Here is a 264,622-nt window from a genome sequence, read left to right as displayed (position 1 = left end):
ATTCCAAATTTGCCAGAACTCCTTAGGCATATTGCTATGTCTTCATCTGTAACAGCTGGAAGAAACCACTCGGGGAAGCCATCACAATCTCTGCAACCAAACAGGAAGATCGCTGGCAAAATGAAGAGACGAAGGTGGTCTTGGGTTAACCAGCCACACTGCAAGAAAAAACTGCAACAACTTTTTCCGTTGTTGGACGTCGTTGCTACCTTGGAAATCACGGGCAGAGTGGTGAGCTTGGAAATAGGAAGTTTCCTTCAGATCCATTGATGCATCAATGCCAACTCCAGCAAGGTAGTTTAAACTGCAGACAATTATATTGGGAGTTTTTTGCACATAGAAGCAAGAACTTCACTAAGATGTAATTTTCTTCTTTATACTGGCAATCAGTCAAGGGACATACAGCATAACCTAGTATTTCTGCACCTGGACCACATGGCCCAAGCACCAGTATTTTCCAGGTGCCCATGAGATTCAACATCATGCACAAATGCACACATGCACAGTGATCACACCCAACATAAGACAGACACTGACGGATTTGAACCTCCAATATTCATTAACCAGGCTTGGAGAAACAGCATCACAGTGGAGATGTCAAAAGCAAACACACACACTCTAACAGAGTAGCGTTATTCTAACCAGGTTACAAATTTCCCACTGGGCTCCTTCCAGTCATTTCTCTCCAGCCTAACCTAACTTGCTCGTGCGCAAGTACCAGCAGCTTCATCTTTCAACCAGCATCCAAGGTCCAGGGAGCTGCTCTTCAGGGCAGTGCTGTTCTCAAAGAAGCAATTATCTAAAAAGGCTTTGGGCCAACCTTCTGCTTGTTCAAAGCCAGGCATTCTGCGGGATGGCTGGTACCCACTCCGGCCTTGCAACACTTATGGTGAATGTCCTTGTCCTACCGGCGAGCTACTGTAGGGACAGTTTCCTGGTTGTGATCAGAATTAAATACTAGACTCACTCGATGGACCGCGGGTCTCATTCAGCAAAGCCATTTTTACATTGGTATGTTGCACTTGGTGGTGTCATACGATAGTACCTACCTTGTCATTGTTTCAATGGCAGGTCAGTGTGTTTGTTTCCTTGAGACAAAGTTGTATGAAAACAGTCTCGTCGTTACTGTTTTCAGAATGTAGGTTCCAATATCTCAGTAATGTAGCTTCTGCAGTTTTGCTGCCGTACCCCTCTGCTACTGGCTATTTAGAACCTTACTGGGGGCTGCATGCAGGGGGTTTTTTTGCACACAACTGGATTCCCCCCGTGACCCTCTATTTGGAATGTATCCAGAACTGCTGGACCTCAAGAACAATTAATTGTCTGACCACAGACTGATATTTAAGTGGCAATGAGGAAAAGGCAGTGTTAGAACAGCAGAACGAGAAAACGTAAGAGTGCACAGTCCTATTTCTTGCAACAGGAATCTGCAACAGAACATAAAACTTGCACAGAAGTGTTTTTCCAATAATTGTTCTGGGTATTTCCAGGTCTCTGCTGAGCAGTTGAGCATGGAGTAATCCCATCGGGTGGCAGAGGAAGCATGCAAATATGCTGCATGTTTAATCATGAGAACAATGGCTTCAGAATTCTGCAATTCAACATGCAGCAACTTCTGGCTGCTTTAGAAATACCACGTTGACTAGCGGCTCACGCTCACAGCCTGCACTGGAACTCTGCTTGTCCGGATGCAAAATTTCTGAAATATCAATAGGAATAAATGCATGCCCACTGTTCACACTCATCCAACCCTAGAGGGAAGGCGTGTATCACCAATATTCAGTCTTTTTGTCTGTTTTCTGCATTCAGAGGTGGCCGTGGAGCAGTGATGAACTCCCTCCTTATAAACATTTGGAAAAACTGCTTAAGGATCACTTCCAAGTCCTCCCTCAGATGGCCCAAAAGACTATGCCCCCACCTGCTGCTGGGATTATGGGAGTGAGCATTTTGCTCTTATAAACCCTAAAATGTGGCGCAGCATGAAGAGTGAATTCTCTACAGAGAAAATGCAAGCATGGGGCACATCCTTTACATACATACATATATATTATATTTCACATAGAAATCTGGCATAATATCTTAGAGAAGCTTTACAGAGAATCAACAACCAAAGCTGCACCCACGCCATCCCATTAGCTACCATTTCACTAATATCCCTAACTTTCTTTCACTCTTCCATTTCCTATCCAGGGAGACTGGAGCAGTGGTGGAAAAAGAGGTGTTATAGCTGTGGAAGGGACCATGAGATGCTGCTCCAGGGACACTGGAACTAGGCAAGCGACACTTGTGTTTGGCATCGGCTACCCCTAGGACAGGGGTGGCACGGGCAGGAAAATCACAGACACGCTGCGTCCCACAACTGAATTTCTGGAGGCAGCTTTGGCAGAGTGGAAAGTTCAGCCATTCCCGTCTGAAGCTGCTTAGGCCCAAGAAAGGGCGGCTTGGTGCTTGTGCTATGCAGACTTTTGCCGTTCTAAAGTGCCCCAGATGTGCCAAGCTAACTGAAAAAGCCATTTGCCTGGTGCAGCGCCAGCCCTGCTCCCAAGATCGCCACTCCCATCTTCCACTGCTGCACATGCACTCGGTTTTGCAGAGGAAACTTCCTTTCCTGGGTGTGTCTCAACTGGCTGAATTCTGGCGGCTTGAGACGGCACGAGGGGGAAAAGGCCTGACAGCCAGTGGAAAGAGACCCAGGGGGCCTTCTGGCAGTTGTGCAGGAGGGGTGCTGGGAGGGCAGCTTCGGGGTGGCAGCCCCAGCTCCACCGCCTGTGCTCAGGCACACTTAGGATGGGGAGTAGACAGCTGTGACGGTGGTGCCCCCTGCTGGGCCCTGGTAGCGCTGGCGGGCGTGCTTCTCGCAGTACATCTCTTCTCCAACCCAGAAGTGACCGCGCATCTTCAAGTTGAGCCCACAGTCAGTGCAGGTGTAGCAGGAGGGGTGGCGGTAGCGGTTCTCTTGGATTCGGACTGCCTGGGTCCTGCGAAAGGCACAACAGAGGATGCAGCCAGTGAAAAGGGGCTAGCAGTCATCTAGAAGTCAAGGAGTAATCTATAGATCCTCCCTATAAATGTTAATAGCACCTGGTGAGGATTCTGTAACTGGATACCCTGGTAAATCTTGGCTTTGGCATTCTAAAACCAAGTTTCTAGTTCTCAGGATTGCGGAAGGTATTCTGGGAGCAAGTGGGCATTGCAGGACAAAGGTACAAAAGTCGTCCTTGTCCGTACAGTGACTTTCTAACAATGGCTTTCGGTCTGTCGTCATCCTCAGTCTTGGATGCCACAACAATTTATACAAAGAAAATTTGTTCATAAACACATGCAATGCACATTATTCTGTGCACCAGCCTTCAATCCTCCAAAGAATCCTTTTATCTCTCTAGCTTAACTCCAGAACACCATTCAGCTCAAAATCGATCCCCATGTCCTACCCTAAATGCAATCTCACAGCCTACCTTTCAAATAGTTTTGTAACATAATAATATCCCTTTGCAGCACAGATGGGGAACCCATGCCCCCCCCCCCCGATGTTGCTGGACATCCCATCCATCTCTGAACATTGACCATACTGCCTGGGGTTCATGGGAGCAGCAGTCCAGCTTTCTGGAGGCCACCAAGTCCTCCAATTCCTGACTGAAAGTCTAAAGTGCAGCACCTTTGCTCCTGTTCTGTTGCTATCCAAGAACAGGAAGTGTCCCAGCAGTGAGTTAAGCACATGCTTAAACCTTTCTTAAACTTTTCAGTCACTGTGAAATTAATGGTACTTAGAGGTATTAAGACTTAAAATACAGTGGTGTTTACAGAGCAATTAAAACAAAATTGCAGGGTTTTTGTTGCTCTTTTAAGGCCCACAGATGTATTACATCATCGGCTTTTGACTTTGGGAGTCCACTACAGCAGAGCAGGAACTGCTGTCCTCAATGGATGGGAACCTTGCACCTTCCTGCCAGCTGGGGATAACAGCCTCGGCCTCTGACAGTTCTAATTCGCAAAAGCTTATGTCATAACAAATGCATTAATCCAGAGGTAGAGGACCTATGGCCCCCCAGACGCTGACTGGGCCTGATGGGGGCTGGAGTCCAGGGACATCTGGTGTGCCACAGGTTCTTCATCCCCATACTGGTCTTTAAGGTGCCATAACAGATTCGGTCCCCATAATCCCACCCAAACCAGGTGGCCACCAGGTGTGATGCTCGGTGCTAAAACTGGCCAACCGGGACAGAGAAATACACCTGACTTTAGATGGAGCTGCACTCCCCCAAATGACCCAGTGAGCAGTGTGGGTGCACTCACAGCCTGTGCTCACTAAAGGAGCTCAGGCAGCGTCAATGCCCAGCCTACTTTTACCCATGTATGCTAATACGTCGACAGTGGTCCCACCTGGAGATGGAGGGCGTTGCCTCATCCATTCTCGAGCTGCTGACCTCCATGCCTGACTAATGTAACGAGCCCTACACGCAGCTGCCTTATAAGATGCTTTGCAATCTTCAGCCCAGGCAGATGGAGCCCCCCAGGTATTGGTGGAGCTGGGCAGTCTGACCATATCGACACGTGATACTGTCCCAGCTCTACTGGTGACCAGTGCATTTGGTGGTGGGTGGACTGCAACACCCAGAATTCCCAGGCAATGGCTCTGCTGGATGGGAATTCGGGGAACAGTGGTCCAAATGCCTCTGAAGGCCACCAGGTTGGGGGACGCTGCTTCAAATGGTGTGGGGCCAAGTGACTTGAAAAGGTATACTTTTGCATTGCTTTTTATCCTCTCTGCCCCCGGAAAGTGTTCGCCCTTAAATTCAGCCTGAAATAATTTTAACGAAATAAAACAGGTAAACGTTACGACTTTGGGGCGATCCTTCAGGAACTGTCTCCATTCCAATTGCCTGGGTGACCGGCGCTTTGTGGGCCCCGGAGGGTCGATCCAGCCTCTCCCCAGCAGGTGGCAACAGGGAGCCAGCCATCTTACCGGGCTGGACTCTCCAAGTGCATAGCACTGAGTGCCAATTGTCTATGCCCCAGTCTCCAGACTGGCAATCTTGATTAGCCATCTAGGTGACCACTATCCCCTCCAGGCAGACTTCTATCCCGCTCCGTTTGCAGGAGCACCAACCCTTCCGCCCCGTCCCCACCTCCCAGACAGCAGCGGGACTCACGTGATGCTGGTGCCGCATTTCTCACACACATGCAGCTTCTGGGAACCGCCAGCCACAGAGCTGCTGACCGGTTTGTGCGCGCTGGGAGTCAGCTGGCTGGGGAAGGGACTGGCGGTGCCCTCTGCCAAAGCAAGGAAGAGGCCTTGTCAGGAATCCGGCAGGGCTTTCAACAGACGGTAGAGCACATGCAAGTCCATGTGGATCCCCTGAATGAGTTCAGGGATATTTGCTCCCAGGCAAGTGTGTATTTATAGAAGTGCAGCCTTAAGAAAGACACTGAAATAACATTCTCATGGTACCCAAATCCCTCACTATTCAGAGCTTTTTAGTCAAAACTGAATTACTGAATGGAAGTGTGAGATGTATAAATAATAAAAAGGTGAGGTGTGATCAAGGTGTACAAAATTATAAAGGTAGGGAAAGTGGATAAAGGAGACACTTTTTCTCCTCTCTCATAATCCCCAGGGTTATCTCACGGACAGACTGAAGGAAGAATTTCTTCCTGCAGAATTTCCTGCAGAATATCTTCCTGCCAAGGAATTCACTTGCACAAGGAGTAGTGACGGCTACCAGCCTGGATGCCTTTACAGGGGATTAGCCAATTTCTGGAAGAGGAAGGCTATCAATAGCTACTAGTCTTAATGGCTAGATTGTACCCCCAGTATCGGAAGCAGAAATGTCTATGTATACTCATTGCAGGGGAACATGGGTATGGGTTTCCCGCAGGCAGCTGGGCCAGTTGGACCCTTGGCTTGACCCAGCATGGCTCTTCTTATGTTCTTAATATGAATTACTGCATTTCCATTCTTCTTCTGCAATCAGCCATGCTTGTTTACAAAAATTCAAAAGGCAAAAATCATAAGGAAATGGAAACAGGGTAAAATCTTAACAACATGGTAGCTTAAAAGCCAAATTAAAATGCTATGACTTGACCTCCTTCCTGAATGTTAAGAGTACAAGGACAAGTCCTAAGTTCAGGGAAAATGTCTTCTAGGGTTTAGGAGCAAAATAGGAGAAAGTGCTTTCCCTATTAAGTCACCTATTTGTGATTAGAAGGAAAAGGTCATCTTTAATGTGTTTTTTTTAATTCCTCTTTTTTCTAAGATAACAGAACCACGTCAGACTTGGTCATAAAGGCTTCGGCAAGGGGCGGCAGAGAAATGTTCTAATAATAATAATAATAATAATAATAATAATAATAATAATAATGACACGCACCACCTCCACTGCATTTACCCTACCACCACCTCAAAAAAAAAGTGTCAAAACAACAGCATGGTACAGAATGAGATAATCAGCAACATGAGGAAATGGCATAGGGGATGTTTCATGATGGTGGATACACTTATGCTCACTGTTCTCCTTCATGCATGCATGTTATTTTCACCCACCCCACCCACCTTTCCCCTCACCTTTCTCATCCAACTCCAGAGCCACCTGGAGCAAGCGGAAAGTGCTCGACTGCCGTGGAGGGGCCCTGGCTTCGCGGTTTTCCTGTATCATCTTGTAGACCTCAGAGTCTCCTTCCAAACGATGCATGGTTGGCTCTGAATCCACACTGAGGAGAAAGAGCAGGTGCAGTCAGGACTTGGGAAGAGGAAAAATACTTGAAGCTTTTGATCCAGGAGGACAGGACAAACCAGTCTTCCTTCATGAGCATCATTCTGCAGAGCTTGGCAAAAGAAAAAAGAAAAGAAGACAGAACTCTGGGAGCTGCAGGGAACAGACGCCCAGTGCACTGTCATTCCAAGACAGGTGCCACAGATGAAGGCGGTGAAACTGTCGAAGTCTTGTCCCGTGCCAGGGTGAGTGGCGAAGCAAGCCAGGTCTGCGAAGTACCTGGTTCCAGGTAAGGGAAAACTTTAGAAAGGGTCCATTATCCACCCACAAATTATCCATTCCCAAATTCAAAGAAGCACCGCACTCCTCTTTGTCTACGAAACAAGAACTTCCAACTTCCTCAAGCCTCTTTTCCATTTCCTTAATCCACAAGTGAAGAAGTGAGTTGAGATTTGTGATGCAAGAGGAGACACCTACATGGAAACCTAACCGTGAGGTTGCCCCGAGTGATGAAGCAAACACCACCAGCCCAGAGAGAGAGGGGCTGATCTCCTGACCGTGTCCGTCAACGTCTGATCAAGCAGTACAACTCCAGGAAAAGGATCACGCAGAGACTATACCCGTAAGACAGTGCTGAGAGCCTTCTCCTCTTGCCACGAAAGTACTACAACTGCAAGGACCAACCCTGTCAACAATGATTAATCCTTCAGCCCTTTCACCTGAATGCTTCACTTCCCCTCTCTCTCCGAGGACGCAGGTAGGACACTCCCTACATGACAGTCAGACGCCTTTTGGCTGAGTGGCAGCTTTGAATCAACCCTTTCCCTGCTCTGTGGAAACAGAAATTGCTCCAACTGGGCCCTACACAGTGCCAGTCGCCCATGCAGAAAGTCCCAACACAACATGAAAGAAGGGACGGTTACAGGAGAAGGTTAACGTTTCCTTCAGCTTCAAAATGGGCCAACCCGACGCAGCTCTTCTCCCAGACCTAACCTGACTCTAACCCCACCCAAGGAAGGCAAGGAATCAGTCAAAGGAATAGCAAGTTCATCAAGTAACCTGCATTATGAGAATTTGCAGGTTAGGAAAGGGCTATTGCTGGCTAAAGCTGCTTCCAGTGGCTTTGAACACACTGCTTCCTTGCTGGAAAAGCAGGGGATAAGTGAAATGACTCAATAACATAATTATCTGAGCCCTAATTACAGGGCTGTCTGATTTTGATGGGTCCTTTTGCTCTGCCCCCAACATCTGGGGCTGCGATTCTGGCAGGCTGCTTGCCTGTAGCGGTCATTCTTCGTGTGTTCCTCTCTGCATTCACAGATGGTCTTGCTGGAATTGAGGGAAATGGTGGGAGCCCCTCCCTTTTATATGGATGCTGGGGATGGGGTCCTGCCAAAACACTCTTAGCTACTGGAGACTCCTGGCAGCAGGTGCCCCGCAGGCCCATATGCATGTTGCAGAGAGGCCACAAAGAAGAACATGGAGGTTTGGGGGCTGAAATGGCTGTCCTCAATTCTCTGGTGGCAAAACAGAGCACCCCTACTCTGATCGGAAAGAGACCTTTAGGTGTCCCAGCCAGGGGAAGTTCTTTTGTCTCTTGCTACAGCTGTTGAGTGGAGGTACTAGGAATTTTATCTTTTACATCTAGCTATTTCCTTGCATGGAAGACAAGGCAGTTTTTGTCTAACCCTCCTCTTGTTCTCCCTTTTAATCTCATAACAACAGCCCTGTGGGGTAGGTTAGGCTAAGAGTTAGTGACTGGCCCAAAGTTACCCAGGGAGCTTCATGGTCCAGTGGGGAACAGATCCTGAATCTCCAGAGTCCCAGCTACACTGGCTCTTTGGGACCTCTTGTATTCTGAGATGATTCTCACGAATTTTACCTTGTACAAATCACTTGATTTTGTAAAAATCACATTACAGCTACATGGTTTTATATTGTTAATTTATAGTATTTTAATTGATTTATTTGTAAGCCGCCCCGAGGCTTCGGCAAATGGGGCGGCATAGAAATTTTCTAAATAAATAAAATAAACAAATGGTTGTTGTGCATACAGTTGAACAAATTTTACCAGCACTTAAAACTGCAGGCCGCCAACCCACCCACCCCCACCCAGGCCACCCCCACCCAGGCATGGAAACAGGCATGCAAAGGAGTTCAGCTCAAACGAATTTCCCTGCGTTGTGATATCCCTGGCTAGTTCTCTCAGGTGATCATGTAGAAGGCAGAGAAGCGTGTTTCTTTCAGAGCACACATGCCTTGGCTCCGCCCATGTACAACAATCCCCACCTGTCCCTTCCTGCCAACACCACAGGAGTCCCATGGGTAAGGCCAACAGAGTCTATGCAACTCACGTGACAGGAGTCACTGCAGAACGATGGAAAAATGGTTCTTGATTAGCACCGCCTTTGCCAGCTTCCTGGGGCTTGGATTAATTACATAAACAATGAACTGAATGCACAAAAAGCTGCCGCCTGGGCATGTCCTTCAGGAAGACAAGTGCTGCTTCTAGGTGGGAAGGGAGGGAGCCACCCTGCTGAGTCTGTGCTTCTTTCCCCAGCTCCAGCAGTAGAAATATTCTACAGATTCACCCTAAATCCTGCCTAGATGAATGTGTTTGCTTCAAGGCTGCCACCACCAAGCTGTGCCAAGATCTGTCTTGTGTAGTCAAAAAAGGAGACACTGGTCCTCCCCTTAAGGCGTGCAAGCTAGAAAAGACAAACAGACTGGCAAAGTGTACCAGGGAAGAGGAGCAGAGATTGGCCCCACACACTAGAACAAGCAGCGAGTTAACAGGCATGCCTGTCCAGACAGGGTCAGCCTGGTTCTCCTTTGCTGCTGCTATTCTGGATAAGATGGTGAAACTACCCAGTGGATTCTGTTCTTCTGGCCAATGGATGAGCACACAGCATGCTTCCCTTTGGTTCTAGGGCAATGGGAGGCTGGTGCCGAATGCTACTTTTGATGGGCGACCCTGTGGCTAAAAAGGAATGGGGCTTTTTAGTGGTGGCACCCTGGGTGTGGAATGCTCTCCCAAGAGATGCTCGCCAGGTACCTGTGCTGTGCTTTGTTTGCTGCCCAGTGAAGGCCTTTTCTTTCCCCCAGGCATTTTAGTCCTTTCATCTTTTTGGTTTTAAATGGATGATTGCATTTTTAGATTTTTACCTTGCTCCTGCTGGCTGGTCCTTTGGTATTTATTGCAGTTTTAAATGTGCCTCATTATGGTCTCATGCTATTGTGCTAATTTTGATTGTTTGAAATCTGTCTGGAGAGCTTAGCTATTGGGCATTACAGAAATATAATTAATATAAGCAAAGCTCCCTGCTGCTGCTCCTTCTCTGGCCAATGAACGGGACCAGGATGGTCTTTTCCTTGTTGTGACATCTTCCTGGGATGCAGAAGATGGGCCTTGTACCTCTGGCATAGAGGCAAGGGCCAAAAAGGCTTTCCCTCACCCATGGATCTCTCATATCTTGTCTGGCTTAGCAGTTTCACAAACAATTTCTTTAATCTTCACAAACGATCCAACTGCAGGATTATTTTTCCCATACTGCAGGTAAGGGCTGTGAGAAAAAGATGAACGAAGAGGCACGAGATGCAGTGAAGTTTCATATGCAGCCCTGTTAAACTATGGAACTGACTTCCATGAGTCAAAGTGATGTCCACCTATTTGGATGCTTTTAAAAGGGGATTGCAGAGGTGGCGCCCATTTCTGGCAATCCACTGGGAAAACTCACACTTGGAATGAGAACTAGATGGAGAAGGAGAGGGGTTGGAATGGTCCATGGAAACATCAAGCTTAATGAGCGAGGTTTGTCAGACAGCCTCCAAGTTATTGGTCTGCCTCAGGTTTGGAGGGAAAGCAGTGTTAACAAGGGTCTGAGGAAGAGGAGTGTGAATTCATTAACCCAGTGAGCCAGAGTCAAGCCAAATGAGCGACCCAATTAAGTAATGTCCAATGTTCCTGCTATCTGGCCCACAAGCTGCACAAACATCCCTGAGAGTCAAGCCAAGCTTTCAGGATAGGAAGGGAGTGTAACGGAAAGCTGTCAGGAATTCTTGGAATCAGCTCTCTGTAAGGGCAAGAGTTTCTCCCAGAAACTGGAGGGAATGTTACTTTGATTGATGTTGCTTGGGAAGAATCTATTGCTTGATGTTGCTTGAAATTGATGTTTGAAGGACTGATGACTGAGGGGATGTTACTTTGATTGATGTCGCTTGGGAAGAATCTCCTTATGAAGCACCCAGTATCACAAAACCCCTGCCTAGCTCAGATAAAAGGCTGTATTTCAAAAGTCTCTTAGAAAAATCTACTAGGAAAAGTCTACTACTTTAGATCTACTAGGAAAAGACAAGGGCAGAGATGTGCCCACATCAGGGATTAGATAAATTCACGGTGGATAAAGCTATCGATGGCCATTAGTCCCAATAACTAGCTCAGTATCAGAGGAAGAGGAAGAGAAGGATGCTGTTGCAATCCTGACCTGCTTGTGCACTTATTTATTTGGGATATTTCTAGGCCGCCCATCACTCCGCGTCTCTGGATGGCTCACAACTTCCCAAGAGCAGCTGGGTGCCCTCTCTGCGAACAGAATGCAGGCTTGGATGGAGGTTTGGTCTGATCCAGCATGGCTCCTCCTAGGTCCTTAATAACTTGCCAAACATTTCCTGGTGAGTCGATGAGTGCTGTGCCTTAAATCAAGGACTCCTTGAGCCTGTCACTTGACAATGCTGACTGAGCTAGGCAGATTACCTGTAACTGCGGCTGAGGGAAGCCGAGCGCCTGTCTTGCTCCTTCCTGCTCTCCCAAGGGGTGGAGAGGGAATAGGCTCCTGAAGATGGAGAGCCATTTACTGGAGGCAGAACAGTAACTGGAAAGGCACTGGTGTGGCTGAAGCTCCTTTGTTCCTGCAGCCAAGAGAGAAAAAGAGGAAGGGGAGGATATAAAGACACTACACAAGAAAGGAGAAGCAGAACACCCTTTTGCGGGGGGCGGGGGGAGCAAATGCATCCAATCTGTTTACACTGGCAGAAGCAAAAACGCACTTTTGATTTGCAGTTTTCATCTACGGTGCTCAACTTCCCACAGCGCAGGTACAGAGAAATTAGCCCACTGCTCCCATATATCTCCTCCACTCCTGAGCACACGTACACACAATTTCTTCAAGTGCAACCAATTCCTTACGGAACCCCTTCACCAAACCTTGCAAAACTATCAACGGTGTGCATTTCATTCAGCAAACAATGTACTGCTAAGATGAACAGAGTGTGTCTTTCATGTCAGCATGGAAATGTCAGTGGCAATCTCTTCCCGTGTTATGCTATGTATACCAGAAACAAACTGTTACCCTCTGTGTGTGTGTTTTAAAGTTTTTCTTTAGTTCAGCTTATTGCTAGTTTTAACTAAATACATTGCAGCGGGGAGTGGCAATACCGAAAAAAATGTCCTTATTTTGTAACATTTGGGGAGGCAAGTCTTCAGAATCCCGAGAAACAGAAACTAGATGCCTTGGCTCTTTGCAGAGCTGCTTCAGAGCCAATGCAATCTGGCTGCTTGCCTTGCAGCAGGGATGCTTGGTTTCAAACCCCATCTTTGCCACAGACGCAGCGGTAGCCTCAGTTTCTCCACATGTGGAATAGAAACAACACTAGCTTGTTTACCTTGCAAAGCTGCTTTGAGGATAACAAGGAAGAAAAACGGCAAGCTGCTTTGCAAAGTCAGAAATGCTGGGACAATCACAGCATTTACAGAAGAGCTACAGATTCAGCTATTACGATGGTCTTCACATATTACTTCACCAGAAGGAAATTTTCCATGCAATTAGGAGGGTTTCTGTGATAAGCTAAACTTGATGTTCTAGCAGGGCAAAGAGTCACCTGAAGAGAAGCTTGTCTGGGAGAGATAGCGGTGCATGAATGGGGCTGAACTTAAACTGAGTGAAGCCTACAATTAACTCATTTCCTCCAAAGCCGGAAAGGAGGAGGAAGAGAAAGTTGGAAAGTGCACATTCTTGTGTGTACACTCATCCTTGAGTTCTAGCAGTCAACGCCTGCCCTAAAACTCTTGCCCAATGGGTGAGGCATCTTCCAGATACCATCCCTCCACAATCCGCTTGCTTCAGGGCAGACACTGACCACAAGAGGGCACTCCAGGCCTTCAAGATGCATAGTGGGGCCAGTGAAGGAGAAGAGAGGAGCAGCAGAGGCAGCTGGGCTGGTGGTGAGCAAAAGAGAAAGGCAAGAAAGCTCATTCAAGACTGATTCTTCCCATTTCACAGACTGTGGCAACTAAGGCCCAGGTGTGTCCATCTCGGAAGACGCTTTGAGCACTTTCTCTTCCGGACCACAATGCTCAGGATGGACTACTGGACCTTTTGTGCCCAGGTCTGGGAAGCAACAGAGTACTGAGGGGGTTTGGCTCTGTCTTCAGGATTGGAGCAGCAGGTCGGATCCTGAAACCCTGTGGATCCAGTGCCATTTTGCTTGCAGAGGATTTCAACAGGATCTAAAATGGGTCTGTGCAACTTTCTCTGCCTGGTATCCTTTTATATCCTGCAGCCCCCTGGTATGCACTGCATGGAACGGAAATTGCTCAGTGACACAGAACTCGTGCACGGCCCCTTGGCATTCGCAGCAGAGCAGATGCTTGCCAGAAATACACCCTTGCCATGCAAGGCTCCTTAATCAGTCCAGAGCATCTTCAGTGCAGCATTCTAAAATGACGGGGCTTTGGCCCACGTCCCCACAGGGGCAACAGGAGTCACAGCCAACAATCCTGGGACGGAAGACTCGAGTGGTCCGATCCACCCAATAGCGCCTCGCAAGCACGGGTGTCAAAGGAACTGAAGGTACAAGCATGACTGCAGCTCTGTGGCAGAGCAGTTACAGGAATGCCAAAACAGCCCAGCTCCCAGTGAAAAGCATCAAGGGCCGGTGACAGGAAAAGGCTTCACTGGAGTGGACACTGCTAGTACAAGGAAGACACACAGTCCGGCCTGGCTCAGCGCCACAGCCCATGTTCTGAACAAATTCTGTTCCTATGGAGCAACCCTGAACCACAGGGAGGGGTCAGCGGCAGATGTGGCGCATGGCCTGGGAAATATGCAGCGACCCTATGCAAGAATACTGTTACAACCTGCCTCTTTTCCTCTCACAAGGAGTTCAAGGCAGCTTACGTGGTTCTCCTCCTGTTTCATTCTCACAACAGTCCTGTGAGGTAGGACAGGCTGTAAGTACATGGCTAAGCAGACCTGGACCTTCCACGTGAAGTAACCAGGAACCCCTCCACCACTCTGACTCTCAACAGCTTTAACGGTATCCTGGTGTTTCGGGGCAACTGGTGATGCACGGAAGACTTGCGTTTACTTAGGAACCTGCTTACCATGCTCAGCACATTCATAAAAGCGACATTATAGAAAAGTTTTAAGTTTCCAATATTTGTTCTTGGAAAGAAACATGTCCCTGGAACTTCCTAGCACTTTGCAAGCCTAAATAGCTCAGGACGGGACCAGCCTTCCCCACCTTGTGCCTTCCAGACACATTTGGACTGCAACACCCAGAATTCCTAGTCATTGGCCCTGCTGGATGGGAATTCTGGGAGTTGTGGTCCAAAGTCCTCTGACGGCCACCATGTTGGGGAAGGTTGGACTGGACGTCCCACAGGAGCCCAGTGGCACAAAATCTTGAGAGGCTCCTTTTTGCATTGCACAAACATCTGAGTCGCGCACTGTTGGGATGCGGGACAGAGGAGATACGCAGAACATCTGCATCCCTCTGCCGCACAACCTTCCCAGAGTGCTTCTTGCTCTTCTGCATCTTCCTGCCCCGGTGTGTCTTCTAGCCTTCCCCTCCCACCCCCAAGTGGCCTGTCATTTTGAAGGCACAGGCTACCTCTGGCCCAATACCTTTAAAAAGTCTCCTTTCCACTGCATCTGCTCCTGTTTAAAGGTCTTGGAGATGGAAGAAAGGAAAAACCCTTTCCCTAAGTAGAAGCAAATGTTTCTGGGAGCAGCAGGATGCAAGCAACTTGACAGATTCAATCAGCCTTTGTATATGGTCTCCATTTTCCCCACCACCAGAGAAACAAAGGGATACCTAACGGTGCTAATTTCCCCTCCCATGAAAGCCAGCTTCAAGGAGAGTCCCTCGCCGGACCTCCCCAAAGCCCCTTTGCCCTCCAAGCAAATCCTTGGCTCTGGAATGCCCACCCATCTTGCATGCACACAAGCCAACTTCAAGGGATAATTAAATCCACATAAACATTCCACCAAACCCTTCATACCATTTTTGGTGTGTTTTTTGTTTTTTTGCTAAATGCCTTGATTTGCTTGACTTTCCAGTTCTGGGGCCCTGCCAAATACACATAGACTCTCTCCCATGCATGTTGCTCTCCCCCCACCCACTCGAGCAGCACCCATCCTATTTAGGATTTGGATTTCAAAAACACAGGCTTCCCACTCTCCTCCACCCCTGGCAGAGTTGAGGACCAGGCACAGAGCTAGGACAGAACCTTGGGTTTGCTGCCATTGCAAACACCAGCTCTTTACCCAGCTGAAGGTAGCTATGACAGCCAGAAAAGTAAGAGACAGGTTGGTTGCTAACCCTAATAAGGATGCCAGGCTGTGGTCCATCATTCCACTGGGAAAGAGAATAAAATGCCTGGTGCATGTTAACATCTATGCATGCTATGGTGCAACCACATCTGGTCCTCTGTGTTTAGTTTCGATCATCCTGTCTTTAAAAGAAACAATATGAGCTGGAAGAAGTGCAGAAACGGCACACCAAAACGATTAAGGAGACAGAGCGTGTTCACTGCGAGGAAAGGATTCAAGCGCACATGCTTTTTCATGAGAAGAAAGATGAGGACATGATGGGAGGTTTATAAAACTATGCATGCAGCCACCGAAGAAAATCAAGTGGCTGAAGATTCAGCACAGGCCAAAGGGAAAAAATTGCACAATGCATAAATGTGTGGAATTTGCTGACATGAGATGTGGGCACTGGCTTGGAAGGCCTTAAAGAGAATTATGTAAGCCCCCTTGAGTTCGCTGGAAGGGAAAAAAGTTGGGATAGAAACTGAATGAATGAATAAAATGACTTGGGTACCTGCTTTTTTCCTCCTCCCCCCTCTTCTGCTTTTCCTTTTGTGTCATTCAGATTGTAAGTTTGCAGCAGGGATTCTTGGCCTTTTGTTATTTTTATTATTATTGTTAACCTGAAGCCACTCTGGCAGATGTTCTGACTAAAGAATGGGATCAAAATGCTTCAAATGGAAAATAAATTTAAAGAGGAATTAGGCAAATGAATGCAGGAAAAGTGGTCTCTCAGCAGCTGTCAGACTCAACAGTTTGATGGATCCTCCATATTCAGAAACTGCAAAAATGGGATGGCTATTGATGATTGACTATTAAATAAATTAAATAGTCATGCCCTGCTTGTCGGTTTTCTAGAGGCATTTGGTTGTGTACTGGACCAGGATGGTGCAAAGGTACAGAAAAGATATGAGGCTCATGCCCACAGGACCAAACAAATAAATAAGTCATATGCTCAATTGTATGCACTAAAGTTTGTCTCTAAAGGCATCCCTATTTGAAAAAAAAATGCATGGACAAAAGAGAGGAAGACTTTTGACTTCTGAGAAAAACCTCAGGAAGGATGTGGGGAGGCAGCTGGAGATGGACTTGTGGCCAAAAGCCAGTCCAGGGCCCCTGTGCCTTGGACAGCAGGAGGGGGGGGCAGAGGACCTCCCACAGATTGAGCGCCCCAAAGGAAAGATTCGGGGCATCAGTCCCAGCAGGTGGCCCCGTAACACCACTCTGGTGCCTTGTGGCTCAAACTGTACCCTGCCTCGTTGTTTGGGCGGATTATTCGCGCCTTGCCATGCTTTCCAAGAGAGCCATTTTCGGTGGTGCCCAGGAGGATTTGTTAAATTGCCAGAAAACCCCAAAAGGCTGCCTGTCCCTGGCCTGGACAGTGGCTCTGCAGAGTCCCCGGATGGACCTTCTTCAGTCCTACCTCAAGATACGGGAAAAGCTGAACCAGCACCTTCCCCAAGCCAAGGAGGTGCTCTACTATCGAGTGGTGGACCCACCATCCAGAGACTGGGTCTCCAAGCCAGAATACGCCTGCAGCACCCCAGCCCCACCTCGTTATGGTCTTGGCACCCAAGCTCCCTGAAGAGTCAGAAGAAACGGGGCAGGCTGGCAGTGCAGAGCAGGGTTCTCCTGGCTTTGCAGCTCACATTAGAAGTGGCAGTCTTGGAAGATCATTGCTGTCTTCTCCCCATCCAAAGGACTGCATGGCTAAGGAATTTTTTTCTGGGGGAAATAAGATAAGGGAGAACCCAGCAGGCCTTCAGTCTCTGCTAACCACCCTCCAACCCTTAGCCCCCAGCACTGATGCAACCACCGGGTAGGGAGGAGGCCAGCCAACAGGGCCAAGAGCTAAAGCAAATAAATGCCAGAAGGGAAAGAAAAACAAGGCAGAGAAGCCAAGGGGTTGCAGGGCTGGGGCAAGCCAGTTGCCAGCTGGCAAGCTCCGTGCTCTGGGGCCAACCTCCCTTCCCAATTTGGGCTTGAAAAACAGCCCCAGAGCATAGCAAAACACACAGAGAGACCAGGCCTCGGAGCCAAAACAAGCAAACAAACAGCAGCACCCAGCCCAAAAGCAACAGGAGCAGCAGATGCCAGGACGTTGGGCACAGAGACAAGAGGCTCAAAGAGCGCAGGGGAGAGGAGCAGGTTTCCTGGGAGGACACAGGCATTCCAGCAGGATCACCCAGGAAAAACGGCCACAGAGCCCACTGGATGGGCCCAGAAAAGTCCTCAAGGAGCCCTCTGCAGCTGCAGGAAGCGGGACTGGGAAGCAAGAGCAAGCATGCGGCCTGGAATGGATAGGAAGATTTTAACATTTATATAGCGCTTTCAAGTGCTCAGGGAGCTTCGTATGCATTAGAATGTTGCAGTCGAGGACATCTTCATCATCATCTTCATCCCCCCACCCCCGTAATAGAGATGAGGGACTGAAGCTGAATGAGATTACTGCTGGATTGCAGCATGGACTGAGCATACTACCCACCTGATCTAATGTTGAATCTATTGCTGTTTTTATTGGGTTTAAAATTCATAAAAATATAGTAACAATTCAAGGCAGGGACTTCCTGATCCATGGCTCAGTTTCTTAGCCACTGTGCCGCACCAGTGAGTCCCGATGGCTCCATGCTACTGCCATATCAGAGGCAGTATGCTGGGGAACGTGGGCAAGAGCGTGCTGTGGCTCTGAACACCCTGCTTGCAACTTTCCTGCTGGCAACAGGTTGATCACTGTGTGAACAGAACAGGGGATGAGACGGGCCTGATCCAGCAGGACTCTGCGCCTGTTCTTAGCTCTCGTTCTTGCCTGGGATTTCGTCCTCTGCAGCAGCAGCAGCAGCAGCGGGTACATGCAGTTCTGTTGTGAAGACTGATGAAAGCTGCAGCCCAACAATCCCACACAACAGGGCATCCCAGTGCTTTAATTTATGTGCCATAAATAGAAAGGGGGCAAAGTGGGGACTCCCTCCGACCAGACTTACTGACATCCATCCCGAGCGCTTTCAGAAGCAGAAAGACCTGCATTTTGGGAGTGGGGGGTCCTTTAGGGCTCAGCATTAAATTGGCCAATGAGGAACAAAATGGTATATTTGAATGCGTTTTTGCTAAGCTCAGTCTTGATAGGACAAGGTGCTATTTTTGCTTCTAACATCCACCCAAAGCCTTCAGGACAGGGCAGGCTTTTGAATGTAAGTCAATAAACAAATTATGCCAGCCAAAAGCAAAATTCTGCAATTCAAATTATGCAAATGTGACAGACTTGCCTCAGTGTGGACTTAATTTATGCAATTAATTCCTTGGCATAATCTGTAATTGGACAAAACCTTTTTATTTCTACCCCTAGCAGGGACTCCTTTGGGTGCCCATAAAAGGAAAACAATCCAGAAAATAGAAAATAAGTCAAAGAGAGACCAGGACAGAAGGATGTTGGGGGCAAAATGCTGGAAAAAATTCTTAGGGAAGCTGACCAGGAAAAGGCCCGTGTAAAATCTCTGCATTTCCAAGGTTACAACATGATCAAAAGGGTTAGAAGGTTGCCACTCTTCAACTACAACTATGCAAATTCTATAGAGCTGAACCAGATTCTACAGCGGAAGCCCTACTGTGCCAAACAGCCATGGACCCACGACAACTTGCCGCCCTTTCAGACACCACACCAAAAGAAAACCACCAATCTGGATGCCGTTAAAAGGTGGCCAATCCTGAAGGCCATTTGCGGTCTCCAGTGCCACTTGCAGGGAAGCATAGGCAGAAGGGTGCTTTTGGACTCAAGTCCTCCTTGTGGGCAGCTGGTTGGCCACTGAGTAAGCAGAATTCCGGACTAAATGGACCCTGGTCCGATCCAGCAGGGCCGCTCTTATGTTTTAAAACGGAAGCCACAAGGCGTTTTTGGTCTGTCTTTGCTGAACAGGGAAGAGACTCACAATTCCTTCCGCAGCGACTGAGAATGGAGCTTCAAGAAAACCTAAGCTTAGATGGTGGCAAAGGGATCCCGTGGATTTATCTTTGACATTGTTGCAAACAAAAAAGTCGACAGCATTTCAGTGGCAGACACAGAAAGGTATTTTAAAATAGAGAGAGAGAGAGAGAAAGGCAGACTGTTCTCAAGATCAGTTCTAACACCGCAGGAAAAACTCATCTGAACAGACCCCCAGTGCAAAGCTGTCTCAGGAAACGAGGCTCAAGTCAGGGGTTCCCACCTTTAACAACGCAAACCCTTTGGCTGAGGCAGTCAGGGGACTGCTTTGAACAGGCGCCCTGATAGATCCTAGGGAGGCAATTTGGGAGGCTTAGCTCCCTGCCAACACCCTGCCTCCTGCATCCAAGAGGTGCTGGCAGTGGTTCTGCCTCCCCTAAACTGGTTCCGCCTCCCCAGCTCCCAGCTGTTGCCTGGAGACACCAGACAGGAACAAGCAAACATCCCCAGCCAGGTGTGCTCCTACCTGCAGGGACACGTGCCAGAGACCTTTGAGTCCACAGCAGCAGGGAAGTCAATATAGCGAAAAGCGTCGCCTGAAGGGGGCAGCAGAGGTGGAGAGACTCCACCAGCAAATCAGGAGCTCAGACTTGATACCCGCTCACTAGCACAAGAGCAGAGAAACAGGGGAGTGGGAGCTGGGATGGGAAATTAGTAGAAGAGATGATGTCGGGCTTGCCAATCCCCCCATCTTTTCTCCAGAAAACAATGACAGGTGTGGCAAGAAAGTTTTTAGCAGGCCATGCCTCAAGCAGGCATACAGACGGATGAGAAAATCTTGAAAATCTTCCTTCACTGTGAAAGAGACAAAGACCCAGGTGCAAAATATGTGCATTTAACTCCCTTTGCTCACCATTTCCCTCCTTATCTTTGCCCACTGTGCACCTTCTATTCTTTCCCTGCTTTCAAACTTTACTCTAAGTACCCTGGGGCAGGGACCTAAGCACCGTAAGTGCCACTTCTCAGAAACAACCTGCTCAGCATAGAGTTCAACTTGTTGGCACTATACAGATATAATCTGCAGAACTCCTGGGAATCCCACAAGCAGCTTCAGTTCTTTACCTGTCTGTTGCTTGGATGTTGCTGCCCATGGAGTGGTGGAGAGCATTCGCCAGAGATTCCTAATGAACTCCCCAGAGACTGGAAGCTGAAAGAAAACACAGAGACATCTGCATATTGCAAGGGAAAAGGGGCAAATAGGATCAACTGTGTTCTCAGTTCCTAAACAAAGGTGATGTCAAACACAAACATCTCAGCAGCAGTTCATGCAGAGTATCAAGCACGAGAGTCCGGTGGGAGGACGGCTCGCACGCCTGCCAAACACGTTCATCCTGATATGGTTACCTGGTGGGCTACCGTCTTAAAAATTAAGGTACATAGCTGTTAAAAGGAAGTTGATGCCCCTTTCAAGTCAAGCAAGTCAAATCCCTTTTGAGCTTATAATAAAAACTCAGACAGAAAGCCAGATGACTGGGAAAGGCAGAAATGAATCAAAAGGATGAGAGCAGGGCAAATGAGGGGTCTACCTGAAGAAAGGAACTTCCTTTTAAAAATGGACATCTTGCTTAAATGAGCAAGCACAAATTCGGGCAAAACCAATTCAAGTCAACAATATGAGAAGCAGAGAAAGAATTGCAAGAGCAAATCTGAAAGGCCTACTGTGGTTCATATTAAAAGCAATAACATTTCTTTCAATAACATCAGGAACAAGAAATTAGTTGGGGAGGGGAGTTGCCTCATTTGATTGCAAAGGTGTGAAAGGAGTGTTTACAGTATCTATTTAATTTACCCAATAACCAATTTACCCAATACCCAATTTACCCAAGTACCCAATAACCAAGATTCCTTGAAGGATAAGGATATTGGTGAAAACTTTGATCCAGGGTGGGGGCACAGTTGTATTGGGATCATACTGAAAACAATGACAAACCAAAGGACCACATCACAATGCCTCTATGTAGTTCTGGTCACCTCAAAAAGGAAGCTGTAAAGTTGGGGAAAATACAGAAAAGGGAAACTACAATGATCAAAGGGCTGGAGCAGCTCCCTTATGAGGAAATGTTGCAAAAGCTGGTACTGTTCAGCTTAGAAAAAAGGTGAGTGAGGGTGAGGGAGACATCACCAAGATGTGTAAAACTACGCCTGGTATGGACAGGAGGCCTTTTTTCTGACTCTCAATAATAGAACCTGAAGTCATGGAAGACGGGAGATTCAGGACGGGCAGAAGGAACCATGTATCTTCACATGCTGCCTAGTTAAGCAATGCAGATCCAACATGGGTGGATTTCAAAGGATACTGGCATATTCATGAAGGATTTGACTGTTAATGTTTGGCACAAGAAGGCAAAACTCCCAGAAGACAACCGTGCCAGGGAAGGTCAAAGGCAGAAGCAGAAAGGGAAGACCAAATGTGAGATGGATCAACTCCACGGTCTTGAATTTACAACAGCTGAGCAGGGCTGCCAAGGACCAGACATTTTGGAGGGCTTTCGCTCATAGGGTGGCCCTAAGTCGGAAATAACTTGATGGCATATAATCAGAACACTACAACATGGCTGTCAACACTAAGCAGCTAAACTATGTCTAAACTTTACTTCCACTCTCAGGGACAGTGTACTACTTAACATCGGGGGCTAGGGAACATGAGCAGAAAAAGGCTACTGAACTCTCGTCTTCCTTGTGGGTCCCCCATGGACATCGGGTGGACCATCGTGGGAACAGAATGCCGGACAAAACAGGCTCTTGGCCCAATGCACCAGAATTTCTGTGTTCTTCAGCAGAGGAGATGATCCAGAGAAGCTGGATGGTTTCTTTATTTTGGGTTTGACTGCATTTGATGACAGACAGATACTCATTCTTGAATTATGTTGTGTGGGGAGGGCACATGGACCAATAAATCAAAGAGCTTACAAGTGACAAGGACAAATTGCAAATTAGCAAGTCACTGGACTTGCATATAGTCTAGAGTCCCTAAAGAATTCAAGCGCATAAAAATGTTGATCTTCTTAAAAAAAAGTATGCAACTTGCACTAAAACAATTTGCCTTAGTAGGACTGGAAAGTTGCTAAAACACACTAGTATTTATAAAGGAATGCGCAGGGGGCGGGGTGGGTGGGTGAGGAAGCCTGCAGTTCAAGCCCTGTTTGCCTAATGTCTAAACCAGGAAAAATGGATGAAAAGCATGATTAAAATTTAGAATTACTGCACACACAGAAATCAAAGCATGGCTCTTGCAAGGCAAGCCCTGCCTTGATAACCTTTCAGATTTCTTCTGAAAGTGTCAAGACACACATTGACATGGGTAATTCGGAAGACATATGCTTGGACTTCCAAAAAAGATGTGACTCGTTTACTCAACTAGAAGTTCCTGCATAAATGCAAGAACCTTGGGACCTAAACAACAAGAAATAGAAATAAGCCAGCTTCAAGGTGGGGGGAAGTAGACAGTGGCAATCCATGTGGAACTGTTTGGAGGCCAGTGTTATTGAACAGGTATAAATACTTCAATCATGGAGTGAGCAGTAAAATAGACAGCCTTGAAGATAACATTTAGGTGGGTGAAACTCCAAACCAACGTGCTCCAAAAGGATCTCTCCAAACAGAGTGAACAGATCAGTTGGCTGAATTGGCAAACAAGCTTTGGTACGTGTTGTAAGGTGCGAAATCGCTCTGATTGTGCAAGAAAAAGTTCCTGGTGCTGTGGTGTTAGCTCAGTGACAACATCAGCTCAATGTGCAGCAAAAGTAAGAGATACAAATTCCATACTAGAAAGGGAACTGAGTACAAAATGGCCTTATATTGCCTTTACGTAAATCTCTAGCACTTTGGTCATGTACAGCTCCATGTCGGAAGGGTTATGATAGTCTAATCTGCCCCTCTGAGAGCAGCATGCGAGGCGGAAAGAGGAAGCGGGAATGGAAGCAGCAGCAGGGACACTGCAGGGGTATAGAAAAGGGCGATCAAATCAATCTATCAGTTGGAACAGCTTCCGCAGAGGCTGAAGTGCATGGGACTTTTTAGATCAAGGATAGGCAACCTTTGGCTTGATCCAAAAGCCTTCTGTAAGTCAACGACTCACTTCCCTCTGAAGGCAACCTAGCTTGGCAGAGAGAAAGACAGAATGGGGAATGGCAGAAAGAAGGAAAAAGGCCCGGTCCTGTCCACTTTTGGCTCTGAGCTTCCCAACCTTGGCATGCAGTCTCAGAAAGACAATCCAGGAAATGATGACGGAGGAGAGGAGAGGAGAGGAGAGGAGAGGAGAGGAGAGGAGAGGCAGAGGCGTGTCATTCCCGGCTTGGATAAAAATATGATTAAAAAGGGCATATTAGATGGTTCTAATGTTGTTCATGGTGATATGTTTTAAAGATGGGGTTTTATTTGCTGTAATTTGACGTCCAATGCTGTACTTTTATTTTATTGTATTCCCGTTCTGGGACTTAGTGAAGGACAGTATATAAAAGCTTTAAATAAAACAAACAAACAAACAATGTTAGGAGTGAAGTGTATCTCTTATCAGCTAGCAGAAGTGGGGGTCTTTCAATAATATGGACAGTGGGTGAGGGCTCAGATAGCTTTAAAAGGCAATTGCAAAGACTCTAGCAATAACCAGGTGCCCTGAAAGTTAAACAAAACCTCCACCTTCACACCCTGCTCACGGGCTTCTGCAGGGTCACCCTGGGAGACAGGATGCTGGCCTTGATCTGTTCCACCACATCTCATCACCATCATCAACACATTAGCGTTCTGCTTTTTTCCACTTCCCTAAAGGGGAGTACTGGGCCCTCCTCAACCTTTTATCCTCACAACAACCCAGCAAGGTAGGTCAAGCTGAGAGTAACTGGCCCAAAGTCATCCAGGGAGCTTCATGGTCAAGTGGGGAGTCTCTCAAGGCTCACTCCAGCACCCCAACCACTACACCACACTGCCTGGCTGTCTATTATGCTTATTACCTACCTGCGACTGTTCACCACTGACTCTCCTCTGCCCTTGCTGGGCAGGCTGGGCCTCTGGGGGCTGTACGGACTGCCCGAGCGATATCCGGGAGATGAAGGAGAGAAGGGACTGCCTGGTCGTGGGCTGATGGAAGCTGGGCTGGAGTAGGAAGATCTCAGCGAGCTTGGGCCATCGTCTCTGGTTCTCACAGCATCCTGCGGAAGGAGGCCACAAAAGCAACATCAGCAAGATGGCGCTGTGCAGAGAGCCCAACACACGGGGTGCCTGGGCCAGGAAATCCCGCTGATGTCGCTCACAGCGGTGCAAAAATCAACCAATCTGCCCTTTACTGGTATCCCAAAATATGTCGCCTCGAGGCGGCCAGTCTCTCCCCACTTAATGACAAGGCCAGCCATGCTTGGCCTGGCCTTCTTCCCACGCAGCGCTGGTTCAATCGGAAAGGGAGCTGTTCTCAGGAGCAGATCCAGCAGAGTGGTCACCACTCCCGGCAATATTGCCAGCCCTCCGGCAAAACAAGGCTGGCATGAGAAGCAACCATTTCCCAAGACACACCCCATGGAATTGCTGCCTCTGAATGTTACCAGAGCTGTGTGGGAACAGACACGGAACAATATCCCTTAGGCCGTTTGGGTGGCGCACGGATCAGGCCGGCAGGAGCAATGGACACCCAATATTCCACGTTCACGAGAGCATTGCCAAGGGCTGGACCGTTCCGAAAGTACCTCTGCTGATCAGAGGAAAAACGACAGAGCTCTCTGTGCTGGCCAAGAAGCTCCGGAAGGACATTACAAAGTACCATATGCTGGATTTATGAGGGAAGGCAGCACATGGCAGTCCAAGGAAAAAACTGCATGTTTGAGACACTCTCAAAAGAGCGGCAGGTTGGCAGCGTTCAGGCAATGATGCCACCTGATAGCAAGAAATGCTAAGCTACTGTAGCTTGAGGCTCTTACCAAGACTTAGGGATTGTATGATTGTATATTTGTATTTTAATGTATATATTTTAAAATGTTATTTTAATTTATTGTTGTAAGCCGCCCCGAGGCTTCGGCGAATGGGGCGGCATAAAAATGTTTTAATTAATAAATAAAAAATAAATATAGCAATCTTCTACAAAGTGGGAAAAACTGCACAAAATTACAAAACCGCTAAAAAAAATATCACTGGGAAAGTTGGGGAGAAGCCAGAAAACGGGAGCATGACTTCTGGGGCACCCCTGAGACTCAGTAAGTGGCCTAAAGGTTTTGCAACCCAGAGCAGATGCACCTTATGAGCCAATCTTCACAGAAAAAAAATTTATACCTTCATTCTGGACACTCCTTCCAGGAGATACCATGTGAATGTGTTCTAATTGTGCAAGCATCCTGCTGGCAGAGCTGGGTTTTTTCCCTTGTTCATGGCAGGACTGTTTTAAAGCACAGTGATACTGGAAAGCTATCTGTAAAATGGCCAGTTTGGACAGTGTGTCCTTTTAAACAGATCCTTTACATTTGTGACCAAATATACACAGAAGCTTGCTATCCGCACAGAAATTATTATGACAAATGTTTGGCTGAGAAACTGCTCTGCCTATTGTGGAAGGTTTATGCGAGATCCCTGATACCAAAGAAGTGGGAAAAGTTACACAAGGAATACACAAAGAAATACATTATCACCAAATGCAGCAATTAAATGGAACAAGTTTAAGGATGGCTGTCACTTTATCAATTTGTTTGCCGCTAGTGTCTTCTCTAATGTTTACTCATATTTTGCCTACTTACATTTTTTTAAATTACAGAGTAAAATTAATGTGAGGTTAGAGCCCCTGCTTCTTCAACATGGAAGATTTCAGGTATAGGATTAAGAGGCCAAAAAACAAAGATGGACTGCCTGTCAATATATTAGGAGAGAAAATGTAACGTAAAGTTCAGGAAAAACAGGGCCATTTTTGTTGTGGTTCCAAGGCTATAGAACCCACTCTCTTATTCCAGTAAGAGTTTGTTTCGCTTTATAAGTACAATCCTGATGTTTCCTCAAGAGTAAATCTCATTGCATTCAATAGGGTTTATTCCCTAGTAAGTGTATCTAGGACTGCAGCATAAAGTGCCATTTTTGTGATGTTTCTCAGCTGGTACATCTTATATTGCTACCTTGTTGTAACATTTGTATTGATCCTTTAAGATCTCCTAAGTGGTTTTATTGTAATCTGGACAAAAAGAAAATGGATACAAGCCACAATCGTACATGAAACATATGCTTCCACATTGGGTCCCACGTACAAAAAGAGGGAACCATTCAGCAGAAGGATGTGTGCTCACCTGAAACCGTATGGACAGCATCTCTGGGGAACTTTCACCATTAGTCTGACTTGGAGAAAACTGCTCCGCTCTAGAAATCCAAGGAAGATGTTTGTTAGGGAATGGAAGAATTTTGAACAGTCAACAGACTGGCAATTGGCTTAACTCAAAGCCAGTAACGTGCAAGGCCTTCCAAACAAAGGCAACCTCCAATATTTCAGTTTTCTCCTAAAGAAAGTACATCCTCAGCGTTCAAATTCCAAGGAAGCTCCAGAACTCCAAAGAGTAAGATGCTGTCTCTGAACTGGAATATGTAGTTATCTGCAAACATTTCTTTAAAATACATGCAAACCACCCCCCCAAAACATTCCAGCTGGCTAACTAAAACTCCAGAAAATATACAAAAATGGACTGCAAATGCAGCACACGGCATCATAACCTTTTTCAAATGAAGACATAAAGAAAATCACATTAATAGCTCCCATGTTTGTTAGCCACAGAATTTTAGTGGTATGACTATGTTATAAGTATGATAATGAAGAAAAACACACTGAAAATGTGCTACTAGTTTCTGCTAAAGCCTCCGAAACTGGAGAGCAGTTTCAAAACATTCAGTTTTCAAGAACTCCTGCTCAAAGTATTTTTTCTGTTCTGCTGTGCACAACAAACCCCCGTGGGTACATTGGGCACACGGTCCTATAAAAACGGAGCTTTCTTAATGGAGACAGCTTGCTTCTCCCATGGGGTGTTCACTGTATGGCTTGCAAATAAGGTACAGATGGCAGGTCTAAAAGCTGCCCTAATACTGACGCAGTGCACCCCCCCCCCCGCAGGATGCACACAGAGCTGCCTTCCCATACACAGATCAAAGGAACCTTTACCACCCCCAGCTGCCCTCCGTCAGAGGGGGTGCTGGCTGCAGCCATACAACCAGCCAAGGCTCGATACCTCCCCTGCCCCCAACCCCAGGCTCCAAAATTGGCGAGGGGGATGGTGGGGGAAGAGCGACTTCCTTTATATTCTCTCAACAGGAATGCATTTGGGGCTTTGATGTAGCTGGAAGCTGGAATTCATTAAGGGGAATTAAATCACAGGAGGGGGGAGGAAGGCAGGCAGCAGCCTGATGGAGAAGAGGACAGAACGCAGAGAGCGAGGGTAGCCAAGAAGGTGGGCTAGGGCACACTGAGAAGTGCTTCAGGAATAGCCGATTTCTGCATTCCTTGTGTGGGGACGGAGACAATGGCTTAGTTTCCAGAGAGCAGTCCAGAAACATACTTGGCCAAAACAAACCTGACAATTAGTCATACTTGGAGTTGTTCTATCTCAACATGTGCATCAAGACTTGTACTGGTAATGGTCAATGTGTCCCATTGATTTCAATGAGCTTATTCAAAATATAATTTAATCCTTGATGCACCCTTGTGGAACCTAAGTAAGATCTCCCCTGATTACAAAGGTGTAACAATATGTATATTTGCTTTTTTATTTTTTACGTGAGACACATGGAGCCTCATGGCTAATGGGGCAGGATAAAAAACTAAATATATACATAAGACCCATCTACCCCAAAAGTGCTTCCTGCTAACCCTACACAGTCCCAGGGTATTGTTAAATGTTTAGTCTCTTTAAGAACTAAGCAAACAATTCCCTGAACCACATTTTTCACACAAAAGTAGAAAGCATGTGAATTCTTGTCTTTCTTGCTATGCTTTGTCTGGGATGGGGGGCAGGCAGCTAGCCAATTACACTCATACACTAAAATCCTGGGTATATCCAACTTTCTTCAAGTGGCTGCCACTTCTGCCTGGAAAGAGCACCCCAACCTTGCTCTCAAGAAAGCACCCGGGTGAACCTAAAGGCCAGGCCTACATGCAAGTTTAGATTACAGGTCTATTTATTTACTTCCTCTTATTTATATTCTAGCTGGTGCCTTCTGTGTTCCACAGTGACATCACATAGCTTCCCTTCTGGACTGCTCTCGCAGATGCTGTAAACCAGAAGTAGTTTTGAGGAACCTACCTTTTGCCGATGGTAAGGCCTAGATTTTATGCACTGCTCTTTTTTGTTTTTGTGTTTCTGTGATAGCTTGTACATAACATGGAAACAAAACTGAACAGAGCCCTGCTCCCAGACCCCTACAGCCTCACACCATGCAGTAGAAGGTGGAAGTATTTTAAGCCCAGCGGCCACGCAAAGAGGAACCAAAACTGCAAGGAAGGTTAACCACAAAGCACAAAGCCAGGGCTTGTCTTCTTTAAATTCTGCTATAAGGACACGTGGCCTTGATTCGGGCTGGGACTGGCACTCCTTGGGAGGAGAGCGTTGAACATCATACAGCGAGAGTTTCCCCCAAAAGAGAAGCCATGGGCAAAATAGGTGGCATATAAATGTTTTAAATTAAACATTAAATAAATAAAAACCCCTTTGCAGCTAGGTACAACTTTCAGCTGCTCAAAGAGAGCAGCATGTAGTCTGGCTGAAAGAGATGGAGGGATTGAAGTCTAATCACACTTAAATATACTACAGGCGGGAGTTCCAGAAAGTGTGTGCCAAGCCCTTGTCAAAAAGCTTTGCAAATCAAGTTGAGAACTTGCTGGGGGAAGGAATGAAGGGGACAGGTAGGTCCCAAATCCGCCATGACCATAAATGGCATCAAACCAAGAACCACAGAATCATGTTGTGACTTCTCAGAAAGGGAGAGAACATAAGCCTTAAAAGAAAAATAAACTCCCCCTCCTGATGCACAGTTTGTTATTTGAAGAACAAGTCTGAAAGCTGGTGTAGAATAGTGGTTAGGAATGCAAGACAAGAAATCCTGGGTTCAAACTTGACCCCAGCCACAAATGCAGTAGGTTGTCTTGGGCAAGTTGATGTTTTCTCAGTCACTGCTCTCCATCCACACCTGGAAAAGTGGGGTGGGGGGGGAACGACAGCATTGTCCCGCCTTACAGAATTCTCACGAGTTCTGGACAGTTGTCTAAAGCATTATGTAAATGCTAAGTGTCACTCCTATCACAAAAGCATCAGTCCCTTGTATGGATATCCTGCACAATTGTGCAAGAAAAGAGAGTCTGCTAGAGGTGAAGGGGACCTCAAAAGCATGCAGGAAAAATCCAGCTAAAAAAAAAAAAAAACAGCTGGCAGATATCCTGAAGGGAAGGAAGGGCCTTTTGTTAGAGTATCCAACTATTGCCTAGAAATTCAGAGGGGAAAAGCCTCACAGTTGAATAGGAGGATGAAGCTATGCTCGCTAACCAACCTAACTAGGAAAAAACCAGCACCTTGAATTCCAGCTGAGGTTTCTTGCATGGAGAGTTCTGCACATTTGCCTACAGGGGAAAGAGCCACAAAGACAGCCAGCACTGAGCTAACGCCAAACGCCCCAGGACAGCTCTGGGGTGGGAGCTCAAGAGAAGCAGCGTGTTCAGGGAAGGGTGGAGAAGGGAAAGAAGATGAGCCGAAGGCCCCGGAATGAGAGGAATGTTGCCTCCTGCGCAGCTCCAGTTCAGCTTGTTGGTTTGGGTCAGCGCCAAGATGCCATTAGGACTTTTCAGCTCTCGTCCCGCATCTGTCGCACGTCAAATGCAAACGAATCGAGGAAAGGACACTGCAGCGAGTAGCCAGGCCAAGCCCGAGGCCAAAAGCCAGGACAGAGAGTCCCAGGACCAGGCAGTTCATGCATGCAGGCGGCCACACCCAGCCACGCTGCTCCTCACCGTGTGCGTACAAGACAGGGCACGCACACGTGGCAGTGAAGCGATACGCGAGGCTCTCGCAGCAGGTGTCCTCCCAAAAAGCAGCAGCAGGAGCGGAACCCGAGCAAGGGTTTTCCCCAGGACTCCCTCGGGGGACATGATCCAGACTGAACTGCACTGCCCCCGAGGCAGCAAGCCAAGCTCCAGTGTCAGCCAGCGCAGGGTGGTGAAAGAGCATCCCTGAGTCATGCCAACAGAAAACCACACCCCGGACTGTGGCCTGCGCTTGCTCGCGTCAGATTTACACAATGCAAAAGTCCACTCCCTGACCAGCCCCTGGCCAGACAAGTACAGGTTTCACCCGTCACGAAGTCTGAGTCACTGAAGGCAGAGAGAGAGATTGCTACCTACTTCCCCAGCCCGTCCGTCCGCAGTGCCCCCAGAGGATACTTCACAGCTCGCCGGCTTTGAAGTCACATGAAGGCTCATGTGGGATTAAGGGCAGGCTCAGTTGAGCTTGTGCAACAGCACCAGGATAATTCCAGCAGTGGGCCCAGCTGGTGGTGCATCGACTTTTTTCGAGCAGGTTTCTTCCAGTTTTCCCCTCATCAACAAGTCCCTTTGTTAAGGAAGAGTATCTTTGTGCAGCGCTTGGCTTTTCAAAAGGGCTTCCTCTAAAAGGGGATCAGTTGCCACTTTTAAGGTTTGAAAGGGATGCTCACGATGAGTAACCGGAATGCCAGTGGGGTGAGGTTATACAACATACATTTGCCTCTGGTTTCAGCCTTGCCCAACAGCTTTCCAGAAAGACACACCCCATCCTGGTGTGCGCAGCATTTGTCTCGCTCATCTCTGAGGAATATGTTCATTCCGTTTTCTCCACCAAAGATTTGTAATGCTGTGTCTGGTAGGCTACGGGGCTCGAAAAGCGAAGCCCTAGCTGCTAGCTGGTGTCCTGATTTATCTTTTGAATGCACCCTGAATCCTAAGTCATGACTACTTAAAATATACACCTACAGAAACAAGTCAGGTTTTTAGGATACTTTCCTCCTGCCCTTTGGGTGGCAGGGACACCCCCCACAACACCATCACTACAATGGGAAGGTGTGCGTTCTTATCCTAGTCCTCATGGTGAACAAAGGAAGACTGGAACCATACAGAATCCTGGCACCAAAGTCTCTCAGTCTCATGCCAATCTTCCAGCCACCTGGGTTTCGGATTTTTCCATCCTACCCAGGATAACTTCCTGTTCTTTCCTGTTTCTCTTCTGCTCACCTCCAAAGCCTCTTCTCTTTGGTTGACATCGGCCAAGCCTGTGTTTACTACAAACTGTCCTGATTCTTCAAAAAGCCTCTGAACTGTCAGAAACAAAAGCTGAGCAAGTGAAACAGAGTCATGCTGCTGCTCTGAAACAGTGTCCAGGCTTCCTTGGGACAGAATGTGTGAGCACACGTGTACATGTACACATAAAACAGACCCGGGGCAGCTTTGTCTGGACCAGGGCACGCAAGCCCTCCCTCATCTGCACAGCACATGAAGCTGCAGTGTCCAAGTTCATTTTGGCATGAAAGGTGCAATCAAATACTGCCCACCCCCTTCCTCCTCCCCGCCCATCACAAAAGAGCCTCCAGCGCTTAGAACCCGTCAGACCTGGACAGCAGGAAAACAATTGCCAGAGCTGCTTCCCTTCCCAACTAACCCACCCCGGCTTAGCCACGCTCCACTTTCCAAGCCGCCAGTGTCACCAAGCAGCTCCTGAACACGGCGGAAGAGACAGCACAGCCAAGCTGGCAAGCAAATCCCCACCCCTCACTCCACCTTCCTAGCCCACAAGCCGAGGTGCTTTGCCTCCATGCAGAATCCTTGGCCCTAAGCCCTGAGTTCACACCCTACTGCATTCACCCGCCCCAAGGTCAGGTATTTTGGCCATTCTTTCTGCACCATCTAGAGCACAGCCAAAGAGGCAGTTTTGATTTCATCCACTTCTCATCTTTGCTGTCCTGTCGTCTGGCAAACCCATCCGCAGAACCATTTCTGGGATCGGGGAGTTTGGGAGCTTAAGAGTACATCCTGCGGGGAGGTGTAAACTCAGCAAAAGTCTGAACGGATGAGACAGCAAAACTGTGAATGCATATAACATTGATATAAGTGTTAGACTGTTGTTTAAAGGGTTTGTCAGGCTATCCAGTGCCTTTGCACCGCCTGGCCTTCGTATTAGGAAGTAAGAATAGGAATATTTTTAACTGCGAAGAAAAGTCATGGAAGGGGTGAGGACTCCCAAGCCCTCCCACAAAGGCAGGGTGGGTGGACTGGTACCTCAGGACACTTCGCAAATTGCAGGCTGCTCTCTCCCCTGCCCCAACCTGCCACTTCCCTCAGAGCTTGGATACTCTTGGCGCAACCTCTCCAAGGAAAGCCTCTCATCCAAGCCCAATTTCTGTGAATCAAATCCAGGTGGTTTCAGGTGCAGGAGAGAGAGTTACTCAGAACTGAAGAACTGAATGGTGCCTTGGGCATCCATGTTCAGCTCAGGAATTTGTTTCTGGTACCAAAAGTGAGCACCGTTACATTCGAGGATCCACTTCTGGTTTCCCCGAGTTTTCTTCACATCTAATTTGGAATGGAAAGAGAGCCATTAAATGGATGCTGTTCCACCGTACTGTAAATCATCCAGCGTTGTACTTTCCAACCTGAAATTATCCAAATTGGCCCTTCACAAATACTTATTTGAAGCTTTCATACTCTGAGTTTACTGTAAACAAGGGCCAGAGCTTTCCCTGTCGCATGGCCTTTTTCTTCAATGAGTTCCTCTTTATTAGTAAAACCACCCGCTTTGGACATAGGAACATTGATGGCACTTTGCTGAGCAGCCATGGATCGGGACCTTGACAAGAACCATTTGCTGGGATTAGAAGGCACTAAAGGCTTGGAGGCAGGGAACGTCAACCTAGCCACCCACCAGCAAGAAGGGAGGAGATCTTACCCACTACAGTCCCAGACTCATGAACGAAACCAAGTGCTGAAGGACTTCTGTTCTACTCCATTGTCCGTACCCCTGTAGCATGAAACTCGCTAGCCCAGCATTTCTAAAATGTCAGTACAGTAAACTCCCCCCCACCCCTCCCTGCACACACACACACTATAGTCAAAAGAGCAACTGCCAGAATTCTCAAAAGAACAGAGATTTAAGGTTAGAGACGGCTTGTTGTCCTCAGGGAAGGGAAAATGGAAATGTAAAAAGTCAATTCAGGAAAGATGCACAAAGCTGTAGGAATATTTCCCCCCATGTGTGCTCATTCCAGTTTGCCACTTCTCTAACTAGTTTCTATTAACTTATGGCTTTATTTTACTTCCAAAAATGCCCTGGCTAAAGCCACTGAAAAGAAATGGGCCCCCAAATATGAACTGTTTGTCTTGGGATTGGGAGACTCAGAGCCATTGCCCAGAGTTGATGGAGACGTGGCCACAGGTAGCCTCACCTGTCCACCTGCAACTGCAGCTGCCCATAGCTCTGCTTAATCTTGTTTTGCGCCTCCACATTGAGCATCTCAGAAGTGCTTTCTCCATTGATGGAGACGATGATGTCACCGAGTTGGAGGTCGCCAAGGGCTGCTTTGCTATACTCTGTCACCTGTGTGCATTAGGAGAGAGAGAAAAACAGGTGAAGTAGGAGTGCTGAAAAAGAACGGTCCTTTTTTCCCAACTACACAAAGCACGCTTGGGAAGGGTATGCTGCATACCGCTTGCCGCTACTGGCATCAGCCCCAGGATCCAAACAAGCATCTGCACAAAGGATTTCTCAGGATTAATTAGTAATATGGGCTAAATTAACCCCTATTAAGCATTCATGGACCCAGCCATATCAAAGATTAAAAGTGGATTTGCACTGTTATGCTTAACAGAAAAAGTGAATTAAGCTTGACTGAAAACATTCTGGAAGAGTAACTGAGTTGAAGCTGGTAAAACAAAGATTCCCTTTGTATCAAAGACTAATATTTTTAGGAGCTTGATATGAGCTTCCCCACACGCATTCATCAAGTGAAGAGGGCAGCAACCCTCCCACTGCGCATTTATACCATAACACCTTGGAAATAAGCAAGTTACAGCCATGATGGCCCCGGAGAGCCAAGTACAAAAGGAATGAGAAAACCAGTATGTTTTATCTAGACCCACTGCAGATGAGGGAGGGGGGAAAGTTACCAGAATTTAGAAAAACCTTTGCTATGCTACCCTGGTGCAAATCTTTATGGACACTTAAAACATGGCTTAAATCTTTTTTAAAAAATAATATGCCCTAAAATGTGCAACCAGTGAACAATTTTGTTTAGCTAGATAATTTCTCAGGTCACCTTCAGTCCCAATGTACAGTGTTGAAATTCACTAATAAGTTATGAAAACAACTGGAACACCACATTCTTTATATGAAATATTTTAGCAGCCACAGTTATTTTGATAGCTCAGTGATACATACCAATGGCACCCCTTAATGATGGATTTAATTTGCAAAATCGAAAAAACTGCAGAATGGGAATATTTACAGTGGCTGGCTATGATGACACAAGCTGTGGGCTATGATCTTTGCCAACTGCCCAGAAGCTTCAGCTGGTCCACACTGCTGCGGCCAGAATCTTGACTGGGCACGTGTCTCCCCTGCTGTAGCAGCTTCGCCTCTTCTTGGTTTGCTCCCAGACACAATTTAAAAAGCTGGTTCTGCCTAGAAAGCCATATATGGCTTGGAATCGGGCTTCCTGCAAGGTTGCCCAGGTTTCAGGACCTACCTGGGAAGACTTCCTGCTACTGCCAGAGGCACACCTAGTGGAGTGAGGATGTGAAGTGGGAACAACTCACGGGCTGCTCCCAGCCTTGGGCTCTCTCTGTTCATAAGGCAAACATCTTTTTATTCAAGCAGGAATTTTCCATAGGAGAGGGTGTCGGTAGTGGATTCAAATGAGCTGGGTTCTATTTTTATTTTATAATGGTTGGACTTGATTCTGCTTCTATTCAATTTGTTTTATGGTTGTTTTAATTAGGTTTATTTAATCTTGGTTGTATTACTGTTAGCATCAGTTTTTGGTGGAATGGCAAAGCATAAATCAAACAATACCAAGAGAATAAACAGTAAATAAAATTAAGGAGAAAGGACACAACAGCTTTGAGCTATCTTGGCTTGTTGTGATAAACCATTGCATTAACTAGATGCCTTGCAATCTTTTAACCTGCGTACATCAACTCTGGTTTTTGTTAAATATTTACTTTTTATTTATATATTAAACTAATAGCCCACCTTTCCACTATGAGATAGTGCTACAATTTATCTTCTACATATATACTAATGCTGAATATTTTGCACTGTATCCTAGGAGCATCTGGATATTTAAGGCATTAAAATATGCTGAAAGACTAACAAAAAGACCAAAAGCAACCATCTTGCAAAACCTGCAATTCAGTGAATTTGTTTTTTATGTGAACAGAAATTTACTAGGGAAGCCAATGTGAGTGAGCAAGTATCTTGCACTGAGTTCTTCTGCATTTATGACTTTCTCCTCCACAAAAGGTGGCAATAAATATTTCATCAATAATTGCACGAACTAAAAACTCTGCTGCCAAAAAAAAGTGGCTCACCTGGTAGCCCCAGGAGGCAAACGAAGCTCCATATCCCTAGGGTTAACGTGCTCTTGCTCAGTTCCTTAACATGGTTCCAAAGAGACCAGCTGCGAGTCGCAAGGGGGAAGCTTGTTTACCAGGTCAACTAGCCTGGAACAAGGCGGCTTTTGCTCATGTCAGCATCAGAATTATTGACAAATGCAAAGGAGAAGCTAAAGTGAAAGACTTGAGGAAAGGGCCCCTAACTACTGTCACTGTCATTACATTGCATTTATACCCCACCTTTCTTCCGCTTGCAAGGCACCCAAGGCAGGTCACAAGGTTCTCTTCCATTCCACTTGATCCTCACAACAATCCTGAGGTAGGCTAGGCTATGAGTCAGTGGCTGAGTGGGGATTAAACCCCAGATCTTCCGAGTCCCAGCTCATTACTCCAACCACTAGACCGCACCGGCTTCAATATCCATCTCAATCTCGGGGGGTGACTTGCCTTGATCAATTCATACTAAGAATCCTGGGTGCAAAAGTAAATTCCTTTCATGCAGAGCTGAGGACGGAATGCAGAGCCCTCTACAAATAAACAGTGATTGAGGCCGCTGGGCAACAGGCATGGCTGAACCGGGCAAAAACTTCCGGCGATACAAACAGGGTCGTGTCATTTCAGGATAGCAGCCATCTTTGAAAACATCTCAGGCAGTCGAAATCAGGTCAAGAAGTCTCTAGCACAGCCTCCCCGCCACCCTGAGCCCTCCAGGTGCTTTGGACTTCAGTTCCCGCCAGCTCCAACCAGCATGGCTGATGGCAGGGAACAGTGCTGGCTCCAGGTTTTTTAGGGTTTTATGACAGTGCCAATGGCCCCCCTCCCTTAATGGGCCTGCCTCCACACCACTATTGTCCCCAGCTGTCAAGGCCTCGCCCTGCTTCCCCAACATGCAAAGAGGCTGGGAATGAGCGGCTGCACCTGCCTCTCACCAGCTCTGTTGTTGGGAAGTGCAAGGCAGGTGAACAAGGGGTTGCACTGGTGAAAAAGGCGAGCAACTCCGGGGGGTTTTGCTAGTGGAACCCTGCAGGCGTAAGTCGGGCCCTGTGAGGTGCCCAAGCACGCCTCCAAGCACACAGGGAGCTCCTGGTCCATTAACTGGGGGAGCACCACCCTGGCATCTCCAGCACAAACGTGCAGCCAGAGGTGACTCTCCCAAAATGACTGTTCTATTCTGCCCCCTTTTCATGGAGCTCAAGGCTGCTCCTGCCAGGTCCCCACATCCAGGTGCTCTCTAGACTGCAGCCCTGTTTTGGCAAAGTTGCGCCATGAGATCCCGGCAGGATTTGTGACCTGTCTGTGACATGGAGACAGCGAAAGGATGGGCGATTCACAGCTCTCAATTCTGCTGGGCAGGCTGCATGGGCACAACACGTCTTGCTGCACCTTTCCTTCTGAAGGGGGCTGTAAAGCAGGGGAATTCCCTCACTCTGCTCTGGAGAGGGCAGTGGGAAGGTATACTGAACCGCTGCAGTGTGCCCACCCGCACTCTGGGAACTGGAAGTCCGTTCCCAGGGAGTGGGATTCTGGAAAATGTGATAAACAGGATCTGTTCTGCTCGTCAGACTGCAGGGCAGATGCTTGGCTCTGTGCCCACTCAGAGAAAGGGGCGGCTTCCTTTTCACCTCCTCCCCGAGAGTAGGCAAAGCCCCTGCAAAAGCTGCCCAGCATTCCAGGATGTCCTGCAAAGTTCCACAGGCATTCAGTACAGGAACAGCCACGTCAACCAAGTCCTTCTCTCCCACCTCTCCGAAGGAAATTCCACGGACAGCTCCCAGCAAGGCATTCATCAAAACAGAATTCATCTGGGAATAGCCAGCGCTGCCCTGTTAGAAAGCTGGCTGCACCTCCCGGGCTGCAATCCAGGCCAGCACCCTGGTGCACCAAGATCTCCAGCCCAGTCTTGAGAGATCTCACACACGCTCTTTCTCAGCTGCAGTCCGGGACCAGAGGGATAGCTACTCCAGTTAATTTGCCGTCCCTGTTTGTGGTGCAGTGGATGATGCTGATTCCTAACAGCTGCGAAAGGACACCATGAAAACGAAAGTCGGGGAAAGGGCCTTGGCAGAAATATATTGGGGAGATTGGAATAATCCCATCTCCTTACAAAGATAGTGTTAGGAGATGCCGACTAGGGCTGGAACCTTGACTCTTTCACTTCCAGCCCCAAATATCTGGGATGCCATCTGCCCCAGCACCTTGTTTATTTACTTAAGGCTTTTTTATATACCGTCCAACTACTAGCATCTTGGGATGTATTACAATAAAAGCGGCATAAAATGAAATGAAACACGGCATTCAAATAATTCCAATAAAATGAAACCCACATTAGAACCTAATCAAACATTAAAATAATGGGAAAGTACAAAGATTTTAGCCTGGTGCCGAAAAGAATAGTGTCGGCACCAGGCAAACCTCTCTGGGGAGCACATTCCATACCACCTTGCTGAAAAAAAGGTGCAGGGGCTCTGAGAATCTCTGTGGCCTCTGATTGCCCTGTATTAGCTGGCATTTTGTCCCCATGTGGTTCATTTTCCATGCGAATTTTTCTGCCTGATTCCCTCCCCCAAATCAAATGTTCTCCCTCTCTCTTGTCTGTACATCTCTTTTTAGCAATGGGGCGGTTCTACAGGGCCCTTCAAAGACAGACAGACAGACACACACACACACACACACACTTACTTCAGAGCATATGTAAATTAGCATATGCTAATTTCTGCAGGGTTTTTCTGAGCCCTAACTCACAGATCCCTTTCCTCCCACCACGGATCACTTGGTGGTCTTGGTTGCTGAAATGCCTCTTTTAAGTCTTAATTACTGGCAGCAAGAACTGTAAGCAAGGATATGCTGATATATTTTGGGATTTCTGGTCCTGCCCCTTATGCCTTCGGCCCCACCCATCAGTAGAACAGGCACCCTCAATCTGTCTCCCTCGGGCCGAAGGAAGTTCCACATTCCTGCCAGAAGCTGAACTGAGCTGCAACAGGGCGTTCAGCCTGCCAGCAATACATCACTTGGACACGCTCCTGCCCCAGAAGAAGGACAAGAAGACACGACTGCTTACCTTAGATACAGTGATGGGCTTTCTGAAGTCCCTTCCCCCTGTTATTCGGAAGCCCCAGGGCGCCGGGCCAGTCAGATTCACGTTCACCAGCATCGTAGCTCAAGCCAGCGCCAGCTCCACCAGCAGAGGGAAGGTGACCACCGCACACTGTAGGTCTGAAAAGCAAGAGAGAGGATCCCCTCAGGCCTGACGAAGGATGCGGATTCGCAAAGGCCTCCAGCGGCAAGCAAGGGGACTGGGGGTGGCTCCTTCTGAGCTGAGCTCCTTTGTCTGGGCTGAATTGGCCCACTGTCCTCAGGTCCGTCCCGGCTGCTCTGCTATCACGTTGCCAGTGCTGGAGGAAGATTCAGCTGGCCACCCAGACAGCATGGAGGATGGCCACCATTTTGTCTTTCGCCCCGGGAAGCAAAGCATTCTGGGCTCGCCCTCTGAGCCACAGAAATGCTGATTAATCATCTGAATGCACGCCTGCCAATTACAGCACAGAAATCGGGAAGACACTTGGTCACAGCAGGCTCTTGCACTGATGTGTGCAATGTGGTGTTTTCAGAGCCAGGAAGCCAGAAACCACAGGGAAAGCATCTCAGAAATCACACGTCCCTTTGCGGGGCGCCAAGGTTGCAACAGCCTGGCTCAACAAGCTGCCCCCTCATGCTTTACAGGGCTTGCATTTCAAAACCTCCGTGAGTGAACAAGTTAGCTGACAGTTATGCATCAGAAGTGACCCTGATTTGCCAACAGGAGGACAATGCTAAAAATACAATGAAAGGAACCGTCTCAAAAGAAACCTAGTAAAAACAGCACCCTAGAATACTCCATCACCCTCTCACTGAGCCTAAAGGACCCCCAAAATGGAGCAGAAATTGGCCTCCTATTTTCTATCCTAATGGAGCAACGACAGCAAATTTGTTCCTGCTAAATTGCAACTCATTTATTACCAAATCAAACTCTATGGTGAGTTCTTACTGGTGAGTGAAGGAAGCTGTGGTCTAGGAAATGAGAACCAGAAAGGGTGGGGCGTTGTCTGTTGCTTCCTTCAAGAATATTAAACCAGCAAAGGAGGACCCATTTCACTGATCACCATGGCTTGTTGGAGGGAGAAGCAATTCTCAAATTGCTGGGTTCTTCAAGAGTTGTTTCCCCCCTCAAACAAGCCACGTTGCCTGAGTTTAGATGACATGACAAACAATGGCAAGTAATTAGGTAAATGGGGCCTAGCATGCTTTGGGCTTGTTTAAGACACAATGATTGTGTGAACCAGGTCAGTATCAAGACTGGATCCAGGACTACACCTCAAATTCTCCACTCTGTTTGCAGGGAGGGTCACGGGGAGATTTTCACAAATATTCTGCAGGGTTGGTGGCATTTCCCAACAGATCAGAGGAAGTAAAAAAAAATCCTCATGCAGAAAATTCTGCCTAGCTTTGCAGAAATGGTAGAAATGCAGCCGTGAAGTCTAGACCCAGCCCCAGACACACTGGAACCCCATCCTGATTATCAGTCCATAACTGAAGGTGTAGACCGCCAGAGCTATCACATAAATACATTCCACCGTGGACCTACCTCTACAATGCCCCAAACTGAGGTACAGCAGCTCCAGGGCTTTGCGTCTGTGACACACGGCCTGCACGGAAGGGGAACTGGAAGGCGGTACGTGAGCCGGTGGCTGGGTCACACGCATGAGCAACATCCACCTTCCTGTCACAGATCTCAAGTCTGCTGCTGAACATGGCAGGCAAGTTCCTCCACGCTCGCTGCAAACACCTTAACAAGGAAACGAGCCCAGAACCAGACACTGCAAGTCAAGAGCCCCAGAAATGCTCTCTATTCACTTACAGGCTTCCTAGACCATCTCCTACAGAGCATACAGAGCATGGGCTCACAGGGCCCCAAATCAAAGCCTGGGATTTAGCCATGGGCCAGCTCACAGGAAGCAGTGTGGCAAATTTCCTCAGGCAACAGGAGGCCCTGGTCTAAGTCTAAGCTCAGCTGTAGGACTGTACCATGGGCTTTGGGAAGCAGTGAGAAACCTCAGTGCCGGGGCTCAGTCCCGTCCCGTCCCCCACAACTGCACCGATTCTAAAATGCTAGAATGTCCCTCCTAAGTCTTAATTACTGGCTGTAAGAAATTAAGACAAAAATACCATGATACAGGACAACATAAGAAGCAGACTTATACTAAGTCAGAATCATCTAGGCCGGTTTTTCTGACACTGATGGGGAGCAACTCCCTTGGGTTTCAGGCAGGTGTTTCTCCAGAGATGCCAACGAACAACAAAGCATGTGCTCCACCTTCCCTTGGGACTAGCTCTTCCTACCTTTACTCCTATCACCTTTGCTTTCGGACCCACCCATTACTAGAATGCGGAATGAGAGTTTCTCTGAAATGGAATTTAGCCTTTGGGCTGAAAGAGGTTTAAAGTTTCTTAGGCAATACTCTCTGTCTCTCTCTGCTTCTCTCTGTCTCTCTCTCTCAGTCTTTCTCTGGGCATTTGCATGTCACAATGGCCTATCCTGGTAATAAGCCACAGTGGGGTGGCTGTTGTACAAACAAACGATGGTGCATCCATCAGATGATCAAGCTTACCGTAGCTTGTTTGCACACTCCGTCTGCCATGGTTTCCCAACTTGTCTGCCCTCCTGCCACTGCAGTTGTGAACCTCTTGTATTTGCTGCGGCTTTTTTACTCTTTAATTTTTTTCCCAAAGTTTGTGCAAAATAATCTTCAATTTGACAACTCGTGACAGCCTCTTCAAACAGCCCACACATTGGAGGGATTGTCCCTGGATCATCACCCCTTTAAAAAGTCCCCCCGTGCATTTCCCTGGGTATGAAATGGGCTGCCCCATCCCAGGCTGCCAGAAGTGGCCCCTCACCTAGGAACAAACCACTCTGCAGGAAACAATCCAGGTGCACACAACCTGCCAATGCACACATGCCCTGGGAACGCAGTCTCTCTCTAAGCCTCGTTCAAGACTGTTGCAAGCTCAAGAGCAAGCATGTTATCACAAGCAAACTAGGTTTTGCAGTGAGCACAAAGGCCAAAACTGTGCTGATTGTTGCTGCAGCTGCGAATGCTCCCAGGTTACCAGCACTTGCCTCAACGCCTCCTGTCATTTGAGGAATTGCTACGTCTAGCAAGCAGAGACTGATCAACTTCCCCCACAACAAATTCTCAGTCTCTAGACCTTTGCAAAGCCACAGAAAAATACATCTAATTAAATAAGACCAGAAATACATTGCCACTTCCTGCTATGCTATCTAGAAGGTGGCAATTGGCTTTATCCAGTTGTTTTTCTTCTTTCATGTTTCTGTTGCTTTGGAGTTTAAAACAATATTTGACTGTGATGTTGCTATTGTTCTTGGAGGTCATTTTAAAAAAGCAGCCAATTCAAGATCCTGCAGTAATATGGACAACATAGCATAAATGTATACATTTAGCAATTACTGCATGCGCATAATATGACTAGTAATATGCTATATACTTAAAACCAAACACTTAAAAAAATATGTCAAGTCAGATGGTAAGTTCTTTGAGGCAGAGAACTGCCATTTGCTTGTACTGCACTATAAATCATCTTCAATTGATGTGCTATTTAAACAACAGCTAACAGGGCTGCATCATTTAGTTGATTAACTAAACTAGCCGTTCTAATCAGTTAGATGGAAAAGTTGCCCTGTAACATGCGTCTTACCCAACTGAAGACGGTTCTCTGTTTGAAGGCTCTACGGCCCTAGACACGTTTCTCAAGAACAGTAAGGAAGGCAAGGAGGGTCTTTGAGGTCGCCCATGAAGAGTGAGCACCTGGACAGCAGACAGAACAGGCAGGTGTGTGGGTTACCTGGTCACAGTTTTCCCTACTATAGTGAGAGGCATTAAGGCTGTTTTTAAATTGCATTTGACCAATTACTTCTAAAGTTGCATGCACACATTTAATGCAAACCTCCTTAGTCCTATTTCCGAAAATAGTTTTCCTCTTTTGGGGAGGTGATACTTAAGCAGCCACATTAATGTCCTAGTTAACTATAAACGTTTTTATTTGCCCAATATTTTAAGTGTTGACGTTGTTTTAAAGATGGGTTTTATTTGTTATCAAATGATGGTTGATGTTGTATCTTTATTGTATTACTTTCCAGGGACTTAGTGAAGGACGGTATAGAAAAGCTTTCAATCAATCAATCAATTTTGAATTAATTTTTAATATACAAAGGCTTGGTGGGTCGAGAAGGTCGCTTCTAAGATTTCATCTACTGGAGCACATACACTCATTATCCTACAACAAAGAGTTACTGGCGGTACATATTGTGCCTCCTATGTGAATTTAGGCCAATTTAATTAAACAAGGGTTTATTTAATCAAAGGATAGTCTGACGGTGCACATTACAATGAGCGGCAGGCACAGCCCGGGGACCTTGCGACTGTCCTGAACACAGCTAAGCATCACACAAGTACAATCGCTGCTAAAATTTAATAAAACCTATTGTTTTATTTTTCCCTATCCCACTGTAGGGCTGATGGTGGCTTACCTTGGGGTGTATTTTTGCCTTGATTCCCAGCTATAAAAAGAGAGAAAATGTAATGCCTCGAGATTTTTATGCAGATGAAGGATATAGCAAAGCAGACTAAATAGTGCTAAAAGGAATGGCTGTTCATTAAAATAATAATAATTATAATTACTCAATGTACAATAACACCGTGGGTAAGTGCAAGTTGCTTACCTGTAACTGATGTTCTTCGAGTGGCCACCTGTGCAGTCACACATATGGGTTCTGCGCCTGCGCAGTGCCTTTGGCCGGAAGATTGACAGCTAACGGTTTTTGGCGGGAACTCCGCTCCCCCTCCCCCCAGCATTATATAAGGAGCGGAGTGTCCGCCATTTTCCAGTCTTTGAAAGACCGACGTTTGTTCTTATAATAAGGTTTGTCAGTATGACAAGATAGCCAAATTCAGTAGTGGTACGACACATAGCAAAGAGATCACAGTATCGAAAGAAATAGTCGGACCACCCATGACACCAAGCGGGGTCGGAGGGTGGGTTGTGTGACTGCACAGATGGCCACTCAAAGAACATCAGATACAGGTAAGCAACCTGCTCTTCTTCGTCGTGGCCTCTGTGCATCACACATATGGGTAGAATAACAAGCTTACCCCAAATGGAGGAGGGAGGTGTCATCAGCGAAGGACAGAAGAAAGGACAGCTCTGCCAAAAGAGCAATCCTGCCTGGCATGGACATCGAGTCTATAATGTCTGGCGAAGGTACACGGGGTAGCCCAAATGGCCGCCCTGCACACATCTTCCATCGGGACCCCTGATGCAAAGGCCGAAGAAGCAGCAACAGCTCTTGTAGAATGGCCTCTTGGAGTAGATGGCAAGTCCAACTTAGCTAACTGATAAGACAGGACAATTGTATTTACTATCCATTTCGAAAGATGTTGTGAAGTGACTGGACAGCCTCGGTCATGTTCCGAATATTTCACAAAAAGTCTATTGGAACGCCGAACAGACTCAGTCCTGGACCTATAAAAGGCTAAGCAACGACGAACGTCCAGCATATGTAGAAATTGCTCTATCGGATTCGAAGGGGTCAGAAAGAATGCCGGTAAAACAATCTCCTGTTGCATGTGAAACGAAGTAGCGACTTTCAGAAGGAAAGACGGATCCAGCCGAAGAACCATTTTTTCCTTATGAAAATTTAGAAAAGGGGGGTCTACCCGAAGGGCGTAGAGTTCAGAGGATCTACGGGCTGAAGTCACTGCAACAAGGAAGGCAGTCTTCCATGAAGCAAGGCGTAGATCGATCGTCGCCATGGGTTCGAAAGGTGATCAAGTCAGTGCTTGTAAAACCACCGAAAGACTCCAGGTGGGCATTAGAGGTCTTATAGTTGGATGCAGATTACTCAATCCTCTCAAAAATCTTTTAATCAGAGGTTGAGCAAAAATGGAGAGACCATGTATAGTTCCCCAGTAATGTGAAATCGCTGCTGTATAAACTTTTATGGACGAAGGTTTGAGTCCAGACTGATGCAATTCAAAGAGAAACTGAAGTATCTGTGAAACAGAAGCCGAGGGGGCCGGAAATGAGTGTAAATTGGCAAAGTTAGAGAATCTCTGCCATTTTGCCGCGTACGACTTCCTCGTAGATGGTCGTAGCGCAGATTCGAGAATATACTGTAGGTCTGGGTGTACACTCTGCTGAGCAGGAATGGCCGGGACGGTTGGTGGTGTCGATACCAATGTATCGCAGCTGGTCATCGTATCCTCCATGCATTCAGTTTCAGCGACAGCAAGTCTGGGTGGCGGATCGTGCCCTCCCTCTGGGTAACGAGATAAGGAAGAAGAGGGAGTTGGAGAAATTCTTCTCGGGAGACGTGAAGGAGAGTTGAGAACCATGGCTGGCGTGGCCACCAGGGGGTGATCAGTAGCCCTGTGGCCCCCTCGTGAATGATCTTTGCCAACACTCTCATGATGAGTGGGATCGGAGGGAAAGCACAAAAAGTCATATTTGTCCGGGGGATCATGAAAGCGTCCCCGAGCGAGTCCTGACCCATCCCCGCTCTGGAACAATAGGCCGTGCATGCTCTGTTCTGTTGTGTGGCAAACAGGTCGATGTCTGGCTGGCCCCATCGGTGAAACAGCATGTCGCGAACCCGATGGTCTAACTCCCATTCGTGTGACCGCGACATATGTCTGCTCAAGAGATCCGCGTCTGTATTTTCTGTGCCAGCAAGATGAACTGCTAGAAGAGTGATACCTCTCGGTATGCACCAGTCCCAAATCTGCATGACCAGGCGGGCTAGTTTCTGGGATTGGGTTCCCCCTTGTTTTTTCAAATAAAAGATCGTCGCCATGTTGTCTGAGGTCACCTGGACGATCTGGTGTAGAAGCACATCCTTGAATGATTGCAGGGCTTTGAAAACGGCAAGAAGTTCCAGAAAATTGATATGGTTCCTGCAATCCCGGTGACTCCATATCCCCTGGGTACGTAGATCGGAGCAAATTGCTCCCCATCCCAGCAGGGACGCATTGGTGCCGAGGGTTACTGTGGGGTACCGGGGTCGAAACGGAATGCTACAGTCAGATTGGCTGGGTCTATCCACCATAACAGGGACTGAAGAATGGAAGCCGGGAGTCGAATCCGTTTGGTAGGTGGATCTGTCTGTGGTCGATACATTCCGTTGAAGAACAGTTGAAGGGGACGTAGCCTGAGTTTGGCATGCGGAACCACAGCAATGGAAGCAGACATGTGTCCCTACAGGCTCTGAATAGACCGGGCAGGGACGGTTCTTGCTTGTCGAATCCGAGCGATGCACTGAGCAACCACATGCCGTCTGTCCTGAGGAAGGAAGGCTCTTCCCAACGAATCCAGCCAGGCTCCGATAAAGTTGATCACCTGCGTAGGGAGAAGGGAAGATTTCTGTTGATTAATACAGAGTCCAAGATCGTGCAATAGAGCACATGTAAACTCAACAGCGGACGAAAGTCCTGCTTCTGTGTCGGAGACCAGCAACCAATCATCAAGGTACGGGTATATCCAAATTCCTCATAATCAAAGGTGTGCACAGACAGGAGCCATACACTTCGTAAAAACCTGTGGTGCAGTGGCACATTGGTAGCACATTGAATTCGTAGATTTCAGAGTCCACCACAAAACGAAGGAAACGCCTATAACTTGGATGTACTGAAATATGAAAATAGGCATCCTTCAGATCCAATGAGGTGAACCAATCCCCTCTTCCCAGCAACAGGAGAATACTTTGAAGTGTGGTAATCCGAAACTTCTTTGGTGTTATGAATCTATTGAGAGCTCTCAAGTCCAATATTGGTCTGAGACCCCCATCTCGTTTCGGGACTGTAAAGTATCTGGAATAGAACCCGTGGAATCCCTCCGCTAATAACAGGCGACGAATAGCTCCTTTAGCAAGGAGTTGGTGAATCTTGTCTAACAGTACCAAGGAAGTCAGAGTATAGCGGATAAGATTCGGTGATGGCACAACGTCGAATTCGATTCCATATCTGTGCTGAATGATAGATGACACCCACCCATCAGATGTGATGGAATCCCAAATGGAGAGCCGACTCTTCAGTCGATCCCCAAACGAGAGGGGGGAGGGTAGAGTTGGAATGAGAGGAGAGGTTCGCTCGTCGCATCAGCATTGTCGCCTGTCTGTATCAAAGCGGCGGCGGCCCTGTTGGAAGCGCTGGGGTGGTTGTTGCCTGCGACGCTGCTGACATTGATGTGGTTGCTGTTGCCAAGGCGGAAATCGTTGACGGTACTCTGGACGTGACCATGACCACTTACATCGGGGTAGAGATTGCAATTCCATACGACGGGCTGTCATCCTTGATTCATGGATTTTCTTCAATTTGCTATCCGTCCTCGCATGGAAGAGACCGGAACCGTCGAATGGCATCTCCTCAATTCCCCGCTTCATCTCTTCCGGAAAATTGCAATTACGCAACCAGGCGTGTCTGCGGAGGGAAATGGCACCGACCAGCAACCTCAAATCAGTGTCCACGTGGTGCCTCGCGGTGGAAGCTGTTGCACTACCACTTGCATAGCTTCCTTAACAAAAGTCTTAGCAAGTTCACCCTGGTTTCCCAGGAGGGTATCGATGATGGCATCCAGGCGTTGCATAAGGAAATACTGGTAACGCGCCAGGGTTGCCTCATAATTAGAAATTTGTAAACCAAGGCCCGAAGCTGCGTATACCCGGCGGGCGAGGGAATCAACCTTTCTGCCCTCTTTGTCACAAGGCTAGGTGTGTCCACAGGCTTCCCAACCCTGCGAGGATTCTACAACAACCGAATTCGGCTTGGCATGACGGAGAAGAAACGGGATGTCCTCTTCCCGCACCCGATACGTGGACTCGTATTTACGAGAAGTCAGTTGTGGGTGAACTGGGAGGTCCCATGGCTGGGTCACTGCCTGCCGTAAGGTCGTAATAAACGGCAAGGCAACAGATGTGGATCGTTCGCCCCTGACCACATCATAAAAACGATCGGTGCTCGGTCCCGGCTGTTGGTGGGCTTCTATATCGAGCGATCTCACTTGTCTGGCCATCAGATCGTTAAACGATATATACGGTTCCTCGGGCGACCCCGGGCCCTGAGAAGCAACTGCTGCATCCGGTGAGGTCGAGTCAGCCTCAGACTCGTCGGATTCCATCCAGTAGGGGGGTGGTACACTGGAGGAAGAATCTCCTGGTGACTCTGATCTGCCACTTTCTTTAGATGGGCCCTCGGGGCATCTCTGGGCGTTGAATGGAAACGTTCCCGAGGTGCTGGTGGCGAAGATTGTCCCCTGGAGGTCAGATAATAGGCTACGGAGTGGTACTCTTCCCATCTCGGAGCGGAGGAGTACCTGGAGTGGTACCAATCATCAGACCTCGCATCCAAGGAACGGCTCCTATGGCTTCTCGGAGGGGAGATGGCGATCTCAGTATCCATCGGGATTGGAGGCATCGGGGTTGGTGATCGAGCTCTAGGTGGAGAATCTCGTATTTCCTCATCAGAGATGGAACCATGCCTTGAATCCAGAATGGGTTCGGCTGTCGGTTGGCGCGGTGAGCCTGGTGGGGTAGCCCTCATAGCCGCCTGGATGGTCAGGACCGAGGGGGTCGGTTCCGTAGCAGGGATCGGAATCGAGGAAGAGGCCGAGCCCGAGTGGCAGTGTTTTGCCTGCTCGGGGTTCTTCGGCTTCTTAACCGGCTTGCCCGTCTTATCTTTCTTGGCCTTCTTATGCACAGGATATTTATCTGAGTCGCTGTGCTTTCTTTTTTCCTTTTGTTTCCTCGGCAGGGAAACAGACTGGTCGGCCATGGTATGAGCGCCTTCTTCAGAAGAGCGTGAGGGCGGAGCAATGGAGGAAGAGGCCGGGCGTTGCAGCAGGTCAGCCGAAGTTGGACGGCCTTCGGGTGGGGCCACAACAGTGGAAGGCTTAGCCACCAGCCGGTCCGACTGGAGGAGAGCCTGGTCCCATAAGAGTTTGAGGAGGCGGTTCTCCCTGTTCTTCCTCGCCTGTTTAGAGAAGGCCAAACAATGGCCGCACTTATCGGTTCTGTGCCCTTCCCCCAAACAAAGGAGGCACAGATCATGCGGGTCTGCGGCGGGCATTTTGGAGCCGCATTTTCCGCACTTGCGGAATGCCGCCCGTTGCGCCATCGTAGAAAGAAGAAAAAAGGAGATAGTAAAACGGGAAAGTAATATTTTTGGGTTTTTTTTTTTTAACAGGAACGATAAAGAGGAAAAAATGGTGCAAAGTTAAGAAGAAATATAAGTGAAGTACTAACAAAAAGAACAAAGGATACAAACTTGGTAGGAAAAAGGAGAGATTTTCAAATGAGCAAGAAGGTAAGTAATAATCTTAGCGAGAGCGAAGCGGCACGAGGCACAACGAAAGGCGGTCGCAAAGACTGGAAAATGGCGGACACTCCGCTCCTTATATAATGCTAGGGGGGAGGGGGAGCGGAGTTCCCGCCAAAAACCGTTAGCTGTTAATCTTCCTGCCAAAGGCATTGCACAGGCGCAGAACCCCGTATGTGTGATGCACAGAGGCCACGACGAAGAAAGGCTGAGGAAGCGAACCCCAAGGAAATAAAGCACGTTGTGGCACAATCCCTGAGCAAAGGGTTGGAAACATGTTCATTGCTCAGTTTCTCACCACGACTGGCAACTCAGTGTATGCACTGAATGACATCACAAGCTCTCTCCCCAGACCCACAACCAACTGTTCACACAGGGCTCCACTGACCCCTGACTGGAGTCTGGGCTCCAGCCTTCACATAAAGGGCAGCGCATGCCCATGACCACATGTCCAGCGCTTGAATGGCCTACGATGCACCTGCTGCACCGAGGCTCCGAGGCTGTCTTCTCCAAACTGGTGCCTTCTGGATGTGCTGGACTACGGCTTTGCTTACCACCAACTTGGCCACGCCAACCAAGGAGGGTGGAAGTTGTGTATGCAGGGGTTGGGAAAAGCCACTTCTGAGCACTGCAGGAAATTTCAACTGTGGCTTCTATAGCAATGCTACTTGGGAACGATCAGAATTTCACCAGGGACTCAGTGGCGACCAGCATCTGCCAAAGCTTCCCACATCCTGCTTGATGTGGGAATTCCATTACTGATGCTTCCACAATTCTCTTGACGCCTCCCTTCGCGCCATTCCCTACCTGCCGTTCCCCTGCAAGCTCCTTTTAACCACAGGGGCGGAAACGTATCAGCAAAACACAGGCTTTCCCTTTGAACGTGAAAGCGATTAACAGAAGCTCCAGTTATGGATCATGCATGTCACAGCTAGTTCGAACAGATGTCATATTTATGTCCTGGTTGGGACTAGCTCGAAAAAGAAGAGTAACAGGAGCAAGTGGGGAACGAAATGGGGGAGGAAACAATGAGGCAGGCACAGATGTTCGCCACATGTCGGCCTGTTTAATGCTACAGGGAAGCAAACACCAACAGACTTCAGAGAACAGTAACAGAAAAAAGCGTGCCTCCCTTGGATGTAATGGGAACGCTACCACTTCACGTCAGCTGAAGAGATGCCCATTTCCAGGCATTGGTATAGGCTTTGATGGCTGCTGGCTCCTAGCTGCCTGGACAGAAAGCAAAGGAAACCATTTGGCCATTCTGAACAAAGCGTGGAAAGGGAGACACAACCAGAGTGGGGAATGTTTCTCGGTTGCCTGAAGAGAAGGTGCTATGGAGGAGGTTTAACTGGACCGGTTGTATCGGCCGAGTGCCTCCTTGCCAGGCTTGGCATATTCGTAAACCAAAGGGACGTGACAGAAGTGCCATAAATCCCAGTTGTAACTTTGCACAAGGAAGCAGACTCTGGAAAAGCCCGTTCCCGGAACGTCCTAGCACTTGGCATACTGAGGACCACAAAACCTCTGAGCAGAGAAAGGCACCGGAATGGGGCAAGCACAAGCTGAGAGCAGAGACACGGCATGCTGCAACCAACACAGGGCAGGTACGGGGCAATCGCGCCTGCCACGAATTCTCTGGTGTTTCCGCAGCAACATATCCAATGAGTGCCATTACATGGAAATTTTTGCTTTCCGGAGACTAGGGCACCGGACTCTGCGGAAGGCATATGCTATTGTGCTCTCAGGGCCAGATGTGGCTGCTAAAGGATGGACTAGAAGAGGGTTTTTGAACCCAAGTGCCAAATCCCATTTCAGAGATGCTCTCAGGACCACATTTCCATGGTGGGTAGAGCCACCGGCAAAGGAGTCATGAAACAGTGGCATATTTTCACCCAGGGTAACCAAACCTTAGCAGAGTGCATTTGAGCTTGAGGGAAAGAATGTGCAAAAGCCAAGAAAACACTGAAAGATCAGCGGCCAGGGGAAACAGAACGGGCCGGGAGAAAGGAAGCAGGCAGATTGCAATTGTGGCCCCACCACTAATCCCACAGTCATGTGAGATCTTCTCACTTCTGTCTTAATACAGTACTTTTAATGTTTTCTGTATATCTCTCTTTCTCCTCGTTTTGTCTGTCAGTTTACGACCCCCCCATTGCCCTTTGAAATCCTGCTGTTAAAGGATGGGACAGCCCTGCAGCAGGGACACAGCTGCAAAGGAATCTGCAGCAATGAGGTAGCAAAATGCTTGTAAAAGAAACACGCTTTTTCATGTTGAGGAGGGCAAGAACAAAAAAGCAGAAGATCCCCCCACTCTGAGGAGCACAGGGGAGGCTCCGTGGGGACAGCAGGGGCGCCTCATCGTGGGAGGGGGAAGAGAGGTCCCTCGAGACGTGAGCAATCATCAGTGCCAGACGTGTGGTGCCGCAGGCCAAAGTGTTTTGGAAGTCAGTGCGGGGAGAGGCCGTGTTGTGGGTGGGGAGAAGGGAGCCGAAAGTTGCAAGATGTTCACAGCCACAGGCCTGATCCAAACCATTTTGCAGCTGGGCCTGGAAGATTTGCGGCTCTGCTCATCGCTCCCACAAGACGCGGCTGGGCTGACAGTGGTGCGGTGTGACTGGGGAGGGAAAGACCTTGCTGGCAAGCGCCCAGGGCCCAAGTCAACCACGGAGCACAACACGTCTCTACAATGCGCCTTGAAGGGGAAGCCAGAGCAGTGAGGGGAAGGAAGAGGAGGGGGCTGGTTTAGCATTTTGCATCTCACCCCCTTCCCTGTTCAGAGACCACCCTCGGATGCTGCCCCTTGCATGCATACGCGTATTTTCTAGCCGGCTCAGAAAACCCACGCATGGGCCTGGGAACCTGAGACAACCCTGCAATGCTGCCAGAACAATTGGAGTGAACCTAAACGGGGAAGCCCTCAGCAAGCCCTTCTAAAGTCACGCAAGAAAGAGAGTCTGAAAAAGGAGAAGGTGAAATAAATGAATCCTGGAGAGGTTATGACAAAGCAGGACTGGCCAAAGGGAAGGGCCAAGGGAGAAAGGAAATTTCCGTGATCCACCTTGTCCTTGCTACTTGCCAGACTCGCTGCCTTCTTCCAAACAGCCAACAGGAAAACACCCCAAACCTGACGCACCCACACACAAAGGTGGCCTTCAGGGAAAGAATTTGCTGCATGCACATGCTTGGGTGCTGGCAGGAAGCTCCCCCGCCTCATCAGTCGGGAACACAAGCAGCCCTGTCTCTAGCTGGGCGACCGACCGTGGGGGGCGGGAGCTCCCATCCCCGCAGCAGCAGCCAGGAAGCGGACGCCATCGGGGGGGGGGGGGGGTGCACAGGGCATCCTGCAGGGCATCCTCCCCCCACAGCAGCCTGAAACTACCTTCATTCTGCACTGGGCTTCAAGTTAAAGTCTCTGCTTCAAGGACGGCACAACTTAAAGGCAGAACACTTCAGCACTTCGTTTTTTATGCAGCCCAATAGCCCCAAGGCTTCTAATCCATGCAGCAGTGGCAGGACTACAAACAGCACAGCTCAGCACACTGAGACGCCTCACATCTCAGGCCAAAGGGGGGCCAAAGCCAGCCCTCCCAGTCAGGCCCCTTCCCCACACTCCATCACCTTTTCCCCAGCCACCCGTGGTTTGGTGGCTTCCCAAATCTCATTTCCCCCCATTCTGAAAGGCTGCCATATTTCTCTAAAGTTTTAGTTACTAGTAGTGAGATCTTCACTATTCTTCAAGGGGGTAGTCTTTTGGTTTTACCCCTTTGCTTTGGCCCTGCCTAAGGCTGGAATTCAGCCCTCAAGCACTTCTCCAAATTGGAATTTCGGGTGCAAAGAGATGCCCTCCCCCCACATTTGCAGCACAGTGGGTAGATGTAGACACTCGCAGGATAAAATTACAAAAATAATTCCACAGCTTCTCCCTCAAATGAGGAAAGCCGTTTCGAACGACTAGTAGCTGTCATACAGTCCTCCCTTTGCCAGTCTTTGGAGGAGTTCTGTAACGGGAATGATGGCTTCAAAACATTTAAATGAAGAACGTGCCATCTCAAATTGAAAATGTACGGGGGGGGGGACTTCAAACTGGGCAAGTGAGGAGTGGAGCCGGCCCTCTCATTAGGCAGAGTACACTAGACGTCACAGGCAGCAGCGAGGGGAGAGGGCAGATTATTTATTACACAGCCTGCCCCGCTCAGGTGTGGGAGAGGACGCTGTTCCATTGCTAGCGCTGAAGGAAGAATCAATTCCCAGCTAGCCTCTGCAGCAGGAAAGGTCCGCCATCTTGTTCTTCCCCTCGGGCTGCAAAATGCCTTTCACCAGAGCTGCTGAGCCATGAGACGGATGGCTGACTCAAGATTCTGCCTGCTGGAATATACACTGGCAAGGCCACGCCGCAAAACGGCGTCACAGCATGTCTGAAGAACATGGTTTAAAATGGGGCGCCTGTCTTTGTCCTTCTCTTCTGTACCCTTGATGACTGGGAAGAGGGGCGTGTGTGGACTCAAGGTCTACTCAATCTATTGGAAGAAGAGAGGCGATTACTGAAGTGTCGTCTACCTGTGGTCCACTTATCTGATTTCTATTCAATCCCTTTTCTTTTTCAAAGAATTCAAAGGGGCTCACCTCCTCCTCCTGCTCTCACACTTATCCCCACAACAATCAACCTGTGAGGTAGGCTGGGCTGAGAGTCTGTAACTGGCCCAAAGTCCCCCATTGGCTCCATGGCTGAGTGGGGACTACAATATAGAAACATAGAAACAGAGCAAGTCAGAAGGGGTCTCCTGGGCCATCTAGTCTGACCCCCGACTCCAGCCGGCTCCGCTCACGACATGCCCACCATGTGGATGTCCAGCCTATCCTTGAACACCCACACCGATGGGGTCTCAACGACCTCTCATGGAAGCCCATTCCACACCCTCAGGGTCCTAAATGTCAAGAAGTGCTTCCTGGCATCCAAATTGAACCTTGGTTCCCTGAGCTTTGCTCCATTGCAGCATGTCCTGCCTACCTCTGCAGGGGAGAACAGGTCTCTACCCACCTCCATGTGACACCCCCTCACATACCTGCATGTCACCAACAGATCCCCTCTGAGTCTCCTCTTCTCCAGGCTGAAGAGACCAGTTCCCTCAGCCTCGTCTCATTCAGCATCCCCTGCAAACCGGCCACCAGCCTTGTGGCCCTACGTTGCACTGACTCCAACCTGGCTATATCCTTACTGTAATGAGGGGCCCAAAACTGAGCACAATACTCCAGTTGCGGGCGCAGCAGAGTTGTATCGCCTGAGACCCAATCCCGTGCCCTTAACCACTACACCACACCAGCACTCACCAAGGTGTTCTGTCCCTGCCACTTCCAAATCAATGCTTTTCTTCCTGGCAACTAGGATTGCTGGGAATAGCTTTCTCTTCATGCTAAAAGCTGTGGGTTTGGCTAGTGGTTGGTACAAAAATGCAATAAAAGAAATGGACATGATTCATACAAGTTGCTTAACGTGTTAGGACTCCAGCCTCCCTCTCGGCGTTGTATTCAGACTTTTCAGTAAGTTGCTTGTCTGCTGCCTTCCTCCCACAGCAGGCTTTCTGCGGTGGAGCCCACAAGTTTCTGACCTATTCACACATGTTCATGCTCTCCCCAAAAGGGTGTCTTAAAGTGCTTCGATATCCCAAAAGCCTGTCATTTTGTCCCCAGAACAGAGGACACTGTTCTCCATGTGCCTTGGGCACCTGCTCAGAGAACATAATTGTCTTATACCTGAAAAGTTACACCTGAAAAGCTGGCAGCAATTCTCCACTCAGGCTGAAGGCTGGGATGGTGGCCATAGTGAGTTGCTTCTGGGCCTCTAGGTATTTCGGCCTACAGGTTGCCTCGTCCCTCCCCATTGGCTAGGCTGGCTGGGGCTGATGGAAGCGGTAGGCCAATGCCTCTGCCCATCCCTGGTGTGGGACAGGAGATCTATCTGCAAGTTAAGAGCATAGAAGTCTCTGTACCTCCACATGCCAAGCACAAACTATCCATAAATGTGAACAGCACAGACGGTTTTGTGTGTGCGCACCAAGGTTGTCCCACCATTATGTCAAGTCAGTTGGCCCTCCACTGATGTCAAGTCTTGACACCCAAGTCAGGAGGCTTCTGGGGCAAAATATCGGGGGCCACCCTGGTCGTTGTGGCCCTAAACTGAAGGGAGGGACTATGGAAACCGATGAAATCAGCCCAAGGGATCAGTCCGAGGAGGGCTGGCACAGGAGGTCGTCTTGCCCGTAGAAGAGGTCAAGGTGGCACCCAACCAGGTTGGCAGCTGGATCTTGCTTCAACACTGGTGCCAGGATGGCATCACACACCACATGTGAGAGCAGCAAGTGAGCTTTGCATGTGCCAAGGGAGGCCGCACGGCCTAAGCCGCTCTATCCGCTGGTGCACCCTGCCGCCCTTGCTCCCCCGCATCCGCTGTCTCGCTCTCCCTGATGGTAGGGCCGGCTCTACTCAGCATTCATTCATGAAAAGACATGCCTGAGAGCTGGGATGCCTAGCATGGCACCCACAGCCCCCGATCTGCCCACGGACACACGTCTTGGTGATGGCCAAGCTTTTATTTATGGGGAGGCCGGCCTGCTACACAATCTTCTAACTCCACATTGCTTTGTGATCAAAAGAATAGCTTTGTGCTTTGGAGTTCAGACAACACATCGGCCTCACACTTCACTTTCCTGCTCTCATGAGGGTACCTTTTATGAAATTAGTGACCAGGCAAGCTGACTCCTAGACATTTTATGGACAGGCCACACCCCCCACAGCAGCCATTTTGTGAGAGCGCCCACTACATTCAACATTCCAAATATGCCCACTAACCCAAAATACATTGGAGAACTGTGTCCTACCTCTGGTGAAATGAGCAAGTGTGGTGAGTGGGGAGTGCCCCAAACTCTGTTTACTAATGTGGTAAACTCTGTCTACTACATTACTGATGTCGTATTTATTTCATCTCTGTATTGCCCAAGCATTGCTGCTCTCTGGGAGGTTCGTAACAACTTACAAACCCAATACTACCACTACTACAACAATAAAATAAAGTACAAAAATTAAAAAATCAGTTGCCAAAACAATTCTAGTGGAAACAGACCATTCAAAAGTACACCCATCCTACATGCCATCAAACAATCTTACGTGTGATTAATGCCATTGGTAGGTATTAAGTGCATCTCCACACCCTCACAGACCGCATCCTGCCTCCCCAACTCCCACTGAAGATATCCCACCAAGTCTGAAGGGAAGCCTTCATCCATCCACTGAATCACACAAGGTGGCTCTCCATCCATTAGAAGCCCCCAAGTGAACCACCTTTCTGAAGGGGTGCAGAGCTATGCAAAAACCGAGTGTGGAAGCTGCAGACACAATACTGCTGACCGTATGGCAGATGTCCAGAAGCATCTGAAGTTACCCATCAGCAATTTTAACTGAGCCGAACCATGTGGTGTGGCCAATGAATAGGGTGAGACAGAGAACCCAGAGGAAAATTAAGGCGAACAAACTGGAGAGGGAGCTGGTTTGTAAGAAGCCCCCCCCCCCCCCCCCCCGCCGCCAGCACATCCAGGCACCAGCATCCAGTGGAGACAAGAATCCTGACTAATGGCAGAACTTTCCTCCTTGCCTCTTGATACCAACAGGTGTACAGCAGAGAAGCAGTGTGCTCCACCATCCACATGGCTTCCAAAGGTGCTAGTCCCCAGCAAAGTCCCCAACACCTCAAATAGCTAGTAGGGTTAGCATGTATTAACCTGATTGCCCCATATTAATTTAGCCTGGATACAAGCTGCAGTTCAACTAGAACTGCCTTGCCAGTAATAATTGAAAAAATTGCAACGGATACTGTGAGTAAACAGTTAACACCTCATCTGGAAGGAAGGCCAATCCAGTTTACAGCAGTCCAGCCACAAACTTTGGCTTTGTGTATAATTGCAGTGGGATTAAGGGTTTACTGCTCCCCCTGTTGTGCTGGACTGAATGTTTGTGTGTATTCACACAGCACTTGGCAGCTGAACCAAAGTACATTTCTCCTTCGTCCTTTGCAAAATGCCTTCCTCACAGCATGAAGGGGGATATGTGGAACAAATTGCCTAAGAGCTGACTTCTGAGACTGATATAAAGCATGCAAATTTAGGCAAATTTCCATTCCTTTGCTTCATTTGCATTCATAATTCACGATGCTTTTACTGAACACATGGGGAGGCAAGGAATTTTGCATGGCTTTGAAACCTCACGCTTTCCCAAGATTTCTTCATGCCCTAGTTGTAGTAGTTTAAGTTACCACTTTTGCAGCTTTAAGAGGCTTTGTGTTACACCTTTGACTAAAGGAATCTTATAGCTAAATTAAACCTCCTTATCCAGGGGAAGTGTATCTTTAGGGACAAAGAGCAGAGGGAAAACTACCCTGACTCAAATTATCAGCTGTTTGGATGCCTCCAGAAACAGAGTCTTGGACCAGATGATCCAGCAAGAAAATCAGACATAATGTGTGCAAAAGAAAGCAGCAACCCGAAATTTCAGAATCTTTTCTGCAACTGAAGAGCACTTTCTTGATGTGTGTGAAACATAACCAAGCCCTATGCAGCAAAGTTAGAAATGGTGTGAGGCAAACCATTGCCATGAGGGGGAACCAGGAGACTCTCATAATGCTTCTCACCCACCCCAAAAATAGCTTCTCACATTGGCAGTAGTTCCAGCTACTCCTCCCAGGCTGTTGTAGAGCGCCCAGCCAAGTTCTGGGCTCCTATCATTACCCCACAGCCATAAAGATCTGTGTGAGCTGGCCAATTCTGTGGCACAGCAGACATGCTGTGGAGTCTGGAAAGGCGGGCGGGGGGGGGGGAGAATAGGCTTGGTTTGCTAAAATTACAAAGACCCAGGCTCAAGGGGCCTGGATAGCCACCCCCACTGCTGCCTAAGAAACCTGTACTGATTACAGGTGTGTTGGAGTGCAGGTTATATCATTCAATGGAAAATCACTCTGCACCAGCTCAAGGGCAAGTTTTTATATTATTGTTATGCTGTGGATTGAGGACATGGCAACAAAGACCAGTTAGAGTGCAGGAAGAGCTAAACCGGCAAACCCATCAGAAATCATCTTAGTTGGACATCGTCAGAGACAACACCCAAACAAACAAACAATAACTAGTTCCTGAGGACTAGACTCTTGACAGCAAAAAGATGATGGGAAAAGGTGCAATCCCAGCATCCTCAGAGTTACCAGCCTTTCTTCTGTCTAAACATATACAATATTGTGCCCTAAATATATCAAAAAGCCTTCAACAAGCTGGACATGTCATCTGAATACACTACTCAGAGGAGCTCGAAGGTGCAATCCTATGCATGTCAGAAAAATACCTATTGCATCTCCTAGAATGCCAGAAATTATAGAGCCCCTTTCCGTTTAAACATGTCTAGAATCCTCTCAGCCTGTCTGCCCACAACCAAAATAGAGTCATATTCTTCACCAGCTCACCTCTTACCTCCCTCTTGTCTGGGTTGAATCTTCGATTGTAATCTCAACGGGGCAAGGATCTATCTTTTATTTTGCAAAGTCAGATGCAAATCAGTAGCACAATAAATGCCAGGAAGGGGCACATTTTAACAGTAGGAGCGGGGAAGAAGAGCAAGCGGCAACCCAACCAGATAACCTTAAAAAAATAAAAAATAAAAACAGCCGGCCTTTTACTCTACAGGGGACGGACTCTGGGTTCCAACTTTGAAATTCTAAGCAGCCATGCTCCTCATTATTTATCTAAAATTATTTACAGGCGGCCTTTCCTCCAGAGCAACTCCCAACGTGGTTTACACTAAAGGCGCACACAAGTTGCTGCGTTTCGTGGCATTACCAACAATTTCAAGTCCGCACACCAAACTCATTAAAAACGGCGCCCCAGAATGAGCAAAACAGCAACGAACGCGGCTTGCTTCGTCGGAGCGCTGAGGCGAAACGGCAAAGTTCGGCTTTTCCTCCCCTCCGAAAGAGAGGCGGAGTCGCGCGCAAAACCCTCCAAGAGCCGAAAGGCGAGGGCCAAATCCCCGGCGCGCGACTTCAGCTCCTCGGGAAGTCAAAGCGGAGTGGGCTGGACTCACCCCACCGCGGAGCAGAAGCGGCGGCTCCCTACCCCGGGACGGGACGGGACGGGACGAGGCGGGCTGCGCGCCTCACCTGCCGCAGGCGGCACTTACCCCGAGCCCGGAGCCTGCCCCGCGTTGCCGGAGGAGGATGCGCGCGCGAGGCTCTCGGAAGGCGCGCCGGGGCGCTGCGAGCGAGCGAGCCAGCCAGCCAGCCAGCCAGCCAGCCCAGGGGAGCCCGGCCGCTGCCGCCGGCGCTGCTGCGACGCCGCGTCTTGCCTGTGCGCGGCGGCCGCCCGCCCGCCGAGCGCCATCCTCCTCCTCTCCTCCTCCTCCTCCTCCAAAGGGGCAGGCACGCAGCGCGCTCGCAGCCCGCCTCGCAACGGCCCGCCAGTCCGGCACGCGAGCGCCGCCTCCAGGGGCTGCCGCGCCGCTGCAGGCGCCGCGGAAGCGGGGGCCACTGCCCGGCTTGCCCGGGCGAAAGCAGGAGCGCCCCAGCATCGCCACCTCGGCCTGTTTGCGGGGGTGTATTGCCCTGGTACCCCGCCCGGGGGTTCACGAAGGTGTGCGTGGCTCCAGGCTTGCAGCAGGGGCTGCCGCCCCCCCCCCTCAGTTTTCAACAAGGAACAGTTTACCAGTTTAGTTTTAAAAGGCCTGCAAACCAGAAGAACGGTTTCCTCCCTACATTTTTACCACTCCCCTTTTAGCCTGCCTTCAGGTTTGTTGGGCTCTGGAATTCACTTACTGTTTTCGCCCTCACAACAACCCTGTGAGGTAGGTTAGAAACATAGAAACAGAGCAAGTCAGAGGCCTCCCAGGCCATCTAGTCTGACCCCCAGTTCCAGCCAGCTCTGCTCACGACATGCCTACCATGCGCATGTCCAGCCTGTCCTTGAACACCTGCACCGATGGGGCCTCAAGCACCTCCCGTGGAAGCCCATTCCACACCCTCCAGGTCCTGACTGTCAGGAAGTCCTTCTTAGCACCCAAACTGAACCTTGGTTACACTGCAGGCTCTCCACCAGCTCCAAAGCGGTCAGTGAACCTCATGACAGAGAGGGCACTTAAATGATGTCTCCCTCCCACCAGTTCCCATCTGACACTCAAACTTAGCCCTCCCCAAACTGGTGCCATTGGAGTCCAACTCCCATCCATCACAGCCCAACCGACTGTGAATAATGGGAGCTGCAATTCCAGAGAGCACCAGATTGGGGAAGCATGCTTTAACTACGGCACCTTCACATTGGCTGGCTCAGACTGCAGTGTCTTCTAAGCCACTGTGCTGTTTCCAGCAGAGGACAGCCAGTCTTTCTGGGAAGCCCCCAAGCAGGATAAAAGGAAGGCAACAGGTGACCCCACCTGCTGACTGGCAGCTGTAAAAACCAGCGGGCTGCAGTCCTGGGGGTGCTTTAATGGGAACCCACTCCATCCATGGTAGAGCAACCTGCTTCTGAATAAACTCACCTGGGCTTGGCTGTGTGTAAAGGCCGAAATCCTCAATCCAGGCTGTGTTCAGGTTGCTGTTTCTGCAGGGAGTTGAAAGATGCCTTCACTCGGATCACCTCCACAAAGCAGCTTCACTTCCTTGCTTCCTGTTCTCATATCCTCTTCCTCTGATCCCAGAAAGAAGACATGAGGTGGGAGAAGCCCCTCACACTTCACTCACAGCTGTTTAAGTTGCAGGTCACTTTTGCCCAGCTCATACAGGGGAAGCAGTGATGGAGACCTCCAGCAACTGGGAGTGGGGCCCCTACTGGGCCAAAGGCCTTGACTGGTGCCCAGTTCTGCCAGCTCCTGGCACCAGTCTTGCTCCTCCTGACACTTCCCTGGGAATAAATCCATGACTCTCTGTGGGACTTCACTTCCAAATCAAAGTGCATGCTCTAACAGTTGTGCTAAGTAATCCCCCCGCCACTTAGTTCTTCTAGTTTAGCCAAAGTTGATTTCTGCTTTCAAGACTTCTGACACTGTAAATTAATCCAAATAAGCCTCACAGTGTGATCCTGTACATGCTTACTCAGAAGTAAGTCCCACTGAGCTTAGAAGCCTTAGAACTGACCTGAATAACTGAAAAGGAAAGGGAAGAATCTTAGCCATCTCTCCAAATTCCATTACTTATTCCAATTATATAGTATTTGTTGTGCCAATTAAAGTGCAAAACCCATTATATCTGTTTGATCCAACACTCTGAAATACATTAAGCCTGAAGAAATAGGATTGCCATAAATTACAGAGGACAAAAGGACAACTATCCAGACTTAATCCTTAGAATTTATCCCTTTAAAAGTGGGGTTCAGAACAAAATGATTTTAATACAGCTGATCACTTTTTTTTATCTGCCAAGAATATGCCTTGAAGTAATTTTAGTAATGTCCCTTGCAAACACATCTTGACTTAAAGAAACCTGCACAACTTGAAAAAACAGGCAACATTTTGTAGCATTTTAGCCTAATGACAATAAATGCATATTTTATGAACCTTTATTGTTTGCAATGTGTTGCTTTTGTCTGGAAACTATTCCGCAAGAGTTTGATATGGGGAAGGAATGGTTCAAAATTCAATCAATCAGTTGCAAATTTCAAGGCTTCAGATCTGGAAGGCAGAGCAGTTAATATTAATGTAAGTCGCTCAAAGGCTGTCACAAAGAGGACGGTCAAGATCTCTTCTTGCTGATACCAGAGTGTAGGACATGGAATAAGAAGTTGAAGCTGTGACAACCCAGATTTAGGCTAGATATCAGTAACAGTTTCCTCTCTGTCAGAGCAATACAACAGTGGAACCAGCTGCTTGGAGAGGTGGTGGGTTCTCCCACACTGGAGACATCCAAAAATAAAACTGAACCGCCATCTGGGTGGGATGGTGTAACTTGGTGTCCTGCAACAGCAGGGGGTCAAACCTGATGGGCTTCCCATGGACTCTACTCTTCTATCATTCTATGAATATTTATTCATATTTATATGCATATGGTAATTTGTATATGATCTAAACTCTGAATAGGTGTCTTGAAAGGACTCTGTCTCCTAAGACCCTATTTGTAAAAAGAGATGGACAGAGGAAAGGAGGGCACTTGGTTTCTGGAAAGGACAGAAAGGAGATCGGGAAAAGGTGAAGAGCATGTGGGCAAAAGACCCAATAATTCAGTGGATCTGATGCAACAGAAACCACCAGGTTTTATTTCAGCAAGTGCTCAAGGGCAGGAAGGTGGAGCAGATGGCCCCCCAAGGATGGCCCCCCAAGGGCTGTCTCCTAGAACTGCCCCTCCTCCGGTCTAAATGATAAATCCTAATTGTGTAACTTCCTGTACGAGCATCAGTAGCAAATTAGAGTGCTTCTGAATGAGGCTTTTAGGATCTTACCTTGCTTTATGTTACAGGGGGTTCCAAACAGGGTGGTCTTCTACATGTTACCCCCCACCTGTGTTTGTGCACCCCCCTTTCATCTTTTTGCGGTGCAGAAGATCCAGTACGGAGAACAAGGGGACTGCTGTGCTGCGCCAGGAGCCCTCTTGCTCCCCCCCACACAGTGCTGATTTACAGTGGAAGTGGTGGCCAGGGGGCTCTCACAGGCAGCCATCCAGAGTAAGCCGACCCTTTGCTAAGACGCCCCCACCGGCTCTTGATTCAAACATGACTTGGGCCCAGCTTCAGTGTCTGGCACTCTTGGGCCAAGATGCCCGTGGGGTCCGTCGGCATGGGCCTTCCCTTGCCTTCGATGCATCGCACATCCCCAGAGACAACGAATGGGGAATGGCTGGAACAACCGCTAGTGCAATTTCCTGACAAGAAAGCACTCAACAACAGCATTAACATTAGGGTTTTCCTTGCCAACTTTCAAGTTAAAACACACAAATCAGTTCTGATAAAAAAGCTGGTTCCCCGTATCCGGGACTGCTCTGACCTCGGAGTAGCATCCCTATCAAGGCAGGCTCTTTGTAGCAAGGGAAATGTATTAGGTATTTTATAGGAGTCAATATTTACTGATAGGGGAATGTGTTGGTAATAGTCCGCTGCCACTCCAGAAGGCCTTACCAGGCTCTGTGCACCAGTGCATAAAACCCAGAATGGACCGTTACCAAAGAACCAGGATGCAGTTGAAAATTCTAAGTCGTGCAAAAATGGGATTATGACCCTGATGAAAAGAATAAGCAAGCTGAGCTCCTCTAGAAACTGCAACCCTGATTAAGAACATGCATTTCTCTTCCCAAGACACTTTCCGTAGACTGCACTGATGTTCAACAATATTCAACATGACATTATTAGCAGGCTGTCAATCTGTTTTCCCCACTCCTTTTTTTAATGACCTTCATCTCAAAGTTTTCTTCAGTTCAGGCTTGAATATAACATATTAGTGCAATTAGCACAGATTCCTAATTTTGCAGATTTCCCGCTACTTAGTATGGTCTTCCAAAAGTCATGGAGTGGGACTCCTAAGTGACAAAGTACGAACAAAGAAAATGCCCTGGTGTGCTGTAGTATGAAAACCACACCTCACTTTGCAGTATAACATTTCCTTTAAGAACACCCCACTGTGTAGCCAGGGGGATGCGGAGTGGAGATTCACTGTGGATGTGGAGATGCTAACCTCAGAGATTCCCAGTTCCGTCTGCTTTAGCTATCCAGGTGCACATGGGCACCTTTTGTCCCCATGTAACTTGCCCCAACATAATGTATTGCCCCTTCAAGAAAAATATCCTGGATATACTCCTAAATAATGAACACCCCGCTTAAGAAAATAAAACAAGACATCTCAAGACTTTGTGCTTTTATCTTTTTACTGACTGAGCGGACATGAGAACCCACACCCAACACTGAATCATGGGCTGAGTGTGGGTTATTGCTGAAACGTGGATTATTGTGTTCTCTGAGCTCAGCCAAGATAACCATGGCTTGTTAACCACAACCTATGAAGAGAAGCCATGGTTTGTCACTGGGTTGTGAATTGTAGGTTGTTTTGCAATGCTTTGTTCTCTCAGCTGGGGTCAGACAGCATAACCCACTTTTCAACCAGGACTCATTCCATACTCAACCCTTGAGCATGGATTATGTCTGAACCCAACCATTGTTTATAATGCCCAGAGAACTTCAGGTCCAGATCTAACCCTCCAGATTTAAGATTGACTTAACTGAACCCTAACTCAGGGTCTAACCCTCATCTAACCCTAACCACCCACCCAACATTTGGTGGTGTGGTGAGGTTTCCCCACTCCCATTCATGCACAGGTAGCAAGGAGTCCTACAATACTTCAAGAATAGCCAATTTCTGCATTTCTGGCACATGGGACATGAAGGCCAGGATCTGAACTGACTGGATCAAGAATTAGTCACAGGGTGCATCTTTAGACAGAAAACAGTCCAACAACTGCCAGCATTTCCCTGCTAATTGGGTGGACCTTTTTCCTGTCTAAACTTGCATAGGATTGCCCCCTAAAAGGTTGAACTGCCTTTCCTAAGGTTCAGTTACTGACAGCCATAGCTTTAAGCAAACATATACTGATATTTTTGGTGCTGTCCTTTGGGCCTTTGGACCCGCCAAGCACTGGAATGCCACTTCAGAAAGCCTTTCCGAAATGTGTTTTTTAAGAGTAAGTCACACAGTGTGAAGCAGTGGGATCACAAATGCTTCAGAGAACCAATCCGTATGGGCCTGAAAGTGTTTGTTTGACAGAGACTGGGGGAGGAACTGCTTTTTCTGAATGCTGGCCTAGCAAAATGAGTGTATGTCTGCAGCAGAAGAGAGACCTTTTGTTCTGTGCTGAGGCCTAATTCCTTCTGCATCTCGAGGTCTGTCAATAAACATCACTAAAACCCTAAAGTGACTCAAACTGAGAATGCAGCCAAGCCGCAGGTGTGTGGCCCACAAGACTTTCAGGCTAATCTCTGTGTACCCTCCGCTACTGGAAAAACAAGTGTCTCATCTTGTTTTGGACATGGGCAGGGGGCAGCGGGACCCTTGATGGTCACAAACTGCTAAGGAAAAAAGAACTACAAAACTGCAAAGGAGAACTCCTATTTTAAAAGCAAAGAAGCATTTTGCACGCTTCGCGCATCAGAGCTGTTGTTAGCCCTGCTTTTGTGTCCCTTAACAGCAGTCTGATATGTAACACAGGAATCTCTTTCCTACTGGGAGATAAAAATGAGAGAGAATGCTTCAAATATTTAGTTCCCACATACCAGATTGCAGCTAAAGGCGCAGGAAAAGATGCAGTTTAAAAAACGTTGGCAATTATAGCCAATAAAGATGACCTAGATGGGTATTTTTCCCACCAAGACAAGCCCTTGCTCTTTTACTGATCCATTCACTGCTTTTGTTGTTGCTCTGACACACACAATTATTAGAGAACATATGAGAAATCTATGTATGAATAGCTACATCAGTCTATCTATCCTTCATTTCTAACCTTAATATTGTCGTATCTCATGGTTCGAGTCTGGAGCAGCTTTTTACCCTTCTTCTGTAACAGCTCTTCAGACCATGCAAAGTGCATGGCTGGAGACCCTTGGAAGCCAAGAGCAACAATTTAGTCTTAAAGTTGCAGAGAACCTCAGAAGCTTGGCACGGCCTTCCCAGAGTGCTCATGACTTCCAGGATCCGAGGGCAGAAGCAGGATCATGGTCCCTGATGTCAGGGGGGTCTCCGTCATTCTCAAGACCTCCCTACAACCCCACCTCCAGTTTTGTAGGCACCTTCATGATAGTACCCAATACAGAAAAGCCAACATGGCGTACTTCTCAATATGATCCAGCACACCAAGGAATCGAACCAACAACAGAACTGCCCAGGATGCTCGAGTTCCAGAAACTAGGGATTATCCACCTCCCTTGCTTAACATCCCACAAATCGGCCACCCCCTTGTTCCCCAGCAGGGTCTCCTGTGCTCCGCAGTCGTCTTCAGCCTTATCTTCAGAGGCAGAAAGCTACGTGCCAGACGGCAGACTACAGCTTTAATCCAATGAGATTTTATTGGCAGGAGAAGGTGTACATAGGCAGTAACACAAACGGCCCTCTTTTCCCACCAAACCCCCTCCTTGCAGGAGCTGCCTGGCCCCAGTGGTGTCGCATAGCTTAGAAGTCCGGGGAATCCTTGGTCTGTCTCTGGTGCATTAGCCCAGTCGTTCTCAAACTCAGCGGAAACCTGGATTCAGCGAGGTCAGTACGGGCAAAGCAGCTTTCCAAAAAGATGCCGCGTCTGCTCCGAACAGTTTCGCCCTGCAAGCGTGCAGGCGTTCGTGGAACATGCTGGTGTGCAGGGGCTTCTCTCTGCGTGGGGAGCTTGAGTAAGCACTGTGTGTCAAATGAGAGTCCTGGAAAATGTGGCAGAGCCCTTCTGGACACTCTGTGGAGGATGCATGGGGATGTGGCAACGAGAAAGCGTTCCCTGAAGGTGGAAAGTCTGAAAACCACGGAGACAGGATGCCGAGTCTGAACCTGCAAAAGGCGGCTATGCAGTCAAAGACAAAGGGTGGCCCTTGTCTACACAGCAGAGATCTGCTCCAAAGGGGCTGGTCTCAACCTGTGCATTTCCTCTGCGGAAGCAGTGACCGAGTCAAGACGCAGCGATCTGGCCACCATGTGGAGGCCAGCACTATTAGGACGATGCAAAGGCTGTGGGAGGCAGAAATGCCTCTTTTCCTGGCCCAGTACAGACTCCCGTTCCCTTGTTTCCTGCATGCCCCCACCTCACCAGCTGCAAACACCTGGCCGTCGGAGAACAGTCACTGCTGCATTCATAAGCAGACAGTTTTATCTTTACAAAATCTCCCTTTGGTCTTGACCCTTGGCTTTGGGGTGAAAGGAGACTGCTGGAATGCAAAGATCAAGGAGCTGAAGGTCTGGAAGAAGGCAACACACAGACAGGCTAAGATTTCCAATGACAGGATGGAAGTCCTCCAGGGCCTGCGTTGGTTCCTGGCCACAAGAATAGTGGCATCTTCAGGGAGGAGCTGCGGAGAGTTAAGTCACACAAAAACACCAACGCTTCTCACACGGGCCTGTTGGCTTAGGAATAAGTGACCATAAAAATTACTGTTGACCGACTTCTTACCATGCCGACAATCAAGGGCAGGATGAAATCCTTTGCAGCAGATGGTCTACTTTAGTCAGGAAGGTGCTCCTCAACCAAACAGAGGGGCTTTAGGGCAGGGCAGGGATACAGAACCTCAGGCCCGGGGCAAAATCTGTCCCACGAGGATTCCCCAGATCGGCCACAACCTGCCCCGTGGGCCAAGAGAGGTTCTACCCCCATGCTTTATGGGAAGACATGCCCCCTGCTTTGCCTCAGCAGCCAACTGCCCTAAACGTTCAGCTGATCTCCGCTTGTTTGCATTTCAGAAAAACAAACAAACCAGAGAATCCTTGCGCTGAGTCCATAACAAGAGTGGAATGAGTGGAAGTTATTTAAAGTTCTAAATGAACCATTGAGATGGTGGGACAGATTTGGACCAAGTTCAGCCTCAGAGAGGTTGGGTAAGAACAGGAACTCGCATACTGGACTTCAGTGTGTACAGTTAACGGCACAGCCTCCCATGAGCAGGAGCCAGCAATTCCCACGGGGCACGGAGAGGGCTGCACGAGCCCAGGTCACCTGGCCAGCTCCTCCATCACGCCACGACGTTGTTTATATACCAAGTCTCCGGCCTCTGATGCAAGGTTTGGTTCATTCTGGAGGGGAGGTGTGATGCAGGACAGATGTCAAGTCACAAGCCCATCTTCACCTTCCACTGCTGCTCCAGAGAAGGAACTGGCTTTTTAAAGGGATAAAACTCCAGATTTGCTTGTCAAGTGGAATCTTAGCTGGGTCAGGAAGTATCTGTACGGACTACTCAAGCCAAGCCTCTTGGATGCCATGGAAAAGCCAGGAGAAAATGTTTAAGGCTGCAGCCACCCCAAACAAGGAAGCCAAAACACAAAACTGGAAGATAGCAGCCAAGGAACAGAGGATGCTGGCGACAAGCGACAAGACCTCGCCAAGCTCTGCGTGGGCTCAAGGCCACCTTTTTCACATCACCTCCTCTTTCTACTCCTCTACAGATTGGTGGGGGGCATCTCTCCTAGGGAGCTGGATATGAGAGCAGATTCTGCTCCAGTTTCCACTTGGCGCGCAAGGGGCTGGTGGGGGGCAGTCACACGGGGGCAACGTAATTCCCGGGGAAAGTGCCAAACTTCTGTGTTCGTCTGGAGACGCCTGGAATAGAAAGAGAAGCAAAAGAGGTGCCCGATGAGGGAGGGGGTCTTGCGGCAGACACCCTCTCCTGGAAGTTCCTGGTGAACCTCCTGCAACAGAAAGGAAACCAGCAGTTCCCCCATGAGCTCCCTGCTGTGGCACCAGAATCCTTTCCACACTGCAGCGACTCAGAGGGTTGGTGGGCCGGACCTCTTTCCAACACAAGCCACGCTGAACTACTCTGCGTGGCAGCAACTGTCCGTACCCACTTCTGACCCCGGGACACCCACTTCAGTGCCCATGATTGCCACGTATGGGCATTGGGCTGGTGACTAAAGCGAGGCAAGTACAGTTTTGTGCATGAAATGCAGATCACAGCAGTCCCACTGACTGAGATCACAGTCCTGCCTCCCAGCCAGCTCACTTCAATTTGGCACCTGAAGCCCAGGTGGGCCTCCTATCCTGGGACACGGCGGGGGGGGGGGGGTTCCTTCGTTCGATGGGTGGAGAGAAGCGGCACGCGTCCCCATCCCACTTCCCACACCTAGGCCTGCGCTCCACCCCACCAGCTCTGGCGTAACGGGGCTCCCGCCGCTCTCCGCGAGCGTGGACGCACCCACGAACCAGCCGTCGTCACACTGCTGCATCACATCCACCCGGTCTCCTTCGTGAAGCTCCAGCTCGTCCTCGTTCTGCGGTCTGTACTGGTAAAGAGCCTGGTACCTGCAGCACAGGAATCACGGATAAGTGGGCTGCCATCCTGGGAACTCAGGCAGCTGCCTCGGCAGCCCAAGCCAGCAGCGACCCTGCAGGGCATCCAGCGGTGGTTTTTTTTAGCCCTTCCGGGAAACGCCAGGGACTGAAACCGGGGCCTTCTGCACGCAATGCAACTGCGCTGCCACAGAGCTGGAGAGCCTTCCCTTGTTCATTCAATGCCAGATTGCTTGCTGGCTTGCTAAATTTTAACGCATTACAAGTCAAATCACATTTACGGACATCCAAGTTAAGAACAACCTGTACTTACAAGCGAGCTGTCATGAAGCCTATTAATTTTTAAAAATTAGTGCAAAAAATTGAGAGGGAGAGGAACTGAACGGGTTGAGGGAGTCCTCCGAAGTGTGGCTTCCTGCCCTGCCCATCCGGAGAGGGAAATCCCTCCGGCATTTCCTTACTGGCAGAGATATTCACTTTTTCACTTTCACGGGGGTCGTGTGCCCTTCACCACTGCAACTCTGGAGGGCCGACTGCATGTGATCCAACTTACGTACAAATGTGACTTAAAGACACATTTCCATTATTTTCTCAGCAGCAGAACTCATTTGTAACCCAGGGATTGCCTGTATTATATTTAGGGCACAGTCCCATGTGGATGCCTGAGAGTCTGAAAAATTATAGGCATGCTATGCAGGGTGGAAAAAGTGGCAGAGGTGACCAACAGAGTGTTTGCTTTTGGCTCTTTTCTGATCTTGGACCTGGGAATCTGAAAAATCCTAGCGCCCCCTTAAAGTGTCTGAGAATCCACAGGATTACTCCGCCCATTCCTAATGGTCTTCACAGTATTGGGCAAATCACAATACTGGGGAAAAATTACAGTTATTTCCAACAAAATAAAAATGAAAGCCTGATTACCATTCCGGTCTATTTTATAAAAATATCTGAGAAATAAAACCCACTTTCTCAGAAATCCCTCTATATTTGTCTCCTTTGATTTCTCAAAAAATGTCACCTTCGAAATTACAAAATTGCTACATCTTTAAATACCATTCTGATATAGGAGCAATACCCCTACAATGCCCAGCTAAGGAATGGCAATATCTTAGCTGCTGTCAATTAATTAATTACTCTTGCCAAGTCCTCATCCTAGAAATTTATGGCTGTTTTATATATTCCTCTGCTGTTTGTTATTTTGTACTTTATTTTACATATTTAAAAAATTATTTAATTTTTAGCTGTTTAGGGTTTTAATAGTTTTAAGGTGCAGTACTGGACTAGAAAATACAAAGTAATATTAGGAAAAACCCAATGGAGGCAAAAAACCAGAGAGAGTGAGTGTGGCATAATAGCTAGAGTGTTGGAATGGAATTCAGCTATAAAGGACTCTCAGCCTGACCTACATCTCAGGGTTGTTGTGAGGATAACATGGGAAAGAGGAAAGCCGCCTTGGATTTCTTGCAGGAAAAAGGCAGAATATAATTATAATACATGTAATAAATAAATAAAATTATTAGGGTAGTATATTCTTCAGACAACATGGCATAACCACTGTAGGGTCTACTGGTAAAAACCAGCTGTCATCTCTTGCAATTACGGAGCTGCACCATTTGTAAGTCAGTTTTTCTTTGCTAAAGATTATGTTTCAAATAGCAACCACTCCAAATAAAATAATTAAAAAGCAAAGCAGAACAAGTGCTTGTTCCAGGCTTCCATTTTGCAAGTGGTGCTGATGGGAGGGACGCAGCTAAGCTTTGCACATGGAAAAGGAATGTGCCAAGACAGAAACTCTGTCAGCTTTCCTCCTCTTCCCCCACCCAAATCTTGGGGTGGAGGGGGGAAGCATTTAGCTTGGAAATGATGGGTTGTCTGCCTTTCGAAGAGGAGTTCAGAGAGGCTGGCAAGGGCCAGCTACGGCCCAGGTGGAACAGCCAGCAGCTTCCGCTTCCATAGGCTCTTCTCAAAAGGCCCTTGTTCCACGCAACAATCCAGACACTGTCCCAGCCTGGCACCCCAGGGGGCTGTCTGAGGCCAGCCCTCCCCCATGGCTCAATACGCAGCGACGGATGGCCTGGCCAGCTGCCAGCCAGAGCAGAACTTTCCCTTCTGTGCTTCCAGCGTGGCTAATTCTCACTTACGGGGTCCACTGGATGCTGGACTGGGGCACTTCGGAGGCATGCCCAGGGCTGTGCAACTGGGAAGCCTGAGCAGCCGCTGTCTCACGGGTTGAGCTCTGCAGGCAAAGGGGAGGAAGAGCAGAAGACGCGGTGAGAAAGCAGACCCGTCCCTGAGCCAGGAAGGCAGGCAGGGATGTGGGAAAGGGAGATGCTTCTAAATACAGGGGACCCGACAGGTGCAGGTGCAGAATCCGACAAGGCACCCTGCGCGAGGGTGCTCCATTCCAAGCCTCTGAAGCAGCACAAGCTACTAACTGAAGCACAATTTAAGTAAAACATGGGCACTCTGGTCCTTCCAAGGGAAGGATGCTATTTGGCAGTCTCCTTGCTCATTGCAGGACTCCAAGAAAGCCAGCTCAGAGATGTCACGCATCATTGCGTCTACTACAAAGTGCTACAGAGGTACCAAGGGCAAAGGACAGCACATGCACGCAGTCCAGCCTGACTTCCTCTGCATGGATTTACTCCTCGTTATCATGAATTGCAGCTAAGCCTGCCTCTCTTACGATGTGTATCCATCCGCCTGGCACTGACTGCTGGCGTGTAAGTTTCTGAAGGGCTGCGGGTGGAGTCGATGCTGGAGCTTCGCAGAACATGGCAATACAATCTTCCCAGAAGCAAGGGAAAGGGACAGCCACCAAGGCGCTCTCGGGGCAGACACAACCTCCCCACACACCAGCTGCCCAGACGCAAACCCAAATTCGCCGCAGTCCCCAAGCCAGAAACCTGTCAGGCTGCTCAGACCTTAGCCCTCGCCTCCTAGTATTCCCTTTAGATCTCCTGGTGCAGAGGCAGACCCATTTTCTTTGTCAAGAAGGGGCTCGGGGTGAGGGGAGCAGAACCCACCGCGGCATTTCTGCTCCTCTCCCCACTGCTTCTTTCCCTGCGCACTCTTCTCCCAGCCAAACTCGCTTCCAGTGCTGGGAAGGGAAGCAGCTGCCAAGGACAAACGGGAAAGAGATACCTGAGGAGAAAAGAGCCAAGAGCCGCTCACCTGCACGGGGACGGCAGCTCGTGGTTGCGAAGACACGGCAGGGGCAGGCCGAGCTTGCTCGTGCATCGGGAACGAGGAAGTGGGCTGCAGGCCGCCGCCGCCGCCTGTTTGGACTGGGCTCTGGCGCTGGGGACTGAATGAGCCAGCCCGCGGTGTGCTCTGGGGTCTCCGGAGCCCAGCCTCCGTGTGTTCCAACTTCGGGGATACTGGGAAAGTGAATCCGGAGTGGCTGGAGGAGGATGAAACCACGTCCGCAGTCAGGGAGCTCTGTGGGCTGGAAGGCGAGGTACTTGACTGCCACCTGGTGGCCACACTGGGTGAGTGCGGCTGGGAGGGCGAGCTGGACCGGGCTCGGAGGCCCGGGGAGGAAGGGAACTCCTCTGAATTCTTCACTCTCGGCTCCTTCACCACCTGCACGTAGTTGGCTGGGAAGATGCCCTGGCGGTTGGTGCCAGAGATGCGGCCTTCATACCAGTTGTCATCCACTCTGCGGACCAGACAAATGCGCTCACCCTGGCGAGAAGGGGAGAGCGACGCTCAGCACATCCTCAGGCTGAAATGCAGACCCAGCAAGAGGCTTCCCGCTCTTTTCGAACAGGACAGTTCCAAGTTGGAGCCCCTTCAAGCTTATTCCAGCCTGGCCACTTGTTCTTCTGCCCCACTTGTCTATCTGGTCCAGCCCCTTGCCAAGAGAGTGACTGTTCCCCCAGCTAGTCCTTCTCTGACCTCCAAACGTAGCAGAGCCGTCTCTGAAACATGAGGCCAGAGCGCACTGGATGCATTTGTTCTGTGCCTGTCCTGCTTGTCTTCCAAAAAGCTCCAGGTAGCATACACGGCTCTACCCACCTCTATCTTATGTGCGCAACAAGGCTGCAAGCAAAATCGGCTGCGAGTCTTTCCTTCGGGGATGCATTAGCTTTCGAATCCTGGTTGCCAACGCTGTAATTCAACACTCTGTCTCACTACACTGGCCTTTAATCCCCAAATGCATTGCTTAACCCATGCTCCGCTGAGTACCTTGCTGGGCTCAGCCGACACAGTCACACTGCAAGGGTGATTAGGCGAATTGTGTGTGGCACATGTCCAGTATATATGGTGGCGAGGGAAAGAAATCACTATTTCCAATGACCATCTGAGTCCAGGCAATTGTCCTTCCATAAATGGATACATGCATGTTCCCCTTGTCCCGTCTCTCTTCTCCTGCTATTACTATGTTACGGTGTACTACTAAATTAAGTGCCAACTCCTATGTAAAGCTTGGGACACAGCATGTAAATTTAGCAAGCTTTATCTCAGGGAAGTAAACCATATGGAACGTTATTTGTCTAATTTACCCTCGGTTTAGAACTTTGCTGCAGAACCTTCCAGGAGACACAGCAAGAGCAAAGTAGAAGGTGATCAGCTCAGGCAGCAAACATGAGGGGCCATAAATCATTTGCTGCACTGCATTTGTTTCTTTATCATCACAGGAGGCACCATGTGGATATTCTGCCAGAGGCAGAAAGGGATCACTGGCTGTCTTGGAACTCGGTTCATGGGAAGCAGGGACAGACACCGTTCATCTGCTTGAGAGGGAGGAGCTGGACTGCAGTCCGTGAGACCGGGGGGGGGGGGGGGCGGGGGGAAGCAGACTGCGAAGCCCTCTGTCACTGGCCCCATCCAGAGCTGGAATGCACTTCTGAGCTAGTCTTCAGGCTCTTATTTGGTTTCAGTACCTTTCGAAATGAGAGCTCCACAGGCAGGTCCCCTTTGAAGTTGTACTGAGCCACAGCCTCGCCATACTCCAGGACCTGGATGGTGGGGGATTTGATGGGCTTCGGGATTTCTGTCGGAGGCAGGATCTATTTTGAAAAAGAAGCAGCAGCAGCTCTGTTATGCTGTGAGCCCGGGAGACAATGGTTAGGCTCAAGGCCACGCTCAGCGTGGGGGGAACCAACTCAGTGGCCATGTCCAGACAGGGAGAAGCCGCAGTTATCACAGAGGTGGGGGATGTGTGCCCCTCCGGAGGTTGTCGGATGGTAACTTGCATCACCTCTCATCCCTGGGCTAGGGATGACAGACCTGCAGCCCAAGAGCATCTGGAGGGGTGGGCACTCTTCTGTTATACTGAGTCTGGAAAATGCCGACCTGCTCCTTCCTCTTCCCTCCCCCGTCCTCCTTCTTGGCGGCAGCAAGGATGAGTTTGGAAACCTTCACTTGTGGTTTAACTGCAGCTTGTCATATCATTCAAACTAAAAAAATGTAGTTACCTTTATACAACGCTGTTGTTTTTCTGCCCAAAACAAGTCAGTTTCAAACAGTAGTTTACCAAGCTGGCTTGTTTCAACAAACCACTAAGATTAATCACCATTTAGGGTTCAAATGTAACATTAACTGTGGTCAACTGAAATCAGAAGGCAAAAGCTTCTGATTTTTAAATATTTTGTTGTGCCTTACAAAACCAAAACCAAACTGCACCAGTAGAGAAGGAAAAAAGTGAAAGAACAAAATAAAATATTATTTTTTGAATAAAATTGAAAAAGATCCATGACACTACTTTCAAGATTTCTCCGTGTCTGTCTGTCTGTCTGTCTCTCTCTCTCTCTCTCTCTCACACACACACACACACACACAACCAATGTGATCCAGTGGGGAAGACGATCCAGAAAACAAGATTCCAGGAATGACCAAGGAGAATTTTTCTACATAAGTGGAAAAGACAAAACTCTAGCGCAAATCAACCATTAGGCCCAATGATGAGGAAAGGCTGGAGAGGCCAAATACACCCTCTTTAATCCAAAGTTGCATCTTTTTCATGGATATTTGTAGTGGAATAGAACCCCATTAAAATTTACATTAAGTCTCTGAAAATACTTGCCTAGTATAAAGAAAGCAATACCCAAAACATTGCAAAACAATACCCAAAACATCTAGGCCATTAGAGGTATTACACTGATTTCAATTCTATTTACCCTACCCTATAAACTTAACTTCACTGATGCTTATCTGTCAATGTCCCTTCAGATCTCATTAATCAGCTTACTCCAATTTAACTCAATCATTTATGATACATGTCTTAGACAATCATTCCTAGATAAGTGATAAAATGAATACAAAGTCTAAATTACCAGTAAGAAAACAGTTGTTCAGTTTTGCCAATGAGACAGTGCACCGGAACAGCAAAGCAAGCTTACCTCCACATAGTTTGCAGGGAAAATGCCCATCCGACCATGGTGTTCTCCTTCCAGCCAGTTTTTGTCCACTTCTTTGTGGATGTAGACAATGTCGCCCTTCTGCAAGGTCAGTTCCCTGAAATTTCAAAGGGGAGTATGGAGAGTGGCTACCAAGAGAAGGGCCTTTTTGGTTGCGGCACCCCGGCAATGGAATGAGCTCCCCAAAGAGGTGTGCCTGGAGCCTACTCTATTCTTCTCAGCACCTGGTGAAAACGTTTTAATTTTCCCAGTATTTTAACAGTTACCTTTTTAACTTTAATTTTAATATTGCATTTTATCTTGTACCACTGCCACACCTCTGTGCTGATTCTGTTGCAATTGCTGCGGCTTTATTGTTTTATGATTTTTCTTCTATTATGTTTATGTGTTTTTAACTTTTGTTAATTGCCCAGAAAGCCTCGAATATTGGGAGCTATAAAAATGAAATAAATACGTAAATAAATGAGTACCATTATGAGAGAGGCCAAAGTTGTCAAAAAGCAAAGCATTTATCATGGCTACATCTCTCTCTCTCTCTCTTTCAGTGTAACAGGAGTTTCAAACTGTGTTCCAGGAAACGCTCTGCAGGGGAGCATTCAGCGTGTTCTAGGATACATTCCCCATTCAAGCAGAGAAGCAGTGATTTAAAAAGTCTAGCCAGTGCTGCACACATGCAGAGCCCACGCCCTGGAATACGCACAGCGCTTGCTGCAACTCCCTGGGGGGGGTGTTCCATGGCAGACTTGCAAAGACTCCCCAGCAGACAAATCAATGTGGAAAAGCTTTGTGGTCCAACATACCAGGTGGTTAACAAACGATTCAGCAACATACTTAATATCCTATCACATTTCACAGTTTGCAACTTAAAAAAAAAAACACTTAGGCAAGAATTGTGAACAAAATGTGAATAGATTGTAAAGATGATTCTCTAATTGAAGCAAGTTAAGTTAAAGTAATTACGAGGAGATTTTATGAAGGATATATTTTGGCTAAGGTTTTTATGTTAAAGGAGAATGAGGAAACCCTGTTACTTATGTTTCCTGTCTTTGTTTCAGGTATTTCGATTACTTGTATGTTGTTCCCAATGGCCTACTTTCAGGTATAATCACATGCAGTTCAAATGGGGGCGGGGGGGAACTCCACTCATGTGATGCTCACCAGGTGCCTGTGAACAAGGGACTAGGTTCTCATGCTTGGAGAAAGAAAATAAGCCAATGAGCTTTATTATCTTACCCTGCATATGCTATCTGGGTGCTGCAAAATGCCAGAATTATACCCTGTGGGTGCAGCTTGTTGTATCGCCCAAACTCCTGGAGCCATGCTTTGCTCTAAGAACACGGGTTGGTTTACAAACCTCCCCACCCCTCTCTTGCTGAGCTTGGACTACGTAACAGACTGGACCTGGTCATGGTAATCATGGTGACTCCTACACACGTAGCAGGAACGCAAGCTACAATGGATCATGCAAACCTGCCCATTATCACTCTGCCAAATCTTTCACTCAGGGCTGTCAGAAGGATAAATGGGTTGACGTCGGCAAAGCACCTGAGTACTTTCTAACATTCCCAGCTACCATTCAAGGCATTTCTAGCTAAAAGGAGATTCTGACACACCTTAAGGGAGCTGATACAAGGTACTGGGCAACTTGCCACCACCCAGACGTTTGCAGTGCACAACCCGTCCGACAATGCCTTCCGCTCCTCTCCCTTCCTCCTTCAAATGCTTCCTCAAACCCAGCTTTTCCATAAATCTTATTTATTTATTTTATTTATTTATTTTTTGGATTTATATCCTGCCTTTTTCCTACAAAGGGCACAAGGCAGCTTACATCATTCTCCTCCTCCATCTTATCCCCACAACAACAACCCTGTGAGGAGGTTGGGCTGAGAGTCTGTGACTGGCCCAAAGTCACCCAGTTGGCTCCATGGCTGAACGGGGACTCGAACCCAGATCCTCTGAGTCCTTATCCCAAACTAAAACAAGTTCTTTCTATCATTGAACAGAAACCCAAGTACATGTAACCACTCCTACAAATATTCATCTTTTCCCTCTTTGTTTCCTACCTCCTGCCTTTTAATACTTAAAACACAAATAGGCAATTTCTGGTCCATGTAGCCTCTAGTTCCTAGTGGGTGATCCCCCAATAATGCTTAAATACATTTCTGGAACAGACTGGTGTCTGGATCCCATAAAGGGTCACAATTACCTTGAAAATGAGCTAGTGTGACCCTTTGGACTCTGTAGTAGCTCCAGATACATGTGAGTGTCTATGCTGGGGTTGGAGCAATAAAGGCACCTGCACCACTAGAAGTTGCCCAACCCAATTTAAATGGAAAGCACCTTGGGACTGTGTCCTTTTCCCTTTTTGCCATGACGTCCTATAAGGCAACATATACCTTACCGGTGCTACATTAAACCAACACACCTACTCGTGGCAAGAAATCAAAGCATTTTCCAGTTGCTAAAAGGCTGCCAGGCACTGCTACTTACTTTGGCGACTCTGCCTGGAAGTCAAATTTGAGTCGAGCGGCTTTCATCTGGAAGGAGGAGGAGATGGGTTAAAAGCAAACACAGAGTTAAGTGTTTAAAGAGAACTCTGAATCTTCTATACGATTTGGTATAAATGTATTTATTTTATTAACAAATAATCTTCCTACGGCAAACCACCGGTATGTCATGAACAAATACAGAAAAATACACATAGATAATTACAACTGAACCTTTGATGAGCTTTTATGGATAAATTGTTATTAATATATCGAACCTCTTGTGATCCCTGTTAACTATAACTGAATTTTTAAGAAGTGTTTCCTCTTTGAAAAGTTGTAATGTTTATAGAAAACATTCACTAGTGATACTGAAATGTATAATTTCAAATTGAATAAAATAGTAATAAAAAGAACTCTGGACACCTTGCCAATACAGCCCAAAACAGATCAACAAAACAAAACAGGAATTGAAAATCCCTGGTCTGAATCACCAATGCCACATGTGAATCAGATGGACGAAACCCCAAGATATTTCTTAGATAAGAAATGAAACTGGGTTTGCATGCATAAGAACAAATCTTTGGGCAACTTTCTAGGCAAGTAATCCACATCTGTAACCTTTGTGCTATTCACCTACTTCTGTACAAGCAAACATTCCCAGCGAGGGAGAATTTGGGGTGTCCAAATTCCTGCAAAAACATTCTAGATTTCTTCTCTATTGCATCTCACCTCCAGAAATGAAGTAATATGATTGATGATGGTCTGCTTGGGTCTCTGTTCTGAGGGAAGGAAACCAGAAGTGCAAGCAGAACAGTGTCATCTCAGAATGGTATGCCAATTGAAACTGATATGGTTTCCCCGTAAAGAATCTTGGGAATTGTAGTCTGGAGAGGTTTCTTGGTTAAAGATCCTAAGAACCCCTCACAGAAGGAATGAATGGATATGCCCAATAACAATCATGCCTAAATATATGAAAACAAAGCCTATTATCTGTCTCATCTCACCTTCTTTTCATCTCTCTTTGGGGGACTATCTAGGACAATTTCTGTAGAATCCAGAAAGGGGCTTTGCCCAGCAAGCCTCAATGGATCTGTGCAAAGATAAAAATAAGAGAACAGCTAGACGAAGGCATTTGCCACAAGGAAAGCTCACACTTATTGGAAGGTTGCTGGAGGAATGAGTCATGATGAAAAGCACAACTTCAGTTGGACCAGCATGCGATCCTGGAAGCCAAATTTCAACACTAGGCCTCAGGAAGTGAGACGCTGACGTCAGGGAACCAGCCAAGCCAGCTGTGGGCTAGCTAGAGATGAGACTCTGCAATCACGTCTGAAGTGCTTTTCTTTCTTGCGTCTACATCTAGCCTGGGATTAGAGGACAAAGGTCATTTATTTATTATATTTATACCCCACTTTCTCCCTTGCTCACAAGGAACGCAAAGTAGCTTACATAGCCCTCTTCCTTTCTGTTCCCGCACAACAACGCTATGTGATAGGTTAGGCCGAGAGTGAGTGACAGGCCCAAAGGCACCCAGGGAAGTGGGGAAGAAGGGGGAAATTTGAAGCTGGATCTCCCAATTTCCAGTCAAACGCTCTAACCACTGGCTTCACATGGGCAGACTGAAACCCCGCAGCCCTCTTAATGTGAATTAGGAACCAGGCAGAAGACCAGCAAGCCCTCGCTAAGGCAAATTTCCAACATGAGCTGGGTACTTCAGCCCAATCGTTTGCTGACTTGGCTGCACTGTGTTAGCAAGTCAGACCCTGCTGGCTGGGTGCTGCCAGGAGCTGCAGTTCAACACATCTGGAGCACACCAGCTGGGAAAGCCTGCCCAAACTATCCCGCTTCGCAATGAAGATGTTAGAAATGCCCGTTTAGCTGTCCCCTCATGTAGCATCCCCGTCTCCCTACAGGACTAGCTTCCTAACCTTTCCAACTGCAAAGAGCTGATGAACTGAGAGAGCATTCAGGCATGCCTTTCCCACAGACATTCTGATGTGACCTACATCACCCTTCCCCAGCCTGGTGGCCTTCAGGGGCATTTGGACCACAGCTCCCAGAACTCCTATCCAGCAGGGCCATCGACTAAGAATCCTGGATGTTGCAGTCCAGCTGTGTCTGGGGGGCACAAGGTTGGGGAAGGCTGGCCTACATGTTTTTCTGAATGCTTGAATCAGCTCTCAGTTCCTCCATCTGTGGGAGGCATAGCTGAACAGCAATTATTCGGCGGATTGCACACGCACACATATGTAACATGAGTCCCCACAAGCCACGCTCACAGAGGGGCCGCAGCACGTACCAATTCTCCCGTCCGGTTGCATCATACCGGTCTGCACATGACACTTCCTGCTTTAGGAGTCCCAACACCCTCTCTTGGATGACACATCTTAGAGGCACTTTCTGCAATTCCACTTGTACACCAGATTGGCAAAGCAGGAGCGCAAGTACTCCAGGGTCTGCTCTCAGTCCTCTCAAGCCAAGAAGAGAGAGAGAGCAAAGCACCCCACAGTGCTGCACTTTGAAGTTCTGCCGCTTTCTGCACAAGGAGATCCACACTCAAAGCCATACCATTCCTGGGAGGAGAGCTACTCCAGTTGCTCCGGGCGATGCCTGGGCTTCCCTTCTCCATCCGAGGGCTGGCTGGGACGCGGCACCTGGCAACAGGAAGACCTTGTCCCGTGGAAGGATAGGCACAGGGGCTCAGCAATGGGCTGTGGGTAAGAGAACATGGAGGGAGAGTGAGGAGGAGCAAGGGGGAACTGGAAGGAGACCTAGAGAACAATCAGTGGGGTCGTACTGCATTTTGAAGTCAGGACCCCGTGGTCATTGTGATCTCCCAACCCAGTATCCACATTCTGATTCTCCCGTGTCGGAGGACATCCAGAGGCTGCAAGGAATCTGCTAATCAAACCAAGTGAATGTTCGGCGTTATCCTAGGGAGCAATCTCAGGAACCTGCAAAGCCATCTGAACTGAAATGCCTGCTTAACCTTGGCACCCCTTTGCAAAAAGGCCAAAAATATATTAAAATGCCTTGGAATGCATCCAGTTTCTCAGACATTAATAGATCACAACGCAAGAGATGGAATACAAGCAAACAAGGTCACTCTCTATTTCAAGTTCTAAAGTCTGTGTGAGCTCTGCATCCATTTTTAAGGGTGAGAAGGGAGAGGAAAAGCAACCTGCATGATAACGCAACACCATGGCCTCAACCATGGAAAAAACTGGAATGAAAGCTCACACACATAATCAGAACGCAACTGTAAATGTCCAGGTGGAGGGAGAATGCACTCTCTAATTGTTTTGTCTGACTTTTTGAATGGCTTGTAGGAGTTTTTGATTAAAAAGTGTCCAGAGAAAAGCAAAAAAAAAAAAAAAAAAGATCCAGGTTTGGAAATACTGCCCTATGAGGAGAGACTGAGAGAACTGGGCATGTTCAGCCTTGAAAAGAGAAGACCAAGGGGGGACATGATATCCCTCTAGAAGTACCTCAAAGGCTGTCACAAAAAGGAAGGTCAAGATCGCTTCTTGCTGAAGCCAGAGTGTAGGATACAGAATAATCAGTTCAAGCTGAGGCAACCCAGATTTAGGCTGGACAGCAGGAAAAGCTTCCTCACTGTCAGAGCAACACGGCAGTGGGGCCAGCTGCCTGGAGAGGTGGGGGGCTCTCCCACACTAGAGACAATCAAGGCAAAACTGGGCAGCCCTCTGAGCGGGATGGTGTACTGTGCTGTCCTACAAAAGCAGGGGGTTGAACCTTCATGGCCCCTTCCAACTCTACTACTCTAGGATTCTATGAAGGGCTGCATCTCAGGGCAGAACAGGTGGTTTGAGGGCTCAGGGTCAGTGCTGGCATCTTCAGGTAAGCTGCTATTTGTCCAATATAAAACACACACACAATTACCCTGCGGGCTAAATATTAACTGAAGGGGTGGTGGGAAGGCACAGAGAAGAGCAGAAAAAATGGCAAGGGAGAAAGGTTTGCCCCTGCTTTCCGCCACTGCTACCATGGTCTTGATCCACTTCTCCCCCTGTTTCTACTTCCCCATCTGACCAAGTTACCTCTCCAGCCTGGTGCCCTCAGATATTCTGGACAACAACTCCCAGCATTCCTGACCACCAGCTGGGGTTGATGGAAGCTCAAGTGCAGCGCATCTGGAGGGCCCCAGGCGAGGTGAAGAACGCTGCTTATGTGGTCTTCAAACACCTCACGGGCTCCACCAGTTTGCTGCCCATTCCACACCCAGGACCTGGCTAGGATCAGCTCCACCCTACCCACTGCCCAGGAAGTCCCAAACAAAAGGATAAGTGTGTCCTGTAGGAAAGGCACAGGGCCGGCGACCCACCTGCTCTCACATCTCCAAGTTATCCCGCCATGAGGGCCAACCTGCCTGGCTTACCTCCCACCCTTCGCAACAGGGGCCCATTCTACCTCCAAGGCCTCCCCACCAGCTCTTCCCGTCTCTTGATGGCAACAAAGCAGAGCAGAACTGAGAAGCAGTGTGGAGGAGACCAGAGGCCTGCCCCCCCACCAGGCTGTTCCCCCACCCCATTATCTCTCCCTTGTAGCATCTGCTCCCTTCCGGGTGTCGGGCTTGTCTGTAATTCCTTATCCCAGTCCAGGGCCTCCAGAGCTGTCTTGGCAAGCAAAGACCAAACTCAACAGGAAGCACCGAGGCGGCAACAAGAAACTGGCAAGCAACAGCGATTTTGCTGAAGTTTAACTACAGTGGTTTTTAATTTTTAAAGGGACAGCAAAGTGAGTTAAGGAAGGAAGGAGGAAGGAAGGAAGGGACACATGGGGAAAACTAAGAGACGTGAGATGAGAAATCTATTTATTTATCCTAAAGCAGCCACAGGGAAGAAGAAGGGGAAATTCACACCCAGACCATGGTGCTGGGGAAGGAAAGTCTAACCCTTTCCCTATGTTGTCATACCCAGGTCACACATTTTGGGATGGGGCAGGAGGCTGCTGCTACTCATTAGCATATATTCAAATGTCTAAAACTTTCAAACTGCCTGCTGACAAACCACCATAGTATAATGGTTAACAGAGAGGGCTATTAATCATTTGAACCAAGAACTTCTTGATTACCTCAGTCATGAATTCATGGCTAGACTGCCTTGCACAAGCCGCTTCCTCAGATTCAACTTCCACATTGTCCTATGGTGTTATTATTGCCCAACCTTACAAGGCTGGTGTAAGGATTACCAAGCTAACATACCTAAAGAGCTTTGAATACACCAAAGGTCTAACAAAATATTAAATGTAGTCTTAGTTGTTTTAAAAAAAGGACAAGAGTCAACACATTACTAATTGTCTACAAATTATGTTGCATAAGTAAAATCCTCAACTGCTTGCAGCAAAACATGCAAGGGCCCAAATAAATAAAGAAATGGTGAGACCCTCAAAATGTCGCCCCAGCATATGACAGCTGCTACAAGAAAAACGGTCTTTCATTCTGGGAGGTAGCGGCTGGAGAGGGAAACGTCGCGCCCATTTTCCCAGGAACGTTTTTAGGGTGATATACACACTTGGGAAAGGCTGAGCTATGTCCCACAGCACAGAGATTACTTTTACAGAGATCCCAACAGTTTTGATGGGATTGTGCTCAGGAAGATGCTGCTTGGGTTTTCCACCTCAGGCATCCGAAATGGCTGGGGCCACTCCTGGCAAGATTGCCGTGTCGGCTCGTATTAGACTCATTAGATGGTTTTGTAATGAGGCAAAAGGGTCATGAGCCTAGCCTGGCAGAGCCGGTTGTTTTGCCTCACACCGATCATAAAACCCCTGGCAGATGCATCAGGGCTGTGTACCTTGACTATTAACACAACCACCTGCCTGCAGAATTGGTGGAAATGCTTGGGAAAGACATCCTCTGTGTGCCTCCCCCGCCATCCTGGAAAATGCAGGTATGTAAACAGAGAATTCTTGCATGCTGACTCTTGGATGCTCCGTGAAAATCGAGGGCTGGATCTTGGAGACAAAGTCCAGGCCCCCACAGCTCCACCAACGACCACCCAAAAAGCAGCAGGTGCAGGAAGAAATTCCATTTTATGTTATGATTTACTGGTGCTGAAAATGCAGAATGGCAAACATGCAGAATTTGTGTTTTCTTTTTACTGCTGGTTGGCAAACAGAGGATCAGGCATGTAGAAGCAATTTTAAAGAGTGGAATGTAATTAAAGATGGGGGGAAAGAAAATGTAAGTTATATACATCACCATGGAAGTAATACCCATGGCCATGGGAAGGCCCGTCCCCATAATATAACCATCTAAAAGGGGACTCCCTAAGACCATTAAGACCTGGGTCTAAAATTACACAACTGCCTCATTGCTATTCTTCACGACTCAGTGAATGCCCCACTGTGCCGCCTCCTAGGCCCTTCCGGACACAATTTATGCCTATGGAGTTGCCCACAAGGTGTTATATGAGCATCAGCATTATTGCTATCGCCCACTGTAATGCCTGGTTAAGACTTCAGTATCGAAGGCTCCCGTGAAGATGTGAGATCCAGGCTAGAGCCTGGGGAGCTAGACGCTTGAACTACGCCCCAGGAGAGCTGGGCCCAAATCCCCACTTAGCCATGCAGCTCTTGTGGTATTCCTGAGGCAGTCACTACCACCCAGCCTGACCTACCTCACAGGGTCATTTTAAGGATAAAACGGAGGGAAGAAGGAACTTTTCCAAATTGCTCAGAACAGCGTCGGTGCAAATGGGAAGGACTGAAATGCAGTAACTGTAGAATGCTGCAGTGCTCAGCATACACCAACCTGATGCAGAGCAGCACAGTGATGGCAAGCGATCACATCCTCCCAGTCCCCCATTGCGACCCAAACACACGCCACATGTTTCTCATCTCTGCTTTCCTGCCACACACAGGTTATCCTGCACACATCTTTGTCCCAAGTGCCAGCCCTTGAGAGTTGGAATCAAAAGCCACGACAGAGCCAGCTGTGTAGGAAGCAGCAGCAGCAGCTGCGTTGCCAAAGCGCTTGGTGCTTCCCCTCCAGCCCCATCCACACTCCTAGAAAGTCCTGGCAGCAAACGCTTCCTCCTCCTCAAGGACCCCACGCTTCTCTTCCTTATTCTCTGTGGAGCAGGATGTGTGCCTGATTGATAAGAAGGGTAAGAACAGCCTTGCAGGATCGGACCAAAGAGATCCATCCAGCAGAACTTCATAAGTCCCATAAGGCAAAGGGCCATGCCCTGCTGTTTGCTCCCCTCATACCCACAAAACCCAGGTACACTGTTTCTAAGCAAGGAGGCTCCATTTGGTTACAAAGCCCCAGATGAGTTCAAACCTGTGCTCAAACCTGCCCCACAAACTTGTGCTCCTGTCACCTAACAACCTGAAACACACACACATACACACACACAATCCTAGTGAAAAACCAGCTTCTCAAACGGGGTAATTCCCGTCGAGCTGCTAAATGCAAAAAAGTTTGCACTTCAACCTTCTCCAACCGGGTGCCCACCAAGTGTTTCAGACTCCGCTCCCCATCAGCCCCATTCGGTCAGGAATGCTGGATATCGTCCTCCAAAACATCTGGAAGGCACCAGGTCGGAGGAAGCTGCTCCCCCCGTTTCTTCTCCCAACTTTCACATCCTGCCCCCGCCGCCACCGTGCTCCCTCTCTTCCCCTCCCACTCCGCCCCAACTTCTCCCCCCCCCCCAACACACACACCCACAGCCCCGGGCGGCGAGCGCCGGATCCACCCCAGATGCTTCGGGGATGACGCCACCCTCGCCGCGGCGAGCCGAGGTGTGGCAGCGCGAAGCGAGAAGCCGCTGGCCGGGCAGCGCCCCGTCCCGTCCCGTCCGCATACTCACCGGCGGGCAGCGGAGGCCGGAGAGGAGGCCGGGCTGGCGGCGGAGGCGGGCGCGGCCGGCGAGGAGCCCTGCGCGGGAGAGAAAGAGCCGAGCTGAGCCGAGGCGAGGCGAGGCGAGGCGCGGCGGCTGAGCGCGTCCCGCGCGGAGTGGGGCCAGCAGCGCAATCGCTGCCCAGCGGGGCGGGAGGCGGAGCGCGCGTCGCAGGCAGTGCGCTCCAAGGAGCGGGCGAGCGAGCGAGCGAGCGCCGGCGGGCGGGCGGGTAGGCGGGCGGAAGGGCAGGGCGCGGCTGGGTCCTAAAGGACCGCCGCTCCTGCACAGGGCTCCGGGCGGGGAGCTGCTTTTGGCATTTACCAAAACAAGTTTTAAAAAAGAAGAAAGTTATGCATAATCCATGATTGCAACACATAAAAGAGCATAACTGAAAAATAAAAAGCAAGCCGTTCCCAGACGTTTGATATTTTTAAGGCTGTCGTTTTAATATGAGAGCGAGGCTTATTGAAGACGAGGGGACTTGTGAATAAAAGGCGGAGGATTTGCATGGGAAAGCATGCATATTTCTTAGGTATGGGAGGGAGTTCCTATAGAAATATAAAGGTTCTGGAAGTCAGTGGTTTGTACCCACAGGTGTTACTCTGCTAGTGCAAACTTCTACCACTAGCAGAAATCCTTTTTCTCCTAGCACAAAGATTCAGTGCTTTGATACTATTTATGCATGCGAATTGTTTCATAAGCAAAAATTTGCCTATTGCACAAGAAGCTGAAAAAATGTAAATTCTGTATATTTATTAACTGAAATAACTTACAGACATGAATGACTGAAATCTTTTTAAATTGCTTTTTAATTTGTTTCTTATTAAAGGTAACCTATTTAGGATGCAACCCTATACATGCTTCAAGAGGAAGAAGTCCTACAGTTCTCAGTATGACTGGCTGCAGAATGCTAGGAGTAGGGTTTTTTCCTATCTAAACATGCATAGAATTGTGCCCTTAATTATTTTTGAATTAAATCTGAAATATTGTATTTTATGTATATATTAGATGTTGCTATTAGATGTATATCTCACCTTTTTCATTTTCTAAAGAACTCAGAATAACTTACATCCTGCTGCTTCTCTCTATCTTATCCCCACACCACCCTGTGAGGTAGGTTGGACTGAGAGTCTGGGACTTGCCCAAAGTCACCCGGTTGGCTCCACAGCTGAGCAGGGACTAGAAACCAAATCTCCTGAATCCCAAACCCAAACTCTTAACTCAAATTCAGACCAGTAAACAAGTTAAGGGGCATTTCCAGCCAAGACTGCCTTTGCAGACTCCAAAGAGGGAGTTTTGCCTTTGTCTGAATTTGGGGGAAGGGCACCAGATGGGCAAGGCACGAATGCTAAGGCAGCACGAAGACATCGCGGTGGTAGTTCTAAGCGATGGCCACAGAAGGGGCAGCGAGACGAGGGTTACCTTGTGGCCATGGTGGCGCATCTCAATGGCTTTAATGTCCTTGTCCAGTTCTTCACTGAGCTGCTGCAGCTCCTTGGCCAATTGCTCCTGAGAGGGGATAGAGAAACAGGCGGCTTGGTGGCCTCGTAGTGCTACAGTTAGCAAGCTGCACAGCTCTTAGGACTAGTCAAGACAGAGGCATGGTGGGGTGGTGATGCCGGGGGGGGGGGGGGGGGGGGAACTTAGGGGCTTGATGGCCTGCGTTGGGTGCAGAAACTGCAATGTGAAGTAGCTCCTTCAGGTGAAACTGCCCTGCGTTGCCAATTTATTTTATTTAAAGCATTTATATACCGTTTGATTAGCATAATATTCTCAAAACGGTTGACACAATATAATTAAAATACAGAAAACCCAACAATTTCAACAATTTAGAACAGACTTGCCTGCCGTAAAAAACATCTGTGAGCAATAAAATCAGATGCTAGGCACACAAAAGTCCTTCCTGCGGAGCTCAATGGGACAGCTTCCCAAGAGCAATCTGTGTAAACTGCCCGGAGTGCTATTGGGCAGTGCAGAAATGACACACAACACAGTATGCACACACAGGCATGCAGCCTGAAGGACACAACGCAGAGATGGACAGGCATGGAAACAGATAAGAGGGTCTTGGTTTGCTGCGGCCAGCAGTCCTGTGTCTCAATTCAGTCTTCAGGTAAAGGTGCACAGGACAAAATACTGCCTCAGAAAGAAATTAAAATGATTTCTACACATAGTTAACTAGCATGTCAGGCAAAGGGCTAGGCTAGAATCCTAACGTGCCAGCTTTCTATGTGCAAGGCATCATCATCTTATATGGAGGAGCATTCAGTCATAAGTATTAATCCTGCAAGGATAGATTGAAGGGCTGGGTTTATTTAGCCTTGCAAGGAAGGGAGTACTTTCTAAATACTTAAAAGGCGATTACACTGAAGAGAGCTGAACTTGTTCTCTGTCCTCAAGTTTGAAGGCCCTAAAATAGGGGACTTTTTCAGTTACAGCAAGGTAGATTTCAGGGGAACATCAGGAAAAGCTTCCTAGCTGTCGGAATAGATAGACAATGGAACCAACTGCCTGGGATGGTAGACTCCACGGGCAGAGGTATGTTGAAGCAGAGTCTTGGTAGCTGCCTGCCCGAGATGCTTTTAACTGGATTCCTGCACTGAACATGGTCTGAGACAGGATGGCCTACAGGGTTCCTTGCAACACTCTTTTACATGAGCTGAAGGAGTACAATCAAAACACACATCTGTTGCCTCATTAAAACCTAGGCCACACAAGAATTCTTTAAAGGGAGGGGCAGAAGCCTGCTGCATGAAGGATAATCACGGACAAAGTTCCTAAATTGCAGAGAGCCATACGTGATTTTTAACAGTGGAGATCACATCTATCTTGAGAGTTGTAGGTCACTGCAAAAGATCAGGCACATTTCTCAATTATACCAACCCAGCTTTGATACTCTTACATGTGTTTTCTTATTGGCACCCGGAGATCCTCTTTTTACTTTCCCAGGATTTTTACCTGTAAGGTTTTAATTTAAACTATATCTGGTTAGGTAGCTGCTCTTTCTGGCAACATTCTGTTGGTATTTCAGGAGGGAACATTGTGTTGAAGAACAACGTTTCTGTCTACAAACACATTTGTTTGAGGAGCCTAAAGGTGCTTTCGCTGTTGTGGAAGCTTCCTTCTGATGTTCTGCACACCAGCTCCATGAAAATTTATAAATGATAATACAGTTCTGTTGGTCTTTAAAGAAGTCATAAGATTTGGTGTTCTTGTCTCTGTATCAGATTAACATAGCTACTCTCCTGGAAGTCACTTCAGGGCAAGGGGAACACCCAATATGTCTCAGTCAGCTAACAGCCAGCAGGTTTGGGGCAAGCCATTGCAAAAGGGTCCCTAGGTGGCCATTTAGGGAGAATGCTAGGATAAAAAAGGGCAACTTTAAAATTACATTTGAACCACAGATGCCCTCCATTTTCACACAGAGCAGGGGTCTCAAACTCAACTGACCTGGAGGCCGCTGGAAGTAGAGGCTGAGTGAGGCTGGGCCGCATTAAGGATGCCACCACCGCGGTGGTGGTGGGCCGCTCATCCGGAGGCCGGCCCGGGCGCCGCTGGCACTTTGAAGGCCGCAGGGCCCCTCCCCGTGCCCGCCCGTCCCGGCATTTGAGACCCCTGACACAGAGGGAAACACCTCAGAGAAAGAAACAATTGTACCAAAATGGCAAAAGGAGGAAGTGACTCAACAGGAATGCAGAATGTGATACTGGACAAAGAATTTAGTAGCCTGAGAATTTTAACCTCCATTAAAAAGGGGAAAAAAAGAGTTCTAGCGCCAGCTGCAAATTTATGTTGCAAAGTGCCTAGACAATTACTGTTAAAATCTCAGCAACCAGAAAGTAATTGTGGGCAGCATCTACAGCAGCTTCTTTGTAGCTGACTGCCCTTCCCGTATGCAGAGGGCCAGGAAAAATGTTATGCAAAATCATTTTTAAATGCGGGGGGATATGCTATGTGGAACAGGAGGAACTGCGGATTATTTGCTTCATCTGAGTAATTCATTTCAGCCACCGAGATTAGCTTTGCTTGATGCAGAACCTGAACTGCCTGGCCATGGCTTGTTCAAGCTCTCTTTTCCTGTGAGATCCTGACTGCAGCCCCGAAGGAGCACCTGGCTTGGAGGGACCCGCGAGGGGACCATGGCCCTGTTCCCACTCTGAATGCTGACCTGCGGCCCTCTTCTCTATCCACAGCATGCAGTTCTTGGCAGTGTGCCTGCAGCACAGATGACGATCTTCAAGGCAAAGTAGGAGGGGAGAGGAAGTAACAGAGAACCCTGCTCCATGGAAGCCAGTAAACACAGCTGCACTCCAGCCGTCTTGGGGGAACCCTGCACAGAGGCTCTCAAGCACGGCCCCGTCCTCTCCTGCTCGCTGCGCTAATCTCCAAGCTTGCTTGGTTTGGTTTTTTCTGAGGAATTTTATAGCATATGCTTGGCTGGGTCCCAGTTGTTCCTCTGTGGCCCGGACCAAGCCCTAGGGAGGACTCACCTCAATCGGAGTGGCGGACGGCCGCTCTTGCGCCAGAGACACTGCGAGCGGTTTCTTCGGCTGCAAAGAGCAACGGAGAGCTAATGAAAGCATCAGTGAAAGGGCCACTGAACTAGAGATGGTTAACCAACCTGACACTGGACTCCTCAGTCAGACAGAACGGACAAGCTTGGGGTGGGGTTTCCCACTACAAAAAGCGATTCTCCATATGATGCAGCAGCTATTGTTCTAAGTTTGTGCTTCCTTGAGCTCAGCTTGTGCAGCACGTATCCGCCATGCCTCAAGTCCCCCCGAGTTCAGTGGGGCTGACTTGCTAGAAGGTGGAAAGGAACAGGGAGCCTCACAGCCCTGGACTCCACTTTGCTTCCGGTGGTTGACAATGCACGATTCAGGCCGGACACTGCGTGGACCTGTTGCTAGATCACATCAGTGAACACCCTGCAACCCAGTGACAAAAGCAGCTGCCGGGAAAAAGGCAAACTCCATGTTAGGCATAATCGGGAAAGGAACTGGAAATGTAACTGGCCAGTACTGTACCGCCATGATACAAATCTAGGGCACAACTGCACTGAGAATTTGGAATATGGTTCTGGTCACGGCACCTGAAAAGGATACTGTAGAGTTGGGAAAAGTGCAGAAAAGGGCAACTGCAATGATCAAGGGTTTGGAGCAAGTCCTCTGTGAGGAAAGGTTGCAACAGCTGAGTTAGTGTAGCTTAGAAAAAATGCAAATAAGGAGAGACATGATAGAGGTGTTCAGAAATACGCAATAAGTGCGCAAAGTGGAGAGGAAGACATGTTTTTCCCTCTCCCATAATACTAGAACCCAGCATCAACCAAGGGAGCTGATTGGTGGAAAATTCAGGTGACAGGAAGAACTTCTTCACAAAGTGCCTAGCTAAGCTATAAAGCCCCCTTCCATGGGAGGAAACGATGGCCATCAAACTGGACAGCTTTAAAAGGGAATTGGACAAATGCATGGAGGAAAAGAGTATCAGTGGCTACTGGTGCTAAATGCTCTCTCCGGTATGAGAGGCCGTATGCCTACGTTTACCAGTTGCTGGGGATCATGGGTAGGAGGGTACTGCTATGCTGCTCATGGGATCCCGTGGGCAGCTGGTTCGCCACTGTGTGGATGAGAGAGCCCTTTGGCTTGATCCACCATAGAAACATAGAACATAGAAACAGAGCAAGTCAGAAGGGGCCTCCCAGGCTATCTAGTCTGACCCCCAGCTCCAGCCAGGTCTGCTCACAACATGCCCACCATGTGCATGTCTAGCCTATCTTTGAACACGCTCACCGATGGGGCCTCAACCACCGCCCGTGGAAGCCCATTCCACACCCTCGGGGTCCTAACTGGCAGGAAGTACTTCCTGGCATCTAAATGGAACCTTGGCTCCCTGAGCTTGGCTCTGCTGAAGCGCGTCCTGCCTTCCTCTGCAGGGGAGAACTGGTCTCTACCCACCTCCATGTGACATCCCCTCACATACCTGTATGTCACCAACAGATCCCCTCTGAGTCTCCTCCAGGCTGAAGAGACCCAGTTCCCTCAGTCTCGCCTCATACGGCATCCCCTGCAAACCGACCACCAACCTTGTGGCCCTACGCTGCACTGACTCTAACCTGGCTATATCCTTCCTGTAATGAGGGGTCCAAAACTGAACACAATACTTCAGTTGCGGATGCACCAGAGTTGTACAGAGTGGCAGTAATACCTCTCTCAATCTAGAAGCCATGCTTCTGGCTATGCAACCAAGGGTGGCGTTCGCCCTCTTGACCACCGCATCACACTGCCGACTCATGTTTAGCCTGCAGTCAACCAGCACACCGAGGTCCCTTTCACAAGTGCTGCTCTCCAGCCACTTGTCCCCTATCCTGTACTTATGACAGCTATTCCTATGCCCGAAGTGCAAGACCTTGCACTTATCCACATTGAACGCCATCCTGTTGTCTCCTGCCCACTTCCATAGTCTGTCCAGATCCTTTTGGATCTGGAGTATCTGCTCCTCAGTTGTGGCCACTGCCTCCGTTTTAGCATCGTCTGCAAATTAGATCAGCAGACTGTTCACCCCTTCTTCCATGTCATTGATGACACAGCTCTTCTTATGTTCTTCTGTCACTAGTCAAAGCACACTACATACCAAGTTGGAATAGTCGAGGATGGATGATTTCCCAGGTTCATAGTCAAAAATGCTCCTGGGCTCCAAGGCTGCGGCATCAGTTGCTTCCCAATTTCTCCTGTAAGAGAAGGAGGAGGAAGCCTTAAGGAAACGGTGAAACTTGCTCCCATCCTCCCCTGGTCCTACAACTCCCTCGAGTTTGAGCCCAAGGTCTCAGCAATGACTGCACCAGAACAGAAGGGGTTCCCCTAGTGCAGCGCTCCCTTGTACCTCCTTTGCATCTTTGCACCCTCTGTAGGGCATTGCTCACACACTCTGTGACCTCCTATTCCGTGGCAAAATCAAGTGACAGTAGCTATGCTGAAACCCCAGAATCAGGGACCAAACACCATATGGCCAGGTCCCCCGACTCTGCACTTCCCAAATGATCAGAGACCTTAAGTTCTTGGGCAGTACATAAATAAAAAATAAATAAGACCGTGGATGCTTTGGTGGTTTCCTGACATTTAGCTCCTCTCCCAGTCTCGGAGGCTGAAATACCTTTCCTCAGGCTAAAACGAGGAAAATTTAGCTTACATCTCTTACCACTCAGTGGTGGTAAGACTTGTAAGCTAAAATGCTCTGCTGTTTTTGCCCACCTGCATTTGCTCCCCTCCTTTGCTTTTCAACCTCTGCCACCCATGGAATGCACTCTCAAGGGCTTCTTAGGAGTGAAAGTGGTCCTTGTTCTATCCCATTGATAACATAAAAGCAATTCCAAAGCATGGAATGGCAGAGGGGAAGAAAAATGTTAGTTGTGTACTTCACAACTGAAGTAATATCCATGGACATACAAACATCCCCACCCCTGGAAAACACACACAAAAGAAATGTGGCGCATGGTGATTAGAGTGACAGAGTGGGACTTGGGAGATCTGGGTTCAAATGCGCACACAACAGCCATGAAGCTCGGTGGGTGCCTTTGGGCCAGTCACTGACTCTTAGGCTGACCTGCCCCACAAGAATGTTAGGGGGATTTAACAGAGAAAAGGAGACGGATAATACAAGTTGCCTTGAGTTTCTTGAAGGAAAAAAGGCAAGATGTAAGTAAAATAAGTAAGTTGTTGTTGTTAGTCACGGAGTTGTGTCCGACGCATCGCGCCCCCATGGACAACCTTCCTCCAGGCCTTCCTGTCCTCTGCCATCCCCTGGAGTCCACTTAAGCTCACACCAACTGCTTCAGTGACTCCATCCAGCCACCTCATTCTCTGCCGTCCCTTTCTTCTTTTATTTATTTATTTATTAAAACATTTTATGCCGCCCCATTCGCCGAAGCCTCGGGGCGGCTTACAACAATAAATTAGATCCACATGAATAAAAATTAAAATATATACATTAGAATAATAATAATAATTTAATACACACACACACACACACACACACAATCAATATAAAATAAGCCGCCCTGGCCAGATAAAATTCAATAGTATTAACATTTAAAATGCTGCTTAAATAAAAAGGTCTTCGCCTGGCGCCGAAAAACAAATAACGACGGCGCCAGGCGGACCTCTCTGGACCTTCAATTGTTCCCAGCATTAGGCTCTTCTCCAGGGAGTCCTTCCTTCTCATTAGGTGGCCAAAGTATTTGAGTTTCATCTTTAGTATCTGGCCTTCTAAAGAGCAGTCAGGGTTGATCTCCTCTAGGACTGACCGGTTTGATCGCCTTGTGGTCCAAGGGACTCGCAGGAGTCTCCTCCAGCACCACAATTCAAAGGCCTCAGTCCTTCAGCGCTCAGCCTTCCTTATGGTCCAACTAAGTAAGTAAGGCCTTTAGGTCCAGGGTGTAAAATTACCTCACTGCTCCAAGTGATTGAGTGTTAAGTCATCAGAAAAAGTTATCAAAGCACCTAAGTGCACTAATCAGTTTAATAGCCATGTGTTCCTTCTGAGCATAAAAATGTCTAAAATCCATTTTCTCTTGGCATGCCTCACAGCTCCCTCTAGTGTCCCAAAGAGGCCCTGGAGCAGACGGATTCAGGAGGGCCAGAGGCAGGCAGACTCCCTCAACGACTCTCCTTGCTGATATCTTCTCTGTGCCAGTTCTACTCACCAGTCCAAGCCGTTCTGCTGACAAGAAGAACTGCTTGATGTTAGTGCTGGTGATTGTCCCTTGGTCATGAGTCCCGGTGGCTTGGACCCTGGAGGAGAGAAAAATCACATGTGCACACAGGCACACAGGCACACACACACACACACACACAAACTTCAGACCAGCCATTCCCAACTGGGTATCCTCCAGATGTTTTGGGCTGCAGTCCCCACCATTCCCAGCCTGCATGGCCACAGCAGTTGAAGTCTAGCACATCTGGAAGGCATAGGATTGGAGAAGGCTGCTTTAGACATCTTTCCAGGTGTGTGGGGGGCATATTTCCCTGTGCTGCTCTCTCACAGAGGGACCAACATTTGGATGGCCCCAACCACATGGCCGGTCCACAGTGGCGAGTGCCCTTCCAGATCTGGTGGCCCTTTCTTGGCACGGTGCCTACTTTGAGGGAAATGCCGCCATGCCCGAGCCCTCTTTGCTGCTGTGAGCTTCACATACTCCGCCAGTCCTGGCCTCACGGAATCCACTTATGGAGATGCACATAATTTTAGGATAATTTTGTTTTGCTTGGCTTCGGCTTATCACCCATGAATAAAACCCTCCCTTGGAGCCTCTGGTATGGTACAGAACTCAACACCCACCCACAAGTCTCCAGCAACCTTCTAATTATTTTTTTCTTAAACGATCTGCATAAAATCCAGGGATCTCCCCATAGGTCACACATTCAGAAGTACCTCTGAATTTGTAGGAGAAATCCTGGTCCAGTTCTGGTTCTGAAAGAGAAGGGAAATGCTCAAGCAGGCCCAATTTCAGTGTTGAGGGTGATTTCACCAAATGTCCTCTGTTGGAACCTCTTTTCTACCGGGGGTCCCTTGTGGGGTAACATCCTGCAACAACCATGCACTGGCCAGCCGGGTCTGACCATGCTGGCAGGCTGCAGAGGAAGCTCTGTAGTCAATTAAAGCTCACCTCTGCAGTGGTGAGGTTCAGCTGCTCAGTGCTAAGCCAGAAAAACGGTTAAGGGGAGGCATCGGCATGGGTTGTGAGGGGGGCTGGGGCCCTGACCACTGCCCAGGGAAGCCAGGTCCCCTCCCTGTTTTCAAGGGCAAAGCAAAGGACACAGAAATAAACTGTCTGCTCAGAACGCAGCATGGTGGCCAAACAAAGAATGAAGTAAAGGAGAGTCCAGAGCTATCCTGTGACATAGACAGAGGAGTCTGGCCTCCCTGGAGCGCTACTGTGGTCACTGTTACTTATTAAATGCTCTGGTCCTCTTTCTCTTTAAAAAGGCAGGAAGCAACCTAAAATGGAGTAATAAAGGCAACCACAGATGTAGGGTGCAATCCTGTGCATACAGAGACATCGTGGCTGCCTGGGGAACGCTGGGAGTTGTGGGACTTTGTCCAGACTCAACATGCTCCTTAAACAGGATTAGGCTCTGGCAGCTGTTATGCAGGTTTCAAGCTGCATCTTGGACTGCTGAGATCAAGAGGCAATAATATATTTATACATGGGGGAACAGGTTAAGTTGAGCTCCACATAACACAATTTGAAGGCTGAGACTCTGCTTGTCTAGATCCTCCAGGTGTGTCCATAGCTGAACTTCCTAGCAGCCAGGCTTATTTGCCGTGCCTTTCACATTTGCCAAAATTCAGAGCCACACAGCTTGCATTTCCCAAATCCCTGCAGTCTGGCTGCAATCAGAGGTATAGAAAAAACCGGCAGAGTGAGATTTTGGCCAGTAGAGGCCGCCCAATAATGATGTGGGAATGTGCTTAAGACATATATTTCTCAAAAGGGTGAACATATGTTACCACCTCTATTTGCTGAAGCAAGCTCATCAGAACTAGAATCCAAGTTTTGGGAACTATATTAGCACATTGCTTTGAGATGATCTTACCAGGAAGCTTGCTGTGGATTTGCTGAAACATACTTCGATACCAATCCCGGGGGCTGTCCACACTCTAGAACAGAAGCCAGATGTGCAGAATCATTAGCAGGGGAAAAGAGAGTGGAAAGAAAGAAGGTTAAGTTCAGGAGGAGAGTGATAGGCTTGAAGGAAGATCACATCTGCACCGAATTCTGCCATCTTGGTTTTGCATTTTCATGCTACGCAGAAAGTACAAATGTTAAGAGGGGGAAAGTGGCTCTTTCTAGGGCAAGACAATCTACAGTCATATAAGCTGCACCTCCTGCTGAGGCACTGCTTCCTGCCACTGTGTCCAGAGTGGAAAGACAGGTAAAAGAAGGATGCGGAAAACCTTGAAGAGACTCACCTGCAGAGATTCCATAAGAATCTGTTCACAGAGATGCATGCAAGGCCTCCATGAAGCAAATTTTAAAGTGGCTCTTACATTAGTCCAGTGCAAATACAACCGTGCAGTGTGAAAACAGGGAGCCCAGTTCCAGAGCAAGTACCCTCTCATTTCCTCTCTGGGCAAATTTCCCCCTTCCTGCCCTTTAGCTATAGTTTTGCATTACACATCAGCATCTTCGCTTGAATTCTGTAAAGGAATGCAGGTTCCCATTGGCTGTGGTTAGAGCCAGTGCAGATCTCTTTTAAATCCATGGCTAAGGCCAAGAAAGAGAGAGGGAAGGGTGGAAAATGGAGGAAAGAGCACACATTCCCAGAAAGGGCTTCCAACCGGTAAATCACAGTTTGTATTAACTCTCCACTTCATCTGTACCAGGTCATTCTTTTCCTTTTGTAGAAGTGCTTTCAGAACTATTTGTTTGGCACAGAATGGCCAGGCCAGGCTAGGAAGAGGTTTTTTTTTTTTTAATCCAAGCAAGTTTGGAGAGACCACTGGGGACATTCAGTTTCAGCTCAATCATCCACACCATTCCCTTTAAGATGCCAAGTGGATCCCTTCAAAAGGTTCTGCTCCAACTGCATCTCTCATCCAAAAGATTCTTAAGACCAATTCCGCTTGGCTGCAAGAAGGAACAAGGGAATGCCAAAGAAAAGGCATTTCTGCGTTTTATTTCTGTCCCATGCATCCAAGGACTCACCGAGCGTGATGCGATGGGCATCCCAGACTCATCCACTGGGCCAATCCCGTCATACTTCACCCAGCGCTTTTCTTTCCTTCTTGCATCTTTAGTCCAGGTGGCCGACCAGCCTGGCTGAGGGGGGCCATTCACAGCAGGGCTGGCAGCTGCAGCAGTTGGGCATGGGTCAGGGGCAGCTTGAGATTTCAGTGGTCTAATTTCCTTGGCAGGCCAGGTTGGGTACCAATTATATGCTGCAAAGAGAGAGAGACAGCAGGGCCATGTAGGAACGTGAGGCAAACCTGACCAGCTTTGGGGAAACCCTGTTTTTACTGGGTTTGTATCGTATTATCTACGACAGCCAGATAGGATGCATGTGTTTAGAAGGATCTGTAGGCACCTGACCAGCAGCTGCTGGGGATGAGGAACAAGAAAAGGCTCTCACCATTCTAGTCCACTTGCATCTTCCCAGGGACATGTGGCTGGCTGCCCCCCAAAACCCAGGGGAACCTTGGCCTGTTCCAGCAAAGCAACTCCTTTAAAGTCCTTCTGAGCTTGGAGTTAGAGCATGCGGCTCCACTATTCGCTTCAGCAGTTCTGCGCTGAAAGAAGTTGGATCTTGCCCAGGGAAAGGATGTGGTTCCTCTGGATCCCATACACCATGCCTTTCCTACACTGAACTCCATGGGACTTGCTTACTGCTGAGTAGACCAAGCACAAGGTTCTACAGTCATACTGAAATACTCTGGCTTTTTTGCCATTTCTCTCTTTGGCTTTGGCCCCATCCTCACCCATCCCTGGAAAAGGCCCCCGAGAGCATCTCTAAAATTGAGTTTGGCCCTTAGTGAAGCTCATCTGAACACTAACAGCTATCAGCTCTTCTGCTGATAGGAGGGAGCAGAGACAGCCTGGCTGGCTTAAAACAAAGCCTCTGGCAAATGAACAGGGGGATGGAAGCAAAAGGCAACTTTCCTTGATAGGGGAATCTTTTATTTCCTATATCCTTGGCTGGAATTACCTGAATTCCACTGGCTTGTCTTCTGCGGTTGGGATATCCCATTTTGCACGGTGCGGGCTGCTGTGTCATGGAACTCAAAATTCAGGGTATTTGATCCGCAGTTACGAATCACAGGTACCTTCAGGGAGGGATACAACAAAACCATCACTTAAGTCTGTACTACTCCTCCCTTTCACTGTATCTAAGTCTGAAAAGTGGCTCAGCTCTATTCCACGAGATCGCTTCTACTTAAAATGCATATTCTATAGAAATACGCTTCACAGGTTTGATGTACTTGTAGCAGCCTCACCTTGGAATGGTGGAACATTGCACCTGAAAGCTTTGCAGCTGGGCTCTGTGCATGGAGCGAGGAGACCTGTGCAGACCTCTGCTGTCTCACCTCGTTGGGACCAAGTTCCCATGGTACACCACGGTTTGTCCTTTGCCTCATTTCTTGTAACGCAACTGCCCCAGGGAGTGACTGTTTGGGAGGGCAAGCATGTAGATCGTGGCACTCATGTGGACATGTGAACACACACACACACACACACACACACACACACACACACACACACGGGGAGAGAGAGAGTCTCTGAGCCTGCTAAACTCACTCTGCGGTGAGGTGGAGTCCACACAGTCTGTGGAGTTGACGTAGCCCGAGGAGAGAGCGGATTTGTGCTGTTGCCAAAAGACAAGCTTTTCTGGAGGTGCGAGGGGATGAAGTCTTCCAGACTGAGGCAGGGAGTCGCCTCGGGTACTCCAGCTCTAGAATGAGGTGGTGGAGAGGTAAGGCTGGGCCTTTCTGCTGGGGAAGGAGAGAGGTGGTTCCCATGGCTATGAAGATGCCGCTCAGCATACGACACACCCTGAATGGGTTTGGGAAACAGAAGCATTGTGTAAGCGCTTTGGCCTGGGCCCACAGGGGACACAACCGCAGACACCCTGGAGCAGCTAGGCAGCATGCTGGATCTTTCTAAAGCTGTCATAGGGCTGCAACCCAAGCTGAAGCAAAGGAGCTCCCAGGATGCTCCTCCAAATTTCCACCAGCAATGTTCATGTCAAATCTTTTCTAGATACTCATATAGACGTGCACTATAATTACAGAAAATGTGATTATATGATTATGGGATTTTATCTCAATATTCCATATCGGACATTTGATAGTCAACATGTAATGGTATCCGGAGCGTTGGGTAACTGAGACCATAGCAGTACAGAAAATGAAGCTCAGTCCAGACAAGGCTGAGATGCTATTCATGAGTGGTTCTTCCAACTGGATGGAGTGGGTACAATGTATTATTCTCTGCGGTGGCACCCTGATTGTGGAATTCACTCCCCAGAGAGGTTCGCCTGGTGCCATCACTTTATTCTGTTCGGCACCAGGCTAAAACCTTTTTATTCTCCCAATGTTTTAAGATCTGATTGCTTTAATTGGGGTTTTATTGTTGGCTGGAAATTTTATTAGGCACTGTGTTTTGTTTTATTTTATTTTATGTTGTCTTGTTGTTAAACCGTCCTGAGACCACAGTAAGGGACAGTCTAGAAAAGTTTTAAATGGATAAATAAATAAATAAATAAATAAAATATTCTTGATGGGTTGCACTCCCCCTTTAAGGAGCAGGTTTACAGCTTGGAGGTGCTCCTTGAGCTGAGGCCCAGGTGGCTACAGTTGCTCAGAGTGCCTTCTACCAACATCAGCTGGTGGCTCTGCAGCACCCTTATTTGGACAGAGATAGCCAGCTGTCAGTGATCTTTGATCTAATAATCTGTGAGCTAGATTACTGCAATGAACTCTATGTGGGGCTGCCCTTGAAGGTGGTTCAGAAGCTGCAGCTTTTGCAAAACACGGCAGCCAGACTAACAACAGAGACTGGACGGTCTGCTGTAAAACACCAGTTCTAGCCCACTTGCACTGACTGCCTAAATGTCTCTGAACCCAATTCAGGGCACTGAGTTTGACCTTGAAAGCCCTACACAGCATGAGGTCATGATACCTGAAGGAACGCCTCTCCCAGCCTTCATCTACCAGGACACTGTGATCAAGTTCTGAAACCTACCTCCAACTGCTTGGATGGAGGCAACAAGGGCCTTTTCAGTGGTGGCCCCCCTCAGAGGCCCACCTGGTGCCAATGTTACTATCATTCTGGCACCAGGTAAAGACTGTCCTCTACTGCGGCCTACAAGCTGTTATATAGGTTTTAAGTTTTTCTTCAAGTTTTAAACTTGTTTTAAAATTTTGTATTGTCAATTTTTTATTATGTTTTAAATATGTTGGGAGAAATATCAACAACCTCAGATATGCAGATGATACCACTCTCATGGCAGAAAGTGAAGAGGAACTAAAGAGCCTCTTGATGCGGGTGAAGGAGGAGAGCGCAAAAGTTGGCTTGAAACTCAACATTAAGAAAACTAAGATCATGGCATCCGGTCCTCTCACTTCCTGGCAAATAGATGGGGAAGAAATGGAGGTAGTGACAGATTTTATTTTCCTGGGCTCCAAGATCACCGCAGATGGGGACTGCAGCCAAGAAATTAAAAGACGCTTGCTCCTGGGGAGGAAAGCTATGGCAAATCTAGACAGCATACTAAAAAGCAGAGACATCACCCTGCCAACAAAAGTGCGTATAGTCAAGGCTATGGTTTTCCCAGTTGCAATGTATGGCTGTGAAAGCTGGACCATAAGGAAGGCTGAGTGCAAAAGGACTGAGGCCTTTGAACTGTGGTGCTGGAGGAAACCCCTGCAAGTCCCTTGGACTGCAAGGCAATCAAACCGGTCAGTCTTAGAGGAGATCAACCCTGACTGCTCCTTAGAAGATATCTAGAGCATAGGTGGAGTAAATCACGGGATGAATCTGACCGAACACACTTGAGAGCCCATTATCAGGCCTATGCTGTGGTGGTGAGGGCGGCAAAGAAGAAAGTCTTCTCTGCTTCCATTGCCTCCTCACAATGCCGTCCAGCGGAGCTCTTTCAGGTGGTACAGGGGCTGGTATACCCGGGCCCAAAGAAAGATCTCGTGCCACCCTCGAAGGCCCGCTGTGACGACTTCACCAAGCATTTCAGGGAGAAAATCACTTAGATTTGTCACGAACTGGACTCTACTAGTGAATCAGATTCTACTGGGGAGGTGCCAATATTACCGTCTGGTCCACAATTGATGGCTGAGTTTCAGTTGTTGCGGCCTGATGATGTGGACAAGGTGCTTGGACAAGTACGTCCCACCACCTGTCTATTGGACCCTTGCCCATCTTGGCTACTTAACAATGCCAAGCGCTGGATAGGGACCTGGATCCTGGAGGTTGTCAACGCCTCACTGAGGGATGGCCAGGTACCTGCCCCTTTAAAGGAGGCGGTAGTCCGACCAGTCCTAAAGAAGGCATCCCTGGATCCAGAGGTGGCCGCCAATTATAGACTGGTGGCCAACATCCCGTTCTTGGGCAAGGTGTTAGAGCAGGTGGTGGCGCAACAACTCCAAGCACTCTTGGATGAAACTGATTATCTGGACCCATTTCAGTCCAGCTTCAGACCTGGGTACAGTACTGAATCTGCCTTGGTCGCCCTGTATGATGACCTGTGCAGGGAGAGAGACAGGGGGAGTGCGTCCCTGTTGGTTCTCCTGGACCTCTCAGTGGCTTTTGATACCATCAACCATGGTATCCTTCTGGATAGGCTTGCGGGACTGGGAGTTGGAGGCACTGCTTTGCAGTGGTTCCACTCCTATCTCAATGGCCGATTCCAGAAGGTGGTGCTGGGGGACTATGGCTCTGCGCCATGGCAGCTATGCCATGGAGTTCCGCAGGGGTCCATTTTGTCCCCCTTGCTATTCAACATCTACATGAAACTGCTGGGAGAGGTCATTAGGAGGTGTGGGCTGCGGAATCATCAATACACTGATGATACCCAGCTCTACCTCTCATTCTCAACTAATCCAGGTGAGGCGGTGGCTGTACTGAACCGATGCCTGGCCGAGGTAATGGACTGGATGAGGGCCAATAAACTGAGGCTCAATCCAGACAAGACGGAGGTCCTGTTGGTAGGTGGGTCGGGCTTCGGGGTGGGGGACCTGGACCTTGTCCTGAATGGGGTTGCACTCCCTCTTAGGGACAAGGTTCGCAGCTTGGGAGTGCTCCTTGACCCAGAGCTGTCATTAGAAGCTCAAGAAGCAGCAGTGGCGAGAAACGCCTTCCTTCAGCTTCGGCTGATATATCAGCTGCGTCCCTACCTGGAGAACGACTACCTGGCGACTGTGACACATGCATTGGTAACTTCCTGATTAGACTTCTGTAACACGCTCTACGTGGGGCTGCCCTTGAAGACAGTCTGGATACTTCAATTGGTGCAAAATAGAGCTGCCCCATTGAAGTCTGGGCCCAATTCAAGGTGTTGGTTATCACCCATAAAGCCCTCAACGGCTTGGGACCTGGTTATCTAAAGGAGTGCTTGTGTCCATATATGCCCTCCCGCCCCTTGAGATCGGCGGGGGAGGCCCTTCTCCGGGAGCCCTCTGTGAAGGACATAAGGAGGATGAGTACCCGGAGGAGGGTCTTCTCTGCGGTGGCGCCCCACTTATGAAATGTGCTCCCCAGAGAGGTCCGCCTGGCACTGTCATTATTTGTTTTTCGGCGCCAGGCCAAGACCTTTTTATTTAAACGATATTTTAATTGTTAATTTGTTTTTATTTATTGGTTTTAAATATGGCCGAGATACTCCGAATTGTTCATGTTATTCTATGTTTATTTATCTTCCTTGTAAGCCGCCCCGAGGCTTTTTGCGATGGGTGTGGCATAAAAATGTTATAAATAAATAAAATAGAAGGCCAGATACTGAAAATGAAACTCAAACACTTTGGCCACCTAATGAGAAGGAAGGACTCCCTGGAGAAGAGCCTAATGCTGGGAACAATAGATGGCAAAAGAAGAAGGGGACGGCAGAGGATGAGGTGGCTGGATGGAGTCACTGAAGCAGTTGGTGTGAGCTTAAGTGGACTCCGGGGGATGACGGAGGACAGGAAGGCCTGGAGGAATGTTGTCCATGGGGTCGCAATGAGTCGGACACGACTTTGCGACTAACAACAACAATATGTTTTTAACATGATACATTTTTATTATATTTTTAATGCGAACCACCCAGAGAGCTTTGCCTGCTGGGCAGTATAGAAAATAAAACAATGTTTGTAAGTGTTTGACAATGCCATAAGCATTTAAAATCAGACAGCTGAACGTTTATGATTTTATATTTGATTCCCACTGAACTCTTAAACAATCCAGTCATAACAAATGGAAAAGACACACATGTTGTGGTACAAACCTGCTGTTCAGAAAGCAAATCTAAATGTTAAATGTTTACAGCCACCATTGGAATGGTAAATTTGGGAACGGTTATCAATATAAATACTTGCCTCTATCATGTATCAAGCAGATAGTGAGCTTTTTTTTTAACCTGAGGCTGTTAATTACTTTATCTACTTTTGGTTTCATCACAGAATTGCGAACTGAGCTCCGCACAAAGATATTTTCCATTCTTGCTTTTCTGCTATACAACCTTTAGTGCTTCTACGCAATAGCAGAATAGCACAAATGTACCAGTAGAAACAGCAATTTAGAAATTATGCCCCATTTTCCCCATTCTAAAAACAACAAACAACTACAACAGGACAGCATTCTGAAACAACAGAAGCAAAACAAAAGGACTGTGGGGTGTTTTCTGAAGCACCTGTAAACAGCCTTGAAGAAGGAAACACAAGCGCACAACAAATGCTTTGCTAGAAACACTCATTATTCCCATGGTAAAAACAATTCAGGTGGCCTGGGAACAAAGAGCAGAAGCGAAGGGAGTAGATTTTGTTCTTGGGGCACCTCTCCATTTCTGGCAAGGTTGCAGCGCCTTTGATAGGAGGAGGTCCCCTAGCAGAAGCATTTTCCACTAATGCATCTCTTTGCTCGGGTCCAGAAGTCATGGTCCCATCAGGAAAAAAAAAAAGGTGAGTCGTTGTGTGAGCAAAAGGAAAGGGGGCAGATGATGGTCCATAAACCACAGAGACTTTGGCATTCCTGCAGGACTTTCCAGGTGAAAGCAGCTTAATAATTTCCACACCTTCCTTTATAAGACCGAGGGACACACCTCAGGGACGCTGTGCCCAATTTCACCGTCGGTTAATCAAGAACAACAGACTGCGGCATGGCCGCGCATGTGGCTGCGCATTTGCAGAAAGCAGCCTCTGCGCTACGGACTCATTCTGAACTACTCCAGAGGACACTTGATTATTTTATGGATTAAATAAAATCAATACATACTAGGAGTTTTCCGAAACAGGTTCAAGTGGTGTTATCTACCAACCACATTTGCATTGCAGCCATTTGCTAACGGGACATGTGGGGTTTTCTCATTCCACTTTTTCCCCATGTGGAAATCTTACAGGCTAGGCTTGTCTAAAAAATCACAACTTGCCTAGGCCACACAGGTAGCTTTATTTCTGGAAGGGATTTGAAGCCAGGCCTCCGATTGCAATAAACGTTTTTTAAAATAGAATATTTTTGCAAAGCTTACGTGTGCTCAAGAACTCAGAAAACAGAGGGGTACACATGTGGGGCAGTCAAGGCCGTGGTCACAAGCCATATGAAGCTGGAAGTCCTTCTTAAATCCCCTTTTAATTACCAGACTCAGGGTAGCCATTGCCACCCTTATTTTAATCTGAAACAATGAGGACTAGAAAGTTGGTTCCAGATAGCATTTTAAATTCAATGCTGGATAAAGAGAATACCCACAGGCCTGCACCGACACATTTTGGAGAAGTGCACCCCACCCCCCAAAGCTGCCTCTGGTGACTGGGAAGGACATGGGAAAATCAAAAACTGCATTTGTTGAACTCTTAGTACATTCAGCCCCACAGTTCTCTGCGCTGATGGGCACAGCTATAACTGCCTGATGAAATAACTGCCCGACTAGAAGTCCCAGGGCCTTACCCAGGAATGGATCAAATCCCTTTCCGTTATTTGTAATAGACATAAAGGGCACCACTGGGATCTTCTTTCCACATCCCAGACTGATCTGTTCTGAACCATTTCCTGTTATTTATTTTTAAGGCAAGCACGTGATGCAGTGAAGCATAATGATGATGATTAGGATGTCATCACAAGTTAAAGGATAATCAGAGGCTCACATTCGGGGATTGACGCATCCCAGATCCGGAGTTCTGACGCATCAGTGGCTTTCATATGCAGATGGTCCTCCTGCAGAAGGTAATCAGCTTGGATTTGCCTCCTCTGTGCACAGAGAGAAAGAGAGAGATCGGTCCGGTCTGCGCGTCATGATAAACCATACCATGCTGAGCACCATAGGTGAGTTACTTGCTCACCAACCCTCATTGCTTCCTGATGATCAAGAGCACACTGACTTGGCATGACTCCTGAGCTCCTCAGTCCTCCAGCCAGCTCCCTGCACATGTCCCAGCATCCCCTGATCAGTTTCCTTGCATGTTACCAACTCCATTTCGGAGCTCCCTTTGACAGGCAAGGCTACGCAGGGCAGAGAGCCGAATCTGCACTCTTGCTCATTTGGGAATGAGCAGACTGAAAAAAAATGCATTCTTCCAGTCACATGTCCTGCTCTTGCTCCTCACCATCCTCCTTGTGGTGAGGAAGAGAAGTGACTCCATAGCTTTTGCCAGTGGACCTCCTAAAATTTTCCTGTTCCTGGCACCCCCTCTGTTAGGGCACACGAGCAGGAGGGGGCTACAGCACTGAATTCCTCCTCTGGGCTCCCAGAGACATCTGCCTGGCCACTACGCGGACAGAAATGATGACTAGCGAGGGCTTTCTTCTGGTCCCCCTCAGCTTTTCTTCTGCCTTGATGTTCCACTGCAAAAGGTTAGCTCTCCTCCGGGAAGGTGCAAAAGTGTTCCAAGTCTCCAAGTTTGCTGCAGTGAGTTACTAGAGCAGTGCTGGCTGCAGATGTTGTCTACCACAGACAGTGTTCTCTGCTGGGAACCAGGGAAACAAAGTCTCCCTTTCGCAGCTGGTATGGTGCCCAAGCGAGGTCACTGCCTGGACCCTTCTCTACCAGTGTGTGCAGCGCCTGGCCTTTCATTATGGCTGGGACAATGCCGATCATTTTGTATGAATAATTCAGCCCCAAACAACACCCTACAGTTTGCTCAGCTGCATGGCTGCATTCTTGTGAGGGTGTAGAAAAATGGATATGGTGGGAGGGGAGGAAGCAAAGGTTTAAGAGTGGGAGACAGGAATCTCCAAGATGTTGGAACTTGGGGTAGGTGGGAGAAGCTGAAAGAGGCAGAGGGGCCATGGCAGGCCTTGCGAGCAGAAAACTGCAAGGCACGCTCATGTAGAACCCCGAATTCAGTGGACGGTCCTGAATCAGCTAAATCAAGGCTGTGATTCAGAATCAGGCAGCTCTCATCCATTCTACCATATAAGGTCCAGCAAGAGCTCTTCCTCTTGTGCTCCATGCAGAGCCTCGCTTCAAGAAGACTTGTTGCAGCAGGAAATCCTTCCCCCACTGTACCATACACATTTTTCTAGATAAAAGCAAATTGGGATGAAGCCAGAAAACAGCCATAAAAATGATAAAGGGGCAAAATAACTTGTGTTTGTTTTGTGCGGGAAATAAAGATTGCTGAGAAGGCATGACATCATTTGATAAATATACTAACATAAAAAGTGATAGCAGGGTCACCAGCAGCAAAGTGCTTTCTGCACTTTGTACTTTTTGTACAACTACATCATTTTATTTACCAAGTGTTGGCATCTCTGAATAAGGCATATAACCTGGCACTTTACTGAGGCTTTTTCTTCCTGGTGGCTTTTTCCCTCTGGTAAATAGGGGAACCTGAACAACTTCCTTTTATCTGCCTTGTATCATCCACTTTCATGAGATGAGCCCTTCTTCTAGCATTATTAGAGAGAGAGAGAAAATGTCTCAGCTTCTTTCACATCAAGCATGTTTTTATAAAAGCCTATTGCGTCTCCTTACATGCCTTTTTTCCTAAGCTGAGCAGTCCCACCCATTGTAATATTTCTCCACGGGGATTTATTTCTTGACAGTTTATAATTTTGTTTTCTCCCCCACCCCCCGCCCCCATCTTTTCCAGCTCTTCACTGTTCTTTCTGAGGTGTGGTACCCAGAAGGATACAATTCCAGGTGCAGCCATGCCATAGGTTCGTATGAAGGCACTATGACATTGGCAATTTCGTTCTGATACCTTTGTCTAACTTGTGGAATTTGCCTGATTCACAGCAGCCGGACATACATCAACATTTTCTGTGACTTACACACCCCAGCTACAAGGTCTCTTCCATGGTCAGTCACCACCAACTCACATCTTACTACATTAAAATGGCTTTTTACACTCTGAAGTCCATTTCAGTACATCTGCTTGCCCTGAATGACATTTGCTGCTGTAATGCCCATTCCCCTGATTTGGAGGCATCCTGTGGCTTTTTACACAATCCTTTTTTTTCATTTTAGTCACCCAAAATAACTTGATGTCATCAGGAAACCTAGCCACGTGATTGCTTACAAATTTCAGATTGTTTACACACGAGTTCAAAGCACAGGACCCAAAACAGATTCTTGGGGCCCTGATGTTTGCATCCCTCCATTATAAACTGACCATCTCTTTGTTCTCCGTTGTGTAACTAATTACTAATCTGTGTGAGGCCCTCTCCTTTTATCCCATAACTGCTAAGTTTACTTGATGGGGGTCTTTGGAAGTCCAAGTAAGCAATGTCAACAGGATCGCCCCCTCTAACCCTAAAAGGTCAATGACATATGAGTTATTATTATTATTACTACATTTAGTAATAAATATTATTATTATATTTCTATGCTCCCCATAGCCGAAACTCTCTGGATGGTTCACAACATTTAAATCGCTCATCCGGATTTCAACCAGACCTACACCCTGCTTAACGTCCAAGATCAGGCACTTCAGGCTATACAGAACTCAGCAGAAGCCATCTTATTTTTCTGCAGGAGTTGTTCTTCTATATGCTTATAACTTTAGCATGAATAGCAGTTCCCACCTGTTTAGCCAAGCCTGTAATTTCCTGGATACTTTAAAAAAACTTTTTAAAAAAGTATCCCTGGATACTTTAAAAAAACTCATGTTACATTGCCCATTCTCCAGTCCTCTGATAAGGAGTCTGATCTTAGGGATATTTTACATATTTTTGTTCGAAGATCAGCAATTTCACATTTGAGTTATTCAAAAACTGTAGGATGAATACCATCCAGGGATAATGATTTGTTGATTTGATTAACCATTTAAAAGCTAACAAGATGCCAGTGGTAGAGTAGAATGCTGGTCTGGGATCTAGAAGATCTGGGTTCTAGGTGACTTTGGACCCATGACTGATTCTCAGGCTAACCTACCTTTACAGAATTGTTATGAAGATAAGAGTGAAAGGAAGAGGAGGAGGATTGTGTAAACTGCCTTGAGTACCTTGAAGGAAAAACAGTGGGATATACATTAATTAATTAAACTTCATCTTTTGTCACCAACATTTGATTCTTTTCAGGCCTCTACCCGAAAACATCTCACTACCTACCACTACACTGCTGTTGCTCACTTTGGGGGAGAGGCAGTTCAGCACATTGGTTCTTCATGTTCTATTCACCAATGAGAAACCAGCAATCCCTCAAGCTTGTAAGAATTCATTAGGCACTGCTCATAAGGAGAGACTGGGCATGTTCAGCCTTGAGAAGAGAAGACTGAGGGGGACATGATATCACTCTATAAGAGCCTCAAGAGCTGTCACAAAGAGGAGGGTCAAGATCTCTCCTTGCTGGTGCCAGAGGGAAGGACACGGAATAATCAGTTCAAGTTGCAGCAACCCAGATTCAGGCTGGACAGCAGGAAAAGCTTCCTCACTGTTACAGCAATACGACAGTGGAACCAGCTGCCTGGAGAGGTGGTGGGCTCTCCACACTAGACATTCCAAAAGAAACTGTTGCTTAAGGAAACTATGATAACATGGGCACAAAATTTTGGATATAATATTGAATTAGAAAAGTGGCAAAAGCTATGGGAGAGAAATATTAAGGTAACTTTAGCAACTTCATATAAAGAAAATTTATATAAAATGTTTTATAGATGGTATTTGTCGCCAAGTTGATTAGCTAAGATGTTTCCAAATATATCAAATGGATGTTGGAAATGTAAACATAATGTGGGCACTTTTTATCATACATGGTGGACCTGTGAATATGTGAAAAAGTATTGCCCCAGTGTGGTGTAGCAGTTAAGAGTGTGGGACTGGGACTCAGACGACCTGAGTTCTAATCCCCACTCAGCCATGGAGCCAACTGGGTGACTTTGGGTCAGTCACACTCTCAGCCCAACCTACCTCACAGGGTTGTTGTGGGGATAAGATAGAGGAGGAGATGTAAGCTGCCTTGAGCCCTTTGTAGGAAAAAGGCAGGATATAAATCGAAAATAAAATAAATAAAATACATAAATGGCTTGAGGAAATGCTACAAAAACCCTTAGCTTTTAAATCTGAAATTTTCTTGTTAAGCATTATACCGGAAGATATTAGCAAACAAGAAATGTATTTGATGTTACATTTAATCACAGCAGCGAGAATTGCGCTTGCTCAATACTGGAAGAGTGAGGAATTACCCACTGAGGAACTGATTTTAAAAAAGATTCTAGACTGTGCAGAAATGGACAGATTGACTCTATCACTGAAGGAGAAAGAAGATACTGACTTCTATCAAACTTGGGACCTTTTTTATGACTGGCTGGAGAAATGGGACTTGGCTTAGATTTAAAGATGTTTTTAAATTTTTAAAAATCGATTTGAATATGATTATAGAATGTTAAAAAGATATGTTGTAGGGGCCTGACCCAGTACATCCGATGTATTTGATGATTGATGTTTTTAGTCTAAAATCTTAATAAAAATCTTTATAAAAAAGAAACTGGACAATCATCTGAGTGGGATGGTGTAACGTGGTGTCCTGCAACAGCAAGGGGTTGGACGCAATGGCCTTCATGGCCCCTTCCAACTCTACCATTCTATGATTCTATGATAAGGACTAGAATCTTTAAATTTCTGACTTACATGAATGCAAACTTCTCAGGAGCCCGGATTCTACAATCAAGCTTGGGAGGAACCACAGCACCCACACCGCTCTGGTTAGGGGCAGCCAAAGATCAGGGTTAAAAAGCAAAGTTCTCAAGGTGACCCAGCGTTATGTGCCAAGAAAAGCTAAACTCTGTGACGCTGGCGGACTGACGCTTCTGTGGGATGCCAACATCGCAAAGCAGACTCCAGCGCAGATTGGCTTCCTGCAAGCTGCTGCACAGCATTTTTGGCTGCAGACTGCAGCAGCATACCTGCCCTAGAGTGCATTGGAAGGCTTCTTGGAATCTGCTTCCTCTTCTCTGCCTCCTCCCTCCATTGCAAGTGCCTTAAGCGTCACTTAAGATGTTTCACAGAACCGAGCCCTGCGTCTATGGAATCTACCTGAATAAGATCCAGCAAGCAGCTCCAGCGAAGCCCTGGCTCCCATCCCCAGCCACCTGAGCCACAAGAATCATAATAAACCATCACTGCTCCAGCCCAGCATCAGCAATAGCAGGAAACATGGATGAGACAAACAGGGAAACATGACCTGCTCTCCTTCCAATGGCAAGCAGACCTCATTTATCCAGACTAAGGGGAGAAAGCACGGCCCTATTCTATTTTTGGCCCAGGCAACACAGTCCTGCAAGAGTCAGCATGAGCTATGAGGACATCCCTCTGCAGAGGTACAAACTGGGTTCAGAATCTTGCAGCCTAGAAGCTCTCCAGGTCTGTCTGCCTGTCATTAGAACAGCATATTCAAACCTGAGTAGGATACGTGAGACTTGGATGAAAGCCCTCCTTTTAAATGGTCTTTGCTAATCCTTGGGCAGAACTGGTAGTTGGTGTGGAGGAAGCAGAGGTGGGGTCTCTGAAGCCAGCCAATGCAACTGCTCTCCTGCAAGGCCCTCTAGCTTGTTGTACATGATATACAGCTCATTAACTGGTAGGTTAAATGACTGGCCAAGGAGCATTACTACCAACCCATGCCATCAGCATCAAAGCCAAGTCATCTCACAAGCTTCAGAACTGCCAGTTTGCATGACTCAAAATAGAACTGACTTTCACAATTAGAAGGCAGGAGGCAGACATGCCGACTCTAGGCTCGTCCACCAAACGAACAAACAGACAAACAAACAAACAAGGCATCTTGTGAGCTTGGGAGGTGCTAGGCAAGAAGATCTGGGACTCAGGCTTGTTGAATAAAAAAAGCACAAATTTGCACTAGCTGATGTACATGTGCTCTAAGTCAGTCTGTATGCGATTCTGGCCTGAGAAGCAGAAGGTATTTGATGTCAAAAAAAATCAGACAGAAAGATTCAGGAGGGACAGCAAGAGGTGAAGCATATTTGCTAGCCAGCTAATCCAAGAGAACCGGGTGCAACAGAGTTTATTGGAACTTCTGGGCCTTTATTTCAGCAAGTGCCCCAGGATGGCAGGGTGGTGGGCCACATGGCCTCCCGGGGCTCCAAATGAAATATGTGCAGCTTGAGCCCCAGAGGGCTGCTTCTGCTTGTGACAACGAGGACCTTTTGCTTTGAGGGGGAGACTTTCATGGAGTTAAATAAGCCCTTCAACTATTTATCCTCATCGCCACCCCTTTCCACATAATCAGGGATTTCAAGAACAAAGGCGATCCTATATTATTATTTATAATCAAGGGCCAACACTATATACGGAACTTTATGACATATGATACACTACATGAGGTGGTAAGAAACTTGCAATCTAAATTTATATTGTGGGGGAGAAAACAGTAGGGGACTTGAGAAAAATGGGACTGAGGAAGGATGGTACGAGAGCAAAGACAGTTACTAAGGGCTAACCCAGCTGTCAGTGTGACTGGATTGTCTATTGTCGTTTGCTTTCCCTGCAAACTGATGGATGGTCACACTTCTTCCTCTGCTCTCCCCCTTCCCCAGCCACTGATTGTGCATGGCATCCTGGCTTCTCTAGCATTCCAAATTCCAAAAAGTTGAAAAGCATCACCTAAGACGTGGTTACCAGCAGTAAAAACTTAAACCTAAAATATGGTGGTATTCTCCAGCAGTGGAGAACTTGAGGTCCCTTTCGCCTTCAGCCCCTGCTACCACAGGGATTCAGCTCCTAAATACTTCTCCGAAATTGAATTTGGCCTCTGGAAGAAAGGGACTACTCAGGGCCCTGAGCAAGACAGACTTTCTAACCGTGGTCTTGAACACACTTTCTCTGCCTGAAAACAAAGGTCCTGCACAGCTGTTCCGACCAGTTCTGCCACATCACAGAGCATGTGTCTGTCTTCACCTTAAGGAAGCTAAAGTCCTTTGGGCAGCCCAGGGCTGTTGTGATAGAAGAGGGAAAGATGCACACATATTTATTGCTAGAGTTCCCAACTGGGGGTGTTTAATAAAGGCACAATCTGTGTAGCCAGAAAAAGTCCTAGAAATCCCTGCCTGCCCCAGGCCCTTTTGCCCAATCCCTCTACTGGACTTCTCCACCTTATGTTCTTACATCCCTAATCTAATACTTGTAGTGAAATGATTTTAAAAATGCCTTTGCAGGAACAATACAAAAAAGCTAAAATGTGATCAGTGCATGCATTGCTAAATGGTGCCGAAAGTCCCTTGATGTTGATTATACAAATTGCTGTTGCACAATCAAAATGCATTGGCTGATAGGAGGAGAATGCATAACAAAGGAAGGATTTGTTTGTATCTCTGAGTAGTTTTTCCCCTTCACTTTACCTGCATTGTCTGTTTACCATGGAATTGTGAAGCAGTCTCCAGATGCTTTCCAACTAAACTACCACACCCAGGCTGTTAAATCTGATGGCCAGAGTCCAATACAGAATAAGTATGTTTATTCTGTGCTGCAGAGTGGGAAATATAAGTGAAATATCAAGAGCTGAGGCCAGCAAAGGCTCAGAAGCTGTTCCGAGTTCCCTCTTTTGGTACCTCTTGGCCGGCCTCATACTTTGCTACAACACATGTTGAAAATGATGGCTGCTCCTTCCCTCAAAGAAAAGAAAAAAGAAAAGAAAAGAAAAGAAAAGAAAAGAAAAGAAAAGAAAAGAAAAGAAAAGGTTGCCGAAGATCGCAGAGTGGTAAAAGTCATTGAAACAGATGCAAACCTGAAGTTACAGCTTGCCTAGCATTAAGCTATACTGGCTGTAGGCGACGGGAGCTGCAGACTAAAGCATCTGGAGGGACACGTGTGGGGACAGCTCTGCTCCTACCTGGGTGGACAGAAAGCTGGTCTCCCAGTCACAGTGTAACAGACTTCAGCTCTCAGCATTCCCGATCCCTGACTATGCTTGCAGGGGCTTCTGGGAGTTATCCTCCCAAAATGTGGAGATCTGCCTTTGGCCCATCCCTGTTCTACTGTAATTAAGCCCAGTTGTGTGTAACTAAGTAATTGTCTATTCTTCCCCTGCTTCCTTATGCCCCCATGACTCCCCCCTTCTCATTTTTGCCCCCCTCCCTGGAGAACAAATGTCCTTTTACAGGAGGGTTTTTTATCTGGGGTTTTCCCCTCTGCTTTTCTGTATGTTCCATTACACAACGTGAGGTGGCTTCATGGTACAGAGTGAAATTTAAACTTCACACAAGGCTTCCAAAGTGAATAACAGCATCCTCCAGGAATGTACTGCATTATCCCCACTCTTAAAAAGCTGTGAAAATGGCTGGAAAACATAGGAACTATAAGAAATTTGGGAACACAGGTTCAGAATCGGGAATCCTGAAGCTGAAGTCTGAAACACCTGGATATCTACTTCCTGTCCACCCCAGCAGTGGGGCAGCCTTCCATTCCCATCACCACTGATGGAGGGAGGAGGGATAATATATGTATTATCATATACCATATTTTTCTGTGTATAAGATGATACTGTTTCTTAAAAACACTCACCTAAAAATGGAGGGGCGTCTTATAGACGGGGGAGGGGGGCAAGAGGAGAACCACGTGCGCGTGTGGGGCAGTGAGGGGGGCGAGGCGGCACCCTGGCCCCGATTCCTACCCAGTTTTCCTTCCCTCTGATCTGTTAAGGGTGCTGGAGAAGCAAGGAGGAAAAGACTTTACATCTCTGCTTAGTAACAGCTGGAAGAGCTCTTAGAGGGAGAGAAACCCCACAGCAGGGCAACGGCCTGCCCACACACACCACACATCTTGTGAAGAGCCAGATGAGCCGCAGGTAATATAGCTGTGTCAGACAATCACACTTTTAAAGATATCTTGCACAAATGACACCCACTCTGCCTTGATCTTGCATGAGTGGAGGTCAGGCTGTGACACAGAAGATTATCCTCGGGGGCCTTTTCCAACCTGGTGCCTCCAGATGGGTGGGACTATTTCTCAGAACCTCTGGTTAGCTCTATGGTCAAGCACACCTGGGACACCAGGTTAGGAAAGGCTGTGATGCAGCACGCAGAACAAATACTTCGTCAACTTACTGGAGCAGCGGGGTCTCACGCAGCATGCATCTTCCAAATTGCAGTGAAGAGAAGATTCAGAGGGTGGAATGCAGCAATTGGAGAAGGGCTTTCAAGTGGTCCTGCGACACGCAAAAGACAAATTACTCAACACTGTTACATAAATGCGAAGGAACATCGTTTCCACATTTCTACAGCATCCAGCTTTTCTGGGGTGTGGAATTTCTGTTGCTTTGGTGTCGAATTTGCATTTTTAATGCAGACCAAATGCAGCCTCTGTTAAGGAACATGTTAATACTGGTGCAAAGTAGTGAAGTGAAGGAGCAGGAGGTTTTGCATGCGCTGGAAGGAAGTGTCGTTCTGTGGCGTTGAGCGTGTGAAGGCAATGCACTTGCTGGCAGCTAGAGAAATGCTTTGCACCAGCAAAGTACCTTTCTCGGCCATATTGTTCTTTTAAGGCGGGGTGAGCTTCCTATGGTCCTCAAAAAGTTTTAGCCCCCTGTTGTCCTGAGCCCTCACTGTTGCCTGTGCTGGCTAGAGCCGATGAAGTTGCAGGCCAAAATACCCGGAGGGCCATGAGTTGCCCACCTGTGCTTGAAGGAAAATTAAATGGGCATGGATAAGAGAGGCAGGCTGGGACTTTTAAGGCCATGACCAGCAGGAAGGGGGAGAGGTTTGGTTTCTTTATACCACCTGCCCCAAGGGCCAGTTTCTGCACAGCTCCCCTCCAGGGCCAGCATTAGGACCAGGAGCCACTGCAAGGTAAGAAGTGTGACTCTGAGGTGCCCCCTGGCTCCAAAGCCAGGCATGCTTTCTTGGAGCCCAACCCACACCCTCCCATCGTATGTAAGGTGAGCAGCTGGGGATCTGAAGAGCCTTGCAGTGCAAACGCTTCCACACCCTGCAGGGAAATCCCTTCATAGAAAGGCCATGCAGGAGCGGGGGTGGAGGAGAGCGACGTGCCTGAGCAGGAAAAGAAAGGAAGAGGAAAGGAAGGGAGAGCCCACCAGTGCGGAATCCAGTCAGATGAGACACAATTGCCACGGGACCAAGGACCAGGACTAGTAGTTTCATGGAGCACAGCACCTCAGTGCCCAGCTGCCAGGTGCACCCCGAAAGGAAAGGATGGTATCCTTGCAGGGCCTTCAACCATAACTTGTCTACTCAAGATGAGTTCGAGCCGTCTAACTCCTAGGTGTAGGAATGCAGTCCTGCTCCCGCCATAGGATTAATATGCCAACTCGCATTCACCAGTGTGGCCAATGGTCAGGAGTGCTGGGAATTGTAGTCCAAAACATAAGGAGGGCACTGGACTGGAGGAGACTAAACGAGTGGAATGGGGTCACAAAACCTCTACTGCCAAAGAGGACAATGTGGTGTAGTGGTTAAGAGCTGAAGAGCTGGGACTCAGGAGATCTGGGTTCTAGACCCTGCTTGGCTGTAGTGCCAGTTGGGTGAATTTGTGCCAGTCACAGACTCCCAAGCCCAACCTACCTCACAGGGTTGTTGTTGTGGGGATAAGATGGAGAGCAGCAGGAGGAGAATGATACAAGCTGCTTTGGGTTAACAAAAGAAAAAAGGTGGGATTCGACTCAAACAAAAAAACAGCACTCTAAAGAAAACAGCGATGGGTAGGCTCCGAGTATCAGCTCCTACACGTGGCCGTGAGGGGGGGGGGCATCCACTCTCCCTCCCCCTTCGCTGCCACATGCTCCACTTTGATGCCGTGCCATTATTTTTGCAAGACAAGGCAAAAGCATACAGTTGGCAAGAGGAGGAGGGACGGATGTTTCCGTCAAATGATCTTTCTTCCTCCTGTTTTTCTCTTGATGCCAGCGGGGCGAGGCAAGGGGAAATGATATGAGTGGCAGCAGTTGAAACGCTAAGGATTCTTTTGGCTGCTGGCGCTAAGCGACGGTTACCGCCGAAAGACGCTATCACAACGCCACTGACTGCCTTGATATCTGCCGTGCCTTCTGTCCTCCTCGCTCCCGAGCAGCGCCTCTGATCCTGACTTTCTCGGTGCCAGCAAGCCTATTGCCAGTGCCCAGCCGTCAGGGGCTGTTACTCTGCAGTTTGTTTTACTGAGGGTGTAAACAAGATGGGCACAACTCCTCAGAGGAATTCTGTCCTGTTTGCTTTCTTGCTCAAGAGACAACCTTGCAAGACAGACCACAAATTGGCCTTTCCCAACGTGGCGCCCTCTGGGAGCCTGCGTCAGACATGCTCCCACTGTTCCCAGCCAAGAATTGCGTGCCAGGGAAGGGCAGTGCCACCGTTCTGTTCTGCAGACATCATCAGACACTCACCCTTTGTGCTGAAGCAAGATCTGGCAAAGGTGTCCTTCCTATTGCGCTTTCAAACGGCCTTGTTTTCCACCAACTCGTTCATGCACACGCTACATCCAGAGTGACGGCTGATACCCTCCCAAGCCCCTGCTCCTGGCAGTTCATAGACAGCTGTCTCCTAACAGACCACATCATCTCTTCCTCTGTGATTGACTACTTAGACCGTCAGCAGCTCTGCAGGGACTCTGGGAAAGAGTTCCCCTTGTTGCTTGCTAGCTGCTTTTTTCTTTTTTGTTTAAGTGGGGATGCCAGGAATTGAACTGGGAACCTTCTGTATCTAAGACCAATGCTCTGTGAGTAAGCTACAGTTCCCTTAGAGATGAGGAGGGATTTATACCCGGACCTTTGCTCGGCCAGTCTTATGAATCACTGCTGTTCCCAGGGATACGGTCTCTGCGGCCCTCGCAAAGCGCTCTTTGCCATTCAAGGGGGAGGAGGTCAGAACTGGAATTGCAACTCTCGCTCAGGAAGAGCTCATAGCTGTTTAGTTTCTTCCAAATGAAGCCAACCGTCTTCTGCCAATCAGGGTGGCCTTGCCTTAGAAAGGCCTTCTCCAACCTGGTGCCCTCCAGGGAACTAAAGTTCCTATCATGCAGAACAATCAGGCTATGCTGGCCTGATGCAAGTTGCCATTCAAACATCTGGAGGGCACCAGGCTGGGGAAGATACATATGAGGATGCTTTTGGCATAAGACAGTATTTGCTAAAATTATTAGTTATTTACTTATTAAAAGCTTTTATAGACTGTCCCATTACTAACGTCTTGGGATGGTTTACAACAAGCACAGATAAAAATGGCACAGCATCCAGCAATTCACAATAACATCACAATTAAAGCCAAACAAACATTAAAATATCGGGAGAATAAAAAGGGGGTTGCCTGGCGCCAAAAAGAAAGAAGTGTTGGTGCCAGGCGGATCTCTCTGGGGAGCGTATTCCACAATTGGGGTGCCACCGCAGAAAAGGTCCTCCTCCAGGTACTCACCTAATCTCCTACAGGGAGGGCTTCCAAAGAAGGACCGCCACCTCAAATCTCAAGGGGGGGGGGAGGGCATATAGGGAAGAAGGGGCTCCTTCAGCTATCCAGGACCCAAGCCATATTACAATACTAAGAGATTAAAAACTGCTTTCAAGGAAGTCACCGGTGTGTGGGTGTGCCAACAGAGCAGAAGACCTCTGTTCCTTCCATTTCTGCCTTCCTTCCCAGACATATCTCAGCCACAGGCTCCCTGGTCAAGATAGTGGGCCAGTGTGCACCATCACCACAGCCTGCTGTGGCTTATTTAAACCACAATGGGTAGTGGCATGTGTGGAGAGCCAGCCTGACTATTCAGCCTCTGGTGACGGGGGGGGGGGGTGCCCTAGTTTATCATTCTAACCCAAACAGCAAGGGTTGTTTCAGCCCTACGGTAAATCACAGGTTATCTGAGGCTTGTTAGGTCCTTGCATAGCCCATGGTTTCCGGATACAGATGGCAGAAGCTGCAGCCATGAAATGAATATTTTTAAAAAATCTCCTAGCATGCACTGGCCTGCTTGACAGCCTAGAGAGAATCCAGAATGGGCTTCCAAGCGACTGAAATGCTTCTCCCCAGTCAGTATGAGCTTCAGCCAAAAATATTTGGCCCCATCCCTGTTGCCTTCAGCCCCACCCACTCCTGAGATGCAGCCCGGGAGAGCTTCTCCCAAACGAAACCTGGCCCTCGGGTTGAAAGCTGGTCGACAGCCCTGCTCTTGGGAGCCTGGGCTGGCTGCGGGAGAGAGAGCGAGTGGCACCTGCGAAGGGGAGGGCAGGGGAGCAGCTCTGGCAGCCCCAGGATTCTCCAGGTAAGGAGGCAAAGCGTCCAACTCTGTTCCGCCTGGAGGAATTGGCATGTGAGCCTCTTGCAGCGAGCACACCAAGGGGGTCAGGTTAGGGCAAGAGGCCCGTCAACTTTACCATGGCGGAAGCCCTGGAAGGCCAAAGTGCATCTGAGCTGATGAAGGGCCCTGTGCCCCCACGCACCTGTGCCGCACTGCACTGCGCAAGACTCTCCTAGCTGAGCTCCCGGCGGGCGGCGTGTCTACAGGCCTGATCACACTTCCAGCTTCGCAAACCCAGAGCAGCCGGTCAGCACTTCTTCCGTTCTTGTGGGTGGGTCTCAGACAGATGGGGGCCGAGTCCGCATGATCACCGGGGAGAAGAGTGGCAGTTTCCACCTCTGAGCATGCCAGTCGCGTGCTGTGTGATTTGCCTGCATTGCCCTCCCCGTGCAGGGGCCACGGTGTCACCTGAACCGGCGTGACGCCTGCAGAAGTGGCTTTCATCCACCTCAGGATCCACGGCTTGCTGCACAGTTTTGGGGCTGCTGGGAAGCCCCTCTGCGGCAGACTCCGAGGACACGGCAACCGTGCCCCACCAGGGCCATTTTGCACGCTGCACAGCACACAAGTGGGACCCACGGCGCAGAGGACAGAGGCCAGGGTGCACACCCAGCCACAGAGACGTGCTCCGCTGTACTCAAGGGCAAGCCCAGCCACGGCCCCCTCCCCCGACTTGCACATCCAATTCTCTATACATTGGACCTCACCACATTCCCAAGGAAAGAAAGCCAGGAAGGGGAGGAAAAATGTGGTCTCTTTGCTCCTCGGCCCTAGGAAGAATTTTGCAATGTAGCCTGCATGCCTGTAAGCACTTGGCCAGCCATGCCAAATCCATTCTCACCCACACGCCACGTTCCCCTCTCAAATTATTTCTGAGAATCAAGCCATGTTTCCGCTCAAAGAAAACCCGTGTGATGGCAGGGTGGGGGGGACGCCGGTCAGTAAACCTCCCCGTCGTTCTGTTCACCCCGATCCGTGGCTGTCCCTGCAAAGTGGCTGGCATAGAACTTTTGGGGGAGTCTGGAATTCATTACTTGCTAAGGCCAACTCGGCGTTGTTCCCTGCAGCTTCCTCTGTAAACATTTCCATTCCCCACCCCAGTCCCCCCCCACCAGCCCTAAATTGCGCTGGTGTTGTTTATCCTCGGGCAATATGAGCAAATGCCCATCTTGGCTTCATCTGAGATGTTCCTATTCAAAGATCCTGGACAGAAGAATGTTGGGTGGGTGGGTGGGATGGGAGGAGGAACTGGGAGGGCTGAGAAACCAAAACAAGCATTGAGAACACCCATGTGCCTGATCTCCCAAAGTATTCAAAGCCAAATGCCTTCTCAGAGAAGTGAGGAGTCCCGGGATAGAACACTGACCCAGGTTCAGTTTCTGTTGGAAGGGGACTTAAAGGCATTGCTAGTATTTGGCATTTACTTACAAAAATACCAGTTGGCCATAGAGGGGGCACAGCTTAAATGGTTCATCGGACAGCAAAATCCACTGCTCCCACATTAAGGGCTTTTTGCGTGAGACATTTATTGTGCGGTCAGTTGCATTTTTACTTTTGGCTTTGTCTCTGCATCGAAGTTCAAACTCTGCACAAAGAACTCGTTCTTTCCTGCTTTTCTGCCACACCGCCTCTAGGAGGAGCTGTGTTACAGCAGAACAGCATGCATGCACCAGGAGATAGCGCCCCATTTCCCCTGTTTTAATGTAATAGCTCATTTGTCCCATTCTTCAAAAAAAAAATCCCTCCTGTGATTGAACGGTGGGTTGTTGTTGAAATGTGGGTTTTGTGTTGTCTGAGCCCAGTTGTACCAACAAGCCATGGATTGTTAACCACAAAGAACACATGAAGAGAAGCCATGGGTTGTTGTTGTGAAATATGGGTTGTTCATGGCTTCTCTTATGGTTTGCTCATCTTGGCTGGGTCCAGATAACATGATGATCCATAATTCCAGAACAACCAATGCTCATCAATACTCAGGCCGTAAGTGTGGGTTGCGGGTTGTCTGAATCCTGTTGCTGATGTTAAGGAGAATTAGTTGAGACTCGTTACACTGACTAGCCGGCATATTGAGTGAGAAGCCAGCTATGAAGATTAATATTTACCCTGCTGCATGAAGTTCTCTTTACAAGTTCAAAGTCATCCTGGGGCTGCTTCTTCAAAAAGAAAGCAGTGCACATCATGGACGCCTTCCCAAATTCGCCTAATAATGCGCAGGGCTGATTACTACCTCCTCATCTCCCTGGGAGCTCCACACACCCTCGCAGTTCCATCACCAGCTTGTGGTGTTTCCAAGCATTTGAACTGATGGAGGGAGTGCAGGAGCTCTGAGTTGTTCCTCAACAGCGTAGCCTCTGTGGAAGGAAGAGGCAGCAGTTGAATCTGGCTGAGAACCTCACGCGGTGCACAGAGAAAGGAAGAGAACTGGAGCCATCCATCAGGTTGCAGCAGAGGGAGACGGGAAGCTGGGCCACTCCACTGGCTGAAAGACCAGCTCCATCAGATCCTTCTCCTCCTCCCTGAACTGTTTCCATTTCGGCAAATCATTATCAAAATGATCAAACTTTAAGCCTTGGTGCCTGCACTGGCTGCTTTCCTCTTCCTTCCCCTTCTGGTTTTCCTTTTGCATTCTGCCTTTTGCATTGTGAGCGTCCTGAAGACCCTCCCTGCAGATACCAGGGAGAGCGGATGCTCAGCATGCGTCAGGCATATCTGGTACGGTGCCCCGTCCTACACAAGTTACAATGCTCCTGTATGACTAAGGCTACTATGGAGTTTAATTCAAGGACGGACAGCAGGAAGGATTAGTAGCATTTCTCCTAGGATATTAATAATAGACTTATATTAATGCTGGACATGGCCCAATTTTGTTAGGCCTGGCAACCTTCCACGCTCTCTGGCATCGCTCCCTCTGAGCCAGCACTGGCCTGAGATGTTTTCCTATCAGAAGCAAGAAGTGAAACAACAGCTTTCCCTACTTTAAAGATCATTGCTCCTTAGAGCCTTACAGAGTTGGCCTCCCGGTACCCATTCTTTGGTAGAAACACTGAGAGAGGGCCAGCCAAAAGAGGGATATGGGGCAGAGGGACGCACTACGAAGAAGACTTTAGCAGCAATGCTTGAACAAAATCCAGGAATCGTGCCGACAGGCATAAAGCGAATGAGAACCCGAAAGGAACCGTGAACATTGCTCTGGCTGCAGATTGCCCCGTGACCCACTGAGCAAACACAAACCCCTTTGCTTTGCAAAACGGACAAACTGGGGAGAATTCCTGAGAAGAGCTATGCAGATACAAAAGAAAGCCAGAAGGCCTACCATAAAAAGGAAAAGTTGGAGGCAACCATGATAAAAATAGTCCTGGAGGGGGAAACCCCCAGTGGGAACATGCTGACAGATTTCAAATGGCTGTCAGCAAGAAAAAAGCAAAAAAATATTAGTCATCATAAGCACCAACGACACAGAAACAAACAATGACGTTTTTAAGCAACAGGACAAGGGAATTTAGGATATGTCTGAGTAAGATGTGCGGCTCTAATGAAAACGCTAGTAGGGTGCAAGCTCACATTCCTTGGAGATTTTCCCACAAAGGACGAATGTGCTTTAAGAGCAACAACACCTTGCTGGGCCTCCAGGGGACCTCCATGGGCTCCGTCAATTCAGCAGGGCTGCCTCTGCCCGTCCCATTGCTGCCGTGCAGGCAACACCCTTCCTCTTACTGGCCATAAGTGCCCCAGTTCCAGTCAGCACTTTGACAGCCGTCCCAGCCAGTATTTTCACAGGCACTGACCACTGTAGCCCATGAGATAATAGCCCAATTGCAACTGGAATTTTGACAGGCTTTTGTCTCCCCTGCTCCCCCAGCTAGTCATTCTTCCCCCTCTCGGTGGGGTAGGTTTCTAAACACCTCCTTGTTTGCAGCTCTGCACCCCGTCATATAGGAACCTCGAGGCCCACCCAAACACTTCAGAAAGGAGGTTCCAGCACTGCACCTGCCTTTCGCATCATCTCCCTAGATTAGGAAGCGCGCATAATGGACTTGGCACCTGGCGGCAGCGGTCAGGTAGCTGCATTGTACTGTCCACCTGAGCTCCCCACAGGATAGAGTTCATAGAATCATAAACTCCTAGAAGGGTAGAATTGGAAGGGGGCAAGAAGGCCATGGGTCCGTCCCTGCTGTTGCAGGACACCACGTTACACCATCCCACTCAGATGGCCGCCCAGTTTCTTTTTGGATGTCTCCAGTGTGGGAGAGCCCACCAACTCTCCAGGCAGCTGGTTCCACTGTTGTATTGCTTTGACAGTGAGGAAGCTTTTCCTGATGTCCAGCCTGGATCTGGGTTTTTACAGCTTGACTTGATTATTCCGTGCCCTTCCCTCTGGTATCAGTGAGAAGAGATCTTGACCTTCCTCTCTGTGACAGCCTTTGAGGTACTTATAGGGGGAGTTGCTGGGAGAGACAACATCTTGCGCACTCTGACACTCTTACATAGCATGGAGTAGTATTAATGAGGCCGAGGCATAAGGAACAAGTGTCTGTAAAAGAGACGCTGATGGAAGAGAAAGGTGAAAGCAAGAAACAGGGTGCGGAGAAATTGCGAGGTAGGGGAAAGGGGGTGAGGCAGCAACTGGGGTGCCTTGGGAAGACAGCCTGTGTGATGAAAGTGGAGGGAGGGAGAGTGAGCTCTGTAGAGGGGAGAAAGAGGAAAAAGTCAGAGTTATGGGATTCTGTAGTGGTACAGAAGGAAGAAGGGGTGTGCTAGGTAGGCAGAGATAAAAGGGGCTAAGAGAGAATGGATTAAAACAAAGCAAAACAAATTGAAGCAGTAACTGTAGCCAAAAATGCTTTCCCTCTTGAGTTACTAGTAACATAAAAGTAGTTGATCTGGGTTTATACATGCTTTCCATATGATCAGGGCTCATCTCAAGGCATTCGGTACATTCACCCCACTGCATCCATAGAGGCATAATCCCCTAGAACATTCTCCTGCACACTTGCCATCAAAATGTGCAGAAGGTGTGCAAGAGCAAGCTTAGTTGCCTTGTTCTGCACAGATCCATTTCATGGTGAAGGGTCATGTCTGCATCCTGCTGGGTTGACCCCGTGGTACCCAGCATCTGCCACCTGAAGCAGATGAATCACCTTGCCTCCTGGTAGGGCCACTACTATGTACAGTGGTCCATTCCACATCGTCTGCATCCTATGGAAGGAGACGGTTTGAGGACTGCACTATTGATCACTGCAGGGGAGCAAGGCGGGTCATAGCCAGAGGCATGAATGCTGAACCTCCATTCTTCCCCAGAAGGCCACCCTCCTTTCCTGATCTCCTCCTTTCCCTTGCCAGTGATCATTTGGTATTTCCTGGCTCTTGTACTGTTCCCCCTATCCTAGTTCTAAATGTCTGAATTGCCTTTCCTTAATTACTAGCAGAAACAACTTTAAGCTAGAAGATGCCATTATTTTTGGTCTTATTCCTCTTGTCCTTGGCAAGGCTCCTTCTGCTTTCCGTGCTAGAATGCAGCTCCCAAGAGCGTCTCCAAAACTGAACTTGGCCTTCTGGCTGAAAGAAATTCTACAGTGGACCATTTCTCTACAACTGGTCGGTGGTGAGCTACAACTGGGTCACACTCTCCTGAGAAGAGGGTGGCACCAACAGCTCTCCCAGCACCTTTGTCTATATTTTAAGAGACTGACTGAGAGGAAAACACCAAAGCATTGAGGGCCTTCTTAGGCTGTTGCAGAAAACATACACGGAAAGTATCATGCAATAGGTGAAAGACAGAGATTATGCCATATGTTGTACTTAAATGCACGCATGAAAAATTACACATTAAAAAACTGTACACATTAAAAAAAATAAAAGCAAGTAACCGACAGCAGATTTGGATTAAAGGTTAACCCAGATTTGAGTTAAAGGGTTAAAGGAGTTGGAAAAGATAAAAACAACTTAACTAGGTGGTCAGCAGGGTCCCCTGCAGCTCCTCCACCACCATGACATGCTAAAAGCTCTACAAGTCCAACTCCCTGCCCTTATCAGTCAGCACAGGTCCGGTTGGTTCTGAGATGCCCAAATTCTGCTAAGCATATCGTCCTAGTTTTAAAAATACGCTCCCTAGAAATGCTGTTTTCCAATTCGTCCTCCTGCTCCACTCCTGTGCACCACCTTCGGAGTGCTTCTACCTGGAAAGGCAGCTCAACATATTTTCAGAAGAGAACTGGCCAGAGAGCAGGTGCTCGACTCTATTTGCTGCAACCGCTGGGCAGCGCTCCCTTCAGAGCCCCGAGAACAGACAGCAGCCATCCTGCCTATCTGACAGAATTGCTAAAGCTGCGGTGAGTAAGGCTTGGCCCATGTCTTTCAAGGTTCTGCCCCGACCTTTCCTAGATCATGCCTCCCTAGCAGGGCTGCTCTCTCTGGTACTGGAGAAGAGGGCAGCAGGCACACTTACTCAGACTAATTAAGGAGGGTAAAACCCTATTCAAGTTTAGACAGAAAAGAGGCCTACAACTCACAGCATACTCTGACCAGAATTGCTAAATAGTGGGAGAAGGAGGACAAAGACACGTGCCACAGATTAAACAAACATATATATGTAATCCTGTCAGAATGACTTACCTTTGTTTACATGTTTTGTCGGAGAAGCCCAACCCAAGTTCCTAGTGTGATTCTCCCCATCCCTACTTTTCCAGCATTTACTTTTCCTGCCTTGGGCTCCTTATGGGAGCTGCGGACAGCTGGGGACAGCAGGGAATTCTAGTGGCCGTTTTTCCCTCACCTTCATCTTGAGGATGGGGAAAAAGACACTTTCTTAACAACATATGAAAGCTGTTTCTGAACTCTTCTTGGGCTCCTCCCAGCATGTAAGAGCTGCTTTGGAATTTCAAGAAATCTTTACTGTCTCGGGACAGGAAGTTAGTTTACTCCCACTGCCACACAAGGCAGGAGGGGTCCACGACGGCTTGTCCAGTCGTGCCAGAGGCAGTGCCCCTCTAGACCCCCCCCCCCCCCGGCCACTTTCCGCACTGCTCCTGCCCCAGCGCCCATCACTGAGCGGGAAAAAGAATCCAATGCTCAGCTTCCCTGGCTGAGACCAGGAGGCAGCTGCTCTGATTAGGCACCCCCAGGAAAAAAAAGAGCAAAAACTCTGCCGGATCTCTTCCGCCGCGTCTCCCCCGCCCCTTCAGCTGAGCCCCCTGCGCCCTCTCCCCGTTCACAGAAGCCCTCCCTGCAGAGATCGGTACAAGCAGCCCCTACCTTCCAGAGAGCGCCCCGGCGCAGCTCAGCGGGGAGAAAGGGGCCCGGCCGGAGCTTGCCCCGCTGCAGCAGAGTCCTGGTGCCAGGCTAGGCGCCTCCTGACCTTGGCAAAGCTTGAGCAGGCAACGTGGGACTCTCGGGCTGCGGGAGGTGCGCCGAGGCGCAGCTTGACGCCAGGGGAAGGCACCGCTTTTCCTGAAAGAGCGTCTTCGTGCGCGCCCGTGGCTTCGATGTGCTATGTGCGGACTGCAGGGGGAGCAACTCAGACTTGCACAGCGGACAAGCGAGCTGAAAGGGAAAGGAGAAGAGGGAGAGGGACGGAGAAAACAGTGAAGGGAGCACAGTGCAGAAGAACGGGAGGGAGGCTTGCCTTGACCGGCCCCGAAGCTCCGCGGCGCTGGCTGGGCCCGCGCAAACGCGCGTCTTTGCGCGCAGCCTGACGCACGGGCTGCCCACAAGCCCGGGGGGATTCCCGCCGCCTCTTCCTGAATGTGGCAACGCCTGTCAGGAAAATAGCCCGGAATACCGACTGCTTTCAGCAGCTGGAAGCATTTCCGAGAGCAACTTAAAAACGGGGTTTGGTTGAGAGCAGGAGGAGTTCAACGCAGGAGAGGCAGCCTAGAGAGGGACAAAGTGGCGAACGTGCGTTTTGTTCAATGACACCAGCTGCTTGGTTTCAGTCGCACAGGGGTCCCCGTACCCCGAGTTTGTGGCCACATTTGGAATGTTGCAAAAGTGTCGCGGGCACTCTCACACAATGGCTGCCCCGGGGGGACGTGGCCAGTCACAAAATACTAATAGAAAATTAAAATTAAAATTGCCCAGGAACCAAAGCACAAGGCTGACATTGGGTCCAAGCCCGGAAACGCAAAACAGAGTGTGGGAGTAGGGCTTGGTTCCAGTGAACCAAAGCACAGAGCCAAAATACTGAAATAATTAACTGGAGTTGCACACACACAAACACACTTGCATGGCTTGCTTAATTCTGTTTGCTTATGAAGCACAAATCTGTCAAGTGCTTGCAGGAATCCGCAGATGGGTCCTCTTGGAAACACATGTGCACATGTAAAGAACATGCACACAGAGCTAGGCGAGGAAACGTAGACTCACTCAGCACTATACCCATGCAGAGAGATATACCCGGGACATGTCTGTACTGTGACTGCAACACGCACACATACAGAGACGTGTGCAAGGAAACAGTCACTGCGTGCAGCCACATGCAGACATGTGGAAGCAGCGCAAACATATGCAGCAGCATTACGTATCTGAATGTAGGAAACACACCTGGAAACTGAAGCACAGGGCTATGGAAAACACACCTGGGGCCGACAAAAGGGGGTCAAAAGCAGGAATCCATAGGTGATACATGCTCACTGATGCGCTAGAGGATGGGGAGCTACAGCGTTTCATTAGCTCTCTTCACACCCTGGCACAAAAAGGGTATTTTGAACGGTGTATGAGAGGCAGCCCCCATGCCATCTTTTATTATTATTGCATTGCATTGCATTTATAACCCCCCTTTTCCCCTCTTGTGAGGAACCCAGGGTGGCTTACTGTACTCTGTTTTATCCTCACAACAACAATCTCGTGATTGGCAAGGCTAAGACATGATCTCACTCCATAGCACCTCAAAGGCTGCCACAAAGAGGAAGGTCAAGATATCTTCTTGCTGATACCAGAGGGAAGGACATGGAATAATCAAGTCAAGCTGCGACAACCCAGATTCTGGCTGGACATCAGGAAAAGCTTTCTCACTGTCGGAGTGATGCAACAGTGGGACCAGCTGCCTGGAGAGGTGGTGGGCTCTCCCACACTAGAGGCATTCAAGAAGAAACTGGACAGGCATCTGAGTGGGGTGGTGTCATTTGGTGTCCTGCAACAGCAGGGGTTGGACCTGATGGCCTTCATGGCCCCTTCCAATTCTTCTATTCTTTGGTTCTATAAGTGAGTGACTGGCCCAAAGTCTCCCAGGAAGCTCCATGACCCAGCACCAGGGTCCCTAGTCCAAGCCTCTCACCACCGTACCAATAAGCACCACACTAGGACTGTGGTGGTCAAGTCTTCTAAAGGCTTGAAAGGCAGGAAGCCATTCCTTAAAGTGGTCGATTCCATCATGAAAGAACTGTTCCCAGTACACAATATTCCATCCCTCCCTGTTTTCGCTGATCCTGTAAACTTTGTTATCCTAGCTGAGAGATTCTCTGAACTGCATTCATGGAACAAGTGAAGCAGTGGAACAGGAATTGCCCAGGATGATTAGCCAGGCTATTATACGGAGCTAGTATTATCTCATCTTTCCCTTCTGTTCTCATTCCAACCGATCCCGGCCTCGGAAGTGGGGGCTTGCAACAGGCAGGCCAAGCCCAGCACGCACGGGGCACGGGACCAGCTGTTCAGACACTTTTGCTAGTGAAGTACGCTCAGCAGCATTTCATGTAAGCTCTGGCGAAAGATGACCATTGTTCCTTTGCAAGGCTCCTCTTAAGCTGAGCTTGGGAGTCGGGAGGAGACACCCCAAAGACCAGCCTCCTTTGCTTCAGCAGCACCTTCCTTCACTCACAGGGTTGGGGCCTGTTCAGCTCATTCATAAATCCCTAGGTGACTCAATACCAGCACAAAATCACACTTCTGGGCCCACTTTACTGGGCTGTTATAAAAACTGAGATAATGTGAAGTGCTTTGATGATTAATGCAGCCTGATGCAACTGTCAAGTTTTGTCATGGCAGTTTGCTGAGCAGTTAGACACACAGGAACTGAAAAGCTGAGTGCAGGTCAGCGAGGAATTACTCTCAGACTGGTCTAGCAGAAGGTATGACTTTTCTTGGAAGGCACTGGCGAGTTTGCAGCAAAGGTGAAATGTCGATGCAGAGTCTTGCGGGTTCACATTCCAGAGGCCAAACTAGGCACTGTATGCAGAGATGAGTTACTTTCCACTGAGTGCAGTTAAAAATAGAAGAATTGTGACCACCCATGTAGCAAGACAGTTAGCGTGTTGGGCTGGGACTCAGGAGACCCAGTTTTTCCCCCTCCCCCCCCCTCGGTCATGAAGTACGCTGGGTGGCTTTGGTCCAGTCACAGACTCTCAGAGGAGGAAGCTGCTTTGGATTCTTTGCAGGAAAAGGTGGGATATAAATATAACAAACAAAAACGCTTCACCACATGCAGCCCCATGCAGTCTTTAGATAATGTGCTGACTCCTGAAGAAAACTCCCTTACACAGCAGGCCAAAGATATTCTGGCGTTTCAAGTGGCAAAAACAAATGGTCTGAAGTTGCTGCGGAGTTTATCTGCGGATGCAGATCAAAGTGCCATCCTCTTACGGGGATTCCCTCTTGCAAGTCCAACTGGAATAAATGGGAGGATTCTGCGGGGGGAGTCCCCCAGTGGATTTGTCTGTGACTCATGGGTCCCATTCATTCAGGCATCCCATTCTTCACCCTTAATGGCATCCCATTTCAAAGGTATTTTTAATTCTTCCTCCAAGATGCTCACAATGGTGCATGCATCTGATTTATCCTCACAACCGCCCTGCAAGTTAAATTGAGTGTGACTGGCCAAAGGTCTCCTAGGAAGCCTTTTGGCTGCATTGGGGTTTGAGCCTAGAGATCCCTCCATCTAAGTCCAGCACTTGAGTGGCAACATTTCAGCAACTCTCCCAGAAACCCTCCTTTGGAGCATAGAGGATCCTCTATGGCAGAAGCACGTCTGCCTCTTTAACTTACTACACTGCCACTAGGAAATAGCAATGGGGTTCCAAGGAGAGAAGCTGGTGCAACCTGGGCCCTGCTGCTCTGTTCTGCCAAGAGTTGTCGTCGTTGTTTAGCAAAGTCGCATCTGACCCATTGCAACCCCATGGACAACATTCCTCCAGGCCTTCCTGTCCTCCGCCATCCCCCGGAGTCCACTTAAGCTCACACCAACTGCTTCAGTGACCCCATCCAGCCACCTCATCCTCTGCCGTCCCCTCCTTCTTTTGCCATCTATTGTTCCCAGCATTAGGCTCTTCTCCAGGGAGTCCTTCCTTCTCATTAGGTGGCCAAAGTATTTGAGGTTCATCTTCAGTATCTGACCTTCCAAAGAGCAGTCAGGGTTGATCTCCTCTAGGACCGACCAGTTTGATCGCCTTGCAGTCCAAGGGACTCGCAGGAGACTCCTCCAGCACCACAATTCAAAGGCCTCAGTCCTTCGGCACTCAGCCTTCCTTATGGTCCAGCTTTCACAGCCATACATTGCAAGTGGGAAAACCATAGCCTTGACTATACACACTTTTGTTGGCAGGGTGATGTCTCTGCTTTTTACTATGCTGTCTAGACTTGCCATAGCTTTCCTCCCAAGAAGCAAACGCCTTTTAATTTCTTGGCTGCAGTCCCCGTCTGCAGTGATCTTGGAGCGCAGGAGATCACCTTTTTGTCCTCGGTTTCTCTATAGCCTGTCTGCATGTTGGCAGCAAATTATAGTTCCTTAGAGTGACTCTCAACTGTGCCAGATGTTGCATATCAGCCATAGGGATACCACCAAAAATGGTTAGCCTCCATCAAGCTCTTTCCTTCCCTGTAACAATCCTTAAAATTGCTCCCTTATTTCAAGATGCTTCAGTGCATTTTGCTGCAGCCAAACTACCTGAGGTCCAGCGTGTGTTTTAGAGATTTGTTCCTGCTAATCCCACCTTTACATTAAAAGAATACTAGTTTATACTCACTGACAGTGGGCACTTAACAGTGCTCAAACTATGGGACCTTTCATGAAAGCTACATGTCTCATAGCTTTAACCAAATCATGTGTCCCCTTGAAACATTCTAAAAATTCTAGCTAAGATGACGTGGGCAGACTTCAAGCTTTAGAATCTATTTTGTATTTTAATATGACCCTTAGATCCACCAAAGTACATACATTTAAGAAGCAATCCCATGCAGGTTTACACACACACACAAAACCTTTCCCACAATTCTCAGCAAGCTGGGGAATGCTGGGAGTTGGAGTATTTCTTTTTCCTGTTTAAGCCTGTTTTCTGCACAGAATTAAAGAACACTGAGCTCTACTGATTCTGAGTGCCAAACCTGAGCAGCGCTCACAGTTTCCCCCACACAAACACGTTTGTGGTTTACCCCAAGCCTTTTTTCATTTCCGCAGTATAATTTAGGGTTCAAGGGGGGATTATTTCATTGCCACAATTGCTAAACAACTGGGAGACAGAAACCCATGCTGTTTTTCAAACTTACCCAGAGGCCTAACAGTCCACAACTTGCTCCGTCTCATCTCCTGTCTCCTTCTGAGCAGGAATGCATTGGCCATCTTGTAATTCACGCACTGGGCACCTCCAGACAATTTGGCCCTCCAGTTCTCCTTCCTCTTCGCCACTAGCTACCAGAAGCGTGTGCAGCCTTGAGGGTCCTCTTGCAGGAGCAAGAGGCCCTTGTATCAAGCGCCTTCCTATGCACTATTAGGTTGCAATAAAATATTTAAATAGAGAGTAGAAAAGGCGGAACCCTTCCCTGTATTGCTGGCTTGGTATTAAGGTTTAGTTAACTGAGCTCAGGGGGCAACAGGACACAACAGTGTCACTCAGCTCCCTGGTGGGCTGTGTGGTATAGTGGTTAGAGTGTTTGACCAAGACAGGAGAGTCTCAGGTTCATATCCCCGGTCATGATTCTTGCAGGATGACCTTCAGGCCAGTCTGAGCCTACCCTACTTCATAGGTCTGGATGTGAGGATGAAATGGAGAGTTGGAAGCTGGCTTGGGCCACTAGCAAAAGGAAAAAAGGTGAGGTATAAATGTATTGTTGATGATAGAAACATTGGAAGAAGGATGGATAGGCCAGGACAAAATAAGCCAAAGCGTTGCCATAATGTGGCCGTGTTGAGAAATTCGGATACATTCTGGTAGAAAAAGGTTGCTTATATGTGCCTTTGTGTTATAAAAATGCCTGTACCTCTTTTTCAGAAAGCACCAGAATTCCAAGCATTGTTACTTTAAGAGGTTGGGATTCTCAGTCTGTCTGAGAGCCCCTGTTCTTGTGCTAACAGCAACAGAACTGATAAGGTAGTCAGAGAAGTTTTTTAGCAGCTTTGCAATCACCCTAATTTGCATGATCAAACTCACAGGCAAGGCCCACAATAATCCCTGTGCCTCAGTGATCGTTAATCTCCTGTAATCAATGCTATTGTATTAAGTCTCCTCTGCAGATCTCTCACATTCTTTTTCATTGTGTTCCCCTTATTTCGTAATCACATGCCCTGCTTGTTCATGTGACTCAGAAGCTGTAAAACACTCTGTGTATGTTCTGAAAGCTTGTAGTTGGCTGTGAGGACCGCTACCTGGTGGCATGCTGTCATGAGGAACCTGCATGGGTCCTGGGTGGTCCCACCAATAAAAACATTGGGGCTCGAGGTGATTCGATCTTCCCTACGGGTCGAGTGCTCATGCCCACCATTGGTAAGGAGACTCTGACAGCTGCTAAGTGCCTGACCTTGTAAGAACAGTTTTAGGCTTAACCAGGTTGCAAGCCCTGCTTCCCAGGTACACCTCAGGAAGGCTAACCTGAAAGGCCTGTCCTTTGGGGCACACCAAGACACGCTAATGTCTGCCTTCCTTTTAGGTTTTTTTGGTATCGTGTTGTCCTAACCCCGTTCAACCCTTTTGCTTTGTTCTCAGGCGCCTTTAGCAAACTGCCCAGTGATTCCTCCCCCACTCCTCCATCCTGAGAGGTAATAAAAAGCACCTTGCACAGAACTGGTGGTCCCTCTGAGGGCTGCCTACCTGCCACATGCACTTCCTGCTTGTCTGAATAAGCCGCAAATGTTTTTTGGATTGTACCCCCCCCCCTCAGCGGACTCTGGCAGGTGCTTTTTTCACTGCTGTCCAACACCTCTCTGAAGAACAACACTCTGCCCTCCAAAGAGCAAACGAGCAGCTTGGGGGGGGGGGGTCCCTTTGGGGCAAGAGGGTCTTCCTTCAGAGCCTGGGGGGGGCAGTAAGTGTGAGGAAGGGGTCCAAACTGGTCTTGGAAGAAAAGGGCAGAGAAAGCACAGATGCAAGACGGGACAGCTAGTCCCTGGTGCCTGGCTGTGATGTCGGCCCACAAAAGAACCAGGCAACTGCTGGGATTGTTTGCTTAACCTTTCCTTGCAAAGCCTGCGGCAGGGCTAGAAACCAGCCGGCCCAGGTTGAAGAACAAAGCGAGCCTCTGTGGCAGAGAATGTTTGCTCTGCTGGGAAGACCCGTGCACCGCCGGGCCTTCTCCTGCTCCAGCTCTCCCGGGGATGTCACGTTTGGCCTATGAAGGCTCCAGTGCCTCTGAGCATAGGATGAGTGCACTTGTGCACAAAACATGCCCGAGCATGTGCAGAGGGCCTCGTTTCTGGGGAGGGAATTTAATCCTCCCCTTATGACTGAGCGACATCCTCTCAGTTCAGGCCTTTAGGACCGGATTTGCACCATGCCACTGCCCTGCCTCCTTCACGGGCTCCAGCCTTGCCCTGCTGTCTCTCCCGGCTTCTCTCTTACCGCAGAAAGCCCGATCTGGAGGAAAGGCCCAAGGGGCTGCCCGATGCCCTTGGAGGGGTGGAAGTCCTCCACCTGGAAGTGGACCAAGCCGGGCTCGTACTCCCTGCCTCTTCTGGCACACAGGCCTCCTGCCAGCCTCCAGCACCTATTGGGTGACAGGCCCTCCCGGGGCGCAGCCTGTGAGCCTCGGGGTGCAGAGCGAGGCCTCCCTGGCCGGGCCAAGGCCTCTGTGCCAGCGCGGCCCACATGTCGCCGTTGGGCCTCTGGGGAGACTCGGCAGGGAGCTGCTTTGCAAAGTTTAGCGTGTAGTGAGCGTGTGTGTGTGGTGTGTGTGTGGTGCGTGCATGACACGCGTGTCTGGGAGGTGTCAGATGAACTTGGCACACCCGGCCCTGACACGGGCCCCATGGAGGATCCCCCAGGCACGACCCCGCAGGCATCCAGGCAGACGGAGGGCCTACAACTCCCAGAAAGGCTGCTGGGAAACGCTGGAAGTTGTAGGCCTGCCCTTCCGCCCAGCCCTTTGCGTTTGGGTGGGGGGGGGGACGTTGATTTCCAAGTTTTAGAAATAAATGCCAAAAAAGCAAAAACATTCTTCACTCTTGAGGTAACTTAAAGAAGACAATTCAGGAAATGCCCCCAAACAGCCCCCCCACCCCAACCCAAAGTGCTGTTTGCCCGGGGCGGAAAATCCAAGGGGTGACTGCGGTGGGTCAGTGTCCAACAGGGCACGATCTGTGGGGAAGTGCTCCCCCCACGAGCCCCACTGAAAGGAACAGGAAGCGTGCGGGCTTGGCAGCCTCCCCATGGTGTCCTCATTTCATCCACCTTGCAAGCGGATCCCTACCTTCCATTGGCACGGCAGCCTTTTGTTTTCTGCTTCTTTCCTAGAACTGGTAATATGAGTCATCTGGACTTTACCCGGAGTGCCTGAAGTGCAAGCTGACAACAGCTCCAGCCCCAGTGAGACAAGACCGAGCCAAGAGCTGTTACGCAGGCAGCGAGTGACAGAAGGACTTTAGCGTGAGAGGCTGGGCTGGGAAACAAAGCTCAGGGGAGCCGTTCCATCTCAGGTTCTCCATCAGTTAGATTTGGGATCTGCAACTGGGTTGGGCTGTGGACACAGTCCAGGAATTTGAGAAACTGCAGTGGGGTTTGCCATAAAAAGGTCTGAAGAGTGGATTGCTGCTTTGGCGTCTTCTGGCCACAGGTGCTTAGCCTGTGCTTTATTCAACAAAAGGAAATTATTTAATGCCTGCTGGACACCTCAACGTTTCTTTGAGGACGTTCAGCTTGCTTAAGTTCAGCTAGCTGACAAGTGGAGCAGGGCTGTCATGAATAGGATTTTGGAGGGCATACATTCACAGGGCCTTCCTAAGTCGGAGATGACTTAATGGCATGTAACACGTTCGGCTAATTGCTGGAGGTGCTGTGCAGCTAATGCATTTTTAAGACATATGTTTGCATCATTTAGGGAGGAGGTTACTACACTGATGAAATTTGCACTGGGACAGTTTTTAGCTTTCACGAATGAACATGCTCTTTTACACTATTAAGCTGGGAAATTTTTAAAAATTGAAGGGGAAATGGGTTCTCTGCAGACAGCTGAAAGCCTGATATTAAACAGTGGAAGAATAAATGCTCAGCTCCTGCAATGCAGTGGACTGCGGACCTTGCAACACCTTTGATGAATGGTGGCATTAAATGCCTGCTTCAAAGTATACTTCTCTGAATATTTGGCCTTTTGTCGAAGCTTAGGTGTAGTCGCTATAAAGTTTTACCCTTCTCACACAAGCCCATTTATGTATATTTTTAAAAAGGGGAAACATTTTTTTTCAGGTGCTCACATGATGAGGACTCCTTCCTGGGTGGGAATGGGGAATAAAGGCATGATTTGCATGAATACAACACACAGGAGTATCTCTGCTGTCAGAAAGGCCCTGTAACTCAGTAATCAACTTACTGGGAATTTCCAAAATAACATTCTAGGAAAGCATGGGCATTTCTGGGAAGCTAGGTGGATGGCTTCTGCTCTGACAGTGTTGTTGAATCTTTCAGCCCAAGAATTCAATTCAATTTTAGAGGCACTCTCAGGGGCAAGCATTCCAGCAGTAGGTGGGACCAGCAGTGAAATGGACAGAACCAAAAGGGACAGGACCAAAAGGAGCAGCATATTTTAGCTCTTACTGCCAATAACAAAACCTTGGGAGAGGCATTTCCACCTTTCAGGATGAGATGGGGGAGAACTGCAAGAAGTCAGGAAACAACTAAAGAACTGACTAGGGGGAGACAGAAAATAGGCACAGGCGTCTTTAGAACCCAGATCAAGACTCTCAGGCCACCTGGAAAGGAGCTTGGCATGTCATGCTGAGCTTATTGCAATTTATATATTTGCAACCAGCACATTAATATGCAAGAAGCCGAAGCCCAAAAAATATGCATGGTATCCACCTGCTAACTGGCATCCTAAGAAGCCCATTTCTTGAAACACTTCAATCTGCCTTTATCACTTGGTGTTTGAGCTGGTGGGCTGAGACAAAGGGGCAACATCAGCAGCTACACCACCATTTCCTTTTTTACAATTATAAGTAAAATGGGAGGAAGAGACAATGAGCAAAAGTAATACATGGATCCTACGTCTGAAAAGCTTAGTTGCTAGTTCCTCAGACCAGGAAAAGTACATCAGAACTTATGAAGCGATGTGGCCCCTTGAAAGGGCCCTTTATGACTTATGAAACATGCTAAGAGGCACAATGTAAAATACTCACAAAAGAAGCAACTGCTGCTCTCTGCTCCTGAGGCCTGGCCACTGTGTAAGAGATTTTACCAGTTGTGCCTTTTTGACTCCATGCATGGAAATCAGACCACCTGTGTGCATCTGAGCCCACTATTCACACCTACAGACAGTAGCTCTGCAGGGTCTCAGCTGATGTCTTAACCTTTTGACCAAAGAGATGATTTTAAAAAAGGAACTAAAAGGTAACTCCCTGCAGCAACTCTTACAACGCCCATATCTAACGCAACAGCACCACCTGCTGAAGAAAGTACAGTATGGCTACTGCACCCTTGGAAGTTGCACCATCTCCTTAGGTGCAAACTATTCTCTCTGCCTTTCTTAACCTTGGACCAAAAGACGATACAGGTGCCAGCTTGCTTCGATAGCTTGCTAGCAAACGGAATGTGATCGAATCAGCAGTCAGAGTTCAACAGAGAAGACCACACATCCGAAGTACACCTAAAAGCATTATATACATATGCAACAAATTATGTAGTTAAATCTTTGAGTTATAGCCTGCCTTTTTTCTTTTTGAAGAAGTCAGAGGCATACATCATTCTCTTCCTGCTCCTCTCAATCTTATCTCCACAACAACAACCCTGCAAGGTAGGTTGGGCCAAGAGTCTGTGGCTGGCCCGAAGTCACCCAGCTGGCTCCATTGCTGAGCATGGACTAGAATCCAGATCGCCGAGTCCCAGCATTTCACCTCTTACTGGGATGGAGCCCCACTGCTTCCAGTTGGAGGGATGAGCCTCTGAGAGGCCCCCCCCCCCCCCCCAGCTACCATCAGCATTGGCTGATACAAAAGTACGGGGTTCTGAAAATCTCTGACACTGGATTACCTGCCTTTTTGCCCACACATACTTTATCTCCTGCTACCCCCCCTCATCTTCCTGCCTTTCCCTTGCCCACATATTCCTTTCTACAAATAGGGATGTTCTTGACAGGACAGAAATGTGGGAGTATGTTTAAATTAGCATATGCAACAGGCCTGAACACTGGATCTTTTTGGTGCCCAGCACACAACTGATGAGACAGGTGTGCTACTTGTGGTAGAAACTCAGGGCAGACAGAGCTCCGGGGGAATTCAGCCAGGGTATTTCCAAGGTCTGCAGGCAGCCTGAAGTCTCAGATCAGGAATTTCCATAAAAGAGTACACTTACCAGGAAAATACAATGCTGTATTCTGTAGGCTGGTGCTCCCTGCTTCTGGGTTGGGCATTCCTAGCCTCATTCAGAGCCCAGCTGTGCTGCCTTAGGAATGGGCTCCTCATGAGTATACCTTTACGCATGAGGAGTCTGTATGCCTCAGGCCAACGCTTGTGCACCTGGCAGCTGATTGAGCCTTGCTCAGTCTCCAAGCCCAAGAGGGGACAGGCTGTGACTGGAGGGATAATGACTGTCTCCCCAAAGGTCCTGAGCCCCCCCCCCCCGAATCTACCTCTAGCTCCCTAAACACGCGCAAACGTTCCACAAAGTTTTCCAGGTCGTCCTCTGAAAAGGAGTCCTCCGGAAGGGGTGGTGGTGTGTTGACTGCAACACCAGGGCCAAGCTACATTTCGATGCCAGGGAGGATTTTAAGAGTCTAATTTTTGCCACAGCAGCCACAAGAGAGCATGTTGGGGACAGAAGCGACATCAAAGGAAGCTGCATCGTGATCCAGATTAATCTCTTCCCCTCTTATCTGCTATGGGAGTTTTTGTTTGGGCCTCACTGTATCTGCTGTTTAAACAGACATATTAAATGCATTGGCGGGAGATTCTACAGCTGCCACCTCATAATTTGGAAAGTGGGCTTAAGTGTGGAAAGGGGGTACTCTCCCAAGCCCCTTTTCAGGAGTTCAGGAAACAAAGACTGAGGAAGGTTAGCAGTCCCTCTGCGAAATAGTTCCAGAAGCAGCATTTCTCAAGGATGCTCTTGCTTCCGTGGCCCCCCAAATACCCAATCAGAGGACCATGCTTGCTTGCAGCTCATCAGGACGGGGGCCGCCTGGATGGACTCAGCACTTTTCACCCTGCAACGCTAATGGTGCAGGGATAACCCACGCCCTGCCACTGGACTTGGTGAACTGGTGGTCCGATGCTGGGCAGAGTTTACGGACAAGACGTGAAGCAAACAGGAGAACCCTGGTGTGGACCCTCTTTCAGGATTCCTGAACAAATTCCGTTCAGGAGACTCTCCAGGGAGTGTGTACATTCCACTGGTGGGCACGGGAGAAAGGCAGAAAAGGGGTGAGGCCCAAAATACTGGTAGAATTTGGCTCAAAGCTCTTACAGCCCATAACTACGCCTTAGGAGAAGCACTTCATTTTTTTAGATAGGGAAAAAATGGAAAACCAACGAATGGAAAACCAACGCATGATCAAACGCAGCACGGCCTGGACTGGGTTCCTAGAAAGGCCCCCTCTGTTCCACAGGGCCTGAATTTCACTGTTCCTCCAACAGAGGCCCAGGGCTGGCTGTGCCTGGAGCAAAATCGGGTGTTTTTTATTAGTCCATTTTGTTAGCTGCTCCACACGAGTAAGATGGGAATGTTTTAAAAATACATAAAGCATTGTCCTCCTGTCCTCTCCATTCCTTAACCCAAAATAACACTGAGCTGGTTTCCGTCCTCAGTTATCCCTGATCAGAATTCTAGTTTCCGGTGAAGTGTATTTACACGGGCATTGGCACTTCACTTCTGGGACAAGATAAGTCTCCCGGTGGGGAGTGTAGCAACAGACTTAACTCTTACGAGTGTTTAATGTCACTGTGATCCGGACAGGCCCTGACGAGATCGGGCCTGCGTTCTCCATTTAGGCCGCCACTTGCTGAGTAGCCTCAGGCTAACCTACCTCACAAAGTTGTTGTGCAGAAAAAATGGGAGCCCCTCTGAGCTCCATGAAAGTGGAAAAACACAAACAGCAGCACACAATCAAGTTGTAATGCTATGCAAGTTTCAACAGAAGAGAGGCCTTTTTTCTGTCAAAACATTTACAGCACCGCACCCTTAATCTATTAGCCTTAGAAGATTTTCTTCAAAGTGCCTGGCGTATGGTGGATCTGCATCCAGGTGGAATTATCTTCCTTAACAGGTGGATGCTTCGCTTTTCACAGAACTATTTGAGAAACAGTTAAGCCAGAGGAGGAATCCTCAAGGGAGAACCGGAGTGCGCTGCTCAATGGAAAAATCCTCCGCCTATAAAAAGGAACGCTTTGCGGCAGCTAACATGGCTACATCACCCTCCAATATCGGGCCTGGGCACTGTTTCAGAAAAGAACACGGCAAAACTAGACTACCAGGGAGTGATAAGCTGTGCCTAAGGCCCAGAGGTCTAGAGGCATCAACCAACGAAGAAAAGCCATACCTTGCTATGAGAAAAACAATGTCCATTTCCATCTCTCACCAGTGCCAGTCCTTATTTAAGTTTTAGTTATCCATCTCAACTGAATATCTGGCTTTTGTACTGGGCTGAAGGCTGTGCGCTCAGTAACCAATATGTTTTGTTTCTGAGGCTTGGCAATCCTGCAGAGGTCTTGAAGCTTATTCTGTCTCACTAACCAAACAGGGCTGGCCAAGGTAATTTAATGCTTCAGGAAAAAGGCAATAACAAATCTAAATGGAACACTCCTTCCTGGTAATTAGCATGGAGCACAATCAACCCAGGAACCTATGCACACAAGTCCAACTGAAATCAATAGGAGCAGCAGAAGGGTGGCCAGCTCACGCTTGGTCATTGCTTCAATTCGCTAAAGACATGACCTTTATCCGACACTAGGGTTGTTTACACCATCAGCACAGTTCTGTGATTGTCACCATTTAATCTGACTCTGCCAACATATTGCAAAGACCTGAAAAGCACTGGGTTCAAAAGGGGTTCTACCTCTGCAGGTTCTGATGGATTGCCTTCGGCATTTTGACTCCTCCACTGCTCTAGATCACGTTTTCTGAAACAGCATCTGGATTGGAGACAGGAAAACGATACCCCCTCTGGAATCTACCACTGAAAAACTCCTTCCTGCCATCATGACCTTTTCCAGATCCCACCGTTTAAATGCTCAACACTTTCTGCAGCCTTCACTGCAAGCCAAGGAAACAAATGGAGCATATGATAGCACCGTGTAGGTTTCAAGCAATAGTCCTCCAAACCCACTGGAGTTCCTCAGAATTTTATCAGAGGCTCCTGAGAGAGAACATTGATTATAGCAGTCAAGCCTCACTCAAAGATTGTCCACCCATTATTACCCATCTTACTGAGCCAGGGGTCAGACTAGATGGCCTGGGAGACCCCTTCTGACTTGCTCTGTTTCTGTGTTTACTCATCAGGGCAATGTGTAGTTACTGAGAAGTGCAGAGCGCACTGCAGAGGCGCTCTTGGGACTTGATCTAATGCATGTTTACTTCAAAGTCAGTCTTGTTGATTTCAATAGGATGTACACGTGTGTAAATGTGCAAAGGGCTGTAGCACTAGCTTGCACAGAAGTATGGAGAGGTCCAGCATATAAACACACTCCAGAATTCCATTACAAGACAAAGTAATTCTTCAACAGGGAATTGCTTTGTCCTGTATTCTCCAGCAGAGAAATTCTGGTGGAAGTGGTCACCCAGCCCCTCGGATGCATTTAGACTACAGTGTTACTCAGACTTCAGCCATGGCTAGTGTACACTTTAACTAGGAGGAGAAAGGGCAATGGTTGATTGTCTGTATGAAATTCCCAACAATTCTTACAAACACGTCCCCACTGACTCTTTAAAGAAACCAAACCACGGTTTGGATATTTGGTATTCTTCAGCAGGTATTTCCAGCTGAAAGTCTCCATTTTATCCTTGCTATTTTGGGAACCTTTACTAATGTCCTTATGCAACCCCAGACAAAAATAATTCCAACACACAGGCCATCTCTTATGCCATTTAAGAATTTGGCAACCTGGGCGACTTAGTCATATTGAAGGGGTCTAGCTCTTCTTTGCGAATGTTTGAACCATGCTGCCGCTCACCCAAAAATGACACTAGAGCCAAACAACTGTCATTTAATTTTAACGTTTTTTTCTCTTAAAGATGACTTTCCAATTTACATTAAGACAGTTCTAACAAATTCATTCCTTGTTCACAAAAGAGAAATTATATTAAATAATTTCTGCCAATAAATAACATTGTTCACCATTCTCCTTTAAACATAACTGAAAAAAGAGCAAGAAAAAGAAAGGAGGCAGTCTCCAGGCAATGGGCAAACATCACTTCAGAATCAAGAACCTCGGTCCTCAGCTCACAGCCCCAGGGGTTTGCGATTCCACCTTGTTTGGCATGAGCAAAGCTGGCAGGGTGCCCCGGAACTGACTGCAGAATTGAGCTAGATTAGCTAACTCAGGGAGAGGTGAATGGGCTGTGGAAGGACAGGTTCTCTTTAAGGAGGTGAAAGCACCTTTGTTCCTGAAGTTTGGAAGACCCCATTGTGGACTCCCCTCCTTTTCACATGCACCTTGCTTTCTATCATGCAAGATAAGAGTTAAAAAGAAAAATGAAAAGGCTGCTTTTAGGCAACCTCACAGTTAAGGGGGCAGTGCACACAGCCATTAATACTCTGGAATCCAGCAGACTGGAAGGCGGTTTTCCTGGCTTTTAATTTTTAAAAGTTTTTGCTGCTTTCATTGCTCAAGATTGTCTCTGACATTAAAAGCCAACACCACCACAATGGAGGAGAGGGGAGGGGAGGGGAGGGGAGGGAAGAGGAGTAGAAACGAAGCTAACCTCATCAAGCATTCACAGCTCCAAGGCAGGCAGGATGGGGCAGACAGCTCTATTTAATCCCACCCACCCACACGACCAAACCAAGCACATCGAGTTCTCCCCCTTTATAGGTCTAGGATGGGACAGCATCACTCTCATGCCACACCTGGGAAGTCACTTTTAAAGGTGGATAGCGGATGCTCCTTTTGCAGCGCTGGATCTTGGCTGCCATTCGCTTTGAGGGCCGCTCTGTGAGCAGACACTCCACTCCCCACCCCGTAACCGCGGTTAAGAGATCCAGGCAGCTGAGTTACACATACCCGGTTTCTCTCCCAGCTTCAGAATTCTGGTCAGGAGGCCAAAAAGTGCCACATTGGCCTTCAGCAAACTGGTGCCAATGGCATTTCAGGACTGGGAGGCGTCTCTTCCCCAGGCCAGAAGGAAAGCAGGCCAGCATAAGGCCTCTGTGCCGAATGCCGGACACTGGCTTCCAACTGTTCGCTAAGATGGCAAAATGATGAAGAGGAAGCCGGACTGTAGCTACTAAGAGTTCGCTCCTCTCCAGGAGCAGGGCTGACCCATTATTGCGTGCTTCTGCCTTCTGAGCACCAGGAGTTTCACTCTTACAGTGAAAGCAGGGAAAGGCAGCGGAGCAAGTCCTACAGAAGAAGCATTAGCTAAGAGGGGGGATTAACACCCGCACTCCCCCAAACGGTGTCAATGCTCATTCCCCACCCCCCTTGCTCCAGAACACGGCATGCTGTGCCAAGAAAACAAGCCATTCCAGCTCCAGCGGTCCCTCAGCAACCAGAACTGAGGCTTGGCCTGACGACCTGTGATTTATACAGACTTCCTAAGTGAAACACGGGATCTTTTTCTCCTTCAGGGTGTCTGAGTGAAGGGGAAGAGCCAAGGAGAAGAGCCCAGAGTAAAGGGCTTTACTGTGGGAGAAAAGGCGTCCCTCCCATCCCAGCGGTGACACCTCCGTTGAACAGCTGCCCCAGCAGATCCAGGGGCATCTCTGTACTAGAACACAGGGCAGCTTGGCACTACCATTTCAGGCACCCCCGTCTCTCCAGTGTGATGCAATCCAAGTATGCGGAAGACCAGGTGGAGGAATCCTCCTAGATCCACAGGGCAAAGACCGCCACACCTGGAAAACTCTGATAGTTAGCAAGCAGTAGTGGCTTTGAGAACACCATTCTGCTTGAGAGGAGAGAAAGCCAAGTGTGGGACAAAGAAATGTAGGATGTGCCTCGCTAGTCTGCAAGGGTGAGCCAGAAGCATGGCATTTCAGGGCCCAAATGTATTTTCTGTTTAAATAAAAATGTAGGCCATGTATAAAGTTTCAACCACCTGGTAGGCAAAGAGGGGTATGTACACCATTGCCAAGAATCAACATTTCCAGAAAGTGATGAGCAGGGAGAAGTTGACCGTATCTTCCTTACACTAAAACAAAAAACAGACACAAGAGGATTCAGAACTGTATGGATTCAGGTGATATGGTTGCCACAGGCCCCACAGTGGCTTCTATGTGGCTCTTTGGGTTATCTAAAGATTTCTGCCCAACACATGGCTTGGCTTCCATACATACTTGGAGCTCCTCCCACACCCAGGAGTTCCAGCATTTGCATGTTATGCAAATGCACAAGGAAGCCCAACAACCCTGGTGAACATTTTTATGCATTCCCAGAACATCAGGAGGGCAAGCACAGAGCTTACAGACTTGCCACCCAAACAAGATGCAACGAAGGGAGAGTTCCCTCTGCTCCGTAAAAGTTGATGTCTCTCCAATTGGAGACCCTCCATCCAAGACCGGACTGTCTATCAGCCTAGCGAAAGGCTACAGCTTGTGCAAAAAGGGTGGCAATGAGTACATGAGCCCCCACACTGCCTCTGCTCTGAAATGTGGTCAAACCAACCCATGTCGGAATTCCAGACAGCGCTCTCTCTACCGAGGAAAAGTCTAACCTCCACAGCGAGAAGAGGACAGCTGCAGGGAGATGAATAGCCAGCTTTACGGAGGACAGTTTTGTGCTGCCTGATTGAGCCATCGAACTAAGACCGAAGAGCATGCGAGGAGGAGCTACCTGTGGAAGACTGGTTCAAGCAAACCATAACCAGAGCCCGCAATGGCTGAACTAAGTGAGGTAATTCCAAGGAAAGGGCATCTGTACCTCTTTCCAACAAATGACCAAGTTTGGATTAAAAACACCACCACCACCACCATTGCCTGTTTTGCATCACAGTTAGAATAAGGAGCACTCTGCAGACTCATTACTGCAGACACAAGGGTCGCTTCTACAACGCGGAACACATTTGCTCGGTCACGTCAAGGAGCTCGTCGTGAATACCATCTCTCGGCTTCAGCTGCCGAGCAACCCCTGCTTCTACTTCTGAATTCCCTCTCAACTCTTCAGAGGATTCTCCGTGCCCACTCGCTCATGAATTTAGAAAGAACAGAATGGTCAGAACGCTGGTCATCGCAGCATTTCTAAGCTTCACCCCTCTAACTTCCCACCTGCAGCATCCATACACCTGTAACTTTCTTGCTGAAAAAAAGGTACCTGCCCTCATTATAGAATGGGCACATCACCGCTGCCTCTCAGAAATTACCCCAAGACCAACTGAGGGCTCTCATTTCAGCCTATAGTAAGCGAGTTTCCTGAATCTGCAAAGCCCACAGTGGGGTTAAAAATTCTCGCCACACATCAAGATAGAGATTTTCCATCAACAGAGCAATCGGGTCTTCATTACTCTTCCAGGTCTTTTCTTTGAGGAGCAGGCAAGCTTTGCTTTGCCAGATGCAAGACTGAAAACTCGGAGCCGCTGCAGCCCACCGCTGAGTTACTTATCACCTGTGCGGGCCGTGGGCACCCCAGCATTTCCCGCGGTAAACACAAAAGGTAAAAAGCAGGTGGACATTCCTGAACACACAGTGGACGCGTGCCAGGAGCGCTGGCCTAAAAAGACTTCCAGGCACGCATCCACTGAGCATTAAGGGATCTGCCTGTCCACAAACACCCTCTCCACGTACAGGGCAAAGCAAGCCACAGCTGTCACTTTTGCAAGACAGGGGTGGTGAGAGAGGAGAGAGAAGCAAACAGCAGGGGCTCCTGCTGCAGAGCAGAACAGCTGGGCTGCCTCTCCAGGTTCAGCCCCAGGGAGATGAGGAGAGCACGGCAGGACTGCAGACACCCAGACCCTTAAGCCAATGCTGATGGAAGGGGCTTTGATGGCGGGAATTCAGCCCAAGCTTGCTGGGCGACTCCAGAGTCTTATGAAAGGCAGCTTATTCCAAGGATGAGGCAAGCAGGAGTCAGTAGCCCAGACTGAGTGTGTCTTTGAGGTTACTAAGAAGCCTTTTATATTCATCCTGAAAAAGCGTCGCTGGTTGCATGCGGAAGCCAAACTGTGGGGGCCCGTCTGACTTGCTGACCCCAGCCCAGCTCCCATTCACAGCCTAAGTGGGTTCCCCTCCTAGCCATAGGCGTATGATGCCCCAAGGCTGGGCGATGCATGTGGCATGATCCGGACAAGGGAGAGCAGCTCTATTGGCACAGGACTCACTCAAAACAACAGCTTCTTCCTACAGCTCATATTCCCCACATCACTAGCAATGCTAATACATACTTAACTGGGAACGCAGGAGGCCAAATCGCATAGATATTTCGTGCTGGGGCTCACGCCGTGGAGCCGTTCTGGTGCAGAGCATGGGAAGAGCAGAAGGTGGGAAGAAGCGCAAGGGCCTCTTTCCCAAAGCATTAATCTCATACAGCTTTTCACATTAAAATCGTGACTCTGTGGCAATCTGTGGCGGCTGTTTTTGTGTCAGAGAAGCCAGCGTAAATTCCACCTGTGTGATGCCGATGAGTGTCTGGTTATGTTCTTGGAATATGCGAGCAGTCAGCCGGGTGGACTCAAGAGAGAGATACTTTCAGATGAATGGAGACCACGGGATCACATTCATCAAAGCCCACCTATTGGTTTATTCCAAGAGATTTTTATTACTCCACTGAAACTGGATTCCTGAAGGAAAAAGCAATGGGAACATTTGAGGTGGCAGAGAGGGGAGAAGAGCGCGCATCATTCCCCAGTTCCAGCAACTTGTCTGGAGCTGAATTCAAACATCTGCCTCTGACACGGGGTCCCAAAAAGGAGAGTTGACCAACTGCCCTGTGCAACGTGCCTTTAATGGAAGTCAGCTGCTGGAGCATCAGATGCTGTAAGGAATAGAAGATAAAACAGCAAAAGCTGGGGTGGGGGAGGAGGAGGGGGGGAGGAGGAGGAGGTTGCTTTCAAATCAAAGATGCCACTTTTTGAAACGAGGATGGCCTAAACAGTTCCCATGACTCAGAGCGGAGAGTCGCCTGGGCTGCTTCGGCTTCCTTCCCCCAACACAGGCTCCTTCCCTCTTGGAAGGGATTGGCCATCTGTACAGAACAACACTTTATATAAGCACTAGTATTTAGACCCATTCCTAAATTAAAAAAAGATGACATTTCATATATTGAACATAAAATTTAAAAAACTTACAAAATGGTCACCTCTCTTACAGAATGGATGCAAACTGGATTATGGATGTGCCTCCAGGCTAAGTTGGTTTCATCCCCCCTCCCCCCCGACTTCATAATAAATAAATAGAATTCGTTAAGTTTTGGATCCTTTAGTGATACAGACTGGGCGGCTCGAACTGTTACTGGGCTTTCTTCCCTGTCCCGTTCTTTTCCGCAGAGTTTGTTGAGGTTAAGTTCACCGGCCCATCGGGGTGCTTTGAATCTTTGCGTGGTGGCATGCGCTCATTAACGCGGTCCAGCCCCCTGGCTTCTTCGAAGCTGCGGATCTTGTGCTGTGGTGAGAATCCACGGATGGCTAAAGGGGGAGAGAGAGGGAAGGAAAAGAAATTGGAGGGGTTTCCAAGCCTGGTTTGCTGAGCAGGCCACTCTGCACCTGAGTAGGATTGCGGCTACGGAGCACATGTCTGACTTTGGCAGGGAGCCAGGTGGCACCATCAGTAGGAGCTGGCCGCTACAGCACTGCTGATGTGAAAAGACGGCTCTTTAGCAAAGCGTGGAAGAGGTTTTGGAAGGGGGATTTCTGCATGTTCATCCCAGTTTGGTCTTTTGTCAAACAGACTGGACTGGCTTTTGCATTGCTTTGAAAACTTTCTATTTCTGTTTGACTGGAACTTACCTTTGGAGGAAAAGACGTACATATGCACCCTGTGAGGAGAGGGGCCTCTCTTAAAACTGGTGATCTGTTTCCAGTGTAAATAATTCCTAGGCAGAACTGCTATGGAAGGAGCCTTACTAGGATCGGCTTTCCCTCAGTATAGCTCCGCATCTAATCGTGGGAGCATCAGGTTGGCAAGTCAGACATGTGCTCAATAATTGAGGCATTAGTTCTGTGAAACAACAGCATACTTTTGAACGCTGAAAAAAACGTAAAACCAAAATAATAGTGAGGACTAAATCAAAGTAATGGACTTTGGCACAACACCACAAACACACAAAACACACCACAAAAAGGGAGAATGAAGTAATCTTTGGATCAAAAAAGCGGGGGGGGGGGAGTTGCTTTTTGTTCTTTAAATCTTGCATGACCAAGAACTGAATGCAGGGAAAAGCTTCAGGTACGGCAAAGCCCTTTGCCCATTAAATGCAGCCTTGTGCTCCCCTTCGTTTCCAGGCTAAGTGCACAATCCCCTTCTGCAGACTGCTTCCAGTAGAAGAGCTAGCTGGATTCACAACAGTTAATATAGCTGCCAAGCATAAGTTCCTCTGAAAACTGATCTCCAGACACCCATTTTGCCCAGGAAACCTTCACCATGTGATTGTTGCAAATGAGCAGCAGAACAATTTGGTTAATCCTGTATTACAGATCTAACAAGCCCATTCAAGGAGAAGGTCAACACTGGAAAGCGAGAGACCAGGACAGAGACTTTCAGTGTTTATTTTGAATCTGTGCTCCACTTACTTGGAGTGTTCTGAATAGCACATACTTGGCAAAAGAGGCCCAGGATGCACACCCTGTGATCTGGTTCAAGGCTGGCCCAAGCTGTTCTGTCGCCTTTGACAGGGCAGAGTGCACTGAGGGCCAGATGTTGGAACACACTTCTAGTGTCTGCAGAGAGATCAGGTTGCTTGGTACTACAGGGCAGGCTTTGGATTCTGGCTCCGTTGTTGGAAACTTTGCAGTGAAAAAAGAGCGGGGGTGCTTTCCGCCAAGGACCCCTCAGAGCTCTGCGAGTTTGAGAGGAAGTCATGGGCTAGATGGACTCAAAGGCAGCCCCACATACATATACTTCACGGAGGCCATTCCAGACCAAGACAAAGTGGAGACTCTTGTGACACTTCTGGCACAAGAGGAGTGCTTTGCCGCTGTGCCACCGTAGGCAGTGACACATGGGCTCCAGTCAAGCCAGCCCTGACTCAGTAGAAGGGATGCAGCACTCGCAGAAAACTCGTGTGACAGGCCCAACCCATCCCAGCAGCCCTGAAGCAAACCGAAAACGGTCACTTTTGCCTTCAGAAAAGGAAAAGCATTACACCAGTGCAGCTGCTTCGGACCTCGCGCCCTCCCAGGCTCAATACTGTCATGAGGACCTGCTAGGAAGAGCAATACTAATGGGGTAGAATTGCATGTATGCCTCTCAGCTCTGGCCTGGACGGGCCCCAGGGGTGATGGGGGCAGCTAGGCCAGTGCTCCCTTCCACTTCTGGTGATGCAAGAATAAACGGGTTCTGTATGGCAGACAATAAAGCTCTCGGGGGTGAAAAAGATTTTCAAACACACAAAACCATCCCGGTTCTCGCAAGGTTCTAGCCATACCTTCCCGTGCCTCTACCGCTTCTACTGTAGCTGTAATACAGAAGGAACAGTGGCATGCAAAAATGAAGACAGAAAGAGTGAGTGAATGCAGCATCACCCTCTGAGACCTTCAACCCTCCCAGACCCAGTACAAGAAGTCTCTGAAGAGAAGGACAGCAGTGGGGCAGAAACACAGGCACTGGGCAGTTGGCCTGCCCAGACCCATGATAACAGCACTGAGAATGACAGAGCTGGTCTTTCAGGACCAAAGGCATGCAACGGCAGTCTCAGAGGTAGCTTCTTCCACAAGTGCTTAGACTGGCGAGCAACCCCATCACCTCACCCTCTTGCATTCAATAGCCGGAGCTAAGCAACATTTTCCAGAAACGTTCCTAAGAGAAATGAGACTTCCTTATGGGTCAAACTTAATCCTAGTCGTGACACAGGGAAGTAGCGGAGCAAAGGTGGTCATGATAAGCAGCAGTTACACCTAGCGGGCTCTTCTCAGGCATGAAGTTAGGCACCTGGTCAATGCCCCTTTGCAAAAAGTTATCAATACGATTCTGTGAGCTACCATGAGTCTGAGCAAGCGTTCTCGCCTTTTGCCAACAGAAAGTATCCATTATGCCTTTATAGCTGGGTTCCCAATAACAAAAATCCAATGCATACAAGTTTACTTTTAAAATAGATAAAACATAATGGGTGCACAACTTTTGTGGGCCATTTCAGCATCTGGGGCTGGTGTGGACCCAAACTGACAATGAACCAAAGGAGTGTGATTTGCCATTAGTCGTGGCAGCTGAATGGAACCTCCAAGTTCTTCTAAAGATAGTTGCACATGAGCTGACGACTACTGAGTGCCCTTAGGGTTTCTAGGCAATAACTGGCTGGCTGCTGGTGGAAGCAAAGAGCTGTCCTAAATGGACAGCTGGTCTGATCAACCAAGGCAATTCTTATACCTTATGCCTTCAGCCCACCAGTTTTCACTGGGATGCGCTACCTGCGCAGTGGTGCCACAGGGCCAGGATGAAAAGGATGGAACCTAAGGAAATGCAACCCTTGCTAAATGCATAAAAATAAGTGTGTCACCCTTGGCCACCAGGACCATGCCTCCAGGATGACTGTGACTCTGTCGTATTATTGAGAGAGTGAGAGAGTTAACCTCAGATATAAAACGAATCAGGAACTTTGTTCTGGATCCAGTGCTCTAGGGAGTGGGTCGGAGGGGCAAATATATCAACAGGTAATATCAAAGTTGCAGTTCTACTCTGCAGAATGGAGATTAGAAGTACAGGGTGAAGGACTGATGCCTTCCTGAAGGAGTCAGCTGCGGATCACTCCAGCTGGCATAAGCATGGCGAAGGAGTTATGAACTGGAAGCGGAGATGTTCCTATCCTTCCTTGGGGACTTGAACAGGTTGATGCCTGCAGAGTTGTCATGCTTGGGTGGGACTGTGCCTGATCAGCCTCAAGACTTCTCTGCCACTTAACCAGCCCACAGCTTCTAGCCAGAAATTACCTCCTAGAGCTACACTAGCATCAAGCATTCTTTCTGACTGTTGGAAATCAGCTTGAAAACTCTGGTGTTGTATATAAGATTGATCTGAATTCCTCCTCATTGCTGGAACTGTTGAAGGTAAGGAGTCTGAACCTTGACAGAGCATCAATGAGAGGAGAGGATCTTCAGTTCTTTGGACAGGAATGGGGACCACCTGGTCCACAAATTTCCTCTGGATGGTTGGAGTTCTCAGTCCAATCCACAAAGCTTTCTGAGGCAGTCAAGCCTTCTTAGTGTCAGCACTATGGAAGGTTAATGCTAACAAGCTGGCTCTTATCTCTGATCACTTACAGGAAGTAAAAAGAGGGCTTGCACTGGCAAGGGGAATCCTACTCTCCTCTCCAATCACTGACCTGGAGAAGAGACCCCAGGGGTGGGGCTAACAAAAATTTCTTGGGTCCTATATTCCACACTGGTGGCAATGGTAGGCAGATTACAACACCAGTTTATTCCTAGAAGACAGTAATTTTTGAAAGACTACCAGAGAGCCCCAGAGATTCATGTCAAAAGCAGCAAATCCTTTCTTCCTGGAGCAACACTTCATTCAAGGAAATTGAATTCCTTCCTGAACAGAGCATTAGACCAGAAGCCCTAGGCCCAAACCCCTGCTCAAAGTCTCTTGGCAAACTTGGACTTACTGTCAGCTCTCAGCCTTGGGTTTTCATCAGACATGGGCTTATGTGAGCTGCCTCCTGGAACCACCATGCAACTGGCATGACAGAAAGCTCTTTTGCACAACAGTAGGGCTGAGAGACTCTTTTGGAAGAGGGACAACGAAAAGTGAATGATCAGAAGGCCTTGCAAAAGAGCAATATGAAAGGCTTGGGATTTGGACGTTGCATGAAGAGAGCTCATGCTTAGGGGTGTGCTCAGGGGAGATGGCATTCGGGTAATGAGGAACGAGACGGGAGCTGCCAAGTTAAGGACTGCTTGAAGGATGCAGAAAGGTGGATTTCATGCAGAAAACTAAGTTTCTATGCAGCTTCCATGTCATGGAGAAACAAGAGGAAGGCGACGGGAGAAGGTGCCCCGTCTAGTCTTTGTTCTTTTTAACCAAATCTCAAAGAGAAACTACAAAAGATGCAAAGCACAGTAAAGCTCAAATGCTTTATTTCAGAGTTTAATGCACCATTTGTGAAAGTTTTCAGATTCTTATGAACAAGCTGGGGGTGGGGCATTTAGAGGAAGCTGGAAAACCTAATGCAGCAACCATTTCCCAAGTCATTAGACACACAGCTAGTCTCTGCAGAATATGGTTTTCTAAGACCAACCTATTGCAATACTCAAGGAAGCAAGGGCAAAAGGAATCCTTGACATCTACTTTGTCATCTGCGTTGTACCTTGCCCCGTTACAGAAGAGGAGCTGAAGTGTCTGAAAAATTGTCTTCTCCCTGAGAAAGAAGGCCCCACAATTCTGGAGAAGCACCACTTCCTTCTGCCCTGTAAGCCTCTGATTGTTCACCTCTCATGCACATATGAGAAACTGAATCAAGGGGAACATGTGCCAGAGCAAACTTCTGTATTATACCAGGAAGACATCCAATATCAAAGGGAAGGGAAACTGGGCTGGTTCCATGCCAGGCTCAAATGCTGGCAGCAGAAAAGGATTAACACAGTAGATTACAGAGTTCCCTCTAGAGACAAATGTTACTATGACTTGTTTCCTGGTCTGCAGTCAGTTACAATTCCCCACAAAGCTGACCTACAGTGGCTTAGTGTGAGTTTGACTGGTGCTATTTACAGCAGATTAACAGAATCCATGTTTTTTAGAATGCCTCCGTTTGACCTTCCTATATACAGTGCAGCTCCAATATAGGAAGAAGGATGCATCATGTTATGGAGGAACATATGAACTTATGTTTCATTGTGTGTACACATGATGAAATAGAAAGCACATGTTTACAGTTTTGGGATCTTGAGGCAGTGGTAGGTAATGCCATTGAAAACATGAACCCGTTTGGTTACTGCTGAGAAAAATGCCAATTCCATACAGGAGATCATTGAAAAGGAAAAGAAAGAAGAATGGCTGGTATTGCAATGCCTTCAGACAAATCGAAGGCAAACTGCATTTGGAATGCAGTTTGCATCTTGAAAAGGGTACTGCTGAGCTGAAAAGGCATAAAAGAGGACACTCACATGATCTAGGGGTGGAAGCAACTCCCCTATGAGGAAAGGTTATAATGTTAGGGGCTTTTAACTTAGAAAAAAGGTGAGTAAGGGGGAGGGGATATGACAGCAATGTATAACACTTTGCATGATAGTGGAGAAATGGATGAGATTTGTTTTTCTCCCTAATATAGAATCTGGAGTCATCCATCCAAACTAAAGATAAGCAGATTTGAACAGGAAAAGGAATATGGCTTATCAAAGAGCAGAGTCAAACTGTGGAACATGGAACTACAAGATGCAGCAATGGCTATTGCCTTATGCAGCTTTAAAAGGGTATCAGCCACATCCATGGAAGATGGGGCTTAATCATGATGGCCATACACTATCCCCACTCTCATTGCCAGAGGCTGGGGACCCTGAGTGGGAAGGTGGCTGTTGTGCTGTGAGCTTCAGACAGTCAACTGGCCAGTCATGGTGGCATCGAATGCTGGCCTGACCCACAATCTTATGCTCCTAAAAAGTTGCACTGATCCACCACTTGCTAACACTTTCATGTCTGAAAATGCAACCTGAGCATTTTGGGTTTGTTGACAATGCTCAATTGCTTTGATTCTAGCAAGCAGCAAATACAGGACAGCACTGGCTGCCTGCCCTACTGGAAGGGAACAGCTTTCTTCAAAACAAGGGAAGATGCAGATGGGTTTATGCTGTGGTGAAGGATGTTAATAGCTTGCAGAATATATTGCATTGTATTGGTCAACGTAAGTCACCTTGTGGATCCTTCCAGGGTAGAAAGTAAGGAAGCATAGTCTACTGTATTCCAACAGTGAAGTAAGGCTCTGAAATATTTAGTGATATTTGCCGCCGTGTATTTGGGAGGATTTGTGGGAGCAAATGCATTCAAGTTTCATCACTTGTCTCCTGCTTTCTTCTATGAGGAAATAAAGCCTGCATAGGAAAATTGTTACGTATGAAGGACTTGCTAATCCAGATTGGCAGGGGTTTTTCTGTGGGGGGAGAAGGTCATCTTTTGTGGAGCTCTACTGAGGAGACATATGCCACACTATACATCTTTTATGGGCCAAGACTTCCACCCCATTTAGGAGATGTGTTTGCACCAGCCTCTGCTCCTGACGAGGTGGGGGCATGTCGAGGCCAAGCAACAACAAGCCAGCCATAGCCCAGAAAAAGCAGATGGAACAGCAAGGCTCAAACTCTGATCAGTGGGGCTTGTGGGCCTGGAACCCTTTCACAGGGGTCAAAAAGAAGTGCCTGATCTGTTCTGATCTCCGTTGCAAGAAAAAGCTTCTTGGCTGGCAAAGATAGTGCCCTGCAATTCCCCCAGTGGCCAGCGTGGGATCATAATATAGGCTTAAATTCTGCCTCATATCCCTCACGATGCCTTTTGAAAGCACAGTTATTGCGTGCTTGGATCCTGAAACAAAGTCTTTGATCCGGGCAGAAGTCTTGTGCTATCTCCTCTCCGCAGCAGTGGTCCAAGTCCCTCTTCCTGTATTACCATGGTTCTCTCTCACTGCTGAAAAATGGTGGGTGCAGTGCATAGTCCACACCATTACTTTCATCAGCTTATTTCTTTTATAACAGGTGCTAAGCCTGGCTACAGAACAATCCTGCAGGAGAAAAATGCTTCATAGTTTCACTTCTAGTACCCAGTATTTAGGCGAGTGAATGCATTTGTGTAATGGTTGCCTTTTGGTTCATTGTTTTTTTGCTTAACTAAGACTTCAGTCCCGGGAAGAAGTTGTATATGGGAAGGATGTGAAGATTAGCTCTGAATTCATGGAGGAGAACCATGAAATGGTATAAAATGCAAGGAGTGAGTGGGTCTGGACACGCCCTAAAGATTACCCTCTCCACTCTGGCACAATTTGGCTGAGAATGCACAAGGACACACAAGCGCTTCAGGCTGAGGACCAGCACAAATATTAATGCTAAAAACATCCCGCTGTACTTGGAAAGGGGATCTTGGAATCTCAGTGCTTGGAAAGAGACTCTCAAAACCTTCAGCTGTTACTTTTCAATATTAGCACTGAGAACAGATGGACTTAGTACAGAAGGGAACAAAAAAAGCGGGCTGATGGTATCCACGTATGCTCCTCCACAGCAGCAAAAGTCTAAAGGGCAACTGTTGTTAAGAGGATGAAATATGAAGAGATGTTACAAAGAACAGGGCCCCAGCCATGCTGCACATGCTCCAGGCTTCTCTTCCCAGCAAGATCACTAGCTATGACAAGCTGATACGAATGCCCTGAGCGAGAGCCACCTCCTTGCCAGGTTCCTACTCAATCAGCCTAGGCAGCTCCAAGTTCTGCTTCCCTATTTTTTCTTCTATGCTTTCTCCAGTGTCCTTTTGGGGACTTCAGAGGCAGAGGCTTGGGATGTCACCATCAGGACTATGGACAGCCAGCGTCCATCTTTTCTTTTGGGGCAGTCCACCCGACACTGTGAAGGGAAATGTGGCACTGGGAAGCCTTAGCTCCACCTGAAAGAAACCCTGGAGGGTCTCTTAAGGCCAAACCTGCACAAATTCCAAACTCATTGCGCGCAAAAATATGGCAATCACAGGGCTTGTTTCTTGCATACTTACCAGTCTGTAGAGTCTGCTTCCCCCCCCGAGAGGACTCCCAGGGGCAGAGTACCTGTGGGAGTCAGGCCTTTGAGCGTTAGCACGCTCTCACTCTCCTCTCTGAAAAGAGGAAAAGTGGGCAATTTATACCCGAGCACACAAACACACATCAGCAGCTTAGGACTGTGCTTCCTAAAGTGACACTTCAGATCCTTGGAGTGAATGGCTAAACATTTAGAGACTGCCTGCAACAGCCATGTCCATGTAAGGTGTCCCTAGGGCTGGGAACGGCTTCAGCTCTCTCTTGAGCACACATGTGCCGGCTAGGTGTGCTTGCAGCTATCAAAGGAGCCCTGGACCAGCAGAGCGCTCGGCGCGTAATCGGCACGCGACGGCTCCTGCTGCAACCCCTCACTTCTGATTTAAAGCATCAGGGAGCAGGTAATGTGGGTCTCTTTTCGCTTCGTCTTCTCTCGGACAGCAACGGCCTGCCATAGCAGATAGGTAGCTCCTTGCATTATGTCTTCTGGAGGAAGCATAACAACTCTCAAGAGTCAAGCTTGTGGAGAGCGAATTTCACCACCCCAAGGAAAAGGCTGTAGCCCATGTTTGTGCACAGGGAGGGTCCAAAGAGTAATCAGGGACAAGGGACCTCAAATGTACTACGGCCTGCAGCCCTGAGTGGGACGGTGTGACCTGGCCTCCTGCAGCAGCAGGGGGTGGGACCCGAGGGCCTCCTTGGCCCCTTCCGACCCTACTATCGCATGAATCTCTATCAACTGGCCTGCACCTTGAGAACAGAGGCAGGAGTTCTTCTCACCTGCCCTCTTGTTAAGTGGGACGGTACAAGACGGAGGGCCTCTCCACAGTGGCCTCACGCCTCTGGAGAGCGTTATCAGCCAAGGCCCACCAGGCCCCAACATGGCAAACTTTCAGACTGAAATTTGCTCCTTCCGTGATAGTGTGTGGGCACACCTGTGCAGGTCCGTCTTGATTTAGTTTGTTTAGCTAGCTGTTCCTAAAAATTCATATCAGCCTATTTTATTGTTGAAAGATGCCTTGGGATAGCTTTGTCCCTGAGAGGGGGCACAGAGAAGTTTTAAATAATAAATAAATAGCATTTAACATGCACATATGCACAGTACAAGTTAAGTTATATGAGGCTACCCGGTGAATCCACAGCAAATTATATTTGAACCGGGAACTTCCTCAATGAAACTAAGCTACACACTCTTTAGCATCTGGTTCAAAGACTTCCAGAGCCGAGCAGAATAAAACCTGAGCAGCCCTGAGCTCCTGGTCCAGTCAAGAGAGAGTGAAGTCAAAAGAGAAACCTATGAGGTCCATGCAGCCCCTTGCAATTGGCTCATTATCTCAAAGACAGGGCTAAGCGTATCATCCAAGAACCATGAACTGGGGGCTTCACTGCAGAGACCAGTGATGCCCATCTTGCCAAGGGGCAAAACAAGTATTTGGAGAGCAGGATGGTTGCTTTATTGCCCAAATGCAACATATCTATGATCTGGAGGGACCACCCTTCGACAGGTATATGGAGCTAAGCAGGCCTGGCCCTGGTCAATGTCTGTATGGGAGACTGCCTGGGAACTCCCTAGTGGATTATAAATGGACCAGCCCACGCAGGCAGGCCATGCTGTCCCTTTTTATCTCACAGCCTTACCGCAGCAGCCTCTTTTCCAAAGGTGCAGCCCATGGCAGAGCTGTAACATTTGAAAGCCTGCAGCCACAGAGCGGGTCTGGTTCTGTGGGTCTTTCCCACAGGACTGGCACCTTGGTACAGGCGGCCATCAATGGCAACTGGTCACGGTAGCGATGGATCGCCTCCAGTGTTGAAGGCAACGCTTCCTCAGCTGCCGAGGAAAAGGGCTAGGAGGATGCCACTGTGCTCATGTCCTACGGGTGGTCTTCCCTCTGGGAGCTGGCAGGATATTGTGTGAACAGAACGCTGGACTAGGCGTGGCTGATCCAGCACAGCCCCTCTCCCGGGCTTATGCTGGAAGGATGCTGATTCCAAGGAAGGAGCCACGGTCCTGCCTATGTGCAACTGCTCTTGCATGTTCACTATGCACAAATCCAAGTCTTTCAATCATCCTTTTCACCAAGGGTGGCATCTCCTTGATCCTTTCTGGTACAAGCCTGGCCAAAGAATGTGACTGTCTCTTCTCTTTCTAGCCAAGATTCTCAAGAGCGAACAGACTTACCGCAGAACTGAAAAGACGCGTGCCATCTTCCCAATGGCCCTGATCTTATTCCTGATGATCTCTTTACGGGCATTTGTGCCTCCTTAGGAAAGAAAAATTCAAAAAAAGTTTAAAAGGATGAGGCAAGAAAACCCTGAAGGCTCAGGTGATGCCAGTAGGAAGCATCTGCTTGATTCTAGGAAAGAGAAATCGGATTACAACTTTACAGCTAAATTCCATCGGTCACAGTCATGGAAGGGTAATGACAGAACGAAACAGGGAGCAGGTGACACACGGACAAGAAATATAAATGAGGGGAAAGTGGGACCACCGGAAGTAGTAAGACGATCTCTCGGATGCTCAAATGGGTTTGACCACACTACACATGGGATGTCACATAAATGAGCCAGCCAGAGAGACACAGTTCGGCAAGGCAGGAAACACAACAACAAGACCAAGTGAGGGTGAAGACACCGGGATGCTGGGCTGTGCTTGCAGAAGGGAGAGCGGTTACACAAGCACCGCCGTCGGCACAGACGCAGGAATAGCTGGAGTCACGTGGCTTTGCTGGAGCTTTCGTTGAATAAAGTGCGAAGGAGGTATGCTCCCTTTTGCTACACAGGCCAAACATGGATGGAAGGCATGGAGTTTTTAGGGGCTCAACTGTCAATCAGATGACAAAGACATCTCCTCTAAGCTGAGATCTTTTTTTTTAATGGCCCGGCTACGCATTAAGATCAGGACAAGCCAAACTGGAGATCTGACATGCACCAATGGATCAGCCATGCATAAGGTGGCTGCATTCAAAAGTCAAGAGAAATGTGACCCCTCCACCCCGTCGTTCGGGTTCCTGGTGGAACACAGCAGGGTTAAAAAAAGAAACCAAACCAAACGCACCACGTTCATGTTAAAACTGAAGGGGGAGAAGGGGGGAAATGGCGAGACTGTCCAACTAGTCAGCTATTCAAATCCACTCCAAGGAAATCTGGTGGCACAGGCAGTGAGAATTAAGCTTTTAGCAAATTCTAGCTGGGTACCTTTCGGATAGCTTGAAATGTAGTTATCTTCAGGGAGAGGAGACACCAAGTAAACAAGGAGATGAAGATAGAGATAGAAGAAACAAATTTAATTTCCATGGGAGGGAGGGAAGAACATGTTTTTAAAAATGCAATGGGACAGAGGGACCCGTTGGTGGCTGCTCTTTTCTACTCTGGTGTCCTGCTCATTTGGCTTAAGTCTTCTTCCTTTTTACTGTTTTACTGGCTACCAAACTCCAGATGGACAATCAATTTGCCTTCTGCCTCCCCAATGCATCATGTAAAAACTACTAATGAAGGCCAAACAGAGGAAGTTGGTTCTGTTACTGAAGGTTATGGAAAAGGGATGAAATGGCTAATTCAATCATCAGTGATAAAAAAAAGCATTCACCTAGCAGCACAAAACACCAAACGTCCTCACATAAATCACCAGTGTTCATGCTAGGAAGACATTAACAAATTACTATTGTGGCGATACCAGAATGTTGGCCTTCGAGTTCAGCAGGTAAGAAGGGTAAAATAAAATAAACTCCTTTTGCACTTAATATTTGCGCATTTTATGGAAAGTCTGTACAAAAATATATGCTTTCAGAGACTAGGAACCGTAGAGCTGTCATTCCATTTTTATGCCCCCACAACATTTTCTTATTTTGTGTGTTCTTTTAAGTGTTGCAAGCTGGGAAAGCCCAAACCATTCTGCAGAAGCATGGCCAGCAGTGCTGCAGCAGACATTTCTTCCTGGTTATCACAGGAGTGGCCTGTCTAATGGTGATAAATTCCTTCACTCCCTCGTCCACAATACTTATACAAACCAAGCACCTTTTCAAAGCATGTGGAACACTGTTGTTCCTGTAGTTAAAAAGACCACATTTCTCTTTAAGAAAAGCTGTTTGGACCAGAAGCTCATATTTGGTCTTGGCAATTTCACAACTAGCACTGGGGTGCGAGCAGCAGAAGTAGAAATGAGGAAAACTGAATGAGCAGGCCGTCTACCCCCATCAGGCTTATATTTTCTAACTCTCCCTTCCCACATCCTTACATCTGTAAAAACATCACACTATGGATGGCAGAAAAAGGACAGTGCCATGATGCTGGGCAAAGAGAAGGGCAGAGAGGCTGTTGCTGCTCTAGGTAAACAGAACAGCCAAACACACATGTTTAAACTATGAATGAATAAAGATGGCAACAAAAAGGTGCTAAGAGTAAGGCTGCACTCTCTGGATTTTGTTGAAAGCACCCAAGCATAACCCACCCTGAAAACATAAAAAGGCCTCTTTACCGTCCAATGTTTCATCTCCATCTGAAATGAGCTCATCGTCAGAGCAGATGTTGAGGATGTTCACCAGCATCTCTGTAACTGCAAGTAGAGACAAGTTGAGTAAAGAACAGGCTGAATGGGGTGCTTCACATGTAATGTTAGATTGTGTTTTGGAGCTACGTTTGCAAAGCTGTCCGCATGTGTAGCCAGCCTACATCAATTCTGCTAAAGAGAAGGAGACGCTTCCTCTTTTTCAGAAACCAGAGCTTGCTGCTGCATCTGGATTGCATTTGCCTTCCAAATCAGGACTGCAAACCAGCTTCCCTTTGTGATTTTTGCAGTAGTGGCATTGAGGGAAAACACAAGCCACATTTTGCCCATTCAGATGTAACAGTAAACCATGGTTTGCACTTAAGAATTCACTGAATATGGCACAGATAGGAAGTTGCTCAGATAGCAAAAACAAACATCATCCATTTGATCCCAGCAAATATGCATACTGAACACTTGCACATAAAGTTAAACCATGGTTCAGCGCTACGTGTACTGCAGGATAGAGGAAGGGAGTTAAACCAAGCCTTCTAGGACCAAGTTTGACTGCTTCCTTCAGAAGACTGCCTGATCAAGGAACAGCAGCAGCACAGGGAAAAGAACAGTTCAAGACCAAGAGCAGCTTTAACATCAGCCAAAGAACAGAGAAGGTCTCCAAACTAAAAATATGTACTCTAATACACCAAGGGCATGTCACCAATATATAGGACTCCCACAACTACGTTGACAGAGGGAATCCAGATATTCAACCATGCTTTCTAACACTGAAATTACATGCTGTGGAAATGTATATCCAAATGTATATCCAATAATGAGAATTAAGTAAGGTTACATAACCTTGGCTTTATGTAAAAGTTTATACTGCTTCTAGTATCCACACTGTCAAAGAACTGGTAATTTTCAGACAGTTGTGAAGTGGCAGGCAAACAGGAAAAAGAACAGAAGCAGGGAAGAAAGGGAAAGGCAGAGATCATGGAACTAATCCTTTTGCATTTTATGGCTTTATTTTTTGAGCTGTGTTGTTCTGATTGTTTAAAATGCTTCTTGCAGTCCAAGACATCTGGAGGGCACCAGGGGTAAGTGGCTTTACTAAAACAGTGCTTGAAGGACTTTTTAGCTGAGAAGTACTATATATATGCTGTAAATATAGAGAGACAGCAATCTGCATCTACAGAGACAATTAAAAACATTTTCATTGCAAGAAGAATGGCAAGGAACTTGCTTAAAAAAAGTAGCAGTAGTCATCATTGCATTTCTGATAGTAAGACTCTGCACAAGTTTCTGGGTTCTTTGTAAGATCCAGAATAGACAGTGCTGTTGCCTGAGGAGGATCATTCCCCTGCTAATTGGTTATCGGTTTTTCCTATCAAGATTTTTATATGGCAGGCTCCATCTTACCCTTTTCCCCTACAAAAGGCAGAGACCACGTGAAAACATCCATGAAATTTGGAAGCCAGTAGGGGTGTGGAGAACAGTTGAACTGCCTGATGTTCATGACATTGTTTTCGTATTTCAGCACAGCAGCTAAAAGAAAACAAGAGAGAGACAGAGAGATTACAAGAGTGCCAACCCTGCCTCTTTCTTCCAGGTTGCTACAGCTCGGAAAATGCCATTATGCTGCTTTATTAAGCAGCTCCCCTAAAATCAGACCTTCTGCATATAAGAGGCCAGAAGGAATGTTAAATTCCCTTTCTTCCTTTCCTGGCTTGTTTCTTCTTTTGTGTGTTACATTTGCAAATGCACAATCATGATAATGGTAAGGTGAAATATATTTTTGCCCCCCATTACATGTTGAAAAGAGGCAGACTGGATGCATTTGGACACAATGCTTAGCTACATTATTCTATGTGAATAAACTCTTCCACTCTTCGTTCTTCAGTTTTCAAATAAATGCAGTTTATCTTTTTGTCTGAACCAGAACAAACTGGGGTTAGTTTGAACTATGCTTTGTGCATACAAGGCAACTTCAAATCATGGTTCACAACCCTTGCTTACTCATATCAGACACAGCTCTTGGTACAGACATGATGACAAGCTACTGGTAGTTGGAAACAACAAGCAAATGCTTCTTATTCCTCTTTGTGCCTTACCTAGAAGACCCTATCTTTTAGACTGGGGCTAAACAACTTATCTGCCACGCAGACATTTTGGCCTCCCATCAGCCCTAGCCAACACAGCCAATAAGTTATGATGGAAGTTGTACGTCAAAACTTCAGGAGGGCCGCAGGTCACTCAGTTCTGATTTAAAGGTCCAAATCAGACCTTTAGCTGCTTTGACACAAGCACTTTTTTAACATACAAGTTTCAGAGGAATTACATACACCTGATTTTAGTAAACCCTGCCAGCTTACTGTTAGGGTATCACATTATTATACCCCATCTCCAAAAGCTCACAGTTACCTTGCCTCCTCACAACAACCCTGTGTGGTAAAGTCACCTAGTGAACATTTGGCTGACTTGAACTGCTCCAAGACCTGCCTGCAATAGGTACCAACCAGCTTCCTCTCTCTTCCTCACTGATGAAGCAACTTCTAGGTCAGGGCCAGAAAGTATGAGTCTCAGGGGGTCCAGGAGAACGGAGGAGTGCCAGCCAGTGTATTTCTGTTGACTCACAGACCAGAATTATGATCTGAGATGCTGCTTATCTAACAACACCAGGAGGAAGACTGATCTTTCCAAAGGAGGTAGGGAGAAACAGAGAAGAATCCCTTTATTTTTTCTCAAGAGAGTTAAGAAGACAGTCCATTGCAAAATCGCCTGTAGTTCCCTTCACTACTTTTCCTTCTGCTCCCTCTTACAAAAGCCGTCAAGGTGCACTAGAATTTTAGCTACTGGGGTAAAGGAAAAGGAGGGAGAGAAGAGAAGCCAAGGAACCTTGGTGAGCATTTGTAGTACCCATTCGATCCTATATAGGATTGGCTCTGCAAATCTGTGGGGGAGGGGGGTGCCAAAACATTGCTGGTTGAAAGGCCAAGCTCAAGCTATGTCCTCTGTTTTAAGGAAGTAACATTTTTTGCAATGCCCGAGATGAGCAAGCGTTCCTTTCAGGGGGAAAAACACACACACAAGAGATCAGAAAGGATCAAGCTATACCCAACACTGGCAGCCAAGGCATACAACCCATTTCTTACCTTTGTTGTTATACACATCTAGATAATTTGGTGCAGAAAAGATTGTGATTAGTGATGGAAAACCTGTAGTCTGGCTCTTTCTGTACATTCGGTACCTAGAAATGCAGGCAGAAGGGTAAATAGGTTGATTTGACAAAACACACAAGGCAAAAAAAGTCAGTTTGCAGAACTGAAGTTACTCTGAACCTACCCGGCATCTTGGGCTTCATGTGCTCGGATCACAGATAACAAATTATTGTTTTGCAAAAATTCACAGATTGCAGGGTAACTGAAAAAGAAAGTTTCGAAAACACGCTGAAGACAATCGACACTTTGGTTTCCCCTCCTTCTTCCAAGGTGATAAGGGGATCTGTGAGGTTAGACCAATGAATCTGGGCAATGCTGCTAGACAGGTGAGCCTAACTGAATGGTCCTGGGTCATCCTGTTATCTTGAGGGCTGAAGTGGGGACATGAACCCTCTTCTCGGGCAAGCCCAGCCTCTCATCTGCTACACCACACTGCCGATGTCTCTCTGTCTGCAAGGGATGCAATGGCTCTTTGGGTTAAAGGAGCCATGGGCTCAAAGAATCATGCTTCACTATAGTTTAGAGCTTCCAAGCACCCACAAATCAAGCTAACATTTATGGAAATGGGGGCTTGCTCTTATTCTGAAGTCACCCATGTAAACCTTTAGAACTTGTAAAAGGCCATGAAACTGAATTCAAGAGATACTCCTGTGCTAAATTTCCTGCCGTTTGCCAGGTTTTAAGTTCTAGGCAGCCCAAGTAAACTTGTTTTGTCATTTTCAAAATCTTCTAGCTGCTTCTCGGAACTTCAGAAAAATCTCTGAATGCAATATGCAAATGGCCTTGAAGAACTTTCACTCGAGTGGAAAAGACACAGGGGATAAACAGTGAGTCAAGTGGTACCTTTCAGAGAGGAATAACCACATGTCTGCAAAACACAGAAATCTACTCAAAGCTTGGAGAGTAGCCGGGGATTCACCTGGCTAAGGATTTTGTCTGAAATGATTCTCACCTGTAGAAATAGGAGCAACCTCGAACAGTGTTGTGGGTAAAATGTTCCAGTGTCTTCTCATTGCCATAATCTTCTGATGGGTCAGACCACAGTAGGTCACACATTGGACCAAAGGCTGGAGGTTCCTTAAACCTGTCTAACTAGAAGGTACATGAACAAAAGGACAATTAAGGATTTAAACTTGTTGGGTGGAGGAAAGGTTTTATGGAAATGTACCCAAAGGTTGTGTTTATGGATTTTAAAAAACAACAACAATTCATCCCTGCTAGACAGACACAGCCTATGAGGTGGCCTCTCAAAAACAAACGCATAATATATTCTTCTTGAATATATGTGAATGTCTCAGGCTATATCGTTTTCAAGGCAGTGGAATCCCACATTTTAAACCCAAGAGATGAATCAGAGTTCAACATGTTAATGGTTTATCTGTGAGCATTAAAGACACCACACATCTTTGTGCAATGTCTCCATTTATCTTTGAGGGATGACGGATCAATTTTTCAGAAGTTAGAAGTGGATCAGAGAGAAGTGATTTGTTGGAAGCTGTATTGCCAGCCCCTCAAGAAAGTATAAGCCGCCTCAAAAAGGAACCAGCCCTCTTGGAATGGGAGCTTGCTAGAAAGGGGTCAGGTAAGGCTACAGGTAACCCCCAGCAGATGCTAGCACACCAGGGCTGTGTTACCCAGTGGGTGTGGGGAGGAAGCAGAGATCACTTACTTTCCTAATGTCATCTAGACATGTGATTTCAGGAGACAGCCCTCCATGTACACACAGGAACTGCTGGTTCAAAAGGGCAGCAAGAGGAAGACAGTCAAAGGTATCCATGCATGCATCATACACCCGTTCCGAGTACTTGATTCGACCTACAGGAAGCAGAGGCAAGGAGGAGGACACCGCTGTTATTTGTCAACTGCACCACCGCACAGGCCTTCTTTGGTTCAACTGCCCACAAGATTCCTGTAAATACAATGACTTCAGCAAGCAAGGAAAGAGCCATCCAGAAGACTGCCTGTGAAGAGGGCTTAGAAGTGCACCTTGCCTTCCCCTTCCTTTTTCTGAACCAGAATTTTCACTTTTTCTACCTTCAGGAACTTTCCATGCAGACTCATCCAAAGAAGAATCCTAGTAAATCTCCTGTGGATTGCAGGAGATCTGGGGGCATGTTCTAGGCAGTTCACATGTGGTAGCAGCCAAGCATTCTAGGCCTTGCTCGACTCAACGTGCGTGAACTGGGAGTGTGAACTGGAAACTGAAGCTGCACGACACAGGAGCAGACTGGGAGCAAGCAGTTTTCCATTGAAAGCTGTGTGTGTTTGAGAATGGCCTGGAAACTTCAGCTGATTCAAAACAGGGCAGTGAGAATGTTAATGGCTGCCAGTTAAATTCAAACTGCTACTACCAACATTCAAAGCCCTAAATGGCTTGGGGCCAGGTTATCTGAAGGATTGCCTCCTCCCATATATACCCACCCAGACCACACAGTCATCTTCAGGGGTCCTTCTCCAAGAGCCCCTTTCCAAAGGGAGTGAGGTAGGTGGCTATCAGGAGAAGGGCCTTTTTAGCTGTAGCACCCTGGTTTTGGAATGAACTCCCCAAAGAGGCACACCTGGCACCTACTTTGTATTCTTTTTGACAGAAGTGAAGACCTTTTAATTTTCCCAGTATTTTAATAGTTTAGCATTGTTTTTGGATATTCCATTTTATTCGTTACTGCTCCTATGCTTCTGTGCTGAATCATAGCAATTACCATTATGGTTTTATTCTTTTAAATTAATGTTTCTGTGTGTGTTGTTTTCAATACCTTTGTTTAATTCTAACTTTTGTTAACCATCCAGAGAGCCTCTGCTATTGGGCAGTATAAAATGAAATAATAAATAAAAATTCTCAGTAAAAAATGCCAAAGAACAGTCTGAAGGCCTCTACAGAACTGTTTGTACACCACTGCTATTGCAACTCTGGCCACAGTATTTGGGGATTCTCCTGGAGAAGTAATATAGGGGGATTATTACGAAATGAAATGTTCAAATCAAATGAAAGCTAAAAGCAAACTCCGGCCAGGCTTTGTTTAAGAAGAATGAAGGCAGGTCAAGAGGATGTACAATGGAAAGCAAGGACCTTTGAACAGAAGCTGCTGACTTGCTTGTTAGCAGACTCTTCCTGCTTATTCTCACATGGGCTGATGGGAGGCTGGAGCCAAATGGACTTGGGGAGATCAAATGATCTCAGCAGAGCTTGCATTCCAAGGCAGGACTGGGCCAAGGTGCAATTCCTTCCTGTGCAGACAAGTAGCCAGACAAAGAGGTGCAAACTAGTTTGCAGATAAATTTGTGCAGTGCAGAAGAGAGACAGAAAACAAGATGAAGTTGTGTTGGGGAAAGAGTCAAAGGGCTTGAAGCTGATCTCATAAGCCCGGGCTCTAGTACGAACAAAAAGTGTTGCAGAAACAAGGTATTCAAATGGTGTGAGAAAAAATGAGTTGTGCAGAGGCATTTCGAAAGCGCCTGGAGAACAAAGGGATGGGTCTCCCCTTTGCACCATCGCCACTCAGGCAACAGGAATTAAGACAGGTTTTGTCAATTCAAGTTCTACCCAGCATTCAAGGAGAAGCCGGCACCTTCCCTCCAATTCTGATACCAGCTGCACAATCTGGAACTGAAAGCTCTTGGCGGTAATTACAGGGTGCTGGGTCCCCAAGCTGATACGAGTGGGAGGGAGGGCTTGCATGGAGTCAGACTGTCAGGGAGACAGAGGAGAGGCGCAGCATCCACAGCCTCTTCCTGAGAAGGAATTCAGAACGCCCCTTCCATGCATGTTGGTGGCGAACACGCATGCTGTCACCCCAGCACCAGCAGCGTTTCCAGGCCAGGCACACAGAGCACCCTCCCGGCCATACTTACACTCCTGTTTGAAGGTGAAGTATTCCGTGAGGTGCCTGCACTCGTGATTCCCTCGGAGCAGGAAAAGGGTTTTGGGATGGTTGATCTTTAAACTCCATAAATACAGCACACACTACAAGAGAAAGAAAATGAAGACAGCTGGTGAGGAAAATCTCTGGCAGGTCATCTGCTCTAGGATATGCTGATTTTTGGGTGGTTTTTGGATGGTGAGCCGTCAAACAGGCATGGCCATGGGTTAAAAGAGTGTCAACAGCAGAGCTGCTGCATGTTAGGTCTTGCCAAAGCCAGGCTCAGCACTCCTTTTCTTCAAGCAGACCACAGCCTCCCCCTGCTAGCAGCACTTGTGTGTCAGCTGGCCACCCACTGTATAATTAAGAGAAACAAAACATGCACATCAGCGCTTAAATCCTGCATTTAGAATTAGTTACATTTTGCATGCTGTAATTCAGCCGAACTATTCTGAAGAACTTGGGAATCTTTTCACAAACGGGATGGTCGTAGGAAGACAAACAAGATCCGCATGGACTAGAACATGATGCAGAGGTTGAGCATGGAGACCAGAAATCAGAGAAAGCGGCCATGTAGGATGAGACACACCCCTCTGGGAAATAAATTGTTTTTGGAAGAAGCTACCTGCATGTTTGCAATCATTTCTCCATATCTATAAGGACCTGGCATTCGCTTTTTTAAGAAGCTGTGCTAGGTGGGATTTTCCATGCAGTTTCCATGTGTATAGTTAGGGGTCACTAATAGCCCTTGCCTCTAAATTTGAAGCGTCAGAAAATCAATTCTGAGGGTTTCTTTCCAGTGGCTGTGTGCCAACCTGCCTCCAACCTCACCATCCCAAATGGTGCTTTTTCTTCAGCACCAAGAAGAAATAAGGTGAAATAGTAGCCAAGGCATTATTCAACTGTGTGCTGCTATACAAATTTATTTTTTGTAACATTAGATTGATAATAGTATTAATTCTCATGCCAAAGGAAAAAAGCATAATTTGTATTCATCTTTCCTGAAGTGACAGTGTAAATTAGCAAGATACTATGCAGTGCATGAACATGATTCAAATATCTGTACACACATTAATATATGATAACAGAGATCTGAAAAACATTAAGTGTAAAACTGACAACAAGCTTTTCATAGGTCAGGATAGCTTTTATTTCCTGCCTCCTTATACAAAATTTCACATAATTTCTTCCACATGTTTGCTCTTCCCAACTGCATTGCCGTTATACTGGAGACTCACTGAACTGCACACACTGAATGATGTGGAACATTTACCTATTCCTGAGATCTTCAACTCAAGGGAGGTGCAAAAGCTGCTCCTCAGGCAAACAGGTTGTGTGAAATCTCCCCTAGCGGAAGCCAGGGCAAATCCATCTTCTTCAGACAGTATTAAAAAGGAGGTTCTTTTACAGAAATACCATTCATCAGAGGTGCAATTGGAGGCTGCTTAGGACAGTTGGACAGTCCATAATATTGTGAAAAGCTCTTACTAATTATACTAATGTTGGTGTCCCATCATTCATTGACTCATTATTAATTCTGGATTCATGGGCAATAAATTGAGGAAGGGATGACGCAACACTGACTTCTGAGATACCATTACATAAAATTAAAATATACCCAGTGCAGTCCAGAAACGGCACCCTTGGATCTGTGTCCTGTTCACCTCATACAGAATAGAAAGGTAGCCAGTTCTCAGATAGCAGCACCGAACATTGAATACGAATAGCCGCTTCAAACAAATAGTAACCATAGCAAACATGCCTAAGACCTAATTATAAAACATGGGTTTCATTTCTACCAGTTTCCCAACCATGGAAATGAACTGTACACCTCAGCACTCAGAGAGATGGCAAATGTGTGCCAGAACTTCACAGGTGCAGGCTGACAGAAGAAAATGCCCTTCTCTCTACAGATGCACAGGCATCATTCAATTGCAGGGAAAACTAGCATGTGAGGGAGCAAGGTCAAACCTAGCGCTGGTTAACAGACTTCTATGTTAAGGCAAGTCTTTGTGCTAGTCTGAAGTAATACAGTTCAGGCACAGGGTTGCCATCTTGTTGGGAATGAGACTTGCAATCAAATAAGAATGTCAGTATTAAAAAATGATTATTCCCCCCACCCCAGCCTCACTTCAGTTGCCTTGCATGCAAAGCTTGCACTATGGAAGCTACATATGAAATAAATGTGATCACAAAAACATAAAACCAAGACAGAGGAAGGAAAGCTCCAAAAAATTAAATATGCAACCGGTATGCGAAACTTGCATGAGCACAGAAACTTAGAATCTACATATTCTTCTAATTTAGGGGAAAAAAACCTCTAGGAGCACCCTAATCTTAGCTAAGACACTAACTTGCAACATAGCTACCAATGACTGAAAGATAAAGACCCAAAACCCTAGATGTCCCAGACGGGTATCTTGAATCCCTGAAAATGACTCTATGAAGTAAACATCGGAATAAGCAGGATTTGACAGGCTGCATTCACTTGGGGAGGAGGGCTGGGATGAGAAGCGAGAGAGATTTAATGACATTCATTGGTGGGCAACAGTCAGCCCTTGTGATCTGCAAGGGGCTCCCTTATCCAGATTTCCTGAAGCTTTGTGCCATGGAACAGATGACGCGAGTACTGCAATATCACAACTGGTAACAACAGACTATTTTGGATTTCCAGCTTTGAAGTACTCTAGTTCCCATTTTCCTGCCACTTAGCACTGTATAACCCCAAACCAAGAATTCCTATCCCTGAAGCTCACTTCTGTTATACACCTATTCTGCTGCTCTTCATGGTTTTATTGTCCTGCCTTTCTAACTCCAACCATGTGCTAGATTGTAATATGTTCATTATTTCCATATTGTCTCAAAATTGTCCTGAGATTGGTAATATACCTAGAGGAAGTACCCGGTAGAGAAAGGAACGGAGACTATCCATAAATCGCTGGCATTTTTACTGTCACAAAACCTCTTTGAACCAATATGCCTGCAGTTTCATAACTGCCAGCACACATGCCCCTTCTGCATCACACCTATGTTAATCGTATAGAATCCGTGAACTGGCTAGCTCATTGTAGGACTCCGACTGTGATACCGTTATTGTAGCAACGGCTATTGCATGATCTCTGCCTGGAAGCTGTAGCTGCTGGACGACCAGAGCACCTCCAAGCCGATCCCTGAGGGCAGCAGTGAACTACCAGCTGACAGGCCACAACTCCCATCACCCTAACCAGGACAGTTAATGGTGATGGATGATGGGAGCTGCAGTCCAACAGCTTCTGAGAGGGCATAGGCTGCCCTCCCACTTGAGGGGAAATGAAACCCAGCTCAGAAGGGCCTGAAAACCACTTCCCAGATCATCAATCTCTCTGCCTCATCTGGACTGAGCTTCAGTTTACTGGCTTCCATCCAGTTCACTGCTCATCTCAGACACTGAGTCAGCATCTCCACAGCTTCACCAAAGCATGATGAAATGGAGAAACAGAGCTGATTGATGACATCTCATGCCACATCCCCTGATCACATCATTCAGCAGTTTTATGTAGATGCTACTTGACATGGCATTCAAAACAGAGCCCTACAGAGTAGTTTCCCAGGGCCACCTTCTGGAAACCTTTCTCAGAGAAGGAATAGAATCACTGGAGCAGTATGACCATGCTTCCCACCCCAGAAGGAGACCATGGCTGACGGGACTTGAAGGCCACTTGAGCGCTCTAGGGGAATTAGCAGGGTGGCAAGTCTTCTCTCCTTCTCTTAGAGTAGGGCCTTCCATCAGAAAGACCAATGTCATTTCGTTGCTAAAGGAAAGTACAAAGCTAGATTGAAAGGGATCCTGATCAGCTGTTCTGCTGAAATGGCAAACAGAAGGTCTAAGCCTGTCACTGAAAATACTGTACTTTTGGCATCAGATAAGCCTCTTTGGAGAGGGTATTCCAGAACTGGGGAGCCACTGCAGAAAGGGCTCTCTCCTGCACTGTGCATATGTGCCTCTGTTAAAGAAAGCAATCAGAGAAGGGCTTTTACAGAAGCCCTAAAGAAACAGGCAGGAAGAAGATAAGGCACTCCTTCAGGGATTTGGGTTCCAGGCTGCTTCAGGCTGTTAAGATAAGTCCCAGTAGCGCAAATTGAGCAAGAAATTGAACAGAAAGCTAATGCACTGATTTCAGAAAAGGAATCATAAAAAGCCTAGCTGAACCATTGAGAATTCTGACAGCCAAATTCTACACTAATTTAACTTTCTGGGTCATCTTGAAGGCAGTTCCACATCAAGCCTGGAGGTTACTAGAGCATGAATCACCACAGACGGATTGCAATGATCCATGAAAGGCCATGGCTGGCAAAGCAGCTGCAGCAGGTAAAAGACAATCTCAGCCACCATGGCCTCCTGGGCATCAAGTGACAACTGTAGAGCAAAGAGCACCCCCAAACTGTTTACCTGCTCTGTCAGAGGATAGCCCCATCCTGAATAAATTAAGCATCAGTTTACCAACATCAGTTTCAATTTATTGGAGCCCATTCAGCTCATCACTGTCTTTGGTCACCCTTAACTAACCCAGGTGATTAAGAGAAATAAAGCCAAGTGTCATGAGCATTCCAAACGCGGTTCATTCCAAACATGGTTAGGAGCTCACACAGTCATCAGAAATACCATGATATCTCGAGATTTCCCCAGGAAGGTAACCTTAGTGTTGATGTTGAGATCTCTGAGAGCCTGGGAGTTCCCTCACCACCATCTGCATGGCCACCTCGCTCAGCCTGGGCAAGGAGCCTGCTGGGCAACAGATGAGTCAATACATCAGCAGAATCTCTAATCTGTTCAAGTTGCCTGATAGCTTCAAATGCTCAGAACTAGGATTTAACGGGAAAGGAATCCTGGAAAGAAAAATCAAGTCTCTATAGTCTATGTCCTCACCTCCCGTCATCAAGCACATGCTGGTGCCATGCTGGGAAGCCAGGCTAACAGCACTAGGAGAAATTATTGTCAGCTCTGCCAGTCTGTCCAGGAACAGAAAGGACAACAGGCTTTCAGCATTTGACCAGCAACCCCTTCTCCGCTCTGTCCATCCAAACAATGCTGCTCAAAATGCCTGGGGCATTTCCTCCTTCCAAACAGGGTACTGAAAGTCAAATTCCCCAGCAAGCATGACATAAACAGCAAAACTAACAGAATTTACTGTCAAGGAATATTATGCAAGTAGTAAGCCTTTCTTCCATGCAGTACTGTGTAAAAAGTCCAAGCATGAAATGCATAGCGTGCTGCCTTTGGCTCTTATTGGGTCATTTTGTGGAATGCCTACATTAGCTGAGGCAGAATGACTTACCACTCTATATTATGAGTTCCACATTTCAGAGAAGGCTAAAGGCTGATGAGACAGTGGCTTAAAACAAACTCCCCTGGAAACACTTTCAGCGCCATCACCTACTTCAGATATAGGTCTCCGCTGCCGTTCGGTTCAGCGCACCGATGTTATCAAGGCAGAGATCACCAATACAATTTTGAGAGTCTTAACAATGCTACAGTGAAAGTTATCGATGGGTTACACCCGAGAGTACTTAGAGAGCTGGCAGGGGTTCTCTCATGCCCGCTGGCCTCCATTTTTGAGGTCTCGTGGAGAACGAGTGAAGTTCCAGAGGACTGGAGGGTGGCATCAGTGGTCCCAATTTTCAAAAAGGGTAGTAGAAAAGACATGGGGAATTATAGACCTGTTAGCCTTACATCCATTGTAGGAAAAACAATGGAAAGGCTCATAATAGAGAGAGATCTAGTGATGCTAGATAGGGAAGGGAGGCTGACAGCCACACAACATGGCTTCCACAAAAACAGGTCCTGCCAGACAAACCTTGTGGAATTCTATGACAAGGTTTCGAGATGGCTAGATGGAGGGGATGCAGTGGATGTGGTATACCTGGATTTCAGCAAGGCCTTTGACAAAGTGCCCCATGATATCCTGGTGTAGAAACTGAGGGGTTTTGGGACAGACCAAAGCACTGTCCGGTGGATTAGGGCATGGTTGACTGACCGAAAGCCGAAGGTAACCATTAGCGGGGAATCATCAGGATGGCAGCCAGTGACAGGTAGGGTCCCCCAGGGCTCTGTCCTGGGGCCGATCCTGTTTAATCTTTTCATTAATGACATGGAAGAAGGGGTGAACAGTCTGCTGATCAAATTCGCAGACAACACTAAAACTGGAGCAGTGGCCACAACTGAGGAGCAGGTACTCCAGATCCAAAAGGATCTGGACAGACTATGGAAGTGGGCAGGAGACAACAGGATGGCGTTCAATGTGGATAAGTGCAAGGTCTTGCACTTCGGGCATAGGAATAGCTGTCATAAGTACAGGTTAGGTGACAAATGGCTGGAGAGCAGCACTTGTGAAAGAGACCTCGGGGTACTGGTTGACTGCAGGCTAAACGTGAGTCGGCAGTGTGACGTGGTGGTCAAGAGGGCGAACGCCACCCTTGGTTGCATAGCCAGAAGTGTGGCTTCTAGATCAAGAGAGGTATTACTACCACTCTATACGACTCTGGTGCGCCCCCGGCTGGAGTATTGTGCTCAGTTTTGGGCCCCTCATTACAGAAAGGATATAGCCAAGTTAGAGTCAGTGCAGCGTAGGGCCACAAGGTTGGTGGTCGGTTTGCAGGGGATGGGGTATGAGGCGAGACTGAGGGAACTGGGTCTCTTCAGCCTGGAGAAGAGGAGACTCAGAGGGGATATGTTGGTGACATACAGGTATGTGAGGGGGTGTCACATGGAGATGAGTAGAGACCTGTTCTCCCCTGCAGAGGAAGGCAGGAAGTGCTCCAACAGAGCAAAGCTCAGGGAACTAAGGTTCCATTTGGATGCCAGGAAGCATTTCCTGACAGTTAGGATCCCAAGGGTGTGGAATGGGCTTCCACGAGAGGTCGCTGAGGTCCCATCGGTGTGGGAGTTCAAGGATAGGCTGGATGTCCACATGGTGGGCATGTTGTGAGCGGAGCCGGCTGGTGCCGGAGGTCAGACTAGATGGCCTGGGAGGTCCCTTCTGACTCGCTCTGTTTCTATGTTTCTGTGTTATCCACCATCATCTTGCCTATGTTTGATTTCTCTGAGTTGGTGGTTTCTCAAGAAAAATATATTTATACAATATATATTGCAAGCTGCAGCAAGAGAAAGTATCAGTTGAACTGCAGCAACTATAGTTTCCTTAAGAAGAAAGGCAAATATCACATAAAAGCAGACATTTTTACTCAAGTCGCTTGTTTATGGATATAGTGGGTTCTTTGAATTAACAGGGAGGGAGACCTGCTATTCAAGTAATTTGCTCTCAATTATTTTACTAAGATCATTCCTTTGAGAGGAAATTTATGGAAATGGATCTAAGCCAATCAAAAACTGATCCAAAAGTCAGGTGAAGACAACCTAATTGATGGTTAGGCCAGTTTTTGTCATTGTTCTGCTCACTGTTTTGAACATATTTTTATATACAGAAAAAAACTATATATAAAGCACAATCATCCGGAAGATTGGAACATAGACTTTGTGAACAAGAACGGTCCAAATCCAAGTGTGGTCATGTCCAGATAAATGGATCCTGACTAGCAGTGCTGAAAAAGACTTCTGCCTAAAACTTTAATGAACTGCCAACTGCAGATTAGCCAAATCTGGATTTATTTATTTCATTTTTATACCGCCCCACAGCCGAAGCTCTCTGGACAGCTTACCCAGTCCACAGAAACAGATGATAGAAGTACAATAAAAGTATAAAATCAGAAAAGTTTAAAACAGCTAAAAACAGATAATAAAAACAGACAATAACACGGAATAATGAGAACGAGAGACTCTGCAAAGCACCTGATGAGCCCCTGCAAGCCTCTGGGTGACTAAGTAAGTCATTAAAAGCCTTAGAAAAGGTATGAGGCTTTTAACGACCTACAGCTTAAAATGCACTCAAAATGTGCAATTGGTTCACATTTTAAGACAGCTTAAAATGTGCAACTGGTGCCTATACCTTTGAGGCACTTCTATATCTGTAGGGCACCTCTTCCTCCAAGGAGCTCAGGCTTGTATACATGTGGGTATCCCATTTGTATTATCACAAGCAACCTGTGTTCAAGAGCCGAGAATCTGCATCACCACCCAAGAGGACTTCATGGCTGAAGGGATTTGAATTTGGGTCTCCCTGGTCCAGGGTGAACTGTCAGATCATGACACCCCGACAGAAATGTCCACATTCATGAGGGTAACTGTTCTCTGCACTAACAAAGTTACTACTGGCCTCGTCCACCAAAGTCTGCATTCTGCTTCCTGGCTGCCTGCATCAGGATGCAATTATAAAAATTACCTCCTATTCCATTCTGTCAGAAAGTCATTAACATCAACTGCTCTAGCAGATGCTCCCTAATATCCCCAATCCAGACGCACAGATTCACCCTGTGATTTCCGAGACCCACACAATTGCTTACATATTCCCCATTGTTGAGGAATGGAAAAAAGAAACAGCAGAAGCCAAGTAGAATAGAAACTCCCGAAAATCTGTGATAACATGCCATACCTGCCCACAAGAGCAAGATTCTTCCTTATCTAAGATTGCACCAACCATTTTTTTAACCAGTTAGGGTCTGTTTTTATAAGACATAACAAAAAACATGAATACTTGGGCTGTGCTGCTTTATCTTTTCTCTCTTCCAAGCCTCTTCTGGCTTCCCAGCCCATATTAGAAGTAGAGCAAAACATACCCAAGCAACCAACCTTTCAAGGCAGAGAGAAATATTTTGTGGGAAGCAAAGGTGTATATCTCTGTGAGCAGAAGCAAAGCAAAGCGTCTCAGTTCTGCTTTATCAAGTGACATTTGAAGCTGCCCCCGCGTGTACTAATCCAAGCCCACCATGCTTCATGGAGGATGAAATACCTGCTTGGCAGAAAAGGAACAAGCATATCACCGCTCGTTCTCTCCATTGTGGGCTCTGAAGAAAAGGGACCAAGAATAACATGAAAAGGCTCCGTGCTGGCAGTGTACAAAGGGTGGCAATTCCAAGTAACTCCCAAGGCTGCAAATACTAGTTTGTGCAGCATGACCCTGTAATAGTTTGGATGCGTTTCCTTGTACCACATTGCACATACTTTTCTGAACAGCATGTCATGCAATCAGCTCAGCACATTTTCCTATGCCACCCCCCACACCACTTCCCAAGAGCTCAGTGCAATTTTCTCCATCTTTCCCCACTTCCCAAAAGCTCCTTTTTAAAGCTATCCACTTTCACTTAAGAGATGCAGAGGTAGGAAACCTGCAGCTCTCCTCCAGAGCACCTTTGTGAAGCTGCCTTTTTGCATATATGAAGTCACAGTTAGTGCACCACTGAAATCTGACCTAAATAAGATATCTAAAGCTAATTTGAATGTTGTTCTTCAGGCAAAACAACTGTGAAATTCTGAGGAAAAGAAAAGGGAATTCTACATGTCCAGAGGTTGTCAAGAGACTTTGCTTAAAGCAAAGTTAAAAGTAAATTTGGACGTTACTCAAGCAAAACATCTCAGTCATTTGAAGGAAGTTGACAGAATTTTGATAAGGACTGCTATGAGTTCTCTGGAAAGTTTCCACATAGGCCTAAGTTGCAGAAACAGGCCTAAAACCTGGTGATCCAGCCTCTCAAAAGCTCCCTCAGTGGGCTCTGAAGGAAAATGTTCTACACAGTGAGAACAGTCAGCAAAGAGGTAAGTGTGTTTCCCATCCCATGCCATGCCTTTTTATTTTCCCGCTATATTAATGTTTAATAGATTTTAACTGGGGTTTTAGTATATTAACTGTCGGATGCTGTGGTGTTTGTATTATTTTACTCATTTATTGTAAGCTGTCCCAAGACATTTGTAGGGGACAGGTTAGAAAAGCTTTAAATAAATAAATAAATAAATAAATAAATAAATAAATAAATAAATAAATAAATGCTGCGATCAGCAACTGAACGGAAAAACTCATCTAGTAAAACACCCTTCATAATTTGGGACTTGTTTAACCTGAAGGCTCTGCCTGCTTCCATATGAACCAGTCCAGGTATTAAGAGAATCACAGCTCTTTCCCAGATGTCTCTGCCCTCAAATGTGAAGAGGGGTAGCCAAAAAAAAGAAGGCATCCATTTATGACATACCTGTCACGGAGGTCATCCTGCTGTTTTAGGTGTTACATTTTAAGGTGTTTTAGGTGTCACATTAAGGCACCTTTGCCCATACTGTTTAATAAACAGTTGGTGAGTAAAGCAAGTTATTTTATATGCTGTTTGCATGTTAACTGGTCCTGCCCACTATTAAATCCACTAATAAAACTGGTCCTGCCCACTGTTTTATTTATATTTTCCTATTCAAACTGTTTTTTAAAATACTTCTTTAAAAAGTTGATGCTATGAGAATTATTGAGCTCCTGATTTTTGAGTCTGTATATTTCAGAATATTAGAATCAAAAATGAATTGTCCATTGTATCAATTCAATTATTCTGAGTATGATTTTTTTATCTCACCTTGTCTGATCCAAGACATTCTGTTGCTCAAGAGACCACAGAACCATGTCAAGGTGCATAATAGCCCAATACAGACAAGTTATTTTGGCACCTGTAGCAAGTAGCTAGCAATTGGCTGCCCTTTCATGACCTCCAAAATCTGCTACCTGAGGCAGATGATTCACTCTCTCTGATGGTAGGATTGACATCAAATCCAACTTCTCCATTAGTATGTTCAAGGCAGTCTACAAAATTGACAATTTCCAGTAGCAATGCTGACCTTAAAGGGAAAAAAACATCCAAAAGTAACAGTAGGGGCATATCTTTTATGACTAAACGGTCATAAAGAATGTAGTGAGCTTTGGGGTTCAACAGAAGCCAAGCTATAAAAATATATATAAACTTAGTTCAACCCCCAGAAGAATCATGAACTAATAGATGGGCTTTCTCAAAAGATATTTGTAAAAGCAATGGCCATTCATCAGACTACCTGACTGCTACCCTCCCAGCTAACTGTAGTTAAGAAGTAACTTGTCTCCTTCCCTCTCCCAGTCTGTTTTCCTTGTGTGCCTTGTCTTTTAGACAGAGGGCTGAAACTGTCTGATCAATCACTTGGGTGCTTTGCTGAGCACAGAGTTAAAATCTTTAAAATAAATAAATAAAATAAAAAGATATGATAGTAAAGACAGCTATGGATAGTAATGATACAACAACACCTCTCTGCCCTTACAAGCTGTCTTACATTGAGCAGGGCCCTTGGTCCTTCTAGCCCAGTACTGTAGCAGCCCTCCAGGTTCCCAGGCAAGGCTATTTCCAGCCATAGCGAAACACATACCTGAACCCGCATCTTTGACCCGCAGAGCAGGCACTGTGTTCCACTGTACTACAGTCCCTCCATCATAATTAAAGAGCATCAACAAGCTGCTCATCATACAACACGCCATATACTTCATTGCCTCTTAAAATCTGCTTTCCTGCGATCTTAGGGCCAAGACCTCCACCAGTGCTTCCATCAGGGAAACGAACCACACAGAATCCCAAGCGCTGGCAAATCATCCCAAAAGATCTCATCACATTCTACCACTTGCTACTGCTAAGGCAAAGACAGTTGTAATCGAGCAGTGGGGCTGATTTGAAAACATCTTTACTACATTCAGTACAACACACATATTTACCAGGTTCAAGGTCTGGCAAGTGGGTCGGGGAGAGGAAAAGCTATGTTTCTGCAAGTTCACAGCAAAAACAAAACAAAACAAAACAAAACCCAGAGATGAGATTTTGTTTGGGTATTGTATACAGCTTTATATGTGAACAGTCAGAAAGGAGTTCAGATTTCTATGGTTTTCAATTTGAATAGGCTCTCATGCTTACTACAGTCTTTTGGGAAAAAGTACCCTATACACTTTTAACAGAAATAAGAAAATATGAGAAACAAAAGAAAGCTAGGCTGAGTTTGTAAACTGAGTTGGCGAGTCAGTGGAATGTAGCATTTTGACTGCTGGGCTGGGATTCAGATCTAGGTTGCAGTCGCCAGTCAGCCATGAAGCACAGAGGGTCACTTTGGCCTAGTCATAGACTCCAGCCTAAAGTTCCATAAAGGGTTGTTGCTATGATGATAGGTGGAGAGGAGGAGAACTATAATAATACACTGACAGGTCAGTTGCCCATTTGGAGATGAATTTGTATGTATGTGGGCAGGGGGAGGACACCGAAGTGGAATGAGAATGCAGCACTGGAATGAGAATGCAGCACTGGAAATCATGGGTTCTGATCCGCCATTTTACCCACTCTACCACTATGTTTCACCACAGGTCTGAATTTGTATGGGTTACTTGACAGAGAAACCTTGTGGCATTACAACCCTCTGCCCTCCACCCACAAAGTGAAGTCCAAGAAGATTCTACAGAGCTATCCCCCAAGGGGACACGAATTGTTACCTCTATACTGAAGTAGCCTCTGTCCACATAGTCTCCCAGGAAGAGGTAGCGAGTGTTATTGGGTGATCCTCCAACTTCAAACAACTTCATCAGGTCAAAGAACTGCCCATGGATGTCACCACACACTAAGGGAGTTAGGATAGGAAAAAGAAGGACAGGATTACATGCTAAGAAGAGAAAGGACATAGAACCAACCAGAAGCATGGTGCAACCTCAGCCTAAACCCTTTGCATTATACCCAGCTCCCATACACCATTTCCAAGGTACCAATACTTCCCTTTGAAAGTGTACTGAGTTTTTTGGGTCCTTAGTGCACTCCAGCAGAAAGAACATGCAATGGGAAACTGCTGTTTTTGGATGCTAAGGGGGCAATAAGCCACGACAGAAAATGCTCTCTGACCTGTGATTGGAGCCTCGACTTCAATCATGGTCTTCTCATGCCTCAGAATCGCAGCTCCATCATTTATTATCTTCAGTGCGGCATCCTCTTCCAGGCGCCCTTCTTTCACTAAGTGGTTCTTTAAGATCTCCAACCTGGGCTTCCCATCCTCAAAAACCTCTTTCAGAGTTAGCCGCTGTGTAGGGGGGAAAGGGACCGCTGGAGGGAGAAAAAAGAAACACTCAGAACAGATTCCCCCCGCCAAACAATTGACTCTTAAAGACTTCTGCAGAGATTTCTCTGAACTGAGGCCGAAGGGGGAGGCTGTTGTGTGTAAAGGATCACACTGAGAATTCTTCAGATTTAGACGGAGCTTAAGAAAACAACATAATGCAGCATGAAATGTGGCATAAGGATATATAAGGTTAGAAAAACAATTCACCCCCTTCAGAACTACAAATATCTGGAACCCATCACATTTAAAACAATTGGCAGAAGTCCTGTACAGAGCTGAACAGATGTTTCAAATTCCTAGTGCAAGCATCACATTGCTAGGTATAAGGTTCACTTGCCCTCATCCTTCTTAAACTGAATTTCTTATTTTAATAGACTTGTATCACTGTTCTTCAAAAAAAATTTTTTTCAGGACATCTTTACAAAAGTTCAAACTAACTAAATGGAAACACAACTAAAATTAAAAATCTCCAAAATTACAGTGTATAAGAGTGACAGAAAAATTCCTCTTTACATCCTTGATACACACACCAAATGTGCTTTTTGTTGCCTAACTGAAACTGATCACCAACTAATTTATTGACTTAAATACAGGCTCAAGTTAACTTGGTGCTAACCTAAAGTTCATTTGCTGTAACTTCCTTAGACGAAGGGCTTGTTCTCCAAAAGATGACAGACAAGTAATGTCATCGGCTTGCTTATTTCAGCCTTGCGGGGCCTTGGAAAAGAGCAGCCATGCAAATGTACAGCAATGTTTGAAAGTTAACTGTAGAGGCAAATCCATCTTCCCACACAATCTTTCCCTCTAAATTGATGAAAATCTATTCACCTTTCAAAATTCACCAACCTTGCATGTGGTTCAGAAAGCTTCCTACACCTTGTCTCAGTAATTCTTACAATAACCCTCTAAGCAAGCAATGTATGAAAATTCCCATTTTGCACACTAGAGGAAGTGGAGAAGAGGAAGACAAGCAATTGCAGCTTGCCAAAGATGAATGAGGAGTTTCGTATCTCAAGGAAAATCTGACTGGGAGAGGGGGTACTAGGTCCAACTTTAAGAGCCCAACTGAACATTCAGCTTACACATAACAATAACCAGGCCAAATTGCCCGCTCAAGTTTTTCCCTAATACAGAAACATAGAAACAAAGCAAATCAGAAGGGACTTCCCGGGCTATCTAGTCTGCCCCGGGCTCCAGCCAGCTCTGCTTACGACATGCAGGGAAACTGTGGCTTGGTGCTTTTTAATCATCAGTCATTTATATCTTTGATGACAAGAATAAAAACAGCCAGCCATGTAATCTAGTATGCATGTCTCCATAGGTGTGTGTGCACACACAGGGCTACTTTGCACAACTGCAGCAACAGAAATGAGTTGTGGGGGCTTACCTCCCCCAGGGCTGCAGGCCAGCCAAACTTCCCTAATTACCCTGACCAGTGCAGTTTTCCACATTATCCGAGCCATGATGGGGGAGGCAGCACGTCTCAAATAACCCAACAACAGGCCATGGCTTCAAACAAGCTATACCACCTGGTCCAGAAAACACGGCAAGCTACTGGTGAGGACAATTAGGGAAATCCGTGTAGCATATGCAGTGGGGTAACAAGCCACCAAGGCTTGCTTATTCTGCTGCAATTATGTGAACCAGGTGACACACATTTCACAAGAAAACCGGGAAGCTGCCTCAGAAGGAACCATGTTCTTCTAGTAAAGCCGCAAGACAGAAGTACCTAGATACAGATTAAATCAGTCTTCCCCAACCTGGTGGCCTTCAGAGGCATTTGGACCACAATTCCCAGAATTTCCATCCAGCAGAGCCATTGACTGGGATTTCTGGGAGTTGCAGTCCAAATGTGTCAGGAAGGCACAAGGTGGGGAAGGCTGACTTAAAAGATACCTTTCAGTGGACGGTCCTAGATCACAGGACATGCATTGCAGCTACATGTTCTGTCAACCTAAGGGAACACATGCCCAGGTGTGACCCTTGCATATTACCTTCACAGGTATGTTTCTGCCCTCCCCATAGCCCACAACTTGGTCTCCCAGCTCATCTATATGCACCACACCAATTTCACTAATATGGAATAATACACAAGTGCATACATAACATTTCTTCCTGTAATTACTAACCCAACAAATATTTCTCCCAGGGTGTAAAAACAAAAACCAAGCAAACAAATCACTTTCCTCCCCCAATCCTAGTGCAAAATGCTGAGGAAAACATTGCAGAAAAAACAAACAGATGGCATGTGTATCTATGTAATTCAAGGCTTAATTTTTATCCCTCAATTCTGTGATTAGAATGAAGTGTCTAAATTTACAAGAATGTAAATATGTTTGGCAAAATATTATTTTGTATGCTGAAACAAGCACTTTACTGGAGAAATTAAATTCAGAATTCTTTTACAACATTAATTCCATTTACACTTATTTTATTATTTATTTTTAAAACCTGGATCAATTTGATTCTGCAGAACTTAGCTCGTGGTTGCTTTTTGTTTTTGTTAACAGCTAGGGATTTTACGACTCCATCCTGTTTCTGCTGCATCCATTGTGTTGTGCTCTCATTCTGAATGATGTGCATTTTGTGTACAAGAGAATTTTTTTTCACTCATGTGACGTAAGCTGTGCCTCTCTCATATTCCCTGCTTGTCTGCTAGACACTCCCTTTAATCTTTCATGCTGCTGGCTTTGATGCAGATTTTCATGCTTTTTAACATTTCATCTGCTATTCTGATTTGACATTTTCAAGTGTCAGAATGTGTATGATTCTGATGGCTTGTTTCATGGTTTGATTTTTTTAAACAATACTATGGTAACTAAACTTTATACCAGTTCTCCATAGGCATTCATTGCATCAAAATCTTTCCTTTTTTAGTGTGGAGTACACATGCAATGTAATGTCAGTGCAGGCGTAACACCAAATAACGATTTAAACGCACATATTAGGCATGCAAGGAAGTGGAGACTATTACTTAGAGCAGCCTTTCACAAACTGGTGTTTTGCCTGAAGTGACCACAATCTGCATCCTGCTGCTCATCAGATGATGTGAATCATATTGATCTTCTTACACTACATTCTATGTACCTTATTAGAAAAATTACCATTCCCCCCTCATACTTGTGCAGCAAGGAGCTCTTTTTCCACAACCATTCCTAGATTTACATGTAAGCCAACTACAGCTGCTTGCAGGAACAGATGGCTGTTCTCTGCAGGGAAAAAAAAGTAGCACTGCAAGTCATCACACAGAACAGCTAGTACAAACCAGAAAGGAACTGTATGCTAAGATTTCTTCCACCCAGAATTTAAACTAGTTTGAGACTTGTTAAAAATGGTGACCTGAATATCTGTATCTTGCTCTACAGCAAGAAGGTGATAAAGGCCACCTGCAGCTTCAATAGGAAGGAGAATTCTCATTGATCTGCAAAGCTGTAATAATATTGAACACAGAACAAATACTTGGTTGTCAAGTATTGGATATAGTTTTAATTCATTTGTATTATGAAATACTAATTATTTTAGAGCTTTTTGTTCACAAGTGGTTTTCATCTTATTCAATCTCACTACAGTCATAAGAGAGTTATTATGCCCATTTTACAGATGAGGAATCTAGGCTAAGAAAATTACTTAGAATCATAGAATAGTATAGTTGAAAGGGGCCAAGGAGGTCACTGGGTCCAACCCCACTAGTGCATCCCACTGAAGTGACTGTCCAGTCACTTCTTGAATGCCCCTAGTGTGGGAGAGTCCACAACCTCCCTAGGTAATAGGTTCTATTGCCATACTGCTCTGACACTGAGAAAAATGTTCCTGGTATCTAGCCAGAATCTGGTTTCCTGTAACTTACCAACAACTGTTCAGTATGTCTATGCTAAGCAAAGCTCTCTTATGTTCGGAGACAGCATCTCACTGCACTCCAATTACTGAGTGCCAAACTGGGGGGAGGGCTGTTTCCCAACTGGTGGGTTCACAATTGCAGTGTGGAGAGAATGAAAAACAGTTTTAGCTACCAACTCCACAGCATACTGGCTGGAATACTGAGGGAGGAAGGAAAGGGAGAGAAACCACAGTGAGACCAATCATCTGTCAGATGCTTTTGTTTGCAAAACGACCAGCCTAGGCTGGGTGAGCATCACAGGTGAACCTGCCCACTGAAAAGGTCAATGCAATGTGAAGCAGCTTTGCAAAATGCAAATTCCATGTTAGGAATAAGAATAAAAGTAAGAATACCAATATTGTAATGCTTTTATACACCTCTGTGCCTTAAACCCACTTGGAAAAGTGCACACTGTTCTTGTCACTGCATCTGAAAGGATGCCGAAGAGCAGAAAAGGCAAACCAGAATGGTTGTGGGGTAGAGTAACTCCCCTACAAGGAGAGGTTACACCGCTGGGAGTTTTTTGTTTAGAAATGAAGGCAGGCAGGCAAGCAAGCAGGGACATAGAGATCTGTAAAGTTAAGCCCGGTGTGGAGCAAGTGTATCAAGAGTTCTTCTCCCTGACTGGGGTCATCCAAGGAAGTGCAGGACAGATACAGCGCACAGCACACTGTACAGTGCACAGCTCAGCCATCGTCCAGTTCACCAACTTATTTGGTTTTAAAAAGGGATGAGGCAAATCCACAGAGGATAAGGCTATCAATAACTACTACTCGTGACATATACTACTTAGGATCAGAGGAAGCACACCTCTGAAGACAAGTCCCCAGGAACAAGGCTTTTTCCCTCTGGTCCTGCTTTCTGGGCTTCTCAAGGGGCATCAAATTGGCCAGTGCACTGGAAATTAGCTAAACCAGACTGCCCTTTGGCCTGACCTGGTAGAGATCTTCTGCTCTTACAATGTTTCTACATAAACATATGTTGATTTGGTATTTCTATACTTGAGGGCTGGCAGATGAACTGACTCCCATGGAAGAACTCCAGAGTGTGCTCCAGAGCGATGGGAGACCTTTTTCTTTGGTGTTATATCCATGACTCCTCAGGCACATGTGCAAGTTGTCACCTGATAATTGCCTGTAATAAGTGATGTGTGCATGCAAACCAGTCCACAGGAGAGCTACCTATGGACATGAATTGAGCAGCTAATCAGTTATTACTGTCACATCTCTGACAAGATGTGATCTTGTCAGAGATCTGAGACAATGGCGGGTAATCATCATCAAGGACTCCCTGCTGACGGGGACTGAGGCAGCAGTGTGCTGCCCTGACCTTGAGGCAAGGGAGGTCTGTTGCCTGCTGGGCACACACATTTGGCATGTGAAGGGTAGAGTGGAGCCGTTTCTGATGATCCTTGTGGGGACAAATGACATAGCCAGGCAGGGTGTGGGCAGGATCACCAGGGACTTCAAGGCTTCAGGGAAGAAACTCAGGGACCTAAAGGCCCAAGAGGCCTTTTCCTCTATCTTACCAGTCCAGGGATTTGGGCCAGGCAGGGAAAGGAGGATCACTGAGGGGAACGACTGGCTTAGGGTGTGGTGCCAGAAGGAATGCTTCGAGTTCCTTGACCATGGCATCCAGTTTCTTGCCAATGGACTTCTGGTAAGGGACGGGTTGCACCTCACAAGGATGGGGAAAAGGTCCTTCGGAAATGCTCTAGCAAGTTTTATCCAGAAGACTTGAAACTGAGCCGGGGGGGGGGGTTCAGGCCCCCCAGAAACTTGTCCTGATTGGCTCTGGGATCAGGGCTCTGAGACCAGGGTGTTAAGAGGTACTGCAGGGGCTGACAGGACTCCTATGAAGAGGGGGCCAGTATCAGAGAAAGTGGAAGGGAGGAGGAGGCTGGGGATCTCAAAGAAAGGAAGTGCTGGGAAGGAGTTGAGGTGCATGTACACCAATGCTTAGGAGCATGGGTAATAAGCAGGAAGAGCTTGAAGCTCTCCTGGGGATAGGAGAGTATGACCAGGTGGGAATCACGGAAACTTGATGGGATGAAAGACAAGACTGGATTGTAAACATAGAGGGGCATCACCTGTTTAGAAAGGACAGGAAGGGAATGAGGGGCGGGGGCGTAGATTTATATGTCATGGAAGGGACTGGATGCAGTGAGATAGAATGCAGCGCAGATGGGGATCTGGTAGAGGCAGTCTGGGTGAAACTAAGGGGTTCTGACAGGGGAAGGGACCTGACAATGGGGGTATGTTATCGCCCTCCAGGTCAATTTGAAACCCTGGACGATGTCCTGACAGATCAGATTCTAAGGATATCTAGGGGGAGGCACACAGTAATTATGGGAGATTTCAATCTCCCGGATATTAGCTGGGAGACTCACTCAGTGGTGACAGCCAGGTCATGTCGCTTCCTAGACGCTATAGAGGGAGGGTTTTCACACAGAGGGTCCGAGAGGCGATGAGAGGAGAACATCCTTGACTTGGTTTTGACCAACAGGGAGGAGCTGATAGATGGGGTACAGATTAGAGGAGCTCTGGATGCGAGTCATCACTCCATCCTTTGCTTTGAGATCAGGGGAATGGGGACATGCAGCAGGTCGAGCACTAGAAGCTGGAACCTCACAAGGGCCAACTTTGGCCAACTGAAGGCCAGACTGGGGAAAGTCTCCTGGGATAGATTACTGGAAGGCAAGCGAGTTGAGGACCGGTGGATGGCACTCAAAAGGGAAGTTTTGGAGGTGCAAGCCTTAATGATACCTCTTAGTTAGTAAGGTGGGGAGGTGGAGGAGAGCACTGCCATGGATGTGAAAGGAGGTGGTTAAAGGGATTAGACAAAAGAGGAATCTCCATAGGAAATGGATACTGGGGGAAATAGACAAAAGGGTATACTGGGAGGAGGAGGCCTATTGCAGAAAGATTCTTCGTGAGGCTAAGGCTGATTACAAGCTGAGACTTGCCAAGAATATCAAGAGCAACAAAAAGAGTTATTAGCATGTAAATAGCAAGAGGAAGGGGAGACAGGTAGTGCGACCACTTATTAAGGAGGAAGGGGATCCAGTGACTGATGTGAGGGAACACGCACAGACGCTAAATGACTATTTTGCCTCTGTGTTCTCTCCAAAGCAGGACGGGGGAGATCAGATGAGGCTGGGGACTTAGGGGCACAGATTAGTGTCATTCCCCTATAAGTTGAGGAGCTCCTCAGGGCACTGGACATTACAAAGGCGCCAGGCCCTGACAGGTTACACTTGAGAGTACTTCAGGAGTTGGCAGGGGTTCTCTCTTGCCCGCTGGCCTCCATTTTTGAGGCCTTGTGGAGAACGAGTGAAGTTCCAGAGGACTGGAGGGTGGCGTCAGTGGTCTCAATTTTCAAAAAGGGTAGTAGAAGAGACATGGGGAATTATAGACCTGTTAGCTTTACGTCCATTGTAGGAAAAACAGTGGAAAGGCTCATAATAGAGAGAGATCTAGTGATGCTAGATAGGAAAGGGAGGCTGACAGCCACACAACATGGCTTCCGCAAAAACAGGTCCTGCCAGACAAACCTTGTGGAATTCTGTGACAAGGTTTCGTGATGGCTAGATGGAGGGGATGCAGTGGATGTGGTATACCTGGACTTCAGCAAGGCCTTTGACAAAGTGCCCCATGATATCCTGGTTAAGAAGCTGAGGAGTTTTGGGATACACCAATGCACAGTCCGATGGATTAGGGCATGGCTGACTGACCGAAAGTAGAGGGTAACCATTAGTAGGGAATCATCGGGATGGTGGCCAGTGACAAGTGGGGTCCCCCAGGGCTCTGTTGTGGGGCTGATCCTGTTCAATCTTTTCATCAAAAGCATGGAAGAAGGGTTGAACAGTCTGCTGATCAAACTCACAGAAGATACTAAAACGGGGGCAGTGGCCACAACTGAGGAGCAGATACTCCAGATCCAAAAGCATCTGGACAGATTATGGAAGTGGGCAGGAGACAAACGGAATGGTGTTCAATGTGGATAAGTGCAAGGTCCTGCACTTGGGGCATAGGAATGGGTGTCATAAGAACAGGTTAGGGGACAAGTGGCTGGAGAGCAGCACTTGTGAAAGGGATTTCGGGGTGCTGGTTGACTGCAGGCTAAACATGCATCAGCAGTGTGATGTGGTGATCAAGAAGGTGAACGCCACCCTTGGTTGCATAGCCAGAAGCGTGGCTTCTAGATCGAGGGAGGTATTACTACCACTCTGTACGACTCTGGTGCCCCTGCATCTGGAGTACTGTGTTCAGTTCTGGGTCCCTCGTTACAGGAAGGATATAGCCAGGTTAGAGTTAGTGCAGTGTAGGGCCACAAGGAAGGTGGCTGGATTGCAGGGAAAGCTGTATAAGGCGAGACTGAGGGAACTGGGTCTCTTCAGCCTGGAGAAGAGGAGACTTCAAGGGGATCTGTTGGTGACATACTGCTCTGTGAGGGGGTATCATACGGAGGTGGGTAGAGACCTGTTCTCCCCTGCAAAGGAGGGCAGGGCATGCTCCAACAGAGCAAAGCTCAGGGAACCAAGGTTCAATTTGGATGCCAGGAAGTACTTCCTGACAGTTAGGAACCCAAGAGTATGGAATAGGCTTCTATGGGAGGTGGTTGAGGTCCCATCAGTGAGGGTGCTCAAGGATAGGCTAGACATGCATATGGTAGGCATATCATGAGTGGAGCCAGCTAGAGCCAGGGGTCAGACTAGATGGCCTGGGAGGCCACTTCTGACTCACTCTGTTTCTATGTTGGTACACAGAAAGTGAGATACACACAGAAGGATGTTTAGGATAGGGTATTCAACAGATTCTGGAAGTTAAAGGTCTAACTGGTATAGTGAATACTAGATCCATGAGGCTTTCTCAACCAAAACTTTACAGCAGCCTTCAGCTAAGAATATAGTCTGAGAATTAATTTAAAAAAATCAAGCTCATCGGTGTGAAACAAATCTGTGGGCTCATTATAATTAAAAATGCATGCAATGTTGAAAGATCTGAGAGCATATATAGTATTTATAACATACAGCAAAGGGACTATGGGCATGAAAGTGTCAAAACCTATCCCAGGTGTATGCTCTCTCATCTAACTAGGCAAAATATTCTCTCTTCTACCCAAGGTGGGCCTTTCTCTTTTCTATCCAAGGGGTTCAGAGTCCCTTCCCCCTTCTCCTTCCAAAAGACACTATTGATTAAAATCTGCAATGTTGCTCATCTTCCTCCTGCGATCTCAGGGTGCCTGATAATACTCCCCTTTGAGGATAACTTTGACCCTGATTTAGACTTCAAGGTCTGACAAAAATTCAGAGCTTAGTCTTCCAAACTGAATGGGTGAGAATTACGGTGCTTTCACATGGAGACCTGTCTGTGCTAACAATCAAAAGGCACCACACAGGTATCCCGTATTTTTCTTCCTTAAAGTATTTCTGTTAAGGAAGTTGAAGAAGTGGTTGAGAAAACATGGAAGTGCTACAAATTTAAGACGATCTCATGTAACACCTTCCCCTCCCCTTGGTAAAATTCCATGAGTGAGGCAGGACAATTTCGGAGAGGGGGAAGCATTCTCTGGAATAGGTGAATTTGGGAATAGTTATTGCTGCAAGCTTGTATGCTTCAGAGCCACAGTCACTAGCTTAGGTTTGAGGGCTTGTAGGATTTAATATGTTGTGGGTTGGGAAACAGGAAATTTTTTAACCTGTTCTCTTCATGCCACTTTTGCACTGAGGATAATATACCTGGACAAGCCAACTTGATTTCATTCTCTCCATGCCTAAAAAATAGGATGCAGTGCTCCTGATTTTACAACTGGGCTGCTAAAACAGAAGTTGTATGAGACACAGTTGTTGACTTTAAAAAAAAGTTTGTTTTATTGCTGGGAGTCATTTTGTCTTGAATCTCACATTAAACATTATACATTAAAAATATGAGTGTGGGGGGAGTGGGGAGGCACCAGCATGTCTTTTCAGAAGTAATTTCTACCAATTTCGACAAGGCTACTCCCAGGTAAGTGGGTACAGCATTGTAGTCTAAACCAACAAGTAGCAGACACAGGAAAAAACCAGCAGCAAGGTGCTTGCGAACAGCTGCTTCTTCAAAAGATTGCTTGTCATAATATTTAGCAAGGGCTACAAGCTAATGCAGAACTTGAAACCACACTAAGTTCTTCTGTGTTGCCAGAATGAATGAGCTGAACCCAATCTGACCCTTAACATTTAAGCTGATCAGATTCAAACCTGTGTTTAATTTGCTGTTGTATTTATAGCTAAAGTCTCCTATCCTAAGAATAAATCTTTACCTTCTGAAACCATTGGTAGCACATAATGTTTAATGTCCTAAGGAATTCTACCATCTTCCAAGGAGTGAGAGAGGAGGCCTTCCTGATCCTTTCAGGCCATTCCTCCTAGGCCATTCCTCCTAAACTGGTAAAAAAACCCTATCCTGTTCATTCATGTCAATTAACATAAGAACAGTGTGAATATTTGGTTTTTCTTAAAATCATTTTGAAAATGTATTTAGCTGAAAAGCAATGCATAATCATATAAAATAAACAAGGACAAGGAATTAGTCTAGGTTTCTTCACTTCTTGCTGCAGACCTTGTTCCCCTCAGATGCACATCAAAGAAGAAACTTGTTACATAAAATGAGCCATACATACTAGCCTGGCCCTAGCACTTGTTAAACCTTGGCTCAAGGCAGGTTAAACAAATGTGTTGTCCACAGCTTACTAACCTGCTGCAATTTATGGCAACTCGACAGCCTGAAAAGGAGGGGGTAGGAAGGTTTGGTAGCGCATAACAGATACTTATCACAGGCAACCAAGTAAGCGGCTATTAGAGCTGCACTGTGGAGAATAATTTGATCACAACAACAGCACGTGCCATAGAAACTAAGAAAGCAGGCATGTTTAAAACATCTTAATACTAAGCCAGTTTCGAAGGCCCTCTGGCTGATGGTTTTGAGCCACCTGAAGCTTTGAATTGCTGGGCACTTTGCCACTCTAGTTGGCTGTGATGCAGCTACGGAGACAGCCTACAAACCAGATCCCACAACACTCTTTATTTGGGTATAAATAATCCTGCCGAACAGCAACAACCTTGGCTGAAAGTTTTAATCCCTTGCCAAGTCTTTTGTCTGCCTAGACATGAAGTGACACTGAAATCTTCTACACACCTCAAAAGTCCAAGAATTTAGTGTTTTAGCCATGTCAAGAATGTACTGAAATATGTATGCGCAACACACACACACATGGCATCTCCTATATGATAAAGGCACATTTCTTGTGAATAAAATGAAACAATGGTTCAAGCTGTTATTAAGTCATAAATCCAATATGTACTTCTCTTTCTTCTAACTTGAATTTTGAGATAAAACTGAAAAGTGAAAAAAGCCTGTTTTTGAAACTTCAATTACAATTCCCATGTCAAGTGTAGGAGAACAACTAGTCAGGAAGAAGAAAAATGAAACACAGATTGAGGAGTGGAAGGCAGGCTCTCCTTATGTGGACAGAGAAAGCTCAAGCTCTTAAAACACTCTGCTTCACAGATCAGTTTCCCTTGCATTTTGATTATTCAAGAGGAGGAGCATGGCCTTTATCCTCCCTACTTACTCTCCCTCAGTGCTGTGGGGCTTATTATACAACTGGGCTCTGAATTTTACTGCTGTTTTTATGGTTGCCTCTACTGTTTTAATTGTTCTTTATTATGCATTTTAAATTTCATGGCATTTTTACGATGTTTTAAAAAGTGGCGAACCTCTTTGAAAGCTTGGAGCAGGGCAAAAGGCAAGATACAAATACAATACAATTTACCATGGTAGAGGAAAGTGGGAACACAGAAATCTTAGCCAGATTTTTATGAGTACATGCTTTCAAACAAAATGCTGTGGGTTGCTGAATTCAAAGGCTTGAATAGTTATTTTCTCTTTCAGAGGTTCTTCAAATAATAGCTCTTAAATTCTGTGCAGATGTCCAGTGGAGCAACTTAAAATTCTGTGCTTGTTTTTCATTTACCTGAGATGTATTCAGAATCCCACCTATCCATGCTACTTTGTTTTCTGCCTTTAATTTATGAGTGTTTTCCAATAGGTCCCACGACAAGAAGGAAGGAAGCTAATCAAACTGTCTGCTTTGGCTGAATCTTATTCTAGAAGTGCTAAATGTTTTATTATGGGACCATTAGGACCAGATTTAATATTCTTTGTCCTAGAAATAGAAAACTATGGTACTGGTGGTCTGAGCAGCATGGTAGAGCAATACCAGTAGAGCAATCCCATGCCTTTCAGCTCTGCAAAAATCAATTGACACAGAGATCCAATAGCAGTCTGGCCCTATATAAACTGCTGTTTCTACCCTAAGTCCTTAGTCTAAGGAACTGTGCGATTTTGTCTTCCAGAATAGTTGCCTAGCCCTCCATGTTTGCGCTGTTATCTGCAAAACTATTCACTAACTCCAGCCCTGACAGCATCTGCAGGTCTTTTGTGCTTCTGTACTCCCTTATTAAGTTACCAGACTGTTTATTTCCCATCCACCCACCTGCCACCTTAACTGTCTTCCTTGCCATGATTCTCCCCATCCTACCATCAAAATATTTTAGTAAAATAACTTGGAAAGCATTTACCAGCTCCACTTCTGTTAGCTGTCAAGCTGCCCATTCCCCCAAATAATACTGCACAGCAATTCAAGTAACCATCAAGCTGAAAGTTCTTTCAGGACAGAAGAAAAGAACCCTAAGCCAGCCATGTGTAGAGCACACATGGACACCACCTTGAGTGCCATGTTTGAAATAAGGTGAGATTTAAAAGTAGTAAATAAATAGTTTGCCAAACATTCTTTGGCCAGAACAAGGGACCTAGGGTACAGCAATTTATTCCAATGAAGGCAGGCAACACCTGAGTAGACCCAAATTCAGTAACCAACACGGTCAGGAAACTAGCTGGGGGCCTATTGGGGTGGCAGTGTTTTATTACTGACACTTGAAAAGAGATGCTACAGCTCAGGGATCTGCAGTGCTTGCCATCTCTTCTCCCAAGGCCTCCAGGCCCCACCCTAAGCTGGAAACTATGCAGGGATCCCTCAGCAACTTGTTTCTGTCACTTCCTGTTCCCATCACTTGATAAAGCTTCAGGACAGGGGAGAAAAGCCCACATTGGAGGGTGGAGAAAATCACATGGGAGGCACCTGCGGATGACTCCCTCAAATCCTGAGCCAAGCTGAGTGTGCTTAGGGGAAATGCAAAGTTAAATATGCATTGATGGCATCCTACCTATACTAATAAAACCACAAAGAACATAACCTTACCCAATTTGTGATTTATGACTCCTTGTTTGTTAGGAGTGCAAAGTACGTTTTCACTCTTCAACAGCTGACCCAGGACACAAAACATCAAGGTTCACTCTCTGGAGGGAAGGACTTTGATGCATCAAATGGGCAGATGGACAGCCACATCTACTTGGCATATAAAAGTATCCCATCCTCATCAATGAAACCCACATTCTGAGATCGGAAGAAATGCAGATTCTGAACAGGACAGAGAGTTAACTATGTTAGATTTTCTGTGGCTTACACACAAGTTCAGATGTTTGAATAACATAAATTATATAGCAGGGACTGGGGAGAATGGGAAAAAGAAAATGTCTGATAGGTGCAGATGAATACCAAGGTCAGAGGAAAGCAGTCCCAAGGAGGGGGCCACACCTGCAACCAAAACCCCCACCTGCCAGTTTCAGTAGTAGAGTCTGTGTAGCATATGGCTATGCTGTGACTAGAACCAGAAAGGCCAAGACGCAAACGCTTCCTCACTCATGTAGCTGTTTAGGCAACTCCGAGCCAGCCACTCGCCTGATCAGCATGCAGCCATCACCCACCAATTTCAAAACCAACAGGCTATCATAACAAGCAGGGATGAATGTGTGCACTTGTCTGTAGCGCACATGCCACTTCTTCTCCCACTGCACAACCCACACTCAGCTACTTTGTACCCCCACACAGAGTTGTTTAGCAGCATTTAAACCACAGCTTTTGTTGGGTTAACTGCGGGGTTGTTCAGCCCCTGAGCAACCCAGTGGCCCAGGTTCACACCACCTGCTTTGCAGCGTGAAAAGGAGCTGAAAGTAGGTTGTGCAGTAAAAGCAGAAGTGGAAGCCACACATTCACTCACCCCTGCTCATGCATGACAAGCTGTCAGTGCTGAAACGGATGAGATGTAATGTGCAAGCAGTCCCATGATTACTAAACCTAGCCTAATTCACAGAGGATAAAATGGGGAGAGAGCTGGGTATTTAACTTTGAACTCCTTGGAGAAGATGTACAACATATCTCCTAAATTAATTGCAGGTACTTCAACGCAATTTCTTCTGTGCATAAGGTTTAAGGCTAAGGTTTTATAGACTATATTTAACTATTGCAAAAGACCATCACTTAAATGTTTTTTAAATAGCTGTGAAAGAGGATTCTTTCAGTGCTATTGGACTGGGACCTGTATGCAAGTCTTTTGAGCAAGGTACTTGCCCTTTGTGTCATGCCTCTCAGGGCAGCCTTTTGCAGCATGCCCAGGACAGTTTCTCAAATTGCAAGATGTGTTTGTGACCCAGAAAGATCACCTATCCCTGGCTTAAATGTTACAATTTTGACTAAAACTTTCAGTTGTGCTGGGTTCTATCCTTGTTTGAATATTGTCTCACAAAAGCCTTGGATACGCTCTCAAAGTGCTGCTTGCCTCAGCGAAAGAGACACAGGGAACCTGTAGCGCAGCTTTAAAACAATTCTTGAGACAACACAGGCCCCAAGACCTTTTAGCAGTTAAAAATATACTGGTTACTCTAAAACAATCACTCAGCAGGGTGCCAACTAGTGTCAGGTACCCCATCTTCCTTTCATCAGTGTGATCAGGCTGGACGTTTGCCCCAGCGCATGTTTCCAACCTTAGCTGGGGGGCTGGGAGGGAGACATGGTGCCCAATGGCTCCAACAAACAGCTGCCTCTGCTTTATAAAAGGGAACTAACGAAAGGAGACAAGAGGGGATTCCTAGATGTCAGCAGGCAGGGAAACTTACCACCTGTTTTTGTTAGGTTAGCAAGTCGACAGCTTGCCCAATAATAGAGCATTAATAGATACATAAAAACAGTGGGGTCTTTTGTTTGCCGAATTTCCCCACCTGCTAGCAAACGTAATTTTGGCCCTTACAGCAGCTGGGTCAGTGCAGGGGAGGAGGACAGAGTGGGAGCAGGGGGAGAGGGTGAGAGAGAGAGAGCGCTTTTTAAGAAGGTATTCTAAACGAAGATGATTTTGCACATAGTGTACTCGTCATAAAAGCCAAGCCAGCTCAGAGGCGTACGCTGACCCGCTCTGCACAAGAAACCTAAACAAAGCAATGGTCACAATGGCACGCATTTCAGAGATCAGTGCCAACAGTGAACAGGAAAGCAAAGACCAGCCAGCAAGCCTGGAAGAAAGAGTTAAGTGGAGCAAGTGGCACACACTGCTTCCATTTTTTAAATAAAGATTATATGGCACATCCAAGGAAACTCAATTTCTTTTCTGCGTGAACACCCAGTGTGAGTGTCAGGCTTTAGAGGCTTTCTGACCATGAAACAGTCAGTACTAAAGAGTCCTTGAGCTCCTTTGGTACAACATTCCTTGAGAAAGGATGGAAAAAGGAAGGGGTTTTTTTTTTCTCCCAACACTCTATTTTCCAGGTATTGTATATTTCTTGCCTTCCATTCCTACCCCAATAAACTTTCAAATACCAAGCCAGGATTCTACTGACATATGGTGAATTCCCCTGCCCCATGCTAAGTACTTTGCCATCTGCACTAACTGCCAGTTCAAAATGCTGGTTTAACCTTTAAAGCCTTAAATAGCTTGGACCTAGATTACCTGACTGTTGCCTCCTGGATCCATGTACCAGATCCCTCCCTCAAATCTGTTCCCCTACCCACCAAATGAGGTGAGGTTAAGTGGTTACAAGTTAAGGTTTTTTCAATGGTGGCACTGTTTGTCAAATGCTCTCCCCAGAGAGGCATGCCAGGTGCCTATTTTATGGTCATTCTGCACCAGGCATTTTAATATTCGTTTTTAATGCTAGATCTTATGGCTCTTATTTGCTGCTCCACTTTACCTTAGTTTTTATGTACTATAGTGCATTTATTTCTTGTTGTATCTTGGTTGTAGCATGTGCTGCTTTTATCCATATATTTACATTTTATCTTTTTAATGATCTGTACCCTCAGAAAACCTGGGTTATTGCAATAAAAAGCATACATACACATGAAGCAAAAGGGCCTTGCAAAGACTGAACTCCTCATCAAAAAAAGAAGGAAGGGAAGAATCACGAGCTCAGACCTATAAATAAAGCACCTGCTTCAAGGGCTTGAGTAGATGGAGGTGCTCCTGCATCATATGAAAAGGTCTGTCAGCCACAAAAGTGAATGACTATGCTTCAAATATACATCCATATTGTCATTCTAAAATGAGAACCCATGAGGCATAGCAGCTGGAGTACTCGACTGGGACTCAGGTTATCTGGGTTCTAGTTCCCATTCAACCATTGAGCTCACTGGTTTACATTGGGCCAGTCATGGATTCTCAGCCTAACCTACCTCAAAGGGTTGTTGTGAGGGTAAGATAGAGAAGAAGGAAATCTTGAAAGCTTTTTTGAGTTCCCTGCAAGAGGAAGAAAGGTGGGGCATAAATGTAGCAATTATAATAATATCACTTTAACAGCGTATTATCAATGCTACATTCAGTTCTTTAAATGTTCTAAATGTTCTACGATCAAGCTTTTTAATGTAATAGGGTTTCCTATTACATTATGCAATGCTACCTAATGTAATTCTACCTCCAAAAACATAGCAAAGAAAAGAACTTGAACGAGAGCTGAGCAGTAAACCTCCCCGGGATTCTAAATGCCCAGCCAAGTTTGACTGCAGATTGAAATGTTCAGCCCGTCAAGACTTCTGGCTAGGGATCATGTCACACACTGTGGGTAGGGGATCTGGGGGGAGGGGTCCACGAGGTGAACCCCTGAGCTGTGTTAGGTTTATTTTTTAGCATGGTGGGTGGCCAAGTCATCTGGATGACTTTGCCCATTGCCTGAAAAGATCCATGGCAGTAATTCCTTGCTGCACTTCCTTAGCCAGCCTTGTCCACTACAGCACCCAGCAAAATGCCTCCATGGAAGCTGCCGAGTATTTCTTATTTTTGTGCACCCAGAAATGCAGGGTTAAAAAAAAAAAAAAAAAACTCTCGTTGACACCCGTGCCCTCATTCACAGCAGGGCAAATGGAAGCATTTCAAGGCTCAGATGGGGACCCATGACAAGAGGCTTCCACTGTCCCGAGGAAGTAGGTGCTCTCCCCGCAAAGTGCCTAGGCTTGTAAACCTTACCTCCCTCCGCTGGCTTTTTCTTGACAGGATGCACAAAGGCAACTACCTGAGAAGGCTGGAGGATATACCGCTAGTCTCCACAAGATCACCACCTTTACACATGCACTCCCGCCCGGGAGACACCTCCACACATTTCCCCAAGCTCCTAAAGCCTTGGAAAAGTGTTGAAATGAATTCTCCCCTTTTTAAAGGACAAGTCTGACAGATGCTTGTCAAACACTGGATCCCTTTAAAATGAGGGGGGAGGTTTGAGGGGATTCTCATTCTTTGAAGAATCATTGGATTTCTTATTGCTGACTGTTAAAATTGTGTGGGTGCACACATGCTGTCTCTGTATGTAAATGGTTTTGAAATTATATACAATATTGCACTTTAATATCTATTACCCAGAGCACTTCTGGATTATATTATAATTAATATAATCTTAAGATTATTTCATTTTAAGATACCCTGGTTATCAGCAATACTAATTAACAATAGTAACAATCAATGCTATGGTCATTCAACAACAATTAACAGAAATGCACAGCATTTTGTGGTGCACTCTATTCTTTTATATTTTCCTGTCTATCACAGTGATTAGGCTCATTCATAAATATTAAAAGATAAAGTAAACATTTCTCTGAAGGGACCCATTTTTACTTAATTCCTACAGCCAATGAACAAGAATGAAAATAAAGATCAACTATGCCTGAAAAGTGTACCTACCAACATAGAAACAAAATAATACATGTGAGATATTGCTTCTACATCAGAAACTGGATCAGATGATAGGACAGAGACTTGGCCACATGATAGGCGTTAATTTATACCATTAAAAAGATCACCTTTGGCTCAGGGAGTACTTTGTGATGCAATTCTGAATCAGCAAGTATTGCTTAGAATAATACTTGACATTTAGAAATAATTCTTACCTAATGAAATCATTTACAGGCAGATTCAAGAGAGACAGAATATACATATTCCAGAACAAAGCATGCACACATGATATTTGCTGCACTAAAAGATGCAGTGGTAGCTGACAGCTTTATAAGAGGGTTTCATAAATTCATGGAGGACATGTCAATGACTACCAGCCATGGAAGCTGACCAGAATTGCCTGGTTCAGTAGGCACTGGGTTGTAGCAGTGAATATCAGTTGTTAAGGGGGCAGGCGATGAGGATGGGCAACTGCTTTCAGGTCCAGCCTGGGGACTTCACAGTAGGATCCCACTGGCCACTGTTGAGAGGCAGGACACTGAATTGGAAAAATCCTTGGTCCAAACCAGCAAAGTTCTTCTGATGTTCTGAGGCATGCCTAGATAATTTAACCATATCCTGTATACACCACTGCACATTCTTTGCATCTGCGGGGAATTCTGAACTCTCCTACATGTCTGCATTTCTTTACTACATTCTTCATTGTTCTCTCTGCCCAGAAGAATGTACAGAAGATGGAGAGTACCAACCATAATAACAAAGTGTTTACTTGAATAGACTGTAAATGGGATTGAGAAGAAGGCTAGGACAGAACTTCTGAGCGTATGGGACTCTTCACTTTAAATTTGTTGTTTGGCCCCAGAGAGGCCTTTAGTGTGCACACAGAACAGTAATGGTTATGTTAACAGTCTTATCTCAGAGAAACCGATTAAGCAAGCCAGACTTCAAGACGACTAGTATTTACTGCTGGAACCAGAAGTACATCAAGATCCTGTTCAGCCTTCTAGCAGAAGACGAGTTACTAGACGTGTCAGGGAATTATTACCCTTCAGTGACTGGGAAAGAGAAGAGCAATCTAGATAGCACAAAGAACACTCCCACCAACTACTTGCTAAAGGATTTAAGAACAGCAGAGAAGTGTTTTATCCTTCGTCTTGCAACTTCTGCCACATCCTTCAGGATTATCTGCCCACATTAAATTCCCTCCCACTCCTGCTTTTCATCATATCAGCCCACCAAGCTTTGGTATGCTTGCCAAAGACCTCCATGGCTGCTCAGGCAGACACAGCACACCCTTCCCCTCTGAGATCCTTGCAATGCTCTTTGTTCACACCTTTTTCACTGTGTGAAAAACAGTGATAAACTCAACCCTTCAACCCAACCTGCAAAGAACTGCATTACAATCAAATGCTCTGGCTGGAGCCTTGATGAATGCTTCTCCTTTTACTTCAGCTGCTTCATAAACGCTTAATGACTTTATTATTCAAGACATTAACTTACTGAATAGCTAGAAAGCATAGCTGGCAGCACTCAACACTCCTGGGTGGACTGGGAAGTCCTCAACTGGAAACAGAACAGGGATAAACCCAGGCCTTTGCTGCTAAGGTCTCCTAGTTAATATCTTTAGATTAGCATGTGGTTCTACCCTTACAATGACTCTAGGATTTACCTAAATAGCTCAGTTCATCACAAAGAGAGGCCAGCCTTCAGGACTATTTTAAGCCAGCACCCTGCCCTACTTCCTGCAGGCTCACTTCCTAAGCCATGAGCCATTCTTCCTTCTTGCTTGCTTTGAACAGAAGCAGCTAAATATGGAGCAGATAAAAACAAACAATCATTTTCTCACCCACCCCATACCGACTTTTGCCATCACAAACAGGTGACAGGATTGAGATATCGCTGGGTTACAGGAAAAGGTGATACCATGAAAGGGCTTTTAGCACCACAAATGTTTCTAAGCAAGGCTGGTCCAGACAGACAGAACCTTTTCCACAATGGCTCCCTCACTTAAAAAAAAAAAAAAAACCTCCCTGGAAAGATGTGGCAGGCCTGATCTGTGTTAATTATTAGGAAAGTGATAATGATGATCCAGTTTTGGGGAGCATTTGGAAGTCTTTTTTTAAACATTCCAAGATTTCACTGGGAACTGAAATTTCACTGGGAATTTGTTCCTGCTATAGGACAGTGTATGGGATGCTTAAAGTATGTTATTTTACAGCTATAATCCTCAACAATATTTTACTTGCTAATAGCCACCCTGAGGGTTCCTGGGAGCAATCCCCCAAATGTCATATTTTCTACTGTTTGCCAATGCGTGGTAGTACAAGAGTCTGCTGGATCCCTTTCAGGCAGGCTACTTCCGTGGTAACTACAAAATTAGGAATTGACTATAACAGTTAGGTTGAATAGTTACCACTATTCATATAAAAGGGAGGGAAATAACTATTTTGTTCTGCAGAGGCATCAGTGTCCAAGATATTCAAGATGTGAAAAGCAACATTGTGCTACAAAATTTATATATTAATATCTATTGCTATGCCACCAGCACAAGAATTGTCTTTCATTCTTAAACTAGCTTAGACAAACATATATCATATTTTCTTGATATACCAATCTGTTTGCCTTTTGTCATGCCTGATATACAGATAGTACCTGTTATGAAAGGAAGATATCTATCCCGAAATGTGGCCGTTTAACATGTAGTGGCTTTCAGGTAAGACTGCTTTGTTAGTGCAATATGCTTCAGTTTCTTAGCCAAATATATTTCCAATTCCAAAAAGGAGGAAAGGATATTTGCACACCTGTGGGCCCATGCAGAAATAGTATCATTGCCAGATAACCATAAAAAAATGCCTTGCTTCCCTCAGACCTGGAATACAACCTCACAGTACCTCCCGACCAAACTTAGCAAATCTACAGAAGGCCTGCCAAACTGCTTCCTTTCATGTATGAATGGGACACTGAGGCTCTTGAGTCACCAACTCATTCAGACAGCTAGTGTGGTGAAACAGAGTGTTGCACTAGAACTGGGGAGACCTGGATTCAGATTTTAGCCTAGCCATAAAGCTGGTGAGGAAGAAATCATGGATTTCTTCCCTTGGGCCCCTTAAAGGAAAGGTAGAATACAGGTGCAACAAATAAAATAAGTTAAATTTCAGCCATAAAATTCATGCCCAAACCCTATGGTTCCTGAGACAGCAGAATGGACTGTAAATATATTTAAGGAGATGCCTTCTTCTAACCCTCCTTCAAAGCTCAAACACAGTTTTCTATTATTCATCATGAAAAATGTATTCAGCCATTCATTTTATCATGAAAGAGAAATATGTGAAATATGGTGGCTGTTAAAGTCCACTACATCAATCTTCAGAGGCATATCCACCTTCCTAAAACATTACCATCTTGTATTCTCTATGGGCAACATTCTGGATTGAATTATACAAAGTATTATGGACAGCATCCAGCAAGAAATACTCATAGACTGAAATATAAAATTTCCAGAAATCTTGTAGCCATGAGGGGAGGGGTGTTTTCTTTCCCCCTCCAAAGATAGACATTTTTAGAAAAATGAAAGAAAGCAATTCTTAGCATTCTTAACAGATTCTATATTCCTAAAGAAAGATACTTTCAGTGTATTATGCATAACTTTGTTTGGCACAGAGTTATCATGACAGGGATAGTAAAAGTGCAGCTTAGTCAAGCAAGTTGTTTGTGTCCTAAACTTTAAGGAACACCTCAACCATAAGGAAATTCTTTGTGTTGCCAGTTTACAAGCAGAGAAACAATAAAAACAGAGGAAAGCTATCAGTGAAACAAAGAAAATTATGCCTTAGTCCTCTCCTCCACAGTGTCAAGCTGACACAAAACACTCATTCCCATAAAAAGAACTAAACCAAGCTGAGGAGCTGAACCAAGACTCAATGAATATACATGAAATTTAATTGACTCATTTTCTGAGCTATTGCTATCAATCTCATTTTCTGCGGCTTCTGCTTATTCATCTTTGTCTTCATCGTGGTCATCATAGACCCAAAAACTGAACATCTGCCTAGACTGAAATGAGCTTCTCTGTATTTTCACCTATCAGTTTATATCCTGATTTGCTGTATTTTACACTGAGTAGGTAAAATACACTGCTGTATTTTACACTTCTTTCACACACTGCAGAAGCAGGAATCTGAAATAGGTAAGAGAAGCCTTGTGTTGTGCAAAGGTCTTGCCACCATGTTATAAGAGGTGCAAATCTGGCAGAATCCAAGCCTGAATTCCCGCACCAAATCCCTGAAGTTATCCTGCACTCCGCAATATTTGAAAGCACTTTTCCAACATCAAGTCCTAAGTGAGCTGCTTCTTTTGTCATCCGCTCAAATGCATCAGCCGTCCCTACCGCCACTTGCACTTCTGCCTTCAAATCCTGGATCCAACAGATTTGCAGCAGCACAGATCGGACAGAAATAAAGTTCTTCCCATTTCTTAACAAATTAATTTCACTTTACTTCTATACTTGTCATTGAGGATGCCATTAACGTCTCAAGATAATTATATCTATCTTGGCCATTTGGTAATCCATTTAAGAGAAAATACATTGATTCGGGTGAAGTGTTTTCTGGAAAAAAATCTTCAGACTCTTCAGGGGGTTCTGCAACTGAACCTAGAAGACATTCCCATGAAGTAAAGTGCTCCTTGCACTTCTGGATATTTTTAAGATCCCCAACTATTACTGTCACTTTAAGAGCTTTATTTCTTTTAGTAAACTTTCAAATGAGGTCATTACTCCACCCCATTGCTTTACTACAGAGCTTCAGTATCACTAATTTAACCTTTGCATTTTTCTTCTACTTGAAGACTGCAGCTACATTGGGAGTAGCTTTTACATGTTTTATATCTTCTCCTTGAAAACAGAACTTTTGGAGCATGCCCAGTTCCATGATGTCATTAAGAAGCAAGTGTCACCCATGACATGCAGCTCTTACCAATCTGTGGACATCTATTCATTATGATTGTCCACTTTGATATTAACTATATTGTCAGAAATAAAGCAAACACTTTACCACTCGCAATTTTCTATACAACTTCACTTTTTTACAATTGATATATTCTGACTCTTGTCTCCTGCTTCAATGACTGAATTGAGCTGTTATCACAAAAATCTATTATTCCTTCTCCTCTTACATTCATCTGTTCATCTGTAAACACCGTAAAACACAGGGCTTCACTAATTTTTCCTTGCACAGATTCTGTTACACATTCATATTCTGCCTCTTAGAGGATTGTTCAAAGAATGTCTGCTGGACAAATGGTATGAGAGCTTTACAGAGTCACACATTTCCTGTCGGTATGTATTATCAGTTATTGACAATGGAATTCCAGAGGAATATATTGCTTTTGCAAGAGTTTGGCAATTTTTCTCCTGATCTTCAAGTGTCAGCTTGTCCGCAAATGAAGCTATGCAGTATTTTTTGTATACAGTTGAATGAAATGTTTGTTTACCTCAAGATGCTGTTGCTGATGGAGAAACTCTGTGATGATGCTACCATTATAGAAGGAGAAGGAGGACTTCTGGAATAAGAGCTTGGGAAAAGTTGCTTGCACTGCTAGCTGTATGGTCCACATTACTTAAGAGTCATGCAATACCTGTTAACATCTGCAGGACATTTCCTACATAACAGGAAATATTCTGTCAACCTAGTAGCATACAGAAATGTATATTTCATTTCAAAACACATTATTCCTCAGAAGGACTTGCAGAGAGGAAATGCCTGCGTATGCTGGATGCTACTCTCACTATTTTGCTGAGGGGAGGGAAAGAAAAAATTAATGGGTAGCTTGGCACTAAACATTTAGCAGGAGGGAAGCTGCAACAACATATCAGATTAGTAGGAATTCAATTCTTATTTCCATAAGTTATGAAATACATGAATGCAGTCACAATATGGTTTCACAGTCAGAATTCTAATAAATGTAAATATCTGTCTCTCAAAAACAATATACTTTCTGCTCCTTTTTGCTTCTCTTTACTTTCCCCTAGACTTCAAAGGCCTAGGCAAGAGGACAGAAGCAGATCCACCAACCATAAAAAGAGGAAGTCCACAAGCAAAGAAGAAACAGAAGCATTCTGCCTTCTCCTGTGGCAACAGCAGTGCCTCCAAGAGGCAGAAATGCACCTTGCTCTTGCATTTGAGAGCTGTGATCTCTTTGCAACCTATGACTTGCTTGTCTTCAGCGTATAAGAACTGTAATGCTCTGACATCGTTCATACTTTTACATACCACCCATTACCTAGCTTTTAGAAAGCAATTTTGGGGAGTAAATATATGAACACTTTGCCTGAAACATTTCATTCATCATTAGTAAAATAACCCATAATCCAAAACAAACATTTTTTTTTCCAAATTTTAAACACTTTTTCCCCCTGGCCTTCACATCTCTAGTTGTAGAAAGTTCCAACAAAATGATTTAGACCTGCACCAAGAGTCCTCTAAGCTCCTGCACAGTCCCTACTCATTTCAATGGGGTTGTGCAGATATTACCACTAGACCAAGGATAATTAAATGTAGCTCTCAGGCTGAAAAAGCTTCTGTCAACCTATAATATTCCTAGCTGTGCTTCTTCATTCTCCATTTGGTATTTGCTGATCCATTCTATTATCTTTCCAAAATGTTACCTTTGGACTTCCTACAGAGGAATCTCCAGAGCTCATGCTGTGATTTTTCTCATTCCTCTTACGTTCCAGGCATCTCTACCTTTGCTCTTCATATTCCTTATACTAAATAATTTCTCTGTTGCCTCCAACAATCTTTAAACAAAACCTTAACAATTCTAGATTCAACATCTTGCATTGTTCAAATACAGACATCAGGACATATGCAATTTATTCCAACTTTACTGCCCAGAAATTAGGAACTGAGGACTTGCAAATGTTGACAGACTTCAGGCCATGCCTCCTTTTTAAGGAGTTTTGAGATGGGCTGTTACTTTCTCCCTACAAAGCAGAGAACTCTTGAGAGATCCTCTTATGGCTCTAAGGTGGGACTCGACCTACATTGCTCCTTGCATGCACTCAGGCCTCAGAGCCCTCTTCAGATATAGAACAGTGCAGTCTTCCCTGAACTGAACCTATCCAGATATGCTGGACTACAATTTTCATCCTCCCCAGCCAGATGGGAGAAGTAGTCCAACACCACTGCAGGCCATCAGGTTGATGAAATCTGGAGCAGAATAGATTCTGCAAGTCTAGATTTAGTTGCTCTGTCCAGCGGGGGTTCCAACAACAGACAGCATACACGACTGGGTACAGAACTCAAAACAGACAGCAGGCTGCTTCATCTAAAGGACAGGAGAGAATACTCGGCACTTCATATTGAGTCACAAAAAGCTTCAACTAAAACAAGCAAGCTTTGCCTGTTTATAGTCTTGCCACTTTCCCCCCCACAGGTCTTGGGTATCAGTCCTATAAGCTTTTCCAGTATGTGCTGTAATTATTAGTGCAGGCAGTCTAGGGTAAAGTTGAACAAAAATACAAGGATGTAAACATGCCTAAGAATTGTGACCATACAGCTAACAAAAGCAACTGCATGGCTGTGGTGCACACCACAGGGAAGACCTAATCATAGCATAGCCTGACGGATGCTTTTGATTTCAAACTGAAAACAGTCATTTGGATAACAACCAATGGCTCACGAACAGGACATACACCAGAGAGGGGCAAAAGGTGAGACTTTCCCCTCTTATGGCAGGGTCTTGTCACCCACGTGCAGCTTTTCATAAGGATAAGGGCAGTATAGAATTGTGTGGCACACCAGTGAAGCCTTCCTTAGCCTGGTGCTGTCCAGATGCTTTGGACATCAACTGCCATCAGCCTCTTCCAATGTCAAGAATCAAGGGTGCTGTCCAAAGCAGCAGCAGACGACCAGGTTGTGGCTGTCCTGGTCATCATCTTAGCACTATCCAGAAAAACATGTATTTTTCTATTACACAAAGTTCTGAAGTTTTAGTGTGCTAGGCACTTATGCTTACTTTAGCTAAATAGGAAAGGCTGGAAGTGTTCTTGCCTAAGAATTCTCTACAAATGCTTGAATTTAAAAGAAAGAATGCCTAGCAAGAGAAGCTTGGAGAATATCTAATTATAAATCTCCCACTGTTTCTTCTAAACTTCAAGGCAGTTGAGGAAGCCCAGAAGCTGGTTGGAACTATAGAATTGAGGCAAGGGTTTCAACTGTAGTGAGAGACAAATAGGTCTGAACTAATCTGGAGTCTTCACAGCTAGTTTTAGGCTTAAAAAAAGAGGAACCAATCAGAGATTTCCAGACATCTCGTCTAGCTTGACCCTAGGAAAAATCTTTAAATTTTTTTTAAGGGAAAAAATTTGCCCTTAAATCAACCAAGTTCATATTTCTTCCCAGGTATCATCATCAGAGGGCTTTGAGTGAGCCCTGCAGACACACCTATCAATTAAATTAGACTCTACTGAGACTATGGAGCACATGCACTTTAATTGCTTTTTATCATTATCATTTTATATTTATGGTAATGTTGTGACCTTCAAATTTTTTGGCCTTCAACTTCTGCTCCCCTCACCACTGGATATTCTGGGTTGTCGTGTTGGGTAAGTTCAGTCCATAGCAGCATTGATAACCTCCTCCACTGTTTTGCTATCCCTTACATACTATTTATTATCATAATATTGTAAATATGACTGAAGGTCTTTTCCATTAAAAGTTCATTCAAACCCCGATTTAACGTTTCTGCCAATGCTGTAGATTTTTTCAACTATACTTTATGGCTGTTCAAATACCAAGTGCTCAAGCTTTCCCACCTGAAAATTGTATTTTTGAAAAGCATCTTATCTTGAAAAATGATATGATTGCATTTAATTTTCCTATGTATATGTTTTCATGCCAGTTCAGTCATCATCAGTGTTAATAATTACACCATATAAACAATTTTCTTCTTACTTTGTAACTTAACATGCACTTTAACATCTTCACTACATAATAGAGAAGGGCTATTCCTCAGCTTAGATGAATATTCCAAGTCTTTAAAATGGCAGTTCTACCATGATTCCAGCCTAATCTATCCATTGTCTTGCCTCTTTTGATAGCATATTAACCACCTTAAAGGCATCTCAGCATGTATTTGTTCCAATATTTCCCTTTCTATACCATTTTATCAGCATTTTAAGCCTTGATCCGTGATAATAAATGAGTAAATACCCATGTTTACTGGGCTTTTATCATTGCAGCCTGCATTTATTTTATGTTATTTATTTAAAACATTTATATGCCACTCAATTGTGTCCACAGCACCTCTGGACAGCTCAGTCAGAAGATAAAACACAATAAAAACTAATCACATCAAAATACAATGTTAATAAAACACGGATAAAAATACAAAACAGAAGGTCAACTAGCATTAACTATTAAAATATTTTTTAAAGGAAGGTCTTTGCCTGACACTGATTTCATTTGCCATGGTTGTAGAAGAGTATTTAATAGACATCTAAAGCTGTTCATCTGCAAACAAAAATACATTACTTCCATCTCCTAGCTCTCTTCTTTTTAGCAGCTGAAGGTTGCTAAGGTCACAACCTTTGCACTTCTTTGCTTCAGTAGAACTGCTTGCCCTTCTGCCATTTTCTTCTGGCCTCACCAGGCTTTACTAGCTACTATTTAAAAATGCCCAAGATATTTTCCAGGAAAGCAAAACTGAAGACATGGTTTCAAGGTTCTTTCTCCCTGTAGCTTCATGGCACAAGGACAGAATCTGAACAGTAGCTACTATCATACATGATACTGTGCTCACATAAATCATCTTTAGCACAAAACCAATAGTGCTTGCTGTCAGGTTTTACATGGAGAGCCAACAATTCCACAAGGGCTACCAATGGTGCACTAGAACTAGTGCATGCAAACACAATTTCACTTTCTTTAGCATCAGTGCCATGGTGGATACGAACCCTGGTTTTCTGTCTCCAAATGCCTCAGGACAGCAAGGTAAGGTACACCGAGAAACACTTCTAGCAACCAGAGAACAGACCAATGGGAAGGGGGTATACCTCACATTAGAGACCTCAGACTCCCAGAAAGTCTGAAGCCAGGGAAGGAAGCTTTGTCTCCAATTCTTTTTTTAAAGCTAGATAAACTTTGGAAGAGACTGAGAACTAGGCAGTACTTCTTCATCATAGCTAAACTACCATTGTATCGACATGCATTACATATACAGAGTTAGCATATAAAGCCATTGAGTATATGAAATTTAAGCATCATATCTATTCAAACAGTAACTATAGATTTACTCAGTGTTAGAGATGAAATTGCAAGCTGTTGCAGCTTCAAAGCTACCACAGTATGTCCTTATTTATGCCAGCTTAGGAAATGGAAACGTATAAAAAGTTGAAAGCAGAAATCATCAAGGGACCCAAGAATCACAGAATTAGTTTCGCATGCTCAAGGAAGATTTGAGCAGCAACCACCTCTCTTCCCCATCAAACAGGAGGAAACAGGAATAAAACAAGAACATTTGAAAATAAAGGACAATTTTAAAAGCAACTTATAATATAGCACTAGAATTCATATCCAAGAAAACACTGGTCATTCCCAACTAAAGGAGCTCTTTGGATTTAGCCTCAGTATTATCATGTCAAAACAGAAGACACTAATTTTTAAAGGAAAAGCTCAGATATAAAGAACATTTAAAGTAACTGAAAAGCAATATATTTGGTTATTCAGTTATTTTTTTAACTCTTCGGTACTAAAAAAAAATGCTGCAAATATCACAGTGACCTGGTTCACATATGAAAATCTGTTTTGTTTCATCATGCACTGGGGTAAATGAGGCAGTGCTCTACTGCCCAAATGCAACTACTTCATGTTTCAAGTTGGACTGGTTTAACAACCTATAGACCTTCCATCTATGGCTTAGCACTACATCTGAACTAGGACTTCTGGCTTATCTTTCCAGCCTGAGAAACCACCCAACAATAACCCAGGGTTTCTTTCTTTTGACTTGTTGAGGGATGCACAAGTCAGACATCCTGATTCCTGTGCAACACTAACTTGGGAGGTGCATAACTAGCACCCTTCTAATGCCTCTCCTGTGGCCTCCCGAGGATGTCCTGACCACACATAGGTAGCCCTTTCCCCTGCTGCCAGCAACAGAGAAAGATATCTGTCTTGGGATCACTTGGTAGAAAGGGTGGAAAAAAGGGTCTGTACTCCTTACACCAGAGATCCTCACACAGATCACTGGTACATGGATGTGCTCATATGTGCATATTTGTACCTATATCTTTATATGAGCATGCAGTCCACAACCCCTGAATCAGAACCACATACAACCCTTGAAGCCAAAACAGTCATGCACCCCTGTGCTACCCATTACATTTTCAAACATTACTTTATTTGATATAAAAGATGGTGGAATCTTAGGCTGCCAGTCACAAAATGGCAACAGAGGTGGAGCTTGGCATAATGAGCTGGCTTAAATTACTAATATTTGATATTGGTATCAAATCATTCTTGGAAACTGCCACAACAATTTCCTCGAAGCAAGGTCTTCCATAAGTACAGATGTTTGCTCTGGAGGTATCATGATTCAGCCTCAACATTTCAGAAAGAATTTGCTAATCCAAAGGCAGATCGACAGACTCTTCTCTTGGCACCTACCAGGTTCCCTGTCTCTCCTATGTTAATCTTCTTTCTTAAGGTTATGCTAAATTATTTTTAACTGAAAGACTGTTGTGCCACAAAGCAAGTGCTGCCCTTTATTTGGGTTTAAAAGATCGGGTGTATTTTGAAGCACAGGCCCCCATCACTACCTTGTACTTACATTACTGAACATGTTACTTTGCTATGAGTCGCAGTAGTCTGCCTTCTAGAAAAGGAGAGCTGGGACTAGCCATGAAGGAGCAAATCCCTCTAGGACAGCCATTTGGCGGAGTGCCCAGGACACTGCTTAAAATTCAAAATGGTCCACCAACCCAAAATGGCTTGGGAATGCCACTCTAGGCAAAGAAAACTGTTGGTTATATTATGGTGCTCCCCTCCCAATATGACTCTCGAGTCTTCTTGCCCATCTCCTGTCATTTATTCTCCCCTTCTTTTGCATTTAACTGCTTCTGTAACAGCTTCCTTTTATCACCTTCCTCTCTATACCCAGTTTTTGTAAGAGTTAAATATACTAAAATATTAAATTGTAGTGACATTTTAAAAATAGGCTTGCTGTCTAAGCCACTATTCACTACCACACCTGCCTGTGCAATGTACACGGTGCAGCAACGGCAAAGGTGTCAAGCAAAGGGACCAGACAGACTGCAGCAGCAAGACCCACCTGAAGATTCGTGACCCCCACAGGCAGGCCCCAGCCCATGGGCAGAGAAACAGTGATCTAAGACAATTAATAGTCAAGTGAAACCAGATGTCGTTTTGCACAATACCTTGGTGGACTGCCAGATGGGAATAAATTATCGAGTTGTTCTGTATTCTACAGAATTTGAAAGCAATTTTTCAAGATCAAGCCCTAAGAGTATTTGTGCTGTAGTAAGTCAAATGTAACAGCAACGCTTTCACCACTTTGTGCCGGTTCCAGTCCTACCTGGCTGAGTTTCCAGAAGGCGATGCTAGAGGATTTTTGCTCTGCACCATGGCAATTGTGCCATAGCCTTCTGCTTGACTCCATCTTATTCCCCCATGCTTTTTAACATCTACATGAAACCGCTGGGAGAGGTCATCTGGAGGTATGGACCAAGATGCCAACAATATGCAGATAACACTCAGCTCTCTCTCTTTCTCATCAGACCAAGGTGTGGCAGTGATCATTCTGAATCAGTGCCTGAACTCAGTAATGGACTGGATGAGGGCCAATAAACTGAGTCTCAATCCAGACAAGATGGAGGTACTGTTGGTGGGAGGATTGTGTGTCCAGTGGGAGGATTCTCAACTTGTCCCGGATGAGGATGTACTCACCCTGAAGGATAAGGTCCATAGTTTGGAGGTGCTCCTAGACATGGAATTATCACTGGAGACTCAAGTGGCCTTGGTGACTAGGAGCAGCTTTTATCAACTACAGCTTGTTCACCAACTGCGGCCTTACCTGGACAGGCAGAGCTTGGCCACCGATATTACACTTGGTAACCCCTTGTCTGGACTATTGTGACATGCCCTACGTGGGGCTGCCTTTGAAAAAGCCAGAAACTTCAACTGATTCAGAACAAGGCAGTATGCCTTCTAATAAGAACTGGCCCATGAGACCACATCAGGCCAGTCCTCAACCAGTCGCACTGGCTGCCAGCTGAAGTCTGAACCCAAATCAAAGAAGTAGTGGGGGTGTAAACAGGAAAAAGGCCTTTTCAGTGGTGGCCCACCATCTCTGGAACATGCTCCCCAGAGAGGTATGCCTGGTACCATCTTTAGTAACCAAGCAAAAACTGTTTTATTCACCAGACATTTTAGAAATTAATAGTTGGAACTGTTTATATATTTATATTTTAATTTTGTGTCACTACTGCTGTCTTGTGGGGTTAAATTTTATATGAAGTTACTGTTCATAATTTTTAGGATTGTTTTTAGCATTTAGTGGTTTCTCTGGGTGTTTTATTGTTGCATATGAGGTTTTAATATTTGTAAGCCACCCTGTTTGTAAGCTACCTCTGGGCTATTGGGGCAGTATATAAATGCAATAGATAGATAGATTTGAATTTTAGCTAAATGAGTGGGCTGTATTAATATTCTGTTAAAACCCTGTTCAATACAAACATTTTGGGGAAAAAGTTTCAGAAAATTCTCCCTTCCTCTCCACACCCCGGTGACTTTGCTGGAAATTCCTATTTTCCAAATGGGGAAAGAAAATCCCTTTCTGGGCCATCACATTCTTCCTTCCTATGATTACGACTACTTGTTTGGATTTTTCTCCACAAGATACTTAGAGAGCAGGTTACCATTTTTTCAGGCCCAGTGCTGGCCATGAGTCACGGGGATTCCTTCTAAGATACCGTGGACAGATTCCAAAAGAACTGTATGACTGGTTTTTATGCTCTTCCTCCAAGAAGCTCTCATGGGGAAATTAGGCTGGGAATAAAACTAAATGTTATCTATAACCAGCGTTTGCCAAGCCAACTAATGCCAGGGGCAGAAGCAGAGATTTAAAGGAAGGATTGGCAAGCCAGATGGGTTTAACTCTTGCAAATCCCCATCCAGTCATTTTGCCATCAGCCAGACTAACATCTAGTTTGAGAGACCAGTTTGGCCAGGGGGGCATTGCAGAAAAGACATTGTGGACATCACAGAACCATTAAGCATACCCTCCTGCCTTCCAGTTACCCCTTGCAAGTGTCCCCCCATTATCATATCAGTTCTACCCTGAATGTCAGTGGCCAATCCAAGGTCACCCAGAGAGCTTCATAAGAGAGCTGAGATTTCAACCCAGGTCTACTCAGTTCAACAGCTCCATTCATGGAATGCTACTTGGGAAACTTGAAGGAAACTTCAAGGACATCTTGCAAGATGGCAGAGGAATCTGTTGCTCAAAGAAATAAAAAACTGAGTAGGTGCATGCAAACCCCAGGGCTTACCAAAGGTAGGTCTTCTGCTCCACAATGAGATAGCAACCCAGCGGTTTTGTACTAATTGACATATTCTAGTAGTTAACAAAATGCTTCAGGTTTGTCAAGAGGAAAGTCTAGCATCAGAGTTCTAAATTATAAAGCAAAGTATTCCACCCCCACCCCACCCCACATTTCTATAACTTGGATATGAATAACATTGGCATAAGACGGTGCCCCTTCATCGGGCACAATGGGCAACTCTGCTGATTAGGAGCACTCTGCTGATTATTTGACATTAAAACAGAAGAAAGCAAAGTTGCTGTGCAATTTAGTATGGTCCAAAGTAGTGATTCTTAAGTCCCAACATTCAGCAGCATTCTAGCGGGCTGGCTCACTGCAGATCGCTTGTATTACAGCTGCTACATGGGAGACTGCCTGAACGGTTTACAAATTAACACTATTCTTTCTACAGCAGCACCTGGAAGATTTCACCTCAAAACTTAATTGTTAGAGTAGAGGTCTTAAAAGACCCATTTATGACATGTCAGCCATCCACAGCAGTGGAATTGTTTAAACTAATCCCACTAATTATGAAAAGTCACAGGAAAAGAACGGGTTAAGCAACAGCAAGCTTGCTAAAAATGTCAAAGATTCAAGGCATTTTGCATACTGACCATAAAGCTTCCTTGTACCATTTTTGATAGAAAGGCCTGGTGTAAATCAAATTGATAAGTAAATAGTAGTACACTTTACTAGTAGCAAAGCAAGCAGCAACCCCTGATCTTTATACATACAAACAAGTTTTCTTCCAGGTGTTGCAATACACCTGGTGCTTTTGCTTTCTTTGTTTTCTTTTTTAAACACCAACAGTGTGGCCCTCCAGCGAAAATGATCTCTATCTAATCAGGGCAGTTTGTCAAATCACTGCTGTCATCTGCTTTTGTAATTTCTTATCATCATACACAAAACTGCTCTTTCAAAACAGAAGTTCCTAGAAAATCCACTGCCAAGAACTAGACCTGTCTCATCTACCTGGTACCTTCCAGAAGTTGTTCAACCTCAGCTTCCATCAGTCTCAGCCACATTAACCAATGGACAGGAATGCTGGGAGCTGGAGGCCAAAGCAGGACAGCATGCAAGAGAAGGGCAACACAGACAAACGGGCAAGCATCTGGCAACCTCACATGGTCTGGAAATTGTTTGCTAATATTTTCTTGACTTGACATTCCCAAGGTTTAATTCATTTTACAGCATCACTGACTGCACATACTCAGACACCCATTACCTTTTTTTTCCACATGTAAACCCTGCCCTTCCTCAGAGAAGCATACACAATCTTGTCTGCACACAAATCCTGCAAATGGGTTAGCCTAAGGCACTTTCACTGGCTCTATTCTCCACCTTATTGGTAAAGATTGTCTCACCCAGTCACCTCAGTTTTTCAGACATTTCCATCCAGTTCAACCTGGGCAGAGGCACACAAAAAGACCATCCATTGCACCCAGCTTTCCAAGGGTTGCTATGGCTGAAACTTAACACACCTATCCTGGGTCAGTTTGCATGACCCAAGAGTTTCACCATGGGTTAATCTATGACGAGGCTTTATTTATTTATTTAGAACATTTCTATGCCGACCCATTTGCAAAAAGCCTCGGGGTGGCTTACAAAATAAACAATCATATAATTAACCTTAAAAACATGTGGCTACTTTGCATATCCAACCCTCACTTGAAGGTTGTCCTATCCTGAAAATCCGGCGAGCATGGGTTATACAAGGATGAAACAACCCTTGCAAAACTCTAGAACAGACTGCGCACAACCCTTAAATAGGGAATAGATATGCAAAGCGGCTCGTTGTGGGTTAAATAATCCATCAAGTATTGTCAGGTCATGCAAACCAGGTTACTGAGTGGAAACAGTGGCTACCATGAGCTGAGAGTAGGAAATAAAAAAGTAGTGTTATCACCCAGGGAAAGCTGTTAGTGGGGGAGGGTAACACCAGGCGCATGGCCTATTCAATTCTGAAGCTTTCGGCTGAAAAAGAAACAAATGGGCACCAGGCTTTATCCCTCACCTCAATCAAGCTTTCACATCTGGCTAGCTGTTTCCTATTACTAGTTTCTGCACCCATACTAAAGGGTCCACCCACATTACGATGTGTTCCTGAATAGACCCTTCACACTAGGAAACAGTGTGGGAAGCAGAAGCCTATATAAGTTAATTATTGAGTTGCTTTCTTCTATGCAGTGTTTGGCAAGCCTGACATTGTAGTGTCAGATTCTCAGAACTTACATCAAGGATGTGGAATCAGCACTGCTCAGAGTTAGTTCCCAAGAGCTTCCTCAGATTTTCTTCAAAGCAATTCATTCCATTTTTAAAATAAGAAGCTGGCAAAATAAGATACAGATTCTTGGTATGAAGTTGTATAAGAACAATGCTTGGTATGAGGGGCTCCTTGGATGGGCAAATGAATGGATTTAACAAAGGATATGAATAGCACAGTTAAAAGAGATCTAACATTTGCAAAGGCATTGCACAAAGACATATATAGAGCAAATACAGTCTTATATATTTAATAAGATGGAGATGTTTTCAGTAGAAGAAGTGATCAAAGTTTGGATTTCTCCTCAGATCTCAAACAACTTGCATTAAATACCTTGCAATCATATTGTTTAAAAGAGATGGAGCCCCTGGCATCCGTCATAACTTCAAACAGTCTGCTGACTATACTGCAAGGAAAGTGGATAAACCGAATCAATTTGCAAATGGTCAGAAAGAAAGAAATGGCTTTAAGACGCTTCTTTATCTTGAACATACATTTGTATAGTGAAGATTTCCTCATAAACTCCAGACCCACTTTTTGCTCTAGACACATACGAACAATAACCAGTCTCAAGACTATTTGCTGAAGGCAACTCTGAAGTTGGACAAAGGATTAAATCCGCCTCTATTTATTTATTGTGGATTTGTATGCTGCCCACTAATCCAGATGGATTCTCTAGGTGGCTTACACTATGTTGCCTGCCTATATGCCCCAGCACTTAATATTTATTAAATTTTGTTTTATCTTCCGCTTCTTCTGAGGATTTCAGAGAATTGCACAAGATACATTCCCTCCACCTCTCCCCCTGAATTATTTCAATGCATCCTAAAGTGAGAGCTTAACATCTACATCAAGAGCGACCAAATTTACACTCCAGATTAATCAAAAATTACTACCACCCACAAATTAGAAGCACAACTCTCCATATAAACATGCACTAGACCAGTGGCCAACATGAGTGGAGAGGGGGAGAGACTTTGTTTTGATTACACCTAAATGGTATCTAATCTGTGTGAAGCACACCATAATAAAACCTTAATGCACATAAAACAGGAAGGGGAGGAGAGACAAGGCTGACACACTTATGGGAATGCCCTTTCACAAGAAAATATAATACCTTTTGGCTTAATAAGGAGCACCACTGTGAGATCCTGTAAGATCAATGTAAAAACTTTCAAATTATTTAAACACCTGATTGTATGACACACAATACAACGACAAGTGATCAAACAAACTAGTAGAGCAACAAGGAGCAGATATAAAGCCTCAGAAGGATGGACAACAGCTCTTACACGACTGTTCCACAGAGATCCAGTTAACACCTGCAATGGAACCCATTTGCATTCAACCAAGCTGGCTGTAACAATTTCATACATCCCAATTCTCTTAGTTTTCCTATCTTAACCACTAAATGTTGAATGCACATTTAAACAAATGAGTGCATAAAGCTGCTCTTTCCCCAATACATGGGTATAATAGATGGCACCAGATTAATTAGGACAGCTAAATCTACACTGCAAAAGCCTCCCACTAATCCAACAGCTTCTCAATTAACATTTTGCCCTCATGCTTATTAACTGTTTCCAGTATCACCAGCTGTTTTAAATAGCATGCTCTGATTCAGGTACACAACTTGGGGTGGTGGCAGGAAGGGGTCTGTGATCCCTGACCATTAAGTAGACAAGTACACTGAGTTCAATCAAAAGGATTCATAAAGAAGCCCAGCTGCTGGCAAAGAGTGGTCCTGCTATGCACGGAGGGGCCACAAAGCCAAAGAGCAGGGAAGGCCACAAAGTCATTTGGAAATGAGGGACACAGTGACACAATACACCCAGTTGTGATCAGCTACACAGTCCACAGTGCACAGACTCCTAGACTTCTGTTTAGCACAGCTTTCCCCCACCTGCCACCCTCCAAATGCTACAGACTACCATTCCCAGAATTCCTGATCACTATCTGCATTGGCGAGAGCTAATGGGAGCTGAAGTGCAAAACATCTGAAAGGGATATAGTTGGGGAAAGCTTGTTCAGCAAATACAATAATTGTCCTTTTTCAAAGTCCACATATGTGTTTTGTTTCTTGTTTCTTAACACCATGCATGTGGAAATAACCTTTTAAAACGATTGGGAAAATTTACAAAAGATACACCTATCATTAGCAGCCAAACAGAGACACCCTTTACATAGGCAGACACCTACATAGGGGATAAACAATTGGGCAGACCTGTTACCTTTATCCCCTGCTTATGCGTGTCCAAAGGCATTTAGCTAGCCCCCATTGGAAGTTTCTTGCCACCTGGAACCAATCATGATACTCCTGGTATTATTATAGAGCCCTCTGAAAGGAGCCCTTTTGTTACTTTGCTATATGCACATCTAACAGCTCTGCAAACAAGCACATGAAAAAGGAAGCGCTGTCACTAGGAGCCTCAACCAAAAGGCACAGGTTTTTGAAATGTCACTGTCACAACACAAGGGTGTCGCCGCAGCTGAACCTCTGCTGCCCATGCAGCTCCCCAGTCCAGTCTCCTTGCATCCCCTCCAGTCCTATCACAGCTCCATCTTCCCTTCGGCACACGGGAAAGGGAACTCCTTGCTTCTCATCGCAACCCAGCAGCAGGGCCGACCTCTTTCTTTCTCTTGTTAAATGGAGGAAACCTTCTTCCCATCACCCCCAAAACAAAGGCCAGCTCTCGCCCATCCTTACTAGCCCCTAAAATGACAGGACACCACAGACAACCTCCTTCCCCCAAACGGACATGCTTGGTGACTTCTCCAAACCCACCCCATCAAAAATAAATAAATCAGCTACCCCTCCATGGCTCACCCCACAGAACCTGATAATGAAGCGCTGCAGGGTTGAAGCAAAAGGCGAGGGGGAGGTGTTGCCCTTCCACCTCTGTGCAGGATTCCACAACGGCCCACCGTCCTCCCCACCACCCCCCCATTCAAAACAACTATCATCCCTCACCCCCGCTAATGGGATAACTAGCTTTGCATGCGGTGAGGGGTTTCCCATCTGCCTAGTCCAAAGGGGACCCCGCTGCTGGTTATTACTATGGTCCATCACCCCATTAAGCCCCTCCCTCCTCTTTGAGGGTATCTCCCCCCCAGCATGGAGGAAGAGGAGGATAATGACATCCAGGTCGGCGCCTGGCAGCTTCCCTCCACCTCAGGCAACGGAAGTCGCCCTCCTTCCCGTCCCTTGTTCCCTCCCCCGCGGTCGCCCGGGGCGCCCCCGCAGACCCCTCACCCTTCACGATGCGCTCCGTCGTGGACAGCTTGCCGCTCTGGGCGCGCCCGGACATGGTCCCTCCTGTCCCGTCGGCTCCCGGGACCTTCCTGCCTCCCCACGGGAGGGGCCGGGACTCCAACGACAGCGGCGGCTAAGCAGGCCCAGGCGGCGGCGGCGGCGGCAGGGGGGAAGCGGCGGCGGCGCAGAAACTGGGGAATCCTCTCAGCGCCCAGGCGGCGGCGGCGGCGGCTCTCTCCACCCGCGCCCCCCGCGCCTGCCCGCTATCACGCATGCGCCAGCGTCGCTACTCGCTTCCCCCCGCTTCTACGGCACGCCAGGCACAAGCTGTCAAGGCCGCCTTCTCTTTTCTTCCTACGGCGCAGGCGCTGGCAACCACCCTCTTCTCGCCGCTCCCCCCGCTCTCGCTCGCGCTCTCCACCGTTACGCATGCGTACCGCGAGCCTTCCCTACTCCGCCTTGAGAGGCCGCCGCACGCGTTCTGATTGGCCTCCGACACGCCTGCGTGTGCGGAGGGGAAAAAGCCCCCCCTCCGCCCGAGGAGGAAGTAGAGCAGCCTACGCGCTTTTAGGTCACATGATCCAGCTGCGGTCAATGGAGTTCCCCTTCCTTCTTCCTCCGCCATTTTGAAGGGGAGGGAGAGTTGCTAGGATACACACAGCTGGAGCCAGCTTTGAGGGGGGGCGAAGGAATGAACGGAGGGCGGGGCGCTTTCAAGGCGTTCCAGCTGTGCAAAGGGACGAGCGACGCGGGAAGCGCACGTGCAAAACGGGCTGCTTTGCATGACATTATTTTGCCTCCGCTGCAATAGTGGTCCCCGTAGGGCGGGCTTCCAGAAGCGCTTCGATGCCACGGGAGGGAAAAGGTCGTGGCACCAACCACGCTTTCATGCAGCAAAGCATATTGAAGGGCTGCTGCTTTTTTCTTCCTTCTCTCTTCTCTGCAGGACCTTCAGCATAGAAAAGTATTACAAATTGTACTGTCTTTCCGTAGAAATAGCACAAGCCTTATTTCTCGCCGAGGGCGGTACAGAAAAGATCTGGGCACTAACTCACCGGACAAAATAAATTGCATAGGCTTATTTTTCTAGGCGTTTTGTGTGAGGATCCTATTTGGAAAAAAGGGATCTATGGACAGAAGAGTCTCCCCTATGCTGAGTTAATAGGCTCCACAAAAGTATGCACTAAGTGAAATGAGTGGAGTCTTGTCCGTGAAATCTTATGCCCGAATGTTCATTTTAAGGTTCCCCACAGGACTCTTGCTTTTTCTGCCAGAGGCTTAATGTGGCTAGCCCTCTGGAAAGTCTCATTTTCTGTTTGTGCTGTAATAGCTACCCCATCTGGAAAGGGGCTTTGCGTTTGATCTGCTTTCACCACCATGTAGCAATGGTAATTCCTAGTAACCCTACAGAGAAGGAATCTACCCAGTGGGTTCTGGCTTAGCAAAAGCTTATGCCAATACTAAGCATTAATGCAATGAAGTGCTACAGACTGCTGCTGTTTTTTCTGTTGTGGACCAACAAAGCTGGCCAGGTCCACAGGAGACAAAACTATCACTAGAAGAAGAAACCTTGCATTTCTTAGAGTAGAATCCTTACATTTCTACTTCTTCAATACCTTATTTCTATGTTACCTCTCTGCCCTGATAGAATTTCATACTGTTTATCCCTCCTCTCTACTTCTCTCGTGTCATCTGAGGCATGGCACATCTTAATTTTTAAGATTAGTGTGCGTGCCCCAGTTGAACTAATTTTGTCTGAAAAGCATGATTAAAAAAAATAGAGACTCCAACAGTTGATCTTGGATAGGCTAGTATTGTGACAGTCCTGGCTTTCCAGTAACTCACCCTTCGCTCAGAGATGTTTCTAAAAGCTGAGAGACTGAAATGTGGATTGCTAGGCACTTTGTTTGCAAATACACATACATGCATACAAAACTTAAGGGCCCCTATTATGCACACCCTCCCTTTTATTTGCTGCAGTTGGTGAAGTTCAATTTGATTTCCAGCCAGGATGTTATTGACAAGATGCTTAATTTCACTTGAAAAGTTGAAATCTGAAAGCATACTTCAAACTAGCTATAGTTGGCATTCTATGCTAGACCCCAGGATATGTTCACTGTATAAAATACAGAACTTTTAATCGCACATGAAGGGTAACAGGCTCAAAATAAGGATGTGCTGATGCTGGAAAGTCTGGCTTCTGATCCAATGACTGGAAGCAGGCCTATTTGGGGAGGGGGGAAGTCCTGCAAAATTATGTTTCTAAGATGGACTGTGTTTTGCACATTAAAAAACCACTGAGGAAAATTGTACAAATTGTGTTCAGCTTCCAATTTCCCTGGTGTGTTTTCAGGTACAAAGCACAGCCTATCTTAGTGATAAAAATCTGCAAGGTGGCTCAACATCCACAACAGGGAGTCAAAACTATCACGGATGTAACAAACTCGAATCCAGGGGGCCATTTGGTGGAAAATCCTTTGAATCTTTACCCCATTGGATTCCTAACACATCCCAAGAAAACATAAATCATGTTAACACTATAGGCATCACTGCCATCTTCTGCTTAAAGAGCAGCACTACATCTAACAGAAACTTCCTGAGTTGTAGTCCATGACTGGACATTCAGAAATGGATGCACCCTTACTGCTTCATTCAGGAAACAGGATTGCTAGCTACACATGGATTTCCAGTCCATTGCTAGCCTCCATTGCTAGCTTAGCTCCATGGAAAGAGTGATCTGGGTCACTGGGAAAAGCAGGACCTAGTTGTTGATAACAATGTAAGCACCCCCATTAAGTGCCAGGGCCTCCTCCCATGCCAGCAACCTTGGCCATACTCACTTCTTGACCACGATTATTAGCAACAATAAAGCAGTAGTCTCAGTGGCACTTTGCTTTTTGGGAAACGCCTGACTGGCTTAGGGGACAGGAGGCAGTCTGCAGATCAGGCGTACCAAGTGCAGCTTGGTATAATGGCTTTCCAGCATCTTACAGAGAAGCCTTTTATATCACCTGCTACCCAGGGTTCTTTTTATGTGGAATTGCAAGAAACTGAATCTGGGACTTAACGCAAGTGCTTGAACTTCCCTAAATTGACTCAGTAGATTCCGAGTCCTCTTTGCAGTCTTCCTTATCAGTCAGGTCATTCTCTGAATCTATCAGTGCTTCTACCTTGAGGAACCAAAGTAGTAACAGGGGAAGGGGACTTTTTGGCTGCAGCATCCTACCTTTGGGGCACCTGCCCCAGAAGCTTGACCATCTATATCCCTTTTCAGTACCATAATTTACTGAGGCTGGGAAAGAAAGCATCCTACTTATTAACCATGCACCAAAATGGAGTCTGTTCAATTGCTTCTAAAGCCAAAATACTTAGTAAGAGCTTTTGCTCCCTCTAGTGGAGAACTACTGAATTTCAAGAAAGCAGCATCTCTTGTTTGGGTCCCTCTCCCAGCACTAGTGGGGGCCATGCTTCAGCTACAAAAAGAAAACACTTTTTATTGTCATTACAGAATATAGTTTATTCATGGCATTTTACAAACAACTTTACAAGTCACGTGACATAAGTTAAGCTCTTTGTTTCAGTGAATTTTCTTACAACACCTGAGTTATTCAAATACTAAGACGGGCAGTGGGGGAATCAACCTGCAAGAAAACACTCATTAGGAATACAAATAAGAAATCAACACTTGCTCACAGTTTGGTCAGTTTTGCTTTCACCCTTCTCAGTCCCTTTCCTGAAAGATTTAAATGGATCTGGCACAAGCAAGAGAGATGTGTGCCCTTTGAACTTCTGAGTGCAATAACTGTATTTACCACCTCATTAAATTCCATGAATGTTGAACCTATATTCCAATACACTGCTGTGGAAAAGCCCCACAGAACTCAGCGGGACTTGCTTCTGAAGAAGTACATGCAGGGTTGGTCAGCGTGTTACACTGGAGCAGGCGTTACAGAATTATTTTTGTACTGTCCCTGTTGCCAGGCTTGATCAACGCTCCTTTTTCTCAAAATGCGTTTCATTAACTCAGTTCTGCAATGAAAGGGAACTCAAGACTATGAAAATATTGTAGACAATATTGTAGGCAAGGAATCTACATAGCTGAGGTGAAGAGATTTAATAAAGATTCTTACACAGTGCAAATACTGGATTGATCTCAAAAATAACCTTAAAATACAGATATTGACTTAGCTGAGTATTTAGTACCTTGCAGCAAGCTACCTTACTGGCCAGAGAATCATTTCTCTGCTGCAGTCCTGGAAAATTTGTTCTAAAAGATTTAATTCCTAAATGAAGCCATAAAATGACATGAGTAGGACCTATTTCATCCGTTTGCTCTCAAGTCAAAGAACAGGACCTGAATGGTTAGTGCTGGACTATTCAGTTCTGACCTTTCCAAGAACAAAAGGATGCGCTTCATTTTGGTATATTTATTATTAACATGCCAAGGATTAAAATTATCAAAGAAACTCCACTACAAAGTCTGAATGATGGTTCCCAGCTCAAAAGTCATGGTCAAAAATGTTTCTTCCTAAAATGAACATAAATACAGATAAGGTATCCTAGGGATATCACTGGAAAGATCCTAAGAATTATTGAATAAAATGGTGTTAATGCTTTTTAACAACATCCGTTGGTTCAAACCAATAACAAGTGACTATTTGATCAGGCAGGTATATTGTAAAATTCTATTGAAGCCTCTTCATTCAAAATGGCTACAAAGTCCTTAAAAATGGAATAAACATAATTTCTGCCATAGGCAAGTTGTACTTTCTAACTCTAGTAACTATATCAGTTGTGCTAGTAGAAATGAATGAGTAATAGACAGCTAAGCAAATACGCAACGTTAACAGAGATCTCAAAAGGAGATGCAGCAGTTTACCTTGCCGGGAAAACTCAAGTTCATGCTTCCTTATTTTGAAAATGAATTGATGCCACTATAACAACCTCCTCCAAAGTACTCTGTTTTCTACCAGGGACCTCAACTTTCCAGGGATGCTCAAAACCTTCATTTTCTATTGTTATCATTTAAATGAGTGAACAGCTTTTGTCAGTCAGCTACACTTCACAGTTTCTGCAAACAAAGGCCAGTAAAGGCTTTGAAAATTAATAGAGCTGGTACTTGCTTCTGGCCTCCTGGTCTCAGTATCACTTTTCCCAGCTCCACACAGGTGGACTTTAATCCCAAGAGCCTTGTAAAGGAAAGGAGATATCAATGCCTCTTGTCTACACAGGGTAGAACAAGTTGCTAAGGACCAATTTACACAAGAGTAAAAAAATAGGTAAGGGGGGAACTTGATTTGGGCAAAGGGGTCTAACCCCCCCCCATGTTGCCAAACTGATTTGGCACCTGTATACCTTTCATTTTTGAGAGAAGAGGCAGTTTCATTAATGGGCACAGTGAGGAAGAAAGTGCGCATTGAGGGCTCCTGGACATCCTGTTTATCTGTGCAAAAGAATTTCCTTTTGAGTGTTACATGACTTCGTTGCAGTGCAGCTGAGGATGCGCACCTTTTGGATATGCACTGCACACTAATGCATCTTGGGGCTGAAGTAGGAGCGAAATCCTCCCATGACAGGGAAATATAATGGAGGCGATCCAGTCATTTTCTGCATCACAAACCAATCTGGGGGAAAGGGTGGAGAGCAAAGATATGTGTTCCCTTATGCACCAGGATAAATCAATTCAGATATACAAAGTCCCAGCTGTGAGGGTGTGGAAAACCCGACAGAGTAGGTATCATCTTAGTTTTTCTGTCAAAGAACTAGGCTTCCTCTTGTTTACACAGCACAAAAACTACAAATTCTTATACAGAATGTGTCGGGTGGAAAATCTATACACTTAAGCTGAAGGGCTTGATATTATCAATATGATAATACATCAGTTCACCTAGTGACTCTGGGAAGTCTCATCCTGAAGTACACTTCCTAAGACAAACTGTCCCTCTCCCCAAATCTGGGCTTCACTTTCACAGACTGCTGCAACACCTCTTCACACCAACCAGAGGATGGAGAGCAACTGCTTAGGAAGCACACTTTGAAAAGAAGCAGGCCAGTATGTGAGAGACTCTTTTCGAGGAAGACAGAGGAAATTAAAAGGGAGGGCTTACGCCCCAGTGTTTAAGGAAAAGTTAAATTCTTTAAAACATAAAAGATGGAACAAGGGATCTAAAGAGGACCAAAACCGTTCTTGAAGGACAGTCATTTTCTTTTTGAATATCCCAAATGGTTTGCAATTAGTTTTATCACCTGTCAAGAAATCCTGGGTGAACTAATCACACCATTTTTCTTTGTCAACCTTTAAAACTTGCATTAATGTGTATGTGTATTTTAATAGGAGAAATGCTTTAATAGGAAAGCATTTCTTATGTTTTGATTTTAGACAGATCACAGAAAGCTCTCTTTCTCATACACACAAAGAAGGGAAAGCTTTTTCCAGTGGGTCCCTACCACCCACAGTTTTTATAAGTTCTTATACTACTGGAAATATTTATTCTTGATCTGCAAACCATTAACCATTCCAAATTCGGGGCATTTTTCCCAAATTGACCAACCATGGATGCTCCGTTTAAAATTCTGAGAACAGCTCTCTGCTTTCAAACTGACTGATGCAACAGTTGTAGCAGACAGAGTTTGCTGTGTCATCCACTGCTGGGCCAAAAAGGATGTGGGAATTCAAAAACCTCTGGCTGGGGGCACTTAAGAGGACGTATGGAACGGGAAGCTTTTTCTTCTTAGAATCCATTAGAATGTGAAGGAGAAAGGGGAGAAGGAAGCGGTTGCTACTCTAAAAAAATGGTGCTTAGGTCACTTAATCGTACAGTGACAAGCTTTGTCAGCCACTGTAAGTCAGTCCGTAAGAAGTCTATGAAGCAGGCTGAATAAACATGCCTCTTTCTGTAATCGTTGGACAGAAGCTGTGCTTTACACAGTCCCTACGCCCGGCAGGTAGCAAGACACACGCCTCTACCCCAGCTGGATCTCTCCGGAGTACATGGTGAGCAGCACCATGATGGTGAATCCTGTCAGCAGTCCTGCATTCTGGATAGCGAAGGCAATCAAAGCACTGCCGTTCCTTTCATCTTCTTGGCTGACTTGATTCATCTCTGGAAACTTATTGGACAAGGAAAGAAATTGCATTTAGCACAGAATTGTTTCTCTGAATGCACTTGCAGCTACAGAAAACAGACAAGAAAATGCAGAATTTGGGTTTTCAGCAGTAAACAGCGTTTAACTCTGCAGTTCTGATGATTTCAAAATAAGACATTACAGAATATGTAAAGCCCCACTTCACCAGTCAGTTTGAGAAGATTTCAAGTACTACAGTATCTCTTAATTCATATCAGCTATAAAAGCAGAGCAGCAGCAGAAAGCAACTGGACATACTTGCAAGTGAATGTTATAACCTGGAGAGAAATACCCATTGCCACTGTCGGGTAGCAATACGAATATCGAAAGATACGGCTTACCTCTGAGAAAGGTCCTCAGAGCTTCTGGTCTTTTTAGACAGTCTACTATTCATATTTCCCTTTCATCATCACCATGATTATCAGCATCACCACCACCCTAATTACCATCATGATTCCCACCGTCATGGGACTAGAAATCTGGCTTATTATTATTATTATTATTATTATTATTATTTAGCAAAGCCAAATTCAGCCCCAAAGTCCTTGCTCTGTATAGTACAAGTACACTGTGCATGCAACATTTCTCATGGATGATTCAAGACTCCTTTGATGAGGAAGACTTCAGCCAAGTGCTTAGTGTATCGACCTATCACTTACCATATCCGCCAAGGCAATGTAGAGAAACATTCCGCCAGCTAGAGCAAAGATAAAGGTGGCAGAGAAGTGGCTGCCGGCCACTACACCAAAGGCTAGTCCCACATAGCAGCAGCAAGCTGAGATGAAGTTGAAGAAGAGCGCTTGCTGGATTGTCATTCCAGCATTCAGCAGAATGACAAAGTCACCTGCAAGATGAAGGACAGTGAAGTTAAACCCAGGGGAGTGCACCATGTCTTCATAATCAGATTCCTGCCTAATAAACTCCTCAGGTAGCATTCTGAACATCTAACTTGTGTACATCAGTACATGTCGTATAGTACCAGGGGAATGTCAGCAGGACGAACAAGAAACTGCCTCATATGAAAGGAACTCCCATTTTGTTCCTCCCTTCTTTACTTCTCACTCAACTCTGGGTTTAGTTAGCAGATTTGGGTTTTTTCTACACACCTGTGGCCAACTTTTGCTATGTCCTCCCTTTTCTGAATATGTCTCTTCCCTAACTATGAAGCTTTTAGGGCCAACCCCACCCTTCCCTAGAAGCCAGTTTTCTGAACCAGATACTTGGCTTGGTTCTCCTCCTCTGTTTTATTTTATTCACTGGTTAAGTTTTGTTTTCATCACCTCATACATATTTTTTAAAAAAATTCTTAGCTTTCTACCTGGATTAATTTTCCTATCCAGACTCTGCTGGGTCTTAAATCTTGGACATTGGGAGAAGTCTCCTCCAATCTACATCTGGGTCCACAGAAACCTATTCTTCAGACCTCTGCTTTCGATAGGTAGCTATAATTTTTATTTTCTCTAAAGTCTAGTCCTACACTGCTACATAGTCCTGAGATGCCATGCATAAGGGACGGCATATAAAAATTTTAAATAAATAGTTGGCAGCTTTAAGAATTGCATTTAATTAGTTTAAACTGCTGGGATTTAAAGTGGAACTAAATAAGAATTCCAACCATTGCTAGCTAGTATATGCATTTAGTAATGTTTTTCTAACAGGCGTCGGCAAATTAAACTGTAGTCTACTTTACATGATGTAATTTTTAAATGCAAGTCACACCACTTTGTGGTTCACAGTTACAGTTGTATTTTCTCTGTAATTGTTCCACATTTCACATTTACTTCTGCATGTGATGTTCTTCTGCATTCATTTTTTCATATAAAAAATGTTTCTTGATATTTCCTGTGTGGTGTGTTTTCATTTCTTCAATTCACTGTTTTCATGCTGAAGTTTTTAAAAACTTTCAAATATGTTGAACTTTTAAATGGCCTTGAGCTCTAGTTACACTCACTCGCCCACTGGGACAAAGTCAGAACATTATTTCAGTAACTTCCCAGCAGGCCTGGACAAGGAACTCCCGTTTCCAAGCCTTATTAAGACACACTGCATAGAGGGCCAAAAACAGCATCATTTGGCAAGCTGACTGTTCCAGCTGATTCTCCTTTCTGTCTCAACTGTAGTGTTGCTTGCCTCTTAAAAGACTAGTTCACAGTGGGACAGAGGTACCCCAAGCTACCTTTAACACTGCCGTCTCAGTCCAGCCTCTAAGGTCTGGTTGTTAAGACCAAATATTTAATTTTTATACAGCCCAATAGCTGAGGCTTTCTGGGTGATGAACAAAAGCCTTCCCTTGATACCTAGCCTCCTGTGACTGCCCTCTGTTGCCTTCAAGGGTCTTAGATCATGAGGTCCATCTGCTCCAACAACCTTCTTTTCACAGTGGCCAATCAGATGCCTTGAGGTATCTTGAGATTTGAAAATAGAATTCTCGCTTCTTGCTGTCCCTCACCAACTAGTATTAAGTGACTGGATTCATATAACATAATGTACACTCAAAGGATGAATGTGAGTTACTGCTGAACCTTAGCTTATTGTGTTGTCTGAACTCAGCCGCACAAACAACCTGTGGTGCGCTAACCACAAATAACCCACAATTCACAATCTCTTCTTGAGTTGTTTGGATTTGTACCCGGGTTTGTAGTTGTTTTTCAGCTCCTTGTTTCCAGGAGTTCTGGTTCAGACATAAGAGTAAGTTTTTGGTTCCCTGTCAGTTACTGATTACTTCAGCCGATTCCTCTGTCCAATCATTAACTATACATTATGTAAAGGAGATTCAAGACAGGCAAATCAATTTCACTCAATAACTGTGGAAAAGAAGGTTCTCTATCCATTTCTTTCACTAAAGAAAAAAGTTGTCTTTTTTCTCAAATAAAAAGCTCAAAATACTTTCACCTTTCCTCGCAAGAAAGATGCTCCTACGACCTGATCATTTTGGTTGTCCCTTTATTTGTTCCTTAATAAAGACCTCATTGTAGGCAAACCTGTATTCATAATATCTAGCAACACTCAAGGGAATGTTATTGATTTTCCAGTCCTGTTGCATAGCTTAAGGAGCACGTACCTAGCTCATGGGGGAATTCTTCACAGAAAATGGCCACAGAGGTGCTGATTCCTTGAAAGACGGAGACAGTAAAAGAGGCCCCAATGGTTAAACCGTCGATAAAATTGTGAAGGCCGTCACTCAGGGTAATCATCCAGGCCAGGGTGCCAATGTCAGAATAACGTACACCTTTCAGCCAGTAGCATGTGCTTTGAGAAGCTTGGAGATCCTGAAAAGGCATTAGTAGAAGGAACACACAAGGCAGCAGGTCAGTTCTTGAAGCAAGAGCTCTCAGCCCCCTCCTACACAGGAATGTGGGTGAACCAATACTCCTGTGAGGGCCTTGCATCATCTAATGGGCACGTATGGCTGCTTGTACGCAATATGCACATCTTGCCACTGGTACCCAAAGCCTTGCCTATTTTGTATACATATGCACACAGGTATGTGTGAGATACCACACTGGGGGGAAGCTGGAGCAGAGAAAAGACAGTCAAGTCTCCCATCCTGGTGTCCTAATGAAAGATCATGAATGTAAACAAGCATCTAAACTGACCTCTCTACCCTATCTATCTATCTATCTATCTATCTATCTATCTATCTAGGAGACTTCTATGCCGCCCCATTCGCCGAAGCCTCGGAGTGGCTCACATCCATAAATAAACTTCCATAGAATAATATAAATTAACAGTATAAATTAAGTCGCCCTGGCCAAAAAATAAAATGAATAAATACTATTAACAATTAAAATGACATTCGAATAAAAAGGTCTTCGCCTGGCGCCGAAAAACAAATAACGACGGCGCCAGGCGGACCTCTCTGGGGAGTGCATTCCATAGATTGGGCGCCACCACAGAGAAAGCCCTCCTCCGGGTACTCACCCTCCTAATTTCCTTCACGGAGGGTTCCCAGAGAACGGCCTCTCCCGCAGATCTCAAGGGGCAGGTGGGCATATATGGATGTAAGCGCTCCTTCAGGTAACCAGGACCCAAGCCGTTTAGGGCTTTATAGGTCATCACCAACACCTTGAATTGGGCCCAGACTTCAATGGGAAGCCAGTGAAGCTGACGGAGGACTGGAGTCATGTGAACATAACGCCCAGTCCCCGTCAGCAGCCTGGCAGCTCTATTTTGAACCAATTGAAGTATTCGGACCGTCTTTCAAGGGTAGCCCCATGTAGAGCACGTTACAGAAGTCAAGTCGGGAAGTCACCATCATGTGTGTCACTGTCGCCAGGCAGTCGTACTCCAGGTAGGGGTGCAGCTGATGGATCAGCCGAAGCTGAAAGAAAGCGCTCCTCGCCACCGCTGTCACCTGAGCTTCCAGTGAAAGCTCTGGGTTGAGGAGCACTCCCAAGCTGCGAACCTTGTCCCTAAGAGGGAGCGCAACCCCATTCAGGACTAGGTTCAATTCACTCTCCCCGAAGCCCGATCCACCAACCAACAGGACCTCCGTCTTGTCTGGATTGAGCTTCAGTTTATTGGCCCTCATCCAGCCCATTACCTCGGCCAGGCACCGGTTCAGCACTGCCACTGCCTCACCTGGATTGGTGGAAAACGAGAGGTAGAGCTGGGTATCATCAGCGTACTGATGATTCCACAGCCCACACCTCCGAATGACCTCTCCCAGCAGTTTCACATAGATGTTAAATAGCACGGGGGACAGAATGGACCCCTGCGGTACTCCATGGCATAGCTGCCATGGCACAGAGCCATCGTCCCCAGCACCACCTTCTGGAATCGGCCATTGAGATAGGAGCGGAACCACCGCAAAGCGGTGCCCCCAACTCCCAATCCCGCTAGCCTATCCAGAAGGATACCATGGTCGATGGTATCGAAAGCCGCCGAGAGGTCCAGAAGAACCAACAGGGATGCACTCCCCCTGTCCTTCTCCCTGCACAGGTCATCGTACAGGATGACCAAGGCAGATTCAGTACCGTACCCGGGTCTGAAGCCGGACTGAAATGGGTCCAGATAATCAGTTTCATCCAAGAGTGCTTGGAGTTGCCCCGCCACCACTCGCTCCAACACCTTGCCCAGAAATGGGATGTTGGCCACTGGTCTATAATTAGTGGCCATCTCTGGATCCAGTGACGCTTTCTTCAGGACCGGTCGGACTACCGCCTCCTTTAAAGGGGCAGGTACCCGACCCTCCCTCAGAGAAGCGTTAACCACTTCCAAGATCCAGATCCCAATCCCGTGCTTGGCGTTGTTTATTAACCAAGATGGGCAAGGGTCCAATAGGCAAGTGGTGGGATGTACTTGTCCAAGCACTTTGTCCACATCATCAGGCCGCAATAACTGAAATTCATCCATTAATTTTGGACCAGATGGCGACATTGGTATCTCCCCAGAAGCCTCTGAATCACTAGTAGAGTCTAGCTCGTGACGAATCTGAGTGATTTTCTCCCTGAAATGCTTGGCAAAGTCGTCACAGCAGGCCTTCGAGGGTGGAACCAGATCTTTCTTAGGGCCAGGGTGGACCAGGCCTTGTACCACTTGAAAAAGCTCCACCGGATGGCATTTTGAGGAGGCAATGGAAACGGAAAAGAATTTCTTTTTCGCCGCCCTCACCGCCACAGCATAGGCCCGATAATGGGCTCTTAAGTGTGTTCGGTCAGATTCATCCCATGATCTCCTCCACCTACGCTCTAGCCGTCTCCCAGCCTGCTTCATCGCCCACAATTCAGGTGTATACCAAGGGGAAGAGTGGGCTCTGCCTGGTGGGAGAGGATGCTTAGGAGCGATCGTGTCAACAGCCCTAGTCATCTCCCCATTCCATAGTTCGACCAGAGCCTCGACAGGAGCACCAGTCTTGTCAGCCGGAAACTCCCCCAGGGCCTTCAGGAATCCGTCCGGATCCATCCGGCTCCGTGGGTGGACCCACACAATCGGGTCCGCACCCTTACAGAGGGAGAGGCCGCTCTCGAGCACAAACCTCACGAGGAAGTGATCTGACCATGACAGAGGTGTCAGACATAAATTCCTCACCCTCAGACCACCCTCTTCCTGCCCCGTCGAGAAAACCAGGTCCAGAGTGTGTCCACGTTCATGGGTCGGGCCTGTGACATGTTGAGACAGCCCCATGGCCATCATGGAGGCCATGAAGTCCTGAGCCGCCCCGGTCAGACCAGTCTCAGCATGGAGATTGAAGTCCCCCAGGACCAACATCCTGGGGGTCCTCAACACCAGGTCCGAGACGATCTCCATCAGCTCAGGCAGGGAGACTGTTGGGCAGAAGGGTGCACGGTACACCAACAGAATCCCCAATCTGTCTCGATCGCCCAACACCAAGTAGAGGCACTCCAGCCCTGGTCTCGAAGGGACTGGAAGACCCGTGAGGGAGATGGAGGCTCGGTAAACCAAAGCGACCCCCCCTCCCCTCCCCTCCAGGCGTGGACAGTGCTGAACCAGATACCCAGGCGGGCACATTTGAGAGAGGGCGACATCCCCCCCCTCCCACCCAGGTCTCCGTTATGCAAGCCAGGTCGGCCCCCTCATCCACAATCAAGTCATGGATGAGGGAAGTTTTATTGTGGACCAACCTGGCATTAAGCAGCAGCACCGTCAGGCCCGAGGGGCGGTTGACAAGACTACCTGGAACCCTCTGGCTGGGGGCAGAACCAGAAGGAGGGACGGGTGTCAGCCATCTGTCCCTCCTTCTTCTATGCAGACACGTTAAGCCCCCGCTGCTGTAACGTCCATTGCCCGTGACCACCCCAATGGCGGCGCCCCCGCGCTCCCCAGGAAACTCAGCCATCGATATGGCCAGGGACAACTCCATAAAAACAAATTAAAATACAATAAAACTTTAAAACAGTAAAAAACTCCCCATCTACCCCCCCCCCCGATGATTTAATGTACAGGGAAGCCATATTTTCTTGGCAATGCTGTGGCATCCGCCTTTCAATCATTCTCACTCTGCCAGTGCATCACTACGAACAAGCCGTTGATAAACGGGGAATATATCAATCTGCCTCTGCAGCAACAGGCCATCAAAGATTATATGCTTATGAATTATAAGCACAGCTCTTATTTTCTCGTCTCACATTTAGTTATTCAGGCCCAGATGTAATCCTCCCAATCCTCCAGCCATGGCTTCAGAAAGGAGGATCATGCTTCCCCATTCCTTCTTGTGTCTAAGTTCCCCACTCGCTTGCCTTTACTAATCTTCATTGCTTAATGCTAGCCAGAATCCCCTCTTAATCAGGGTTTCAGGTGCAGGTGAGATGCTAGTGTCACACCCTAGTGGACAGGGAGAAACTAATTAGTGTCAGTGCAACTTTAACCATGGTTGGGAGTGTAGGATTCATGCAGGGCAGGGAGAAAGCACATGACCCCACAGCACACTTCTTATTTCCTAACCTTGGAGGAGCAAGCAAGAAATTACATCTGAACGGGCCAAGCGCATGCAGGTGGCTGAGGGCAGAGCTCCTCTATGATTTTTCAACCAAGTCAGACTAAAATGAATGGCGGGTGGACTTGCTTCAGATGAAAGGGATGAAATGGTCTGTGTGAGCTCAGAGAAGGGTTCTCTTTAACAGGGAATCCTATTTGGAGTGTCTGAGCTTTGTGCATACACAATATCAAGGGGCATCTTGGGAGCTTATAGTTTGGAATAATCACATAGTGCAGCATGAAGTCATGTATCACCATGTCCTGGAGCCCCGATCAGATTGGTTGTTTTCACATGACTTGCCTGTGTTGCGATGTTGCTGCTGTTTACCTGCTGGCAGCAGCCTGAAGATGGACCTAGAATGCCTTTTTTGGCTCCTCTTTTGAGCTGGAGCTGCAGCATAGCAAGCGGCTAATGAGAAGGCTTCAGGTCTATTTTTGGGAGGCCAGGGGGGTGTAGGACAACTGAACATTTTGTGTGGGGAGAAGATGTGTAGTACTTTCCTTGTGTGCATGCTGCAAAACTCTCAGTCAATTTCAAACTTAATAGAAAATACATCAATCCAAGCTGGCTACAACTGTGAGCATTACAAACAGATGAGTTTTGGAGTAGGATCTAAATACACGTGTCCACTAACCTGAACAGATAAGGAGCTAACAATCTTCTCATCCACTGACGGATTCTTGCATTCCAGATTGCTGTTCTTGTTAGGAATCATGTGATCCAGGTCTCCGTTCTGCAGCTTCTCAGTGACTCCCTCCTCCTGGTCCTTTTTGGAAGGAAGCGTCTCAGTGCTGTAGTGGCTGTGGCTGTGCCCGTGAAGATGCTGGAGGGCAGAGATCACTTCAGCAAAGAATAGCACAGACCACAGCAGGCACGCATAACTCAGACTATATTCTCCAGCATCCACAGCTGTGGATCCTCCTCTAGGTTTTACCCACTCCTCACCTGGTGGCACTTTCATCGTTCATTAGCCACAGCCATCCACTTACTTCCACAACAAGGGTTGACAACTCGTGGGTTCTAAGCCTCCAAATAAGATGGGGGGAACAGGGGACCAGCACTTCTGGTTTTTGAAGTCCCATGTACTAGGAAGCAACTGTACCAGCTTTGTATACAATGTCTTTGTACACTATCTGTGTGTGTATTGGAACACGCAACGAGTCTACTTATGAGATATAATTATGAGTCAAATCCTTGTTGACTGTTCCATACAGTATCTGTTTGCATGGTTTGCTCAGCTGCTTCAGTTTTAAGTAATGTTCCATGCTTGTTTTGATCCTGTTATCAGCACCAAGCGTCTGAATGAGGTGAGATAAAACTTCAAATAAATAAGGTCCCACTGTTGCCGCGGTCTGCACTCCATAGTCCTCATGGACAAGGCCAGCTTCCCACGGGGAAAGAAGAGGGGCAGTTATAGGGGATTTCCATGCATCCGGCATTGCATTGGCAGGGATAGGAGTGGCCTGTTCCTATGCAGTTTGCACTCAGTGGCAGTCCCACGGGGCTTAGGTTTTCAGACTCAACTTTTTGAAGCTTTTTAAAATAATTGCCATTACAAAAGCTATCATTGGAAGTGGGCTCCCCCAAGCAGGTGCCCTTCAGATATTGGCCATGCTTGCTGGGGCTGAAGCCAGGATACGTTGGCGAGGATGGCAGAGGAAGGCTACGTACCAGCTCAGCAATCTCATATTCTTTTTCAGAGTTCTCATCTTATTTATTTATTTTATTTTATTTAAACAACTATAAGCTATCACTTAATCACATTATGGTAAGATTTTCATTGGACGTATCCCAAATATCCGTTGGGAACAAGTTCCCAAGTTCTCCAGAACGCTTTGGTAGACTAGGAATTCAACAAAGCGGGGTGTGGAGACAAAAAGGCCTGGGCATGGCTACTGCCCCACACTTACTGGCGAGCACTCCCAAGCACACATCCCAGAATACTTTGTAACAAGCAGGTGTTTCACCGCAGGGACTCCTCAGTCAACAAATCTATGTGGAAAAAAGAATTCTTTGTATTGCAAACATTTGCAAGCCACCTTCTTAGACTGCTGAAGTCCCAGCAGGATTCCTGCTCCTGATATATTTGCATGGAAAAAAATACAAAACTTGTTTTCTTGTTAGTGAGCGCCAGTATTTGATGCTAACCGATTTATAAATAATTACTTAAAGTAAAAGAACCAAGATCTCTACCAGAGTTGCATCCACAAGTCATTTCTCAGCAAAGAATAGAAATGCCCCACACCCTTCAGAGTTTGCCCCAGCTCACCTGGTCTTTCTGCTTGAGAAGCATTTTCAGTATTTTCTCTGTAAAAAAGAATAGGTAAAAGCCCCCGAAGACAACAGCAGATTTGGAGACATAATCATCTTTTTCAGGTTTGAACCCAAAGGCCTAAAATAAGGGCAGAAAAGAGTTGGTGAAGCACATAATTAAAGAACAAAGTGCGTAAAGAGTTTACATCCCCCCCCCATTTCAGCTCCCTTTCTCATCATCTCTAAGAGAGGCTGGGACAAGGAAGTAAAAAGTTCTGCAGAGCTCAGGGACTATAGGGCTATTTCTTGGTGACAGCTGGCTGCAAAGTCTCGTAACTAAAGCAGCAGATGGATGACTTGGCTATGCCATGCCATGTATGGGCCCACGTTAAGGCAATGATGTTCTGGTGAGGTTTTGATAGTTAATGTCACTTTCTGATGCTTCAAGATTCCTGATGTTATTTTACTGATTGCTTCTTTCACCTTGGTCGTTGTGGGTATTATTCTTTGTATAGCACCCCACGCACTCACAGAGCAGAGAGGCAGTCTAATACTACCCTAAAGGAAAGTAATATGGTTAAATACTCCTCCATGGAAATACATTCCTTTAATCTAGAAACCATTTCCAAGGGAAGGCTAACTTGCTCCCTAAAGCAGAGCCATCCGACAGAAGGTCTGATGCAAGAACCAGTGTTCTGATACTGTAACCCACTTCTCGACCGATGCGTGTCTCACAGACTTCATATTACAGTGTGGAAAAAAATTCCCTTACTCATTCTTTTCCTCAAGCTAATGAGAACATCCCAAAAATACCTTGTGCATAATTTTTAGCGAGGATATCCTCCCCGCAAATGCTTCACAGAGCAAACAGGCGAGTTCTCCCTTTTCATTCTAGCTCAAACAGTACAATGGTGAAGAAAATTGGAGGGGGATACCTTCTTGCTTGCTAGAGAAGTCTGTGGCCATGTGTGTGAATAGCTCCTTTCCTCACCGATGACCTAGCTTCCCAACAAACCATGTTCAAGAGGCTGAACAAATCTTTTATGGAAAATTGCTTTCCTGACATTAATGCGTTTGCTGCCTGGAGCTGGCAGCGCACGGAGAACGGACCAGATTAATGGCATTTGTGCTTATAAGGCCACTCAGCCGACATGCGGTAGCACAGGATTCCCGCCGTTTAAGGCATGAGCCCAACGTGGAACCCTCAGCATGGAACAGTTTCCTTATCTTAACAGCAGTAGCACTTAAGGTGACAAAATGCAGGTTTGAGATAAGCCTCCAAGTCATTTTTAACTTCACTTGACATTCAAGGGCTTATGGAGCAAAAAACCCAGGAAATGCCATGGAGATGGCCAAGTGCCAACTGTTCCACAATATCTGAGTCTATCAATCCCAGCACAATGCTATTTTCCTCAGTTTTATCTAGGCTTAAATGCTTCCCAGACTGGACAGAAATGCTCTTCACTCTGCCGAAGAGTGACTGATACCAGACTTGCCTTCTCATGATGCAGATGGCACAAAAGACACACAGCCACACAAAGAAGGCCCGCAGCAGGTGCCTTGGTCATACCTCAGGAATGAGCTGGAAGAGGGCATTGGAGTAGAGAGTGCCAATCGCCAGAGCTATGAAGTAGAGCAGCAGCCGCTTGTAAAAGGTCTTCTTCATGAAAGGCACCACACTGGCCCCGACCAGGGAGCAGAGGGAAATGATGGTCACACAGAGGAAACCATAACCCCAGACTGTGGAGACAGCATTGACCCCACCCCAGTGAAACCACAGGTGGGAGGAAATGCCAAGGGGAAAGTCAGAAGGGCAGAAGATGCAGGAATGAATTCACAACAGGGAGGAGGGGAGGAGAGAGAAAGAAATGGGACATTTATTAGTGATTGGTATGTCATCAGGGACTGATTCAGGCATGCTGGAAGCAACCTGGTTAACTATGGTTCTGGAACTCTGAGAAACCACTGAAGAACAGCAAGTGCAGTTGAGCCCCCTGGACTCAGTGGGAAATCAGCCCTGGACTTTTTCACTCACTTCAGAGAAGGAGAGATGGGGAAGACTCTCCCCACAGGCAAAGCAGAGACTGAGGGGCACCCCCTCTCCCTCCCATGTAGTCCCTATCCAGTGATCCTCCTCACAGCCCCACAATAAATAGCCTTTAGTATCCAATCCTATGCATTTTTGTTCCTAAGGAAGTCCCAATGCAAACTGCCCCAAACAGCAAGCTGTGCTTTGGATCGCAGCCATCAGACATTGATTCAGCTGAAAGCAGAGTGCACAGGTCACCAGCCCCACAAACTGCTGGCGGGGCTATTATCTTCATAGCAGATATTTTTCTATCTTTGCAGCACATGGTCCCATCAAGGGAACAATGACAGAGTTCCAGTGCCATGCGGAACACCCAGTTTTGCTCCCAGCATCCTATATACTTCACTTCCATAGTCTGTTGCATGGCCAGAGGGAGCCATTACACAGGTGGCCTTACCTGCCAGGTATAGGGGCAAGCCCCAGAACTTGAAAAAGCCTCTGCTGCCAAAGTTATAGAAGGCCTCACCAGAAGGAACATTTTCATTTCAGTTGTTCTTACAAGACAGAGAACTCAACAATGGCAGTGAAGCATATAGTATTATTTTTATTCCTGCTGGATCTCAAAGATGTTTTTGTTTGCAAGAAACAAATCTCTCCCCCCCTCCCCTCCATTAGATTTACAATTCCAGACTATAAGATCTACAAAAGAAAATGGATTACAGAGCACAATGCTTTTGGCTAGCCAGGAATTAGCTATACAAAATGAGAGTTGCACAAATTACAATAAGAGAAGCTGACAGAGATGGTTGGGACAGAGACTACAAATGTAGCCTTTAATCTGCAATTTTTCACAGCAGGGACAAATGAGATCTCATTGAAACCCCTGATTTTTGATGTGTGAGGAACTAGCTGGATTTACAAGCCCACAAAATGTATTTTAAAAATTATTGTTATTGTTACATTACATTTCGATCATGCCTTTTTATACAGCTCTCCTCTACTCCCTTTTATCCTCACACACCGTGAGGTGGGCTAGGCTGAGAGTGAGTTACTGGCCTAAAGTTACCCAGTGAGCTTTATGGCTGAGTGCAGACTAGAACCCAGATCACTCAGGTCTCCAGTCCAACACTCTAAGCCTTGCACCACACTTTACATATGTATGCCACACAGCTAAAGTCAGAACAGTAAGCCTGAAGAAAGAAGCGCACTAAAGGAATTACCTGACTTCAAAACTAGGAAGTAGAGTTCATGTTGATACTGAAGCAGCCCCCAAGCATGCAATTTATCCAAAATTGACTCAAGGCAGTATCTGACAAAGCCCATCATGGCATCAAGAATTTGCTTCTCTTTGTTGAAAGGGAATTATTAGATCAATTACTGAAAGAGGAACCAAGAGAAAACCTGGGGTTTCGACAGAGAAGAGCTCTTTCACTATAGTAGAAACCTGTATGATGTTTGCTCCTTACTCTTTGAACAAAAGCATCTGCAGGCTCCAGCTGCACCTTGCTTCCTAGCTAATACGATTCCTCAGCCCAGTGCAGAATCTGAGTGCTAGAGAGTCTCAATCCATCCACGTCTTCCTCATTCCAGGCCATCAACTGGCAAAGTCTGACTGAAGGGTACTATTATCCAGTGTTTCAGTGAAAATGCCCTCACCATATTTCCAAAGAAACAACATATGCCCCAAATCCAGCCCCTTTCAACCATATTTAGTGCAATGAAGAGAACTTTTCATCAGAAGCACCATCAACCGAATCCCATCAACCCTGGAATGAAAGTTCAAGAAAGTGTAACACCTCAAAGGTGCTCTGTAAAAATTCACACTGCTCTTCTTGACCACGGATGAGTGCAAAATCGATCTCCAGGTGTTTGGTCCAACTCCCAGGATTCTTGACCTTTGACCATGCTGGCAGGGGCCTCTGGGAGCTGAAGTCCAAAACATCTGGAGATTTAGCTCCTGTGCACTCATTCTAGACAATTGAGAATGACACGCAGCAACCAGAGCTCAGTGCTAAGTCTCGGCCCTTGAGGAGAGGGGGTATCAGCACCAGCTCCCAGACTTTATTTCAGGAAAATCCCCATAACGTGCTGTACACAGGCACAAAAGTCATGGATGTGTCCATGCAGCGACCACAAAGAAGAACCTGCTCCAAATCTCTCAGTTGACCCTAGGGAGCTTCCTGTTGCTCAGAGGGGAACCATGTGCCTCAAAAGCCACTGCAGAGGGAAGTGTTCTCTCTCTCAGTTGTGAGCAGAGAAACCTATTGAACCAATGCACAGGCAAAGGTGGAGTGATTATGACTGGAGCTGTGTGGGTGTGTCTTACTGCACCTCTGGGATCAGCTGGAACAGTGCGTTAGAGAGCAGCGTTCCGATGGAGAGCGCGATGAAGTAAGTTAGGATTCGGGCGAAAAATTTCTTCTTGGTGCAGGGCACGATGAAGACGCCAAGGAGGGAGGCCAGGTTAATCAGCGAAACACTGAGAAAGCCAAAGCCCCAGACTGTGAACAAGAAGAAAGGAGGGGAAGTTATACGCAACTAATTGAAAACGGGAAGGGGTCTCTCGATCCAGCAGAAGCTGTATGCCACTGAGTATATACCTTGACCCCACTAAGTCTGATGCAATCCAGTGGGAGATGATGATGATCAGCCCCAGGACTGCTACAACACATGGACTTCGCTCCTTATCCTTTCAGTTCCACTGCTAACACTTGGGAAGTTGTGGGAAACTGATCTGATTTACATTTGGGAAGAACTCATTAACAAGCTAAAAGCATCAAGTCAAGGTTTGTGATTAAGGATCTCAGGTAGCTTAAAATATTAGGGGTTCAGTGTAAGTAAGGTGCTCAAGACAAAAAAACGGAACAGGTGCTTTTGCAGTGCTAGCACCACCGCTCAGTTTTTAGCTGTGAGTTGAAATCTGCCACGGTCTGTTGGCTTATAAAAAAGGAACTGTGTTAGCCGTTATTTAAAAAAAATACATGAAAGGTGTCAAATCCCTGTTGTTCATTAACTATAAGTCTACATTTACGGGCTACAGGGGACATTGGGAATGAGATAGAAAACTATAAAGAATAATCCTAGAATAGTCCCACGCCTTCATTTCTGGAAGTTCTATAATATAACAGATTACGCAGACCTCTGTGTCTTCCCTTTTTATGTGTATGTACAACAGTGGTACTCAAACCCTGGTGTCCCCCCTTCCTTTGGATGGTATTCCAGGGTTGGATGTGAATTGACAGGAGAAGAGTCTTACTTATTCCCCACCGGCCAAGATCTGGGTCACCGTTACTCAAAGGATTTGTCAAGGTGATGGTAGCCTCGCTGCCTCATATTCTCAAATAGAGTTTCAGAAGGAACTAGCTTCCAGATAGCCTGAAGTGCCTGATCCTGCCTAATTTTAGATGCTAAGCAGGGTCAGGCCTGGTTGACATCTAGATGGCTGATTTAATGTTGTGAATTGCCCAGAAAGCATTGGTTAAAGGCAGTATAGAAATGTAATTGGTGGTGGTGACATTCAGCCCTATTTCTCCCTCTTTGCTAACATGGTCTTGCAGAACTCTGGAGAGAAAAAAACACTATGTCTCTCTACAATCTGATCTTCTAAAGGCAGCAGACCCAAAGCATCCCTCTTTGGAGGGGAAAATTGCCTGTTGTTCTTCGCAGGTGTGAAGTTTGCACCCTCAAAGTAAAAAAAATTAGACAGCGACTTTAATCTTGCATAGATCCTAGAGGCCTGGTTAGGACGAACACAGCCTGGCCCTTGAAATGGCAAGCTGGGACTCTCCCCACCTACAGATCTGAATAAACAGATCCACAGGCAGAGGCGCTTCCAAGCTAGCAAACTCAATGCTGCACAGAGCATACCAAGGACATGAATCTGACTTGGAAGACTCCTCCCCTTGACCAAACCGGGAAGGGTTGTGTCAGTCAAGATGTGCTGTGCGTGACACCTTAGAACGACTTGCTCATTCAGCTTTCCTATATGCCACAGGCAAAAGTCACCATCATTTTACTATTTTGAATTCGACTTTGGATACGATGCTTACAACGCCTCCAGAGGGACAACTCCGGCACTGGACAGATTCAGGGACATTATGAACACTGTCTGGGAAAGAGGTGCAAGTTGGTGGTAGAGCATGTCTCACATGCAGAGGATCCTGTGTTCAATCTCAACATTGCCAGGCATGGCTGGAAAATTTCCTGCCTGAAAACCTGGACAGCCACTGCTGGTCAGTGGCAACAAGGCCTAGACAGATTAACAGCCTGACTCAGCTTCCTGTGTTCTAACCATGCCTGTATTTGTGATGCCAAATAATGCTGGCCTTTTTTCTCATTCTCCTCTGCCTTTTCATTTAAAAAAGGCAATAGCTACACATTGCTGACTCATACTTTATCTTGTGATCTACTGAAACTGCTGTAATTACTAGTTTCTCTGCCAACACGCATCTCTGGTTTCTCTCTCCATTCTGCCGTGCAATGCAATCCTAAAGAAGTCTATCTAGAATTAAGTCCAAATGTGGTAAACAGGATTTACACTTGAGTAGGTGAGTACGGGCTTGAAGCTGCACCCAGCAGAACAGTGCTGTTAAATAGTTGCTTTCACCCAGTGGTTGTCATAGTTCACTGTCTAGAAAAATGTAAATTGTGCTGCAATTTAAAGAAAGTCTGGGATATAATGAGAGCAAATCCCTACAGTTCATAACTACAGACCTACATCTCCTGTGCACAGGCATCCTCTGTGAATGGATGCAAGGAGGCTCTTGGCTTTAAACTGAGAGGTGGCCTTACAGCAGTTAACCTTCTATTTAAGTTCACAGGCTGCTTCACAAAATGTAAAAGCCACACTTTCTGCAGCACAAACCAAAGCAAATAAAGTTCTGGCCTTCAGAAAGGGCAACATCTGTACATCCATTGATCTCTTTCACTGACCTATACAGACTGCATATGATCAAAGCTAGCTTACAACACTAGCAACTCAATTATCTGGGACAAAGCTAAAACATATTCTCAGAGGTAGGGGAGAACTAAGTTTCAGCTTCCCAGGCAAGGGCATTCCTTGTACAGGGACCTCAAGAAACAATGTGTCTATATAACTAACATCCTATAAAATTATTTAGGTTCAAGATGAAAATGTAAGACACTTCACCACAATAGACTCAGAAAAACAGTGACAAAATCACTCTTTTCTCCAAAATGATAATATCCTAAAGGAGAGTTCCAAGGCTTTCAACTCTCTTGCAGCTCTTTTTTGCAAGAAGGTCAGAATGGCCTTCTTAAGAGCTCAGCACATTTCCAAAGCACCAAATTGCTTGTGCTACCTGGAATGGAAAAGAAACTTATTTGGCCAACTAAGAATGGAAACCTTCAATTCTAACAAAGTGTGTGTATGTAAAATTACACACACCATAATATATGTAAATATATTGTGCAAGGAGCTAGTTCCTGGGACTATCATTTTAGAAAAATGTCTGAGATTTTGTTTAACTGATATAACGGATTTCTCTAGGCTCCCAAAGAACACAGTTCAATGCTCTTACTACATTTTCTCCAGCTTTAGGGTGTTCTTGTTACTGAGAAATTGATCTGTGTTTTTTATATACTCTCTGCTTTTATATGCAATATAGTATTGTAAGTGAAAAAAGATCCTTGGAATGAGATAGTTGAAAGAGAAAAGCCATAACTGTTATAGCCTGACAAACACCATCCCCGACTTCACCATCCCCGACTTCAAATCTTCTGCAAGTCCATTCTTTGGCCATAAGGTCATCCTACTGTGGAAAGAGAAAAACTCCATAAGGACAATAGCTCAGAGTTCTAGCTTGCAGGGAACAAGGAAGGCCAGAACATACAGCATTTCTGTCTACACAAGCTGAACCTGGCTGTCTTGCACCAGATATACAGACCTTCTACAGAACTGGGCTTCCCCTCCTCTGTTTGCTCATTCTCCAGATTCTCCGGCCTGCATGCTCTTGATTCCAGCTGCTGCAGGATAGTTGGGCAGAATTCTTGGAACTCACTCTGGCCCAGGTGAGACCCTTCACTCAGGTTGTGGGTAGCAAAGAGCTCTGAGGAACTGAAGCACTGCAGGACAGAGGGAAAGATATGTTGAGAATTACAGAACTGTACACTCCTCTGGCAGGAATCCTCTAAGGTTTCCCAAGCATTCAGATTTTGGACCAACTGAAGCGTAGGGCTTCGTACAGGATAGGACTTATCTCCTCCAATTCTGTAACAGCTTCAGCAGGCCCAAGTTCTCCAGGCCCGATTCAAAGTGCATTCCATTATGCCGCAACACAGGGAGGAATGGGGAATAGAGTTCATTTTGCTAACTCTGCAGAAAGGCCAGCTCCATCAACCTCCTCCCTCCCTCACCAGTCACCTGGTGGCAGCTATTCCATCAAGCTGTGAAGGAAGGCAAAATGGAAAGGAGGGGCCATTCTGTCAGTTCTCCTAAGACACGAATTTCATTTGGATCCTCCCCCTGAACTGTTCAAGCTGGTCATTTTAGTAAATTTCATAACTATAAGAATAGTGCTCAGATTCTTTTCCAATTGTTTTTTCTTCCCTTTATCCATGTAGGTCACATCTATTATATTGTGACCCTGTAGATGGGTGGGGGAGGGGGCTGTTTTTCCTGTTTCTTGTTTTTATTTATCTTATGTAGGCTGCTTTGGGAGGCTTTCTTGGTCAAAGGATGGTGCATAATCTCAGTTAAGCATAATCATAATACAGAAGTTGCTGATTTTGGCCTTTAATGCCCTGAACAGCCTAGATCTGGGTACCCCACAGACAACTTGTACTGTATAAATATGAAACAGAGATGCTGTTTCATGCTTCTCTTCCATCAGAAGCAAGGACTGTGGCGAGCTGGGACGTGGCCTTTCCAGTAGCAGCATGAGGATGCCTGTTGCTGCTGCTACACTGAATTTATATCTCACCTCTTCCAAGCGATCCAAGGCAGCTTAGGCGGTTCTCCTCCTCTCCATGTTATCCTCACAACAACAACCCTGTGAGGAAGGTTAGGCTAAGAGGGAGTGACTGGCTCAAAGTCAACCAGTGGGCTTCATGGCTGAGTGAGGACTAGAATCCAGATCTCCTGAGTTCCAGTCCTGTGCTCTTAACCACTGGCTCCCAACCAGCTCCCCCAAAGAGACCCACCCTGTTCCTGCTGTGTTAACTTGCAGTCATCAAATCAAGGCAGTGTTAGAGAGCTTTCAAAATCAACTGAGTGAAGTTAACTTGTGGTACTCTGTTTTGAACTCTTTAGGCTTGTTTTAATATGTTTTAAGTGGTGATATCTATGAGCGCTAGAGGTTTTAACTCCTGTATGATGCTTTGTGGGTGCATTTGGACTAACAAGAAGGAGACCAATATCTTAAATAAGTATAATACATTACCCAGGAGACATTCCTCTGCTGCTGCTTTGTATGGCTGATGTTGTTCCGTCCAACCCCCACATCTAGGCGATTCAACAGGGATTTAAGCTGCTGCAAAGTGAGCTTGTCATGTTCGCCATACCGGAGGAAGAGGTCCTGCAGGAAGGAGGCCGCCGTGATGGAAGGCTGGGACGGGGCTTCTGTGCTGGTTGACATACAGCAGGCAAAACCCAAAAACCAAAGGTGCAGCACCAAGACACATCTTTGAAGACTTATGTTCCAATGCATGGTAACAATGCTGAAAAGACAGTTGCCTATTAGTCCCTACAACAGGTGATACATTTTCAACCACACTTATTTAATTACTTCTGCTGCTAACAATTTTTTAAAAATCAAAGCTACCTGAACCCACCAAATCCTTCTTACAGCTTCTAGCATAAACAGTGGACTCCACCCCCCACAAGATGGAGGTGGCCACCAGCACATACAGCTTTAAAGTGGGCCTCAATAGACAAATACATGGAGGACAGAACCATCAGTGGCTACCAGTCATGACAACTAAACAGAAATTAAATTTCCGGAGGCAGTAACCTCCTCTATGCTAATTGTTGGAGAATAAAAACAGGAAGGCAGAGTTGTGTTCATGTCCTACTATGGGTTTCCCAAGGGCATCTTGCAGGCCAATGTGTGAACAGAATGTTGGACCAGAGAGGCCAGCAGAACTCCCCTGGCATTCTTAATTCCATTGGTTATCAAGTGCCAGGATTATGCAAGTCAAATCTGTAGCGATTCTACTCCATCTCCTTTCCCTGTTCTTCTTTGATACACAGTTCAAAGTCAGGATCACAGCCTTCTCCCTAAACCTTAAGAGAACTGGCTCTACTTTTCACAATCAAGGTAAGGTCTAATTAAGTCATGGCCTTTCCAGATTGCCTGAGGAAAACATCCATCATTGGGGGTGGTACAAGCTCAAACTGTGACCTGCCTCACTCGAATACAGCAACCCTAACATAAGCTGGATAAAGCCCACTTTGAGCTTGTTCTAATTCCATCTGGGACTCATGCCCCACCTCCACTATTGCCAGCTAAAGACTGCAGGGCTTTGGGGCAAAACCCCCATGATCCCTGGCAGCAAATGACAGCTGTGTGCAGTTGAGAAGCCCAACAGCACCTCTCCTCAGCTACAAGGCTATCATTAATTTGATCATCTGAGTTCTGCAAGCATTCCTAGCATGTACTAACAAAACCCCTCAAGGGGTTTTGAAAACTGCAAGGAATGCTTGCAAAATCTGGGTGCATTTGAGGTCAATGCTGTTTGTCCATCCCTGGTCATATAAATTTACTTTATAATCACCTTTTAAGGTACAGCCCTCTCAAGAGCAAAATACGATGCAATAACAGAATAAATAAGTACCAGTAACAATAGCAAGAGTTATCTCACTGAAATGTTCAAGTAAAAAACCCCTTGCAGTCAAAATTATCAGGGTTCCTTTAAAACACAAGAAAAAGCCCTGGAAAATACAGACTCTTGAGGGCTTTCCTGACAAGCTGCAGTGATGAGGTTTAATGAATAGCATGTAGCCATGCTTTCCAGTGATGTGGGGCAACTTCAGTAAAGGTTCTCTCCCTTATACTCTTCAACACAATTGTTCTCAAGGGATAGGTGAGCAAAAAGGAATTCCCTTGCCCTAAAATGCAGGCAGTCTTTCAAATAACTCAGCCCCAAACTGCTGCAAGGCTCCAAAGAATAAAACCAGCACTTCAGATGCAGTTTGAGGATGGGCTGGCTTATTACAGGGGTCATATTAATGGACTAACCCCTATCAATACTTGACCACCTGTGTCTGTCACCAGCTGCAATTTCCAAATGGTTGTTAAATGCATCCCCCTGAATGGTGCATTATGGTCCAGCCTGCACATTACTAATGCACCTATAACAAAGGCAAGACCAGAATTCTCCAGAAAAGGTTGCTGCTGGCATTCAGCCTGAGCTGGTAAAAAACATTTGCGGCCCCCACTGCCACCCAAGATTCCCTAGTGAGCAACAAATCCTGAAGAAGGCATGCTTAATCTTTCAGGAAGAGTGCAGTCTCGGCTAAGGTCAGTTATAATCTTCCATGCAGAGTGGTCGGTTTTCCTGCTCATCTTACTCACCCCCACCCCACCCCAGACAAAGGTTCAAGAGTTTCACAGTCTTCCTAGGAGCAGTAGAAACACCTGGGTATCACCTGTACACTGTCGTAACTTCAGCCCAAAACTCCAAATGGCTTTGTCTTGCAGTTTCATGTAGATGCTAAAAAATATAGGAGGTCAAGAGCCATGGAGTGAAAGGGAAGTCCCCCAGCACCACCAACTGTACCTGCTCCTCCAGTTAAGATCGGAAACTACGTATAATGCCATGCTTCCCAAGTCCAACCTAGATAAACAATCCATGGTCAAGTGGATCAAAAATGTGAATCGTAGAATCCTACAGCTGGAAGAGGCCTAGAAGGTCCAGCCCTCTGCTCCATGCAGGACTCAAGTCTCAGATTCTAACCAGGACTGACCCTGCTTAGCTTCCAAGATCAGGCAGGATCAGGTACGTGATTCTAGTCAACTCATCTACCTTCAGCTTTAAGAGTCAGTCACTTAGGTTTTCCACATGCTTTGCTTCCTTAGTAGAGGCATACAAACAACTGCTATGGAAAGAGGCAAAAGAAACAGAACAGCTGCTGTTGCCTCTGGAAAGGTCAGGGTGGGTTACCCTGTGCAAACAGAAAAGTGGCACACATATGTGAAAGAGTTTATTTTTACCCAGAACTACTGAAGCAGGATTGCTCAGTACCTGACCAGCTAAGAACACTCTAGAAGGCAAAGCAAAGAGATGGCAAATGAACAGAGTCATGCAAGATTACTTCCAGAATACACCGTCTACTGGTCAGACAAGAACAGAGCATAATGGAATTTTTTACCACATGGAAGATTTTTTTTCCAGCACGTAGGCCGCAGAAACTTTTCGAATGTGCACAAGACCTTGGGAGAGGTTATTTTTATGCCACAAAGTAACGAATATGAATAAATCCACAAGGAACTGATGGTACAGAAGGGAGTGTGCCTCTGTAACAGTTCTACTCTTAGTGAAGAAATCGAGCACTATTTAGTGCCTCTTGCAGTCTCCATCATTAAATCTCTAATTAGCCCTCTCAATCCCACTGAAAGGCAGATGTCACCAAGGATCCTCACCCCTCTTTTATAAAAGGGTTAATGGAAGCCACGAGAGATGGATTTGGCCAACAACTATGCCAGGGATGGACAATATGCTCTACCCAGAAGATGCTACTTCTAAGAACACCCCAAAGAGAAGATGACTATCCAGTGTTGGACCCAGGAGATCTGGTCCTAGCCCCCACTAGACACTGGATGAGTTTGGGCCAACCACAGACTCTCAGTCCTGCCTACCTCACAGGGTTGTTGCAGGTATAAGATGGAGAGCAAGAGCAGGATACTTACATAAACTGCTTTGAGTTCTTTAAAAAAAGGTAGGATATAAATCTAATGAATAAATAAACATTTTAAGAGATGAAACCCAATGCCATATAATTCCTTTACATCATTTATATTTTAAGAAAAAAGCAAAGGCACAGAAAACTGCTCACATACTAATTTTAGTATGCCTGAAGAGTTAAGCCCATAAATGCATAGACTCCCTAAGGACCCCCCACTGCAAAGCAAAGCAAAGCAAAGCAAAGCAAAGCAAAGCAAAGCAAAGCAAAAGGAAAGCAAAACCACACACAAATTGACTGCCACTTAATCAGAAAGGCAGACCACCCACAACATCATGCCTGGATCGAGTCTCAGTTTACTGGTCCTTATCCAGATAATGACTGCACAACACATGTTCCCTCATCAGCTTGCCCCATCCACTAGAGAAATATAAATTATTATTATTAACACCACCACCACCACCACTGCAGCTTTCGTTCAGGCACAGAGCATTTGTCATAACCTTATGGAGATGCAAGGAGAGAATATACGCCTAGGCAGCACCCTTACTCTCCAACTTGGAGCATGGGGACAGCCAAGTGCCAGAAGCATCAAACAATATCCATATAATTAGCCTAAAAGCTCTGCAAGGAATTACTGGCTCTGAAGCACTGCTATTTCCTTTCAGCCTAATTCAACTTTGTCTCTCAGGTCATAATAAAGTTTAGCAACCTTCCCAGTTCCTGCTCCAGAAGTCCACAAGTATGCCCATTATCTAGTTTTCCCACAGTTGGTGTCCAAGGCTAGAGTATCAAGCATGTCATGAGACCCAATCTCCCCTTTTCCCCTTCCTGCAGGTCTAAACAGAAAGCTTTGAAAATATAATTCTTTATTTGAGCTAGACAGGTTTTTTTGTGCTACAGGGTGCTTCGTATGAAGGTTGTTTTCAGCAATGCCAGAGTAGCGTCCCCTCCAGGTTGTGAGAACAGCTCTTGCCCACATGTAGAGTAGATTTATCACTGAATTCCTTCTTCCCTTCTTTTCCCAAAAGGCTCGACTCCACCCTCCTCCATTTACTTCTCAGTCAGGATGTGTGTGTGTATTTCAGGGAACAGCAGCAATTACTCTAACAAGGAGCCACAGAAAATATGCATATATGTGTGGGAGGGGAGCCAGTTCTGGACTAACCACAGACTTGGGGAAACACTGAAAAGTTGGAAGATACTGAGAACTTTCACTCAAAGCTTATAATTGAAAGAATTGCACTGGTAAGTGGGAGATGTTGTGCCTCCCCATTTTTCTCCTGTTGATTCTGCCATTTTCTGTCCTTTAACCTGGAACAAATGAACCCTGCTTCTCCCTTACTATTATTTTTCCCTGGTACTTTTCAACTGTGCACAAATTAGTCCTTTCAGTTTTCTTGTACATTTTGCCTCATGCCTTTAACGGCTGAAGTATTCAAGAAAAATTGACCAGGAAAGGTGACACATACTGGAAAGCTGCAAGAGTTTGCTTGTGAAAGACCAACAAAAACATCAAAAAAGAAAAATTACAAAAATGTTTGCTTACATTTCAGGGGTCAAAAAAACCTGACAAACTCACAGCCATTTGGGCATCAATGGAGAAACCAGTCATGGGAAGAGGACTGGCAAGATCATGAAAAATGGTGTGTGTGAGGTTCTACTCTTGCTGAGCGACAGGATAAACTATCAGAGCACGAACAACCCCTCAGACAAGTCATGGGTTGTTATTATGGCTTGTTAGTGAAAAGTTAAGTCACCATACAGAAAATATATCAGGTCTGCATGAACTGAAAAACCATTGTGAGTGTCAGGCTCTGGGCAGCTCCAGAGCTCTGTCTGTTGGCCTAGCAGCAGAATAATGGGAGTGCGAAGGATGGCTTTTTGGGTGTTCCTTCTCAAGAAGAATCCAAATTGGAATGTGAAACAGAACAAGTGAGGACTAGCATGGATGGGCTGGAGATGAAAGAAGCCGAGGCAAGCAGGTGGGAAGGTGGCCCATGGGAATATTCACGATAGACAGCAGGTGGGAGGGGTCTGTGAACAAGGGAGTTTCTCAGACAAAGGTCAGGCAGCCCTGGCTCTTGACCCCATGATGAGGCATCAGCAGAGGAGGGCAGGCCAATTACAGGATCTGCACACAGAGAGGAGACGTGCTTGGTTTCGGAAGGCCCCCTCCAAAAGGATGTGGCCCAGGCATGCTCTGAATCAGGAGATGAACTCCTGACTGGGTTCAACAAACCACTCTGTACATGCTCACATATTTATTCTGGATTATTTGTGCTTTTGGGTCAATAAAGAACTCATTGCAAGGAAAATGGTCTGTGGCTTTTGAATGCTTGAAGGAGGAAACTCAGCTCTCAACAGGTAGGTGCAGGGTTGATCTCAGACTCTACTAGAGCTACCAGGGCCTCCATGAGCACCACCCGGGCGACCTGGGGGAAGAGCTATTTAAGAGCTGGCTCTTCCTTCCAGGAGCTTCCTCAGCAATATGGCTCTCCAGGGTTTGAACTCCTTCCCTGTGCTTTGGATCTTGCCTGCTTCTGGAACCTGTTCCTGCTCCAAAGTAACTGCTCCTTGTCATGTTGCCTTATCAGTTCCAGACTTCTGGCCTGTTCCAACTATGTTCTTATTTATCGGGTAACACCTTGCCTTGTTCCATTGTCTACTCACTGTTCTGACCTTGGGCTGTTTTGGATTGCAACTTGGATTTGTTACTGAATGCTGGACTTGCTTCACCTTGGTTTCAGTTGCCTGGGTTTCAGTGCATCCCTGCTGCCCATGCCCCAAACCCTTACAGTGGGTGGCTAAATGGGGTGCAAATCAGATCAATGTATACCTGTTGATAAATCAAACTAGTCAAACCTGAATGAGACACTAGCAGACTATAAATCACCCTTACTAGCCAGCCAACCTAGAGATATCCAAGGTTATACTTAAGAGCACACTGATGACTTAGGAAAAATTCCATCTAGTCACCTAAAGGTTCTACTCATGCACAACAGGCAACTAAGAAAATGCTGGTTTAAACATCCAAGATAAAGCAACTGATATTATCTAGTTTGCTATGTTAATTATATTGCCAGTGTAGATGAAATTGTACCTTGGTTGTCTCTAGAACAAAGGTGTACACACAGATGTTAACTACTTGTGAACTTTGAGCTAAAGCACACAGGGTTCCCATCCCATCAATGGAGTAAATACAAATGTTAACTTTCTACCTATTCTGCAGATGCCCAGGAACTGTGTTCATAATTCCTTAACAACATTTAAGAAATTGCAGGTAAGATGCTCATACCCAAGCTGCTCTTTGCATGCGTGGGCTACACATATGTAAAAAGCCATTACTGGAATGCATCCAAACAGAGAAGCTAAAGTGTGGTGGGGAGGAGAAACAAAACAAGGATCTTGGAGCCCTTATCCTTGGCTGCAAATTATAGTAAACTTCACACTGAACTCTGTATGTCCCAGACAAAACATTCTGGTAGCTCTGTCAAAAAACCTGTTTTAAACGGGAGCCTGAGTTTTGAAAGCTAACTGTCTAAACTGACAGCTCTGTAAGACGGGTAGTTTGCACTTTTTCACCTTCCTGAGCACCTACAGTCTGGGGAAAGCATGAAAAGGTATGGAAACACTGAGAAGAGCCTGGAGCACCAAAGCACCTCTCCCAGCCATATATTTTCATGAGCAAAGACCACTCGTGATTTTGCTTTCCCTTGGCTTCAGCTCCCATACTTTATTTGAAGAGCCTGCCAGTGATCATGGAAGGAGCACAAAAAAGCTGCAGTAGACCTTCCTATGCAATTATTTCCGCATCCTGTACATGATACAGATTTTCAAGGCACTAAAGCAATGGCTCCCTTGTCTCACAGAAAAATCTTTATTTAGATCTGTAGCCTTTGCTGCTTTTGTTTCAAAATATGTGAATGAAATGGGAGGAAAACTTAATCTAAAGCAACCATTTAATTTTTAGTGATTTAAATCAACTCACTCTGGACTTGAGTCTCAGATCTGAAAAGACTTGAAGGCTACTACTAGCAAGTGGCTGCATGTTTCTTGCCCGAATACCTAATAGGTTAAATGGCCTGTGGTGAATCCATGGCGCTCTCTTTTTTGCATTCCATACAGCTCAGTGGATGAGTTCACACTTTGCAAATAAGCTATACAGTGGGGGTTGTTTGTGAAAGAGCCGGAGTGTGCATGACTGACAACTGGGCCCACCATGGGTTGTCCTCTCATGGGCATCTTGAAGATTCCACTGCCTACACTTTTTAATTGCCTTTAAATGCCTTCATCCTTAAAAAAAAATATTCCAATCTTTCACAAGTGTGCATTTTCCGGTGAAAAGAATGAAAACTCCACCCTTGTCAATGTCTTGGGAAATGTCTCCTGTCAAAGTGCCATGTCCATTCATGACACTGAGGAAAGTTGCCTACAAAAGTTTACTTTTTACTTTGTATTTTCTTAACCCTCATCAAAAGGCAAGCAGTCAAGAGAATGCAAAGCTAGATCACCTACTTCAGTAGATCAGTAGATCACCTACTTCACAACAAGATCTCTCACCTTTTTGTTTGGACACAAATCCTCACACTTTCCCACCCCTTTCCTGAGACCCTAGGTGCTCAGGAAGGCAGAAATGTGCAAGCCAACCATTTTATGGGAGGTTCAGCTTGTCTGCAACACACTTATCTGCTCCCTGGTATTTGAAGGATATGCCCTGACAAATGAACCAAATAGCCTACTCATGCTCTGCATCAACAGACACACAGTTTGCATGTTGTTTTAAACCAAAAAGTTGCCTCCCACATCCATTTCTGCTTTGCCGAACAACCCAGGAACGCCCTGTTCCTGCTATCCCAGGTTATCTGCTATAGTATCCAAACTGTTGGGGGAGAAACAACGTAGATTTTCAACCCATGGTTTCTTGCTGGGTTAAAACCATGGCTCACAAGCCAGAAGTGGTGTGCATACTTCCTGGGTTAATATGCAAGCAGACGCAGGCAGCCAAGTGACTCGCCAACTGGTTTGGCAATCTCACTGGTTTGGCATAGTGACAAATACCCATGACTTAACCATCCCATGGGTAGACTCACAAGCAATCTGATCTGTGTAAACCTCACTAGGCCTAAAAGGGTAGAAATCTAGGGTTCCTTGCACTAGTCATCCAGAATTGTGCAGGGATATCAGAGGGATCGATATCAAACTATTAACCACTGGATTCCATCATTATGCTCACATGAGGCATGTGTGTCTTCTGGCAATCCATGCCGTTAGCAAGACACACTGCTTATGACCTAAAGAGGAATTATACTTCCACGCCCATTTACTAGGCTCCTGGCCACATTAAATACAAGTTCTGTTTATGTGTGACAGACTTCAGTCTCCTGTAGTCTGACCCAGAACAGCTCTGGACCACTGCCAGACAGAGAAGAGGCACAACCATCACTGGAGCGGTAAGGCTTGACTGGACCCATCTGGCTACCAAAGAGACTTGTTTTCTTTCCCCAAAGCATAAAAAGATGGGGCAAGAAGCGTTTTTTCTGTCAATCCTCCACACACAGTCCTGACAGGGGCTCCCTGTGCTGTTGCACAAAATTTACTGCTTTCTTATTAAAAGGAGATTGACATTCCCATAGTCTTAACAGCTTAGCTTAACTTTGAAATCTTTGTTTCACAGAAGTAACAGGAATTCCTTGAGAAACAGAGTCAGCTTGTAGGGTAGAGAGGAGTTAGCCTTTTCAAAAAAAATGAACTAGGCCCTTGGTGGAATAAGGGGCCATTTAAATTTCTATTGTACTAACTTGCTCCGGGTCACTATATTATACCTATTTTCATCTCTTTTTCCTCTTCAAAGAACCCAAGACAGCTTACAAGGTTCTTCCCCTCCATTTTATCTTCATAATAACTGTGTGAAGTAGTTTAAGACCATGTACGGGTAAAAATGTGTGGCAGTATTCTGCTGCTTCAGCGGGACATGGATCGAAGCAAATCCAAAGGCCCAAAAGATTCATTTGCATCCAAGCCTAGTTCAGCTGAATGCCATTCCTAAATCCGCTTCACACTTTCCAAGGCACACCCAGTGTTACTTCAGTAGACTAATCAAGTGCAAGTGGCAAGGCCTGCTTCTCCCTGTTTTCAACAGACACATGCTAGGGAACAAAAGGACTTGAAGAGAGACAACTCTTACACTTTACCCGCAGTCACTGGGGGTAACTGCTTTGACACCATTGCTGCATATAGCCAACTTTGCTCTTCCCCTGAAGGGATGGATCACAAAAAGGATTATAAAAGGCACCCAGTGAGGTTGGAGTGGCAGTGAGACGCAAGGGATTTTTCTCTTTTCTACAAAATGGCAGTCACACAAAGGGCCAATGTCAAAGTCATGCTCTCTAAATGCATACAGCGTTGTTACTCTTTCCTACCTAGCCATAAACCTATAAACCAATAGTCCTTCTTCCCTTTTCTTCTCTTTTATCTGAACCAGTATGCATAGGAAAAATCTTCTGAAATCAAACAAGGGATACACATTCAGATGCAACAACTCTATACAAGTGTGGCCAGAACCAGGGCAAACCACTCTGGGTTGGAAACAGAAATTACTGAGTTAAATGGATGGGTATAAATGAGAATGACTCTTTAAACAGTCAGGAGAGGGAGGAGGAAGTCCGAAGCATTCTAGAATACATACTGCCAGAATTCATGGAAACTCTGAGTAAGTTACTGAGGTTGTGTTGTGCAGCTTCTCCTTTGCCAAGTGCCAAGATGCAGGCGCAAACAGTGCTGTGCAGGTAGCAACAGAAGCTTTCTGGCCTAGAAATGTAAAAAGCAGGCTGTGAAGCCACTCATTGCCAGAGAGGAAAAGCACGACAGGAGATTGTAAAAAGAGAGGGCAGGGCTGTCGATATTTAGTCTCTAGGCCAAAACATGCTCTCTGGTGATACGTGGCAAATGAATATATGTCAGTGGAATGCCTGGGCAAAGGATACAACACAAATAAGTCTCAGCAATATTTTTAGCAATACCGATCTATCTGCAGAAGCTCATGATCAAAAACAATTCTCCCCTCACAAAAATTTCAACAATTCCCTTTCTTTAGGTATCAGAGATGACAACATGAGAGCTTCAAAAGCAAAGAAGATGGAAGAAAACAAAGTATGAGGGGCAGCAGACAATACTGAACTAGATGCCAAGGGATGAATAATATAACTGGACATAATAAACAGATAAACTCCTCTTCCTTTCTTCCTGAAAACTCTGGAATGCAGTTATAGCTGAAAGGAGAGCTACAGCTAGATCTTGGGAGCTGTGAGCTTTTGACTAAGGAAGAGGCAGGGTTCCTGGAAAATGCAAACCACTGTTCCAGGAAGACAGAGCTATGGAAACATTCCCACAGCATTGGAAGATGGACTGATCATGGGAGCCTACAGAAAAGATTAATGGTTGGTCAGAACATTTCACTGATATTGACACCTATGCATTCTCCAGTGCCAGGACTCAATATATATTAGAATCATGCATTTACATTGTATGTTTAAGAGGGCAGGGGATTTCCAACAATTCATACTGATCAAATAATTCTAGGGTTTATTTTTCCTACACAGACAACATTGTTTATTCAAGCCATTTGAAAAAGAACTCATATAAACAGCTTTGGTATGATTTAAGCATGACCTAGCCCATCCAGCTTGCCCCTTACGGCATGCTATGGTTTGAACCACCACCATCCCATTGGAGTAAAGGGCATAGCGGGGTTAGCCTCCTATGGGAAGGAGGGCTGGATTTAATGACTTCCAAACCCATTCCCCTACACAGTTAGATCATTTGGATACTTATTGGTTCTTCATTATGTATTATTATTATTACCATTAATTATTATTATTATTATTATCATTTATATATCACCCATAGCTGAAGAACTCTAGGAGATTTACAACAAAGTATCCAAACAGCAAAATACAATAGATAAAAGCATTATGAATTAAATTAAAAGAACACAAAAGCACATTAAAAGATCATTTTAAAAAGACCCAGCCAAGAGTAAAAGAAAAGCACCTGACTAATCATATCAGGCCCCAGAATGACCTCTGTAAAGATGGCAAATTTAGCCCGAAGCATGCCACAGCAGGGAGGCTGTTCCAAAGATAGGGGCCACCACAGAAAAGGCCCTTCCCCTAGTTGCCATCCTCCTAGCCTCTCAAGAAAAGCCCTAGGGACACAGCATAGTGTTCAGGCAGATTGGGGTTGGGAGAAGCACTCCAACAAGTCTTGCAGTCCCAAGCCATGTGGGGCTTTATAGGTTAATACCAGCACCTTGAATTGGGACTGGAAGCATACAGGCAGTCAGTGCAGATGGGCCAGAACTGGCCTTATATATTTGGACCTTTACTTCTGAACTGTCTTCAAGGGCAGCCCCACATAAAGTGCATTGTAGTAATCTAGCCTAGAGATGATAACCTAGAGATGATCTGGTAATCACAGATTACTGAAATCAAGCTATCCCTGTCCAGTCCTTTGCCTTCCAGAAACAGGGGACAAAGCAAAAGGACAGGGCTGTTGTGAGTGAAAGAAAGAGAATAGGTGGCAAGAGAAAGATTCTCTCCCCCATTTGGGCCATCAAAGGAAAACCACACTTGGTTCTAATCAGAACAGGCTGTTGGTTCCAGCATGGTTAATTTGACAGAACCAAAAGCTGTTTTTAGTAGTAATGAATGCTTGAAGTTCTTTTGTTCTTTGCAAAACCACATCCTTGGCAATAGCCTTAATCAGGACTGTGCTACAGGAAAAATATGAAGAGGTGCCAGCTATAGGCTGAATTGGGTATGCCTCACAGACCTGGAGTGGCTTGGTCATTCAGACTGTGAGTACCTCAGGGCAGTATCCTATCTTTTAAAACTTATGTTAGACTATGAAGAGTTATGTACATCAGTGCTACACAAACTGGGGGGAGGGGGGGTCAGAATTTGGAACAGCACTCTGGCTGTTCCTCAAATTACACTGAAATTGAGGGAAGCCATTCCAAGAGGGATTACGGTGCAGCACACACAAGATGCCGCTTCTCCTTCCCTTCAACATCCCTACAGAGTAACTCCCAGGCTGCACTGCAAGCTGAAATGGAAAAAGTACATATTGACACACAGAAAGCGTAGAAAACAACACCCCTTTTCATACACACGGAAAAGTATCTAGGTATTTTACTACTTTACTGTCCTTACCATGCCACACTAAAGTCCTCCACTACAACAGGCTCCAAGAGGCACTCCTACAGGTCAAGCGCAGATCAGTCCCTGTCAGACCAGGCAGTCCCAGCACCAGAAACACTCCTGGCAAAAAGTACCCAAGTCCACAAGACGGCAGCACTGATCACAGATGTGTGTGTGTGTGTGTGTGTGTGTGTGTGTGTGTGTGTGTGTGTGTGCGCGCGCGCGCACTTATTAACAGGGAGGCAAGAGATCTGTCTGTGTAATGCATGGGTCAAATTCTTTCCCAGGTACTGTTGCTTTGGCTCAGGTCCAATATCTAGGAAATGTCATTGTCAAGTGCAGTCACAGGACACCCCCACCCCTGCATCTGAACTATTTTGTCACTGTTATCTCAAGTTGCCTTACAGCGGGGTTCATGCACCAGAAAAATGCCGCCATCTGACATAAGGCTGCTGGTCCTACCTCACAGGGTGTTCACAAGACTCTCTTAGAATCCATTTGCTACAGAAAATTTTGTGTAGTGGGGAGGATTGTTGGGTCTTGATCTGTGATTTGCCAGTTTATAATTCACCTTTGAACAAACTGTGTGCATAAAAGCTTGCATGGGTAACTTTTATAAACAATATTTCAAATTGCCAAGAGACACGAACTAATTTTAAGAACAATTCCAAAAAAGGGAAGCAGTACAAATAGACAGTGGGAGGGACTATTGAAACGGGCACCATTATATCCGAGCGCCCATTAAGTCACAAGAATTTGCTCACTCCCGTAAGCAGAAGTAATCAAAGCTATTTCACAGCTTCCCACAACCTGTTCCATAACTTTAACTTTCCTTTCCATATCACTACCACCCTCACAGGCTACTGCTTAGCACACTGCACAAAACATACTGAGGATGTCCAAGTACAACTGCACAAGTTCAGGGTGGAATGTGTTTTTTGTTTCTTTAAGGCTCCTTTAACAAACACAGCTTGCAATTCCACAAAATGGAGATAAAACTAAATGGAAACTGCTGACCTTGGGCTGCAATTCAGTAGTACACACTGTTCACTTAAAGGCGTTATACATGTGATAATAAAATGCTGTTGTGCAGACATTAAAAGATATGCTCTGACCTGATTATCCTCCTCCCACCAAGATTATTTCTTCAGGGTATAAGAAAATCACAATGAAGGAGCAACCCAGGAAATAATCTGCATATAAGGTAAGTTACAGTTTCTGCACCACATGTTATGCTTGTTGCAGAGATGCTAAAAATGTGAGAATAGTTTCTAGCATTTCTGCAGTACTGGTACCAAATGTTCCCAATGCTTATTGTAATCTTTACTTGAAATAGGTCTATCCTCCCTTTTCACAATAATGCTCAATATAATCCTTATCACAATCCTGCAAGGTACGTCAGTGCTAGCAACTCCTCATGGCAAAGTGTGAACTGGACTGCGTAGTTTACCAGAGACTATCTAGTGAGTCCACGAAAGAAACAAAACCTAGATACTTAGTTCAGCTTTTGCATTACACTGAATACAATATACAGGTTCAGAGTATAAATGTTTATCTGCAGCAAAGCTAGCAGGTTTATTTGCTAAAACTATCTAAAATCTCCTATTTCCCAAATGTCTCAATGGCAAAACAGAGTTATACAAAATAAATGAAAGCCTTTGCGTTCCAAGCATCTGTGCTTCCATTGTTTCCTTCAGTGATTAAACTGGGATTCAAAAATCCCTACAGACACTGAGTATACCAAGAAATATTCCACGTGTGCTGTACCATGCTTGGCTAGGTACCAGGAAAAAGGAAGAGAGGGAGATGAGAGAGAACATGGGAGAGGGAATGGATTTCGAAGGCAAGAAAAATCAAACGTATCTTGCTTAGAACTAACCTTTTATTTATATTGAATTGGTTTGCACACAACAATAAACCTTGGGTTATATAAACCATGGATTTTTGTGGACATGAGGGGGAGCCAGCCACTGCACTGCCTCCAACTTGCTCCTCACTTCTGTTTTCAGTTAAAAACCCATGATTGCCCCAAGTCAGCCCAAGAACAGAGTGTAGATTTACTTTCTGTTGTGTAATCCCTAATCCAGAAAACCTGGTTCAGACATTACATGATCAACCTACAAAAAGGGTAACTGCAGGGTGTAAACAAAAGGCAGGAGAGCACTGTAGATAGATTCTTGCTCACTCATACTAGATTGTGGCTAGCTGTGAGTTCATGAACTTACAATAGCCATTAAGTGCAAACTGGGTTGTTGTATCTAGCCAGTACACACCATTGTATTCCAAAATTCTTCTCAATCAGTTGTAAAATAACAGCCTGTTTCACAAGGGTTCTCCAGTACACTAAGTCACATGCACACTCCTTCTAAAGTCAAGGGGGAAAGATTATTGACACAGGTTCCCCAGACACAACCTCTCAAGTGCATAAAACAAACCATGTTACATCAAGTGCTTTTACTGTGCTGCGTGGCTTGCAATGAAGAAAGCAACAGACCTTAATAGTAACAAGACAGAAGTCTCTCCAGATACTTCCAGAGAATTGTTTTCTGTCCTATGTATCAAAAGGGCAGTTTCCCAAGATATATTTGCAAAGTTAAGAGCAAGCTGCCAGCAGCAACCCCTGTCAAGTCACAAGGCTCTCCATGCTGCATGCTGGCCCATCAGCTAACCCACTCTGCATTCCCGCACCAGGACAAGGCACTTAAGAGAGCTGTGACAAAGACCTTCAACAGAGACGATAAAGAATTCAGTTTAGGCCAGGGGTCCCAAACTTTTTTGGACCTTTGAACACATTTGGGAATTTGAGAAACTGCTGTGAGCATCACCACAAAATGGCTCCCATGAAGTATCTAGCTAGCCACAGATCAGTTGCCATACAGGCCTGGCTAGAAGAGAGGCTAACCAGGGCAAGGAACAGAAATAGCAAGACTAGAGGCTGCAAGGCGGAGAATGAATGAAAAGAGCTACTTCCCAGCCCACTCAATCTTCTTCCCTCTACATGGACTTTTCCATTTTGTTGTCTCACCACACCCAGCCTTCTCTCCACCCAACCCCTCTCCTCACCATTCCCTTCCCTTCCCTGTTCCAGCCTTCTCCCTAGCCTAGCTCTTGTTCTCCCACTCCACCCTTCATCTTGATGCTTTTCTCCACTCCCAGCCTCCAGCCCCATTATTTCTCCCCCACACATTTTTACCACACTGTTTCCTCCCCTCCAACTTCTAGCCTTGTTCCTTCTCTCCCATCTCCCTTGCTTTCTCTTCCTGATCACCAGCAGGTTTAGGAACAAGAAAGATGGTGCTCTAAGTACGTCTCAATTTTTTTATCATTTTGTTTGTGTGATAGAAGTGTGGAACAAAGAGTTGTCTAGGTACCGCAGGAGATACCCACAGATATTGCACTGGGGACCTGTGGGTTAAGTTATATCATAGCAATTCAGTCAAATAAGGATTGCTTTTCATATGTCACTGATATTTTCATCCTTACATTAAGACTCAAGCAGAATTTAGACATTTAACAACACATCTGATAGGATTCAATGCATACAAATAGAAGACATAAAATGCACATGTATACATTGGATATTGTATGAAGGTCTACAAAATGTATTGCTAAGTGTCTGTATTTTAATTATAGAAAATAAATATGAGAGAGGATTTCAATCTTTTCAACAGGACAAACAAAGAAGATCAAAAAGTATACAGCAATGTTTTAGTAGAAGCATTTGATTATGAAACTTATTTTTAAGAATATTCAAACTAATGAACCAGACTTGCCAATTATCAAACCTTCTCAACTGCATCCCTATAGATTGAATTTTCATTTATTGACCAATGCTATATTTTGTTTTTGCTGTTGAATTACTCCTCTTTCTTTTAGATGCAAACATTAACACATGACTAACCTTAAACCCCATAAAATTACTTAGTTCAACAGATGTTTTTACTGCAAAAACATTTGATACCCTTTAGAGTTTCTTATTTTCACTGATGTTCTCCCATTGTCTGATTTAAACATTTCAATAACTAAAGTGCATTAAGGGTAGAGGGAGTGAAGAGCAGAGCCAAATTTAAAACAGAGAAGCCCAACCCTCTTTCTCAGCTTTCTCAAGTGACTTTTTCTTCCCCTGTATAGTTCTGACAGCCTTTTTGTCCCGGCAAACACAGCTTTGGAGTTTTGTGGAGGGAAAGGTTATGGAATGGGAAACATTGGACGGGAAAAGGCCTTATAATATTTCTTTACTCTACATTCGAATCTTCCAAAACTACAGTTTAGCTTAACAAGCTGTATCATGGTTCAGTTACAAGGATGTGTGTGTAATGCAGTTATTTCCTAACGGAAATGTTGATTAATGCATTCCTGCCAGTAAATTATACAGATTCCCTTTCACAGGTCAGAACTCTATTCCTGAAGCGAAAATCCATAACATGGCACTTCTCTCATCTATTGTGTGTGCTACAGGCTCTGAGTGACATGCTGAGTCCTGTCCAGCAAGTGCAGCATTACTTAGAGCAAAAGCTTAGTAAATATCAAGAAAGAAAGTAGCAGAACATCCATACCTGGCATCTGGCAGCACCTAAAATACAGGAAATTTACTCCTGTCCCCAGTGAAATCCTGTAGCTATGCTGGTTTCATGGATATATGATGTGTGTGGGATGGAGGGAGACTGGGTGAGACTCTGATGTGAAAGACATTTATTAAAGGAAGTTAAAATTGAACAAGGTCAGACTTCAACAGGGCTGAGCAGTACTTACTGGATATGTCAGACTGTATGGCTGTTCAAGGGGAGTGGTCTAGAGGTGAGGAAAAAACTGGATCCTGGAGTAAGGGCAATCCAGGTGAACCCCATGTAAGTGTGGACTGCATGAGCAGCACAGACAGGTGGGAATGGGTGAGGGTCTGCTGAGAGGCAGCCTCTGAATGAATGCTGGGCAGCAGAGGAGCATGATTAATCACAGGAGGGCACGCTGGGCTTGTTAAGCCTCAGACAGACCGCATGGCTGATGACAACATCTCTCAGCAACACAGAACCTGTTCTGCGCACAGACCAGTCTGGGTTCAGTCCCTGGCACCCCCAGGAAGGTCTGGGATATAATTTTGCCTGAAACCCTGGACAGCTGCTGCCAGTCAGTGCCACCAATACTGGGCTAAGTAGACCAAGGCTCTGACACAATAGATGGCAACTTCCCATGAGGGTAGCAGGGAGTAGAAATAAATTGGGCCCAGGAGTCGAATCTCGGAGGTGTGGGGGCAGGGGAGCAGTGATCTTGGATGAGATACTTGATGTGAAGCAGTGGAGGGAGTGTAACACCAGAGAGCTGGATCAGTTCCTGGCATTCTGCCTGCTTAGGTACAGAATAGAGGAAAAGTGAGTGCAGGAATCATGTCCTTGTGGGATGAAGGGAAAGGAAATACCGGAAAGAAATACTTTTGTGGGGGAATTTGTGATCTTGAACTAGAAACAATTGGATGTTACACGAATGGCAGGAAATATAGTATTGGAAGAGAGGGATCAGTGTTTCAAAGACTGCCTTGTTATTACTAAGAAGGATTTTGCTCTCCATACAATGAGGAAAGAAAAGAGAAGTAGGTTCAGAGTCAAATCCTTGTGGGACAGAGGTAAATACTGGAAAGATGCCTAATTGTGCTGGGGAGACACACAAGGCCTAGAAGTAAAATTTTTGCACCTCACATTTATATCCCACCTTTCCTCCACTGGCAAGGAACACAAAGCAGCTTACAAAGTTCTCCTCTCCATTTTATCCTCACAACAACCCTGTGAACTAGGTTAGGCTGAGATTCTGTGACTGGCCCAAACCCATTGAGCTTCATAGCTGAGCTGGGACTAGAATCCAGATCCTCTAAGTTCCAGTCCAACACTCCAGCTGCTCTGCCACACTGGTTCTCTAAGAAGACCCAGTTGGGTGTCCTAGTGGGGGGAGGGAGCACTGGAGAGAGGGATCGGTTCCTGGCAGTCTGCCTAGCTGGGGATAGGAAGAAGTTGTGCTCTGAACCCACTGAGGGGTGGGGGGGGGGGGGGGGGGCAGTAGACCCAGAAGTTCGATCCGTAGGGGATGGAGAAAGGAGGACTGGAGAGCAGCTGAACAAAGGCATGAGTCCAGAAGTTGCATCCTTGTGGGATGGAGGAAGGGCAAATGGAAAGGAGAGGAAAAGTTTAATCGGTCCAGAGAGTTGATTCTTGTGGGATGGGGGAAGCGGGAACGCCGGCAGGATGCACTGTACTCTTGCGGGCGTGACACTGGGCCCAAGGCTGTGGGTGCGTGGGGGTCCCCCATAAGAGGCGACTGGGTGCACGGGGTGGGGATGTGGGACTGGGGAGAGCGAGCAGTCCCTGAAAGATGACCTGGCGAGCCACGGAGGAAGGGCTGTGAGGGGAGGGAGGAAGGGAGCCGGGTCTGGGAGGGAGACCCTTGCGGGATGGGGAAAGCGGGAAGGATGCACCGCCGCGTGGGTGTACCGGAGGGGCAACTTTGGCGCGGGGGGCAAGCGCCTCGCCTCGAGAAGGGGAGGTCAACTGAGAAGGGTCGCGTTGGGAAGGACACGCGCTTCCTCCGCTCCCGCCACGCTCCCCCCTCAGCCCTCTCCTCGTCCTCCTCCATCCCTGCCCAGCTTCGATTCCCGAAGGCGCCCCCGAGTCTCTCCTCAGGCCGCCCCCGTCCCGCCCTTCCTCACCTCGCGCTCGGCTCCCTCCAGGCAAGGCCCGCACGCCGACCGGACCGACGGAGAAACTGGCTGACAGGCGAGCGGTTCCCGCCACTTCGCGCATGCTCTCCAAGGTGGAGGCGGGCCTGCCCGTGCTGCAGCACGTTGACACGCCCCCCTCCGCGCCCATTGGTCGGCTGCTCCACCAGGCTCCGGCCCCGCCAAGGAGCCGGTACCACGTGGCCTTACCACGTTGCAGCGAGGAGGGAGGCGAGTTTCCCGCGGTTTGCTGGATCATCCGCACCTGGCACACGGTGAGTTATTGCGGTGTTTAAACTAACCACCCACACCCAGAGCATAGTCAGCTTCTAGCCATGGGAACCCCTACCCTGATCCGGGATTGCATGCTAAATAGTAATAATTGTGGGTTGCAGTCTGGAGTCTGTCAGTCTTGCTGGGAAAATCTTATTTTCCCTCAGGTACTATAAGGAGTGCAGCTAAGCTCAAAGGGAATGGGGAGAGATCCCGGCTGCACAAGTTCCTTCCCTCAATGAACCTACTTTCTCACAGTTGACCTAGCTGCTGTCAGTCCACACCCCCTTTCTCATCATTACGCACCAATCCTGGGCACAGGGAAAGGCAGGTGAGCCACTCAGAAGCATCTCTACGGGATTCTTCAAAGTGGGCACTCACTGTGGGCCTACCCTGTGCCCCTCTCCCCCAGCA

The 264,622-nt window shown here is 46.4% G+C and overlaps 4 protein-coding genes across 12 annotated transcripts; all 4 read right to left on the bottom strand.

The window, feature by feature from the left end:
* Window positions 1-537: 537 nt before the first annotated feature.
* On the bottom strand, window positions 538-59,532 carry PDLIM2 (PDZ and LIM domain 2). Of its 2 annotated transcripts, none has more exons than XM_044437495.1 (10): window positions 59,484-59,532; window positions 38,909-39,063; window positions 33,681-33,832; window positions 26,528-26,597; window positions 24,231-24,424; window positions 20,340-20,424; window positions 11,464-11,618; window positions 6,563-6,708; window positions 5,151-5,271; window positions 538-2,978 (listed from the first exon to the last, which is right to left on the bottom strand). In XM_044437495.1, the coding sequence occupies exons 2-10, from the start codon at window positions 38,999-39,001 to the stop codon at window positions 2,783-2,785; spliced, it is 1,212 nt and encodes a 403-aa protein (XP_044293430.1). In that variant the 5' UTR covers window positions 39,002-39,063; window positions 59,484-59,532; the 3' UTR covers window positions 538-2,782. The 2 variants fall into 2 exon arrangements, with proteins under 2 accessions (XP_044293430.1, XP_044293429.1); XM_044437494.1 differs by lacking the exon at window positions 59,484-59,532 and adding an exon at window positions 40,472-40,504.
* Window positions 59,533-66,309: 6,777 nt separating this feature from the next.
* Window positions 66,310-127,003, bottom strand: SORBS3 (sorbin and SH3 domain containing 3). Of its 6 annotated transcripts, none has more exons than XM_044437464.1 (22): window positions 126,590-127,003; window positions 115,150-115,250; window positions 105,796-105,898; window positions 99,248-99,502; window positions 98,658-99,117; window positions 97,661-97,893; window positions 96,549-96,612; window positions 95,383-95,421; window positions 94,655-94,742; window positions 92,587-92,683; window positions 90,447-90,506; window positions 87,379-87,465; window positions 85,927-85,994; window positions 80,660-80,802; window positions 79,096-79,181; window positions 78,093-78,139; window positions 75,585-75,699; window positions 74,127-74,252; window positions 72,412-72,924; window positions 71,379-71,473; window positions 69,146-69,252; window positions 66,310-68,550 (listed from the first exon to the last, which is right to left on the bottom strand). In XM_044437464.1, the coding sequence occupies exons 5-22, from the start codon at window positions 98,800-98,802 to the stop codon at window positions 68,489-68,491; spliced, it is 2,175 nt and encodes a 724-aa protein (XP_044293399.1). In that variant the 5' UTR covers window positions 98,803-99,117; window positions 99,248-99,502; window positions 105,796-105,898; window positions 115,150-115,250; window positions 126,590-127,003; the 3' UTR covers window positions 66,310-68,488. The 6 variants fall into 6 exon arrangements, with proteins under 6 accessions (XP_044293399.1, XP_044293394.1, XP_044293396.1 ...); XM_044437459.1 differs by having other exon boundaries at window positions 98,658-98,775; window positions 126,590-127,000; XM_044437461.1 differs by lacking the exon at window positions 126,590-127,003 and adding an exon at window positions 125,951-126,279 and having other exon boundaries at window positions 98,658-98,775.
* A 14,863-nt stretch (window positions 127,004-141,866) lies between these two features.
* Window positions 141,867-218,725, bottom strand: PPP3CC (protein phosphatase 3 catalytic subunit gamma). The gene is given in 16 exon segments (XM_044437338.1): window positions 141,867-147,450; window positions 149,409-149,438; window positions 155,663-155,687; window positions 155,689-155,761; window positions 157,861-157,942; window positions 158,877-158,903; window positions 160,156-160,233; window positions 161,584-161,709; window positions 163,317-163,411; window positions 163,507-163,584; window positions 164,335-164,474; window positions 165,052-165,197; window positions 167,232-167,343; window positions 179,638-179,762; window positions 180,038-180,235; window positions 218,330-218,725. Coding segments are annotated over 16 exon segments (1,566 nt in total). The 5' UTR covers window positions 218,385-218,725; the 3' UTR covers window positions 141,867-147,274.
* A 3,094-nt stretch (window positions 218,726-221,819) lies between these two features.
* SLC39A14 (solute carrier family 39 member 14) lies at window positions 221,820-264,023 on the bottom strand. 3 transcript variants are annotated; one of them, XM_044437406.1, is made up of 9 exons: window positions 263,927-264,023; window positions 244,575-244,851; window positions 243,081-243,258; window positions 239,506-239,675; window positions 235,162-235,284; window positions 233,527-233,715; window positions 228,516-228,723; window positions 226,114-226,298; window positions 221,820-225,439 (listed from the first exon to the last, which is right to left on the bottom strand). In XM_044437406.1, exons 2-9 carry the CDS (start codon window positions 244,839-244,841, stop codon window positions 225,293-225,295), a joined length of 1,467 nt encoding a protein of 488 aa, XP_044293341.1. In that variant the 5' UTR covers window positions 244,842-244,851; window positions 263,927-264,023; the 3' UTR covers window positions 221,820-225,292. The 3 variants fall into 3 exon arrangements, with proteins under 3 accessions (XP_044293341.1, XP_044293339.1, XP_044293340.1); XM_044437404.1 differs by lacking the exon at window positions 239,506-239,675 and adding an exon at window positions 236,716-236,885; XM_044437405.1 differs by lacking the exons at window positions 239,506-239,675; window positions 263,927-264,023 and adding exons at window positions 236,716-236,885; window positions 257,248-260,443.
* Between the last annotated feature and the right edge of the window lie 599 nt (window positions 264,024-264,622).

Source organism: Varanus komodoensis, unplaced genomic scaffold (assembly GCF_004798865.1).
Source record: "Varanus komodoensis strain SLA01 unplaced genomic scaffold, ASM479886v1 scaffold30, whole genome shotgun sequence".
In the NCBI taxonomy this organism is placed as follows: Eukaryota; Metazoa; Chordata; class Lepidosauria; order Squamata; family Varanidae; genus Varanus; species Varanus komodoensis.
The sequence above is the reverse complement of the archived record's forward strand: the minus strand, read 5'-3'. Positions and strand labels throughout refer to the sequence as shown.

Bases quoted from the DNA above. Each gene is read 5' to 3' on its own strand.
- SORBS3 (XM_044437459.1), bottom strand. From the start codon at position 105,837: ATGCGTCAGAACTCCGGATCTGGGATGCGTCAATCCCCGAAT. The intron at 79,182-80,659 runs GTATGGCTTTGA...ATCTTTGCACAG, and splicing joins TAGCTCTCCTCCCAGGAATG to ATCCATTGAGGCTTGCTGGG. The intron at 78,140-79,095 runs GTGAGATGAGAC...TCCTCCTTCCAG, and splicing joins CAAAGAGAGATGAAAAGAAG to ATGAAAGCCGCTCGACTCAA.
- PDLIM2 (XM_044437495.1), bottom strand. From the start codon at position 39,001: ATGCTGGTGAACGTGAATCTGACTGGCCCGGCGCCCTGGGGCTTCCGA. The intron at 20,425-24,230 runs GTAGGTAATAAG...GTTTTCTTTCAG, and splicing joins TCAGTGGTGAACAGTCGCAG to CTTCCAGTCTCTGGGGAGTT. The intron at 2,979-5,150 runs GTGAGTCCCGCT...TGCCTTTCGCAG, and splicing joins AAATGCGGCACCAGCATCAC to GACCCAGGCAGTCCGAATCC.
- SLC39A14 (XM_044437406.1), bottom strand. From the start codon at position 244,841: ATGCATTGGAACATAAGTCTTCAAAGATGTGTCTTGGTGCTGCACCTT. The intron at 239,676-243,080 runs GTCTGTATATCT...TCTTGTTCACAG, and splicing joins GAAGCCCAGTTCTGTAGAAG to TCTGGGGCTTTGGCTTTCTC. The intron at 235,285-239,505 runs GTGCAGTAAGAC...CCCTTATTTTAG, and splicing joins TGTTCCAGCTGATCCCAGAG to GCCTTTGGGTTCAAACCTGA.